Source organism: Bidens hawaiensis, unplaced genomic scaffold (genome assembly GCF_021521415.1).
Source record: "Bidens hawaiensis isolate Kalapana, Puna unplaced genomic scaffold, B.hawaiensis_p1.1 tig00002525_1, whole genome shotgun sequence".
NCBI classification, from domain to species: Eukaryota; Viridiplantae; Streptophyta; class Magnoliopsida; order Asterales; family Asteraceae; genus Bidens; species Bidens hawaiensis.
Genome location: NW_027491138.1, coordinates 154,928 through 437,500, shown reverse-complemented (window position 1 = coordinate 437,500; position 282,573 = coordinate 154,928). Strand labels below are relative to the sequence as shown.

General features: G+C 36.4%; 20 protein-coding genes, 2 non-coding genes and 1 pseudogene across 22 annotated transcripts; 13 read left to right on the top strand and 10 right to left on the bottom strand.

Annotated features, from left to right (window-relative positions):
* Window positions 1-29,280: 29,280 nt before the first annotated feature.
* LOC143619856 (cytokinin riboside 5'-monophosphate phosphoribohydrolase LOG5-like) lies at window positions 29,281-31,750 on the top strand. Its single transcript, XM_077091685.1, has 7 exons — window positions 29,281-29,410; window positions 29,631-29,728; window positions 29,817-29,847; window positions 29,931-30,030; window positions 30,812-30,882; window positions 31,136-31,279; window positions 31,599-31,750. Exons 1-7 carry the CDS (start codon window positions 29,303-29,305, stop codon window positions 31,695-31,697), a joined length of 651 nt encoding a protein of 216 aa, XP_076947800.1. The 5' UTR covers window positions 29,281-29,302; the 3' UTR covers window positions 31,698-31,750.
* Window positions 31,751-40,920: 9,170 nt separating this feature from the next.
* Window positions 40,921-45,849, bottom strand: LOC143620043 (protein EARLY STARVATION 1, chloroplastic-like). Its single transcript, XM_077091840.1, has 11 exons — window positions 45,644-45,849; window positions 44,969-45,060; window positions 44,425-44,615; window positions 44,039-44,078; window positions 43,852-43,933; window positions 43,701-43,778; window positions 43,310-43,435; window positions 42,954-43,075; window positions 42,530-42,569; window positions 42,350-42,427; window positions 40,921-41,094 (listed from the first exon to the last, which is right to left on the bottom strand). Exons 1-11 carry the CDS (start codon window positions 45,847-45,849, stop codon window positions 40,932-40,934), a joined length of 1,218 nt encoding a protein of 405 aa, XP_076947955.1. The 3' UTR covers window positions 40,921-40,931.
* Window positions 45,850-47,683: 1,834 nt separating this feature from the next.
* LOC143619854 (dolichol-phosphate mannosyltransferase subunit 1) lies at window positions 47,684-50,096 on the bottom strand. Its single transcript, XM_077091684.1, has 8 exons — window positions 49,979-50,096; window positions 49,373-49,472; window positions 49,231-49,264; window positions 49,080-49,156; window positions 48,926-48,951; window positions 48,119-48,283; window positions 47,931-48,045; window positions 47,684-47,844 (listed from the first exon to the last, which is right to left on the bottom strand). Exons 1-8 carry the CDS (start codon window positions 50,080-50,082, stop codon window positions 47,740-47,742), a joined length of 726 nt encoding a protein of 241 aa, XP_076947799.1. The 5' UTR covers window positions 50,083-50,096; the 3' UTR covers window positions 47,684-47,739.
* A 1,480-nt stretch (window positions 50,097-51,576) lies between these two features.
* Window positions 51,577-57,170, bottom strand: LOC143619978 (BTB/POZ domain-containing protein At2g30600-like). Its single transcript, XM_077091788.1, has 12 exons — window positions 56,255-57,170; window positions 55,464-55,796; window positions 54,823-55,053; window positions 54,323-54,484; window positions 53,749-53,961; window positions 53,599-53,646; window positions 53,127-53,185; window positions 52,895-53,021; window positions 52,722-52,796; window positions 52,566-52,646; window positions 52,392-52,460; window positions 51,577-51,921 (listed from the first exon to the last, which is right to left on the bottom strand). Exons 1-12 carry the CDS (start codon window positions 57,050-57,052, stop codon window positions 51,703-51,705), a joined length of 2,415 nt encoding a protein of 804 aa, XP_076947903.1. The 5' UTR covers window positions 57,053-57,170; the 3' UTR covers window positions 51,577-51,702.
* Window positions 57,171-65,554: 8,384 nt separating this feature from the next.
* LOC143620129 (small nucleolar RNA R21) lies at window positions 65,555-65,645 on the top strand. Its single transcript, XR_013151296.1, has one exon. It is a non-coding gene; the product is annotated as a small nucleolar RNA R21 (small nucleolar RNA).
* A 16,214-nt stretch (window positions 65,646-81,859) lies between these two features.
* Window positions 81,860-86,267, top strand: LOC143619977 (U-box domain-containing protein 44-like). Its single transcript, XM_077091787.1, has 3 exons — window positions 81,860-82,414; window positions 83,129-83,435; window positions 84,608-86,267. Exons 1-3 carry the CDS (start codon window positions 81,860-81,862, stop codon window positions 86,176-86,178), a joined length of 2,433 nt encoding a protein of 810 aa, XP_076947902.1. The 3' UTR covers window positions 86,179-86,267.
* A 341-nt stretch (window positions 86,268-86,608) lies between these two features.
* On the bottom strand, window positions 86,609-88,298 carry LOC143619853 (F-box/kelch-repeat protein At5g42360 pseudogene; annotated as a pseudogene).
* Window positions 88,299-96,314: 8,016 nt separating this feature from the next.
* LOC143619975 (glyceraldehyde-3-phosphate dehydrogenase B, chloroplastic-like) lies at window positions 96,315-99,755 on the bottom strand. Its single transcript, XM_077091786.1, has 9 exons — window positions 99,601-99,755; window positions 99,408-99,521; window positions 98,868-99,035; window positions 98,628-98,795; window positions 97,887-98,047; window positions 97,733-97,794; window positions 97,601-97,650; window positions 96,688-97,094; window positions 96,315-96,595 (listed from the first exon to the last, which is right to left on the bottom strand). The coding sequence occupies exons 1-9, from the start codon at window positions 99,703-99,705 to the stop codon at window positions 96,460-96,462; spliced, it is 1,371 nt and encodes a 456-aa protein (XP_076947901.1). The 5' UTR covers window positions 99,706-99,755; the 3' UTR covers window positions 96,315-96,459.
* Window positions 99,756-102,685: 2,930 nt separating this feature from the next.
* LOC143619974 (protein S-acyltransferase 21-like) lies at window positions 102,686-112,080 on the top strand. The gene is made up of 10 exons (XM_077091785.1): window positions 102,686-102,730; window positions 103,334-103,447; window positions 103,529-103,634; window positions 103,702-103,901; window positions 109,773-109,841; window positions 109,956-110,027; window positions 110,104-110,232; window positions 110,360-110,440; window positions 110,867-111,073; window positions 111,149-112,080. Exons 1-10 carry the CDS (start codon window positions 102,686-102,688, stop codon window positions 111,962-111,964), a joined length of 1,839 nt encoding a protein of 612 aa, XP_076947900.1. The 3' UTR covers window positions 111,965-112,080.
* Window positions 112,081-114,079: 1,999 nt separating this feature from the next.
* Window positions 114,080-114,151, top strand: TRNAD-GUC (transfer RNA aspartic acid (anticodon GUC)). The gene has a single exon. It is a non-coding gene; the product is annotated as a tRNA-Asp (tRNA).
* A 396-nt stretch (window positions 114,152-114,547) lies between these two features.
* LOC143619852 (MLO-like protein 9) lies at window positions 114,548-118,998 on the top strand. Its single transcript, XM_077091683.1, has 15 exons — window positions 114,548-114,661; window positions 114,778-114,835; window positions 115,387-115,613; window positions 115,696-115,812; window positions 115,908-115,965; window positions 116,056-116,144; window positions 116,254-116,328; window positions 116,404-116,492; window positions 116,599-116,648; window positions 117,240-117,280; window positions 117,394-117,567; window positions 118,106-118,141; window positions 118,240-118,307; window positions 118,470-118,530; window positions 118,714-118,998. Exons 1-15 carry the CDS (start codon window positions 114,548-114,550, stop codon window positions 118,996-118,998), a joined length of 1,542 nt encoding a protein of 513 aa, XP_076947798.1.
* Window positions 118,999-119,960: 962 nt separating this feature from the next.
* On the top strand, window positions 119,961-125,887 carry LOC143619851 (dolichyl-diphosphooligosaccharide--protein glycosyltransferase subunit 1A-like). Its single transcript, XM_077091682.1, has 10 exons — window positions 119,961-120,059; window positions 120,223-120,271; window positions 120,778-121,408; window positions 122,361-122,508; window positions 123,267-123,443; window positions 123,529-123,597; window positions 123,688-123,777; window positions 124,372-124,530; window positions 124,626-124,850; window positions 125,526-125,887. Exons 1-10 carry the CDS (start codon window positions 119,961-119,963, stop codon window positions 125,715-125,717), a joined length of 1,839 nt encoding a protein of 612 aa, XP_076947797.1. The 3' UTR covers window positions 125,718-125,887.
* A 431-nt stretch (window positions 125,888-126,318) lies between these two features.
* LOC143620042 (outer envelope pore protein 21B, chloroplastic-like) lies at window positions 126,319-128,639 on the top strand. The gene is made up of 6 exons (XM_077091839.1): window positions 126,319-126,329; window positions 126,744-126,828; window positions 127,666-127,740; window positions 127,828-127,974; window positions 128,325-128,423; window positions 128,549-128,639. The coding sequence occupies exons 1-6, from the start codon at window positions 126,319-126,321 to the stop codon at window positions 128,630-128,632; spliced, it is 501 nt and encodes a 166-aa protein (XP_076947954.1). The 3' UTR covers window positions 128,633-128,639.
* A 5,780-nt stretch (window positions 128,640-134,419) lies between these two features.
* LOC143619973 (putative pectin methyltransferase QUA2) lies at window positions 134,420-139,578 on the top strand. Its single transcript, XM_077091784.1, has 8 exons — window positions 134,420-135,126; window positions 135,201-135,336; window positions 135,957-136,197; window positions 136,759-136,984; window positions 137,121-137,296; window positions 137,386-137,689; window positions 138,289-138,427; window positions 139,169-139,578. Exons 1-8 carry the CDS (start codon window positions 134,420-134,422, stop codon window positions 139,331-139,333), a joined length of 2,094 nt encoding a protein of 697 aa, XP_076947899.1. The 3' UTR covers window positions 139,334-139,578.
* Window positions 139,579-141,679: 2,101 nt separating this feature from the next.
* On the top strand, window positions 141,680-144,476 carry LOC143619972 (5'-adenylylsulfate reductase-like 4). Its single transcript, XM_077091783.1, has 4 exons — window positions 141,680-141,862; window positions 142,891-143,078; window positions 143,193-143,317; window positions 143,901-144,476. The coding sequence occupies exons 1-4, from the start codon at window positions 141,680-141,682 to the stop codon at window positions 144,332-144,334; spliced, it is 930 nt and encodes a 309-aa protein (XP_076947898.1). The 3' UTR covers window positions 144,335-144,476.
* A 478-nt stretch (window positions 144,477-144,954) lies between these two features.
* On the bottom strand, window positions 144,955-145,767 carry LOC143619849 (CASP-like protein 4D1). Its single transcript, XM_077091680.1, has 3 exons — window positions 145,578-145,767; window positions 145,365-145,500; window positions 144,955-145,252 (listed from the first exon to the last, which is right to left on the bottom strand). Exons 1-3 carry the CDS (start codon window positions 145,721-145,723, stop codon window positions 144,965-144,967), a joined length of 570 nt encoding a protein of 189 aa, XP_076947795.1. The 5' UTR covers window positions 145,724-145,767; the 3' UTR covers window positions 144,955-144,964.
* Window positions 145,768-146,632: 865 nt separating this feature from the next.
* LOC143620041 (nodulin-26-like) lies at window positions 146,633-149,193 on the top strand. Its single transcript, XM_077091838.1, has 7 exons — window positions 146,633-146,770; window positions 147,329-147,547; window positions 147,706-147,912; window positions 148,007-148,041; window positions 148,550-148,576; window positions 148,817-148,860; window positions 148,892-149,193. The coding sequence occupies exons 1-7, from the start codon at window positions 146,633-146,635 to the stop codon at window positions 149,074-149,076; spliced, it is 855 nt and encodes a 284-aa protein (XP_076947953.1). The 3' UTR covers window positions 149,077-149,193.
* LOC143619850 (putative mitochondrial adenine nucleotide transporter BTL3) lies at window positions 148,802-158,622 on the bottom strand. Its single transcript, XM_077091681.1, has 6 exons — window positions 158,179-158,622; window positions 157,571-157,874; window positions 156,381-156,848; window positions 149,391-149,459; window positions 148,921-148,983; window positions 148,802-148,889 (listed from the first exon to the last, which is right to left on the bottom strand). The coding sequence occupies exons 1-4, from the start codon at window positions 158,574-158,576 to the stop codon at window positions 149,391-149,393; spliced, it is 1,239 nt and encodes a 412-aa protein (XP_076947796.1). The 5' UTR covers window positions 158,577-158,622; the 3' UTR covers window positions 148,802-148,889; window positions 148,921-148,983.
* Window positions 158,623-169,285: 10,663 nt separating this feature from the next.
* Window positions 169,286-170,489, bottom strand: LOC143620040 (uncharacterized; the record flags this gene model as incomplete). The annotated part of the gene is made up of 2 exons (XM_077091837.1): window positions 169,286-169,835; window positions 170,175-170,489. Coding segments are annotated over 2 exons (741 nt in total), but the record flags the coding sequence as incomplete, so codon positions are not given.
* A 42,116-nt stretch (window positions 170,490-212,605) lies between these two features.
* On the top strand, window positions 212,606-215,082 carry LOC143619848 (uncharacterized). The gene is made up of 8 exons (XM_077091679.1): window positions 212,606-212,727; window positions 212,796-212,874; window positions 213,218-213,297; window positions 213,391-213,457; window positions 213,574-213,645; window positions 213,900-214,124; window positions 214,601-214,766; window positions 214,853-215,082. The coding sequence occupies exons 1-8, from the start codon at window positions 212,652-212,654 to the stop codon at window positions 214,856-214,858; spliced, it is 771 nt and encodes a 256-aa protein (XP_076947794.1). The 5' UTR covers window positions 212,606-212,651; the 3' UTR covers window positions 214,859-215,082.
* A 2,407-nt stretch (window positions 215,083-217,489) lies between these two features.
* On the bottom strand, window positions 217,490-218,436 carry LOC143619847 (peptidyl-prolyl cis-trans isomerase FKBP12-like). Its single transcript, XM_077091677.1, has 5 exons — window positions 218,349-218,436; window positions 218,140-218,173; window positions 217,981-218,042; window positions 217,759-217,811; window positions 217,490-217,686 (listed from the first exon to the last, which is right to left on the bottom strand). The coding sequence occupies exons 1-5, from the start codon at window positions 218,434-218,436 to the stop codon at window positions 217,585-217,587; spliced, it is 339 nt and encodes a 112-aa protein (XP_076947792.1). The 3' UTR covers window positions 217,490-217,584.
* Window positions 218,437-220,750: 2,314 nt separating this feature from the next.
* On the bottom strand, window positions 220,751-224,292 carry LOC143619846 (uncharacterized). The gene is made up of 5 exons (XM_077091676.1): window positions 224,149-224,292; window positions 223,985-224,058; window positions 223,021-223,156; window positions 222,258-222,533; window positions 220,751-221,258 (listed from the first exon to the last, which is right to left on the bottom strand). The coding sequence occupies exons 1-5, from the start codon at window positions 224,263-224,265 to the stop codon at window positions 221,010-221,012; spliced, it is 852 nt and encodes a 283-aa protein (XP_076947791.1). The 5' UTR covers window positions 224,266-224,292; the 3' UTR covers window positions 220,751-221,009.
* Window positions 224,293-229,200: 4,908 nt separating this feature from the next.
* On the top strand, window positions 229,201-233,889 carry LOC143619845 (putative methyltransferase At1g78140, chloroplastic). The gene is made up of 8 exons (XM_077091675.1): window positions 229,201-229,305; window positions 229,396-229,499; window positions 229,593-229,733; window positions 230,032-230,116; window positions 230,246-230,439; window positions 230,917-231,028; window positions 233,143-233,250; window positions 233,683-233,889. Exons 1-8 carry the CDS (start codon window positions 229,204-229,206, stop codon window positions 233,821-233,823), a joined length of 987 nt encoding a protein of 328 aa, XP_076947790.1. The 5' UTR covers window positions 229,201-229,203; the 3' UTR covers window positions 233,824-233,889.
* Window positions 233,890-282,573: the final 48,684 nt, after the last annotated feature.

Sequence of the window (282,573 nt, the reverse complement as noted above, 5' to 3'; positions counted from 1 at the left end):
AGCTCCTTTAGAGCAAGGCTTTGGCCAGAATAGTACTGAGATTTTCGTCTCTGTTTAGCTGACTCGCTCGGGATATCCTAGCATCATTCCGGCATTTCACCGTAAGAGGATCCTTAAAGGTGATTCCAAAAGTGATTTGCTTGTCCAGTGGTACTTGTCGCTTTTCTCCGAAGGCTGTTGAATTAGCTAAACCACGTGGGTGGCGGTTGTCCATGGATGTCCCTTGGGCCTATTCTTCATCGGATACGAGAGTAGGAAGAGCTTCTATTCCATCAACACTAGTTATTCCAGCAACAGCTCTTACTGTACCGTCAACTCCAACTGTCCTTCTTAGATGGTATCCTCTCTGTCCTTCCCCTTTCCCCGACTCGAGAACCCCTGAAGCGCACTGGAAGCATCTCAAAAGAGAGAAGTCAAATATCGTAGGCTTTAGATAAGATTCCCTAGTAGATAGTTAAGCTAAGAGAGTGCTCCGGAAGAGCTAATGTTAAAAATGATTTCCCTTTCTTTAACCGAGGAGGCTAACTAGATAGATGGTGGGTCTAAGGAAGAGAAGAATATGAGCTATATTTTCATCCCCCTTCAGTTCCTTTCCTTATCCTTAGAACAGTAGGGTTTGAAGCTGGCAAAGTCAATCAATCCAGCAGTCAAAGGGGCAAGTGCAGTCACTCAACCAACGCCTTTCAAGCAATATCTTAAGTAGGGGTAGGGCTCTTAGGCAGCAATAGAAATGACTCTGACAACCTATCTCAATCTTTACCTCTCCAGGATCAAGAAAGACCTCTTCTTCTAATTAAGATGTTTTCTCTCTGGGGAGTTTTCAAGCCAATCTATAAGTCTCTTTTCTTTCAAGTGAAGCAAGGCTACAACCTTCGACTTTGGTTGGATGCAAATCAATTTGCTTGATTTAAAAGTTACAAATTAGATGTCGAGCCTCCCGCTAAACCTTCGAAATTTAAAAGTCTTTCAACCTTCGACTTTGGCCTGCTAAACCTTCTCGGGGAAGACTTTCTTGAGCCAACTGGTTTCTTTCCTTGTCTTCAGATACAATCAGTTCTTTTTTTAGGTTCAACCACCAACTTTCACGTTCTCGTTTTCTTTTAAGTGCTTCAACATTTGCAACTCCAAGCAGACTTGATCTTGATCTACCTGTCTATGTATAGCTGCACAAACCTTAGAACGATAAGATTTGCTCACAGACCCTCTCGAGGGTCAAGAAGAAATCGTTCATAGGCCCTCCCATTTTCAATCCCTTAACTTGTAAATGATTTGTTTAAGTCCCAGATTTCCAACGAACTTTGCATGAACGACCTTGACAACAAAACACATGATTTTGAATGAAACAAAGTTTAACAAAATATGTACTAACATAATAAAAACTTAAAATCTTTTTGGCATTTTCATATATTTTAAATATAACGAAAATATATACATATCATTTTGAAGTTAAAACTAAAATAAAATAAAATCTAAATAAACAATAAAAGATAGGAGTAAATATGAAATTAATATTATATATCAATAATATTTACAGAATTTTCTAACGATTTTAATATTTTTGTGAGAAAGATCACAACATGGAATCACATTATCTGTTAACGTTCTAGATCACACTTCTATTTGGACATTATTATGCCAAGAACCCAAAGTCGATTGTAGATATAATTTGTCAACTTTAAACTTAACAAGTATTTTGATGTCAACATGATACGTTAAGGTACAATTAGGCACAATGCTTGTGTGGTCCCCATTTAATCCGACAAATTACATACTCCGTCATACCTCGGGCTTAATTTGCTTTCACATGTCACCTCAACTTGACTTAAACCTTTCTTAGTTGATCACAGTAATCTTATTAACACACTTGACACTTTGACTTTGTGCACTTAACTGGATCTATAAAGATTAAAATAAAGCAGAAGTTCAGGCCATAACAATCAGGTCGGATAATACCATATTATCGTGCAGAGAAAGTCCAAGGCTTGAACAAAAGAAAGAAAATAAAACAAAGCAGAAGATTCAGGGCCTTAACAATCAGGTCGGATAATACCATATTATCGCGCAGGAGAAAGTCCAAGGCTTGAATCAAAATAAATGAAGAAATAAAGCAGAAGTTAAAATTCCTAGAACTGACTCTTTTTCTGACTCTTTTTCTTGATTTTTCTTTTTCTTTTCTGACTCTTTTGTTTTTCTTTTTCTTGCTTTTCTTGACTCTTTTCTTGACTCAATAAAAATTAGACTCAATAAAAATTAAAAATGACACTGATTTTTCATAAGACAACTGTGATAAGGTAAAGAGAGGCTTGGGTATGACATGTTTAATTGCATTTCAGCCTTCATTAATATGACTTTAGTTGGAGTCGGCAACTGCTTCATAACGTGTAACCACTAGCATAGGCAGATATTTAAGTTTATATCAATATGACACTTACTCATTTGTCAAGCATATCTACACATCACGCAATGATCTTGTTGGTTTTTTATCTACTCTTTTCATGTGCTAGAATCGTTAGAGATAATTTCTTATCATATTCCAATGGTCGGATCAATTTCTCAAAATTTTAAAAATTTTAAATATCCGACTCCCTCTAAGCAGGAGCTCCCTCTAAGCGGGATAATACTTTTTGAATTTTTGAAAATTTTCTTTAATAGGAGTAAAATATTTTTGTTAAGTCAAATGACTCATTTTAGTTTTTCTTGAAAGCAAACTGAAAATCTTTTTGGTGAGTTAAAATTAACTCAATTTTCTCCCTCTAAAATTGTGATATATTTGAAAAATATTTACAATTTTATATACAAAAAGATAGATAGTTTGTTTTAATCAAAATTGATCATGCCGATCTATTCGACCCGAAATTCAAATCGAGCATGATCGATGGTTTTAGTGAAAAGTTGTTGTCAGATGGACTATCTTAAGCATACATTATCACATTGTATGACAAAGTTGAAGAGATTCAAACCGAGATCCAACAGCTGATGTTGGATCCATCACTTGAGAGAAGCAGTTGGACGAGGTTGGTTTGAGAAACGCTCGAAAAGTTGTTGTTGAACCATTTAAACAAGGCTTCCCTTCCATGAAGTTTGTTCTCCCATGTCGCTTATGAAATACTCGAATCCGCCATCAAATGGTTTAACATCAAATAGCAAGAGTTCGTTTCCCATCATATGTCGGGTGCAATCACTATCTAAGTACCTAATACTATTGATAGTCCTCCTTGATTGACCCTTCATGCACTAAGCTTTCAAATAGACATGGGTTCCCGGGAAGGTCAACCGTAAATCGACCAAACTTGATTTTATTTCCTGAAAACCATTTATTTCTTGTTGGAGCCTCACTTAATGAAGAGCGGTCCTTAGGAATCCAAGCAAAAACTTGTTCCTTGGTTTTGGCAATTTTGGACTTCTCTTTTCTTGCTTTTGAAACTGTTTTTGGTAAATCCTCAGACTTTACACTCTTTGGATCCTTTTTGATTTTATCCTTCTTGGTTTTCCAAAAAGGTTTCTTTTTGTGTTTTAATTTATTTACTTTGGATCTCACATCCATTTCACTAGGTTCACTATCAGCTTGATCAGTCCTTGAATCAGGGCTACTAAAAGCTCTTTTTGGGGACTGACTAAGCCGCCTTTGAATATCAAGCTGTTGCTTGAACCAGTGCTTGCAATGTCTTGCAAGGTGAGAAGAGTGACCACACACAAAACAACACTTTCTCCTGGGAGTGCCAAAGAACTCATCTGAACTGTAATGTGGTTGGTGTGGTGGGAAAGGTGATCCATGGAAAGGAACATGATTATAAAACACATTTGTATAATATGGATCAACAAAATTTTGTTGATAATGACCATAGTAGTTGTTATCATAGAAGTTGTATGACTGGGGGTTTCTTGATTGATTGGTTGTTTGAGAAAATGATCGTTTATTTGGTGGAACATTTTTACACGACGTACTTGTCTTTTCATTTTCAAAAACTTTGCTTTTACATGAATTATCCTCAGTCTCACAACTTGATGATGAACAACTTGATATGTTCACCTCAACAGCCTACTTTCGTTGACACATTTTTCAACAAAAGTTTCATCACAAACGGTTTCATAATCTGAGTCAGAAGAAGAACATTCACTTTCATTACGTACATCATTACAACCATCTTCACTAGTGGTTTCGCAAAATACAGTTTTTGATTCCGACATCAAACATCCCAACATGGATTCACAAACTTTATTACAAACTGGATTGTTAATAGTTTTGGTTAGATCCACACATGATTCAAAACGTGGTTCTAACTTTCTTTTTAGCTTACAACCCAGGTTAACCGTCCCACATTCACCACCATTTACATCACCAGCTGCTACACAAGACACATTGATGTCAGATTTATCAGATGATGGGACTGGAGCAGCAGTTTGAGAGGCAGCAGGAACAAATTTCACAGGCGTTGGTATTCTACCAACCACGTATTCCATTTCTTCATTTGGAAAAGTATTATAGCTAAAGTGGGGCAAACTGGTGTAGTTATCATTGAATGGTGGTAGTACGGCAGTGTAATCGTACCCCAACCCCGCTTTAACATTAGTACTTCTCTAGGCTCCAATAAGATCATCTAACTTCTCAGATGATGCCTAAAATCTTTCGACTTGTTTTTCCATTTCTTTCTTATCAGAAACTTCGAGTTTTAATTTATTAATCTCTTCTTTTAAATCATTAATTATGTCTTTATAATAAATGACATTATGCTTTTCTCGAAAAATTTCAAGTCTAAGATTAGCTACATCATCGTGATGAGTTTTAATCTTTTCAACGTAGGTCTTGTCAGTTTTTACATATTCAGCATTTAACTGACGAAGTTTTGCATTTTCTTTCAAAACTTCGTCTTGATGATATCTATAGTATGTGACTTTGTTAATGCATGCTTGAGAACAAAGATTGTGATTTACCTCATCAGCTGGTAATGTGTCGGGAATGATAGGACATGCATGACTACTTTTACCGGCAGCACTTGTCCCAACTTTATTACTTGTCCCAACTTTATTTTCTTTGAACTGATTGTTCATTTGGAGCTTATCTTCCATTATTTCAAAAGACTTGATGGTAGAAGCCAAATCTGAGAGTGTCATGGTATACAGATTTGTGGTTCTTTTGATGGTAACCACATTAATGCTCCATGTATAAGGCAGTGAACTCAATAGCTTCATGTTGATCTGAAACAAACCATTGATGATACCAACACTGCTCATTTTGGTGACGAGTGACTCAAATCTGTTGATGAGAGAGGAAATCGATTCTCCTTTAATATGTGTAAACATGTCGAATTCTCTTTTCAATATTTCCTTTGGGCTTTCTCCCATATCCAAATTTCCTCCAAGCTTAGGTTCGTAAGACATTTTTTTTAACTCGATTAGATTTTTTTTTGGAAAGAGAAAAAAATTTTAAGTTTTTTTTTGCTACAGTACCGAGTCGCTACAGTGTTTCGCATGAGTTGCTACAGTACCGAGTCGCTACAGTGTTTCGCATGAGTTGCTACAGTGTTTCGCATGAGTTGCTACAGTACCCCCGATGCGAAGCGATTGCTATAGTACCCCGTGCGAAGCGAAGCGGTTGCTACAGTACCCCCCGTCCGAAGCGAAACGATTTGCTACAGTACCCCGTGCGAAGCGATTGCTACAGTATCTCGGCGATGCGATTGCTACAATACCCCCCCCCCCCCCCCCGGCGACTGCTACAGTACCTCGGAAGCGACTGCTACAGTACCCTGATGCGATTTTTTTTTTTTGAATATAGCACCCAAACTTCCAAAAAGTCAAAAAGACTTTAGTATAAAAATCAATAAATCGGCCTAGATCTGATTTTTAAGCCGAATTTGAGCTCAGACACAAAAACTTAAAATACTAAAAACTTGGATTTAATGATTCTCGTGTATTTCCAAGGTGTAAGGGACACTAAAAGAGATGAGTAACACGAAATCAACCTCAAATCCAACAAAAACTAAGATTAAAACCCGAAAAGTTTGGCCCGAAAACCACAAAAAGTCGAGCCGAAAGCTCTGATACCACTTGTAGGTCCTCTAAATGGATCTCAAGACTTGACTCGGATCAATCCGTGTTGTTGGTTAGCGGAAATCACCAACGACACTCGGATCTCGGAACTTAGTTTGTTATTACAAAAGAGAGAAAATAAGATGAGAGGTTTTGGAAAGAGAGAGAGAAACTTTTATGTCTTGGAGTGAAAGGGTTAGAGAGTTAGTTGGATAAATGGGTTAAGTGGCCCTTTTATAGAGTCCCCATTTATCCAAAACTTACAAAACAAACGTACAAACTAAACGTACCGAGTACGTACTACACCAACTAAAAGCAAACTAAAATGACATATACAATCCTAAAAACAATATAGAATATTGGCCCTACAAATAGGCTTGCGTATTACTTACCATGTTTATGATTGTTTTTACCAGGCTAATGTTCCAGGACTATAATAGGACACGACAATGAGGGGTTGGCCAGACCAGGGACAGTGTTTTGTGAAGTGTATTTTCGTCTACATAAATAGGGGTATGTTCAAAGACATCGTGTCTACACACCGCTAGGAGACTAAGTATGCTTCACAAAGGAAGGTTCAAAGGGTAACACTTACCTATCCTGCAATGCTCAACCGTTGAATTGAACCCAAGAAACTTGCATGTATGGATTGATTTCAATGTGAAAATGAATAAGTTTTGTTTTTACATATGGGGGATTGTTGGAAAATGTGTGGAAATGAATGAGTTTTATTTTCACATGTGGGGGATTGTTGGAAAATTTTGTGTAACTAAAATATATTTTAATTGTGAATTCTTTTATTTTATATGATTAGTTGAAACACCTTTGATTTAATCAAGACCATTCAACATGTCATTAAGTTTTGGTCAAATCTTAAATGCATTGGTTAATGTTGATTGGGGTGTTTCACTTTTTCCTTTAATGATGGTTGAATGGTTTCAACTTTCTACTAGTATAAATACTAAGGGAGCTCCTTGGTTGTAGACACACAAAAAACACAAAATAACACATTCTCTCTTGTGTTTTCTCCAACTTTCTCCTTAATGAATTCCAACATTCTTGATCATCTTCATCATTTTCTTTAAGGTACTATTCGGGTGCGAGAGCCCTCCCCAGCAGTACATATTGCTTAGGCCGTTGTACCCTGGGAAACAAAATAGGGAGAGACCCGGAATTTGTTTTAAGGGCCCCGTGTAAAACACGATCCTCAGCCACAAAGACCACGACACCATTTTTCTTCTACACCTTTCTTGCATTATTTTATTTCAATTGTATTGTAATTTTGATTTTTCCGGTGTAGTTCATATTGTAATTTACTTGCTTTGCTAAATAGATTTGATTCCTTGTATTATAATCATTTTATTAAAAGTGTTTTATTTTTATACGCGAACAGTTTCCTACAGCTGTTACCCAGCGCGTTGCGCCGAGCTGTTCTGTGTTTGGTAAAACACAGACGTTGCTTCCGTGAATTGACGCGAATACAGTGGGCATCAGCTACGTTCGTTATGGTACCAAAACTAAACCCAAAAAATAATTCCGTCAAAAACGAAACAAAAAAAACGGACGTTGCCTAGTCGTCACAAATTTAGTAAGTATAGCTTAGGTTAATTACGATGCAGGCAAGGAAAAACAACAGAATCAAATTGTAGTATGTCTAAAATAACTTCGAAGTGTGTTTGGTTCATTGATTTATTTTAGTATTTACCTATGATGCAATTATTATTTAAAATTTATAAACTTAAAATACCAACTTAAAAAGTTAATTTAGTGTTATTTAGCAATTAAAAGGTAATTTATTTAAATTATAAAATAATTGAACAATGCCAAATATAAAATGTAGAAATACCAATTGTCGCAGGAATTGAACTCGAGTAAAACACTTGAAACGAAGATATGGAAATATAAATAAAATATAAAATGAAGAAAAATAAATTGCTTCCTTCAATTGCACCGGAGAAGTATAAATCCTAGATGTGAGGCTGTGAGCTAACTTCCTTCAACCTAAAATTATAAAATTGTCTCTGATACTGTAGCGATAGTTTTCCAATTATACATAGATAATGTTTGTCAACTGTTTGTTGTGTTTTTTACAAACTTTGTGATTGATTTTATTCTTTTGGCAATTTTTTATTACAAAATTTGCTGCCATTCCTATTTTTGTAAGATGGTAGGAAGATAAATATTTGGTTCAACATAGTCATCACAGTTTTGCTTATGTTGGGTGTGAGTTATCACAAGAAGCCATCAAAATTGGATGAATTTTAGAAACTTTAATATCGGTTACAACAATCACTTTACTTTTTTTACTCCATGTCATTTAAAAGAAGTGGTTTAACCACACTCAATTTAATTTAAAAACAAATCTTAAATTATTGTGTGAGTGTAAAGTATTTTAAAACCAAATAATAAAACAACTTATTTTGCCTTTAACGCTTTTTAATCCATGAAGGGAGTGATATCCCACTCCTTAACCTTTGCCTCTCATTGACGTAAGGGCGTGAATAGGCCATGGGTTTATATTCTTGTTGTTTTATTCTCTTAAATTAATTATTTAAGTGAGAGTTATCAACTATGTATATAGACCCATTTTTTGGGAAAATTCTCAAAATGGACCAAAACAAGAGTGAGAAAATCAAAACGGACCAAAAAATTTGAAAATTCTAGAAATGTCATAGGAAATTTGGACAGGGGCGACGCATAGGGAAAAGATCTGACGAGATTTCGTCCACGAATTAGATTCTGCCACCTGTAAAATTTCTGACATTTTCGAACAAAAAGTTTTAATTCCCGTATTGGCCGGCCATTTTCACCCCTTAAAGTTTCTTGGGAAAAACCGTCTTGGCCGACTGTTTTCCCATAGTTTCTTTCGGCCCCGCCCATATTCCAATAATCATCATCATCAACATCAACATCATATCCTTCTTCTTCCTCATCTTCAACTTCATCATCATCATCAACATCGGCATCTTCACTAACATTCACTAACTTAAAACCTAAAAAAGATGTTGGTGAATGTTAGTGAAGATGTTGAGGTTGATGATGAATTGATGATGATTATTGGAATTTTCTTTTCTTTTTTAAAACAAACAACAATTTTATTAAGGGTTGAAGAAGAAGCAGGAAGCCCGACTTGGAAAACTGAGACTTTATGGAAAATCATCAGTTTGATTTCAAACAGACTGGAGAAGAATGGGATCAAATCTATGCTCTTGTCAAAGACCCAAAGATATTGAAGATCGTCTGCTGCAAGGAAAGATTAAGGGTTTTCTCAAATCCTCATGCTTGATTTTATGCAGGTTAAAGAGTTTCCATGTGATTATTTTTATGATATTGCTTTTCTAACCTTAACTATTATCTAAAATAAAGTTACAAATCTTGAAAAAGAAAGTGCTAGCTAGCTTGCTGCCCTCCAAGCCTGGTCAGATTCAACCGCTCATCTTGTCATCACTAACTAATAATCATAGATGACTTGCAACTTGTAAGGATCAGAGTCATGCTCCATCTAAAGCCACACGTAACAGTAGCAAGTATAATGAAAACAAATCCAAATGCGCCATTAAACTATAACTACCAAATTTTTGGTTAATTCAATCTAAAAAAGAATAGGGCAATTTTGTTGGATAAAATAGCCTATCCTTTCAAGATTTATAAATCTATAATATATACAAACGAAACCCCTAAAATCTCATGTGTCGCGATGTGGTCGCTCCCATCTTTTATAGAAGCCACCAGATTGCTTGATTTTTAAATGGAGGCCTCTCACTGATTTAACCCAAATTCATGGCTATGGGTCTTACCAAAACCAGATAGCTCTTAGTCGTGTTATAACATCTAATTAAATTAAAAATTAATCTTACCAATTATTTGATATAAAAATCTGATAAAATAGGACATACTAAAATTTGATATCCAATTTAAAAGTAAAAAGATATTATTTATAATTAACAAACAATTTTATAGTAAAAAACATAAGTGGGTCATGGGTCATCAAATTCAGATAGCTTTTAAACGGGTTATAACATATTATTTATTTATGAAACCCTTTCATTAATAAAACTCAAGTATATTAATTATTAACTTTCTTACAATAAAGAAAATTAAAATCCAAATATGCATATATAAATGTTAAAAACGAATAATGTAAAACAACCTTCGTAATACGGGAGATAAAATCTAGTAATATATATCTGAATGAAAAGAAATCATATGAAAAAACATAGGATAGAAAAAACTGAATTTTGTTTACTTATAAGTTGCCTATTACGATCTAAACAACTAAAGCCATTTCGTCGGTTATAGGGCTGTCACTTTTACCCGAAATCCGAAACCCAACACGAAAAAAGCCATACCCAAAACCGAACTAACCCGACCCGAAAAACCCGAACCCGAGAAAAGACTAACCCGAACCTGAACCGAAGTAATTCGGGTTGGTTATCGGGTTTGATTTATAAGTTTTGGGTCAACCCGAATAAACTTTTAGTTTTGAAATTAAATATATATATTTAGGTATAATAGGCCTAGTATTGGTCACTGAAGTTATTAGAATCTGAGCTTAATCGACTGTTGTCATTTCAGCTATTATGGATCGATTGTTTATTGTTAATTTATGTTTTCCGTTTATTACTAATAGCAACCTTAATAGAATAACCAAATCACGTCTGATTGAAGGCGATTATGGTTCGAGTTAGTTACTTAGTTTTACTCTTCTTTTGAATTGTTTTATGACTTTAACAAGTTATGTTGGTTTATTATTTGATTATTTACGTTACGAGCAAATAAAGAATATGTTTTTAAATTTTAGCAATGAAGTTTTTTAAATTTTTTGGTTTTTTGTTTCATTTTCTATGATACCCGAAACCCGATTAACCCAAACCGAAAAAACCCGTATCCGAATTACCCGAACCCGAAAAACCTGTGAGAAATTTGGGTTGGGTTTCGGGTTGAGATTTAAAACTTTGAAACCCGAAGAACCCGGCCCGAAAAACCCGAAACCCAAAAAACGAACCCGAAGAACACCCCTAGTCGGTTATACCAACTTGTTTTGTGGGTTTCTTTTATCATTTGAATAGATTTATCTCCTATGTTTCATTTGCATGGTAGTCTTTCTTGACTACTTCAATTCGAATTAGTAGATACAAAAGTTTGAAATTTAGATTAAACTAAACGTTGTTACGTTTTTTTTAGCGGAGACCCAATTAAACAAAAATGTTTAAAGGGCGGGACTTATTATTATTGGTCAACCACACAAATATAAGATAATTAAAATTCAATTTGTCTAAATAATTTGACGAGTAATAAGATCATTAAAAAATTATATAAAATAGTATGCATTGATAATTTATGATATAATATATTGTACTAAATGATAAATTTAGTTGCATCAAATGCAGATAATGATAAAATGGTGTAAGTCGAACTCTTTGTGTTCAATATGGTAGCAATTATTATTACAACAGAAGGTACAATTTCAAAGCATGATGATTGACTTAAGTTAATTTTGAATGGCCCATAGTTAACGTAAGGCAATCTATAGTTGAGGGACTATAAAACAGAGGGAGTTTTAACACGTGACAAAATAGGCGATATGTTGCCTAGGAGACGGTGTCGTAGTCCAAAAATGCCCACCTCCCCCCCCCCAACCAATAGTTAATCGCCGCATCATCATCATCGTAAACAAACCAGACGACAAATATATGTCACCCCTCACTTATCGGCCCTTTGTCGCCTAGGGGACGGTGTTCTCGCCCAATTTTGTAGCCCCATTAGGTTGTACACTAACTCCCACTTTGTCCCCCTTCCTTTCGTGTTTCTTGCATCATCAAATGCTAGTACAACCTTTAAAACCAAAACTACAACCTTTCAAGATCCATACCATAGCAGACACTGGCGAAGTATACTTACATGGCCCGGGGTCATCCCCAATCTATACCCAAACACAACACCTTGTTTTTTTCTTACTAGTTTAAATCTATCTGTTTTCATTCAAAAAAAATTTATGCGTAGTGCATATTTTATCCATTTTCACTTTTTTTAATGTCTTAGTTCACAAACTTCCTTCATAATATTTGTTTTTTTGTTGGTTAGTTAATGTCTCAATAGCTACACGATAGTGACATGTCATCTTTTGTTGGTTAGTAAATCTCTCTTATTCTGAAGAAGCATTTTTGTTGTTCTCAACCCCTTTTGTCTGCAAGAATTAAAATAAAATAAAACGTGATCTTGTAATATCCTCAACTTCATGAATCTAGCTAGCTAGAAAGATGATAACCTTTTACAAACACAAAGACCATGCATGAAGAAAATTTACAAGAAAAAAACTTTGATATCATATAGGCATATACAAGAAGATTAAGTTTTCTAGATCCATCTTGGTTCTTTTTTATATAAAGTAGGGTTTTTTACATGAATTTTGAAAGAGTCAAAGGGTAGGAGTCCTGACAATTTGGTACATGTTTAAGATACGATAAGACCTATTAAGCAAATGGAGCGGTATGTGATTTTTTTATTTTCTCAAATAATTGAAATTAATAGGCTAAACGCCATCATATTTCCTTATTGATACATGAAACTTAAATCTGTCTTATAGTCATGACATATAAAACAGTTAAACGGGTCTTATTCATGTTTGTTATTAGTATGAAGGGCGTCGTTTCTAACCTGTTAAATCTGTTTAGACATGATTTGCCGTCTCAGATATGTAAATGTGGTTGTTCCTTTTGATGATGATCTCTTCTTTTTGCAATGGATCATTACAAACATAAAACAAAAGGGTAGAAGATGGCATACCTATAAAGTTCAAATAGGCATGCATGATCTCTTAAAGATTTAGAGAATAAAGAAGCATAATCTTCACACAAACATAAAGGTCAAATAGGCATGCATGATTTCTTAAACATTTCAAGTGAATCTAAGAACTCAAATCATAAGATATAAACACCAACAAAGGCCAAACAACCTTGCCTGATTTTTTAAAAAATGACAAATGAAACTAAGAAGTCAAAGTAATATCACACAAGCCAATTAGAAGCAAATATATATAACACCTACAAAGGTTAAAGATCAAACAAGCATGCATGATTTCTAAAACATTTCAAGTGAATTGAGTGAAAGAAATAAAATACCTTAAAAGTCCAACAAGCATGCATGATTTCTTAAACATTTCAAGTGAATCTAAGAACTCAAAGGAAGAGCTTAAGTCTCACACTAGCCATTTTGAATCAAAGAATAGGAAACATCTAGAAAAGAGAAAAAAACATGCATGGTTTCTTAAACGTTTAAAGTGAATCTAAGAAGTGAAAGGGAAAAATGCTTAGTCTCACACAAAGTCACAAACAATTTAATCAAACAAACTTGCTTGATTTCTTAAAGATTCAAGTGAATCTATGAAGTCAAAGAAAGTAAGAAACAAAAAGAGTAATCACATATTCTCATCAAAAGAATAGTCGAAACAGAATCCTTTATGAATGGATATCAGAAACATCACAAAGGCCAAACAAGCATGCCATGATTTCTTACAGAATTTAAGTGAAAGTTAAGAATCAATGAGCACATAAACACAGAACATGATTCATGTTGAATCAGGGTCAGAAACACCCTTAGAGGTTATGCAAAACAATGCATGATTTGTCAAATATTACAAGTGAACTTAAGAAGCCCATGGAATAAAAAAATTATCTCCCAACAAATTAAAAGACATGAGGATTAGGAAGACAATGTTATGTTACCTGATTTTGGTGTGTAACAAGAGAAGTATGAGAGGCTTATTAACAGCAGAAATGTCATCAAGAGAGTTTCACAAAGAGATACCAACAGAGCTCCATTGACAGTATGCCCACCTCCATGATATACAATTATACATAAATATAACACCACCTCTAATTTCTTCTTTTCTCTTCAAACTACAACCTAATCTTTCCCACACACACGCCAAAAAAGAAACTCATAAAGATCTCTTCTTTCCTTTCTTCTTCACACTACACAGTATACACCCTAACGACAAAAAACATAAAGTTGGTCTTTCTTTTATTTTTTCTTCATACTAGCTACACCCTATTCACACACATACAAACCACATATACCTATCATCTTTCTGTGGTTTCTTCTTCACACCACAAAACACATGCTAAGTTATTTTTTTATTCCTTTTTATGAATAAAAAGAGAGGTGGACAGAATGCCAAAGAACTCTGTTGAAGTAGCTCTTTATTAAACCCTCATGAAAGAGATACACAGAAGGTGATATTAGAGATCAAAAGGCTGAAATTATGCTCAAAGCATATAAAGAAAATATTTAAGGCAACAATGATGAGATAGAGAGAGAGACAGAGGTTGAATAATTGAGGAGGGTGGAAGGTATTATCTGATAGTAATTGATGTGTTTCACAGAACAGCTAGCTAGAGAAAGAAAATCAAATCATATTTGTTGATCTAAATCATTTTCTTTTCCTTGATCATGATGAGCAAATTAACAAGAAACAAAACTCACATGGTCTTTTATTCTTTGCATCAAATCAGTCTCTCTTAAAGATTCTCTCTAACAAATTACAAGTACATAAACACGAAGATGGTGGAACCGTAGAAAAATTAATAAGCTCATGAAACAAACCCTACATAAAATGCTCAAAAGAAAGAAGAAAACTGGGTGGATAAGACAAAACTAAAGAACAGAATCCCATTTCAAAGATATATAATATAAGTTTGATGAAAAAGTAACTTTAGGGTATTAAGGTATGAAGGTGATAAAGGAACGCTTTTTAGTATTTCCAACACTCCCTTTCATGTCATCAATCATGTTAATTTTTGCTATATATTCCCCTCTTTTATTTAATTATCAAGTTTTAAATAATTGTGGCCAGGATATGAGGAATAGTCGAATAGTAGATGGTTGGTATCTAGTCTTAGAAACACTTGAGTGCTGGGAATAGTTCCAAACGCTGCTAAAAAAACATATTCTGCTTTTATTCTAGAGAATTAGAAAAGTAAACGGGTTTAAATTTCTATTTGTTTAGTTATAGGACTCGTAAGCAAATTGTCGACTAATGTAGAGTATAAAATATCTTTGATGATTTTTCATCAATAATTACAGAATATAGGTACAAATAAACTTACAGCTGAATCAGAGATAAAGGAGAAATGGGATTGAGATAATAACCAAGAGATTAGGAGCTATATATAAGAAATATTGAGAAATCTATAGTAAATATATGACATCTATAGTTTGAGCAAGAGCCTAAGGAATGCAAGACTGAACTTTAAATAGATGAACAGCTTAGATAGGCCTTAAATTAATATGTGATCGGTATATTTGTAGTTCGAAAGAATGTGAATAACTCGAACAGAACCCGCACGTACCTTATCTCTAACGAAGTGATCAATGTCGTTTTCAACATTTTGTATGTTAAGTCCTCTTAAAAAAATTATGTGATTGATAACTTTTTTTCTATTTTATTAGAAAGGAGACATAAAAGTTCATTTAAAGTTTGTTCATTTTACGATTATATTTTTTGACTTGCTTTTCAGTTTCTATTGCGTATGGCTACCCTACCAGTATAGCATAACGAATCGAACCATTACCAATCACATTCTACCACATCCCCCCCCCCCAACCCACCCAGTAGAACGTGTAGGTTTAGTATCAACTATCAAATAGTTCCCTTAGTTATTTGTGTTTGAGTTGCGTAACAGTTTTGTTTCCGAAATATAAGATTTCCGATAAAAGTACAATATATGTACTTTTTTTTTATCACGTGACATCAGGCTTTCATATACTCAGTGCATTCGATATGTATTCATATACATCTCAGTGCATTTGATATGTATGATAAATGATAATTGTATAAACATACACATGTCACATGTGTGCACATGAATCATCATATCAAACTCCATGGAGTACTATAATTAAATCTAAAGATATGCCCTAGTCCACCATCATATATGTTATGGAAAAGCTTTATCGAGAATTGCATGGCCATGGGCCTGATCACTCAACACATATAGTTGGGTTTTTTTTCTTTGTCCTTTTTGTTATTTTAAAGATTAAGCCAATATCTTGTTTTTTAGATGAATTTGGGATAATATAAAGTTGGTCAGTTTCATAAACTTTAAAATATTTTTATATGAGTAATATATAATTAATCAAAATTTGAAGTGATATCTTTTTTTTAGGACTACCTTAAAGAAACTAGCAACTTTTCCTTTATATAAATAAAACACGTTTGCTCGTGTGATAAGAATAAAGCAAATCAAATTAACAAATTACCATAAGTCAGCTTGAAATGTAAGTTATCTTTTATTATTTTTACAGACTCACTTGACTAGAAGACATGATGTCATGATGACGCCTAACACCAAATAGAAGGAAAAAAGGGTTTTGGTTTGATATTTTGATTGGTTTAGCTTTTTATGGTGGGCGATTGAAAATTTTAAACAAGACTCGATGGAGTTTGAAATTTGATGTTGCATTATTTTTTTGTCCCCATATGTTATGGAGTAAATGGGGAAGTGATGACCACGTCACGTCAGCCCATGAGAGCGTGAAACTCCATGAGTAGAATTGGGTATAAAACCTAGTTCCGAACCCGTCAGGACCTTGAACTAAATGAGAATCATTGGAACCGGTTTCACCACTGTCGGGTCAAAACCCAGACCTGACACGACCAAAAAATCAACAAAAGTCAGCCAAACTGGCTAGAAGTATGGTCAAAAACCTGACAATAATACTCGCGCCTGGTCCTACCTAATCCAGTTCTTGAGTTTGTTAACAAACCCAAAACCGATTACTTGCCCTAAACTGGTATTTAAGAAAAAAGAGAAACACGATTTGTACACATCTACCTTTAAGCCTTAAAAAGGTGTGATAGGCAAAGTGTGGGCATGGGGCACTTTGATTTCTTTCTCCTCAGGGTTAGGGGTGTGAACGAGCCAAGTCTAGCTCGACTAGGTTCGAGCTCGACTCGTTTATTATTTCTTAATTAGTTTTTTTATATATTTATAATTATTTTATTTATTATTTTCTATTATAACTTTATATATAGCATATTATATATTATTTAGTTATTTATAGTATTGTATAGATCAATTAATAATTATTAAATATATAAAATGAAAGTTATATTAACAACATACTCGTTTAGGTTCATCTCTGCGTTGTTTCTTTTCACTCCGGCACCACCACCAATCCACCATAGGATTCACCACTCTCATTGTCGCATCACTCTCTTTAACGTGCCATATCACTCATCCCTCTCTTCTTGATGCTGCTATACCAATTCCACACCCTTGGCTTATGTGGAATTTTATATGTATGCGTACTTAATAGTTTGTACTAATACGCGGTTGTGGCCAAAAAGTATTTTGATTTATGTATTTTGAAATGAAAAAGGTATAGAAGGGTTACATGCAATGATGATGTAGCATGGAGCTTTTTGTTGTTTTTGTTAAAAGATAAAAGAAAAGCTAATAATTTGAATGGTCGGGGTCGGGAGAGTTTCAAGACGTGAATGATGACCATTAACATGATGGCCCAACTCCTACCATTTATATTCTTTTTTATATAAATTCTTCCTTATTTTTCCTTCTAGATATGAACATTTTTAGTAGAGATCTGGAAAGGATATCGTTGAGAAAATTGTAAAAGTACTACTACTACCCGTGGAAGACTCCTTCGCACACCATGTTCGAAACTTCACGCATACAACAAATTATTAGGAAATATAGTAAAAATGTGGATTTTATAAACTTTGAATGCATATTGTAGATAGTGATATGGAATTATTATTAACATAACTTTTTGAAAATTTATTTGCGATCTGCTCGATCAAGTAGATATTATTAAACCTATTCAACATTTGTGAATAAGGGCGGTTTGGTTTTGATCGAATATGGTGGTTTGAAGGAGATCGGGATAACAATTAAATTACTTATTATCGCTATCCATTTATTTAAGTTTGTTAATTTTATTTGTTTATGTTTAAATATAATGTCTTTGGTTTATCCAATAGTTTTGAGATACGACGGAATATTGGTAATAAAAACCTCTCCAAACAAAATTCAAAAAAATTAATAAAAAAGATCATAACTCAAAATATAAATCAAAAACGAAAAATGTAAAAAAACTAAAACGTTTCCACCTTTGCCCTCGTTATTCAAAAAATAAATAAATAATAAACAATAAATAAAAAATTAATCCCGAGAATGAAGAAGATTCCAATTCCAATACATATTAACCAACCAAACAGATGATAGGGATTCTCAAACATTCCATTCCAATTCCAATTCCAATTTCAATTCCAATTCCAATTACAATTACAATTACAATTCCAAATCCAAATCCAAATCCAAATCCTTTAAAAAAAATCCGTGAAACGAACGCGCCCTAAGGGTCTGTTCATTATTATATTAATAATAATAACAATTATTATTATTATTATTATTTGGTCATTTCCATTCCTTGAAGGAATGAAAGAAAAACACCTCTTCTTAAAGGAATAAAAATTCTATAATTGGAAGGAGTTTTATTCCTTAAGAAATAACCCATTCCATTACCATATGATAACCAAACATACTTTTATTCATTCCATTGGAATAATGCATTCCATTCCACCTTCCATTCTTTCATACCAAACACTACCTAAACGTTGTGGGGTTGGCATAGTTCAAGTGTTCGGTACCTTAGGAAGTAGAAAGCTATCAAATCGTGAAGTGTCAAACAGATCAGGTGAGTTCTAAACCCTCTTCTCCTTAAAGGTTTTGGAGCTGGCACACATAATGTATGACATGTGTTGGCTTACATGTATATTCACTTATAAATATGTATGATGCTTATGGGCAAGTCTCAATATGTAGATAACGAGTGACACGTCTTGGAAAGGACGAGTAGTATGTCCTGTTGGAGACCAGTAGTGGGTCAAAAAGAAATACAAGAATGAATTTCAAGTTATGCTCTAATGCTCTAATTCTATGAAGCTTGTACTAAAATCAAATAGTCACCTTGAATAGGAGGAGGACTGGAGGAGTCGTATTGAATTGGGCTTGTAACAAATTGAGGTGAATTGGGCATGAGGCCCACCAAACATACACATCAACAGCCCAACATGAAAAAGAAAGAAAGGGAATCATTAAAAGAAGGATGACAAAAAAAAGTAATCAATTTTAATTTTTAATAGAGCACTACTATAACTAGTTCAGATCCGGGCTGAATTACCTAAGAAGATTTAGATCAACTTAATGTTAAAACTATAATCAGGAGCTGGTATTCTAGTAAACAAATTCGAGAATATAAAAAAATAACATGTACTTGCTAATAGAAAGTGAAGGAATTTGACGAAAAGTCAAGAAATACCCTCACCCCTTTATTATTTTTCTTACACTTTGATCACAACCATCCAAAATGAAAGGCCTAGATGTTTTCCTAGCCTACTTAGGCCTCACTCTTTTTTTTTCTTTTCTTACACTTTGATCACAACCATTCAAAATGAAGGCCTAGATGTTTTCCTAACCTACTTTGGCAGATCATCTTTTTTACTTGATCCACCCACATGTTAAAACTTAACACCGGTTGATAAGAACAAAATTCTACTTTTTAAAGATAAAATCAAGACTTTATAACAATAAATCTTATGATTAAATGAAAAAGGGGGTTGCGGCGCAGCTTGTTGCCCATTTGTCTGACACTTTATTGTAATCGTTTTGATTTTAATGATAAATTGTTATACAAAAAAAAAATGAAAAACCAGGGACCAACATTGATGTTTGGATGCCAAAATTGATCAAAATGAGAGAAGATTTAAACCAAATTTGCTAAATGAAACAAAGAGAGTATTGTTATTATTAGTTTTATCATTTCTTTTAGTAAAAGTGTGAATCAATGTAGCATCTTGAAACTTTCGGTTTAATTTTGGCAACTTTACAAATTGAGGGACCACTCAGTCATTTAGTTAAACTTAAAGTACAAGGTCTAAACTGTAAATAGGCAAAAATTAGATGAAACAGGCCGTCTCATCTATTAGAAGGTTCGTATCAAGCGTGACTTCTTCAATCAATCATGTGACAGTCTGTCACAATGCTGAGTCAACAAAGTATTGCATGCACGACCAAACTCACTCACAACTTTTGGTTATCATTCATCACTCCCAAACCTTTAAATCGTGTTCTTAAGATTCAAGGGTATTCGGGTTGTAAACGATCAATCAAGAAGGTGTTTCCATGAGTAAGGAGGTTCTTATTCCTATTACAGCAGTGTTAGAGCTAACCCAAGTTTTTACTAGGCCCCCTCAGTTGCTTAGAATCAAGGTAACCATGTTTAAAGCTTTGCTAAAGTTCGTTTTCACTCGTTAAGCCCATAAACAAGGCTTTGGGAATCAAACCTTGTCAAAATCATGTTGGCATGATGCTATTATCTTTCATAACTGATATAGGGAGCTTAGAATCAATAAACGAATATATGAAATGTGTTCAAAATGATTTTTACATAAATGGGTTTTGTGTAGACGGTTAGATGGACCGTTAACCATCATACGGTCTGCCACAAATGATTTTTGATACATGTCAAAGTTCAAAGGTTTAGACGGCCCGTCAATTGATTATACGGACCGCCTTATAGTGATATAATGCGTCTAAACAGTTTGACAGCCCGTCACAACAAAGGTTCGGTCAAGGGATTAAACCCTAGTTCATGCGGGCCGTCTCATTATTATACCGTCCATATCAAACCAAAAATTATTATTTGAATGGAAATTAAGTTTTGAACCTGTTGATCAAACCTAAACGTTTTAAAGAGGTTTGAAACCAGTACAAAAAGGTTATACAAGTTGAAAACTAGATTCACAAGCAAATCCGGATATTTATACAAAGTTATTCTTATACTATCGGTGCGAGATAACCCATAAGCACAAATTAGTATCGCATTGCTCAACATAAATAAAGGCGAATACACTCAAATTTACAAACTCTATAAACAAGTCACATAAGCACAAAAGATTTACATGGAGTCGAAGATCCCTAAAACTTTAGTATTTGCTGCCATTCAGGCTAGTTGTACGTTTATGAGTGTGCATCTGGATCCATACATATCTGGATTCATTCAGGCTGGTTATACGTTTATGAGTGTGTATCTGCTAATTGAGCTGGTCTATAGGGCGTCAGAACTTGGCAATGAGCAGATAATTGGTACACCGATCTATAAAGCCATTGATTATTTCAAGTATAAATTGAACGCCTACATAACGTTTTAGAGTCAACGTGTTCACCAGCATGTGTTGCTGGCGTATTTTTAAAAAATGCTTTACACAATCAGCATAAAATGAGATAGGTGGTAGAAGATTGTGTATTAGCAATTAGACGGTCTGATGAATCAAATGTATTTTTGAATTTGTAAAACATGCAAATTATCGTTTTTATCGTTTTAAAGATTTTATAAAAACATCGGGTGTTTAATTCCTGAAAATTTTAATATATTAATACTCCGTTACGCAACATATACTTTAATATATTTGTGAAAACATGTACCGACTATGGTCACACGCTAGCCCATAAAGCCAGATTCAACAATCAACTTCCTACATATAAACACAAAAGAGATAAGAGAGAAAGAAAGCAAAAGGCCGGAAGTGAAAACAATAGAAATGAAAGACGAAAAGAAAGCACAAAACGTGGATGAACACGTAGCAAAGTGGAAATGCAATGAACGATCGATTGTGCAACATGTATAGAGGATATACCAATTTAAATCATTGATTATTTTTTTTTCTTTTGTGCCACTAAAATCTTATCTTATATTTTTAGGGTAGTACGTAAAATATAACTGCAAAAAGTTTTCACATGAATTCACATGTGAATATGCTGTATTACTGGTTCATTATTTCATTTGTCTTCGAACAAAAGAGGAAGCTGCCACATTATGGCAAAAGTAGCATCTGCGTTTTTCTTATTTTCCTCCTAAACATTATTTAATTACAAGCATCTGACAAGTCTCCTAATATGTTAAAAATTGAAAGAAAACATACGCAATTGTATAATCTTCACCTTAGTATTGAACCGGTATGAATAGATATAGGAGCATTGGATTTAAATAATCCCAACTATCGATGTTTGGTCGCCACCGGTCTCAATTACATAAATCATAACCATCAGTCCAAACAATTAACATTTTTGTCACCAATGGACCGTGGCTAACCGAACCCTAACGTTGTTAGTCTCCGGTCGCCGGAAAAACGTTTTTTACCGAAAAACTCAACATTTTCGTCTCAAACCTATTTCTAACCTTAGATTGGACCTTTAGGATCCTTTTTCTGTTAAAACCTTCAGCTTTTAGGTCGGCGGAAAAACTAATTTTAGACCGGAATATTCTTTTTTCCCCGGAAAACTCAACATTTTTCATCTTAAACCTATTTGTAACCTTAGATAGGACCTTTAGGAAACATTTTCTAGTGGAAACCCCAATTTTTTAGCTTGCCGGAAAAACGTTACTTGACCGGAAAACTCATTTTTGGCCGGAAAACTCAACAATTTCATGCCAAACATCTTTGTAGCGTTAGATCGGACCTTTAGGAACCTTTTTCCAGTCAAAAACGTTTTTCTGGCGACCGAAGGCTAACGACGTTAGAGTTCAGTTAGTCAGGATCCATTGGTGACAAAAATGTTAATAGTTTGGACTGGTGGTGGTGATTTTTGTAGTTAGGACAGTGATAGTTAGGATCATTTAAATCCAATACTCCATAAATATATTATGTTATTCTTAGCGTTATCGACATGTTAGTGCATTTGCAATGAGGCGTCTTCCCAGCCAAATCACATCTTAAAGGCCCCTACAATATCATTTGTACAGGTACTAGAATAGGAACTTAACCAAAATAAAAATTACGTAAACTCTTCCAACCCAGCATATTGCTTCTATGTTTCACCACTCAATTTTTTATATGCATACTTCAAATATCTACGTACTTTTTAACCAACTATGTTTTTTGGTTTTGGCAAAAATTAATAACATAGAAAGTTTAAGATATAAAATTTAAGAAAATAATGTATCTTATGTTACCTAGTTCTTCACACTTTATAATAATATCAAGTGACACGAATATCAAAAGTATTTTTGGGATTGAGACGTTAAGTTTCAAAACAACTTATTGACTTATTGGTTTTTTTAAGAAGTTATTTTGAAAAACCATGATTTATGGTGTTTAGAAAACAGTTTTTTAACTCTTTTAAAAAGTTAAAATAAAAAAAGATTCTTGCGATTCTCAAACACTTTTTAACTTGTTGCTTTTTGAAAAAACCAATAAGCAATAAGTTATTTATAACTCAATCCCAAACATGCTCCAAGTAACATAATATGTCATTCCCACTTTGATGAGGTGGTAAGGTGGTTAGGGTGTTAAATAGGAAAGTAGGGGTCCAAACCCCACAATTTACAAATATTTAATCGTTCATAATAATAATAATAATAATAATAATAATAATAATAGCATAACATGTTATTTTCGCTGTTTGGTTCCTCGCACATTGCCTACAAGTAGCAAGCTAGCAATTGGTCTTTTGATCTAATAACATGAGAGTGATGGTTAAGTCTTGAGATGTTTATGGTCTCAGGTTCGAACTTGACGCAAGTGATTTTCCTATAGTGACGGTCTTCTTGAGTGAATCAGTCTTGAAGTGACAAAATCAGTATGAACAGTTGACATACTATCTAAAAAAAACTCGTTGATCAGTTGTTAGAAGTAGTTCGAAACGCTGTAGAAAAAGAAAAACAAGTAACAAGCTATGAATTATTCTTTTTGGCGTTATTCTTTTTTATTTCATATTAATTTGTTTTTTTATGATGATTATATTAAAAGGAAATTTTACCTGACGTACACAATAACAAATTATAGGATTTGATTGGTTACACCAATCGCTCCATTTTACCAATTTCTAATCCAAATAAAGTCGACATGCACCTTAATTTTTTTAAACGATCTATGAGCGTCGAAGGGTTTTCATTGAAGAGCTTCTCATTTATTGATTTCCAAACTACCATAATGTCGTCGTAGATGTAAACAAACCATTTTTTCAGCCTTTATCATTTTAAGTACATTACAGCCCCCGAATCTTAATGATTCCTTTACCACGCTTGCCAGGGCGGCAATACATTGCGACACAATGATCTAATCTTCAACCAATTGTTGTTTGAAAGACGACATGCTACCAATGTAGTAACGGGCTTAATCATTTAAATAGTTACCGGCGGGTTCATAAGAAAATTTTCATATATGTGTTAGCTTGTTATTTATATTCAACTCCGATCAGTGATCACACATGCGGAATAAAATGACCCGAGAACAACCTGCATCTAACTCTATCCCAAATTAACTTGTTTGAACCTCATTTGTTTAAAGTTTTAACATTGTAACCTAATTAAAAAGATCAAACTTAGGGTTTGGATAAGTGGATAGCGCATGAAGCCAGGAACGAATGACGATTAGGCAATCCATTTGATTTGACTATTTCAACTTCGGCAGGGGGGGGGGGGTTGAGTATGTTTTTAGAATTGTATAGCTATCTGAATTGACCCGAACCGGGCAAACTTAAATTATTATATAATGATAGTCAACCGATCACAACAATATCTTACTCCCATGAAATATATATATATATATATATATATATATATATATATATGGATCCACCACGGTGTCTAGTAACCAAGCCATATCATGGTATTTATCAAGAACCCGAAGTTGAAACACTCTTTAACTTTTTAAGAAATTACTTAAAAGATAAAACAACCCCAATATGCACCCAAATTGAATTCAAAGTTGAAATAGATAGATTGGAATTCAAAGTTGAAACACCGAAAACTAAATTCAAAAACGAAATAAACGAATCATGCCACTACAATATTGTTTTTCAAAAAAAAAATCAACAGTTAACAACCTTAGATTGTAAAATATGATAAATTAGATTTTAATAATCTAACTGAGTATATTTCTACCGAATTGAAAGACACATTTTAAAAGTTTTGTTCTCATTGGACCTTTATTTAAAAAAAAAAAAAAAAAAACTTGACGGAGTTAAGTTTTATCCGAATTACAAACTGATGTTTTAGGAGTTTTGATCGGAAGGAGGTCACAAGTCGATTGATGTAAAATTTATCTTGAAACGGTGCTTCAAATGGTTTGATTTTTGTTAATTGGAAGTTCAAACACCCGAATTTAGGCACCGTTTCATCGTTTGGAGCACTGATTCGAGGCAAGCCTTACATTAATTGACTCGTATCCTCCTTCCGATTAAACGCCGTAAAACATTACTTTGAAATTTGAATAAAATTAACATTGTTACGTTTTTTAATGAATGTTCAATGATGAAAAAAAAATTAAAAGTGGGATCTCTGGTAAAAATATTTTCAGCTAAAATTAATGACAAAGAAGTTGGAATAATAAAATCCGATTTGTATATATTAACTTTTTGAGCATCCTAACCATACCATAGTGAGTATAACAACAATATATCATTGACAAAAACGAAATTATATTTTATTATTTGCATAAAGATATTATAAAGTATGTATTAAATAATATTATTCAATAGAATGAGTGTGGATACACTGAATTCTTAATTATATACATAGTGCACCAAATGCACGAGCATCCATCGAGACAAAATAAATCATCATGGCATCCATATTGCGTTGCATCTTTTATCCTCCACTCTCTTCTCTCAAACTAATATTGTTCCTCATTTACCACATTATAAACAAGTGATATACATAGATAAGAGGAATCAGAGGGCAACCAAAACCCTACAAATCATAAACAAACAACTCAATGCATTATTATTATTATTATTATTATTATTATTATTATTATTATTATTATTATATAAACGTAAGGCCCGGTTTTGATGGCCTTTAAGTCAAACCGTGAATCAAATTTTATTATTTAAAATCAAAACTAAACCGCTAAAATATTTAACAAAACCATTAATAGAGATTTAGTTCTGGTTTGGGTTCATTAGCACATAAACTATCCAAAATATATATAAAACAATATGGTTTGGTTTCACGGTTTCTAACACATTTTTGTAATATTCTTTTCTAGGCATTCCTCAGTCCATGTCTACCGCTAAACTTATTTTCTATTTTAGAGATTTTAACTAATCACATTGAACCGCAAATTAGGAAGTCAATAAAGATGAAGTTCATATAACAAGTAGGGTATGTTTTGTATGGAGTTTTTATGAGTTTTTAAAAGTTTCTAGCTTCACGATTTAAAAAAAAAAGCTCCTACTCAATAAAAAAAATTGTTTGGTTGAATGAGCTTAAAACTTTTAGGTTAAAAGAAAAAACTTCATATTTAAAAGCTACATGCTTTTATATTTGAATTTACAAATTTGGTAATTAAACTTTCATCAACTTTTGTTAATTTATATAATAGTTACACATTTAACCCTTATTCAAAATTAACTACCTCCACGACTTTTTAAAAGACCATAATTTTTTCATGCGTTCATATATTTTTTAAAAAAAAGTACATCATAAAAAGTATTTTATTCTCTTTAATTTGATTATGATATTGTTATACTTCTTTAACTTTTAAAAATTAACATACTACGTGATTACTGGTTATGATCGGCAACAAGTCGAGTCAGGCGAGCTCAGTTCATGTGTAAGGCCAAATTGAGGTCGAAACGAGTCGATACAAAAATGGTTAATTTAGTTTGGTTCGGGTCGGTACAATTTTGATTCAAAAGGGGTCAGGTTAGAACATGTTTCAGATTAGAACAATGCTGGGTCGGAAAGAGATTCAGATAAAAACATGTTAGTTTAAAAAATTATCTATTTGAAATTACTGTATATTTCAGCTTTACTTCTTGATTTTCGTCACCGGTTGCACGCTTGCTGCCTTTGCACGAATTACACGTCTACATTCGGGTTATGCGTGTACTATCATTAGGTGAATCATGTACCGACACTGATTATGCGGTTGATGCTAGGTTGCGCGCCCACTCTGCCGCACTGCGCGGGCACCCAACTAGTTTTATTAAAAGTTCTAGCTACTTTGTCAAACACCTAAATTTATTTAAAAAGCTACAGTTTGCAGCCACCAGCTAAGATCCACCAACTAGTTTTTTCAAGCATACCCGTACTTTAAACTTTATTCTAGTATGGGTAAATGTTAGTTTTTTTTTTCCTTAACAATTGGTAAAGGTTGCCTTCGGTCAAAAGTCAATAATTTTATAGTTGTGATGTTAATATAAAATATATACTAATCTTACGGTGTGGCCCGGTTTTATCCTACGCATTTTCAGATTATAAGATGTGAATCGAATATGCCACTTTGATGATGGTTTAGAAACCTAGTTATTTGTTGTTTGTTAAGTGGTAGGTAGCATAATAGAGTCATAGACCATGGAAGATAAGAGTTGGATAATCCCTAATTTAAATGCCAAGATTAGAGGTGCACAAACCGGTTTTTTTAAAAAAACCGCTTCAGTTATTAACCGGACCGGTTTTTTTTTGCCCGGAAAAAAACCGGTTCGGTTAATAACCGGACAGGTTAATAACCGGTTTTTTTCTGTCAAAACCCTAACCGGTCTAACCGGTTAGGACCGGTTTAGAAACCGGTTAGAACCGGTTAATAAACCGGCTTTTTTATTAACCGGTTTTTTTTATTAACCGGTTTTTTTTTTTTTTTAAATTTCGCGGTTTCAAATACGAATATTTGTTTTTTATATTTTGTACTTAATGAAGACCATTATTTTTTCACAGTATAAACAAACCGGTAACTACAAGGCAAACCGGTAACTACAAGGCAAAACGGACTGACCGAAACATTCTTTGCTTTCGTTGTTAGGGTTCTTTGCTTGGAAGATGAGTATGACTGTGTGTTGGTGAATGTGTTTTCAACAAACCAAATATTAAAAACACATAACTTTCATTTATAGTTTTTACATTAAAAATACAAACATTAAATCGTAATCGCATATTCGTAACTCAAAAATACAAACATTAAATCATTAACACTGAAGAAATCTCTGCCAAGAACTGTTGTTCATGATTTAACTCAAAAATAAAAACATTAAATCGTGAACTAGCAGATGCTCCTATTGTTCCCAATCGCAGTTTGTTCATGATTTGCCTCCATGTTTGCTGTTTCTTTAACTAAATTAGAAAAATCCAAATCAACAAGTAAATAAGAGCACATAGCAGACTCCGAAGCTACCGTGGAAGCTTGGACCGTTAGTAAATCTTGGTTTCGTTTCGTGGGGATGATCCGAACGACCGTTATGTCTGTGTTCGAGGCACCCATGTTGACGGATGAAGCAGCACTTTGGGAGGCCATGATAATAAGAGCGTATAATCGAGTATGAAATAAACGAGTACGAGTATGAAATAAACGACTACGAAATAAGAGCGTATGGAGTGGTAATGTGGTATAATTGAGTGTGAGATAACAAAATAATCGCGTATGAAATAAACGTTTAGAGCTAGTAGAGTTGTATAATCGAGTGTGAGCTAACCTACCCAACCTAAACTATATATAGTTGTTTGTGGGGGTAAAATGTTAAAAAAAACGGCTAGAAATCAAGAAAAAACGGGCAAAAAAGGACACAAACGGTCATATGGCCGTTTTATAACGGTCAAAAACCGGTTAACCTAAAAACCGGTTAACCGGTTTTTAGGTTAACCGGTTTTTGACCGTTAACCGGTTAACCGGTTTTTAGGTTAACCGGTTTTTTAATAACCGGTTTTTAAATTTAACCGGTTTTTTACTAACCGGTTCAATAACCGGTTTTTGTCCACGAATGAGTAACCAAAGTACTAACCGGCGGTTCCATAACCGGTCTAACCGGTTTTTTAATAACCGGTTTTTCTATTAACCGGTTTTCGGTTAAACCGACCAAACCGGTTCTATAACCGGTTTTTTTGAACACCTCTAGCCAAGATACAAGGGTATTGGTGGGACCACATCCTACTTCCCAGAGATATTTCATTTCTATACCCTATATTTCCAAGCCGTTATTATTTGAGACATGTTTGGAATTGGTTCTAATTTTATTATTTGATGATTTTTTTCATGAATAAAACAAATAACTAATGAAATAAATAAATTTGATATTACAATTCTACCCTTGTACATGGCCCAATACAATTCCAAGAGTCATCAAGTTACCGATATTGCACTCCTCCAATCCTTATATAAACCAGCCCACCTCCAAAATTCCTTTTTGATTCTTAACACTCACCACAATCAAATTCAAACAATATCCCCCAAAATACTGGAAGAATAACACAGAACATGGAGGGAGCACGATCAAGATTCAAAAGCGTATGTGTTTTCTGTGGTAGCAGTGCTGGTAAACGAGATTGTTACAAAGACGCCGCTCTTGAGTTAGGCCAAGAATTGGTATGTGTGTATTTACAGGACACCTTATATATCCCCTGGAAAGTTTAGTTCGTTAGACGAACATACATTTTTATAAAATTTAGTTAAAACGAAGACCTATAATACAACTATTACTAATTTTAGTTCTGTGATGTTACATAAAATTTTAATCATGAACTATTTCTAAGTAGTCTAAGTATATATATGTGTGTTATGTATGTTGATATATTTGTTATTGAAGGTGAAAAGAAAACTGGATCTTGTTTATGGTGGAGGGAGTGTAGGGCTAATGGGGTTAGTTTCACAGGAGGTTCACAATGGTGGTGGCCATGTTCTTGGGTAATACACATGCATATATAGTAAAATTACTTTTAAAAAATTTAGTTTTTTCCTTCTTGAAGTTAAAACAATTAATTTTTTTTTTCAGGATTATTCCCAAAACTCTCATGTGCAAAGAGGTATTAATTTACAAAAAACTAGTTTCAGGAAAACAGTCATATTATTCTTTGAAGATTCAAACTATCTTAATAAATATTTACAGATAACAGGTGAAACAGTGGGAGAAGTAAAAGTAGTATCTAATATGCATCAAAGGAAAGCGGAGATGGCTCGTCATTCTGATTGCTTTATTGCTTTACCAGGTACAAATTTCATTTTTAGTAAAACATAAAACTTTGTTTATCCTGGCTCAAATTTGCGTTATCCGTTTCCTATGAGATTGACCAATCAATACTCTTTTATTCATCATAGGCAAATTACATAGTTGAGGTATTTAACTTCATGTAATTTTTTCTTTTATGTCATGTAAGATTTTATCAATTTGAAGAGGGGGGGGGGGATCTTCAATCTCATCGTATATCCTTCGAAAATATCAAATAAAGGTTTTTTCTTTTGGTGCAAAAATGAAGAACATTACTCATACTATAAGTTGGAAAAGACAAGGTGTGCAACAAATAAAGAATGAGTTTGTGATACACATGCCATCCCTAATCTAATTTCACGCCGTTTTTCAAACGACCTTGAAAGATTTGAATATCAATCATAGTTTACTTTTCTAACAATCATTTAAGAATTCGTCAATTGTCGTTGAAGGGTAAAATGTCATATAATAGCTCACATACTTTTTCAGACAATATGACATGAAAGATTCCTTGTGCCCATACATTATCATCTTGAATGACATTGAATGAAATGATGCTCAAGTTATCTCACCATGTTTTTAAAACAAAAAAGATGTCAATGTTTTTTAACTCTTAAACTTAACCGACAAGGAACCATTTTACTTTTTAATTTTATTTTAAAGCAATTAAAAATAATTAAATGCTTTATTTAAAATATGTCACAATCAAAGGACCTTAAATTTAAGAATAATCATGATTAATATATTTTGTTTATTCTATTTTTTGTAATAAATATTTGTAGGTGGATATGGAACATTAGAGGAATTATTGGAGGTCACTACATGGGCCCAACTTGGTATTCATGACAAACCTGTAAGTAACCAACCCTCAACTTCCTCAGTTTATCCAAATCTGGCAAAAATATATAAATAAATACAATAATGAAAGCATTCTAATTCTTTTGGTTGGTCTGTTAAATAATATTATTGTGAATAAAATATTAGGAGGTTGAGAAGACTTGAGATAAACTTGCCATATACATATAAACAAGTCTTCAATTTACAAACTTATGTTGTGTATTAATCATATTCAGTAAATAATCGAACCAAAACTTGACGATTGGTAGGTGGGCTTATTGAACGTTGATGGTTACTATAACTCGTTACTTACCTTCATTGACAAGGCAGTAGATGAAGGATTCATCATGCCAGCTCAACGTCACATTATCGTCTCTGCCCAAAATGCCAAAGATCTTGTACGAAAACTTGAGGTAAAATCATATGGAGTCGGTATAAAAATAATTTTCCGATTTGATAAGTTACGCTAAACTCGGTTAGGTCTCCTTTAAGTCATTTTAAAAAATTCATGAAAGTCCAAGAAAATAGTTTATAAAATAGAAATATGACTTGTATATCTTAAATATAAAAACGTTGATGGAGTTCAAATTGTACTTGAACTCTTATCCATAGGAATATAAATATATGTGTTGGTTGTAAAATAGACAAACGAAAATTAAAACATATAATGATAAGGATATGGTTGTACCATACAGTACAAGTGGTTGATGCATTAAAGGTTGTGGTGTGTAGGATTACGTACCAATGCACGATGGAGTGGTGGCAAAGGCAAGATGGGAGGCTGAACAAGTGGAGTTAAACGCGTCATTACACTCCGAGTTAGCCAGATAGATCGTCACAAAATGACAAAATTTGACCTTTAACTTTCTTTCTTCTGTACAGTTTCTAGAGGTGTTCTTAGAAATTGAAAGAGTAAAACTGTAATTAATTAGATTGTTTTCAAGAATACCTTTTGTAATTATGGGTTTATGAAGGATATTACGTAGAAATGATATACATTTGATAAAAACAAAAATAAATTTTGAATGACTTACAAATAAACCCTGTTACCCGGTCTATTCGAGGTCACCCAATGACAAAAGGCGACTTCGTGCATTCACGATCATAAATAACGTTATACAAGTGCTCAATACTCAAATTGGACTCGAGGAACTTGAAATTTGACTCGACTCACATTCGAATTTGAAGGTTTGAATTCAAGTTTCAATCACTCGAGTTCGATTCAGTGCAAATTCTATTTAGTGATCGAATATCGGATCGAATACGAATTTATGATTTTGAATTCGATTCAAACTCAAGTTATACAATTTTTTTATTATAAATATACATATTTATAAAAAGATAATTTGTCGAAGTCTTTTAAATTCTAGAGACGTAAAAATGAAAGTTCATCATTTTGATTATTAATTAATCTAATCGGGCGTTGTTACTTGGATTATTTAGGATTTTATAACTTTGAATGATTTCTTTGTTTTATTTTATAGGCTTATACTTTTTGTTGTTAAATAATCTCAAATTTGTAGTGGTTTCTGAAATTAGAACTAAAATAGATTTTTTAAATGAATTCGAATCGAATTTGTTGAATTTATTTCAAATTCGAATCCATCTATGAAATTTCAAAATTCGAATAAATCGAATATTCAAAATTCAATTCGTTAAACACCCCAATACCAGCCCAAGCCTAGCATCTCCTTTTCTAGGGAAAATATGCCTAATGATTGCCTATTGTGGTAAAATCTAGTTGATATCTTAATCAAACTTGAAATTGCTAAACAAGAGATGCAAGATTGCATAATCTAAGAACAGATATCTAAGAATTGTTTTGAGATTATCTAAGAATGGTTTTTAGCACAAATTGGTAAACAAATCATTCCATTCCTAGCTTTTTTTAACACAAAAGTTACTTTGGTTGACAATTGGCACCCATGTCGTTTGTAAAGAAATCAGTAGCTTGCAGGGTCGTCTTAGAGCATGTGCGGGCTAGGCAATGGTGCAAGGCCCATCGAGGTTTGAGGCCCATAAGTTTTTAATTTCTTTGAATATATTTCATATATTATATGAGTTTTTAATTTCTTTTAATATATTTCGATGCCCATTTTTATAGCTCGTGCAAGGTCCACGACAATCATCGTGCTCTTAGAGATGGCCCTGGTAGGTTGTTACTCAAAATCAATTTTAAGAACTTAAAAAAGTCCCCTCATATTCAAAATCATGTTTTTTCTTCCAAGAAGTTAGAGAACTAAAAAAAAAAAAACACACACTAGTCACACACCTTCTAGTTGACAAACATCTATCCCAATCAAAATCAATATAACTAATAATCCAAGACCATTAGGTTTTCCAATAAAAACCCTTTTCATCAACTGGTTTAAATACTTTTTTAACAATCGAAGTGCAACATGTAAATGTGAATTTAAAGGTTCATGTATGAATAGACTCAAGATTGAATACCGTAAATATATCTAGTCTAGTTGAAGTCAATAAATCAATTTGCCTATCAGCTTATGATATTCAGAGACGAATTTTAAAATAAGAGATGCATTTTGAAAGTGTAACTCTTGTTTGTGTAGGTTTACTAGTTATCCATGCTACCTTTGTGTAGGCTAAAACCATCACCAATGCGTGTTCGAACCAATGGAAGACAAAATATTGACGTGAACGGAAACTTAAACATAATCAAGCGATATGTACTAAACGATAATTAACATTGCAAAGAGGCAACATGTCATTGTGAGAAAAGACTTGAGGCCCTCATGCTATCTAGAGACTGTAAAATGCCTCGGAACAATTGTCCGACATTACAAGTCATTCGATTAAATTGCTAGAAGAATAACACTAGATAGAGAACGTCATTGAAACACTGACCGGGTCCCTTATAATTCCCTCAAGAAGTCATTCAATATACTATTTCACACTCTAGAAATATAATAAACTCATTCACACGTTAAAACATGATAGCAAGGACAATCAATAATAATGAAGCTAACACTTATTTAGTTATATATGTTTATTCGTCTCTTCACTCAGATGCCATTTGAATTGGTCCAAGTGGGAATCGAATCTGCATCGATTATTTTTATATTTTAAAACGCATAATATTGTTTTTTAAATAACATGTTGTCATGTACGGTATAGTACCAAATTACCAATCCACCACCTGTGGCTTAGTGGTAGGAGGCTTGGGTTCTACGGGGGAGACCCAAGTTCGATCCTCACTTGCACTTTCGGAGGATTAAGGCAATGAGGGATTTGAGCTAGGCCTTGTGCAAGGTTGTGGCAGTACAACGATTGTCAAATGGCAGCCGGCAGTATGGTTTTCCGGGGGAACACTCAGGCCAAATTCTGAAGCCAGCGTGGACCGTTAAGACAACATATTCTGACCAAAATAGATCAACAGGGCTCTCAAAATGTAGAGAAGGAGGGATGCGATAACCTAAACACAAGAAAATAGTCGTTATAAAAAAATGTACGATATAGTACCAAATATTAGCTGTTTTATTATTAATTATAATCTTTGTTACGGGGGAGTTGGGGGTTGGGTTCTCCATCAACTTAGGTCCACTCTATCTTGAATGAAGATAAGAAACGTGAAGGGGATGGCATTTACTTCTATATTTATTTTTTTACCAGTTAATCTTGTAAATTTTATCCATGAATTCAAGTCATGTATTACGAAATGACAAACTTTTTGTGAGAGGGGTTTATTTTTTGTTAACATTAACCCCTCCTATTCTAGTGCTCAACCGTGGTTTATTTCCTAGAATATAGAGATGCAAATGAGCCGAGCTACTTGAGACCGGCTCGTGAAAAAACTCGATCGAGCCAAGCTTCATCTAGCTAGAGCTTAAAAGCAAGCTCGTTTAATAAATGATCCCTAGCCCGAGCATCACTTATCGTGCACGAGCCAGCTCGCGAGCCCTAACTAGCCTACCATTTATATAATTTTTTAAAATATAAGTTTAATAATTACTTTTAGTATATATAGTTTTATGAAAAAAATAATAATATATATTATTTTATACATAAAATTATAATTGAAAAAAAAGTATATACAAAAATAATTAATAAATAGTAAATGACCCGAGCGCGAACCAAGCTTGAAATCTACTAACGAGCCGAGCTCTAGCTTTGAAATAGAGTTCGAAACGAGCCGAGCTCGAGCTCCATATAAGTTAAATAAGCCAAGCCCAAGCCTAGTCGAGCTTGGGCTCGGCTCGGCTCGTCTCGTTTGCACCCCTACCAGAATCTTACCCGGTGTTGTCTCCGAGAATACAAAGAAATTCCTGGGCCTGAAACGTATATAAAAATGAACCCTAAATACACACTTAAAAATTCATACGTAATTAAGATAATTGTGATAAGTCGTCTCTCAATTCTTCATGATCTTCTTGGATATATGTTTCAAATTCGTTATTCATACGAGAAGATTGGCCAGCAACACCCCGGAACTGCTCAAGTTGACCCATCCATGATTTTTACCCCAAACTTATTCTATTTTACTTCCTATAGAAACTGGATTTCTTACACCGGAATAATCTAACACCTCATACTTTTTAATGGTAAAAACCCCAAGTGCATTAAGTCATTCACCTAGATTAATTAATATTTAGATGATTCAATTGAATTAAGTCTTACTTTAATATAACTTACACCCCTAAATAATTATTTGTTAATGCATTTTTCATGTTTAGTGACATCATTGTTACCCACTATGTACATGCCACGTGTCCGGGCCCTTTTAGTTCGAAGCATATGCAGTTAGGTAAAGCATCACATTTGTTAACCTTTTAAATGGGCCAATATACTAGCCCATGCTTGCGCCACTATAAATGATGGGTCCAGTACCAGCTTTAGTTTTTTGGTCAAACACTCTTTCTTGGGTCCAATAATTATTAAGTTTTATAAACAGTTTCCTTCTTTTGACTTTCTGCGTCTCAGATTAAACGATTTAAATAATACTTAGGAATTAAGTTTTATAATTTCCTTCTTAATTTGTTAATCGAAACTCTCGATTATTCTTTTTTTTTAATCAGATAATTGGGTTGAAAAGTTAGTTCAGATTAAATATTTTACTAAAACTAATTGGGCTAAATTTGTTGCCCAATTTAACGTTTAATGTTTTATTTGTTCAAACAAATAAATATAAAATAAAATAAAAACTCTTTTATCTAAATAAATATATTAAAAATAAACGGTGAGGTGACACAAGTGGTGCTGGTAGTCAAAGAACAAAGTCACACGTGGGGTTGAAGTTAGCTGGCATTCTAATTTCTAAGTGAATAACTAGCATTCATTGTGTCAAATCGTTTTTTAATGTCTTCCAACAATACAAATAACTTTAAATTATAAGTTGAGCGACACTTTTGTCTCTCTTTTGAATATTTTCTATTAAAACGTACTCTTTTATATCTCTTATGTTAGTCTAATAATATAGTCTTTAATATTAGTAGACTAATAGAAGAGATAAAAGAGTGCGTTTTAATAAAAAATATTTGACGAAAATGTCACTCAACTTATAATTATATTTTTATACTTAAATAACCAAAATAATCAGAAATAATATGATTATCGGTTTTATTAACTGTGAGATCCCAACTAATACCTTAATAACCAAAGAGATTTGGTATAATGCATGTGTGGGATGTGGTCTTCATGAGATTAAAGATAGAAAACAAGTCGAAGATACCTTTGCCAAATTGAGTCATCGTTTACCGCCTTATCACCATGAAATTTAGGGGGTGGTTGGGATTGCGTATTTTCATTAACTTATAACTTATTAACTTTTTAAAAAGGAATAAGGTGTTTTGAATTGCTTTTGATGTGAGAGGAAAAAGTTAATAAGTTACGCTTTTATAACTTATTAACTTAATGAAAAGTTATAAGGAGGTAAAATAAGGAATCCAAACACCCCTTTAAACGACTTAAATAATTATATGTAAGTTTGACTTTGAATCTTTGATAATGTAGACATGTAGTGTGACGTTTTTCTTTTTTGTTTTTCTTTTTGGTCGGAAAATAGTGAAACAAGTTACGACTTTCGCATGGGCCAATGGCCCAGTGTATCATGGACTATTTTTCATGGGCGGTCATGATGGCCCGAGCCCTGTGAGAATAATTTAATGCTGGCTGGCCTAGTGAGCCCAGTTGAGTCATTACAAACTTTCTATAACTATAGATAGAGCGTCTATACTCTTTAGAATGAATGGCTTGAGTTTTAAATGGTTTGGGGTTTGGTCAAAAACCAGTTTGGTTTAGTAAACAGAGTTCCCAAACCGATATCAAACATTCAAACTGGCGGTTTAGTTTGAAACCTGTACTGGTTATACGAAACCAGTTTCATAACCGGTTTCGATGTTAAAAGCTGGTTTCAGTTTACAAACCATCCTATATAAACATAGCATTTTTTTTCTATTTATTTTGAAAGGGATGGGACAAATACTTACTAAAAAATAACATGTACGCGTTTTGATATTTATTTATTTTTATATTTTCCGGAGAACCACAAGTGAGAGCGTAATGTTGCTTAACTAGAAAACTAGGATGTAGCCCGTGTAATACACGTGTGGTTAAAAAAATGAAACGAAAAATTAATTTTAATAATATACATAATAGCATACCTTATGAATTCTTAAGATGTAAATAATGATAAATACAATTTTATAATTCATAAATATCTAAAAAAACTCATTTAATACAACATTTAAAGTTATATTTGTAACTTTGTTAGTAATTTATAAATGGAAATAGTATTAGTTAGCATTCTAGTTGGCTACTCTAGTTAAATAACATATAGAAGAATGGTTTTGTTTAAATAATATAGATAAATGTCTTGTGGATTTATTATTATGATATATGCAATACTACACCGTAAAAGATTGTATATATAATCCTATACATTTTGCGTTTATTTAGTATTTCCATGCTTAATTGGCATGTATGTGTAATATAATATGTAGCACTATATCATATCAGATATTATGGTCTGCGGTCACGAAACAATCCGATGTAGCTAGAGTTGTAAACAAGCCGAGTAAAATTAAGGCGAGCAAAATTTGAGCATGCGTAATCTCAAGCTCGTCTCAGTTAACCTATAGGAGCTCTTATAAAGCTCGTGTGTGGAGCTCCTAATCAAGCTCAACTCAACTCATGTATTAATTTATAAATTATAATAATATAATAACTACTTGGACTTTGCTTAATGATGCCTTTATCCTGTTAAATACGTGGTTCTATCGTGTTAACAACACGTGTTAAGTAAAACACGTGGCATTATATTTTCATGCAAAGTTTCTTATTATATAACAAAATTCACCCACTAACTAAATGTTACCAAAAAAAAATAAATAAGAATGCAGAAAGAACGAGATAAGGAAGAGACCCGAGTGAAGGCGGAGGACGGCGAAGAAAACAGGCTGAGCCACCCGGTGATATCAACCATGGAGCCTCTCACGCACGAGGCTTACGGTGGCGGAATGTACGGGAAAGATGACAACCAGCAGCCACCGAAGAACCCGAGAGAATTACCAGCTAGTGTAACCCAAAGTGCTGACGGACCTTCAGAAACGAATAAGACGGAAGCTATGCATAAGCCGCCACCGTCTTCGGGTGATCGGGATATTGATATCACTGGCCAATCTTACATCCAGTAGCTAGTATCTAGTTTTAGTGCTTCTTGGTTTGTTATTTGCGGGTTTTTTTTTCTTTGTTTTGGGTTAGATTTAGTATTAGGAGAAGCTTTTATCATGTTGAACCATACTCGGATTGTTGTTCCAATCTGAATGTATCAAGTATCAAGTAGTTTAGTAAATGTAAAGTTTGGTTAACCAGAATCGATAAGACAGAAAACCAGTTTAGATCAGAAGCTTTGTCTCTTTAATCTTTATTATACTAGAACTAGAATATTATCTCTTATTATTATGATATAACTCATAAGCTAAGGTTTATATATACTATATATACGATTTTAAACTTGAAAATCTAATTAGATTAGAATATAAAGCCCAGTTATATTCAAATACATACTAAATAGCGCAAGCATATATTAATAGTTATTTAGTAAATAAATTTGTTGGTTTGTGAATTCTTTTACTTGATTTCTTAACTTATCCATTGTAGACATTGTTGTTGTGACTGGACCGGAGCGACTGTTCGAACCAGGATTTGGTCCACCGACCGGTCCGGTTCTATATACTCGCTAGGCTGCAAGAGAACCGGCCAGTCTGAACCGGTTTGATCGGTAGAACCGGAAAACCAGATCGGTTGAACCGGTTTTCAATGGAAAAAATATTTTTTTTTTTTGAAAAAAGAAAAAATATTTTTTTTTTTGAAAAATCATATTTCCAGCATGACCAGTCTTTTTTTACCAAATTTGTTCGGCCGGTTGAACCGGTGAACCAGTTGGCTGTCCGGTTTGGTATCCGGTCCGGTTATGAAAACATTATTTGTAGATATCCGGTCCGGTTATGAAAACATTATTTGTATATAATTAACGGGTTTTAACTTGATAAATAAAACATCAACCCATTTCTCATTGAGTCGGCTCAAATTAAATTACATGCTTAGGCCTGTAGAACCGAACGTTCGTTGAACTATTCGTGAACCGTTCGACGGAAAGTTCGTTTATTTAATAAACGAACGAACATGAACAAAAAATTTGTGTTCGTTTAATTAAGCGAACGAACATGAACGCATGTTCTGTTCGTTCGTTTATGTTCATGAACGTTCGTTTATGTATTAATAGAAAATAATTAAATATTATCTGGATAGGTCATCTGGTTGAAGGTTTTACATTTGTTAATTTTGTGTTCATTTAAGTGTTTTCATTTAAGTTTTTTTATATTTGTGTTCATTTACATTTGTTCATCAAATGCATGTTCGTTTATCTTTGTTCAGTTATGTTTGTTTAGATTTTAAACACACGAACACAAATGTCCATTTTTAATAAACGAACATGAACATAAATATTACGATTAAATGTCCGTGTTCTTTTTAAGTTAAATGAATGAACACGAACATACCCTTGTTCATGTTCATTCAATTCGTTTAGAAGCTTTCATTATTCACATTGATGAATGCATCGATCTCAATCTCTAGGCTCTGCCGATTTTATTTGTGTTTGTAAACCGTTCGTGAACACATTAATTTCCTTAATGAACGTACACGAACATAAAATCTCGTTCGGTAACTGTTTGTGAACCATTCATGAACACATTATTTTCATAACAAACGAACATGAACAAGGCCTTGTTCGTGTTCGTTCGGTTCGTTTACAGCCCTATACATGCTAACAAATTATAGGCTCACTGAGTCGGTTCAAATTAAATTATACGCTAACAAATGTGTAATGTATCAAGCAGTTTAGTAAAGGTATCAAGTAGTAGTGCTTATTGAGTCGGCCCAAATGAAAGTACATGCTAACAAATGTGTAAATTGTAATGTAAGTTAGTAAAGGTATCAAGTAGTATAGCAAAGGTATCAAGCAATAGTAGCAAGTATTACATAGCAAAGGTATCAACAATAGCAGGAAGTAGTGTTGTAATACAGACATCAAGCAGCAGTAATTAATAATGGTTGTAGCAAGTAGTGTAACAGAGGTATCAAGCAGTAGTAATGATACAAGCATCTCCACATTAGATAAAATTATAAAGCATATGAAAAATATTAAAATGGGGGCTTATAAGAGGAGAAATCAGAAAAGGCTAAAACTCAAAAGCTCACATGTATTGTTCTGAGTGTGACAAGCACACAAATCTATGACACGAGTGGAGTCTATCAATGCCAATCTCTACTTTTGTTTTTAAAACATTTACCATCTTTTATTATTTACCATTAAATAAAAAGATTAAAACACAAAAAGAACTAAACTACTCCTAGAAAGCTTGCATATCAAATGAATGACCAATGTCTATCAATGAAAGAAATAAATCAAACAAAACAATTAACCAAGAAGAGAACTAACACCAATATGCCTAAACCAAAAATTCAAATAAATTGACTACTAGGTCTTCCATGGACCTATTTCTCAGGGTCCAGATCACAAAAACGAGCACACGGTTCGAACTGGTGTCAAGGCGGTGAAGGATTATCATCATCTTTAAGTAGTGACGGGGCAGAAGACGACTTGAAGTCAGGATACGGGTACACACCGGGTGGTTTTTCTTGCGGTTGGATAGATAGTAACTGGCTCGAGTCACCAACGACATCGGCCCACCCGTAATGCGGTTCAGCCCTTTAATCATATAAGATAAAAAGTGAGATCATGTTCCGTTTAAGTAGCTGCCAATGTGCATAATTTACAGGTTGTAATTTCAACTTATTCAACGGCCAACAAGGCGTGTGATTTATCTCAAGCGGGTCAAATCATATAACCACAAGATTGTTAATGCATACGACCTTATATCATAATGCTCAAAAAGATTATTATGGTTAAGAAATAATATTTAATTGTGATCATCATTAATGCATTAAAGCAATCTACTCTAATAAACAAGGACCTAACTAATGATGTCAAACTAATTTCTCAATTTGACAAGAAGTTTAGTATTTTATAAATGGTAACCAAGTTTCTCAAGCCTGTTTAGTTTTTTTGTTTCTCCAACTAAGGTCACGTAATTTGCATCAGATGTTTCAAGCTTGTGAATTTATATAAATGTTTAAACTTTAAACTGAGCCAGATATAACACGTATAAACTTGGTTACTATATACTGATATATATATATATATATATATATATGTTAGAATAAAAACCCAATTGAGTTGTAAAAACTCTACAAACCCATTTTCAACCACATGTTTTTAATTAAAAATTAAATCTTGTGGTCCACAATTAAAGTTAATAAAAAAATGTAAAAGTTAATTTACATTTTCTCTCTCCTGAAAACATATATAAAAATTAGTAAAAAAATAGCAAAACATTTTTTTTATGTTTTCGATGTTTTGTATTAAATGTAACAACATATATTACAAGTAAAAAAAACGATGCTACATAGGTTTTTCACGGGTTTTCACAACTCAAGTGGGTTTTCATTCTATACTTTGCCTATATATATATATATATATATATATATATATATATATTTGACTTAAATTGAACAATTATGAAACTTGGCTATTAGTGCATTTTTTTCACTATTACCTCCTACTTCAAGTTAATTTTAAAAAAATAAATAACCACTAAATAACAACTAAGATTCATGTATGTTCCATTCATATCACTTAACTTCTATAATGAACATTTATAAAATATTTCATCAGTTTGGAGCACCTAATAAAAGTGGAGTAACTTTTCCACTTTTAAGAAACAAAAAACAAGTAACTTTAATGGAACACATGAAAAACTTGGTTACTATTGGACAAAGTTCTCCCTTTCAAATTAGCCATGTTCAACCCAAACCGTACTAGCCCGATACCCAACTTGTGTCCATTTTCTGACCACATCAAATGACGCGTTTTAATGATTACAATAAAATAGAAAACAGCTTACTCGTAATAAGTTTCTTCGTCTACTACAATATCCCAACTTTCGCCGGCTGTGCTTTTTCCATACTTGTGCACCTTGCTGCTAAAAACCAAGAAGTACATCAATCAGATTTAATTCTAAATAACATTACAAACTAAATAAAACCTATTATTAATTTGTTTTATAATCGTATTAATATTATACCCGTTTCCAAGGTGTTCTTCACCCCATGTCCTTGACCAACCTGATGCATGAATCAAGCGTTTTTAGTAATAATAATAAGTATTTTTCTAAATGAAAGTACAAAAGTGTGGTCTTTTAGTTCCTGTAATTTTTCTAGAATAAAACACGGCCTGTTTAACAGAACACGACACATTTTGTCAGCTCCACATCGTATCTTGCTATTTTATGTAAAAAGCCACAACTAACAATGCAACAATTTCATTTTTATTTGAAAATTTCATGAAATTTCATGTTGTAATGAAATTTTCATTCTTAGAAACAAACAAGGAAAATTTTTTCAGCTCTACACAGTACACAACAACTTGCAACGAAAAAGATATACAGTTGTCCTATTTTGTAATAGGACTAAAGGGCATTTTAGGCATTAACAAAGAATGAGACATACGTTCACCAGTAGGCGATACATGCCATGTTTCTCCTTGGCGGGACCTGATACCCGAAAAAAATTTCTCTTCCCATTTGTCTCCCCATTTGGTCCCGAGTTCAGTTTCAGCCCATTTGTCAGTCCTGAAAAAAAACACAAACACACACAAACATTAAGCTCCAAAAAGAACAACATTAGGAGGCCTTTCTATGCCACTTCCTTAAGGCTGAAACAATCAGTATTAGTAACTTGATTATCAAATAGTACAATAGTAGGCTGACTTACTCATATATCCTTGATTTATCCCACTTCAGAGTTTAATATTGTATACTTATTTTTCTAAAGGATAAATGTGTAGTGTGATTGAAATTATTTACCATTTAAGAACAGATCCTCTTCCATCATAATGCTCTCCCCATTTTTCCCACCATGATTGTTCATTTAATCTTCCATATTTATGTGCTCCTTTTTCGGTCCACCCTTTCGCATCATATTTTTCCCACCTGCATCAAGATTATTTTGTAAAAAAATAGGTTATGTTTTATCTCAAACGAGTAAAAAAAAGAATAGATAAATAGGGAATGGTCAAACAGATTGGAATTGCCTAAAGTCTATTTTTCTAAAAAAGATTTATACTAAGATATATATTGACGTAAGCCTGTAATAAACTAATAATATCGTTTATATAAACTTAATTAACACATTAACTATTAGTGAAAAAAGTTAAAACATCAAAGCAATTGCATCAAGTACATACAAATTGCATACCAGTTCTCATACCAACCGGCGTTTTCTGTGCCTGATTTTGCTTGTTTTGTTGCACTTCTTTCAATTCTTGCTAAATTACTGCAATTCAAAGAACCAAATTAATGCATTAAAATTAAAATGAACATTAACTGATTAAAAATACAATATTAACCTCCATTCATCTTGGTAAAGAACTTCGCGCCATGTTTCCCACCATGAATCCCCTTCAGAATTTCTTCCAGATTTCTCAACACCTTCATGATCACCATAGGATTATCTTAAATTTACAAGTTTGCCCTTTGGGCATTTTTAACTCTATGTTGTTGTTTTTGCAATTATATGTATTTAGTAAAAAATACCTAGCTCTTTGTATCCACTCCAATCACTTTTCTCCCACCACTGTCAATGACATCAAGAAATCCAATTAACGCATCCACAACTGTCAATGATACTTTATAATGTTATTTGAATAATAAATCTAACAAATGAATGATATTAATTATTTCATAAACACCATTTACTAAATTAATAAGCTTACATTGTTAGAAGATATGCAAGTGTCAATTACACTACATATGCACAATTCTACCATGTTGAAAGCAAGAAAAAAAAATGATTAATAAAACAGGCAATTGTAGTAGTTTTCTACAATCTAAAGCTTACAAATCAAAGGCCAATTCTATAATCTAAACTACCATCAACAAAATTTGTACATAAGAACATGATTATTAAAAGTAATTAGTACCGTTTCTTTCCATTCTGAAGAGCCATCTTGACTTTGACCACCCATTTTTGACCATCTACATCTTAACCCATTTTCACCAAAATCTTCTCCACTTTCTCTATACCATGTACTACCATCCACATTCACACCAGATTCATTCACGTGTTCATTTAAACTAATGCCCCAATCTTTCTCGTTCGCAATCCCAGTGTCTATAATTTACAAAATATGAAACAATAATATAATAAAAGATGCATTAGCATGCATGAAATACCTAAGTAGTAAGTAACACACACATTATGGCAATGTCACTAAATAGCAATCAAGTTTCAATATTGTAAAAATCTTTAAGAATTTGACCTGCAAACGCGTGTGCATTTGCTGATGTGACATGTTAGTTGTGTAAAGTTGTTGACTTGGCATCCCATGTACATAATATGATGTGGGACACCATGTCATCAGTTTTACACAATTTGGACACATGACGCTTGTTTTACATCATTTGGTCAAGATCTTTAAGAATATTGAAACTTGAATACAAGCTTAAGAAAGAGTCAAAGATTACCTCTTTTTGGTGGACCGTCACGAGACTTGGGCCCGGGATTTTTAGGGGTACAGCGTGGAAAGAATTTATCTTGTCTAGAAGACATCACAGACCTACAACAATTAAAATGGAATTTAAGTTTCAAAATGCATTTGAAGTACCAAATTCACATATTTTATGATCCAATGTTCTAATTTTGTCACAAGCAGATAAATTGATATCAGAAATTAATCTATAAAGCCAAGAGTTCTGCAAACCAACTTCTAGCAAATTAAATGTTTTTCTGAAATAAAATTTTGAATATCCAACATTATCATTATAGTTATAGGGTGTCAACGCTGCCAGGTTGATGGGTTGGCGGGTTAAATTGCTCAACCCGAACGAACAAGACCCATATTTTTATTCGTTAAAAACATCCATCCTAACCCGCAAACACGTAAAAATGTGCAGCCCAACACGACCCATGTATCTCATTTATCTAAACGGGTTGACAGATAATAATAATAATAATAATAATAATAATAATAATAATAATAATAATAATAATAAAGTTTTTAACCAATGTGTTCGTTTAAATGTTTAATTACACATATCAATCCAGACAGCTGATTATTTTAGTGTCATCATCATACAACAATTGTATAGACATGCTAGTTAACAGATTAAATTAAAACATATAATAGTGAATTAACGTACTGTGATGATGCAAAGGGTAAAGCAGGGGCAGCTTCAATCGGCCAATCTTCAGCATTCCGACTCGGCCCGGTTGCAATCCTCCGTATCGGGGTGGCCTTCCCGGAGCAGCAACAGCGAGCCAAAGCCCTACGCCGGAGAAGCTCCGGCCGCCGCAGCCGCAACCCAAACGCCGGCGGATTGGACGCCGTGATCGAGAATTCATTCATGAGTAATGATGAAATGTGAAGTGGGTTTTGCCCATAAAACTAAAACCCTAGTGGGTTTTGGTGATTGATTGGAATGGGCGTGTTGAGAATCCCGGTGTTGAAGGTGGGCTCCGCCATTCATGCTCTCATCCACCATTCATTTTCAAACACGTCACTTTAAATAATAATAATAATAAAACCTGGAACCATGTAGATTTGGTCACGCACTATTATGGATCAAACAAAATTAACAAATATTTTGGTTGAAGCTTGAGATGTTTATGATCTGATGTTGGTAACCTGATTTTAGAAAGTTTACTAAAATTAGTGAGTTTTATTTTTAATACTGATGATTCTGGGTGAGTAATAATAATAATAATAAATCACTAATTATTACCTAAGAATTAAATAGTCTCACTGCTCGTCTAATAGGGCTGATCGATAATGGACCAGCCACTAGACTTGGCCTAGAATAGGGGTACAATCACGTCTATTTTAGATTTAGGGCCGGATAGTATGTAGAAGAAGCCCAAGATAGGGCTTTGGGCCTCCAAATTTTTTAGGCCTCAATTTATAAAAAAGTATATACATATATGCCGTTATTATAATAAAAATAATTTTCATTGATAATGTAGTTGGATTACCTTAGTGCAATGGTAAAAATGCCATGCTTGCGTTGTGGTGGACCTAGGATCGAATCTCATCCCCACCTGATTTAATAATATATAGCACCTTAAGTAATTTTCGGTTTTAACAAAGATTATTTCAATAACTTAAGCATACACAATAGCTTTCAATTGTAGCAAAAAAAAATGTTTCAACTATAAAGACTAAATGTTATATCTGTTTCTCTCAAAACTAAGATGATATATGAGCATTATATTGTAAATCTCTATGTTAAAAATGTCCAATGTGCGTGATGTTGTGCACAAGATGTTTTTCAATATCGTCCAATCAAGTTACTTTAGTGTCGTGTTTCAATAAATTGATATTTTGGTTGGTTTCTTTTAAGAAGCAAATCTAAATAGAAATGAAAATGAAGTCGTTTTTTTATAAGTAATTTATTTTATTAAATGTGAAACATAAAAAAATAAAAATTACAAAACCAATTTATTATCTTTTTTAAAAAGGCCCCGATTTTTAATTTATTTTGGGCCACCAAAATGGTTGGGCCACCACTGTTTAGATTTGATATAAATAAAAGTGCAAGACTATCATACACTTGGGTTAACTATCTATAAAGCAGTTATGTTAGTTTGATAAAATTATGAATATATTATCACAATAACTTTGTCTCATCTACAGTTTTTCACCAAGGTAACAGAAGGTATACAAGAAACCAATAGTGAGTTTGTGATGAAATTACAAGGCGATAAAGGGCAACAAGTGATGGTGGGGTCAATCAAACTCATGAAGGATCGTGGGACAAATGAGAGCGTTGACTACCTAGGATTCACGAGTTGGTGTAAGATAGGGTTTTACGACGTAGATTTTGGTCGGGGAAAATGTTTCTCATGGTAGTCCGGTGTTTACAGATTTTGTTGTTTTGATGGACACAAAACATGGTGATGGAATAGAAGCATGGGTGAGCTTAGATGAACACAAAATTCATATTCTACAACACGACCTGAAGTTCATGCCATTCGTGTCGCTTGATCCTAGTCCTCTACAGATTTGTGAAGTCGATAACGAGTAACTAGTAACCACCCGTGTTTTAAGGTGGTTGTATGGATTCTTGGATGTAATAATGGTCCCCTTGTGTATAATGGGACTATCTTCTTAGATTTGTATCTCATAAGTGTTACTCCAATAAGCTATAACAAAGCTATTAGAATGTCTTATCAAGTCTGTCAAATGAACACATGTATGAATATTAGAAATCCCAATCGAATGGAAGTTGCATAAACTCAACTATGTAGTAAAAAGGAGGTAAACTAGACCCTTTAAATACTCAACGATTTCAGATCCGCCAAGCTTGGAACTTCCATAAACTCGGTCAACAAAAGTTATCGGAACCTAAAAGTCAAAACGTCAAAATTAGTAAGTTCAGATGAAGCTGCATAGTCAAAATGGGTTTGGGTTGAAACGAGTAATGATGGTACCTCTTCAATACGGTAACCTTTTCTTGAGGCCCGGACAATCATCTCCATTTGGAAAACATATCCTTTGCTCACACACGAGCTTATAATGTCTTCAAGCACTGATTTCTTGTAAAGGCTACCAAAACAAGAAAACAAATATTAAATTACAAAAATTTCTAAATAAGTTGATAATATAAGTTTTTATGTACCGAAACGAGCCCGTCAAGTCTGATACACCAGGCCAAAGAAGAGTATGTGCAAGAACATTAGCCCCTCGACTCGTTAATTTGCGCATCAGTGTCCAACCATGTACACCCCCACCTTTTACATAGCGGGTCCCAGTAACAATATCCGCTCCAGTTTCAATTTGTTTCCTGAATTTAAGGGAGTTTTATTATGAGTATATTTTTCATTTTCTGACTCATTTACTTGTTAATTTGATCTATGATTTATCTCTAACGAGACACACTGATGTTAGAAAATGGATCAAATGAATCAGAAGGATACGGCCAGAAATGGCAAAAAAAGGAATTCTTAATGCATAATAGCTCCTAATCATATTATGAAAAGAAAACCTACTCTATTGAATAATACAACTTTTGTAACCACAGCTGATCATTGGGAATTTGTACTGGTTTTTATTCATGCGCCTAAATCCCTAAACTTTTAAAACTTAACAATGAAGTCCCCTGACCTTTTTGAACATATCCTCCCTTTCTGCATCGTTATATCCTTAACATTTTAACTTTATAAAAAAAAATCCTTTATTTTTTGCGTGATCAAGTCCTTACACATTATAAAAAACACATATGCGTTTTAAAGTCAAAATTTCATATGCGCCAATTCAGAGAAATCCAATAGGGTTTTCTTGAACAACTGACCGGAACTATTTTTACAAAAAAATATTGAAAATTTCTTTCAGGTTAATCTAACATGGCCCATTCCCCTCGGTTGCAAATTCTAATTATCAATCAGTGGAAAAAATTTAAACATCAAGATTGGGTGAAGTTTCTTACTTTATAAAGTGTGGAAGGTACTTTGGCTGCATAGACAAACATACAAAAAAAAACGAAAAAATATCATATTAGTTTACTTAAACCAGAACTTGTATTAGTTAAAATAATGCAAATAATATCTATGTAAATCAAGAAAACTTGCGGCAATACTTACATGGTGTGACAGATCAGCATCCATGATGACAACAAAATTTCCGGAAGCATGCTTCAGACCATGAATGTAAGCAGTCCCTAGTTAACAAAAAAATAGGTTTAATTTTCATGATTATTATTTAAAAAATGTAAAAAGATAAACAATGAGGTACCTAATCCAAGCTTCTTGGGCCTAGCTCTTAACAGCTGCATTGGCAAGATAACAACATTACAGAACTATATATACATACAGAAAAAAAAACAATGATACACTATGAGATACAAAAGTAAGAACTAATCTAAAAATGCCCATACAATACGGTCTTCGCCATAGACTTGTTGCAACTGTTTGACAATATCTTGAGTTCCATCAGGGCTACCATCGTCCACAATTATTATTTCAAAGTCAACATCCCTAACAACACAACAAACTGTCATGAACCTGAATGAGCGATCATTATTTCAAAGTCGGACACATAAATCACCATTGATTTCTTCACATATCCGCCAATTGTTATTACATTTTCTCTACTAGTTATCCTTTTAAACTGTCTTGCATTTAATTCGTCGCTTTTGATCTCCAACATTGTCACGATTATAAAACCGACAAATAAAGCTGGAGATATTTTATTAAATATATGTGTGATGATCAATTACCAGTCATGATCTAGCAGCAATTGTTTATTTATCAAAAGCATCCAATAATAAGTAAAAAGTCATAATATTAATTAAATTGGGGATAAATTTAGGGCAATCATATGATTAGTTCATCTAGATCCAATATAAAACTGGAATTAGGTCAAACTGTGGACAGATCTAGTTCTGATTCGAAGCTACAAAATTAGGTTTATTTGATCTCAAATGAAGTCATCACAGAGATCATCAAATCATTAAGCAATTGAACAAAAGAGAGTAAATTACGGAATGTGTTTGAAGACGAGGAAGACGATGAGAGCGATGTTGAGTCGTTCGTTGTAAGTTGGAACGATTATGCTGTACTTGTTCTTATTCTGATGCTCAGCCATTTGCAGATCAAAAACCCTAATGACGATGAACAAGTAAACCCCTTCGGTATTGGCGGGCGGCTGCCGGAACTTGGAAATCAAAGAAGGTGGGTGGGTATTTTTGACTTGCAAACTCAGGTTCGGTTTGGTTCGGTTCGGTTCGGTTGTAAGTTTGCTTAACCATAACTGAATGATCAGTTGACTGTCTGATTATAAGTCGCTTTCGATTAATTTCTGTTAGTTCTCCAATGTATTTTGTTCTAGTTGAAGTTAGTTCGGTTACGATGTTCCGCGTTCATTTATGAAGTTTCGAAGCTAAAATATGTTAGTTTCAAGCTTGGTTATGGGGTTCCGAGCTATGCTATAGATGATAGCAGCATAAATTTAAGTGCTCGAAGTTGGATAATGGGATATAAAAGATTGAAAAATATGTATAAATTTGAAAAAATATATAACATACAAGGTTCGGTTCGGTTAATGGAGACACATTAACTATTGTCTGTAACCACAACCGGATGGTTAGTTAATCATATTCACTAAAGCATAACCATCGGTTTTGTTGGTTATGATTAATTTCGATTAATTTTTGGTTATCGATTGGGTTTTTCATATGGACATAGCTCTTCATGCAGCTTTATAATCAACAAAAGATACGGATGTATGTTCTTACATGACTCTTATAAATAACATAGGCTATATGATTAGCCAATGTAACACGCATACGACTACGTATAACACCTCATACGTCATGTATGATGTGTCAATGGTTGGCATATAATTGGTTCTTAGGCACATAATAAGTATGATTTAAATGAAAGATAAAAAAAAAACATTGTTTTTTTATAGGTGTGGCACACTAATAATCTTGTAGGATGGCAAATTAACATGTTGAACTGGCATGTCACATATTTATTCATGTAAAAAAAACATCAATCATAACCAGACACATTTAAAATCATCTTACATGAGCATAGTTGTAACCAAATTGTAAACCATACTAAATTGTCATAAACAGGTTGAGGAGGTTGTAATGCATGGGTTAAACTTGATGTAAATAGGTTGGCAGTTCAACCTGCTTAATTATAAATAGGTCAAATGTTCAACTAAATGGGGACAACATGTCAATCCAAACATGACATGTTTACTTATGTAGGTTAAACGAATCAACTTAAACACAACCTATCTAATTATACAAGTCAAACATGTCAACCCAAACACAATTGGTCCATTAAATGAATTAGATATAACAACCAAAAACTAACTATATTCATGTTTTATCTTTAATGTTAAATTCTATACTATATCTTTAATGTTAAGTTAATCTTGTATTCAAACAAAATGAATACTAATCACACACTTACATATTAGCTTTCATATCAACAAATGGTATGCACCATATTGAAATCAAAACGGTTCATTAAACTATTAGACCTGATTTATAATCAAAATGGGATTTAGTGTTCGGGTTTAAACAATAAACACTTAAAACACCTAATGCACACAATTGACTCGAAACGGCCGGAAAACTTGACCATTATTCTTCAAAGATTCACAACAAACACCAGAAACCAACAAATCAAAAGGGTTACATACATTACACTGTGACTAATCTCAAAACACTGAAAAAACAACCTAGGACATTCAGTGCAGATAACCATAAAGTTCTAAAAAGCAAATGCAAAGTGTCCACGGGTTCATATCGTCTGTTGTCGGGGCCATCAGAGCCACTCTGAAGTATCTAAACGGGAGCAGAGTGTTTGGGCCTGTAACGGGCCATGAAGCAAATTGTCCCGGTTTGCTTATAGTTTGGTCATTCTCGTGTACCCTCAAATTTGTCCAGTTTTTACCATCAGATGAACCCTGAGAGTGGATTTATGTGTCAGTTGACTTTTCTCAGTCAATATCAAAGTATCTCCTTTTCAACATAGAAAATGTTTATGTGCTATAATATATTTTAGAAAAGAATGATTGGATTGGAGTAAACTTTGAAAACCTACTCACAAAGAGAGCAGATTGGAAGTTTATGTTTGACATAAAATTGATAAACTCTAGGGAGTTGACTTTTGACTTTGACTTCATTAGTCGCTTTTTAAGGCATAAAAGAGTTTACTTTATTATTCTATTATGAGAATGAACTTATTGGAATCCAACTTGAAATAACAATTGGTTACCTTTTTTTTACATATACATGTTAAAAACATCAATTTTTTCAACATTGTAAACATAAATATATTTTTATTTATTCTTCAAATAATCATTCTTTATTTATTTTTTAAATTATTATTTATTCATTTTCAACCTTAAAAGAACTAAAAATTGCATGACTGTACCTGAAAATTCCAGTATCTCATGAAAGCCTTTGATCCATCTTGTCTCAATGTGTAATAGTTGCACATGAGCTGTTCCAAATCAAGAATATAAATGTAAGGTTGACCCGAGTTAACCGGACACGTAGGTGATAAACCTAATCTTGAATATTATTAATGATTAAGAATGGATTATACCTGGTGGTCAAGGCCAAGGTCAACCATCCACCATGAACAGTTCTTCCCGTCCTCAATACGGGGCCCAGCAAAAGACGTTCCCTGTTTCAAGATTAATATAATTCACGATCGAGTCTTCAATTAAATTAATATTATATAACCGTAACTATATCGTACCTGGTAAGTTCTGGAGGCCAAGACTTTAGGATCTGTGTATCTTGAAATAGGATTGCTAGCTATAATACTAATTTTCTGGAAAAAATAATCAAGAAAAACAAAAATTATTTTTTTTCTTTTTCTTTATTCTTTTTACTCTTTATTAATTAATGAAAATTAAAGAAAAAATGTACCTTTGCCAAAACAGGATTAACCCATTGGTGTTTACCATATGATGTGCCTGCATAATATAGAACTCCATTGCTATCACCATCGCGTATGTATTGAAGCTCCTTAAAACTCGATTGCCTATGTTGGAACCTTAAAAATCGAAAAAGATTACATTAATAAAAAGTGTCTTAATACAAAAATAAATATTATTTAACGGATTAGCAAAGGTATAAAAGTAGATGCATTTGAACATACTTAGGATGACATCCTGAAGTTGGGAAACCCGATTCCAAGAAAGTGATGGCCTCTTTCACCTATAAAATGAGCATATAAAAAACTAACAAAATGACTAAAATACCCCTAATTGTTGTAATATTATTGGGAGAGGGAAATTTCATGTGTTTTGTGTTAAAGATGTTGATTTTAGTCGCATCTTATTGATAAAGCGTCAAACTAGTAAAAATGTAGCTAAAAATGAAAGTAATCAAATGGGTCGAAACTCGAAACACTAAAAAGTCGTACAAAGTATAGTCAATTGTTTTTAACCTCCTAAACTGATGTATTAAAAAAAACGCATCGTAAGGTTAATAAATACTGTTTGTAGTCATATTTCATACAATAATTACGAAATCCCAAAAAAAAATTGGGCAAAAAGGTGTTGGCAGGTCAACCCAGCCTGTTTTGACCCGCCTCAAGTTTACCCATTTTGACATGTTACCCAACTCACCATATGATAAAAAGTACGGATTTTCATGCTAAGATTGCTATTCTCCATCTGAAATACAAAGAAAAATATTAAAACAAAAAATAAAAAAATAAAAAAAGAACATATGAAAAAACCTCAAGATCACATCATTTAATCATATGGTGTATGTACCTTCTTTAGCAAGGACAATGGTAACAATGAAAACCGCACAAGTGGTAGCAATACATTTAGTGAGTGAACTCTTGTACCAAAAAGATCTTCGGGTGTCATGTTTGAAAGCATGTCATTAATCGTTTCCCAGTTGGATAATTCATTTGGTTGCAAACCCCACATTAATATGGCATTAAGAACCCTTTCTTCAGATGTGACCGTCAAATCTTGATGCTGCAAAATATACAATTACACTATAAAGACATGTTCATTTCTCAAATGCAAGAGAAGTGCCCACAGTCTTAATTAACACAAGATCCCTAAAGTTTAATGCATTTATGATTAACAACCCTAGATTAAATTGTATTTAAGAGTCATGCCCAAGGCAAAAAGGTAATTTTACTTAGTAGTTATGTTTATCCAAACACTAAAATACCAAAAATTATGGGAAACACAACTGTCAAATTAGCTGTACTGTGTCGTGTTGTGGACATGGGCCGCATGCCAGTCAGCAAGATGCACAGAACAACTACTATAACCCACGTTTGTTTAAACGTAAAATATAAAAAATTTGGAACTTAGAAGTCGAACCCACCTGTAAAATGTTATAAAAGGTTGATTCATCTAGCAAGACGAAGTCGGAACTGGCCGTAGTACAATAATCAAAGTGCTTTGTAAATATCCGTTCACATGTTTCTTCTATAATCTTACAAGATGGGATGGAGGGAATCACTTGAAGAATTAAGCATACCGAACCCTGCAACAAAGTATAATGATTAGATAATAAGTTCAATAATTTAATTACTTGGCCAAAAGTGTCTTCTTCCTTGTCCATTTAAACTTGTGCATAATACAAAAAATGTTCTTGTAACATCTTCATCCACTACTCGATTCCTGCATTTAATATATAGATAAGAGTAATTAATATTTATAATTCATTATTATAAATCCATCTCTCCGTCCTAACACGCCCGAATCCGCACTTCCTTGTATGTTTAGAGTTACACTTCAAAACCACGGAGTCAAACAAAATATTAAAATGAAAAATCAATATAAAGCGTTTAATAGAAAACACAAAAGGGTTATCAAAACTACCTCAGAAAGGCGTTCTAAAAGCGTTTTGCAACAGTCTTGATGAAGGGGAGAAACACCAAATTGATCTGCTAATAAGAGAAGCTCGAGCAACAGGATATTACTCTCAACGGTATCTTCCAAACTTAGTCCACCATTATAGAAGTAATCGATCATAAATTTGAAAGCTTTTGGTGATACGTCTTTTAAGCATACTTCTGAAGAAACACTCTCACTCATACCGTTTGTAAACATCTGTAATTTAAGTATTTTCTTTAGATCATGTGAACATAAGTTGTTTAGAAACAATTTTACATTTTCCCGATTTTAGCAACTAACTTTTATGCGTGAAACTTAGACCATCTAAAAAAAGCTTATGGGTAAAAAAATTGAAATAACTTTATTGAAAACTTGAAGAAGATAATCTTATAACCTATTTAAAGGTAACTATAAAATGTCACATTAATTGCCACTTAGTATATAGATATAAAAAATGCCAGATAAGCAATTATTGAAAAATCAACAAAAAGAAACATGCTACTGGTTAAACATGTTGTTCATTACTAAAATCAATCAAATTGTGCTTTATTTAAAAGTTTGTTGCTAAATTAAAGAAAAAGTATAACAAGTTCTATAACCATAAACGCAAATGAGGAGTAGCTCACCTTCATAAATGGTAAACTCCATAAACCAAAAATAACTTTATGAGACCTATCAATGAGCCCATGACCTTCAATGCTAATATCAATATCACTAAACGCACCCGTTTGGTGAAAATGTTCAAGCTTTTGCACACTCAGAGGAAGCCGTAATGGAAAGGCGGGCCCACCACAATGAGGTTGAGAATTAGGGTATGATATCTCAACATTCTTGCCAGAATCAAATAACTTCTTGTTGAGTTTAAATCGGTCGATTATATTTTCACATTGTTTTACCAATGAAGTTGCTCCAAACTGTAAGCTTAGATCCCTCAAGGATGCTAGTAGTGACTCTGGAATCTACAAATAGATATAAGGATCATTAGAGGTTAAACGGGTGTTTGGACATGAGTTTTGAAGGTCAAAATTGTAATAATCACTCTCTTTTGATATAGTGTTGAACGTTTGACAAATTGTGATAATTACAAGAAATTAGTACGAAAAAAAATGTTTTGAAAATGATTATGTGATATGGAATAATCATAACCATATAATCAAATGTAACAAAACAAACTACCAAAGGTAGTGTTTTAACATGCTTCTAGTGTTTGAAGTTGTGATAATCTAATAATTAATCGTTTCATTGTTCGGTAAATTCTGATTATTTAATAAATTGGATATATAAATAACTCTGAATAACTTGTTGTAACTACTCCTGAGCAGATAATTCAAAACTAATTATTTCAACTTAATCGCGTAATCATCAAACAAATTGATAATAAACAATGAAGATGAATCAATATAGGATTATTAAATACCTGCGTAAACCCTGTATAGATAAACCGAAGAAAAGCATGCAAAACCGGATAACTCACATCCTTAACCAGTATAACATCTTGATCAACTAAACACAAATCAACATCATCAACTGCTGCAAGGATCACCTTATGAGCAGGCACAGGCTGCTCATCATCACCCACAACAAAATACACATCAGACAACTCCCAAATTTCAAGAAAGCTTCCAAGCCCCTCATGATTATAAAAGTTACCAAACTCATCCCTCAACTCTTCATCAATATCATCCTCCCCCTTATACTCTCCACAATCAACATGCTTCCAAAGTGATATATGATTTTGTGTTAGCGGAAGCACGTTAACGTTTCTATACCCGACATGTTTATCCCAACTACTAAGCCCAACATATTGCACGCTGCAATTCGGCTTCTCATCAAGCCATTGAAAAACAAGATTTTGAAAAGGGTATCGACCTTTTCCGATGCTAATTAACCCGTCACAAATACTTATCCAATAACTTTGGAATGCAGATGAACAACACAAACCTAGTCCCGCTTCATCGACAGCCGTGATTCCATCTACCTCGATCTTGAGCCTTCGGTTCCGATGACTACCGATGATCACAGTGTAATGCGGACTATTGTCGCGTTTGTAATGGTAGTGTTGACTACCTAACTGTTCACGAAAGACCACCGTGACATCGTTGTGCGCAAATGCTTCAAATGCAACACAACCTCGTCCCGCTTCCTTAAACCTCAAATCGTCACGCCACGCGCATTCGAACGGTGCAACGGTTAGGAACTTCTGTTTCTTCTCCATTGTTTTCCTCTGCTTCAATTCTTCAATCTAGTGAATGTATAAAGATTCAATTTTTATGAACAACATTTAGAGGGTCACATGTGCACTTAAATAAAGAATGTATTTTTAGTTTATACACGTAAAGTAATCAAAGAAAAGGACAATAATAATTAGGTTGGAGATATCTTTGATTCTTTTAACAAAATGTGACAAGATAAGATCAATTGCAGCACTACTGGAAACACAATTTAATAATCAAAAGCAAGCAACTTGCTTCTGGGCACATCCCACACCACAATATTTTAAAAAGCTTTCACCATCAATCTGAAAAATATCTTGCATAATAGCCTCAAGTTGAGCTCAAAGAAACGACAAAATGAAATCTTGAAGAAACCCCACATCAAATTGATTGGAAAAACCCAAACTTTTTACCTGATTCGGTAATCTTTGATCGGAATCGGATGAACCCAGAAAGGTAAAACCCCAATTTGGTGTAATCGGAAAATCAAGAAAATTGGGGAGTCTTGATTTGATTTATACGGCGGAGATACGGTGGCAAAAATAATAATAATTGGATGACGTGTGACGTTTTACCCGCGTAAAGGAGATCTGTCTCTTCCTAGCTCAGTCGCTCTCCACCCATCAAACGAAAACATTGGGAAAATTGTACAAAAAACATATATTTTGCTCAATCTGGTAAAATATAATATAACTATATAACTAATAAATATTTGGTTCCTTCTTGTTTTCAGGTTTTGTCACAATTATCATCAGGTATTTGGGATTTGCTTAAATGAGTAATGGTTTTTTATTTTTTTTTAAACGACGGTTTTATTGTGTGTAGGTTATCATACTCTTCAGAATGGAAAATTCTGTTGTCTCATTCTGGTTAGGCTATCTTGTCTTAACTTGGCTCACGTTAGCTTCAGAGTTTGGCTTGAGCATTCCTCTGAAAGACCATACCATCGGCTGCCGCTTGACATTCGTTGTGCCACTACAAAAACATAACTCTCTAGCGTAACACACGGTGGGACGAAAACCTAGGTGAACTCGATATTCAAGCTGAGAACCTTATACAAGGACTAGCTCAAATCCGATGACTTTTTCTAGATAGCTTATTATTATTTTTATATATATTGTTTTTATAAACAAAGTAATAACTGTATTAATAAAATCATGTGCATAAAAACTTAAAAGCTAAGATATATAAAATTATAATAATGTAAAGGAGTATATAACAAGTAGCAGCATTTAAGTGGTTGAGGTGAGACTCCAAAGGCTTTATTTAAAAAAACATGAGGTAATTTTTAGTTCAAGTCTCACAAGTGATAAAATAAGGGTTCTAAGTTAGGCAATAAGGTTTTCTCACCTATATCGTGTTTCCTCCTGAAGTGGTCTCAAAGTTGGGACTGACGATATACGCGCTTTTCTTCAGGAACATGCCAGCCTAGCTCCCCTATGTTTCGTACTTAGAAAATAATATGATCGGGTTGGCCAATGGTTTGTCAGTGATCCAAATTATTGTTCAAAAAAAAGGTAACTAGTATCTCTTTTTGGTAGAGTGGTAAGGCGATTAGGGTATTGAATAAGATGTTATGTGTTCAATCCTGGATTTCATATAGAGTGTAACATTTAACTGGTTAAAAAATAATAACAAATAAATAAATAACATGTTTTTTAAACTACTTCAAACTTATAATCTGTAAAAATATTTCAAACTTATAAATGTTTATTTTCTAATAAGAGTTTAAAATAATGTGGAAACTTTAACATCCATAGTTTCATACCTAAAAATGTCACATGGGACCGTTAGCAATCAAGCTGCTGATATCATCGTATTTAACTATTATTATATTAAAATAGACAGATAGCAACTACTCCATAAATCCTATCTCAGGTGACTCACTACTGACTCAGAATGATGTGTTAAGTCGTCTAATCATTTATATGTTACATAATGCATCCAATTATTTGAAGCATGTCATCCTAAGCCCTTCATAACCACTATCTCTGTGGATGTTTATATTAAACTAGGAAGATTCCCGGCGCAACGCGGGTCAATGTTATTGGAAGTCATACTCGTACAATTATCAAATCGTGCAATACGTCTGCGAGTCGAGGTGAATTCGATCGATGCTGTGTTACGAAACCAGTAATAAACCCCCCCCCCCCCTTCCCAAAAAAAAAAGTTTGTTAACGGAAAAATACAACAAATTAACATACAAAACACGCATTGCGGTTACAAACCAATGACACTTCAGTTGGTATCTGAAGTGTGGTGAACAAAAAAAAAGCGCATTGCAGTTGTGAACTGATACAAATTCGTTGATTCTGGAATCGAGGGACAAAAAAAGTAACAAAAAAACCCGTGCGTTGCGTTTGCGAACTAACGTGTATTCAGTTGGAATCGACTTTGTCAGGACTAAATCGTACATAGAAAGCCATGTGTTGTGGTGGTGAACTGACACGAGTTCAGTTAGAATCAGGTTACGACACCAAAATTAAAGCAATAAGTTAATTCGTCCACACTCAAAATACAACAAATTAACACATTTACATAAAAAGACCGTGGCAAAAAAAAATACACGCACGTTTTGGCCGTGACCTGACGCGAATTCGTTTGGAATCGATGGACTAAAAAAGAACTCGCGACCGCGAGCTAACGTGAATTTGGTCGGAATCATTTGACGGTATCAAAGGTTAAAAAACACGTATTTTACGGCAGGTAATCGACACGAATTTAAGAACGAAAAACAAATAAAAGGGCCGACCAAACACGTAAGGATACGCGGTCCAATCACATGATTGCGTCGCCAAACTTCTTAATTATTATATATAATAATAATTTGAAACATCTCAATAATGTGGCTATTGATTTAAAATACGTGTTGTGTTGCGGTTTGTTTATGTTTATTTCTAAAATATCTTTGTAGTGCATCCCTTATAGGACTCTTTTCAACCAGAGGGACAGCATTGATACGGAGGAGAGAGGTTATAAACAACGGGTTATCCATAAGAAGAAATAAGTAACCACGAACGAAGAATGTGAAAGAGAGATGCGTAGGGAGGGGGGGGGGGTGACACATACAATGAACACAGAGAGAGATGGTTATGTGGTCATATCTGAGTTCTTCCGTCAAAGATGTCCGTAATAATTGATAAAACTTACCTTATCCTTATAGATCTACAACTTACAACCTAGATTCTTTTACATTCATATATAAAATATGATTTTCTTGACATAGTAATATGGAAGTCCACACCTTAGCAAACCTACATTTGACACTAGATATTAAATGATGATTGAGTGGCATGTCAGAAAAAATTCATGCTAAATTTGTATGTTTAAAATAATTACCCCGAGAATTACTAGTGTAAAAAGTTTATTTTCAGTATTTAGTCACAATCCAAGCTTGCACGGGTTAACTTGTTTCAAAACAAGTGTGTTTTCGGGCTTTTAATTCTTACCATGGTTGAACCCAATCATGTTTCATGATTCATGGATGATTACTGAGCTATCGGATCCGAAGAGGTAGGTCCCAGCAGAGCCCAGTTGGACCCGCAAGACTCACCTTGAAGAGGGACGTCTGCGCAAGGACCAACTGGTCCCACAGGACTCACTGTGCTCAGAGATGAAGACCTTACGCGCAGTACGCCAGCTGTTCCCGCAGGAAAAGCCTCCCAATGGTGAAATACCCCGCCTGTTCCCGCAGCTGCGGATACAAGCCATCAAGGAAGGCTACCCGCACTAATAGCAAGGCTACACGCACAAGGCACTAACTCTCAATAATTCAGTGTCACCTGAAGGAAGGAGCAAGGCGGGAATACTCCCACCCAAATGAGCCAGTCCGTACGCTTCTGGAAGGTCTTTTGTACTATACCTACCAAGGTATGGACAAAATACACAAGATCTGACCAGAGCAGCCCATGAACCTATCACAGGGTGACAGCTCACCGACAACAGTACGAGGAGGAGCACGCTCTAGTACTGTTTGTCACTATTAGCCGCTGCCTACTCACCAACCCTTGTCGTGGCACGCACATAGCCTGCAGTTGGTGGAAAAGGAACAGTACCCAGCCGGCAGAAAAGGAATAGTACACAGCCGGCGGAAAGGGAACAGTACACAGCCGGCCTTGTCACTATCAGCCGCTGCCTACCCACCAACCACTAGCATGGCACGTGCGTAGCCCACAGTTGGTAGAACAGGAATATTATACAGCTGGCCGTACCTGCTTGGAAACCTACCTTCGGCTATAAATACTCCAACACCTTGGAACGGTAAGGGGATCTTGTATCTTATCTTCTCTAGCAATCTCTCAATATATACTTATATTCAGAGCAATCTAGTCTGATTCTCACGCCGGAGGGTGGTCACAAGGAGGAACCCCCCCTTCTCAGTGACGAGCTCACGGTGTCTGTTTTGCAGGTCATCTGAAGAACATCCTTCTTTGTCGGACCTAACCCTCGTGGGAAACATTACTTAACCCCCAGATTATCCATAATCTGCCCGGGGTCACTTAGTGTTTCTTCAGGATCTAAGTCCATCTAGTCAAACTCTAGTTGACTTCAAACCAAAATCTGAAGTGGATCGATACAAGCTAAACATCAAACATGAGATCTCTAGAGTAATCGTTCATGGCTCATTGATTCACAATAAATTGTTTACAATAAGGGGATGAGAAATAGAGTACTATTATAGAGAGAAGGAGACGGGGAAGAAGACTTTCATCTACAAATTCATTCCTAATATCTACGTTATCCATCTGCGTTCCTTCTAACCTACAACGAACCCCTCACTAATTGGGTCCATTGATTTAGATCCATTAAGTTCGTGACAAATCATACAACCAAGTTAGGGTCCATTGATTTAGATCCATTAATTTCATTAAGTTCATGACAAATCATACAACCATATCAAAAAGCCATGTCTTAATGACCCTACCTATACTAAACCTTGCTAAATTACACAACTATGCTAGCACCAAGTTTCTAGGTAGTCAAAGAAAAGGGTATGAAGTTGGGACCTTGTGCCATGTCTTTCCGGACTGGGCTTGGGCCTTGGGGTTGTGGGCTTTTGGGTTAGCAATAAAAGAGTGGCTTTGATATAACAATACATGGCTAAATCGGTTTGGGAATTGACAATCTAAAGTTAAGAGACTAGTACATCTGGAATTCAATTGATAAATATATATGACCATCAGACCATGGAGCTCGTGCATATTCAAAGCTTGCATATTGCATGCACCAACTTAACTAGTGCTAAACCCATTTAAAACAGGGGGGGGGGGGGGGTGAATCAAACAAAAGGTGCACGAGCCTCCATCACTGCTTCGGCCGACACCACCCATGCCAGCCACCATTATCACCATCACGTACCCTCGGCCACCACCATAGGCAACCAAGGATGAAGGTTTACTAGGGCCACAGAGCCCCCCCCCCCCAGTAGTGTAAGTTTACCCTATTTCGCCAGAAAATTTGTATACGTAGTGTAAATTTACCCGTTTTCGTTTGGAAAATTTGAGCCCCCCCCCCCCTCCCTGGAGGCCGCGGTCACGTTTTCGTCCAAGCTTCGCCACTAGGCAACCGCCGGCACCACCACGTTTGCATTCTATTCTTTCATTTATCTGATTATCAGACAACACAAAATCACAATTCATTTCATTCCCACAAGGTAACCAAACTATACAATGGAATTATAATGATCAATTATATTCTCTCGTCTATTCAATTACCCCATATCGAATGAGTTAATATAACAAATTGTTAAATAAGTAACTAGTTGATGATTGCAAGATAGTACTATAGATGAAGATATAATACCGAACAGTGTTAAGTGATGACAGGAACACTTACTGCTAAGGTTAAAGACAAGATACTGTTGAAATAAATTTAACCCAATAAATAACATTAGGTGTGTAATACTTTTTACCAAAATTTAATGAAATAGAGTATATTTGAATCTATCTATAATAATATATATAAACGAAAACCCTAAAATCCTACGTATCGCGATATGGTCGCTCCCTTCTTTTATGAAAGTCACCAGATTGCTTGATTTTTAAATGGAGACCTCTCGTTGATTTAACCCAAATTCATGGGTATGGGTCTTACCAAAACCAGATAGCTCTTAAACGGATTATAACATCTCAATAAATTAAAAATTAATCTTACCAATTATTTGATATGAAAATTTTAGGAATATACTAAAATTTAATATCTAATTTAAAAAGAAAAAGATATTGTTTATAATTAGTAAACAATTTTATAGTAAAAAAAATATAAGCGGGCCATGAGTCACCAAATCTAGATAGCTTTTAAACGGGTTATAACATATCATTTATTTATGAAATCCATCATCAAACCTTCAGTATATTATTAACTTTCTTACAATTAAGAAAATTAAAATCCAAAAAATAAATATTAAAAAATAAAAAATGTACAACAACCATTCTCTCAAGCCATCAGATTGTTTTATTTGTAAATGAAGGTTTCTCACGTATTTGACCTGAATTCACAGATAAATGTCTCACCAAACCCATATAGCTCTTAAACGAGTTATAACATCTCATTATATTAAAAATTAATCTCATAAAATATTTGATATGAAATTCCTATAAAATAGGTATATACTAAAAATTAATATCCTTTTTATTTAAAAAAAGATATTATTTATAATTAAAACACAATTTTATAATAAAGAAAATAAACGGGTAATGGGTATCAGCAAACCCATATAGCTTTTAAACCGGATTATAACATATCATTTATTTGTGAAACCATTTTATCATCAAACCTCGAGTATATTAATTATTAACTTTCGTACAATAAATAAAATTAAAATCCAAATATACATATATAAATATTAAAAACGAATAATGTAAAACAACCCCCGTAATACGGGGGGTAAAATCTAGTGAGGTAATATAATAGGTGAGTGAATAAAATGAAATTAACCTGGGATTAGAACAGACAAGAGAATGTAATACATCATTATCATTCCTTTGTCATGTTTAGTTATTATACGAGAATGACATTCTTTACTTTGTACTGTTTTGTACGTATATGGGAAAAGATGAAAGAATAAAATGAAACTTATTAAAATTTACAAAAGTTTTCACAACATTATTTAATTAAATCTATATCTATACTCTACAATAAAAAACTATAAGTTTTGCCACTTGTCACTCTCACGTTAAATCTCACCGTTTTGAAATTTACCTTAAAATAAATTCATAGTAATATTTAACACAACCTATAAAAACAAAAGGGCAGATAATAAAAAATTGTTACCATTTATGCAATAAAGATGCTAATTTAATATTTACTTTATATTAATTTGCAAATATCTGAACTTTATAATGATCTCTTATTTCATAAAAAAGCGTTATTCAATATATATCTATTTACGAGTTTCTTTTTTAATTTTTGTATTTTAATGTAAATTGTTATTTTCATGAATTACCTGTGTAGTGCACGGGTTTCAAACTAGTTTATAATAAACTCATATTATAAAAATAATAATTGTAGTTAATAAAGTTTGAAAATCATTCAAAAAATTTCAGTCAAAGTTAAAAGTTATTTAAACATTCATGATTAAGAATTTAAAATCATCCATGTACGAAATCATCACCCCATTGAAGGAGGAAAAATAGGAGGGTAAAATTGAGAATGGTTTGAGGAAATAAGAAATCAAATGGAGAAAAACGCGTGGTAGGAACATGCCTAGACGTGTTTGGAGGGAAAGATAATCATAGTGTAATATGGTGTGATGGTAAGGTGTCTGCTCTTTATCCTAAAAGTTGATGGTTCAAGTCATACAATTTGTAGGTGCATGTGGTTTAAAGAAGTATTTTATTTAGCCGTAAAGAAAAATGTATATGTAATGGATGATTTGATTCCATTTCCTAATCACATACTCATATTTTCATTATCCTCGAATAAGTAATTTCTTTCCCTTCTTCATTACCTAATAGACTAATGCTAAACGCTATCCTAATACCGACTAAAGTATATCATTGAACACATGCTTAACAACATTTCACATCATTTGTTCGATGAACCAACTACCTCATTGAACCTCCTTCACAAACATAGCATATATTGTCCTTGAACCAAAATTAAAATTTATTTCCAGTTGCTAAAAGGCAGAAAACTTTAATAAACAAACAAAATAATTCAATGTTGGCCCAAATAGAAGCCCAAGCCCAATTACCAAGGGAACAAGATATCGGTAGTGGATCATCTATTCATTCGCCTATAAATAGTTACTCACATTTGCTCCTCGATGAAATTAAACTCTTTTAGGGTTTCTGGCCGTCATGATGCTATCTGGCACAAGTATGGTTTATCTTTAACTATGAATTGGTTAAACCCGTGTCCAAACGTATGTTAATTATACTTTGATTTGATGAGAAATTGATTTTATTATTCGATCCATGTTTTATTTCATTTCGATATTTTGACTGTTCTTCCTCCTGAAATTTCATTGATTCATTTGTTAGTTTAATATTTTTGTGGATTTATTGCCCAATGATGAACTGAATAAAAATTAAAACGTTAAAAGTAGTGAACTGATCCCATAGAGGGATGAATTATATTATCTTCTGAGGGCAAACACGCACGCTATTTGTTTAGTTATCGGTTCTCTCTTTCATTTGTAGCATTCATTTGTTCTTTAATACAAGCAGTCAGTTTATTAACACAGACACAATGCAATCTGGAAATTTAAGATTGATAAAAACAAATGCAAATTGCTCTTCAAGTATGAATTTAGCTTGTAACTTAACAATGAAGCCCGAAAGTTTGTGTACAAAGGGAAAATTTAGTGAAGTGAAGTTCTTTGATAACTTGAGATAAAAAAGTTGGTAACTTACTGGGGTTCAAGGTTGGTAGATGCCGAGTTAGAGTTGTGGGTGCGGTTAAGTTTGGTTTTTAGCCTCATCAAATTAACCAATCAAATTTTGGTTAACTGGTTCAATTTATTTGGTTCATTTATTAGTTTTCAGTTTGGTTATTTATGCTTATAGCCAAAATTTTGGCTAATCTTTTTAATCGGAATTACATGAAATGAATGTAAAATTACATTACATTAAATAGAGGTACAAATTACAAAATATGAAATGGTGTTGTATATTTGAGGTATAAAATCCGGAATTATATTATTAAAATATTAATGGCTTGGTTTAGTTAATTTTGGTTAATGATGTACAAAATATGGTTTTTGGTTAATTTTGGTTTAGTTTTGATGTTGGTTTGGTTAATGGTTTAGTTATTGCTCACCCATAGTTGTAAGATTAGAGTGTCGATGGGAGTTGCAAGCAAATGGTTAGTTATTATTCACCCCTAGTTGTAAGACTACTTTAGAGCCACAAACATATTTGGGAACGGATTTTATAGGCACACCGCCCCATTTGTTAAAACACCGGCCTATACGTCGCGTATAGGTCTATACGCGGTGTATGAATTGGTGTTTCTAGAAAACATCACCAATTTTGTCTTATTATGTTTTTTTTCCTCTTTGTTATTATGATAATTATATATTAATTATTTATTTAATATTTAATATTATTTTGGTGATAGTTAACACACATATATTTCAAAAATCATTATAATATCTGTACAAATAAAAGAAAATACGACAACTAGAACATAAAAATCTACATGAAGTCCTCGATGTTCATGCCCATGCCGTCGTCGTGGCCGTCGAGCCCCCTGAACGCGTCGCCAACGTTGGCGTCGTCCTCTCCCCTGCGCCTCGGCACCGAACCATCCGCAGCATCCACGTTGTCGCCCTGTCCGCGTCTCACGCCAGACGTGCTCGCCACATGGTCAAAACTGGGAGAGGGTGGTGGTGGCACGCTGTAGGGCTGTCCAGACAGCTTCGCTACCCGACTGTTAACAAGCCAGTTGATCTGGCGCGACATCTGCCTCATCCCCAACTCAAGGGCCTGCAACCTGGTGTCGGTGGCGGAACCCAGACGCACCGTGCGATATGTGTGTGGAACGTGCTGCGTCGGCTCTTAACAACAAAACAACATAAATACGTTTAATACGTCTGGACGAATTAAAAGAAACGATAAAACGATAATATATTAAAACGTACCTGAGATGCGCCCGGATCCTCAAGTCCGTCACCACTGTTGTCCAAATCCCCGCCGCCCCTCTCCCACGCGTCGACAGGCTCATGGACAAGCTCCACCTCGGGTGCCGTGACCGGGAGAGGCTCGACTAAAGGCACCAGGACGTAAGGCGCACATACCCCCGCCCCGGCCACCAGTTGGTCATGCGGGCCGTGCCCGGGGAACGAACGCCCAATGTGCATGCCGATGCAACGGAGGTGGTCCAGCTCGCTCGGAGGGGTCGGAGCGATACGCGGGCCGTCCACCAGGGCTCCATGGCCCAGAGATTTCGCAAGCTGGGTGACGTACCCGCCACCCATCAAGGACCCTCGTCCCTGCCTGAACTGGTAGGCAACAAAATAGTCTGCAAACACCCTAGCGAGGTTGCAGTGCGTGTGAGTCAGTAGACACCTAAAAAAACAGGTCGCGCAGGCTGCAGTGCTGCTTGCGACCCGCGACGGACCCGCGCCCTGGTTGCGACCCGCGATGGACATCGCAATCAGCCTGTGAAGGTACATGTGTAATATAAGATAATATAATTTATAAACAATAATAATAATAATAATAATAATAATAATAATAATATAACGTTATATTGTGTTATAATATAATATAATATAATATAATATAATTTTATATTATATTATATTATATACTAAACAATACAATACATTTTAAGAACGTACCTGTGCAGCGGGTCCCTAATAGCCGAGACCTTGGACTTGGTGTCCAAGGGCCTATCCCGAAGTCGTGATCGCTGATGGCCCGCCACCATACCCGCAGGTCGTCCTCCGGCATCTGGTGGATGCTCTCCGTGTATATCGGGCTGTGTACCTCTTGCGCGGTGTATAAGCCCAGAGCAACCGTGAACTCCTCCATTGAGAGATGGATGTCCTGCCCGAACATGCGGAAGTAAACCTCCGACTGTGTCGTATCGGCGCCTGGCACCCTCATCTGAATCTCTGGCGTACCAGACGCGCGGGGCCTGCAATAATATAATATAATATAATTTAATATAGTAAAATTGAATTTAATTTAATATTATATAACATACTATTGTATAATATAATATAATATAATAAATATATTAAAAACATAACAACGTGGAGTAAACTTACGTAACGCGCTATAAATCTCTAGTGTCAGCTCCCGGTGGGCTAATAGTGGCATACTGAAGCATCGGCTCTAGGGCGTATCCTGTCCGATGTACTCAGCCACCCGCTGGTGAGCGTCACATGACTCCAAAAACGACCAGGAAAAAATCGTGCTGGGAAACGGGTGCATCTAGCGTAGGCGAATGTATCGTGTGTGGGCGTCCGAACCCTCAGCGAACTGCAGATGAGGGTAGGTGACCAACACGTTGTCACCCACTAGGGGTCCGCGGCCCCGCCCGCGGCCCCGGCCCTGTCCACTGACCCGGCCCCGCCCCATCTGCTGCTCGTGCTCCTGCTCGAGCTCCGCCTCAATCTCGTCGTCCCCAAACTATAATAATAACAAATAATAATAATAATTATAACAATAACAATTACAATAATAACAATAATAATAATAACAACAATAATAATAACAATAATAATAATATTAATAAATAAATAATAACAATAATAAATAATTAAAAAATTAAAAAAAATTTATATCAGATGCGGCATATAGGGCTATACGTCACCGCTGATAGGCCCAGCAAACCGACGGCCGGACTCCAGCCATATTACGACCGGACTCCGGTCGACGGTTTTATCCATTCACAAAACAACATCATCATCATCATCTAAACATAACCATCATCATCAACATAACATTAAAAAATTACCTCCATGTCGTGTCGGTGTCGGGTCAAATCTCCTCGGCTCGTGTCGTAATCCGGTCGGTGTCGGTCCAATGTAGACTCGTGTCTGGATGCTCGGATGCTCTGTTGCTCGGGCGGGAGTTTGAAATTTGAAATAATAAAGTGGCAGTTGAGCAGCCAGGATCCATATAAGGGGCATAAATACGTTGCGTATAGGTCTATACGCGACGTATTCTGCCTATTTTTTTATTTATTATTATTATTTGTTTGTTATTTATTTATTAGTATTTATTATTAATTATTTATTATTATTAGTAGTAGTAGTATTTAGTATTATTATTAGTTACTAATATTATTATTTATTATTTATTATATTATTAGTATTTAGTATTATTATTATTTATTATATTATTAGTTATTAACATTATTATTATTTCTTTATTTATTATTATTATTATTATTTATGTATGTATATGTGTGTGTGTCTATATAAATCCATTGATACATTTTTTTCTATACGGTGTCTAGCTCTACGTTAAAGGGTTCCTTTCGCCATCCTGTGCGTATCTGTTTGTACTCCTCCATACGTTGTCCGTACAGTGTTTTCCATTCGAGGGTTGTCGGTAAGGCGCTTATTTCCCAATTAAGGTTCGGCGTAGGCATTGAGAAATCTCCTATCAGTTTGATATATATCCAATGATCACTTCCCCAGTTAGCGATGCCTATAACCATTGGATCCGGAATCAAGTCAAGACCGATTCTCAATGGGAAGTAAGATTCGATCTGATTACCATCTAGGTTAACTAACACACACCCGTATGTCTGAGCAGCCACGTGCCCGTGACCGGGTACGCTGAACCAACGACTCGGCGGCGCCGGTTTGACCGTGTTGGAGTACGGAATGCTGGAATGAACCCAGCCGTACAATCTTTCATCCTCTTTGCTGAACATTGCCCTCCACCACCCTTCGTTCGTTTCCAGCTCGTTCTGCATTGCCTGCCTAATATCCGGCGAGTGTTTCTCATATATCCCCAAGTAGACCCAGAGCGTGAGTCGACACCCTGTTTATTTAACTTCTTCAACCAGACGTGCTGTCGATGTCCTTCCATGACCTTGGAACGGGAGTCGTGAAAAGATTTACCGATCTTTTTCATCTGCGAGTCGACCAATTTAAGGATGTGCCTGGCAATTGTGTCGAGCGAGTTGTTACTTCCATTGAGGTACCTTTTCAGATTTGCGTGCTGGCTCTCAACTCGGTTCGTCGTAGTTTCGCCGTAGTTTCGGCGTTCGTCGATCCAGCATGCTACAAACTTGTGTCTGTATGGATCCAACCAGCTGTTGCGAATGTATTGCCAGACCTCTGAAAGATAAAGGGAAACGTTATTAAGATGTATGTTTAGGCTATTAAAAACTGTCATCCGGTTCGAAGAACTCGCCTGCTCTATCGTCCTGTATCAAATGACGCTCCATGTTGATGCGACGGTTGTCGTACTCCTATATCGTCGGAGACTGATACAGGACCTTCCACCAGTACGCAAAGTCCGTCCCCGTATCCATTGTAACAACTCGGGTTTTCCACGTACGAGTCTTTATCTATTGCCCGACCCGTTTTATGATCGGGAAATTTTTACACTATAAAGGTATCACGTTTATCAAGGAATTACTATACAAATTATATTTATTTATATTACTTATTTAAAATATATTTAACTTTCAAAAGTGTACGTTTTTTTATCCAAATATAAACTTTAATCCACCATTGTTCCCGTCTCAAATCTCAAAGGGCTAAAATGTAATTTTCATATATTCTTTTATAACCCATTTTAACCAAATCCAAAATCCATGAACCGTTAACCCGTTTAACCCAAACCATGAACCCGTTTAGTTTACTTGAGCCTAAATTAACGAACTAAGTTAGGAATTGGATTGTGTTTATGATTTCTCATACTATTTACGGCCTAATCATAATCATTAATTAAGAATCAAGATCTTATATGATCCGTATTGTTACATCTAACCAAACCGTCATACCCTAAACTGATTATATAACCTAGGGGTGATAAGAATTCAATTAATCTCATCTGTACCTCCTCTATAGCCCAGCGACCAAAAGCCCTAACCCTAATTACATTTATTTTGGCCGTAACCTGCTGTTCGAAGTCCATTCTTGCCGACGCGACGGGGTTAGTTGTTCTCCTTGGTTTCGTGATCATTCCAGGTAATTAAAACGTGCATTCTGCTCGTTAATCAACAGTGAACAAAAACGCTAACGTTAATCGAACGAACATTAAACGGATTTGGTTGATTGATTGATCTAAGGTTCTTAATCAAGAATTTATTTATTCGTTTATGTATATAGTTGTCTGGGTTCATGTTGTTAACAACTGACACCAACAGCGCAGCTGGTGTGTGTGTTCATTACAAGCTTACCGGCCATCAGGAGCGAGTCCCGGCCGGCCCTTTTTTTGGTGTTTTTATTTTTTTTAGATTATTTTAACTTATTTTTAATGACTTATACCATATTATAATTAATATTACATGTCAAATAAACAATATTTTAATAAAACCGACATCATAAGTTAACGTTTCGTGTCCATTAATCTCGTTACAAGTGTTCGTATGTATATGTGTGTATATATATATATCTTATTAATAATAATTAATCCTTATTATTTTATTAAAAACCGACACTAATGTCGATGTTTTCGTTGTAAAAACGTCTTTATAAATTCGCTCATATTTATTAAATATATATTATATATGTATAGGTATATATATGTATGTATATATGTATGAATTATTTATTTTAAACAAAATCCTAATAAATGTATTAACGTATTTAAAAGTGTTAATTATATTTTCACCATCGAATTTTGTTAAAGATTCTAAAATATAAATTTTATGTTAATTATATATTTAAAACGTTATATCATTATATATCTCAACTCATATTTATTTAAACTAATTATTCGTAGATTCGATTATATAATAAGACAATGATTTCTATAATTAAGTAATAACTAATAACATTGTTTTTACAATAACAATAATTCGTAGTGATCAATCATTCAATCCATACTGTACCAATTGTAACTCAAGTCACATCGAAGTCTTAAATTCGTATACATATTATTCACTTATCCTATTATTTAATTAGGATTCTTGTCGGTAATTCTCGAGGAGTGTGATTATCGTTTCTTGACGTATTAATTCCCGTTTGGCTTATTCGACTAGGTGAGGTTGATCATTCCCCTTTTTATACACTATTTTCAAATGTTTTGGGGACATATGCGTACTTACTCATATTTTCTATTCTATATATATACTTAAAATCGCAAACATAATTATTGTGTGAATATCAGTTTAATGCAATTTGCTAATTGCCACATGTTTAATTGTTTACTTGATAACGTTTCGGAGAGGTCCAACATATCCCCTTGTAGAGGGTTCTCATTAGTATGGTCATACGACCGTCTTAGTAACCGGAGCCCGATTCGCTTGGCGAAGGTAAACCGACAATTTCGTCATTGTAATCAATGCCCGATTCGCTTGGCAACGATTCATTGGCACATGAATATACTTGATTTTGGTTTGTTAATGTCTGATTGATTATTACCACATAGATTGGCTTGCGCATTTAACACTTATCATTTATTATATAATTATTTGTTGTTTCAAAATTGGTGATCATCTCACTCAACATGTGTTGTTGATCAAACTCCATTTTCTACGCATATGCAGGTTGATTGAAGATTGAAGTTTGGACATTTAGAAAGACCTTAGGATTTTAATGAAGACAAACTTGATTTTAAATGGTTGTATCTATTTATTTGAATTGTATCGTTGTATTTGATTATTGTGTGTGTTATTTGAACAAAATAATTAATTAGAGATTGTCATTTATATTTATGATAGTATCTTCGAGCTGTGAGCAATCGGATCACGCCCCGGCATTTCCGCCTTAGGTTGGGGTGTGAATCCGTGCTATATAGGCCCTTAAATTTTCTCCTTATATTCTCGGATATGTGCCACATGCATAAATTTTTGGTGGCATTAGGGAAGACCGCATCGCAGGCGTTCATGAGGGCGTGGTCCGCGTCAGTCAGGATCACGCGTGGCTTCATGCAGTTATCGAGCATTTGTTTAAGTTTCTCCAGAGCTCAGGTGAAGTTCCTATGCCGTTCTCTGATAACAAACGCGGTGGCGATACAAAACGACTTTGATGTCGACGTCACACTGATAAACTGAACCAACGGCCAGTCATACATGTTGGTGTTGTACGTCGTGTCAATCATCAACACCTCGGGGAACGCACGCCACATCTTATGCGACTTATTATGACAGAAGAAAATTTCCTCCGTCCTGTCGTCGGTATCACTCTCCCGGGTATAGAACGTGAAACCGTTGCCAGCGAGAAAGTTTTCCAGCGCCTGCATTGGATGAAATAAAAGTTTAGTAAATATTACAAGCATGGCAAGTACACATTAAAACTACAAATGTTTTGAACTACCTTCATAGGGGTGTCGCCTAGTAGCCCATCCCTCCTAATCTTGGCGGTGTGGTTGTATATATCTTTTATTACAGGTTGCACACCGGGAAACTTTTCGCGGAGGGCTGCTTCGATTTGTTGCGGCTTAACGCCGGTCCTGTGTAAACCAACCATGTCCAGCTGGTCGCTGTTCATTTTTCTAAAAGACGCACACCCCTCCTCGAATTCAACGGGATCGTGGTTGTGAGTCTAGTTTACCACTTGAACCCTCCAACAGGCACCCCTCGAGTCGTACCTGCCTAGGATCTTAAACGGATAACATTTTTTTATGCTGCCGGTACGTCTTATCGTCGCCTTTATTTTGGGTTCGCCCCCACGATTGCATGCAAGGTCCACAGCGATTATCTTTGACCGCTGGACCACAACAACAAACCCATGCTCCCGTCCTCTAATTTTTACCCATTTCTCCAGCTCCTCGCGGCTCTCAAAAAATCTGAAACAGTTTTACGCTATTTATTCGGCCGTTTATTAAATAACATACAAATAAATAATATTAACTTAAACAAAACACACGGTGTCTTACAGCATCTGTTTTATACGAAACCTTCACTTCGCGTATGTAGTCGTCATCGTACTCATCTTCGTTATTTGGGTTTGGCCCGGCATGAACGTTTCGCCCATGGTGCGATGAAGACTCGGTTCCATAAAAAGGATCATTTGCTACCGGTGGCTGGTACAATGACGAAGCCTGACCTCCATAATCCGACCAGGCGACAGGTGATGGGTTCGCCTGTTGAATACCGTAATCCGACACGAAGTACTCCTACAATACATAAATTAGAAATTCAAACAACAGTGCTAGTGATAATAATAAATAATAATAACAGCTATAACGAAACCTGGTTCAAGTTTTGCAAGCCCGGCGAGCCAGTGTTACCATAAAACTGTTCGGGCTGACAATAAGGTTGTTGGGGCTGGGTATCATACCCGACATACTCCTGAAAAAACGTAATGTAGCATGTGTTAGTAAAAAAAAACTACCAAATTCATACTAAATAAATATATAACGAAACCTGGTTCAAGTCGGGTAACCACGACGTGCCAGGCTGATCGTTGGCGGCGTAACCCGGCTCCTCATTCGGAAATAAATGGTTAAACCAAGACATTTTGGGTATATATAGTACAAATGTTGTGTTGTTTTTTGGTTGAATGTCGAGAAATAACGCATGCATTTATAATAGAGAAAGGAAAGGAGGGGAAGGGAGGGGGAGCCGGGCTCCAATAATTCAGCAAAAGCAATACGCTGCGTTTAGATCTATACGCGGTGTATAAGGTACGAGTTGACAACCTAGCCCAGTTTTTGCAGGGCAGGTTGTAATCACACTAATACGCCGCGTATAGGTCTATACGCGCGTATAGGTCTATACGCGCGTATTAGGGGCTTTTCTAGAAAAACCCACCATTTTGTCTTATTATGTTTATTGTTTTTTTTCTTTTCTTTTTCTTTTTGTTATTTATTGTTATTTATAATTATTTTTATTAATATTATTTTATTTATGAATAACATATTACCATTCGGAATTCGGCAAAGGGCGCTTTGTAGCAGGAATTATCTGGGAAAATTGACATTGCGAGGCGACCTTCCAATTTATTGGCTGATGCCGTTATGGACAACTTGATAAGTTACAGCGACTACCTTGGGAAAAACTAACAGTGTCAAACGAACCCTTTCTTGGATGCTTTCGGTATCGGCATTTCAAATCCGGCTCTTCGATGTCTTCAAACTCCAGCTGTCTTGACCTTCGGCCACCACTGACAACCGCAGTTGTGTTGACTCAAACACATATCAGTCGTCACTAAGCTTAGGCATAGGCTTGTTATTACTTTAATGTTTAGTTGTGGGTTTTGTAAGTTGATCATCTTACGTATGCTAAAAGATTTATCGGCTTATATAAACACAGACATATATATAGTAGACATGCGATATAAGAATTCATTGCTCCGACATGACCAGCACCTGATCGAGATATTGGTTTGATGAGTTTGAATCTCTCGGATCCGCGGTATCCGCTAACGACAGCGATAACCGGAGCCCATACTTTGGACAAAGAAGTGGAAATTAGGTCATTGGTCCAACATAACGAGCAACGGATTGAGATATTATCCCGGACTTACGTGAACCGGTTTACACGTATGATGACGTTGATTTAGGTTCGGTGTTGACGCTGGCATTAACACGTTTGCTTACAGCTTTCGTTATGATACACAATGAAGGCACAAACTCAAACAACAATCCATACAATAGCATTGTTGTTGTATGGATTGTTGTTTGAGTTTGTGCTTTCATTGTGTATTATGCCGGAGGTAACGAAAGCTTTAAGCAAACGTGTTAATATCATTGTCAACACTAAACCTAAACCCACGCTAGCATACGTGCCAACCTGTTCAGGTAAGTCCTAACTAATATCTCAATCCGTTGCTCGTTATGTTGGAGCAATGACCGAATTCCACTTCTCTGTCCAAAGTATGGGCTCCGGTTATCGCTGTCGTTAGCGGATACCGCAGATCCGAGATATTCAAACTCATCAAACTAATATCTCGATCTGGTGCTGGTTATGTCCGAGCAATGAATTCTTATACCGCACATCTACTATATATATGTATGTGTATATATACGTCGATAATTCTTTTAGCATACGCGACATGATCAACTTACAATACCCACAACTAAACATTAAAGCAATAAAAAGCCTAGGCTTAAGCTTAGTGACGACTGATATGTGTTTGAGTCAACACAACTGCGGTTGTCAGTGTTGACCGAAGGTCAAGACAGTTGGAGTTCGAAGAAATCAAAGAACCAGATTTGAGATGTCGATAACGAAAGCAGGCAAGAAATTGAAAGTTCGTTTGGAAATGCTAGTTTTCCCAAGTAAGCCCCTACAACTAATTTCAAGATGTCGATAACGAAACCAACCAATAAATTGAAAGTTTGTTTCGCACTGTCAATTTTCCCAAATAAGCCATGCAACTGAACAACCGTTGTCGAATTTCAAATAATAATATATTATTGATAAGTAAATAATATTAATAATAATAATAAACATAAATAACACTAATAATAACAATAGAAAAGAAAAGAAAGAAAAAAAAAGAAAAAAAAACCATAACAAGACAAAACTGGTGGACTTTTCTAGAAAACCCAACACCCACCCAACATAACCCACACCCGTTTGATATAATATAATATAACCTAAATAATATAATATGATATAATATAACATAATAAAATATAATATAATAATAACATATTTTTATGTTATGATATTATATTATATTCTACATTACACTATAAGAATGTACCTCCGAACGTTTTGCGCCGACGCCTGACACCTGCATTTGAATCTTTGGCGTACATCGTACATAAGGTACCTAATAATAAGAATATTTTAATACTAATAATAATATAAAAATTATTATTTTAATAATAACAATTATATGTCTAGAATAATACTATTTTAATAATCATAATAATAATATTTTAATAAATACAATAATAATATTTTATTTTATTAACAATAAAATTTTAATACCAATAACATTTTAATAACAATATTAATATTTTTATAGAAATAATGCAATTAAAAATTAAACAATAACGGTAACAGTACGAGAAACCTAGTTTAAGCGGCCCGACGAACTAGCGTTACCGTAAAACATATACTGTACGTGGTGTCTATATAGTAAGTACACATTGTGTAATATAACAGTCGGTGGCTAAAAATATAGTTTACTTTTTCAAAAGTCACATAACAAAACTAAACCAGTCACCAAATATCTATCCTAACATGTACAACTACGTCTTAAAATGTACTAAATAAAGATAAAAGGAAACCTGGTTTAAGTCCGAATGACCGTTAGTGGCGTACCCCGGCTCCTCCTCGTCTGACTCCGGAAATAAATGGTTGTTGTTGTTGGTTGAATGGAGAGGTTGAGGGTGAGGGTGAGGTAGAAAAAAAGAGAAAAAGAAAAAAAAAAGGATGGATAAGGAGGGGAGGGAGCCGGGCTCCAATAATATACAAACACAATACGTCGCGTATAGACCTATATGTGGCGTATAGGGTACGATACGACAAGCCTATGACTGTCGTTCAGGGTAGATGTCAGATCGTACACTATACGCCGCGTATAGGTCTATACGCGGCGTATTAAGGGGTGTCAAGGTGTCCCTAGCATGACCCATTTGGAAATCTATAGATAAGTATGTGCATGGTGTGGTCTTGTTGTAGGTGGAAAAGAGGCACTGTTGGAGTTGGTGGGGCACTTGAGAACGCCATCGGAGTTGGTGGGGCACTTGAGAACGCCATCGCAGTCGTAAAGCAATGGGAAGGAAGGAATGGTTGTCTATTATTTATGCCACTTGCTGGGTGTCATCGAAGGAACGAACAAGACAGTGTTCAATTTGGTCAAAAATTCTATCCAAATGGAAATTTTTAGTTTGGGTAATTAGTCTTTTTGGTGTAGTCTTGTTTCCATGTGCAAGTTTGATGTACTTCTGGTGTTGGTCTTCGCTGCTTGCTATTTCAGGTTCAAAATATCAACATTTATGTTATGTGGTTATTAATACCATTTTGTATCTTCTAAGGGTTATTTAGTTTATCACTATGTTTATATTCAATATATGATGACAGTTTTTGATCGGTAAATATTTCATTTTCATTTGTGGCATAGTACTAGTAAAACCTGGGATCTTTAGTAGCGATCCAAGTTTGATCCACATTTGTGTGGCACTTTCGGTAGATATTGATAATGAAGAATTTGAGTCAAAGCTTGTGAGATTGTTAGTTCTTGTGGTGGCACAACGAATGCTAAATGATATACGTGGGTATGGTTTCCCAGGAAACGCCTGATCCATTAAAACAAACTCTGAGCCAGTGTTTGGCTAGAGTGGGGCAATGTGGCTCTTCAAAATTGGGGAGTAAGGTGGCCTAACACATAAAGAAAGTTGTCGTTCAAAAAATATATATTCATTCCCAAGTGAAATCATCAAAGATACCTATTTTTACTCTTCATCAATTCCATTCTTCGATTCAAAACCATCTTCAAACCATGGCTCTCCAGCATCTTTGATCCATCATTCACCACAACCGACTTCATTTGTGCCATTGCTGCCTACCGTCGCACCTTATTCATTTTTGTTTACGAGAAATCCACTCGCAAAATGATACCTCCTTTCCACAACCGATGATAGCGTACCCGCCACTCATTTCATGACAACTTACGAGACTTATTATACTAGAGCCACATAAGCTGAATATTTGAATGGGTTAGTATGTTTTACCTGCACTGAACATTTTTATCGTTACAAGTGCTTTTGTTCTTAACCCCTACAAGATTTTCAAACCCCTTGATCTGGACTCTTTGACAAATTACAAGATGCATATGAACATTTTGGGTTCGATGAGTATAGTGTAACACCCTAGGCAAATCCCACATTGGCCGTGGACAAGAGAGATCCTTGGTTCATAAATAAATGTCCTGCCTCTTAAATTACCAACGCGTTTTGGGCTTAACGGTAGTGGACGAGAGGAGAGCTCCACAGTTAAGCGTGCTCAGGTGGGAGTAGTAGCAGGATGGGTGACCTCCTGGGAAGTCTTCACCTGGGCAACCAAAAACAAATCCGTGATCTCTTCGTGGGTAAAGCGGACAATATTGGTGGTGCGAGGGGCCGGATGTTACAAGTGGTATCAAAACCACTCTTGTGCTATTCGGGATGGAGGGGCGAACCTCATCAGAGATGGTGACTCCCCGGAGCCGTGATCTCTTCGTGGGCAAAGCGGACAATATTGGTGGTGCGAGGGGCCGGATGTTACAAGTGGTATCAAAACCACTCTTGTGCTATTCGGGATGGAGGGGCAAACCTCATCAGAGATGGTGGCTCCCCGGAGGTGTCGCGAGGTACACCTTAGGCGAATCCCACATCTTGGATTAGATGGTGGGGCAAACCTCATCGAGGACGATGAGTCCAAAAGGGGGGGTGTTTGTAATACCCTAGGCAAATCCCACATTGGTAGTGGACAAGAGAGATCATTGGTTCATAAGTAAATGTCATGCCTCTTAAATTACCAACGCGTTTTGGGCTTAACGGTAATGGACGAGAGGAGAGCTCCACAGTTAAGCGTGCTCAGGTGGGAGTAGCAGCAGGATGTGTGACCTACTGGGAAGTCTTCACCTGCGCAACCAAAAACAAATCCGTGAGCTCTTTGTGGGCAAAGCGGACAATATTGGTGGTGCAATGGGCCGGATGTTACATATAGAAATAAACATAAGATTTTGATGATTAGGAAACTTGTTATGCCTGTTATAGTTGATATTTTGATATTATGTATGTCAAGTTTTTCATGGTGAATGATCCATGTGGAGCCTCTTATAGTTGATATTTTGATATTATGTATGTCAAGTTTTTCATGGTGAATGATCCATGTGGAGCCTCTTATTGGTTTTGGTTGTGATGATTTGTTATTCGGCTACAATAGTAGTATTTGTGTCAATAGTGTTGTGCATATAATGCTTCTAAGCTCGTTTGATATCTTAACATTTGGCTTAAGAACATATAAGTTTTCAATAACTATGAGTACTCTAATTGTTGTGTCATACGAATGCTCCCGAAGCGGTAACACACCTCACTTCATAAATATCAATGGTTGTATAGGAGTTGTTTGTTATGAACGCATAGTGGAAAGAAATGAATTGCGTATTTGGATATTAGAAGACTACGAGCACCGTGTCCGGGTAAGAAAAATCATTACATTCCTCTAGTCTGGGGTTGAATTAGATAGCACTAGCTCGTTTCCTTTCCTATTAGATGTTAATATGTACGAGATTATCTTCTATCCTCAATATAAGATGAGGCCTTCTTCGCCTGGAGTCTTGGAATGCTATGAGTGTGCCTATGCACAACAAGAGGACTAGATGTTTACAATTCACGATTGGTCATCAATTTGTGTGCTAGAAAAATGTGAAGTTGAATCAGATCAAGTGTTATGTTGAAGGCATGTTGCCTTTATAAAAGAACATAACAAGACTTGATGACTTAGTGGAAGGGCATCCAAGAGAAATGATCCAATAGTTGGTTCATGCTAGGGCAATTATGCATATTACTTTGCAATTCAGGAGTTTCTTTTGTTAATTAGAGTTTTACCGCCCCTTCGAATATTTTGTTTCTGCATTCACATACATTTTAATAAAATTTTCGTATGTGATTTTGGGTAATTGGCCCGAGTATCACCTAATCCAATATCCAGCTCAATACACGTCCCATATATTTCAGGTTTCGGGTATGGCTTGAGCCTTCTTACAAGTTGATAATAATAATAATAATAATAATAATAATAAAAAAGTGAGGGTTAATTAAGGGGAGTTTTAGAGACACCATTCCATTATTGCTAAAAAACCCATTAATACGTCCCGTATAGGGTTATACGGGGCATATAAGGTTCCTTATAAGCCCCGTATATTCCTATACGAGACGTATAGAGTCCTGTATAACCCTATAAAGGGCGTATTGAATGTCCCCGGTAGGACCCGTAATTAATTGACAAGTTGAGCATAATTAGCTCCCATCTCTAGATAATTGTCAAGTAAATTCCATGAATGAATCCATGGTGATTGATGAGCATCTGGACAGACTTTCTTTCTGGTCAACAAACACACAACTGTCACACACACACACACACACACACACACACACAATAGAGAGAGAGAGAGATTAGATTAGATTAGTCTACGTACGTACGTAGCTAAATTAATTAAATAATAATAGCTGGACTTTGTTATCGATCATCTTCAACTTCTACTTTTAACTTTAAATCCCCCAATTTCTATCTAAATAACGAAACCCTAGTTTCCACATTTACATCCATTTTTGTTATGTTATGCAGAATTTGAAGTAAGTTAGTTCATTTTTATTATCACTTTCTCATCTCATGCCATAATATGTTAATCCTCCATTGAAGTTTATTTCTCAATTGAGTTAGTTGATGTGGTTTGTTTTACCATTGCTGTAGTAGGTGATCCATGGATAGATTATTGCTGTGAATTTGAAGGTAAATACACACCTGTTTTCGTTACGATTGATCGATTTTAGATCTTATTATTTATACCTGCTCAAGTGAATTTGCTTTCCCTTTTAGTTTAGGTTGCTTATATCATTCATTCTGTTAATTGATAGATGCTGAAGGCTAACTGTTTCTTAGTTTTTTATTATTTGTCTGATGCAATAATATTTTTAAATAGATAATTATATGTAGCAATGTCTAATGCACTCTCTTCCATATGCAGACTTATGTTGTAACTGGTTTGAAATATGAATTTAAGCAACCATAATTTTGATGCAGTGTGATAAAAGAGTTCATAATTGTGGTTGAATTTGAATCTAATGTCGGGAAGTTGGGCTGGGAATCGTGACATTGGCAGCCAATCTGATGATAGTTTTCAATACGAAAGACAACATACAGAGCCTATATATGATGCATTCATATGCCCTCTTTCTAAACAAATTATGAAAGACCCCGTGACAATAGAAAGCGATCAAACCTATGAGCGTGAAGCGATTGAAAGATGGTTCAACGAATGCAAAGAAACTGGGAGAAAGCTTGTTTGCCCCATGACATTAAGAGAGTTAAACACACTGGATATGAATCCAAGTATTGCTTTGAGGAAGACAATTGAAGAATGGAATGCTAGAAACGAAGCTGTTCGGCTTGATATGGCCCGCAAGTCTTTAACTTCTGGCAGTTCTGAAAGTGATATTTTGCAGACTTTAAGGTTTATTCAACAATTTGCTGCAAAAAATGTTTTAAACAAACGTTTCATCCGTAATGCTGACCTCATACCCTCGATAGCTGAGATGCTGAAGAGCACAGTTCGTAAAGTTAGGGTTACAGCTTTGAAAACTCTTAGGATTGTGGTAGAGGATGACAATGATAATAAGGTAACTAAAAAGTTCATATTTGTTGAAACTGTTTGTGTTGTAACGATTTTTGTTATATGTATTGAAATGGGTTGGGTCAAATTACTTTGCAAACACGTTTTTGTCTGTTTTTTAATCTTTTGGTGTAGATTTAATGTGTTATCTCTGGCTATAAAAGAATTATTAGTACAATATAATAATCTGAATTCTGAACTTTAGAATATAAGATTTAGGAGGTTGCACACCTGTAACCTGTAAGCGTTAAAAAGTACACTTTGGGCGACTTTCTATCTGTTTGACCTGCTCCTAGGCCTGCAACCGAACCAAACGAACATGAATGAGGCTTGTTCATGCTAGTTTGTTTAACTTTAGCCGAACAAACATGAATATTTACACAAACGCGTTGTTTGGTTCACGTTCGTTCGTAAGGAAAATAATGTGTTCCTGTTCGTGTTCGTTTATTTTTCGTTCCTTTATATTCTAAAAGAGCACAAATGAACAGACAAACGGACATATATGAACAAACATAGAAACATAAAAATAAAAAAATAAACGAACCTCCCATCGAGCGGTTCACGTATAGTTCACTGAAAGTTCGGTTCGTTTACAGGCCTACATGTTTCTCTTCTACCTTAACTTTTCCATTTGGCCCGTTTGAGACAACTCACGAACCCATTATAATTAAATTAAAATTGTCCCTCTAATTGTAACAAAAACATTTTATTTGTTTCGAAGGAAATAATGGCAGAAGGTGATAAAGTGCGCACGATTGTTAAGTTTTTGAATCACGAGCAGTCAGAAAGGGAAGAAGCCGTCTCATTGCTTTTTGAGCTCTCAAAATCCGAATCTTTGTGTGACAAAATCGGTTCAGTTAATGGAGCAATTCTTATTTTGGTTGGTATGACAAGCAGCAAATCAGAAAGTCCTTTAATTGTTGAAAGAGCTGAAAAAACTCTTGAGAATTTGGAGAAAAATGAGAATAATGTCAGGCAATTGGCTGAAAATGGTAGATTGCAACCTCTTCTGACACTTCTTCTTGAAGGTACTTCTATCTATAATTTCTGCAGTTGTTAAATGTTTATGGTAAATTCTAAGAATGTTATTTTGAAATATGAATCATAAACTGGAAATGGGCTTAGGTGGAAACAGTTAGAGAACCATTGTACTTGACACTTTTATCTGAATTTTTGAGTAGCTCATACTTGCTAAATATAATGTTTACAATGGTTGAAACTGTCAACCTTTAAACAAACTAGGGGTGTGCATGGGTTGGTTCGGATCTGTTTTGGGCTAAAACCGAATCAAAAGCGAAGTTTTGGTTTTAAAAAACTCAAGGTTTTCCGTTTTTGTGTGGGTTTGATTATCGGTCGGTTTTTGGTTTTACATTCTGGGCTTGAACTGTTTGGGCTCAAACCAAATCAAAAGTGAAGTTTCAGTCTTTTGGACTTTTGCTTGGGTTCGGTTATGGGCGAAAAAGATGACCCAAAATAATGAATTTGTGCCTAAAACTTTTGGGCCAAAATTTTTGTTAACCAAATCAAAAGTGAAGTTTCAGTCTTTTGGATTTTTGTGTGGGTTTGGTTATGGGTCGGTTTGGGGTTTTACATATGGGCTTGAACTGTTTGGGCACGAAAAAGATGACCCAAAATAATGAATTTGTGCCTAAAACTCTTGGGCTAAATTTTTTGTTAACCACCTATTTATGAAATTGGGCAAGAAACTTTTGGCCCAAAATAATGAATTTGGGTCATTAATCCGATAACAAAGATTCAAAGTAGTTTGGGTGGGGGAGGGGGGGGGGGGTGTCTACTTCAGTTCGGTTTTGGAGAGTGGCAATACCAAACCTTAATTTTCAGTTTCTAAAGAAACTAAACCAAACAGTTGGTTATTAGTTTTGAGTCAATTATTTCAGTTCGGTTTTGTTGTTTTTTTTGTTTTGGTTCGGTTAATTGATTTAATCCTACCTTAACAATAGAGTTTTGAAAATTTTGTAGTATGAAGAGATTATTTAGAGGTGGCAATTTTCACCAAAATCGTATTGGAGTTATGTTTTTATCTTTTAACGTGTAAAGTAAAATAAGTAGCTGATAAGGGATGGGGGTCAAATGGGTCGAAACATAAAACCTCTCAAATCATTTTATTCACAAAATTAAAGTCTTAATGAAATAATGTAACACCTTTTAACATGCGGATTTGGCAATAAATATCTTTCAGGTTCACCCGAAATCAAAGTGTCAATGGCTTCATACCTCGGTGACCTGGCACTTAGCAACGATGTTAAAGCACATGTAGCAACAACCGTTGGTTCATCATTAATCAACCTAATGAAAAGTAACAACATGCAATCTAGAGAAGCAGCTTTAAAAGCCCTAAATCAAGTTTCTTCATGTGAAGCAAGTGCAAAAGTTTTGGTCAACGAGGGCATACTTTCACCACTAGTGAAAGACCTCTTCGCAGGCCCCACCCAACTCCCAATGCGCCTAAAAGAAGTATCTGCCACAATCCTCGCCAACATAGTCAACTCTGACTTTGACTTTGGCTCCATCCCAGTCAACCCAAGCCACCAAACCTTAGTGTCCGAACCCATAATCCACAACCTACTTCAGTTAATCAGCAACACGGGCCCGTCTATAGAATGCAAACTTCTACAAGTTCTTGTTGGGTTAACGAACGCTCCAACCACAGCCACCGCGGTGGCTGCCGCCATCAAAAGCTTAGGTGCAGCCATAAGTTTGATCCAGTTCATCGAGGCCCCACAAAATGATTTACGTATGGTGTCGATAAAACTTTTACATAACCTCTCGGTCCACATGGGCGAAGAGTTGGCCGATTGCTTATGTGGGCCTGCGGGCCATCTTAGTAGTTTGTTTAGAGTAATCGGCGAAAACATTACGAGCACCGAAGAACAAGCGGCTGCGATCGCGATTGTGGCGGACCTACCCGAAACCAACACCACTCTCACAACACAAATGTTAAACGATGGCGATTTCATAATTGTGGTCTCGAGAATTAAAGTTATTAGGCAAGGTGAAATGAGAAGTAGTCGCTTTGTAACACCATATTTAGAAGGACTCGTGCGGGTGCTATCGAGAGTTACGCTCGTTTTGTCGGAACCGAAAGCTGTTTCGTTTGCCCGTGATTACGACCTAACGGGCTTATTCTCCGAACTCCTTCAAGCAAACGGGCTTGATAACGTGCAAATGACGTCCGCTCTTGCGTTAAAAAACCTTTCAAAAGAGTCGACACACTTGACAAAATTACCCGAACAACCCTCGCCAGGGTTTTGTGGGTCTGTATTTTCTTGTTTGAGTAACCAACCCATGATGACTGGTTTGTGTCGGGTCCACCGTGGGACATGTACGCAACGTGATACTTTTTGTTTAATAGAAGGACATGCGTTGGCCCGTTTAGTAGCTTTATTAGACCATACAAATGATGAAGTAGTTGAAGCATCGTTAATGGCTTTATCGACTTTGTTGGATGACGATGTGAATATTGAAGGGGCGGTGAGTGCTTTATGTGAAACCGAGGGTATAAAACTAATTTTTGAAGTTTTACTTGAAAAGCAAACCGAGAGTTTAAAAACACGGGCGGTTTGGATGGCGGAAAGGCTTTTACGGACCAAAGATATTGCTTCTGAAATCTCGGATGACCCGACCGTGAGCACTGCACTCGTTGATGCATTTAAACATGGCGATTATCAAACCCGACAAATCGCCGAACGGGCCTTGAAACATATTGATAGGATGCCTAACTTTTCAGGTATCTTTTCTAACATGGGGTAGGATGTAAACAATGTATGTTCAAATGGGCCGGGCTGGCTCGGACCCAAAAGGTAAGACCTCAAAAGTTTTGTATTACTGAGACAGGTTCAAACAGGGTATATATGTGGATGTATTTTATGTAGAGTTAGGGGGTGTTGTATTAACTAGATGGAGTCAAATTGTGTGGGTTCTGTGTATCTGTGGATTTGTTCAATTCTTGATTGAACACAATAAAGATTGTTGTCTATTTATTATTTTTGATTCAATCAAGCTTTAGATGTGAAAAAGGACAAAATGGGTATTTAGAAAGATTGAATAACTGTTCAAAATAAATTTTTTTTCTTAACATGTATCAAATCAAACAACAAATACAATGTTCATTATGTCTTACTAGTTATTATATTCCACTCTTTGAACAATAACAATTTATATGGCCAAATTGAATAAAGAAAACATTACATACTCTTGGTTCCCAACTGTCACAACCGCACAACCACCAGCAATTTAGTCGCACACGAACTCGCATCCAATTCATGAGCCACTTGGTTTCTTGAAACATGAACCCAGTTCTTTGACCCACCAGAAACATCAAACATGGTCAAGAAATCCAGCACCTGCCCAAAAATCTTGAACATTTCAACCCCAAAAATCAAGTTTTTGTCACCAACAAATGTTGTGTTCCAGTCCATAGGTGCATCAGGATGTGTACACACTTCTACCCACTTGAGATACACAAGATCAAACTCCCATAACTTCCTAACCGCTTTGTTTCTCCTCCCGATTTGCCCGTCACCTTCGCACCAAGAAACTGATACCATAAACAACCGGTTTTCACATGAAATAATATTTGGGTGGTACTCGTGTACGTGTGGCGGTAATGTGGTTGTTTGGATTCTAAACCAATAACCCCGGTCTATATCATATGCTGCAAGGTTATTGGTTTCTGAGTACACATAAAACAACCCGTTACAGAACGTTCCTGAACACACGACCCCAAAATCAACGGGTAATCTTTGGATTTCGGTCCATTTATTCGACAAAGAATCATAAATTTCACATGAATCTAACGGTTCATCCCATGACCCAACACCACCTAGAGCAATTATTAAGAACCTTTTAGAATCTTTCCCACTCGGGTTCTTGTTTTTCGGTTTAAATGATACCTCAGGCTCATCAAACGAGTATCTTAGTTGACGCCTAACCGAAAGCCGATGCGGGTCCTCGTAAACATGTGATACTCCATTGGTTCGTGTTCTGGTCAAACGTCGGTCTTGTCGAGTATGTTGACTTTTGACTGTCAAACTCTCGGAGTTGATTTCACATACGCCAAGAACTGGTTTTGACCTCGCGTGTTTCATGGATGCGACTTTATGCCACGAGTTTGTTAACGGGCTAAACACCAAAACGCCTTTGTGGGTCTTAACCGAACTTCGGTCAACTTTACCAAAATTGGTCAAACTAGAACAACCTCCAATAATGTATACATTTTCTTGAACACTAACAACCGAAAACAAGAACCGCCCTTTAATAACATCCGAACCGATCGTGTGCCATTTGTTCGATAAAACATCAAACACGTGTAATTCCCGTGAGCAAAATCCAGATTTGACCGCCCCGAAAAGAAACAACCACGGGCTCTGATAAAGCCCGTTACGCCTCATTTGCAAAAACCGAGGAGTGGTGGTTAAAACCCGCCATTTTTTGCATACTAAGCGGGCCTTCATGAGACTAGTCAACGGGAGCCGAACCAAACACATTTCCACAATATCATCCGGAAGAAACACGTGCACAGTTTCGGGTTCCGGAACCTTCCGGATGTTTCTCTTCCGGAATCTTTCTATAAAACCAAGCCTGCTTACTGGCTTATACCCTTTTCCAGCTTCAATGGAACTTGAAGAACGCCTTCGACAACCAATTTCATTAAACTCATCACTGGCGGTTGCGCCAACTTTGCACCCGCCACCGCGCGTGTATAAAGTTGGACACCTCAGCGAAATCCCATTTGGATCGTCTTCTTTTCTTTTTAACTTTTGGCTTAGGCTTCTGACCAAACGTTTCGATACGCTTAGGACCTCAAATTCTTGATGAAGTGATGTTTCGCCCTTTGAATTTTTGGTTATCATCTTGTGTTCTTAATATAAAACCTGTCATATGATGCAAAAACATAACATGAATCTAACATGAAACTCACAGGGTAGTGTTTATCTAAACGGGCTCGTGTCAGCTTTGGTTCGAGCCCAAACATGTTTAGCTAAACCGGTTGTTTTCGGTTGGCTTGTTAGGTCCGTAAGTTGACCTGTTTAACCATTTAATTTTTTGCTAAACTTTTTTCTGAATATATTTGATGAGATAACTTAAATTTACCATTTGTTTTTTTAATTGTAAATTTAGCAATAAAAATTAATATTTCGAGTTAAACAGGTCATTTTCGTGCCATCCCATCACGTCAGAAAAATCAAACTAAATTTCGGGTTAAACAGATCGTGTGCGTGTGAACCCGCAAAATCTTGTGATGAGTTCGACCCGCCAACCCATGAACACGAGCCAGTTTATCGGGTTTCCTTAATTTTTACATATTTCTAGTCCTCAAATTTAAAATTTTCCTGCTAACTTTTGCAGTTTTATTATTAATTTAGCTTTAATCAAACTGGGATTCAACCATTTTAAAAATCAGAATTTGTTCACAAACCCTTGTTAAAAAATTGGGGATAAACCCTAATGAGCAACCCACATAAACACACACCCAACAACTTAATTCAAACAAATATACCACACCATCAATGCACTAAACTCAAAATATACATTTGGGCAAGAATACACAAGATAATGTGTAAATTGATGAAATTAATAAAAAATTAAGAACAAAACTGACCTGATCAAAGTATGCACCAATTCCGATTCAAGATTCTTAATCTTAATAAAGACAGAATTAAAAGAAAAAACATAAACTTGTTGGATAGAATTGAAGTGAGGTGATATTGCAAATGGGAGTGAATGAATCTTGAAGTGGCAAATAATGAAAATGAGATGAAATTATTTATTTTGGATTGGTTTTGGTAAAGCTTAAAAGGGAAAGAAAAGAAAATAAAGAAGGAAATTTGAACTTTTCTTTTTTGGTTCATTATTTATTAATCAATAAATCATATGCCAAAGTGTCGGTATGAATCTCGAGCTCATCCGGGTTTTTGTCTTATCGTGTGTTACGTCAGAGAATTCTATTCTTGTGGTGATATAACGATTGTCAAGTGTCAGATAGCGGTATGGTTTCCTGAAAGAAAGCCAAGCCAAACTCTAAAGTCAGTGTGAACACGGTTAACAAAACTATAGTCTGATAAGAGTAAATAAATGAATTTAATATTATACCAAAGAATCATGCCTAGGGGTGGAAGTTGGAGCATTTATTTCTGTCACCTTTCCTTTTCTGTGTATAATTCAATTGAATTTAATATTATACCAAAGAAAATTGATGCATATTAAATAAGTTGGTTGTCAAGTATTTGAATCTCTATTAAGATGCAAGCAGAATAGTTATCTGGATTTAGAAGTATTTTTGCCGTTCAGAAAATATAATATAAAATACATCAAGCGTTAACAATAAGTATTTGTTTTCTTATTAAAACCTAAAACTTGTATTGAATCGAATTTCAAAGTTGAAACAGAATTCAGTATCGGAATTTTTAAATCGGGTTCGCAATTAACTTTTTCAAATGAGGTTTTGAGTTTCGATTGAGTTTGATTTTGTGAGTTATCATAGAAATTGATTCGAAGTAAATTATATGTATATATTTGTTGTATTTGTTTAATCTGTTAGAAATTAGTTTAAATTATCAGGCTGCTTCAATTTTGAAATAGCCTTGTTCAATAAGTATATATCAAATTGCAGGTTTCACTTTTATACTTCATATTAGTTACACAGATCATTCTTTATGGAAAAAAATATACATTGCAGTTATGTATATGCAATAATTAAAACAAAAACTAGTTTAAAAAAAAAAAAAAAACCAATTAGTACAAGTGTACAACCATGTCTAACTTGAAACTAGTTTTAAACCCGGTGGACGGGTTGTTTAATGTCATAATAATATTACATATATCATTAATGATTGCTACAAAACAATCATCAAAGATGTAAAAAAAAAGGTATTTATTTATCAACTTCATTTTTTTTCCAATGATCCGATTTTAGTTGATTGCTACGAAACAAAAATACAAAAGATGACGAGACCGTATTGGTACTGTGCGTATATTTGTGCATCCTCATGTGACATTGGAGCCGCCTCATTTAAAGGTCTAGCCACATGTAAAAAACATTAACCAAATAAGAACTAAATTTAATAACAAATATAAATATGTCCCTGGCTCTTTTCACAATTAAGTTATTAAAATAATAATAAAAGTAATACTATACCATTACACATGATATTAAAGAACACTCACATCAGCTACCATATGAGGGTCCAGGAGGGGCAATTTCCCTACACTCATTGCACGGCCAAATATCCAAGCATGTTCTCCTTGAACCTCTATTATATATACTACCTCAGTCCTAGATGCCCTTCTAAGACTTGCACACTGCATCACAAATTTCCATCCAACTCACCTGTATAATTATTATTGCTTTACATTTCAAATAACAAACTAAATGCACAAATTCACAAAACTAAGAATAAAGGCAGAGTTCTTGTTATCCAAATATAAACGCATGATCACACATAGTCATACCTTGAGGGTCAATTGTTAAGGTTCACGGGTCTTTTAACTCATCTTCGTTTTTTAATCAATCTTGTTAATAAATTCAATTAATTTAAAAAAAAAAAATCCAACAGTCAAACCTCATGAATACACCTCAAGACTCAAGAGAACTGTTTTAGATTTTTTATAAAAGTCTAGTTTTGCGAATACATGAATAGCTATTTTTTTTCTTAATATTGAAAAAAATATATCTTTGTCTGGCAATTGATTTGTTAGTTGCTATGTTTAGCATTTAATAATCCATGACAAAAGTACCTTTGCTATGAAAATGTCAGTAGAAAACTCCGTCTTTTAACAAATATGTGATTTGCAATCCGAAGAAAAAGAGTATCATCAAGACCTAAAAGCATACAATTGAAGGTTAAATCCAAATTGCAAAATATGACACTATTAAGATAATGGCATAAATTAAAGTCTTACCAAAATGAAGACATTCATATTTCGATCATGGGATCTGTTTCTAGTAAATTTTCCATATTCCATTTTGTATGGACCTGCAAGACAAACTATTTCAAGTTTAAAACTGATGACTATAACAATTGTTAGTGTTAATCATGCATCAAATTGAAAGTAGGTCAACGAAATATTTAAAATTGGAAGGAATTGCAAACGAAAAACGTCTAATAGTAGAAGCCAAATTTTATGTGGTTGGTTCAGATTGCAAACGCTAACTGGAAACTGGAATTTTGTTTTTCACCTTGCGTGTTGTTGGATCGATTAACAGGGGCATTGATTCTTTCTTCCAGGCATAGTCACTGTTGGGTGCTGCTTTGCAATGAAAGAAGAAGCATAAATCAAAATCCAATACACAAATCACACATGGTAATTGATTAAATCAAATAAAGAGACGCGAGTTCTTTACTGCCCCTTGGGTATTTTTTCTACTAAATACTGTGACATTGTTGCAATTTAACCAAGAACCCTCAATTCAAAAACAATTAGACTAAAACATAATATTGACTGATGACGAACTCTTGAGTTCATTTTAAACATTATTGGTACACGTAAACACGCATAATAATCGAATGATTGGTAGTAAATAATGAAATCTTAAGATGGATAAATAGCTTAGCTCCTTATCTTTATTGTTTAGTGTAGGTAGATCGATATGAACTTGAGAAGCATGCTAACTGTACAATATTCCAGCAAATCAAACAGCATCATTACCTTTAATCTCAAAAACCTGCATTGCATATATAAACACTTATTATTTTGAAATCACAAGTCTAGTAAATACACGTATACAATATCAACCTTAACTGTAAAAGGAAAAAAAAAACAGAATTCTGTATCATATCATCAGACAGATATATATTCATCCAACATACCCTTCAATTCTTTGATGATTTTGGAATAAAGCAGTTCAAAATGTTGGGAATCCCGAGTCGGCCCGTGGCTTGGTGCGTGGGGCGGCTAGGATATTAACTTGGCGTGCAAGTTAATGATTAAATAATATTAATCAATTTATGGATGATTATCTAGTTTCTTATTTGATGCATGTTAGGAAGATGATTATTAAGGAATTGATTAATTAGAATCCCGGTTATAGTGTAACGTGTTAGGTTAGCTATAAATACTGTGTTTAGGGTATGGGACAACTTGTATCAAGTTTTTGAGTCAGATTTCTTGATCAATAAAGTTTGGGTGTTAGCCAAATATTGTTTCGTTGTTCTCGTTCATAACGCGTTGATTACCATAATTGGTATCAGAGCGATACAAAATCAGTCGGGCCTGTGTAATCAGAAGGAAGGAGAAGCCTGTGTGACCTGGGGTTACTCCGATCGGAACAAGCAAATTGAGCAACGATCCCGCAATCAGAAATTTTGCCGTCCGCGACCAAGGGACTGCAAGATAAGCAAACGAATCATCCCTTCATATATTAAATCATGAAATAAGTAAAAAAAATAGATGGCTTGTCTTTTTGTGGATTTAATTTAAGCCACGTTCTTTTGATCATTACATATCAATTGTTGAATTGCTATATTGAATTAATTATTATCAAAAGAGAGCAGCGTGGGGTTTGAGTTTTTCAAACTCAAATTAATTAAATAGTCTCTGCATTAGGGACATCAAGTACGTGAGCAAACCAGCATCGACATTATCAGCCGTGAGTGTTGTGCCGGATAAAACTGCTACATAACCAGTAACCTATTATCGAACCAGACGTAGGTTAACGATGAGTGATCAATCGGCCAAGGAAACGAACACGAATCTGAACTCGTTTCAATGTCCGAAACTAACAACAACGAATTACACGGTTTGGGCTATGCATATGCGCGTGCTGATGAATGTGCATGGCGTGTGGGATACGATCGATCCGGGTAACGGCGAGGTAAAACAAAACAATATTGCGATCGCCTTGATTTTTCAGTCGATCCCCGAAGCACAGATTTTACAAGTCGGTAATCTGCGCACGGCGAAAGAGATATGGGAAGCGTTAAAGACCCGACATCTAGGTGCTGAACGGGTGAAGGAGGCGAAGCTCCAAACCCTAACGTCAGAGTTCGACGGGTTGAAGATGAAATAAACAGGGACGATTGATGAGTATGCAACCATGTTATCGAGTTACTCGTCAAAAGTCACCACGCTCGGAGAGAGATTTTCGGAAGAAAAGATGGTAAAAAAGTTCCTTACGAGCCTTTCGAGACGCTTTATTCATATTGTGGCATCACTTGAGCAAGTTTTAGATTTAAAGACGGTTGGGTTTGATGATGTGGTGGGTCGATTAAAAGCCTATATAACGAGAGGATAAAAGAAGATAATCTTCAAACCGAGAGTAGTCAAGGTCAGTTAATGTTCACTAAATCTAATTCGAGCAGGGGTCGAGGTCGAGGATCCTATGCTTCTAGAGGACGGGGACGCGGTCGAGATGATAACAAGAAACATGTTGATAAGAAAGGAAAAGGTATGGGACGAGATTTATCACACATTAAATGTTACAGGTGTGATGAATTCGGACACTTTGTCTCAAGGTGCCCCGACCGGTTTCGAAAAGATGAAGAAGCAAATCTGAACCGAACGGACGAGCGTGAACCAAAAGCTCTTGATGCCTCGTTTTTCATGATGGAAGGTGTCCGGGAAACCGTATACCTTAACGAAGATCAAGTAATTCCAACAAAGTACGATACCGATTCGGGTGAGGTCGACATGTGGCACTTAGATAATGGTGCAACTAACCATATGACGGGGAACCGTGAATATTTTTTGGAATTAAACGAACAGATAGTCGGACGAGTAAGGTTCGGGGATGGTTCGTGTGTATCGATCAAAGGGAAGGGTTCAATTGTTTTTAAAGGTAAAAGTGGAGAACATATATTGATGACCGATATTTATTATAATCCTGGTCTGCAGTGTAATGTGATTAGCTTGGGTCAAGCAACCGCGTCGGATTGTGATATATGGATGAGGAGTAACTACTTAACGATGCACGATAGTAGTGGAAGGTTACTAATGAAAGTCACGAGGAACGCCAAGATGCTTTATAAAATCCGACTAAATGTTGGGAACCCAACTTGTTTGAAAACAAAGTTACTTGGTATGTTCTCAGGTGTTTACAAGCCAATCGATTTCGGGTCTGGACTAGTGAAACCGAACCCAGCCCAAACGAACAGCAGCAATAGCGACAGCTTTGGTTCTAACAGCAGCAATAGCGACAAGTCTGATACAAACTGCAGCAATAGCGACGATGAAACTCTCGCAAACAGCAACAACAGCGACAAAACTGTCGCTACCAGTAAAGAATCTGTCGCTAACTGCAATAACAGCAATGAAACTGTCGCTAACAGCACAATTCCTGTCGCAAACTGCAGTAAGGTAGCCATGAATAATGTTGTGCAAACCCCGGTTAAACGTTCTACTTGTCCTTTGATCTTACCCGATAATATTGGTGATCACGAGTTAAATTCCAATGAAGAACTCGAAGAACTGCTAGTGTTATTGAATGATGAATTGAGTAGTTTTGATGAAGTGAAATCGAAACCCGAGTGGATGAAAGTGATGCGAGCCGAGATCAATTCAATCGAGAAAAAGAAAACGCGGAGTTTAACGGGGTTACCAAAAGGAGTTAAACCAACCGGTTTAAAACGGGTATTCAAAGTAAAACAGAATTCGATAAACAAACACAAGGCGACGCTTGTGGAGAAAGGATACGTGCAACATCCCGGGATTGACTATGATGAAGTGTTCCCCCCGGAAGCACAAATAGAGAAGATAAAGATATTAGTTGCTCTCGTGCGGATTAAATTCAAGGAGATGCAAGCTTTTCAAAAGTCGGAAGATCTCCCATGTACGACTCAGAAATTCAGGGGGTGATTATTGGGAATTCCCGATTCGGCCCGTAGATTGGTGTGTGGGGCGGCTAGGATATTAACTTGGCGTGCAAGTTAATGATTAAATAATATTAATCAATTTATGGATGATTATCTAGTTTCCTATTTGATGCATGTTAGGAAGATGATTATTATGGAATTGATTAATTAGAATCCCGGTTATAGTGTAACATGTTAGGTTAGCTATAAATACCGTGTTTAGGGTATGGAACAACTTGTATCAAGTTTTTGAGTCAGATTTCTTGATCAATAAAGTTTGGGTGTTAGCCAAATATTGTTTCGTTGTTCTCGTTCATAATGCGTTGATTACCATAGAAAATTACGCATTGGGTTGGAAACAAAGTAGCGAAGGAAGTGCAGAACGGTCGATTGGACAACGTGGATGATAGATTGGGGGTTGATGGTCGATTATGCAGCGGTGATGTCCGATTAAGTGGTGAAGATGGAAGAGGAGATATCAGCCGCTAAACTGTCGGGAAGCTTAATCTGTCGAAGCTAAAACTATCATAAAAACAACCACACATAATTTACTAAAACTGTCGAGGAGGGACGTGGGAGAAAACAAGGGGAGGGAGCTAAAACTGTAGGACTTTGAAAACTGCCATCAACCTCTCCTTCTAGAAGGAATATTTAGAGTTTGAAGGGTCCAGATTTCATTTGAGATTGATCTAATGGTTAAAATTCATCTAAATGTTGGTTACTTGCACGGGAAACAATATACTATATAATTGGTAAAAGACAATTTGCAGGCACCCCACCTATTCGACTTGTTTTCAAAATTATTATTATCTATTTAAACCATTACCTGATTTGTTCATTTTACCACCTTCACAACAATAGTTCGTTTGGTGGTAACTGGTAACTATTATGTCACCACTCATTCATGAAACAATTAGTTTGAATGTCATTTTTACTAGGTGTATTAGATCATTCACCGCTAATCGCATCACATTGTACCATTTGTATCAAAATAAGCGACCGCTTTAGACCCTTAAATATTTGACCACATGTCACCACATGTACCGAAATAAGCAAGTGTATGTCTAAAAGTTAATATAACAAGAAAAACAAAGTGTGTGATAAAAGCTAAAGATGAATATAAGAGGTGAAAAATGTCTAAATCATGTGTTTAGAGTCTTATATGGTTTAGACATAATATATGACTATGACACTTTATAGCAAGCTCAAGGAGAAGAAAATATTATGAACAAGATAGAGATAATTAATCTTCGAAAACTTTGCACTCTTTTTCGTCAGGATTCGTCTTGCAGTAATCCTCCAACGGATCTCCGCTTCCCGTGGTGGCAGTCCCTGGCCATTTAGCAGCCACTAGATGCGCCAAGTCAACCACACGTTGACTACAATCGAAAAAGTAACACACATTAGCTTCTTTCGAGAATTTTAAAAAAATATAGGAAAATCTAAAAACCAAATGTCTTTTGAAGCATACCTGTATCCCCACTCGTTATCGTACCAAGCAACAACCTTAACCATATCATCACCCATGACCATGGTCAACGACGCGTCAATAGTGGATGAAACATCAGAGCATCTAAAGTCAACCGACACAAGTGGCTCGTCACAAACCGACAAGATTCCATTCAATGGCCCATCGGCCGCTTTCCTAAAAGCAGCATTTACATCATCGGCTGTTAAACCCTTCTTACCAACGTTGACTACAAGGTCAACGACCGAGACATTAGGTGTTGGAACACGAAGTGCTATTCCGTTGAGCTTGCCCTTAAGTTGGGGCAGGACCAAAGACACGGCCTTGGCAGCGCCTGTGCTTGTCGGGACTATGTTGAGTGCTGCCGCTCGAGCCCTCCTCAAGTCCCTGTGTGAAGCATCCAATAGCCTCTGTATAAGGCACAAATGAACGAACGTGAATACATGTTTTGTTTGTTCATTTATGTTTATGAACGTTCTTTCATTTAAATTTGTTTATGTCCATTATGTAACCTTTATTTGTGTTAGTTAACCCTTGTTTAAGTTCGTCCATTAATATAGTCATTTTAATTTTTTGACTCATTACAACTTAGTATAGTTTTGATAACTTTTTTGGCCTAACATATTGTTTTCCACAATACTTTTAACTACCTGTAGCTCAGTTATGTTCGTTCATTTATATTCAGCTATGTTCATTCGTTTACGTTCGTGAACTTTTCGTTTATACTGTTAACAAACGAACCATAAACGAAACGAACGGACAAAAATACCTTGTTCCTTTGCTTGTTCATGTTCGATTGCTTATTTGTATACAGTTAAATGAACGAACACAAAATGCTACGTTCGTGTTCGTTCAGCTCGTTTACAAGCCTGAGTAAATAGGATACTTTGTGCTTTATTAGAAAAACTCGATGTACCTGATCACCAGTGTAGGAGTGAGTTGTAGTCATTGTTCCCTTCACAATGTCTATAAATAAATACAAAATAAAGTTTTAACTTTTACAATAAAAAAGTTGTACATAAATAAGTAACCAGTTATATATGCTTACTGAATTCTTCATCCAAGATCTTCACAAAAGGGGCTAAGCAGTTGGTAGTGCAAGACGCGTTGCTGCACGAATAATATTATTTCACAAATTTAAATTCGACAAGTGAAATCATGTGTATAAGATTAATATAAAAAGTTGCATAAAATTAAAGTACCTAACAATGTTGGCAACATCATGATCATAGTCCTTCTCGTTAACACCAACAACATATGTTGGAATGTCTGCACCTTTTGCAGGTGCGGTAATGATGACCTTCTTGGCACCGGCTTGGATGTGCTTGCCCGCTCCTGGCCCGTCCACAAACACCCCGGTTCCCTAGTCATCACATACGATATTAGCCGAACTTTTAAGTGAGTTAAACATGTTAAACCGAGCATTACACGTTTATTTAAGCAACTCAAACCAAACACGACCAATATATTAAGCCTGACAATTTTTGACACAGACCTGTTAACACGACACATATGTTTTGATTTGAGATTAACAGGTTTCATAAAACACAATCAAAATCATGTCTAAACAGGTCTTAACCTGGTTAGACCCAGTTATACGGTATAACTTATACATATTTATTTATAAATTTATATATATATATATATGTTATTTGTTAATTAAGACTTTATGAACTTTAAAAACTGAAAAGGAATGTTGGTGATGTATTTATTTTATCTTGTTGTTTGTTAAGTATATAATTGTATTAAATATTTTGGGTCATGTCATGTCGTGTAACACATTTATAAACTGGTTTGTGTTCATGTTAAACACTCGTCATGTGTTGTCTAACATGTGTAACATGTTTGGACCTGTGTTACCAAACATCCAGGCCTATAGTACATGACAACCTAAAACCTAATTATTTTCATGTTTTGACCGACCATTAAGAAACAAGACATACCTCGATAACAATATCAATGCCGAGTTCAGCCCACGGAAGCTTAAGTGGGTCCCGGCTCGAAACAACCTTAATCAGTTTCTCGTCAACACTAATTGTCTCGTTATCAACAATCTTAACATCGGCTTTGAAGGTACCCAACATGGAGTCATATTTTAGCAAGTGAGAAGCCTACACAAATTGCAATTCAAATAATTAATCTTTTGACAGTACTTTGCATTGACTATTGTAAGGTTGACTTACATTCTTGACACCACCACTGTCGTTGACCACCACCACCTCTAGCGGTGAGTCTTTCCGGCCGTGCCAGCACCGGAGAAAGTTGCGGCCAATTCTTCCGAATCCGTTGATTGCTACTTTCAATTTTGCAACGGTTTCTACCTTAACACTAGCTGATCCTGACACTGCAGCCTGATTAACAACCGTTGTTAGCATCATCATCCCTTACATATACATATACCGGAAAAGGTTTAAACGTAACACAAAGGCTGTTAACATGCGAATGCACGAAATATTAAATATGCGTTAACATATTAATTTGTGTAGTTATTTTTATATGTTGTGCGCAATTAATTATATATATATATGTTACGCAATTATCAAACCTTATGTGTAAGTAGTAATTATTGTGTGTAATATATGTTAAACTTTGCACATTAATTCTGCTTTCTATGTTAACTCACCCCTATATATATATATATATATGCGTATATCTATACGGCTATACCTGTACATACATACACACATACACGTATAGACGTGTGTATGAGAGAGAATGAGTACCTTGGTGGTAAATTGGGCGGAGACGGCATCGAAGAAGGACGAGTCCTTGACATACTTGCCGAAGGTCACGCTGCCGCTGGATCGTAGGCCAGAGAATTCCGCAACTTCCAATCTCTGCAAATTAATTATACCATTACGGAAAATGAGTGAAACCACATACTGATAGCGAAAACATGAAAAATGAGAATCGAACCTTGACGGAGCACTGAGAAGGGAAGGAGGTGGGGAGAGAGGTTTTGGAGGGAAGGCGAGTGACTGCGGGGACTCTGGTGGAAGCCAGAGCTGCATTGGAAGCCATGGTTGCAACTAATTAAAACTCAGAGGTGTATATCGATTCTTCACCTTATATATATATATGTGTGTGTGTGTGTGTTTGAATTAAGTTATGGGGTTGAGAATTTGGACAAGGATTGAGTGGCGGGAAAAATTAATAGATAAGAATAAGATGATGTTTCCAATATTATCCATCAGCCAACCAAACTGCCAAAATTCTCCACCACAATATCATCCTCTTTATGCACGTTATGGGTTAATTGTGACATGGAGTCGTATAGCAACATAAGTGAAGCATCACCCGACCCGAACCGACCCAGTATCTAATCATGTGTCTGAATCCGACCCTACAAACTATTACAATTATGTACAGTCAATTTTTTATTTAGCGGCCAACTATACTGCTTCTAAATTATTTCGTATTTTTTTTAAAACAGCATCATGCTAAAGGATTGAACATGTTTATTGATGTATATGTTTAATAGTTTTGGTTCGAATTAAACGGTTGCATAATCATCAAGTTACAGATAACTTAAACATATAATTGTGCTACAAGTACTACAATATTTAGATAAAATTATAACTCATTGTGTCTCTATCTCTAATTGTTTTCATCTTTACATGTAATTGTTGGCTATATATATACAACCAGTAATCAATAGAAATAAATAATGTAGCCAAATTACACCAATGTTTATATAGTATCAAGAGCCAAGTAAACTCAAAACGAGTCCAATCCATTCCCCTGCCTTCATTTTTGGACACCTTATCAAATCGCTAGCACCTCCACTGCCATCGTCCATTGCACAGATCCTTCACACTTCTTGATCAAGCCCACAACGATGATCAGTGTGACTAATTTTTTGCAGGGCAATTAGTTTCATAACTAGAGTAATTAATTTTATTAATTAATATAGTAACTATTGTATAGCTAGAGTAATAATTATTTTAAAAGCAGACTAATCAAGTTGAGACATTTACCATAATGCCACCCCCACCTTTTGTTGATTCATTTGATTCGTAGACTTCGTATGATAAATCTATTTGTGGGTTAACTCTTCGCTACATATTTATATATTAAAAGTATAAATAGTGTTATCAATATGTGTAGAAATTATAGATTTAACCAAAAGTGTCCCCATAAATGAATGCTCCAATACACAAATCTCATCATGATCTTAAAAGTAATCAAAATTAGTTGGATTTAAATATGTTTAATTATCAAATACCAATGACAGTGATGAATGATCAATATGACTAATTACCTCAAGAATATTGTTAGTTTTTTAGTTATCTCAAGATTCTTGTTAGTTTATTTAGTTATATATACATCGTATGATTTAAATTGCACAAACCTTATTAAACTTGTAATTAAGTTCATTAGTTTATAACAATAGATTTAAGTTATGTTTAATTTTGTAATGATGGTGATGATAATGAAGTAAAACATAAAGATACATAAAATATGAATGGATTATATGAACATAAAAAACTTTGAATAAAGAATGAAGATGTTTTATAAAATTATATGAACTACAGGTTGGCCACAACCTACATGTATGTGAGATTAAACACAATAAAAGTGTGTTTTTTTTGGCTTTATGCTGTCTCATGTAGGCAACTTTTGATCTTTGATAATTATGCATGCTTTTCCTTCATTATTAAAAAACTTGAATTTGCATAAAATGTGAAGTTTTATCTTTGTAGAGAAAAATAAAAAAAATAAGATAAGCTCGAGCTTTATAAGAAATAAAATGAAAGGTGACACCAAATAGACAATTTTTTTAATAGAACTTTCCTCAAAGAAAGTAATTATTTTTAAAGTGTCTCATATAACTAAAACATTCATAGTTTTTTCATGTTTTTGGGACAACTTTATAAAATAGTAATCAAGTTTTAAGTTTGTTCCAATTAAGTCACTCATATTTTATTTTGTCTCAATTAGGTCACTCAACTTTCAATTTTGTCTTAATTAGGTCACTCAACTTTCAATGTGTCTCAATTAGGTCACTCAACTTTCAATTTCAGCTCAATTAGGTCACTCAACTTTTTTAATAAATGTTCTAATACTATATTTTTTACCTTCATATTATGTGTCTTTAAATAACTTAAACGTCATTAAAGCCATTTTTTTATTTTTTATCAGTAAATGCATCAATTACGATAATATAGTAGTCGTCCCTCTCGTTTTACAACACAAATTAAAATTTAAGTTACCTAATTGAGACAAAATGAAAGTTGAGTGACCTGATTGGGACAAAACAAAATATGAGTGACTTAATTGATACAAACTTGAAACTTGATTATAGTGTTTTCCCTTTTTTAATTTTAAATTTACCTCATATGTAATAAAAAAGAGTAACCCAATATAAAACGATTTAAAACACTTCTAGAATTTACTTCTTCCAATAAATAGTATGCATGATAAGATGATAAATACGGTGTTAGTCACGCACCTAAAAATATATGTAAAGCTTTTTAAAATCGTCACTTCCGCATCAGTCCGTGACAAGCTCACATGTTGTTGCATTCATCGTTGCGTGAAGATTTCCACCGGCTTCACTTTAATAATTACGATATAACATTTTTCTATTTATGCCAAAAATAAATCAATTTTTTTATTAGGTAAAACTAAATATGATGATATTATATGGAAATCAAAGTCTATTCTATTCTGTTCAATAACTATTCACCCAGACTCAGCAGTCAATAATAATAATAATAATAATAATAATAATAATAATAATAATAATAATAATAATAGTAATAATACATACATACATACATACCCACTTGGTCCACAACTCCCACTAAACTCTCTCTGCAATCAACTCAGCAATCGAATGCAAATTAGGGCTCTTGTGGATCATACACTTTCTCTTCATCACACATTCACAAAACCCACATTCACCCACACACACAAACCCTAATTTTTCAATTCACCCAAACCAATGGTGATCTTGATTCAATTTGGGGGTTTAGGGTTTTGAATTTGGGTCTGAATCATGGCTAGAAGGCATGGATGGGAACTACCTGCTCATACCTTTCAGGTTCAATTTTTGTCTTCAAGTTGGGATTTTGATATGTTTTTGTAATGTGGGTTGTTTATGGGATTTTGACTATCTTTGACTTGCAAAGGTAGCACCTTTTTCGGCTCATATTTTATCAAAGGTGATAACTTTAGTGGTTAACTTTATGAAACATTACATTTGGCATTCATATAAATAGAATGTGACTTACAAGTTACAAGAATTTGAGTGGATTTGGGTATTCTTCTTGAAATGATTAGTTGCTTAAGATAGTAACATATTAACTTGTTTTACTTGATTAGTTGGTGAAATAAGAAATAATGAAGATTTAAGAATATAAATGGTATTTTAAAATAAGATATAACTGAAATCTTCTTATGATTTAGTAAGTTTTTATAAAACATTAGAATAAATTTTAGATATTTAATTAGTTTATTTAAGTGTTTAAAGTTATTATTATTGTTTAATAGGAGAGAGATGTGGGAAACAAAAATCTAGACTTTACCAGAAGTCGACATTGGCAACCCAAATTACTTATTTATTATAATAAGATTGTAATTGTATCATGAAAATTACACTATCTTTAATATTAGCTGATTTATTTGATCAATTTGTATTTTGTAGGTTGTGGCCATTACAGTATATTTCTTACTTTCAGTCGCCTTCTATGCATTTTTCTCACCTTTTCTTGGAAAAGATATTTATGAACACGTCGCCATTGGTGTCTATTCCTTCTTGGTAAATGACCATATGCACTTCAACTATTATCCACATTTAGTCAAATTGTGGGCTGTTTCTTATTGTTATATTATGTTTCAGGCTTTGTGTGTATTCATTCTTTATGTAAGATGCACAGCTATTGATCCTGCTGATCCTGGAATATTGATTGAACCAGAGAGAGCTTCGCCTTATAGATCACATAATGGTAAAACAGTAAATTTATTACAATTTTGAAATCAAGTGTAATGTGTGTTTGTTTGTTTGTATACCAGGTAACGGATCTTCTGTTGGAGAACCGAGCAAAACAGATTTTCAAAATGGTGGAATATATGATAATAGTAGTTCTGGTTGCTGTTCAAAATTTTGGGGATTTTTTTGTGGATGTTTTGTTATAGAAGATTGTAGAAATGATGAAGATATGCAACAAGGATTTGAAGAAGAAGCTTTATTCTGCACACTGTGCAACGCAGAGGTACTTTTATTTAATAATTTTGTTTCTTTAAATTATTTTATGTATTAGTTTCATATTTATTCTTCTAAAGGTTCAAACTTTCTTATATATAGTTTTGAATTTTATAACCAATATTTATTCTTTCAAAACATTTAACATGTCGTGTTTATCTATTTCATTCTAAGTTGTTAGTTAGTTCATATCGGGTTTTAGCCCGTATATAGTTAGATAGTTAGACAAAGCCCATGGGCCGATTATTGGATGTCATTAGGGTTTATTCCTTGTATATATAGGAGTGTTCACCATTGTATTATTCACGAAGTCAATAAACATCCTACCTTTTTCATGGTATCAGAGCTATGGCTCTCGATCCAAACCCTAGCCGCCACCTGATCAGAATCCAGATCTGAAAACGAAGTCCGTCTCGCTGCACAAACCCTAGCTGCCGCCACCTCCTGCTCAGTCACAAAATCCTTTTTTTTTTCGACACATCCCCTACCATCACCGCCACCACCATCGTCACAGGAAAGCCCCGATTTACATTTCCTGAAAAGCCGCCGCCAAACCACCACCGCACGCGCCCCCACGCGCCACCGCCGCTCCGCCACTGCCATTTACGCGCCGGCGAGTGACGGCGCGTGGCCACTTTTCCGGCCACCGGACTTTTTCCAGACGTCTTGTTTTTCACCTCCGAACCTCCCTGTGGTGATAGTTTTTCGATTCGGACACTTTTATTTTTCTGCCCCGGCTCGTGTATTAGTTCTTGCTCGGTGTTCAAATCTTCAGCTTCTATGGCCAACAAACAAGACTTTAGAAACTCAGATTGCTCCAGGAATCATCAACTACTCTGCTGTTCTACGCATTCCCATCAAGCTTGACTCCAAAAATTGGAGTTCGTGGAGTCTCTTTGTCCAAAAAGGCCTTACTAGTGTGGACAAAGACGACCATCTCACTAAGCTACCTCCAGATCCGATTACCCGAGAGTGGCGTATCGATGACAGTGGAATACAAATGGCACTATGGAATGCCATGGAACCACAAATTCTCACTATTGCCCAAAACTTTTCCACTGTGAAGAAGATGTGGGATCACCTTTCTTCATCCTTTTCGGCTAAAGAGTCTATCTCATGCATATTCTGTGGTCCAGGCCTATGGCAGAGCCGAACAAGGCGATTCTACATTCACCGATTACTTTACACGTTTTTCTAAACTCCGGGATGAACTTCGTGCTGCATATCCACCCATTACTAATTTACAGGTCCAGGAGGAGCGAAACACCAAGATGGATGTCATGACCTTCATTGCCGGTTTATCACCCAAGTATTCGAGCGCTCGGCCCTTACTGTTGAGTAACCCTTCGGCTACATCCTCTGTTGAATCAACTTATCATATGTTACGGGAGATGTATGGTCACGATGCAAATCCTACAGACACATCAGCTATGTATACCTCTACTGGTAAAGGTGTTGGTCGAGGCTCTCATACGACCCACAAAAAGGGTATTGGACGAGGTAATGGTCTTGTCTGTCACTATTGCAAGGAACCTGGTCACACTAAATGGGATTGCCCAAATCGTCCCCCAGGAAGCCAGCTACCTCCTCGTCCCAAAGCTCGCATGGCTGCCACCGGTGAGGCTTCAGATCCGGTCGCTACTCCGGCCTACACGTTTAGTGAAGAAGACTATTGTCGACTGCAGCATCTTCTAAATTCTCAGACACCCGCCCCCGCTCCACGCGCAAATATGGCCAATTCAGGTACATTTCCTAGTCTCACTTCATCTTGGGTTATTGATTCAGGTGCTACTCATCACATGACCGGAACCCCGATATCCTTTCTAGCCTACACAAAGTTTCCCACCAGCCAGTTCGACTTGCTGATGGATCTACTTGCCCGTCCTTGGCATTGGATCCGTCACCAGTTCGTCAAACCTAAACCTCTCTTCTATTTTGTTTGTTCCTAAATTTCCCGATAGCCTTTGTTCCGTGAGCCAACTTACTAAACAAAATAATTGCTCTGCTAAGTTTTATCCTACTCATTGTATCTTTCAGGAGCTGGGGACGAACCGGCTGATTGGCACAGGTTTTGAATCAGGAGGCCTCTACCGCTTAACCTTCCTGCCACGTCCTACAGCAAACACTTGCGTTTCAAAAGTCAAAGAGGACCACTGCCGGTTAGGTCATCCCTCTACAGCGGTTATGAGGCAAATGAGACCAGATTTACCACTTTCGTCTTTTAATTTTCATTGTGAGTCATGTCAGCTTGGTAAACACACCAGGCGTCCCTATCCCCCTAGAGTGTCTAGTCGAGTCAGTGGTTGTTTTGAACTTTTGCATTCTGATGTATGGGGCCCTTGCCCTACTAAATCTACATTGGGTTTTGAATATTTTGTTACCTTTATTGATGATTATTCTCGTGCTACTTGGGTTTATTTATTGAAATCTCGTAGTGAGGTGTTTTCCACCTTTCGTGAATTTAATGCTTATGTTCAAAACCAATTTAACACAACAATTAAAACTCTACGATCTGATAATGCAAAAGAATATTTTTCCACCGACTTCACATCATACTTAAACACCCATGGGATTGTTCATGAATCCTCGTGTGCATATACATCCCAACAAAATGGTGTCTCTGAACGCAAAAATCGTCACCTGTTGGATGTTGCTCGCACACTCATATTTCAATCTCATGTTCCACATCGCTTATGGGGGGACGCCGTTCTCACTGCCACATATCTAACACCATTTTCTATCCTTTTTCCTACAGGCACTCCATTTCCTCTAGCACCTAAAGTTTTTGGTTGTGTGGCTTATGTTTGGACGACTGTCACTAAACTTGACCCCCGAGCTATCCGTTGTGTCTTTCTTGGTTACTCCCGAGTTCAAAAGGGGTATCGGTGCTATAGCCCATCTCTTCACCGATACTTTACTAGTGCCGATGTCACCTTTCATGAGTCATGTCCCTACTTTCTCGAGCCTACCACTTCTGTGTCTGACCCTTTCCCTGACCTTGATCTACCCACCTCTATCTTCATCCCCGCATTTCCCATGCCCAGTGTACCAGATTCCCTAGTATTAACTACTTCTGATCCTGCTCCTACGGGTCCACCGACAGACCCTCAACCTCTACTCTTCACATATAGTCGTCAACGTCGTAATCACTCGTCACAGCCTCCTGATTCCCAACTGGACCATGATTTGTCCTCAGTTCCACCTCCCGCTTCTGAGACCAACCTCCCCCCATCCACTCCCGAACCTATTCCTACCTCCACTACACCATATGATCCTCCAGGTGCCCCTTTTCCTTATATACCTATTGCCTTTCGCAAAGAGCCTCGATGTTGCACCCGATTCACGATTATGTTGCCTATTCTCATCTGTCTCCTGAATCTCATGCCTACACTACTACCCTTGATTCCTACCCGATTCCCAGGAATGTGATGACAGCTCTTGCCCATCCAGGATGGAGGCGGGCTATGGAGGAGGAAATTGGGGCTCTTAGATCCAATCATACATGGAAACTTGAAACGCTTCCTGTAGGGAAGCGTGTTGTTGGTTGTCGTTGGGTATTCACGGTCAAACTGCACCCGGATGGCTCTTTACATCGCTTAAAGGCGCGATTGGTCGCCAAGGGTTATTCTCAGGCATATGGCATTGATTATGATGAAACTTTCTCGCCGGTTGCTAAAATGCCATCTGTCCGTATTTGCATTGCTCTTGCTGCCATTAATCATTGGCCGCTCCACCAGCTTGATGTCAAGAACGCCTTCCTTAATGGTGTTCTTGAGGAGGAGGTGTATATGGAGCAGCCACCAGGGTTTATTGTTGAGGAGGAGGCCTCGAAAGTTTGCAGACTACGTCGTTCTCTTTATGGTCTTAAACAGTCTCCCAGGGCATGGTTTGGTCGATTCTCAAGTGTTATGGGACAGTTCGGGATGACTCGTAGTGCATACGATCACTCTGTTTTTTTTAGACACCACAAAGGGAAAAGGGTTATTGTAATTGTTTATGTGGATGACATCATAATCACAGGTGACGATACTACTGGGATCACTGAACTTAAACAGTTCCTTCAGACTCAGTTTCAGGTTAGCGACTTAGGTCGGCTACGGTACTTCCTCGGCATAGAGGTATCTCGCTCTCCACAAGGAATACTTCTCTCTCAACGGAAGTATGTCCTTGATATGTTGACTGAATGCGGCTTGCTGGGTTGCAAACCAGTTGATACCCTAATGCTTCTGACAAAGAAGCTCCTCCCAAAAGAAGGGGATCCGATGAAGGATCCTGAGCGATACAGACGGTTGGTTGGTAAACTTAATTATTTAACCGTCACGTGACCGGATATTTCTTTTTCTGTCAGTGTTTTGAGCCAATTCATGGCTGAACCATGCACCAGGGATGCTGCTCTTCGTGTCTTAAGATATCTCAAGGCCACACCAGGCCTTGGCATCCTATATTCTGATCAGGGTCATTGTCGAGTGGGAGCTTTCACAGAAGAGGGAGATGGTCGGATATCAGGTTTCTCAGACGCAGACTGGGCAGGTTGTCCGATTTCACGACGATCTACTACTGGCTATTGTGTGTTTGTCGGAGGAAATCTTGTGTCATGGAAAAGTAAGAAACAACACACGGTTTCTAGATCGAGCACTGAATCGGAGTATAGAGCTATGGCAGATGTAACATCGGAGATGACATGGATTCGTCGTCTTCTAATAGAACTTGGAGTTGTTTCTAAAGACTTGATGCGGCTATACTGTGATAATCAATCAGCCATTTATATAGCCAAGAATCAAGTTTTTCACGAGAGGACGAAACACATTGAGGTTGATTGCCATCTTATTAGAGACCGGGTAGTAGGCACACAAACAGATCCTCCATCCATTCAACCGATTCATATTAAGACAAACTTTCAGCTTGCGGATATTCTCAGTAAGCCTCTTCGGAAACCTCAAATAGATTTTATTTGTAACAAGTTGGGCATGATTAACATATATGCTCCAACTTGAGGAGGAATGTTAGTTAGTTCATATTGGGTTTTAGCCCGTATATAGTTAGATAGTTAGACAAAGCTCATGGGCCGATTATTGGATGTCATTAGGGTTTATTCCTTGTATATATAGGAGTGTTCACCATTGTATTATTCACGAAGTCAATAAACATCCTACCTTTTTCATAAGTAAATAAATAATTTACTGATTTTATTTTGATGTGCTATGAGATAGGTAAATTTGATTTTTTTGAAATGTCATGTTCAGTGAATTGTTCTGCGGGAAGTTTGTTTATTTCACGAATAAACATGAACAAAAGTTTTTCTTAAAAGAACGAACGTGAACACATGGCTCGTTCTTTCATTTATGTTTGTGAACGTTCGTTCACCTAAATTTGTGTATTACTATGTGTTCATTTATGTTCTTTACTTTACATTTGCTTAAGTTAGTTTGTTTACGCTCGTTAATATATTTATTTACATTTTTATAGGCTCATTGCATTTTAGTCTAGTTTTAGTAACTTTTATAAGCCCAACATATCGTCTACATTTACTTTTAATTGGATTTAGCTTGGTTATGTTCGTTCATCTATACGCAGTTAAGCTCTTTTGTTTACGACCGTGAACCGTTCGTTTATATTGTTAACGAATGAACATAAATGAACACGAACATGCTTGTTTTCCTAATGAACGAACACGAACAAGAAAACTTCATTCGTTTAGTTGTTCGTGTTCGATTGTTTGTTCGATTAAAGTTAAACGAACAAACATGAGCACGCGAACATGATCTGTGCGTGTTCGTTCGGTTCGTTTACATGCCTATGAACCTTTTATTAATTTTGTGAATAATTTTATGAAGTTATTGATAAATATATTTTCATAATTCTTGTTTTTAATTTCTTATAGGTGCGCAAATATAGCAAACACTGCAGAAGTTGCGATAAATGCGTTGATGGATTTGATCATCATTGTCGGGTAAGGTTCAATTATGAAGAAACGAAAAGCGCAAGGACTATTTTTGTAACTTTTGTCTTATTTTAATTTGTATCTTATTATATTATTTAATTTCTTGTGTAATTTCTTGTGTAGTGGTTGAACAATTGTGTTGGGAGGAAAAATTACTTCACATTTGTGTGCTTGATGGCTGTAAGCCTTGTTTGGGTAAGTTATTTAATAAGAAATTTTGATTTTGTTTACAATAGTATTTATAAATTTATTTATTGTATTTTGATGTCAGCTTACTTTTGAATGTGGGATCGGGATTGCGGTTCTTGTTAGATGTTTTGTTGATAAAAAAGCTACAGAAAGTCAGATTGCTGATAGACTTGGAGACGGGTTTAGTAGACCACCATTTGCAACTGTCGTGGTATGTATCTTTTTTCTCAATAATAATATAATGCTTTTTTTTTATAAACTTGATTTTGTATGTATTAAAAGTACGCCTGTTACTGTTAAGTGAAACGACATATGTTTTGACATTTTGGTGTACACAGGCGATATGTACGGCTGTTTCCCTTCTGGCCACCATTCCGCTAGGAGAGCTCTTTTTCTTTCACATAATCCTCATACGAAAGGTCTCTCATCTCTCTCTCTCTCTATATATATATGTATGTGTGTGTGTGTATGCATATGTATATGTGTTCATATTTTTGCGTGCTTGTGTATTTTTGTATATGTTTGTAGAGTTACGCCAAAATGTAATTTACTTTCATGAAAAAAAAAAGAATTCTTTAGTATGCGTCTATGTGACATCACAATTTTATGCATATGCCATTTGTGATTTGACATTTAATAATTATTTTTAAGAAGTTCATTATCCCAAACTTACGAATTACTTTCTCTCTAACTTTTTTCACAGGCATTTTTTTGATATGTAGCATATGATGTGGCAGGGTGGATGACATGTGATTGAACATTGCCACATCATCAGTTTACACATAAAATCATTTTTAATGAGTTTCTTTTCTAAAATATGTACAATTTATCTATATTTGATGCAGGGCATTACCACATATGAGTATGTAGTTGCAATGAGGACCCAAAGCGAACCACCGGGCCCATCAATAGATGGGATGGACCAACAAAGCCTGCAATCTTCACCCACAAGCTCTGCTGTAACTGGCGTGAGTAACCGAAGCTCACACGGCTTGAGTTTACAACACAAAGGTGCTTGGTGCACCCCTCCCAGAATATTCATGGACCAACAGGTATTTATAAAATTTTATGATAAACTAAGACATTTTTATTTAATCAAACACATATTAATAACTTTATGGCATCAGGATGAGGTCATCCCACATCTAGAACCTGGTCGCCTACCCTCCACAATCGACCCTGATGCGGTCCAAGTTCCCGACAAGGGTAAGAAAGTACCACAACGCCCTGTGAGAATAAGTGCATGGAAGCTTGCAAAACTCGATTCAAACGAAGCGATTAAAGCAGGCGCAAAAGCCCGAGCCGAATCCTCTGTTCTTCGCCCGTTGGGCTCCAGAAACAACCTGAACGATCCCGACCGTTTATCTAGCAGTAACGTGAGCATCATAAGCAGCCCGTGTAGCACATCTCATCACAAACGAACCCACTCCAAAAGCTCGTATCCACCTAGTCGGGCCAGCCGTGAAGATATTGAAACTTGCAATCATAGTGTTAGTAACATGAGCAGCCCGGGCCCAATAGGCCCAGGCCCATTACAAGGTCGAGACCATTTTAACCCAGTGTACAATTCTTCAGCGAATCAATCACCTTGGTCAGGTAAAAATGAGCCCACAGCGGCCCAACATGGACCCGTACCTGGCCCACGCAGAAACAATTTTGGTCTTGGTGAAAGTACGAGGTCAACCTCGGTGTACTGGGATCAAGAAGCGGGCCGGTTTGTATCAGCTTCGACTGCGAGAAGTGTGGGAGGTGGGTCATCTTCTCAGGCTTCGGGCACGGAGTTGACTTACACAGGTCAGTCAATATTCTTTGGTGGGCCCCTTGTGGGTGGTGGTCAAAGGGGGTCAACTGCAGTTAGTTATTATCAACAAGGGAGGTCGCAGAGAGGTGGGCAGTTGCCGGTGTTTGTTCCAAGTGAGCAAAACCAGAATCCTAGGTTGTAATGAGATCCTTGTACTGAATTTGATTTTGGTGGGACCATGTTTTAGTATTTATTTACTGTGTTGCAACATTTTTGTAAAGACCACTTTTGGTTTCATTTATTGCAAGCATTTGTTCAGTTATGAGTGTATATGATCTTTGTTATCAGTCATATTAATTAGAGGTTTGAACCAAATGAATAAGAACAGGGTGTGTTCATATTCGTGCATTTAACTTTTAACCGAATAAACAATGAACATGAATGCTTAGACGGCCCGTTGGCTGCTTGTTAAGAAAATGAACATGTTGATGAGCCTAAACAAACTGTTTTAAAATCTTAATCAAATTGGTTCCAATTCGTGATACATAAACGACCGAAGAGGATGTCATCATGTTTGTTTAACTAATGAACAAAGAGATTTCATATTCGTTTGTAAATGTTCTAAGTAAACACAATCAAATATAAACAAACACAAATGCACATTACTGAACAAGATAGCGATTAAACGAATGGGCGGAAAATCAAACTTGTTCATAGATCTGAGTGAGTGAATGTGCTAATAAGGTGACGGGCCTTTTTGAATGGCTTTAAAATCTGAAAATTAAATTGGTTCTAAGCAATAATAAATAAATACGAGTGAATATACAAACAAGTGGATATAAATGAACCTAAATGAGTGAACATAAAAGAACAAGACATTTGTTAATGTTCGTTCGTTCGTTTAACAAAACTAACAAAAAGTTTTCGCTTATGCTAGTTTGTTTATTAAAAATAATGAATGAATTAGGTTGATAATTAGTTTTTTAAAACTGTTTAGTTAATTTTTTATTATTTAAGTTCATAACAGATTTTGAAGAACAAAAAGTCTTAGTATGGTGGTAAGTATTCCTGCCTGTCATGCGGGTGACCCGGGTTCGATCCCCGCTAACGGGGTTTTAGGTTTTAAATTATTTTTATTATTTTACACATATTCTTGTAATTGATCCTTCCTTTGGTTGTTGGGACGGGCTGTTGTTTTTATGAACTATATGAGGTTGCTTTGAATGTTGGATTTTTGGCCTTTCCTTTCGTTATTGGCGTGAGTTATCGTTTTTGGATACACACAAACTTTTTGATAAAATGCCACAACCAACTTCTTTGGTGAGTCCGTGATTGCTTCTGGAAGGTGTGAAGTGTGTTAATAAGAGTGCAATTTTCTGTTTGTTCAAAGGGTGTATAAAAATGGGGTGTTTGGATGTGCATTTTTAATTATTATTGCGAGGCGCTTAAATTTAAGATAGGTAAATTTGCATTTGTATAAGTAAAAAGTACTATGAATTTATAGTCACAAACATTTATGACAACTCTTAATGATTCTTTAGATATGATAACTTAAAAAGTTTGAAAATCAGAATGATAATCGGTTCCTTTTGCACATACGAATAAATGACAATGATCAACTTAAACACACATCCAAACACATCTTAAAATAGCAGACTCTTTAAGAAACTAGAACTTCTCATCCGTTTAACTTTGTGCTAAAAGGACCAAATTAGCCTTAGACGGGTGGTGCTCACCTGATTCCCTTCTAGGAGAGTTATCAGATTCAAATCTTGCTTTAACTGGTCTGCTATAAGCTCTTGAGGGCCACCAACGTATAATAAAATTAAATAAAAAAACACTTTAATTTAATTATAATACATAAATGAATTTGAAAGTAAAACCAAAATGTGAATTTTATTTATGGTAGGCCCATACTATTTATCTTTGATGTTGTAACATTTTTTGTAAACGCCACTCGTGGTTTCATTTATTGCAAGTATATGGTTAAGCTATGTTGAGTGTATATGATCATTATTACAAGTCATATTAATTAGCGGTTTTTTGAAGAGCCGAACAGATACGAACAGGGTGCGTTCGTATTTATGCGTATAACTTTAATCAAATAAGCAAACATTCTTGTTCATGGTTGTTCGTTAAGAAATGAACATGTTCGTTTATGCTCATTTCTAAGCAAACACAAATAAACATAAAATGAACATGGTGAAGAGCCTAAAATGGTTGTATAGTTAAAACCAGTGATGTTTTATAATTGCTTGCTTAGGCTTTTCTTTAGTTATTATTGAAATAAAAAAATACAAAAGGTAAGCAGCATCAAGTCGTTGTAGTATAGTGGTAAGTATTCCCGCCTGTCACGCGGGTGACCCGGGTTCGATCCCCGGCAACGGCGTTTTTAGATACCTTTTGTTTTGTTTTTGTTTTTAAAAAGAAGACCATTAAGCATATTTGCTTGTTATGTGTATATATTGTTACATAACTTGTGGCCAATATTTGTAGTCATATAACAGAATTCCCTATTAACACTCTGGTTAATTGGTTTTTTTGAGGGTTGAAATAATTAGTAACTTATCAACATGTGGGAATATGTTTTTTCCAACAATTTGACTCACAAAATCATCCATCCGTACACAACTGGTCCATTTCTGTCTGTTAGGACCACCACCACCTTTTCCGAACCCTCTTTCAATAATATCTTTATCTTATGGATTGTTATATCATGTTTGAGACAAAGCTTTGATTTTATTCAACAAATATTTTGCTTGTAACATTTTTTATTAAGGTTTAAATGGGAAGTGGACGAGGGTTAGACGAGACCGCCACGTGGTCCGTGGCTATGGTTTGTGCAATCATTGTTGTTATTTCAATAGTATTGGAGATGATGCTGCATCATGTTGGACATGTATGTGTTATAACACACATTTTATTCATTTCTTCAATGTATATTATGGATCTTGTGTTGACATACATTTATTTTATTTTATTTTATTTGTTTTGTTTTGTTTTGTTTTGTTACAGTATTTAAAGCATAGGCATAAAGTTGGGCTGCTTGAAGCATTGGAGAAGATCAAAACAGGTAGGAATAAGTATGCCGATCTGAAAAATAATTAAGCGGGGTGTTTTCAACCCGTTTATATGAAAATGATTTAATTGGTTTGTTTTTTGACTGATAACGGGTCAATAACTTGTAAAAATGATCAATTTCAGGTTAGATAAAAGGTGGCAATTGTGACCCATTTATATGGAAACGAGTTGCCTCAGTTTGTACTTGACTCGTAACGGGTCAAACAGGCCAAAATGCAAAAAAAATACTTGGCAAGAAATGAAACGGGTCAATTTGGTCTAACGGGACATGTAACCAAATATTTACAATGTCGTACATCGTTTTATTAAAAAAAATGATAATTGATTACACTGATGGTCCCTGTAGTTTGACCATATTGCAACTTTCATCCCTGTGTTATAGAAACTACAACTTTAGACCAATTGTTTGCACAAACGTAACACCGTTGGTTCTTGAAATGGATGAAGGTTAACCTTTGCTGTTAAGTGCATGTGAAATTACCAAAATACCCTTAACATGAAAGGTTTTCTTCTGATTTGTTTATTTGATGATATGTTATGCAGAACTGATGATCCTTGGATTTATATCTCTGCTTATGACATTTTGTCAGAACTACATTGCTGCCATTTGTGTTTCTAAGGTTCTTACAAAAGATTTCTTGCCTTGCAAGAAACAACCCGATGGTAAAGAACCACTTGATGATGACACGGACGATGCAGGCGGCCGACGCAAGCTTTTATGGTATGCTCGTAGAAGTTTAGCAGACGACCCACCAAAAGAATGCAAGCCTGTAAGATTATTATTATTATTTATTTTTAACAGTATACTTTGCTAGTAATCAAGGATTATAATCTTATGGTTAATTTAACTAGGGGTATGAGGCGCTTATAACTGTTACTGGATTGCATCAACTGCACATATTCATTTTCTTCTTAGCAGTCTTTCATGTTATTTATAGTGCACTTACCATGATAGTTGGGAGAGCAAAGGTGACATTTTAAATAATTATATAAATACAATTTAACAAATATATGTAATAAGAGAAATGATTAAATGTTAGTGCCTACTTACTTCATTTATGCAGATACGCGAATGGAAAGTTTGGGAAAAAGATATCTTGTTGCAACAAGCATCCGCTCATGGTTCGTTATTTCCACAGAAAAGACTTAGTAAATGTTTACGAACACTTGATTTTAAGTTAAGATATTTTTCTTTGTTATTATCATTTGCAGATCCTTCTAAGTTTCGGCTTACAAAAGAAACATCTTTTGTTAAAGGCCATGCTACTAAATTGACTGGATTGCCAATATTCTTCTACATTGTAAGGAAGTTATATTACTTATATTTTATAATGCATTTATTTTTCCTCTTCTTTTGTGTTCAGCAGATTTATGAATAATATCAGACAATTAACAAACCATTTGTTTCAGATTTGCTTCTTTAGGCAATTCTTTACTGCTGTTGGTAGATCAGATTATTTTACCATGCGCCACGGGTTCATCTCTGTGAGTTCTACAACACCATTTTTTATGGGTCGGTCAACTTTTTCTCCGTTGGCGTTCTTATATTTTCATATACAGGTTCATTTAGCTCCAGGCAGTCAGTTTAACTTTCAAAAATATATCAAACGATCACTCGAAGATGATTTTAAAGTAATTGTGGGTATCAGGTAATTAAGCATATTGCTCTTATTGTTGTGCTTGGTGTTAGTTATTTAAACTTTATTTAGCCCTTTAAATATTAATCCATTTGGGGATTTTTTATGACACTTTCAGCCCGCTTTTATGGTCTACTGCGGTCCTTTATCTGTTTGCCAATGTTGAAGGTTAAGTTTTATGTTTCCAGTTGATATCTTGTTTGTACTAGAAGTGGCAAAACAGGTAGATCACTTAACGGGTTAAAATGGATAAAATAAATGTATGAGTCTGCTCGGTTGGGTTCTCTATGGGTTGGGTAGACCCGAAAAACATTTTTGTCCAAATATTTATCAACAATTTGTTCCTGTTTGTTACAAAGTTATAATATTTCTAAAAAAAGATTCTTTGAAGAAAATAAGGTCAGAACGGGTAGTTATTTTGACCCGGAAACCTTTTTGTCCAATTTTTTTTTTAATTACAACTTGAGTTGAAAGTTTATATTATTTCACTAAAATTATAACTCTTTGTAGAAAATTATTAGGACACTTTATGTATTAAAAATACACTTTGGGTGACCTTTGAACCAGTCCGACCCATTTGGCCCGTTTCCTTTTTAAATGTTTTTAGTTTACCGGTTTGACCCGTCATCACTGAAAGACAAACCAGAAGCAATTGATTCACAATTAGACGGGTCAAAATTGCCACCTCTAGTTCTCATTTGATTGGTTTGACCCTTCATCAATCGAACCCTCATCAATATTTAACTGTCAATATCGCAGGAACTCACGCTATGATTTGGCTATCACTATTTCCCGTTGTTGTAAGGATTTTTTCATTTCTTGACAAAATGGACAAAAATATATTATATTTTTTTTTGCATAGTTTATTACGATGAAAGAAGGGTAAGCAACTAACTGTTTATTGTGGGTAAAGTTAATATTAGCAGTTGGAACAAAGCTTCAAGCGATTATAGCACAAATGGCTATTGAAATACAAGAAAGGCATGCAGTTGTACAAGGAATACCCCTTGTGCAAGCTACTGATAAACATTTTTGGTTTCTGGATCCCTCACTTATTCTTTATCTTATTCAGCTCACACTCTTCATGGTATTAATAATTAATTTATCAAGTTTTCAGTTACAGAATTTTAGTTATAATCGTTGTTACATATCATACGCTTATTATTAAATCCCAACTTTTTAATAAATTTTGTTGGGTTACAACTTACAAGTTACAACCCTTGTGACTAGAACTAGAAAGGCCAACTATGACTCATTCACTAATGAATGTGTCGGTTTGAGTTATGTTTTATTTCTAACGGTGTCAAATTAGAAAAAAAAAGAAACATGTATTACATAAAGAAATACTTATTTGTTTATATTTGGCACACCAACTACATTTACAAAAAAAAATTGCATTTTAATGCAGAGAGACTTCAGAATCATCTTACTTAAGAAATTAGATTATAACTTATAATAATGTAACTTTGGTAGTCATATTTCACACACTTACTAGATTGACAAACAATTAAAATATTTGGACAAAAAAGTATTCCGGTTCAATCCAGCCCGTACAAAAAAGTACTCGCTTTGACCCGTTACCCGACCCATTATGAATTTTGATTTTTGTTATTTTTTCCTTTCAGAACTCATTTGAGATAACACACTTCTTCTGGATATGGGTAACAATATTTCTTTTCTTTTTCACTATTTTACACAAAAACAGACATGCACCCCCCGCACTTTATCGCCTTTATAATGTCTTGTTTTCTGCTTACAGTACGAGTTTGGACTCACCTCTTGCTTTCATGACAAACCTCTTCTTCAGTATTGTAGAGTTTTAATTGGGCAAGTTTGCTAGCTGATTATTTTTCCAAAATATAAAAATTCACAATATTTTTACGACAACAACTTTTATACTTTTTATATTTTAAAATATAAGAGTTTAGAGTTATATATTATTCTGCAAGCTTGAAGATTTTGATGTTTTTGCATCTATAATATGAACAGATTTGGTGTTCAAATATTATGTGCCTACAGCATCCTTCCACTCTATGCCCTTATTTCACAGGTACTTCTAACCGCTAACGATTATCTAGTTATTTAACTTACAAAATAAGTAGTTTCTAATAACTATAACAAAACTGATTATTACATGGTAAAATAAATGAATTGTGCTACATGACTAGTGTTATTGTTATATATATTTATGGTGCTATTTTTTTATTATTATTATTTTTGTGTGTGTGTGTAGATGGGATCTAAGATGAAGAGGTCTATATTTGATGATCAAACATCGAAAGCTCTTAAGCATTGGCATAAAAATGCATCAAAAAGGAGAGAATCGAAAGGGCGATCTGGTCATCTTCCTACTAAAAGTATAAAACTAAACTCTCCATCTGGAAATGCGCAAGCACATGGCGATGCACCAAGTAGCACTGAATCGCCTACTCAGTCGGCCCATATAACAGCCAGTGTAGACATTCCACAAGACAAAGAGAAACAAAAGTCAAACAAGTCAACCCCGAATCTGCTCTGATCCATAATAGCTTACTTTTGAATCTGTTGTTAAATATGAATCTAATACTAGAATATGATGCAAGATGTTAGTATTTATGATTATGTTTAAAAGAGTTGCATTGCTAAAATACTTACCCACAATTTGGTTTCTTACTTGTTAAATGGTACATATTTTGGTTTTGTTCTTCAATCCTATGTAACTATTATTCACTTTGTTTTTCTTTATGATGGCATAACTAATTTGGACATTCCAAGTTTCGTCCTTTCGTGTATTTGAACATGCAATCCCTAATCGTGAAGATTTATACAAAACTCGTTTCACTTCATACATACATGATAACTATACAATTTTGGATATTTTTTATACTTGCCCTGAAGAAACGAGTAAAGTGCATAATGGTAGTTGCCCAAACACATGCATAGTTATTGTGAATAAAGTGAAAAGATTATGTACAACTCAACACAAATAATTGTTGGGTTAGTAGATTCCATAATTCATATAAATATTTTAATTTGTTTATTATCCTGGTTGGATGTTTCAGATTAGTTGTTTAATGATCTTGTTCAAGTCAAGGCCAATAACCATCCCATAAACATTACCCAAAAATTTTACTAAATATTTAATTATTTTTGCTTTCAAAAAATTGAATTCCCTTATGAGTTAATGAATTAGACCACAATCACAAGTTTTCGAAAACCTTTAAAAACATGTTAAAGCGGAAAACATAAGCCAACCATAAAAACTAAAGCATGTGTTTACTCCGATAACATCGGAAATGAATGAATAATGACAATGAGTCCGGCTTCGGATACATACAAGTGCATTGGGTATATCTACAGGCGTATAATGTACTGTATATATACTTAAAATAATAAATAAAAAATAAATCACTTGCCTCCTCCTGTGTCCTAATTTGGTCAGGTCATATCATAAACCCTAAATTGAAGGCATTTGATTTGATATTGAGTGAGTGGAGAAAGATGAGTAAGTATGGATTTGATCTGCTTGTGCTTATGGTAGTAGTTGTATATTTAGGCAGTGTACGTTCGGATCTGGTGATATCCAAGCTTGATCGTCGGGTAATCTATCCTATTTCTAATTGTTATCAGCAGATCCATATTCTCATTATTATTTTGTTTCCTTCAACTGTATCCACCTCATCACTTTTATTAGCTGCCAAAATTGCAGAGAAATACTAGTGTTCATGCTTCGAATTTATAATCATCTTCTCTTCTATTGCAGATTGATCTCACCTCACAGATTGTGCGGCTGACGTTGACCTTCAAGGTGAGTCAGTGTTAATAAAAAGTTATGCTATCTATGCATTGCAAACACCACTCTCAAATATGATGCCATACGAGCCAACTGTATGATGTCAAATCTAGTCAGCCTGTCATACGGGCTGTATGTATGATAGGGCGAGAAATGGTCATACGGGCCGGCCGTATGATATGATTTTGCCAGTGGTCACTTCACTCAGTCAAACACATCATATGGGCGTGTAACTTGGCCTCATACAACCCATAATACCATTTTCCACCTGTCATACAACCCCGTTCGCCTTTCTTATGACCTCATATGACAATTTTTCACCTGTCATACAACCCTGTATAAACATTTTTCGCCTTTCTTATGACCTCATATGACCATTTTCGTTTGTCATACGGCATTTATGGACCGTACAGCCTGTGACACGTTAGTGGTGTCTCGTTTAGTTTGAGTTAGTGGTGTTTGTATAGCTCCAACTTAATAAAAAAAATCTGCATCATTTTATGTATAAATAACCTTTTCAGGTAGAGAATACTGGTCCTGATCCAGTTTCAGAGGTATCTTTGACCTTTCCTGAACACCAAGCAAACAATTTGGCACTTTTGGTTGCTATTAGTACTGAAGGAAGAGGGAAAACAAGAGGTGCAGCTACCAATCTACCAATCAAAATCAAGCAACCTGATGGTTCACCACCATTGTTAACTTGGTATGCCGCATCTCTGCCGAAAGAGCTTAAGAAAGGGGAAAGCTTGAACATGGATGTTTTGGCGGTTTTCACGCATATGTTGCGACCGTTTCCCGAGAAAATTACTCAGGCTGAATCTCAGCTCTTTTTGTTTCAAGATAGTGCACATTTTATGTCGCCTTATATTGTTAAAATCCAGTCACTTAATGTTAAACTTCCCAGTGAAAGCGTAGAAGCTTATACAAAACTTGAAAACACCAAGTTTTCTGGCTCAGAGATTAAGTATGGTCCTTATGAGAATCTTCCTGCCTTTTCATATTCTCCAGTAGTTGTTCATTTTCCAAGTGATAAGCCGTTTGTGGTGGCGAAAGAGTTGGTGAGAGAAATTGAGATCTCACATTGGGGCAATGTACAAGTGACTGAACATTATAACATAATCCATGGTGGTGCTCAGACCACGGGTGAATTTTCAAGGTAATACATTAGATTTTGCTGTTTGTTTTTTTATATTTGGTGGTGTTTGGAATTGTGTTTTAAAATTGTTTTTTTTATTGCTGCAATAATTTTGTTTATAGTGTTTGGATAGACAGTCCTGCTTTTGATTATTTGATTATTTGAATTTTGAGGTTAAGTAAGCAGTTTTAACTTTCATACTAGGTACAATTAAACTTATTATTAAAGGCTAATATAGCAATTCCTAAATTTAAGAGAGTTTACTTACGTTTTACAAAACGTGTATCCTTTTTTCAGCTGAATATCATTTGCCAAGCATTCATACAATTGATTATCTGATTATGTGAGGTCAAATAATCAGTTTCATACTAGCTGCAAGAAAACTGATTATCAAAGGAAATATAAAATTACCTAACTTGATTGACTTATGTGTGTCCTTTTTTCACAAGAATATCATTTTTGGTCATTTAATGTGTTAGCTTTGTAATGATAAGTATCTGCCGAACATTCATACAATTGATTATCTGATTATGTATGGTCAAATAATCAGTTTCATACTAGCTGCAAGAAAACTAATTATCAAAGGGTAATATAAAATACCTAATTGGATAGAGTTAAGCACATCCTTTTTCTTATAAGAATATCATTTTTGGTGACTTAAATGTAATTGCCAAACATTCATACAATTGATTTTCTGATTATGTGTAGTCAAATAATCCGTTTCATAGTAGCTGCAATAAAACTGATTATCAAAGGGAATATAAAATTACCCAATTTGATAGACAACATTTGTTTTTCAAAAGAATATCATTTTTGGTCATTTAATGTATTAGTTTCAAACAGTTGATTATCTGATTATTACAACTTCAAACAACAAAAACACATTCAATCACTATCTTCTACAACCCATTTAATTACAACTGATTATACGATTATTTAACATCACATAACCACATGCTACTGCTATACTCAGGCTGGATTTTCAGGCTCGGCCACATGTACGAGGTGCATCAGCTGTTAGGAATCTTATTGCCATGTTGCCACCAAGATCCCATTCCATATATTACAGAGATGCCATTGGCAATATATCAACATCTAATATATACGCTGACTCAAGCAAGGTGGGATTATGTTTATTATGAAACGAAGTTCAACTCTATCCTTTATTAGACTAGACACTGAGCTGGTTAAGTATAGGGGTTTTCAGTATTTGAATCCGACTCGAAATCTCGAACTTTGGATCTTTGATTCCAATCGTATTCGAATTTCAAGGTTCGAATCTGGTTATCAAAAATTGGTATTCGATTGATTCGAATTTAGTATTCGAATTTCTAATTGAAAAACTCGAACTTTAATCACATTTGGGCCTACAAATTCAATATCCATCCCAATAACCAATTGTCCAACTATTTGGGCTTACTAAAATAACTTATTTTTTCTTTGGCTGAATAGAATCGAATTTTGAGTTATATGCAAATTCGAATCCAGCTTCAGAATTTCAAAATTCGAATACATAGATTTGATTAGTCGATTAATTTGAATACTCGAAGTTCGCTTCGATGAACACCTCTAGTTAACGGGTCAAAACGGGTCAAGTTCTGCACGGGCTGAGTTGATCGGTAAAACTTTTTGTTGAAAAATTTGAAGTTTTTTTGTGAACAATTAATTTGTGAAATATGATCACTAAAGTTATATTATGTTAGTGAAAATCTATTTTTTAATAAAAGATTTGAGGCTTTAAACTTTTATGCTGTTAAAATACACTTTGGGCAATGCTCAACCCATTTTCTTTTTAGTCAATTTTCATACTTGATCCATTTGACCCGTTTCCTTTTTAGCCAATTTTCTTACAAGTATGTGTATATCTTTGAATTTGCAGACACTACTTGAAATCGAGCCTCGATACCCTATGTTTGGTGGTTGGAAAACTTCTTTCACTATTGGTTACGGTTTACCTCTTCAAGACTGCCTGTTTCAGTTAGATGGGACCCGGTTCCTGAATATTACTTTTGGTTCACCTATGAATGACGTGCTCATTGAAAACCTTACTTTGAAGGTATTTTTTTAAATATCAAATTTAAAATAAAGCATTTTAACATTTGTCTTAGCTGGTCTGTATTCTTTTTACTTCTATTTTGCAGGTGGTTTTGCCTGAAGGATCAAGAGATGTATCTGTTTCAGTTCCATTTTCTGTAAAACAGTCACAAGAGGTGATGTAAAACTAGATATTTATTAAGACGCAGTTAAACTTTGATTACTCTTTTAACTGCTTCTGTTGACATTATTATTATTTTTTTCAGACAACATTTTCTCACTTGGATATTGCTGGTAGACCCACGGTTGTAGTGGAAAAGGTTAATGTGGTGCCAGAGCATAACCAGTATTTCCAGGTATTCCTATTGCAACTAGTTGAAATAGAAAGTGTTGTAGGAGATAGTGTTTTGATGTGTTTCTGCTTTTGAAGTTGTGATAATTAAATGATCGGCTGTTTAAGTGTTTGGCAAATTCTTCAAGTAACTAATGATAAAATGACAAAAAGGACATTTTATTTATTGTTAGAAGTAACTAAATTTAAGACATAATATTTATCTAAATATATTAGAAAACTGTAAAAAAAAAATGGACGGTTTTTGAATTTGTAAACAAGTTTCTGGAGTTCATTCTTTTACAATTAGGTCAATAGATCCTTACACTTAACAATTAATTCTCTTGGTTTTATGTTTAACCGGAAACTTCTCTTTTGCAAGATTGCATCCTACAACTTTTTAAAAAATATTGAAAATTCTGTTTTGCATGATATGGAAAAGTCTGTTTTCATGTAATCTATTTATAATCATTTGAACAATCGTCATTGTATTTCCATTATAGGTAGTAAGAAATTTATATGAAAGGACTTAAAATAAGGTCCAAACAACAGACAATCCCACCTACGGACATCACAAAAGTAAAATTCATTCATATTATATCGAATGCTTTCTTTTCAGGTTCACTACAAGTTCAGCAACCTTTCATTACTTACCGAACCGTTAATGCTAATATTTGGCATTTTCTCCCTATTTGTTGCTTGCATCATCTATATGCATGCTGACTTCACTATCTCAAAGTCTTCTGCTTCATATCTTGCAAAACTGCAATGGGATGAGGTATGTAAACACTATTCCAATTATATTATTGTTATTTTTCTAATTGTTATATGAAAAATCTCTGAAGTTTGAATTTTTTTTTCTCATTTTTATAGGTACAGGGAACTATTCAGCAGCTTCAAGTGATTGTTAATCGCTGTCTATCAATCCATGATAAGCTAGAAGCTTCATTAAGAGAACTTTCTAGAACAGGTGATGTACAAGCTTGTAAAGCAATCCGCAAGTCAGCTGACAGTTTGTTGAAGGATTTGTCCAAGGAATCCAGGTCCCTTTTGGCTATCCTACAATCTTCTCCTCAAGCTGCACATATATTCCCCAAGGTTTGACGCTAATTTATTTTGAACATATTTCAGCCTAATCTGCATTTATTATATTTCATGCAGTGTTTGATTGTCAGCCGAGTTGGATGACTCGAATTATTTTTTTTCCCTAGTCTTTTATAAATAGTCAGTGCGTCAAATGTAAAAAAAACCGAACCGAGCCAGTTCTATGGATTTTCATTTTGATTTTTAAGTAATTTATAATAAAATAATAGTGTTAGTGTGTCACCCAATTATTTTAGCCCAAATGTATAATAACCAGTTAATTGTTAATTAACAAAAAGATTTAGGCCCAAACTCATTATTTTTGGCTAGTTATTTTTGCCCCAAAAATTCCAAGCCAAAGGTAAAATTGAAAAAACCAAATTCAAACCGAATTTTTGGTTTTTGGTTCTATTTGAGCCTAAAACCGACCTATGCACACAGCATACCCCTAATTTCAGTAACCATCTATTTTGACTAAAAATACACTTCAAGCAACTTCCACTCGTTTGAGCCCATTTAACATGTTCCCTTTTTAGCTAAATGTTTTTTTTTCTTGGCCCGTTTGAGATAATAGATAACTCATATTGACCCATTAATAAATAATTGGGCTGAAATTACCACCCCGTGTTTATATATATTATGTTATGAAATCTAGAAGGATATAATATCCACCTTCCGGTTGGTAATTAGGTGGAAGAGTTGGTTGTGAAGGAGAAAGATTTACAAGAAAAGATTATGCTGAAACACACAATGGTGGTGGACTCTTATGAGAAAAAATCCGGGGGACGCGATATGGAAAATCGGGTCTCTTCAATCCAGCAAAAGATCTCAGTTTTGAAGCAAGAAGTTGATGACCTTCTTGAGTTTATTGAAGATATTTAATCGGTAATAGTTTTCATTATCCGCTTTTCTTTGTAAAACGTGAGTTATTTTGGAATTAGGACCCTGAATTATAGTCGGTAGATAAGAAAACTTTATGTGGCCCTGGTTCGGATGGCAATATGTGCAACTTTTGTAGAAACTTGATTTTTATAGTAAATCAGACTTAAGTATTCAGTGATGTTGACTTGATTATGTAACTAATAAGAAGGGACAGTGAGATTGCTTGAATTAAATCTTCATAGACTTTACAGGTAAATACATCGGTGAATTTGCAGATTGTGCAGAATCTCTCTGACAGTCATTTATCTCTACGACTTTGTTTATTGCACTCCTATCGCCTTTTTCTTTCATTATCAAGACTTTGATACATGCTTTCACGTCAGAGAATGATCGCAAGAAGCCTCTGCTTAAAGTGACAAAGCTAACGACTTTTATTTCTATCAACAAATAAAGATCCGAACCCAACGTTCACCCTTCTGTCATTGCCGTGAATTTCAAGTCCATCGCGAGAACTTTAATAAACAGATAACGGATGCTAAGTATAAACATGTTTATGTTTATGAAGTTCTAAACAGTCGATTCTTAATGATACATGATAACTATGGAGTACATGTAATAAAATTTACAGTTTTCAGATATCAAAGACTTCCCTGGGCGAATAATAAGAGTCAAATAGTTCTATGCAAGGTGTGACTTCTTCATCAAGTGAAGTGATTGATGGTTCTAGTTCGCGTGATTTATATTAGTGCAGTCGTGTAGATTTAAAAAACAGTCGTTTTAAAAAATTAACGGATTTTCCAATGGCAGTTAGTGTCAAAGACAACTCGTAAAATATGTGCACTAGAGGGGCATAAAGCGACTGTAAACTTGGAAAAAAACAAAAACGCTTAAAAAACAGAAGAAGAAAAAAAGAAAAAATAGAAGATAAAAGTGTTTGGCGGTATTCCGTTACTATCGTCTTCTCTGTCGATCAGCCTGCAAAAATGGAGACTTCACTCCGATTCCACCGACCTGAGAGTGAACAAGAAGCCTCCTAGCGTCAGTTACGCCGGAGATACTCAGAATCCACGCTAAACAGAAGCTTCGTATCGATTCCAACACTCGACTTCAGGTATTATTTAACCAATTTTTAAAGAAATGCTAGTATAAAACCTAGTATTATACTATACTATATAAAAATATGAATTGTTCAGTTCGGTTCGGGTCGGGTTATTGCTCACCCCTAGGTTTAGGTGGATACTAATTACTAACATCTAATCAACATATTGGCCAATTGTTCCTATGATATATCATTTCACTCATGTACCAGTTTAACAAACTTGCATTTCAATTTATTACTGCTCAAAGGAAACATTGTCAAACTGATTGCTAGTCAACCAAACTCTTACCTTCTAGCCTTTTGTATAAAAGATAAGATTATTATTATTATTATTATTATTATTATTATTATTATTATTATTATTATTATTATTATGTTGATACTTGATAGTATACTTTTGTCATCATATATATATCATACATTAATCATTTGTACAATTCATAGACTTGCCTCATTATCAACTAATTAGGCTTCGTAAAATGATATTTTGTGGTTACAAGCATGACCGAACCTTTAGTGTGGCCCGGGGTGGCACTGACCCCTGTTTTTTTGCCAGTAGTGTAAATTACCCGTTTTTGCTGAAAATTGAGCCCGGTCCCCCTTATGAAAATTTTTTATACGTGTTAAGCCCCCCCCCCCCCCCCCCCCCCCCCCCGGGTCTTGTTTTAGATTCGCCACTGGTTACAAGTTATAGTTCTTACAACATCATGTTGTTTCTTCGTTCATTAACAACCAATCAGTAATCCATACGTGTTGTTAAAACGGTTTATTGTTTTAACTTCATTGATTGTAATTATGCAATAACATTTGTTTTGTTTTGTTTCGATGGTACTTTTTGCCACTTGACAGCTTAATGGAGAACTTGGTACAAAAATTGGGGCTCCAACCTTTTTCAGTGCACTTCTGAGACACTTCTCTCCTGGAGTAAGATATCAGTTTTTTCTTGATGAAATTGTTACTTATAACTGTTATCCTGCTTAATATTTAATTTTCTGTCTATAACTTTATCAGCTGTCAGCTAAGATCGGAGCAGCGGTACAATACGATAGGCGTGAAAAACTTCATTATACTACGCATGCGAAAAAGTCATTTCTACTTACTCAGTTTGTTAAATTTGTTGTCAAGGGGCGCTGTGACTTTGATAAAGAATTTAAACAGGTTAGTGTTTTGTTATGATTTTTCGGCCCAGGCCCATATGATGATAACCTCATGTGCCAGGCACATGGCTGGACTTAAACGGACAAATTTAACGCCTGTTAGTCAAAAGGACGGAATTTGTTACAAAACGTAAGCATAAAGGATGTTTCTTGTTATTTCAATAGCTTAAGGACGAAACCTGAAAATTTCTATAAACCCAAAGGATGAAAAGTGTGTAACGTACTCAATTATTAATTTTTTCAGCATAAGCATCTTTTGCATATGCGGCATCTGATGTGGCTTAATATAAACTGTTTGCATACGATTATCTATCAAGTATTTTTACTAATGGTATCGTGTATTTCTAACAGCCAACACCAAGTGGTGCTGCTGAATTGGTTTGGAATATTCTTGATTTTCAGAAAGATCAAGATTTTAGGCTGAAAGTTGGTTATGAAGTTTTTGACAAGGTATTTTTTCATACATGTGTATATATATTAATATATTATGTATATTTATTTATGTAACTGGGATTTCTAGTGCAATATTTTTAATTTCTAATTTGCAATTTTTTTCTTGTAAATTTTTATTTCAGGTTCCATATGTACAAGTGAGGGAAGACAATTGGACATTTAGTGCTGATGCTAATGGCAAATGGAATGTGAGATATAACCTATGATTCTAAATTCTTAAAATGTATGTTGCTACAATGTTGCATTTTCTTATTTACCATTGTGTTTATTCTTTTATTCATATTTATACAATGTGACAACCATGCTCTTAATTATAACCATTTCAGCTTGTTATCATTTGATTGTTTTCTCGTTTCTAGTTTTTGTATCGATGGCGTGTCCGTGTGTTTAAGCAGTTTGCACTTTTGACACATCAAACAATATACCAAGAGGTAAATTTCATTACATTTATTGTATTTCATCTAATATAGAATCAGGTCTTATAAAATGTATATTTTATGTCGGTGAAATCACGATCTTTATATAGTAAGAGAGAATTGAATTTTTTAGAATTTATTTTAGTAGTGAAGTTTATAAAACTAGGCTATTAACCCGTGTACTACACGGGTGGAAATTAGTAAAATTGTCAAGTAAACATATATGTTTATTTATTTAAATATATATAAAATTTGTATTAATATGAACAGATAAATTTACATATATATAAGTAAAATCAGTTTCTAAGTAATCATAATTTTGAAGGAATGATTAATTTATATTATTAATATAACTATTAGTAAAATCAGATCTTATTACACTATAAATAATGTATTTCATAAATAGTTAATAAAAAAGAAAAGTGGTTTAGAAGTTAAAAATAATACTAATACAATATAAAAGAAACAAATTGTCATATTCATTCAAACCCCATACTGATCCCAAATTGAATGACCAAAATTTAATTTTTTTTGTGCCATACTATAGGAAAAAATAAACTTAGGGTTTTGATTCATAATAAAGAGACAAGTAAATGGATGGTTTAAATACCTTGACTGATACATGATTCGAATAACAACCTGGGGGAGGGGGGAGGGGAGCTAAAATACAAAATAGAAAACGGTTAGGTGAAGGGAAGCATATGTCAATTGGGGTGTGTGCTTAAAAAAGATGATAAGTCAGTATTTAAAAGGGTCTAAAGAAAACATGTGTTTTAAAGATAATAATGAAAATTATTAATTAGTTTCATATGATAGTCAAAACTTTTTAAATGAATGCAATAATTGTTATAATTATTCCTACATTTCAACTTTCTTTAATTGTCTATAAATCATAACCGCCTTATGTTTTAACTTACTTGAATTTTCATTTAGTGATATAAATCACTTACTCTATAACAATCCTCCAATGTTACGAATAATTTTCAAAATACAAAAGTTATTGAATTTAACATAATTAAATTGTTAAATTTGAAAAGCACATTTTCTAATTATTAGCTTATTTAACCATATTATGATTTGAAAAGAATAATGATTTAAACCGTTATTGACAATCTATATATATTATATTATTACGTCATAAGCACAAGTTTAAATAGCCTCTCATAAAAAAAATATTAAGTTTACAAAATTTGAAAAACAGTTTCACATCTAAATACTCGTATAAAATCATTAAATTTTAGGATACTTCAAAAACGGAACGGGTCGGGTTTCGGGTTAAAAAATTGATGAAAGTCACAGGTTACAAAATCATACAATAAGAACATGAATTATCGATTATCTCATATAACTAACAAATGGGTCATGAAATATTCGGATTAAATGGGTCATATGTTATAAGATATAGTAAATGGGTGATTCAATAGAAGGTATTTTTTTTAATATAGAATTAATTTAATAGTAAGAAATTTTAAGGTTGCAAATTATTTATGAAAAATAGTCAAGTTAACTAATAGAAAATGGGCATGTTTCCAAAAAGTGTCTTGTTTTAATATAATATATATAGATAGATTTCTGAACTTGATTCTGAGTCGTTGAGTAAGAAAATGGTTATGTGTTAAAAGTAATTTAATTTGATTACTTATAATTTAGATTGTTCATAAAAAATATTAAAAATAGTTACTTCATTTTAAGATAGTTAATGTATTGATTATGATTTAAAGATAGTTAATGTATTGACTATGATTTAAAAATATGTTTTATGGCCATATGATTTAAGTTGCTATTTAATATGAATTTAAAATTATTTAAATGTGAATAAAATCTAGGACGACTTGATATTTTATTTTCTTTTTGAACTATTTAATTGTGAAGAAAATAAAAGAAGTGTTTGTTATATATGGAAGCAATAGGGTTGGACCAATAAAAAGAGCTAATGTGTTCAAAAACTCTATTGCTTTAATAGTATAGTTAGATTAAAGAAATTGTTAAATACCCATTCTAACGTAATTAACTATAAATAATTCACTAACTATCAATTATTTTTAAAAATGTTAATTTATTAGAACCATTGATATTTTTGATTTTTTTTTATATATTTTTTAAATGAATTTTCTATTACATCCTAATGTTCGTTTGAGTCGTAATACGCATTAAATAAAATGATGACCTGTCAAAAATAAATACAAATAGCGATTAAGTTGTTAACACATTAACTATAGAAATATAATAATATAAGCTTTAGAAAATAAAAAAATAAAACATGAAAAGAGGCCAAGTGTTGGATCATGAAATCTATTGACTTTTGATCCGCAGACAACTCACGCATTTTCCAACTTTTCTTATTTCCTTTACATCTTTCTTTTCTTATCTTCACTTTGTAATAAAGCAAATATGTATTTTTTTTTCTAAATTGTCTTTAATCCCTTTTAAAAGTATCACTTAGAATAATCCATACTTTATACCGTTTTAAATGTAACAATCTAGTAAAAATGGAATGCAATTAGAGTTAAGCAAATTAGCCTTAAGCCTTTTAGTGTTAAGAGCATCCACAACCATAATCATGTGGCAAAGTCTGGATCCAGGTGGAACAAGCGGACGAAGGGGTGGCGGACAACCATTAATCTTGGTGAAGTTTGGCACTTAAGTTTAGAATGAGGTTTGCATATACAAACCACCCTACGTGCTTGTTTGGTGGTTCTTACTTTCACAAACACATATAAATATGACTACTATTTAGACCCCTCGCGTTGAGGTGGCGGGGGCATAACATTATGTAAAAATAGTGAAATTTATATCTTAAATTGCCAACTTGAGACCCAGGTCTACACCATGGCTACAACATAAATACTCGGTTCATGTTACGTCTTAGCCAACTATGACTACCAATAACAAACTAATTAATTTTGAACAGCCAAGTAAAAATGTTCGGTTCGAACAAGACTATAGGAGGCCACATCTCACATAAACTAAACCGTTTTGACCATCTTTGCTTACAAAGCTGAATGATATCACCCCGGATACATCCAAAGATCATTTAAGTTAAATCTATTATATATGTGACATTTATGTGTGTAGAAATTAATCATTAATAATTAATAATGGATAAGCCTTTTGTTTTTTTTAGTTTTAAGGCGTCGGCAATGCTCACAAGGGAAGGAAGTAAAGCTTAAAAGCGTCACCGACACAGTAACGCGCCTCCAATTGGGCCCCATATCCAAATATTTCTTAAATAACTATTTGTTGTGTATGGAACGTGTCTGCATGTGAGCTTCCTTCTCCTACATTAATATTCATCATCATTATGTTCATATATATATATATATAAAGTTATCGTGTCATAAAAGAGGTACGCAACTGACCAATCAACTAAAACTTATAAGAATGTATAATAACTAGTATTAAGTATTAACAGAGCAACTGGTCTTTTGATACAAAGTCGTAGGGTGATAATTAAGACTTGATTTTAGATTCAAAACCTGATGGGCTGATATGGGACTTGATCTTTATGGTACTATTAGATTCAAAATCTGACATGGGTCAAAACTATGTTCAAAGTTATAACAGGACCATACAAATTTAAAATATTATAGAAGAAATACAAAGGTTTATGATAAATGAATACTCAACTTTAAAAAAGGGTAAATATTTTTAAGATATCAATTATAAGGACCTAGCCTACTCGGAACATTTGGGTTCGATATTTAGGTATGGGATCCCATATGCGAACATGTTTAAATTTTCTTGTTAGTATCAGTTGAATATGATATTAGATGATATCATAGGTGTGCCAAGCGAGCAATTGCCCAAACCTCAAAAACTATTTTCTTACAATACATCTCGCTCTTTTTCCATGTTGTTTTTATCCTCTCCTCTCTACCTAGCTACCCACTCATTTATAACTCATTTTAGCCAATTCTTAACACTAAAAAGTATTGGATATTCACTTTTTTCTTCACTTTTGTGTGTAATGATTAAACTTGTAATTAAATAAAAAAAAAAGAAAAGATAAAACTGTGTGTGATGGTGACATGTTGGTGGGCCCCACAGCCCTTGCGTCCATCAACAAAATACTATCAAGAGCGGTTCACCTTCTTGCGGCCCTTAAAATAATGGTGTTTTAACACCCATTTATCACGATGTGACACGCACTACTCTATTACATATCTAACTAAATGTTAGATTGTCTCCTCTCTTCTCGGTCTCATTCTCGTATCTTCTCTCAAAATACATGAAAATCACAATCTAGTTGATATACTAAATCCTAAACCATTAGTTTTAGATTTATATTTTAAATTTTCTTTGGTAAAAGTTTATATAATTTAGAACATCCAACCAGTAATTTTAACACATACATAATTCTTACTGACATATCAAAACCCGACGAGTAATTAATTATCTAATATAGAGTCGACAAGTATGAGACCGAGTATGAAAAAACATGTGGATCTCCATCCCTCCGAAATATAATCACATAATCAATCAACATATCATCAAGAAGTTTAAAAAATAAAAACCTTGTATTTAAGGAATTCAGTTACCCTCATCAATAAATATTTGACATTTGTTTGTAAGGTTTATTATCTGACTGACCTGGTGGAGCCTCACACTCCCACGCCGTGTGAGTGTGAAAGCGAAGACACACACACACACGCACGCTCTCGATAGATATAAATAAATAAATTGTGCGTAAATTCCGGCGGCAGATCTACTAGTAGAGGTCGACGGTGGCGGTGACTTCATTTAATTAATAGATTCTTTCACCCCATCCCATCACTCAAGTTGATATTCTTCTTTTATCTATTCTATGAAATTAATATGTTTTTTATGAAAATTAATTCCCTCTGTAAGTCTGTAATATTATTTATTCCATTCCATTCCATTCCATTCCATTCAATTCAATTCAATTCAATACATTATTTAGCGGCGAATCTCATTAGTGTCATCCATTAATCGCACATCTAGTTCCATCACTCTCTATTAATGCATCTATTATATATCAATTTATTTATTCATCTCATCTTATATTATTATTATTATAGAGAGTTCAAGTGAGTAGCTAGCTAGTGTCTTCTCATTGGATCCATCATATCCACACCTCTGCAACTTCAAAACCTAACTGACAACTAATGATGTGGAATTAATTAATTGCTCAATTGTTAGCTGAATTGGTTGGATTCATCACATCTAATTTGAGGTATGCAATTTCTTCTTTTCAATTATCTCAACAACAACCCTAACTTATCAATTTGGTACTTTTTATCAATTCAATTTCCCTCAATTTCTGCTGTTTTGTTATGAATTTCAATGAATCTCATTATCTTTCAAGTGTAGGATCTTGAATTTTATTACGATTATTTAAGGATCTGATGATTATAGTGTAAACGAGCCGAGCCAAGCTCGTTTTCACTTACAAGAGCTCGAGCGTGGGTTCACGACCGACTCGGCTCGTTTGCAACCCTTATTATATGAAAATTTTGAAATTATATGAATAATTTGTTATGTGTATCATTGTTTCTTTTGAAATTGAGCTCATTTGAATGATCTTTTGATATGATTTTGTGGTTTAAAACCAGTAAAATGGCCCGACCACTTCATCGAGGTGTTGGAAGGCTTTCAGGAAACATTCAAGATTATTTAGAAGACGCGCAAATGAATATCAAGGAAGATTCTTATAAAACCACGAAAACATGCTCTGATTCTGTTTTCTTATCATTAAGGAACCCGTTCCAGATCTTATTTCCGGAAAATAATTCATCCAAACAAGACACCTTTGAAAATGGAGCTCTAGTTTCTGACCAATTCACTGCCACAAATTCGAAAAACCGCCATTTGTTAACTTTACTTATCCTCAAATTCAGTTTGATTTTGATAGTGATTGTTGGTCTCACTATATCTCTTTTATGGACTATTTCACTCACAACCGGTAGCAAAAGTCCTATCATTCATGGGTACAGACGGTTACAAGAACAGCTTGTTTCAGATTTGTGGGACATTGGTGAGTTGTCACTTGGTGCCACGAGGTTTAAAGAAACTGAGTTTTGTTCTCCAGAGTTTGAAAATTTTGTACCTTGTTTCAATACTACTGAGAATCTCGAGATGGGGTTGACCGATGGGAAAGAGTTTGACCGTCGATGTGGGCCCGTTTCGAAACGGAATTGTTTGATTCTTGCTCCATTTAAGTATAAGATTCCTCATAAATGGCCTACTGGAAGAGATGTAATTTGGATTGATAATGTTAAGATTACAGCACAAGAGGTGCTTTCATCTGGAAGCTTGACAAAAAGGTCAGTAAAAATTTTTCTTGATTATTTGATTCTGATATTCAAGATCTTGATTTATCATTATTAAATTGTTGCAGGATGATAATGTTGGATGATGACCAAATTTCATTTAGTTTTGCATCTTCAATGGTAGATGATAATATTGAAGATTACTCACATCAAATAGCAGAAATGATTGGTTTAAGAAACGAATCTTATCTTGTGCAAGCTGGAGTAAGTATAAAAAACCACTTTCCAAAATTATACTCATTTGGTAACAGGTCAAAACGAGTCTGGTCGGGTTGGGTTGACCTGCAAACACTGTTTCATCCCTTTCTTTGAACTTTTATAATTAACTAATGTAATAGTTATGATGACTAAAACAAATTTATTACAATAATAATCTGAATCTTTGATAAAACAAATTAAGAGATTGTATGAATTAAAATAAGACTTTTGGCGGTTGTCAACCCTTTCTTGACCTGTTTAATCTAAACATATTGATTTTTTATTATTTCACATAATGATACCTTAAATGTACATTTTACAACAAAAAGCACAAGTGTATATGAGCAATTGCATTTTAGTTATAAATTCTTATGTCAATTTCTCTTTTTAAGTTTTTAAATTTTAGCATAAGATACCCAACCAATTAAATTAATGGTATAAAACACATTTTAAAAAATAACAATAAAAATAAAAATAAATGGGTTAAACGGGTCAACATGCAAACCCACTGGGTTGGCACAAACACGACCCGTTTAGCTAAATGGGTCGAAATGGCACCTCTACTGCCTACCATCCTTATGATGAAATTGCATAGTTTAATGACGGTTTTTATCCATTTTTTTCAGGTGAGAACCGTATTAGATATAGGTTGCGGTTATGGTAGTTTAGGAGCACATCTATTTCCAAAAGAAATTTTAGCAATGTGCATTGCAAATTATGAGTCTTCTGGTAGTCAAGTTCAAATAGCACTTGAGCGTGGCCTCCCTGCAATTGTCGGCTCGTTTGCTTCAAAACAATTACCGTTACCATCACTTTCGTTTGACATGATTCATAGTGCATGGGATGGTGTTCAATGGGATAAAAAAGGTATCCTTTTCTTTTAATAGCATGCACAAAATAGAAAATTAGTTTTCATTTTTCCCAGTTTTAGCCACTATATATTAGAACCAAAAATTAGAAATCATCTTACACTTTGTTTCCAACTTTTGCAACGATAATATGCTGTTTTACCAATTGTATATGCCATTCATCGTCTAATTTGACATTTAATAACTATTTTGATATACAACATTAGAATAACTTATTTTCTTGCTTTATATAATTTTTTAGAGTATATTACACTTTTCGTTGTTTAGGCATGTAGCAAATTTCAGGTTTTATCCTTAAACTAAGGAAATAACACCAATCGTCCTTTATGTTCAAATTTGCATGCATGTTTCATCCTTTCCACTGACGGGTGTTAGATTTCCGTTAAGTCCGGTCAGGTGACTAGCACATGAGGTTATTTTATTTTCATCTTTTTGAACATAAAGGACGACTGCTGTATCTCCTAACTATGCCCTTTGTTTTATTTTTACATTTATTTGTTGTTTCATGAAAATTGAATTTGAAATTAATCTTTATGTCTTTTATCCTTTTTTGTTATAGATGGCGTATATTTGATAGAGGTTGACCGAGTTTTGAGGCCAGGTGGATACTTTGTTTGGACCTCACCGTTTGCAAACACACCAGCTTCTGTTCGTGATAAAGAAAATATAAAAAAATGGGATTTTGTTCAGAATATTGCTAAAGATTTATGTTGGGATTTATTATCACAACAAGATAAAACGGTCGTGTGGAAAAAACCTAGCAAGAAAGATTGTTATGCTTCTAGGTATGCTACCTATATCTGCCTTTTTATCATTTACTAGAAGTGGTATGATGGGCTTGTTGACCGGGGCAAACTGGGTTTTGGATGAAATGCGTCAGTTTTATTATTACTTATGAGCTATCTTAATTAATTATTGTAGGAAACATGGGCCAGGCCCATTAATTTGCAAAGTGGGCCATGATGTTGAATCTCCATATTACCATCCACTTGAGGCGTGCATAGGTGGGACCCACAGCCGGAGATGGATTCCTATTGAAGAAAGGGCCAGGTGGCCTTCTAGAGCTACCTTGAGCTCCAAGGAACTTGAGGTTCATGGTAATCCTCTACTATTTTTGAACGTTCATATTAAAATTATCTGGTAACTAATAATTAGTGTATTCACATGATGTTATATGTTTTTTTAGGTGTACTACAGGATGATTTTGCAGAAGATGACACTAAGTGGAAATCATCAGTTAGAGATTATTGGTCCTTGCTCTCCCCACTAATATTTTCAGATCACCCAAAAAGACCTGGTGACGAGGACCCGATTCCGCCATATAATATGGTTCGAAATGTGTTGGATATGAACGCACATTTTGGTGGTTTTAATTCTGCATTGTTGGATGCTAGAAAATCTGTTTGGGTGATGAATGTGGTCCCCACTAGCGAGGTCAACCATCTTCCACTTATCCTGGATAGGGGATTTGTTGGCGTGTTACATGATTGGTATGTTTTAATATTGTTTATACTATCTTGTCCCCTTTCAATTGGGGTGTGTAAACAAGCCAAGCCCAAGCTTGGGTCGTTTAACTTAAGAGAGTGCTCTTGAGTAACTTTTCAGCTTGGGCTAGGGTTCATTTATTATTTTATATTTTTTTCGTGCTAACTAGTTTATATACATTTATAATCATTTATATATATAAAATAAGTTATATATTATTTAATTAACTTTATCATAACTTTATATATAATAACAATTATTGTGTAATATATTGAATATATCAAATATAATTTGTATAAATAACAGGCTCATTTAGGCTCACAAGCCTACTCGAGCTCGATAACTAAAGCTCAATGTCTTTTATTAAACATGCTTATGTATAGGCTCGAGCTCAAGTAAGCACGGTTGAATTCAAATTTTTGGTGAGCCGATCTTGAGTAGCGCACAAGCGCCCGCTTACACCTTTACATTTTAGTTGATCTTTTATTTGACTCTTTTAAAATAAAACATAATGCGAACAGCAAATGCCATATCTAGTTGGAACAGTTTGTACAATATCACATAATGGTTACTTATTCTTTTTTTGGGCTGGTAATGTTGTTAGGTGTGAAGGATTCCCAAGTTACCCCAGAACTTATGATCTGGTGCATGCTGATGGACTTTTATCCCTTGAAACCGTAAAGCAGAGTCGGTGTAGCTTGCTTAATCTTTTTTATGAAATTGATCGATTACTCCGTCCAGAGGTATGTATCTTTATTGAGTTTCTTAATATATAAGATATTATAGATTAAGTAGCTAGTTGATGCAAGGGTTAGGGTGCATTGATACAAGATTTATGTGCTTATCTATGTGTGTATTTTAAGTTGTGTGTTTTTGAAATTGATTATAAAATACTAAGTAATTAGACTGAATAACTTTCTCTCATCAAAAGAGTTTAATCTTTGACAAATTTAGACATTAAAGTTTAGTTTTATACGAAGTTAGAAATTAAAGTGTAGTTTTTGACAAACCTGGACGTTAAAGTTTAATTTTTGTTTATTTTAGATGTTAAATTTCTACTAATTTTTTATGTTAAAGTTCTAATTTTAGATGTTAAAAGTCTTTGACGAATTTAAACGTTAAAATGTAGTTTTGACGAATCTAGATGTCAAGTATAGTTTTTGATGACTCTAGACTTGGTGCTAATTTTTGACGAATCTAGACTTAGTGCTAAGTTTTGACGAATAAGTGTAGTTTTTGACAAACTTAGACGTTAGAGTTCTACTTTACACTCTTTACTTCTTGATGAATTTAGGCGTTAAAAGTTTAGTTTTTGACAAATTGAGTGAAAATTTTATTTTGACAAATTTAATCATGGACTTCTTGCCTTCATCACGGATCTTATAATTAGTGAATTTCTTTTTCCATATATTAATTGTTTAGTATTTATTATATTCACTTCAATTCTCCAATGTCTTAACCATTATTATGGAAATTAAACACAGGGTTGGGTGATACTACGCGACACAACTTCGCTCATCGAATCAGCAAGAGCCATCACATCAGAATTAAAATGGGAAGCGCGTGTTGTTGAAATCGAGAGTAACAATGACGAAAAACTCCTTGTGTGTCAAAAGCCGTTAATAAGAAGTCAAGCAAGTTCATTTTGACAATACAATTCAACATTAATTTATTTCTTTGTTGTTGCACCATTTTATTATTCACCAAACAAAAAAGGACTTTGGGCAGAAACATAAAGCCGAAAGGAACTTAAAAGTTGTTGGTGATCTTAAAGAGAGAGCGGGGTCTTTGCTGACGTGGATATAGGCGCGGGATCGTTATACTTTGATATGATATGTTGAATTTAATGGCTATAAGAATAAGGCGAGGTTAGTATATATATAGAGTATTTGATGAAAGCAAATATCGTTCGTTTCTTGATCCTGTTGACAATATTTTTTCGATTCATAACATTTCAATTCCATTCTTTGATACTTTTTTGTTAAAGTTCATTATGGTGTTTTGAGTCTGTTTGTTCATTGGGCATCAACTGTGTTGACCATTGAAGCAAAAAGGTCAATGGTCAACACGACTGGTTTGGTTGGTTGATCCGGGATCCAGGCTGGCGGGACTGACATGATCATGGTCAGCTCTGGGTTTTTGATTTGAAGGAAGCCCGGTAAGATTTCAAAAAAAGATCTCAAGGGGTGTGCATTCATTGTTTAGAAAAACAAGGTTTTTGAAACCGACTAATGGAAAGGAAATGAGTACAGACGCGATATTAATAACAACCTAACCGAAGACATCACAAAAACACCCATGAACGAACACAATAGGCTATACTAGTCCATATTCTTTTCGACACATGTTTATTACGTAACACACCATATGATAATAAAGTAGCCATTGCTAAAAAAGCAATCTGACCCCTTGTATGATGATTTCGATTTGCCTGATGAAGACGGGTTGTCAGAGAAATTGCAATTCTTGGTCTCAAAACTATCAATTATTTGATATAGCCTAGCACAAATTTAAGTGGTTCAAGTTAAGGGTAGATTTAGCCCAAAGCTTAAGATCATTCGTAGGTTCCCATGCATAACCAGATCACTAAAATTTGTGGTGGGTTCGTGACGCCATAGGCGAAAAAGAATGCCATACATCTCTCTTGCTTAAAAGTTGTCTGCATGATTGATGCAAATGAGGATCCTGAGTTGCAACAGCTTCACGCCGCTATGTCGTCGATATTTTAAAGGAAATTCAAAACACGAACTATTTGAACAATATTTGAATACTATTATTTAGTTTTTTTTTTTAGAACGACTTTCCTTTTTATGTTGCCGTAATCTGGCTTTCAGAGTTTGGTTGGGCGTTCCCTCGGGAAACCATACCGTCGGCTGCCACTTGACAGTCGTGCCGTCACAAGAGCAGAACTCTATTGCGTAACACATGATGGAACGAAAACCCAAGTGGGCTTGAAATCCAAACTGACAGCCTTTGCACAAGGTCTAGTTCATTGTCAATATCCACCCAAAGGGACACGGTAGGTCACAATAGGGGTGTTCATGGTTTGGTTTGAAACCGCGAAACCGCCCAAACCGGCCATCGGTTTGGTTTCGCGGTTGGTTTTTTGTCTTTACTCTTGGTTGGTTGGTTTGAAAATTTCTAAATCGTAGTGAACGGTTTGGTTTACAGTTGAACCGAAAACCAACCGCATAAAACCGGACCGGACAGTATGATTTATTTATATGTATTTTTTAAATATTTCATAATATATATGTGTATATACATATACACTACTAAATATTGACAAATATTAATAATAAACAAAAAAAAGGTGGGCTAAGCCCAAATAAAAAATGCAAGCAACTTTCGTTGGCTTTTTATTTTCTAAAATGAGGTCTTAAAAAGGTAAAAATACGTTGTTTGTTAAATTATTGTGACTTGTACAATATTTACATATCATGAATTATTTTGGACATATTGTATAAAGATCGAACAAGACCAAACCGTGAAATCAAACCGGACCAAACCGTTATTAACGGTTCGGTTTAAGAGTTCAACGGTGTGGTTTTGGTTTACGAAAATTAAAAACCGTTACTAACGATTTGGTTCACAGTTTGAATTAAAAACCGCGAACACCCTAGGTCACAAGGGGGGATGTAATAATATTATTTAGTTAGTTGATTAACGGTTGAATCTGATTTCAAAATTCGGTTAAAAGTAAACAAACCTAAACAGTACAGCAAGTCAACCTAATTAATGTCTTTATCACCCATTCATTTGAATGGGTGATGACTTGTTAATATTATGATTTATGACTACCAAACAAAATCAAACATTTACCAACAATAATAATAATCATAATAATATAATCTTCCTCTCCTCCACAATCTACCTGAGATTCTAAAAACCCATTCATCTCTTCACAAACCCATTTGCCGGTTTTTTGTTTCTCAACAAAACAATTTCAAAGCACCATAACACTTCAATTGATCCTGCGTGCACCATCGTTAATCATGAGGCAAACGATCATTTCGCAATTAGGGCTCGTTCTGTTGGTGCTATTATTTGGCACGCTAACATGTGCAGAGGAAATTGAGGTTTCTAATTCTATGGGTCCGCCCAAATTGATAATCTTTAGCTCTCAATCTCCGATTTGTCCGTTTGATAACTCTTCAGGTGCCATTGCTGTTATTGAGGTATCATAATAGTAATGATCCAAATTTTCTCATATTATTTTCAATTTGGTTTGTTTTATTAATATTGTTGATTTTGTGGCACGTCTGGGTCAGTTTTGGGCTAAAAATGAAGCTTTGGTTTTGAAGTTTTGATTTATTTTGTTTCGGTTTTTGGGTTTTTTTTTTTTTTACCATTTGAGCTTGAATATTTTGGGCCGATAAAAAATTTGTCCCCAAAAGAATGATTTCGAGTGTAAATAATTTTGTTAATTGATACTTGATTAATTATTATACATTTGGGCTAAAATATTTAAGTTACATATTTAATAAATTCTTATAAATTACTTAAAATAAAAAATGAAAATCTGTAAATTCGAATTGGGGTTTTCGGTTTTTATTACATGCAACACCAAAACCAAACTGTCGGTTTCACGAACACCCCTCATCATCATCATCATCATCATCATCATCATCATCATCATCGTACTCAGTATATCCCACCAATAGCAAAGCTATGGTAGGGTCTGAGGAGGGTCGATAGTAGTTTTGCATCAAGCCTTGGACTAAGGCACATAACACTCAACCATTGGGACACCGGCCGATTGGTGCATGTACCCTTGTCTTTCGACTATCAACACCACCACATGATGCCTGATTAACCTTCCGCCGCTTTTAACGTTATTTTCACGAGATTAGTAAAATAACGTCAAAATTAGTGCAATTTCACTTTTGCCCACTCGAGGGTTTACACATCCATACATTATATTCACGAACACCCCTATATTCTAGAATAAAATTGGTAATTGATTAACTTGATCATGATTCTTAATTACAACATAAATCTGATAATATAAGGACTTGAAAGAGGTCAAGGTAGTCATAATCAGATTAAGATAATCTGTTTGAATTAGCTGCATTTTTTTCCTAATTATTTAACCCTAAAATAATCAGAATGTATTGTTTGTAAATGCATGATTGTATAAAAATAGGATTTTTATTGTATTCTTAATTGGTATCCTCACACCATTTTGCAAAATCTTTAATTTTAGGGAGACGAGTCATCTTTGCAAAAGGCGTTAAATACGATTCACAAGAACACTCAAAGTTATGTTGTTATCCTCTTCTATGCATCTTGGTGTCCATTTTCAATAACATTCAGACCAAAGTTATCAATTATGGCTTCATTATATCCTTCAATTTCTCATTTTGCCTTTGAAGAATCTGTCATAAGACCGAGGTTTGAGAATTATGTTTTCCTCTTTAATGAAAAAAGTTGGATAATTGGGTGTTATGCATATACATTAATGACTAACTTTTATATAAGCTATTAATATTTTTCATTTTTGTGTAGCATACTCTCAAAATATGGTGTTCATGGATTCCCTACACTCTTTGTCTTGAATTCAACAATGCATGCGCGTTACCATGGATCCCGAACTATAGGTTCGCTTATGACTTTCTACACTAATGTTACCGGTAATTTTACTTTTCCTTAGACCTTAAATACCCTTAGTTTATCCGTTTTTTCATAACTGAGGTTCTATTGCATGCGATGGTAAAAATGGAATTTAGAAATGGTTTTATTCCTGCATTGTCTGAATTAGCTTATGTACCCGAAAATGATAAAATTTGATCAGGTATATCTAAAAATGGTGAAACCGGTAAAAATTCTAAACTTAGTTATAAATGCAACAAGTCAAACGTGTCAAAAGTCAACCTAAGTGTATTCAAATGCTTACATCTTACGTCGCTTTGTTATAAAAAAAAGTTGCATTAGATGTTAATAGTTTAATTTTGTTAGTATATCTAATACCTTTTGTTATATATGTTTAGTCCAGTGGTTTTCAGGCGGGTTGGATGGCCTTATCATTTTCTGTTAATTGACCGAAATACCCCTTTACCCGCTCCACAACCACCGGATTAAACATGTAAATTTAGAAAAAAAAATGTGTCAAAATGTGTAATATAGGTACATCACAGGGACCGACCGTGTATTTAGTTCTAAATACAATTAATCCTTTTCTTGATTACAATTTACATTAAATGATTGTATGTATAGGTATCCTACGTGAATCCATCAATGGAACATCTCTTGGTGAAACCATATACGAGCACGATAACCAAAACATGAAGGGGCCCGACCGCTGCCCATTTTCATGGGCGCGGTCTCCTGAAAACATGCTTCAACATGAAACATACTTAACATTAGCCACCATATTTGTGGTTTTAAGGTTGTTGTATTGGCGTTATCCATATATCATGGCACGTGCTCGGGTTTCTTGGACAAGAAGGATCCCAGACATAAGGTTTAAAAGCTTGTGGGAACATCCTTTATCGTACATGAAGCGAGCCATACAATTATTCACTTCATTGACCGAGCCTTGCAAAAGAAGCAACCTTCGTGGGCCCATGAATGCCAAGGCTAAGGCTGTGTGGGATTCAAAGTCATTAGCTTCGGTTTCGTTTGGCAAGGCGAGCACGAGCCGGGATTGAGTTTGACTTGTTGACTGAGATGATTTGTGGTTTATGTGTATACTTGTGGAAGTTAATGTGGTTTCTTGATAGGGAGGGTTTTGCCAAATTGACTTTGTGTTGAATGTATATATTCCAACGTGGTGATAGGAAAAAAGTTGTAACAAGCTTTTTTATGGTTTTCTATTTTTTATTTTATTTTATTTTATCTTTTGTTAGTACGTGGGCCGCCACCCACGAAAGCAAAATCACAGTAGGCAATCGCACACCAACAGGTGATCCGTTATCATGTTTGACAGTCCTAATCCATTCGTTGGTGTCTTAATCGATCAAACGTTACCCTGACTGGTTCAAATGTAATACAAGTTAGCTACTTCATCTTCTCCTATTCTACTTTTTTTAGTGCAATAGAAATTGAATACCTGATCCAGATTTGCATTTAGCAATGGCAAATAAAAGATATTTAGAGTCAAATAAAATCCACTGATTCGGATGGTTTGACATGGGCTAAAAAAGGTATAATATACTATATTATTCTTGTTGTATTGAACAACTAGTACTTATTAGTTGGATGTTTTAAATTAATCATTTTCAATTGGTTGAAGAATATCAATTATTCATGAGGAGTATGCATAATGCATGAAACCAACTTTAGCCAAAGTACTTTCTTTCATGGGGCCTATTGAGAGAGGAGAGAACAGAGATCACAGCCATGCAGGCAAAACCAAGAGTCAGGAGAACCGTAGCAATGATACCGCGATCAAGAAACTTATCTACTTTGGAATGGAATTGGTCGATGTCAAACCCGAGGTTGATTCTTGATCCTAAAGCAATTACTATTAATGATAGTAGAGCAACCACACTATCTACAACTTCCTTCAACTCTATTGATGCAGCAAACCCTGCACCAACCGCGGTTGCCAATATGTAGCTGATCAACTGTAAAATTTCAAGTGAACAATAATGTTACGGCCGATCTGAATTTTTTATATGGTTTTTCAACATATTATTAAAAAAAAAACTCATTTTTACAAAAGACTTAGCTACGAACCTTATCAGCGTAGAAGTCGAATTGAGGAAGACACGGATGGCGAATCATCCTCTTCCCATTGCGCGCATAGTAAAAGGCAAAAGGAAGCTGAATCAACAAGTAGACTGCACCAATGACCGCCGCTGCAAAAACGAACCTGTTGGCCATACAAAATTTGAGTTACATGGTTGGGCAATGAATTAAAGGCGTACGGTTGGTTAATAACCGATCGACCTGTAAGTCTTGACATCCTTCCAAGTAGTCTTATCACCGGCAAGCTTGTAAGTGTTGCACACCATGTACACAGCAGAAGCAACTAAAAGCATTAGAGCCAGGATCCTCAACACCAGGGTGGAGTATGCTGTAACTTTTACTGCCATGATCTCTACCTACTCACTTGAGTTATTTTGTAAATTACACAGATCAATTAATAGTTCCTTGTTTAACTTAAATATTAATTTATATATGGATCTGTTCGTTACAAACAAATATTGTTGTGCTTAGATAGATGTTTTCAAGGTGCCTGCCTGCCGGCCTGTTCCTTTTACATTTTTTAATATGTTCTCTTTTTGTCTAAAGCACCCAATAAAAATACTCTCTTTTGAAAAATAATGGTACCGTACCATGCACATAAACGAATAAATATAAGAAAATAAAACTTCATGGGTAACCCATAATAAATTTTGGAACTAGGGGCATCCGAATACATAAAACGGAGAAGAAAAAAGAATTGCTCTGGTTTTGAGCTTATAAGAATTAAGGATTACCCAACATCAAATAACATCAACTCATTTTTGATACATTATTATATATTAATGAGATGAGAATGCTACAAGTAAGCTTGAATAGGTGATGAACTAAAAGCAAGTTGGTATAGAAGGTCAAGTGTTAAAAACAAAATTATTTTGCTACTCGAACTCAAAACCCGTATTTACTTGAACCTGTTCAGGCCGAACGGGGCTTAACTGGAATGCTAAAATGTAAGAAAAGTTCAACAATTTGCTCTTTTGTCCCTCTCTTTTTGGAAGCAAATGCTTTCACTGAATGCAAACAAATAATAATATTTTCCGGCAGCCCGCCATATTTCACATAAAACTCAGATTATTCGCTTACAACTTTCCATTTCAATGGCCAGCTTCATCTTCGTATGAACATTTGGAGATTGCTGTCTTCTTCAATCAAATTCCAACCACAAAAATCCAAATAGGCCACAAAAACAGAACTTAATTCAAGTTTAAAAACACTAACATAAGCATCTATTTGTTCAAGCTCCAAACCTCATCATTTCAATGGCTGCCTCAATTTCAACATCTTACGCCTTCTCACCAAGCAATAACACCCTGCCAGTCACTCAAGAACAGCCCAGCATCAAACATAACCACAAGAAATCTTTCAGTAATGTGGTGCTTCCATCTTACTGTCAAAAGGTACTTCATTTTCAAGGGTGTTGGCTGCTAGTGTCCATTTCGGGCTCAAACCAACATTTGGGTTTTTATCATTTGGGCTTGAAAATTTTGGGTAAAAGAAAGGCTCCAAATAATGAATTTAGACTTAAAACTTTATGCATAAATACTTTTTTGTTAACTGTTTATAATCAGTGTTCTTGGTTCAGTTCGGTTCCAATCGATTTAGTTCAGTTACGTTGGTTATTGTAAATAACATAAAACCAAGTCGTAGGTTTTTTGCTGCGCTCGATCATTTTGGTTCTGTTACGGTAATTGTTTTGATTATTTTGGTTTCATGCACACTCTACTCACTATAAGCTTATATGGACCATATAATTAACTTTTTCAGAACACCTTAAATGATTCGTGTTCCACATATCATACTTTATTTTTATACGAGGTTGTATAGCATTTTCCACATATCATACGGGCCTTATAACTACATGGAAAAGGTTGTATAGTCTCGATGGTGTGCGGCCTCTTGTTAATAAAGTTTATATATATGTATTCCTGCCGCTATTGCTAAGAACATAAAAACAGATTGTTGCAGAGTTTCTAGGGACGTATATCTTGATTTTCACAGGGTGTGGGGCCGCAATGGTAGACCGAGATCGACCTTTAACAATTATAGGGATTGCAATGGTGTGGGGCTTATGCCTAATTGCTTTAATATACACACTTGGACATGTTTCCGGTGCCCATTTTAACCCTGCGGTTTCCATTGTGTTTGCTGTTACCAGAAGATTACGCATAATACAAGTATTAAAGAAATTTTATAAAATAATGAAAACCTCGTAAGTCATTACGTATTATTGATAAATTGTTATATGAGTACAATAAAGGTAATTTACAAAATCATATCTTTTAACTTTTTGTATGTCATTGTGTGTTTACAAGATGAGATTTGGTTCTTGTAGGTTCCAATGTATGTGATGTCTCAAATATCAGGTTCCACACTTGCATGTCTCACTTTGAAGGTTTTGTTTGATTACCAAAACGACATGTTGCCAACTTTAACTCGGTTTTCAACTCCGGTAACTAATTTCGAAGCCTTTTTGTGGGAGTTTATTATCACTTTCATCTTGATGTTCACCATTAATGGCGCGGCAACCGATGATAGATCGGTATGGTTCCTCTTTTTATTTAGAAAGTTGCGTAATTTCGTTTGTTTTTTTTATTCTGAAAGGTATTGACTTTGATTTTGAAATGAGGGTGTAGAGCAAGGAGCTTGCAGGAGTTGCAATTGGGGTGACATCATCATCATCATCATCATCATCGTACTCAGTATATCCCACCAATAGCAATGCTATTGTAGGGTCTGAGGAGGGTAAGATGTAGACAGCCTTACCTCTATCCCTCTATCCCATAGGGATAGAGAGGCTGCTTCCGGTGAGACCCCCGGCTCGATAGTAGTTTTGAATTAAGCCTTGGACATAAGACACATAACACTCAATCATCGGGACACCGGCTGATTGGTGCATGTGCCCTTGTCTTTCGGCTATCAACGCCACCACATGATGCCTGATTAACCTTCCGCCACTTTTAACGTTATTTTCACGTGATTAGTAAAATAACGTCAAAATTAGTGCAATTTTACTTTTGCCCACCCAAGGGTAAAATTGCACTAATTTTGACGTTATTTTACTAATCACGTGAAATAACAATATTCCAGGGTAACAATATTCCATCTTTCTTTCACTTAAATAAAATGACTAAAATGTTTAATGTGCTAAAATCTATCATCACTAATTTTGGGGTGACATTAATGTTTAATGTGCTAATTGCAGGGTAACAATATTCCATCTTTCTTTCACTTAAATAAAATGACTAAAATGCAATTGAAGGTATAATAGTCATTTTACTAAATACTTATAATTATCATATTCGAAGGGTATAATAGTCATTTGACTGAATTTCAACACAAGTTTATTGGATTTGGTGTAAATAACACTATTCAAAGTAAAAATAAGTTTATATTATTTTTAATGACAAACTCACACACTTGTTATTTCTTTGTTATTTCTATAGGCCGATCACGGGGGCTTCTATGAACCCTGCGAGAAGCATAGGCCCCGCCATTGTGGCTAACGAATACGAAAACCTCTGCCATTGTGGCTAACGAATACGAAAACCTCTGGATTTTTATCACGAGTCCCATTCTCGGTGCTCTAACCGCAACCATAGTTTACAGTCTTCTTAGACAACCAAAACAAGAAAATCAAGATACCGAGACCGAAGGGACGAAAAGCATCATTTACAACAATGTTTATTCACACTCGACTGTGTAAAAGATTACGAAACCGAGATTGCCAAAGTAGTTAGAATGCATTGGTAGGTTGTACATTCGAGTACAACAATATTTATCTACTTCGTATGTTGTTATATGTAAAAAGAACTAAGAAAGATAAGAGGTATGAGTTGAATTTATAGCTAAATACCAAATATTTATTTCCTTAACACCAAATATTTATATTCTTTAATGCAATCAACAATCTTTTCTGGGGCTACAGAATATAATCAAGATAATCAAGACAATGGTATCAGTCTGTAGTAAAATTACATCTATGAACCTAAGAATTATCTATGGACTGTTTGTAAAAACTTACTCCACCTTGAGAACGATCTTCATGAACTCGTACACAAAGTAACTTATTGCAGCCGACGGTAATACCTGAGAATACAAGCAAGTCAAACTTCCAACAAATATTTTCACAAAATTGGTCAAATATTATTAATCTGAATAGACAATGCAAAATGAGATCATAGAATTTGTTGACAAAGTTTATTTTTCATGCAATTTGGTAAGACTGTTCGCATGCACAAACATTAATACATGAATTTACTCTGTTGACTTTGAAAGTCAAGGCTGAAGTTTATAGGGGTTAAATAACAATCATCCAGAAAGATTACTCTATTTCATTATTATTGACCGGTGTTTTAGACACGGTCCCTAAACTTTTAAAAAAAACTCCACAAAAGGTCCTTTATATAAAGCTTAGGAAGTTAATAATGCAAAAGGAGACTACTTCATTGAGTTTTTACATGCTTAGGGACTTAATTATGCAAAAAAAGGGCATAATGTTAAAAATATAGTCGGTTTAACAATAGATGAAATGCCAAAATTGCCACCCAATACCCTACAGACTTTCACTAACTTTACATATAATCCCCTAGACTCAGCAAAAAAAACATATTGTTAAAAACTCAGCAAAAAAGTCCTTTATATAAATTCTAGGGATTTAATAATGCAAAAAAGACTCCATCAAGTTTTTACATGTTTAGGAACTTAATCATGCAAAAAAGACATATTGTTACAAACTATGTCGTTTAACTATAAATGAAATGTCCAAAATGCCCCTCAATACCTTATATTGTTAAGTCCCTGAACTTTAAAACTCAACAAAAAGGTGTTGGGAGGCCCGGTTTATTATATGAAGTCAAAAGAGGAGACGGGTGTGGGCGGTCGGGCCCAAGCCCGGCCCGGTTTAGATTTCTTGCATAATAATTTACTAACCCTAGTTCAGTCTCTATATAAACAACATTATGTACTTGTAATATTGGTCACTCAATAAAGATATACCTAGTTGCCACCCGTGGACGTAGGTCAGTTTAGACCGAACCACGTTAAATCCTCGTGTTCGTTTACTGCTTTCGTGTGTGTGTTCAGTTTCGAGTGTGCGTTTAATCCTAACAAGTGGTATCTAGAGCTTAGGTTCGGATCACGCGAAGAACACGTTGAACCAGCCGAGTCGCCGCCAAACCATCCAGCCGCCGCCACCCTACTGCGCTAGGGTTCCGCCGCCGCTACGGTTCTCCGATTGTCGTTAGGGTTTACGCCGCCGCTGTTTCGCCGCCACTAAACCCAGCCCGACGATCGCGACTAGGGTTCAGTCCACCGCCATACACCACCGTAAACCAACGCTTGTTGTTTTTTGAGTTGCAGAAGATAGGGTTGATCTAGGGTTTCGTTTTTTGGCAGCCGCCAAATTAACCCAGCGGTCACCGGGTTCGTCTTGTTGGTCATCAGTTCGATTAGGGTTTGCCGGCAGTAGTGCCACCCTATTACCGATTTGTTCGATCGTCATTCAAGAAGCATCAACCGCTAAAAGTCGTGTCGGGCAGTCTAGCCGACAGAACTGAGTAACCAGCTGCCGTTACGGGTTTGTGGTCGAAGTATAAGTGTGGTAGCCGAGCAGTGAAGCCGGCCTGATTACCTGTTATCGCTGATCAGCCTAACCAAACCAAGAACAAGTTGAATCAGGATTCTATTTTTCATTGAAGAATCGTTGTCAAGTCAGAAGAAGCGTTAAAGAAACGGAGAACCAGTGCCAACCGCGTTTGTCAGGTTTATCGTTTCAGTTTAAAGTTTCGGTTTCTGATTTTCAGTTCGATATTCCGCTGCGTATAAATAGGTTGATTGTTTAACAAAGTTCAGTTGAACAGCCGTTAAGTTCAGGCTCGTGCCATTGTTGTGTCTGTCTCTGTTTTTATTCAGTTTTTCGTTTTAGTCATTGTTATGGCAGAAGACGGAAAGGTTTCGATACAGAAGTTTGACGGACAGAAGTTCGGTTGGTGGAAGATGCAGATTGAGGCACTACTTTGTCAGGAAGACTTGGATGTAGTGTTTGAGGATGAAAAACCAGAAAAGCTGTCAGAAGCAGATTGGAAGAAGTTAGACAAGAAAGCTAGGGCTTGTATTACATTGTCGTTGTCGGAAGATGTGGCGTTTAACGTCATGAAAGAAACCACAGCCCGTGGTATGATGGACGCACTATCCAACATGTATGAGAAGCCTTCAGCAGCGAATAAAGTCTATCTTATCCGAGAGCTAGTGACAACAAGAATGAAAGAGGGTGGGTCAGTTACAACTCATATCAATAATCTTAATTCGATCTTGTCCCGCTTAGTGTCAGTTGACATTAAGTTTGATGATGAAGTTCAAGGTCTCTTGTTATTATCCTCTTTGCCCGACAGTTGGTCGCAAACAGTGACTGCAGTTTGTAGTTCGTCTACAAATATTACTTTCGATGGGATTCGAGATCTGATTCTGGGAGAAGATTCAAGACGCAGAAGTTCAGGTGAATCATCAGGCAATATGCTAGTCACAGAAGGTAGAGGTAGGGGAAAACAGCGAGGCAGTGGGAGCAGGAAGAGGAGTCAGTCTAAGACTCGTAAGGATATTGAATGTTGGGGTTGTAAAGAGAAAGGACACTTCAGGAATCAGTGTCCGAATGGTAAGAAAGAGGTGAACGTTACAGAAGACGACACAGATGACGGGGTCAGTAGTGATGAGGCTTTGGTTTGTAGTGTTGAGAGTAGCGTTGATGCTTGGGTGATGGATTCTGGTGCATCGTTTCATGCCACTCACTGTAGTGAAACGATGAAGAATCTTAAATTTGGGGATTTTGGAAAGGTTCGACTAGCGAATGATGATATTTTAGAGGTTACGGGTATGGGAGACGTTGATTTGATAACTTCAGCCGGTACTTCTTGGACTTTGAAAGACGTGAGGGTTATTCCAAGTTTGAAGAAACGTTTGATTTCAGTTGGGCAGTTGGATGACCAGGGGCACGATGTTAAGTTCGGGAATGGGCAGTGGAAAGTAGTCAAAGGGAATCTCGTTGTTGCTCGTGGCAAGAAAATGGGTTCGTTGTATATGGTCGATATGTCATCGAAAGGAGTGGATCCAGTTTTGGTGAAAGACAAAATCCGGTTCACAGAATCTTGTGGGCAGAAGAAGGTTCGTTTTGCAAGTAACAAACCCAGAGCCAAAGTGAAGATTCAGGATGAACGAGCTAGGAAGGTTAAATCAGTTGGGGGACATCGTGACAGTGGGAGCACAGGTCGTGTTTCAGTTACAGTTCCAGGTCGACAGTGGATTAAGAAAACCAGTATTCCAGCTGTAAAAGTCTCTCCAATGAATTACTTGCTGAATATGGAGAGTGTTTGTTCTCAGGTTATCTCAGGATCCGGTAGTTCGTTACAGTGGGAGCCGGTAGGGACAGAGAATGGGTCAGGGGCAGTTTCAGCCGTGACTGACGTGTTGGAGCTCCAGGGAGCTTCAACGGGCCTTCAGGTTAATTGATGAGAAGGCGGTGGCAACTAGAAGAAGTTTAGTGTTCAGATTACAGAAGTACAATCAGGAGTGCAGACGAGAGTACTCAAGGCCTCCGAGTGGGAGATTGTTGTTGGGTTATGAAGGCCTTTGGGCCGGTTTTATTAGGAGGCCCAGTTTTGGTTCCTAATTATGTTTAACCCTAATATTGTTTATTATATATATCCCATCATGTAATTGTAATCTTTGTTATGAGCTAATAAGAAAACCTAGTTGCAGCCCGTGGACGTAGGTCCCCTCGCGGGGACCGAACCACGTTAAATTCTTGTGTCGTTTATATTTTCGTTTATGCGTGTTTATCGTTGTGCATGTGTGTGCTGTTTCGCTTCCGCGCGCCGCTTTGTTCCTACAAGTGGTATCAGAGCCTTGGCTCGTTGAACACACAGGTTGTTGCACTGGTTACGATTTCACATATTAGTTTTGGATTCCGTACGATTTCTGTTTTGTCGAAATAGAGTTTCGGTTTTGGTTTTGGCTGTCGTGTTCGAATCTGAGAAAGTCGTGGGTATCCCTTGATTTCGACTGTGATTTTCTGGTTCGTGAAATAAAGGTTGCAGGTGTGACTGTTGCGAGGTGGCCGGCTCATCAGTTTTCCGGCGATTCGGCGAAGGAGGAGCAACCGGAGTTGACCAGGTTATGTTAGCCGGATAATGCTTTAAGGTCGCTGAACAGAATCGTGTTAACGATCGCCGGTGACGGAGGCTGTTGGGCAGTTTGCCGAATGCCGAGCCACCGTGGTTCGACGGCAAGTGTGTTAACCAGATATGTGTAACAGAAGTTGCAAGTGCAGGTATCAATATTTCAAACCCTAGGTGGGCCATAGATTATTTTGTTCTTTTGCTGGACCATGTTTGAAAAACAAAAAGGAGCTAGTGGAGTTTTTTTTTGAAACTAGGCCTTTCTTGTTTCACTGTTTGTGCCAAAAAGAACATCAGGACATACAACTTTTAGTTTGTGTTCTTTTTATGGTTTTTGGGTTTTGGTAGTATTTCAAGTTTGGGTTTTGGCGTTATTATCAACCATTATTATTTTAACCCGGTTTTGTGAAGACCATTTAGGTTCGGGTTCAGATTTGTTTGCAAGAGATTAGTCTGAGGTAACTTTATATAGTTTATTTACAGTTAGTTGATTTATCGGTTATTGCAAGAGCAAATCGGTTTATTTGGCAGTCATCTGTTGAACAATCGTCAAGTTTAGGCCCGTGCCCTTGTTGTGTCTGTTCACTGTTTTCGATTTGTTCTCGTTTGTTATTGTTATAACTGAAGACGAGGTGGTTATGATCGGAATGTTGACGGTTATGGATTTTGGTTGATTGGTTTGTCATGTGAACTTGGATATAGTACTGGTGATGGATAAACTTGGAGAAAATGGAACCAGCACACCCGCTGGTGACGGCATAAGTGAAAAAAAAAATGAGGTTAGTGGCAAGTCATGTAAACTATTGCTCGTTTGGATGATCTTTCGGTTAGGGTTTGAGTTAACTGATCGTGTGTACGGTCATAGAACCCTTGGTACCGCTTGATTTTATGAAAGTTCTACTGTTGTTATAGCTGTTTGCCTGTTAGCTGGTTCGAAACTGTGATTATTACTTCTTGTTCGTTTGGAATTGTGAAGTTATATCTTGTTTGGTGGTGATCAGTGGTACACCATTTGAGAGGTTCATAATCTCGTGTTGGGTAAAGTTATTTGCCGGGATAGTACGAGTGGGGTTCATCTCATGGAGTGTTGGTGTGGCATGGGTTGGGATAACAGAAACAGTGGGAGCTGGGCATAGTCGACTTGGTAGGTTGCGTAGAGGTGAGACATTTTAAGGGTCGATGTCGAAAGGTTTGGAATTCTGCTTTTGAGAATGTATCTGGGGTTGATGCATTGGGACTCAGTGAAGGCGGTGACGACTCTTGGGTTCAAGATTATGGTATGCTTTATTTGTTACTCACTTCAATGAAGCATTGTTGAATCTTTTAATTAAAGACTTTTGGAAGATACGAGTTTTTTTTTGTATCGTCGGAAGAAGTGAACCAACTTCCGAGTTATAAGGTCTTGGGTCGCTGAATCGGGTAGAGCTAAGGGGTTTCAGTTTGCAGACATGAAGCCTGGAGCCACAGTGATGTTAGTTTGAGCGTATTCGGAGGAGGTCTGAACATGTTCGGGGTTTTGGTAACAGTGGGAGCACGCAGGTGTGTTCTAGGTTTGTTTCAAAAGGGACGTTGGGTTCGGAGGACCAGGAATCCGAATGTGAAAATCTCTCCTGGTATAGTCTGCTGATTTGGAGAGTGTTTATCCTCTGGAAGTCTTTGAAGCCGGTTGTGTGAGTAAGTGAGGGTCGATTAAGATTGAGGATGAGTCATTGGCGAGTTTTGTCATGGCTGGGTCTGGGATGACCGGATTGGAGTTCTCGGGAGCTTCAATAGGCCTTTCAGGTAACTGATGAGAAAGGCGGATGCAACCAGGGTGTGGATTGGTAGAAATCTTAGTTTGTTCCTAGAGAACTGGAGGCTTGGAGAACTTCTTTTGTTGAAGTTTTAGCTTGTTCTTGGAACTGGAGGCTTGGTAGATTTCTATTACTGAAGATTACTAGAGTTACTGGATGAATGAGATTGTTATATTTACTTGGATGGCAGGCTGGAATTTATCGCAAGGCCTTCAAGTGGGAGATTGTTGGGTTATGAAGGCCTTTGGGCCGGTTTTATTAGGAGGCCCAGTTTTGGTTCCTAATTATGTTTAACCCTAATATTGTTTATTATATATATCCCATCATGTAATTGTAATCTTTGTTATGAGCTAATAAGAAAACCTAGTTGCAGCCCGTGGACGTAGGTCCCCTCGCGGGGACCGAACCACGTTAAATTCTTGTGTCGTTTATATTTTCGTTTATGCGTGTTTATCGTTGTGCATGTGTGTGCTGTTTCGCTTCCGCGCGCCGCTTTGTTCCTAACAATTGTTGGGTTCGTAGGCCTTGTTGGCCCGGTTTATTATATGAAGTCAAATAAGGAGACGGGTGTGGGCGGTCGGGCCCAAGCCCGACCCGGTTTAGATTTCTTGCATAATAATTTACTAACCCTAGTTCAGTCTCTATATAAACAACATTATGTACTTGTAATATTGGTCACTCAATAAAGATATACCTAGTTGCCACCCGTGGACGTAGGTCAGTTTAGACCGAACCACGTTAAATCCTCGTGTTCGTTTATTGCTTTCGTGTCGTGTTCAGTTTCGTGTGTGCGTTTAATCCTAACAAAAGGTCCTTTATATAAAATTTGAAGATTTAATAATGCAAAACACAACTACTCCATTGAGTTTTTACATGTTTAAGGACTTAACCATGCAAAAAAGTACAATTAGATCCTTAAACTAAGAGTCTAAAGCTTCCATCACATCTAAATTCAGGGGTATATTTCTCATTTCACAACTCTAGATATGCTAACAATTATCATGCTTATTAGCCAATAAAAACGATTAAAAATATAATATGCATACCTGTAATAAGCTCGGAATAAGTCCAGCATAAAGAGCCGAAACACCTCCATTTTCAACAATTTTAAAACACGTTGCTAACGCGCTCATTTTATTTGCTCTAACTTGCAACTGTAACTGCCTTCTAACAACCTCAAAAGGGTATGTCGCCACCTCAGCACACGCACCAGCAATGGCACCATGCAACAACGTTCTCATTGGTCCCAATTCTAACTGTTCCAGAATATTTAAATCTTCACCCTGCTGCTTCATGTATTTAATTCTTTGTTTTCCTTCGGGTGAATTTAAATAAGCTGATTTTAATATATCATAAACTCCATAAAATACTGCACTTGAAGGCGCCATGCTTAATATTGAAGGAACTAATCCTTTGTATAAAGAAAAGAATCCTTCGGTTTGAACAATGTGGTTAAACGCTCCTATCACACCACCTAAGGATTCGCCACCTGGTGCCACCAACTTCGTTCTAATCTGAAAGATAACTGAAACTGTAATTATTTGTTTATATTGAATAATGAAATTAGATAATTAACTGTAATAAAATGGAATTGTAGGAGATAAAGAGTTTGGATTTTGTTGTTTAAGGTTGTAACAATCAGATAACTAGTTTCAAAATGTAAATCCACACCCTGTAATTGATTTATCTTGCATTATAGTTACCTTTTTAATAAAGCTAATCCAGTTTAATAAAAACTTAAGCAAACAGCATGCTTAATATCTAGGTGATGATTAGCACATAAGTGTACATTTTAAGGACCTTAATATCTATTAATAATTTAATATAAATACCATCCTTGAAAAACCCTAAAAAAGCAAAAATCTTTACATATCTAAATCACATTTCTGGTTCTTTTTTTACCACAAAAGTCAAATGCGTTGGGAAGCTCTCATTTGCAGCAGAAAAGTAACAAGAAATGCCGAAAAAAAAACCTAGACTTTCTCTAAACTCGCACAAAAGCCCCAAAACTTTATTTATGAATGGTTAAATCCCTTAACTTACAAAAAACTGTACGAAAAATCCGCATACTTACTTTCAAAAATATGTCATTTGCATAACTAAGTCCCTAAATTATAATAACTCTACATAAAGGACCTCTTTGTTGAGTTTGATATATTTACCAAGAAGATAACGTCCAGTGAATTTATTTGAAATCCAGCAATAGTCCAAGGTTTATAATTAAAAAAGAACTTACAGTGTCGAGCGGTAAGCAAAGAATACTAGCAGTCATGCCAGCACCAGCGCCAGCAAAAAGCCGTTCAAAATTCGTTGTTTCTTCATTTCCAGTGAACCTCATAAGCTGCTTTCTATATGAATCGTATGCACAAAAGTTTAACGCTTTAAACGGTGCGGTTCGAAGAATATTAACAAAATTTCCCTTCCAAAAGCCTCTTAATCCTTGTGATGAAGCAATGTATTTAATTAACTCAAATAAATTCTTCCGTTCACCACGAACCATATACTCCAGTTTTAATCTTTCAAGTGGCGCCACAAACGTTCTGTTAAAAAATACAACCTTTTTCAACATATTTCATATCATAATTGTTTTCATTTGCATCTTGTATTTCAGAATCCATTGACATATAAGTTTGACTCTTAAGGGTCATACCTAACAACTTAAAGATTCAAAATTTAAAACTTCTTCATTAATGTTTTCACATTGGTACTAATAGTCTCAATATTTCATCACAACTACCAAAACCTAACTTCAATTCAATCAAACTATATCAACCTGGACTTTAACTATCACTTCCATTTGACCAAAAAGTCAACTCAAATATCAACAAACAAACAAACACAAACCTTGAAACCATTGCAGCAACAGCACCAGCCCACAAATGCTTAGTAGTATTCATAGCAGCAGGCTTTCTTCTCACTCTCAAATTCACCTTCTTCTTATTATTATTCTCCTCAACCACATCGCCGCCACCCGCAGCAGCCACAATCCTATTAGTTGCATTTTTATCAATCCCATCACCATTTCCCTTAACCGATAAACTAACCGACAAAAACCCACCTCCAAAACCCAATCTTTTTCGCGGGAAAACACCGCCGCCGTGACTCCGCCGCGAAACGGCGGCGTTGATGATACAATTTGGAAGAGCATTGTTATCGAGAAACAATCCGCCGGGTTTGGAATACCCATTTGGAATTGGGTACCCGGATGTTGAAGCGGGTGGTTCAATTGGGAGTTTTGACATGCTATTTGTGAATTTGGGATTTGGGGGATTAGGGTTTGTGATTTGAAATTAATTAAGTACGTGAACATAGGAGGAAGAGTTGGTGTGGAAAGTGACGTGGTGGAATCATCGCATTGCTCCTATCGCCGCACACTGCTGCCGAATGTTGGTTAGCGAGTGAGTGAGTGAGTCTTGGACTTGCAGTTTCAGCCACAAGCTGTGGCTCGATTTGGTTTCGTATTCGACTCTGTCTTTTAATATTATTATTTACAAGGAAGAAAAACTATATTAGAAACAAATCATGAAATAATATTTATTTAGTATTATAGTTTGATATTAAATAGGTAATAATACATGTCACATGTTTTCTTATTAACAGCTAAATATTACGTTTGACTAGGGCTGTCATAACATGTCGGACACGACACGATAAGACACGACACGATAAAACACGATGACCTGTGATACTAAACACGAACACGACACGATAACTAATCGTGTCATTTTCTTCAAACACGAACACGAACCTGTTTAGTAATAGGTTAACCTGTTAGACCTGTTAATTGACCTGTTTAAAGACACAATCAATAATGCATGTGTAATGAAACAAAAACTTTTAAAATGAACATAAAAGTCTTAATTAATATATAATGCATGACATATTTGAAACAAAAAACCACAAATCTATAACATACTTGAAACAAAAAACCATAGAAGAAAATCATAACATCCATTAAAAATGTAATATCCGGTTTTGACGGGCATGAATGAAATGTTGTATGTAAATATGACTTTAGGTTTAGGACTTTAGGAGTATATATATATTTATTTTATAAATTAAAAATATACACAGGTTACTAGCAGGTTAACAGGTTTTCAACCTGTTAAGACACGAATTTAAACATGTCTTAAACAGGTTGACCTGTTTAAGATACGAAACCTGTTAAGCTTAAACCCAAACCTGTTAAAACCCGTGTCGTGTTAACAGATCCGTGTCATAAATTGACAGCCCTACGTTTGATCGAGATTAAGCTGTTGACTTTCTATTCTACATCTTAATTAGCATATCGCATGTTTTAACATATATATTATTTAATATTTTATTTATTTAATTTGTGTATTACGCGTGTTTCTAACATGCTATTTGTATATACCAAGAGAACAGTAATAATAAATGAAACCAATCACTAATTTAAAAATAATATTTTTATCATATTTTTAAAGATAAATAAATTTTCACTAGTTGAATCTTTTTTATGAATTCACTTATTTGATTTATTTTTCCATGTAATATATTTCTTTATTTTGAATTTTAACTTGCTGGATCTTTTTAAATCAATTCACTTGATTTACTTTTCAATGTAATTTGTCTGTTTATTTTGAATTATACTAAAATCCTGTATTATACGGTTTTAATAAAAAATATTAAGTTAAATATTAAATAGTTGGTAATCATGATTTAAGTAAAAGAACAGAGAGAGAGAGAGCGAAAAAACTAATTTATAGATTAGGTGAATAAAGAAAAACGAGAAAAGCAAATGATGTGATACATATTTAAGAAATAAGAACGAGAATCGGAAAACACAAACTTATTTATTGAGTAAGAAATAGAAACGGAAAAGAGTAAACGATGACTCAAAGAATGTGTCATCCAGCCCCTCACACCACCAATATTGTCCGTTTTGTCCACAAATAGCTCACGGATTTGTTTTTGATTGTCAAGGTGGAGACTTCACATGAGATCACCCGTCCTGCTACTACTCCCACCTGAGCACGTTTAACTGTGGAGTTCTCATCTCGTTTCCTACCATTAAGCCCAAAACAAGTTGTTGATTTAAGAGGCAGAACATTTACTTATGAACCAAGGATCTCTCTTGTCCACGGCCGATATTGGATTTGCCTAGGGTGTTACAAAGAATTGAGATAAATGACATTTTAATTTACTTAATTAATATATATAGATTATTCAATCGATCGATATTCATCAAGAATACAAACTGCCTTGTTCTCGATATATCTTCAATAAACCCTACTCAAGTGCACGATCGCCATCATCACCACCAATGGTGACCCGTCAGTTTTGACCGAAGACCACCTTTATGAGGAAACCCATCATAGACAAGAAAACCACCATGAATCAAGTTTATGCCTCTATATTTTTTTGTCACAACTTAAATTAATCAATTAAATAATTACAAGATGCCAATAGAATTCAAATTAATTATTAATGTTGATAATTATTAATTTAAATTTTAGAAGAAATCCATACTTGTTACTTAAGATTAGAGAGTTAATAAACAGGGAGCTAGAGTTATTCGAAAATTACAAGGCTTTTACAAACACAAATCACTCTCTCCATTTTCCATCCTCGGGCCACTGCGAGCTGCTCGTCGCACCCCTCGTCCACCGCCGTAGGAAGAAATCGGCCAAAGCTGGTTCTCGAATATAAACATAAAGTGAAAATTAAAATCATGTTAGTAGTAGATTATGTTCAGCTCCAACCTAAATATTCAAATCCTATAACACATACCATATGACGATCAAATTTGCTTTGAATTTTTAGTGATTATCATGCTATTTATTTTAGTGTCATCAAGCTATTTGAATAACTGAAATTTCATTAATTTAACAGACAAAATGGTAAATCATAATACAATGAGACAATTTATGAGGTTATAAATGCATGCTCGATCAAGACAATTTATGAGGTTATAAATGCATGCTCGATCAAGACAATTATGACTTCGAGCATCACTAAATCTCAATGGTTCTTAAAGGCGAAGCCCCTAGACCTTACACCCCTCCTTGGCGGGGTTTGGGAAAATTAAGCCCTTGCATGGTCCAAGGTACAGCGTCCCTAACGGGGTCACACCAACCAAATCTCTATCGATGCTTCAATTTGCATGAGAAATGGTGGCCACGAGAGCTAACAATCCATGAAAACCAGCCATCAATAATAATGAGATTATTATAAATTTATTATCAGTGGCAATCAAGTGAAGCTAGTGGCAACTTAGTCTGACATTAACAAAATGAGTATCAGTTGCAATCAAGTGACAGTGGCAACGCAGTTAAGAATTCTACTAAAGTTTCCATCAATGGTTTCCACTAATATAAACGGCGTGATTGTTGCAACTGCCAACAATTGGCTCGCCAAATGTTAACCATGAACCTACTGAAACGTTATGATGGTTCAACCCAAATATAAAGAAAACATATAGTCTCATTTAATTAACAAAAACGAGTTTCATTATTCTTTTCTCACTGGAAAATTTATTTGCAAAAATGCCTTTTTGTCGGATATGATTATTGATTTTGTATCAACAAAATATTTTCATATGAAAGTGAACTAATACACGATTCAAAACGCTATCAAGAAGACATTGAAACACAAAACATACAGTTCATGGTATAAGTTGTTGATTTTTGTGACCCAAACAAGAAAGATTGCCAGGAAACCTTAAAATCGAGTTTAGTGGCCATCATTTTGAAAAGGGTGGAGTTGGATTGTGTAATATACGAAAATTCGAAAACCCTAAAATAATAAATATATTGTATTAATGTGTTGGATTTAAACGAATTTAATACATCGAAAAAAATCCATTTAAATGGTGTCGACTAACCGAATGCGATATACAATAAATGTTACTTAATCGATATATTTATAACAATAAGTTTAGGGTGTTTAAGATTTATTTCTAAACTAAAAGGGTTAAATGTTAACTGATTATAAAATAAAGTTAGGGACCATTTTTGCCATGTCTTGAAAGTTAATTTGGAAGGCCATGTACAGGCGGTGAATTCCTTTCCGGCAAATACGGAGTGTTCTAATCAATCTTTAACAATTTAAGCGAGACCCATTTGTTATTAAAAGACGACCTCCCAATCACAAAAACCCTAAATCCCGCCATTTTCACCATCACCGCCACTGCCTCTGTTCGCCGGCAATAGGAACACCACTCGCCATCACCACCACTGCAAAGGATTAAGCACCGCCGCCGTGCCGATATAGCAGTAAATCCCGGGTGCTCTATGCTTCACCGTGTCAAACCGCGGTCACCGGAACCTTGGTTAAGGACCGCCGTCACGAATCCTCCACATTCGAAGGTAATAGCATAGTACATGATCGATTCCTGCTATTTGTTATCCTTCTTGCCTTGAATATCGGTTTAAAATATGGGGCTTAACGGGAAGAGGTTAACTGAAACATCTGCTAAACAATTTCTGAAAACAACTCCACTGATTAATTCACCGGTTTCCAATCTGAAGGTAAACCTTTTTGCAAACTAAACCATCTTTTCTTTGTATTTAAAATTCTAACCAGAGGCCGATGGCTCACCCTAATATTCATATATAAATCTGAATTGTTTCGTAATATATTTACTAGCTAAATGCCGTTTTCAATGTTTTCATAAGTCAACTGTGTAAAATATGAAATCCAAAGTGAATAATTAATATTTATGAAAAGGATGATTATTAGTTGGAACCATGTTAAAGCAAAGCATAATAGTGTAAATGGTTATATTGGGATGATTGGTAAGTTAAATATTAACTGTGTTCCATCTATTTCAAAAATATAAGTGGAGTTCAGATATAAACAGTTTTAAAACTTGCAATAACGATAGCAAGTAGGAAAGAGTAAAATTGCACCAATTTTGACGTTATTTTACTAATCTCGTGAAAATAACGTTAAAAGTGGCGGAAGGTTAATCAGGCATCATGTGGTGGCGTTGATAGCCGAAAGACAAGGGCACATGCACCGATCAGCCGGTGTCCCGATGATTGAGTGCTATGTGCCTTATGTCCAAGGCTTGATGCAAAACTACTATCGAGCCGGGGGTCTCACCGGAAGCAGCCTCTCTATCCCTATGGGATAGAGATAAGGCTGTCTACATCTTACCCTCCTCAGACCCTACCATAGCATTGCTATTGGTGGGATATACTGAGTACGATGATGATGATGATGATGATGATGATGATTTGTATACATGCACATCTTTTATTAAAAAGTATATGGATTGTAAGCATACCCGAATGAAATAACATGATCTAAGTTACAATAAATAGTATTGTAGGTTCGTGTGAGAATTAAGGAGTATTGTACTTATTGAGTTTTGCTCATCGATTAAGGTACGGATTCTGTGGTATTTAAATTATACCGTAAATATTTTTTTCATCGATCTCATAGTGTACGGGTTTCGTGGCCTTGCACTGGTAGCGTCATATTGTGTCCTTGTTCTCGTAATATACCGGTTCTTGAGTTGTTAGTCGTATCATAGTTTTTGATCGTTTCATAGTATCGTGTCATTGTCACCCTTATTAAGTCGTTTCATTATATATTGCAAATTGTTAGATTGCTATTGTCAAATTGATAACTGAAATGCATGCGATAAAATTTATTTTATTGCACTTATTATCGCATGTTCCAAATAGACCATTGTTCATTGACGTATTGTTATTGAGACATACTATATCGATATTGACCATTGTTATTGACTTTTATTTGACCTTAATACCCGAGCGTTTATCCACCTATGGGGACATAGGGCGTCAATCGAGGCACCTTTGACGTGCTCTATCTGTGGCGGAGCGATTAGTCCACAACGTCTCTATATGATTGTGCGACGAGAGCACTTATTGATTACTGATTATTGAGAGCCGTATGGATCGATCCTAGGTAAATTGTTACTAGAGTGAGATGGTTAGGTGTGTGTGCCCATATTCCTATCTCACTTAATTATTGGTGCATTAGTTTGCAGCTAATGTGCATACTGTTACTGTTACTGTTACTGTTACTGTTACTGCTACTGTTACTGCAACTGGCTCACATAGGTATTTCCATAGATATATTGTTATTGTACTGATTCATAACTGATCGTTCAGCGTATTGTTGTTGTTACTGACTCGCGTACTTTATTGGTTTCTCATTTGATCGTTCATTGTATCGTATTGTTCTTCATCGTCTATTGTTATTGCTATTGTTTCCTTCGTTACTGGGCAATTTTTGGCTCAGCCGTTGTCGAAACACGAGATGAATCTGACCTGATCCATGACGATGTTTCCATGGATTTCGAGATGAACGAACCACGTCTTGATCTTCTTCTCCGGCTGGTTGGGATCTGCAATGACTTTTGGGGGTGTGGAGGTGACCGCTAAGAAATCTCCAGGATCTCTTGTTCACAGACACAAAAATATGGTGGTGGCTCTTATTGAGAATGACCAACCCCTAATAAGGAGGTGGAGACCTCCTTATATAGGGAGCCTCATGGCCACCATCATGGTACCCTAATGGGCCTAGCCCAGTTAGGGTTACCTCCACAAAACCCTCTCAGCCCAATAACATTGTATTAGTCCATATAATAAAATAAGCCAAACATAATAAATTTAGGGTCGTAAAACCGGGTTTAGTACCATACCCCTACAAGCCCCCCCAAGTCCAGCGTTGCTCCTGGGTGCGCAAGCGTTTAGGTGGAGCGTTGGACTTTATGAGGTGTGTTAGGGCGTGAGGCGGTTTTTACCTTTTCTTCGGCCTTATCTTTATTGTCTTTGAGTTTTGGGAGGTTTTTCTTCATGATGGTGACGTGTTGTGGTTTTTATGATAATGATGGTGCACTAGCATGAATAAGATATAGCACGCCGAATAATAAAAACTTGCGCGCGAGGCGACTTACGAGCTATGAGAATAATAAAGCTTGCGCGCGAGGCGACTTATGAGCTATTAGAATAATAAAGATCGCGCGCGAGGCGACTTATGAGCTATGAGAATAATAAAAGCTCGCGCGCGAGGCGACTTATGAGCTATGAGAATAATAAAGCTTGCGCGCGAGGCGACTTATGAGCTATGAGAATAATAAAAGTTTGCGCGCGTGAGGCGTCTTACGAGCTGTAAAAATAATGAAGCCTGCGCGCGAGGCGACTTACGGATCTATGAGAATAATGAAGCCTGCGCGCGTGGCGTCTTACGAGCTATAAGAATAATAAAAGCTTGCGCGCGAGGCGTCTTACGAGCTATAAGAATAATAAAAGCTTGCGCGCGAGGCGTCTTACGAGCTATAAGAATAATAAAAGCTTGCGCGCGAGGCGTCTTACGAGCTATATGAATAATAAAGCTTGCGCGCGTGAGGCGACTTACGAGCTGTAAAAATAATGAAGCCTGCGCGCGAGGCGACTTACGGATCTATGAGAATAATGAAGCCTGCGCGCGTGGCGTCTTACGAGCTATAAGAATAATAAAAGCTTGCGCGCGAGGCGTCTTACGAGCTATAAGAATAATAAAGCTTGCGCGCGTGAGGCGACTTACGAGCTGTAAAAATAATGAAGCCTGCGCGCGAGGCGACTTACGGATCTATGAGAATAATGAAGCCTGCGCGCGTGGCGTTTTACGAGCTATAAGAATAATAAAGCTTGCGCGGGTGAGGCGACTTACGAGCTATAAAAATAATGAAGCCTGCGCGCGAGGCAACTTACGGATCTGAGAATAATGAAGCCTGCGCGCGTGGCGTCTTACGAGCTATAAGAATAATAAAAGCTTGCGCGCGAGGCGTCTTACAAGCTATAAGAATAATAAAGCTTGTGCGCGTGAGGCGACTTACGAGCTGTAAAAATAATGAAGCTTGCGCGCGAGGCGACTTACGGATCTATGAGAATAATGAAGCCTGCGCGCGTGGCGTCTTACGAGCTATAAGAATAATAAAAGCTTGCGCGCGAGGCGTCTTACGAGCTATAAGAATAATAAAGCTTGCGCGCGAGGCGTCTTACGAGCTATAAAATGATGATAATGACTGGCCCACAAGGGCCTCCTCCGCGCAGGATGAATATCCCGGCCTGTTTTCAAAATAATAATGGAGGCACAAATGGCCAGATAATAATAATGATGTCATAGGTGTTTGTGCGGCTCGTAGCCGAACCTGCAAAAACATGTCAACTAAAAGTGGATGTATTGCATGGTTCCCATCCTCGGGCAAATTATGAGGTGTGCCCAACCTTTAAGCTTGGCGCGTGGCCTATGGGTTTATGAGGATACCCAACCTTTAAGTATGGCGCGTAGCCATATGGGATATTATGAGGATTCCCAACCTTTAAGTATGGCGCGTAGCCATATGGGATATTATGAGGATTCCCAACCTTTAAGTATGGCGCGTAGCCATATGGGATATTATGAGGATTCCCAACCTTTAAGTATGGCGCGTAGCCATATGGGATATTATGAGGATTCCCAACCTTTAAGTATGGCTCGTAGCCATATGAGTACAATCATGGTTGTTCTTATCCTGATTTGGATTACTGTTCATTTGTTATGTCGCTTACGCGCGGCCTGCGCAATGTCTCCTTTATTCTCATGCGCAGATGTGGTGCGTGAGCGTGCATGATGCGTGAGCATCTAATATGCATGAGCGTACGGAAAGCCCAATAACATATGTGATGCGTGAGCATGTGATATGCGTGAGCATACGTGATGCGTGAGCATATGAGGTATGCGTGAGCATACGTGATACGCGTGAGCATGCGTGATGCGTGAGCATGTGATATGCGCCACGAGCATAGGTTTTGGCTGTCTTCATGAGCATGTGATATGCGTGAGCTGTGGCGTAGAGTAATCGCCGGGAGCGCGATTGCGACCCGCTGTGGCGTAGAATGATCGCCGGGGGCGCGCATGCGACCCGCTGTGGCGTAGAGTGATCGCCGGGAGCGCGCATGCGACCCGCTGTGGCGTAGAGTGATCGCCGGGGGGCGCGCATGCGACCCGCTGTGGCGTAGAGTGATCGCCGGGGGCGCGCATGCGACCCGCTGTGGCGTAGAGTGATCGCCGGGGGCGCGCATGCGACCCGCTGTGGCGTAGAGTGATCGCCGGGGGCGCGCATGCGGAATCCGAAGTTGATCCACAGGGAGCGATTTTGATCCGCGGTGGCGCGCACGATCTAGAGATTTTGAATATCCACATCAGGTAGGTTTTATGTAAAACTTACAGATCTAATAGGATTTATAGATCTATGAATATGAAGTGTGACTGTTGCTCAAACGAACCCAGATCTGAAAAAATCATAACTAGATTTGGTATATTTCACTTAGAAAAAACACAGATCTAAGGGTTTTCCCCAAAAGTTCGGTGGTATTTCTTCCTGTGTATTTCCAGATCTGGAAGTATTTTTAAGATCTACGGGTTTTTGGATTTTCATAGAACATATCTGAAAGAAGAAACCGTAGACCCGAGATATTGATGAACAGATCGGAGGGCCGAGACGAGAAGCGAAGCGTGGTTCATTGCCGTCCCACGGATGGCGCCAATGTCGAAACACGAGATGAATCTAACCTGATCCATGACGATGCTTCCACGGATTTCGAGATGAACGAACCACGTCTTGATCTTCTTCTCCGGCTGGTTGGGATCTGCAATGACTTTTGGGGGTGTGGAGGTGACCGCTAAGAAATCTCCAGGATCTCTTGTTCACAGACACAAAAATATGGTGGTGGCTCTTATTGAGAATGACCAACCCCTAATAAGGAGGTGGTGACCTCCTTATATAAGGAGCCTCATGGCCACCATCATGGTACCCTAATGGGCCTAGCCCAGTTAGGGTTACCTCCACAAAACCCCCTCAGCCCAATAACATTGTATTAGTCCATATAATAAAATAAGCCAAACATAATAAATTTAGGGTCGTAAAACCGGGTTTAGTACCATACCCCTACAGCCGTGTTTCTTTGTTTTGTGTTTTCTTTTATTTGTTACAGGTACTCATGAGAATCAGGGGAATGTGTGATAAGAGAGTAAAAGAAAAAGGCTAGAAATGGGAAATCGAAGAACTTATTAAAATTTCTTTTGAGTTAAACAACCTTATTTTTTGTCGTTTTGTCGAGCACTTTAATTTGAATGTTTTTGGACCGTTGTGTGATTTTAAAAATTAGAGTTAAGACTTTATGAAAACGTTTTTAATGTCTATAATTACCGTATCGAGTGACATGTCAGCCCTACCCGGCCGGGGTGTTACAGATTGTGTCGGTGGCGACTATGTAAGATTTAACATTCAAACAAGTGGGGATTTGTAGGAAGAGACAACGAGAAAGGTACCACAAAGAAGTGTTTTTGATGAAATGGTATACGAGTGATGATGGTGAGTATACTTTACAAAGAATAAACGAGAGCAATTATTTTATGTGATTTTAGTTGTTTTTTTTAATGGAAAAAGGTAAAATCTATCATTTAAACACAACAAAGTTTTAACAATATCAAAGACACAACTTTTTAAACTATTGTTAGTTTTGACGAACCATAAAAAACCATGCTGTTTGTGACTTTGTGTAGCTTACTATTAAAGTAAAGTAGATACATACTATGAAATAATTGCATTAAATAAAATAGAAGTGTAAAAAGTAGAAATGCTAAAATAATTAGAAATGCTAGTCATTAAAAAATCACGTATAAATACGAAAATTATAAGTTGACTTTGTACATATCAAAAAATTATTTTGATACAGGAAACATATGCTAAAAGAGTTTACGTATTTTATTACTATATATATATATATATAAAGGCTTTATATGATATACATTAACTTAATAATATGTACTAAAAAATGTTGGTTCGTTTGTTCTTACACATATACAATAAAACGTACGTCATAATATTTACTGTCCTTATGGATGGATCTAAAGGACATCATTTGCCGTTATCAGTTAAAACTAATTCGGTAAGTCCATATTTGTATTGGCTTCATAGTCACCTTTTCATAAGACACAAACCTAACCTTTTATAGCAGTTAAATTTTACACATGATCACCTTAAACTAATTAACATATGTAACTTAAATAACTAAAACACTTAATAATTAATCAAGCCTTAATTAATTAATTAGCTAGCACAAGAGGCTTAATTCTGTGTTAAAGAGACTTGTAGGGGCTTGATTGGGAGGATGCATGAATTTACAATTAGGGCATGAAGGTGAGATCTTGAACATCATCACCAGCATATGACACTTCTTACACACTGCTGTCATCATCTCTTGTTGTTGATCTCCTCCTTCCAATGCCAACCACGACGATCCACCGCCGCCGCCACTACCACCACCGTCGTCGTTCTTTTTCGACGTCGAGCTTGAAGTACTCTTGTACTTGGTAAAGTTGTCAGCAACATGATTCTTTTTTGTTGTATCACATGATCCACATGGTAGGTTGAGCTCAAGATCTCTCATGTTCTTGGGTGGTTCTGCCTCTGGGCTACTTCTGGGATCCATTGAGGTCTTTTTATGAGTTCTTGTGTTATAATAGTGTATTTGGCCAGACTACAATATTATACAAATCAAAAAATTAATTAAAGAAACATACATATGTTTATAAATATTTATGGAGCTAAGAATAAACTCCTTCCTAGTTTAGTTTTAATATATTCGGCCTTTCAAAAATGAAAGATGAATAAAGTCCTTTAGGGTTTTGACTTTTGATCGATCAGTGATCAAAACCCTAAAACTGTTGAATTTGTTTATGATTAAATCACTCAAAATGCATGAAAGTTTTGACGTTAATTAATCACTCGAGAACATAAATTAATTAAGGTTTTTAGAATAAAAGAACCCTAAAAAAGGAATATAGAAAACAAGAGCGAATTTGACAAGTTTAGTTACCTTAATATCGAGGCACCGTTGCCACTCCAAAGGCATGGGGGTATCAAGATGAAGCTCGGTGTCTAGCACCAATCTTTTCGAGTAATTGGTTTTCATAGAAGTGTGGTTATTCAAGAAATCTTCGGGTTGTAACGATCCATCACGTTTCCTCTTCCTTGAGGAATCCTCACAATCATGAATCATTGTTGATGTTGGCAATATAGATGCATGAAAAGAAGTCACATATGATGTGTATAATATATAGCAAACCTTTTGATCACTCACTCTTGATGAGTGTGTGTTTAAGGTGTTGTATGTGTGATCACGATTTTGTAAGGGTGAAGAGATTTATATAAGGGGTAGAGAAAAAGAGAGGTAAATGTGGTAGTATAAATAAAATAAGTATATAACTGCAAGGGAGAATCTATAAAGGGCAAAATATTAAATGTGAAACTAGTAAGGCCCCATCAAAACCCCCCATGACGTGCACTTGAAGTTAAGTTTTGAGTTTCTGCAATTACTACAACAAACTTGTGTAGCTCTACCAAACGTTTAACTCATAAACATCTTTTTCGTTCGTATGTAAGATCAAGTGAAGGGGTAGCCATGTACCGATGAAAACACTATGAAGTTTGAACTAACAATTCATACTATGCGGTCACATGTACACTTGATTGATGTCAAGACATCTAAAAACATTTTGATGGGCATTGTTGGTCGTAATTCATGATACATCAAGTCATCACTGTTGATCAGTTTCTTCTATTTGATGATATAATGGAAACGAGTAAGGATGTAATACCTAATAATCCAGTGATGTTGGAGATCGACATCTTCTTAATCTGATTCGGTTCCCCTTTAGGGTGTATCGGTTAGGATGGAGTTATGTGTTCTTGATGAACACGATTTGAGAGAGAGAGTTGTGGGGTGACTCTGAGGTGTTATGATTAGCCAATTAACCAACCTTAGACTCTCTAATTATCTCTCTATATATATACACTCAAGGGGAAACCTTTTAATTAGTCTTAAGGGTAAAAGCGTCCATCAAGCTTTTACCTATTATCTAATAAGGCTAATGATATTATTTGATCAATTATAATAATATAAATAATCATAAGGGCCATAAATAAATATATAAATATATTTATTCTAACATTCTCCCACTTGGCCGAGTGATTATTTATTATGAGCATTAGGTAAGCCTGCGCAGGAATTAATACTCATTTTAGTTCTAAACCCAAATGTAGCAGAGAAATACAGTCATTGAATCAGTAATCGAAACAAGACCCCCATTAATCATACTACAATCCAAATTTAAAACTTAACATTAGGATCAAATCATTCCCTTAATTTTGACTTACATATTAGTGTCTATATGTCATTAGGCTAGCGTGAACATATTAAGAGACAAGTAAATCAAGTAAGTGAGGAAACTTTTATTAATAAACGTAAGTAAGTACAATATGCCATTAAATAAGATCTTTAAATAAGCCCATTCTCGAAACAAATTCTTCGAATACTTTAGATGGGAGACCTTTTGTCATCGGATCCGCAAGCATATCTTTAGTACTTATATACTCAATACAAAGATTATTTTCCTCAATTCGTTCACGTACGAACAAAAACTTTGTATCAAGAAATAGTCCAGCGCCAGTCGAACTGTTACTGTTCGAGAAACTAACGGCAGCTGAGTTATCACAGTAAAGCTTCAATGGTCTAGAAATGGAATTGACAATTTTGAGTCCAGTGACAAGATTCCTAAGCAACATTCCCTGACAGATAGCGTTGTAAACAGCTATGTATTCTGCCATCATGGTAGAAGTTGCAGTCAACTGTTGTTTATGACTCTTCCATGAAATAGGTCCGCCTGCTAACATAAAGATATACCCTGAAGTGGATTTCTTATCATCTTTGCATTTAGCAAAGTCAGAGTCAGAATAACCCACCACTTCCAAATGATCACTTCTTCTATAAGTCAAATTATAGTCTTTCGTCCCTTGCAGATATCTTAAGACCTTCTTAGCTGCTTTCCAATGAGCCAGACCAGGATTAGTCTGATAACGCCCAAGCATTCCAGTGATGTAGGCGATATCTGGACGAGTACAGACCTGAGCATACATAAGGCTTCCAACTACTGATGCATAAGGTATCATTCTCATTTGCGCCTTTTCAGCCTCTGTTTTCGGACTTTGGAATGAGCCAAAAACATCTCCTTTAACTACTGGAGCTGCAGAGGGGTTGCAATCTTTCATGTTGTAACGGGTTAGGACACGCTCAATGTAGGCCCTTTGGGATAGACCTAAGATCCCATTGTGTCTATCTCGGTGTATTTCGATGCCAATAACGTAAGAAGCCTCTCCGAGATCCTTCATGTCAAAATTTCGCGAAAGTAAGCGCTTCGACTCACACAACATGTCTAAGCTATTACTTGCCAGTAGAATGTCATCTACGTAAAGGACAAGAATAGTAAAATTGCTCCCACTCATCTTGAGGTAGGTGCATTGATCCACTTGATTTTTTTCGAAACCCTGTTTCTTCATGACTTCATCAAACTTTAGATACCATTGACGCGATGCTTGCTTTAGCCCATATATAGATTTCTTTAACTTGCAGACTAAGTGTTCTTGCCCTTTGGGTTTGAAACCTTCAGGCTGTGTCATGAACACGTCCTCATCCAAGTCACCATTAAGGAAAGCAGTTTTGACATCCATCTGATGTAGCTCCAAATCATAATGAGCTACTAGAGCCATGACAATCCTTAAAGAATCTTTTCGAGAAACTGGAGAAAAGGTCTCTTGATAATCGATTCCCTCTTTCTGAGTATAGCCTTTTGCAACCAATCTCGCCTTATAGCGTTCAACGTTTCCATTCGGATCCAGTTTTGTTTTGAAGACCCATTTACATCCTACGGGTTTGACACCACTGGGTAATTCAACCAAATCCCAAACGTCATTTTGCTTCATGGATTCAAGCTCGTCAGTCATAGCTTTATTCCAATTAGAAGATTGATCACTGTTAATGGCTTCATGATAAGAGGTAGGATCATTAAGCTTTCCATCATCCATTTCTTCAGCTTCAGCCAGAAAGGTTACATAATCACCAAAATTAGTAGGCTTTTTGGGCCTAGATGACCTTCTGGGTTGATTATCGGGTTCAGCATTGTGTTGATATTGATCGTTTAATGTGACTTCATTTTCTGGTATGATAAGTTCTGTAGAATTTGGTGCAGTGACATGCGGTGCAGCATTGAGTACAAGAGGAGTAATCGGAGTTAATGTGAGCGAGGAATCCCTCTCCCCCGCGTCTTGTGCTTCTTGCAAATCAGCATTAGGATTTTCACTGCTCCCACTGACCTTAAAATCCTCAAGGAATGCGGCACGCCTGGTTTCTACAATTCTAGTAATGTGAGAAGGACAATAGAAGCGATAACCCTTTGAGTGATCAGGATAGCCGATAAAGAAACAGCTGATCGTTTTCGGGTCAAGTTTCTTTAGAAAAGGATTATAAAGCTTTGCTTCAGCAAGACAGCCCCATACTTTCATATATCTTAGATTCAGTTTCCTCCCTGTCCAAAGTTCATAAGGAGTTTTAGGGACAGATTTGGAAGGAACCCTATTTAGTATATGAACAGCTGTCTTTAAGGCCTCAGTCCAGAGAAATTGAGGTAAATTAGAGTTGGCCAACATACTGCGAACCATGTTCATTAGGGTTCTATTTCTTCTCTCAGCAACACCGTTCTGCTGAGGAGTACCGGGCATGGTATATTGGTTCACAATCCCCTGGCTTTTACAAAATTCATAAAATGGGCCAGGAGCTTGTCCAATGTCAGTATGTCTACCATAATACTCACCTCCTCTATCTGATCGAACAACTTTAATTTGAAGACCTAATTGTTTTTCAACTTCAGTTTTATAGTCTTTAAAAGTTGTTAATGATTCAGATTTTTCCTTAATGAGATACAAGTACATGTAGCGTGAATAATCATCAATGAAAGTGATAAATGAATTATGTCCAGTTATTCCAGCGATAGTGTAAGGACCACTGATATCAGTGTGAATAATTTCTAATAAATTAGAACTCCTTGTAGCACCTTTCTTATTCGCTGATGTCATTTTACCTTTAAGGCATTTGACACAAGTTCCAAAATCAGTGAAATCGAGAGATGGTAAGACTTCATCCTTCACGAGTCGAGATAATCGTTCTCGTGAAATGTGGCCTAAACGTTCATGCCACAACTTAGATGAGGTTTCTAAGTCTCGTTTTCGTTTATTCTTTGTTAGTGATTCATTAAGATTATATGATAACAAAGACTTGGTAAAATCATCATCCAATTCTAATTTATAGAGACCATCCAGATAGCCAAAACCAACAACTTTAGATTCAAAGCTAATAGTAAGTTTGCCATGACCATGAGAAATTACATAACCGTCATTGTCTAACTTTATTCCTGATACAAGATTCCTGGTAATTTCATGAATATATAAGGTATCATAAAGTTTAATACAAAACCCAGTTCTCATGCGTAATTCAAAAGTTCCCACAGCCTTGACTATTAGAGGCTTTCCATTAGGCATCTTTAGTGTTCTTCGGTTTCCCTCCAGCTTCTGGATTGTAAGGAATCCCTGTAAAGAATTGGATACATGAACAGTTGAACCGTTATCAACCCACCAAGTATTAGATGGAACTTCTAAATTAAAGGACTCAAGTATCATAAAGAGATCATTACCTTTCTTAGCCAGCCATTCCTTAAATTTTGGGCAGTCCTTCTGCTTATGATCTGTCAGACGACAGAACTTGCAGAAAAACTTCCCTGAAGGATTCTTAGAGCTGGAGACAGTGCTTGTACTTGGATTGTTTTTCTGGAACTTAGAAGCAGCTTTCTTTTTGAAACTTCCTTTCCGCTTCTTGGAATTATCGGTAGTCATAAGGTAAGCCATCTCAGGTTTGTCCACTTTCTGACGTTCCTCTTCTTGGACACACATAACGATCAACTCACTCATTGACCATTTTTCTTTCTGTGTGTTGTAATTGACTTTAAAAGTCTCATAAGAAGCAGGAAGAGAAGTCATAATGAATTGGACTAAGAAACCCTCACTGATTGACATGTCCAAGTCTTTAAGCTTGTTCGACGTGTCTTGCATCATCATGATGTGCTCACGAATACCGCTCCTTCCATCATACTTTGTAGTCACCAACTTAAGCATAAGAGTGCAAGCATGTGCCTTAGACGTTCCCTTGAATTGTTCCTCCACAGAAGCCAGATAAGTCTTGGCGATAGTTGAATCAGGAATGGCTCCTCTGATGGTAGCAGTAATAGAGTTCTTGATCAGCATAAGTGACATCCTGTTACACTTCTCCCACCTTTCATGAGCAATTTTTTGTTCAGCTGTGCTCTTATCAGTAAGAGCAGGAGGAGCTTCATGTCTGAGCGCGTGATCATAGTCCAGCATACCAAGTGTCAGCGTAAGGGAGTCTTTCCAAGCAGTAAAGTTAGCGCCAGTCAAGGTTTCAATCCCACAGTTGGGAGCTTGTGGAAATAAGATGAGAAAATAAGATACTAATCTAAATAAGGCATCTAGTTGGAAACTTAAGGAAGAATTTAGAGTGATCTAAGGGCACTTAATCTAAAGCAGGCAAACAAGTAAGGACCATTATATAAGGAAGCTGTGATATAGTCTATTATAAAACACCAAAATAACAGACTTAAATTAAGTTCTACTTAAATAAAAACACATCACCGTTGGGCAGAAGTGAATATATTCAAGCAATTATGAAAATTAAAGTTTTGTGCAAAATTAATTGTAACACATCACCGTTGGGCAGAAGTGAGACAATTAAGATTTTAGGCACTAAGTAGGTTCGCAATGCACTAAGTATAACACATCACCGTTGGGCAGAAGTGAAAACTTTTGTGTATTTAAGGCAAAACTAAAATCACGCGAATGTCTGATAATGTTAGGACATACACTTTTAAGTGACATACTTAATTAGACTTAAATAATAATATTAGGTTACACATCACCGTTGGGCAGAAGTGAACTAGAAGTGTTATTAAAGTTAAGTAATTTAACGGGGGGTGCGGGGGGCAGCGCCCCCTGCTTGGGTTTGCTACCCCTAAAAAAAACAAACAGGGCCCCTTAATCAGTTAGGTTATCATAAGGGTTTCTGATCATCTCGCAACATCTAAGATATAAGAGAAGTTGCGATTACTTCGAAATAACGTTGCGAATTTGGTTAGGGGATTTTAGATGTTGCGGATAGTGAGGTCATAAGTAATGTTGCGATTGATGCTTTATAAGAGATGTTGCGAATGATGTTGTTGCGATGTAATCAGCATTGTTGCGATTTGAAGTACTCGCAACATAGTTGTTGCGATTAAGAGTACTCGCAACATAAGGTAATACTCGCAACATCTCAAGGCTGATCGCAACATCCATAGGTAATACTCGCAACATCTTAAGCACTCGCAACATTAGTGACCTTTCACAACATGTGTCCCTTTCGCAACATTAGCAGAATTCGAAAAATTAATTTTAATCAACCTGATAACCTATTTCCTAATTTTAAGGGATTTGGGAGATTCTGTTAAAATTTTAGATTATCTCAAAATTTAATAAGATTTCAAAATAATATCTTTTATTTTATTTAAAAGATTTTGAAATTAAATTTAGAGATAACATTATCTCTTTAACAGATTTCAGTTTCCCAAGTTAATCCAAATTAGTGTTAGTTTTTCGAAAATTATGATGTTCATCAAGAACATCTTCGAAAATAAGAACAGTTTCAAAAAATAATGAAACTGATAATTCGATTATTTTATCATATTAATAACACTGGAATCGAAATCTTAACATTTTGTAAAACAGATTTCGAAAATAATCAGGTTTTGATAATAAACAGGTTTTAATCAGACCTGACAATTCGTTGGAAGTAATACGAACATCAAATCCAATCAATTTTATGATGATGATCAAAACCGTAAACATAAGGGTTTTAAACAAAAATTCGTTTCCGATTTTAATTCCAGTTTTATGGACATCGAAGAAACTGATTAATCAACATCATGCTCTGATACCACATGTTGATCAGTTTCTTCTATTTGATGATATAATGGAAACGAGTAAGGATGTAATACCTGATAATCCAGTGATGTTGGAGATCGACATCTTCTTAATCTGATTCGGTTCCCCTTTAGGATGTATCGGTTAGGATGGAGTTATGTGTTCTTGATGAACACGATTTGAGAGAGAGAGTTGTGGGGTGACTCTGAGGTGTTATGATTAGCCAATTAACCAACCTTAGACTCTCTAATTATCTCTCTATATATATACACCCAAGGGGAAACCTTTTAATTAGTCTTAAGGGTAAAAGCGTCCATCAAGCTTTTACCTATTATCTAATAAGGCTAATGATATTATTTGATCAATTATAATAATATAAATAATCATAAGGGCCATAAATAAATATATAAATATATTTATTCTAACAATCACGCCTCAATTCATATTATTATATCAATTTTGAGTGATAAAGTTAGCAAACTAATGCTTGCTATTTAATGCAAGGTGTTTGGGTGATAAATTCAATTAGTATGCATAAACTTCTCAATAATTCATATAGTTTGGTTATACGTATCAAAGACTTGTTAAGCGTCGTAATCATCTATTAATCATATATAGAAAGACAAGATAACTTCATTTTCTGAGAGTCGTATTTCTGTATTTCCATATAACCCCCTCCATCTATCAATTGTGCTCGAAAAACATTATGTACGTGTTTTAAGAGTTACATTTATATGAAAATCCATGCTAAGCAAACATTATATATACTAGTATACTACTACTTTCATAAAGAATGGTCTAAGTATTTATACGAGTTCTCACATAGTCACGTTACTTTCTTCACATGAATCTAACACATATGGTTTATAAGAAACCTTTTCTAAGACTAGATATGATGATATCATTTTCATTTCTTTTGGTGATGCACTCGTGTCCTTAGCTGTATGATACACAAATATAGCAATAAGTGTGATCAGCCTCTATCATGTAGCGAACTAGCGATATATAGCCTAAATTTAAATACTCTAAAAATTAAATAAGCTTTAAATCTCTTTAAGTACTTTGCTAGGGACTAGAATACGACTTAAGAGAGTTAAAGAGGACTGCAACGTGACATTAAAGAAGACAAAGGGTGTAGTGTAATTTGTCATTAAATGAGGGGTAAGAGAGACTGTATAGATACAGTTGAAGAAAGCCATGAATGAGCTTTTAATGGGATTCATTAAAAACCAACTTCCACAATTGGGTCACTCAAAGAACTAAAACTTTAATTAAAAGCACCCAACACCCCCTCGGCTATTAAATTTGACACGTCCCCTTGTATTTATAACAATAGTCATCTTCCCCCTTTGAACTACTAAAACTTTTAAAGCTTCCCACAACCCCCTCTTCACACTTTAAATCCCACCATAAGTTTATTCATCTACTCCTATGAATTTATGTCATATCTCTCCACTCTAAACAACCATATTAATTCATGTCCTCATTTCATATCTCTCTCTCTCTCTCTCTCTCTCTCTTTATATTAACGTTGGAATATATAAAAAATGTCTTCATGTTATTTATGTTTTAGAGTACTAAAATTATTAAGAGATAACTATTGAACCAGAGATCGTGTACCGATATACTGTGCACCCTTAAAGATTGCCCATGTGGAAATTATAGTCAAACCAAGGCTAGGGGATTTGTTTTCATACACCCTATCTAGAGTGCATACACTCGGTTTTCTGTAAACTGTAGTTTACATACAATTTACTTTGTAATTTTTTTTTTGTGTTTTTATCCCCCGGAATATATGAAAACTAGGACCTTTAAATAATATAAGATAAATGATTACAATTATGTTTAAGGTGTTTTTATCCCAATATGACCATTTGGTACTTCAAACCTTGATCAATGTCTTTCCACAAAAGTTTGGCACCTTAAAATTAAGGCATGTCCCTAATGATTCCATTTTAACTTCTTTGCATGGTCTTATTAACCGAGGCATGGCAACAACTTATTTAGCTATGAAATTAGGACTTTTTCATTATCTTGCCTCTACACGATTACTTTGATCATAATAGGTTGGGTATGGGATGAGAAACTGTAAACCGATAGCTCATCGGAGGTTTTACATGACTAGAATTCTGATTTATGATCTTTGATGCTTAAAATTTATATGTTGAGATTCTCATTTATCGTAAAATCTGGATGAAACTCATATCATGGATCAACTTGAAATATGATACACATGCATACCATCCAAACTTGTAATAATTGAACGAATTCAAAATTTGATACGCGCACTAACCGTCACTGGGAGAAAAAATAAAAATTGTGCGGCAGCTTTAATTATTTAAATTTTGTGACGCGTTTGTTACGCATATACTATGGTTTGATTCATTATGCGTAGCAACTGTTTCACAAGTTATAAAAAACTAATTCATTTTGTAATGTATTTGCGAAATAACTAGTATATTGTTAGGTTTAATTAAACTAGCGAAGCAAATGTGTCACAAAGTATAACTAATACATATTTTTATAATGTTGTTTTTATATATTAGTATAAACTAGTTTTAGAGCCCGTGTTACACACGGATAATTCAAATTATAAAATTATAAGTAAAACAAATAATTACATAGCGTATATAAAAAAAATGTATTACATCTATGCCTGTATCTATACAATGTGTACATAAATTGATTTTATTTATATCACAAAATGATTTTTTTAAATGAACTTAATAAAAAAATGTCCGTGCAAAATCGTATCCGAGAATGCTTCTTTCTATTGAAAAATGCATTCTCGGTGTCATATATGTATAATTGAAAGAATTTTGGTTGTGAACCAATTTCGAAGATAAGACTTCTCATACGATAGTAGTTCTAACCACTCAGCCTAAATATAAAAGAGGCGCTATCTTTATTGATATATTTATCAATTTACATCCATCAAGGAAAAGTAGAATATTAAATTGTAGCAATGGATGTTCTTCAAGAACTATGTTTTTCTAAGCTACACCATAAAAAAGATTTTGATAAGTTTCAGAGAACTTCTTGACTTTATCATAATGACAACATAAAAAATAGCATGTTAACCCATTCAATTTTGTGAATATTTTGTTTCATGTGAGCATAGTTTTACATGACATGCTTCCCATACAACATTCTGATCACCATTGAAGGAAAAATTAATGTTGAAATAAATATTTCAAATTTGATAAAAGTTAGAAGTATTGATAGGCATGGGGGTGGATGTCGAAAGTGTTCGCAATCTTTTCTTAAATTTTTATAGTTGAGGGAAAAATAGTTAATTTGCTAAATCTCGAACCTTTTGATTATTTCAAAAAATGCCCTTAAAAATAAACTTGAAACCCGAATCATCTTTAAAATTCTAACTTTCATACTTTTGACATTTTAAAGTCAACATTTTGAACCCATAACAAATTTGACTATAAATCTATTTTGCATTCTCAAACTTTTAAAAATACTCAAAATTTTCTTTTATGACCCGTAATAAATTTTGACCTAAATGTAGTTAACTTGTACCAAACAATTTATTTACCCACTTTTGACCCATAAAATCAAATTTAACTTCCATAAAAAACCCGAAACAATTTTCATTTGAGAAACATGATTTGTTGTTGATTTTTGGAATTCACCAAGTATTTTGAAATGTATAGTAAAATAATATGTTAATATTTATATTTATAAAAACATATAGATATTATATAAATATATTGTAAAAGAAAAGTGAATAATTATTGATTTATTACATATATTAAGGTATATTAGTTTTAAAGGGAAAAAATTATGAGAATTAACTAAAACATGCCAAGTGTGTCTATTTATTTTACTTTATTAGAATATATAGGTAGATTAAGAAAATTGAGTTTTGCTACTCTTTGGTGACAACGTTAGTGTAGAGAACATTCATAGAAAATTTATAAGGGTTTCTTTTTGCATCACAATTTTGCCATAAATGCGTAGCAATTTGCGAAAAAAAATTGTAGCAAATTTCAAGTCGCAAAACCCCTTGTTTTCTAGTAGTATTGAGGTAATGGGCATGCTTAATTTACGGTCATCATACTCGGAAACTTTTCTTTAAATGAGTGATCATCTTCTATGTTGATGAATGTATGAGACGTGTGTTTGGTTACTTCAGGTAACATATATCTTGACACGAAGCCCAACCGAAACAATTATCACCAGTGTGTATATAATTACCAATAACTTTTCGCTCTACCCATGAAAAATGTCACTGGAAATATGTTGTTGAATTGTATTGTATGAAGGATTATGTATTTATGTTGGTGTTTAATTGTCAGCTTTATTCGCTCGCGATTTCTTTACCCATGACCGGATCCCCCATGAAATTTCTTCAAAGGATTATCAGCAGTTGGTATCTTCACTAATAGATAAACGGTGGATATATTAATCTAACATTGGTGAAAGTATATTGAGTTTTCATACGTTGTTAACTAAATTAGTGTGACTAATCTATTGTTAATTTTGCTATGATGTGACCAAGGTTTAAGATCTTGTTCACTTTTGTAATAAATTTGCCAATTTGTATTACGAAAGTATGTATTCTTCTTCATTATAACGGTATAACTACCTGCATGTAACTGAGGTTAATGCAATTACCATAATTATCTTTTAAGTTTATCATATTTACCGTGTATTCGTATATGTTTTATACTTTTTATTATAAAAAAAATATTTACAACAGACAAACTGTATATATATTATACTCTCTTGCGTGCATTAGTCCTTGATCATAAATTTATGAGTTACATTCATTAGGGTTTATGTACGTAGCTGGTTGACAATATTAATTATCATCTCAGGTTCTCACCCAGTTGGTACATTTTATCATTTAATTGATTAAATTGAATTTTCCTACAACGTCTGTAGGAGCTATTTATGTAGTATTATTGTAGCTGGGTTTCTTTTATGGATCTACTATAGGTATGTATTAAAGAAGAAAGCTTATAAATAAATAAATAAACTTTATTTTAAAAAAATACCTTTCATTTAATATTATACATTGTTAGCTAGTAAAAAGGTTTCAATAACATTTTGAACAGTTTTTCCTTTTTTTTCTCATAAAGTGAGTAATTTACTTTTCACACCAATTGGGTAGCATGACAACCTCTATTAGATCGATAACTTGGTGCTGATCGAGTACGTTAACGTGGTGATGATTGGTGGTGGAGGAAGTGGTGGTGTGTCAAGGCAGGCGGCGCGTGAGTGATAAACTGAGAGTTATGAAAACATATGAAATGACAAAGGTGTAAAACTTTCATACAACATCATTTTGAACCTTAACGGGTAAAAGGATTATTGAGTGAGTCAGATGTATAATTCTAGTGAATCAAACACACTTAATACTAACTAATTCAGATAGAGGTTGATATACATTACAAACATTTATATAAACGTTTTGACCTTTTTAAACTTTACCAATAGAGGCTGATATACATTACAAACATTTATACAAACGTTTTGACCTTTTTAAACTTTACCAAACTGTTTCTTAATCTAGCCGTGTCTTTAATTTTTACGTGTGTGAATAAGTTACACTCAGATAACTCAATTTTCGCTACCTTCTATAGTTCAATTTAGTTAGCATTAATATTATAAATAGATAGCAGTTCTAATGTATTGCTACTTATTACTGCATATTCACCCATACATATGTGTGTTTTAGTCTCTTCTAATGTATTCACGTATCCGTCTATCGTCAATTATAATAAATTAAGACTTTAAGAGGTGAATATGTCATCTATTTCCTATGCCGCGCGGAGTTTTCTGGGGTCGACACTCCATCGCAAATTGTCTAAAAGAAGAAGTGAACAACATTTTTACAACCAAGCCAAATTAATTAGTAGTCTAGTTCATTACTATGTACATATGACATAGATCCTCTTTTAGATAAACTCTCATAACTCACTAGAGAAACAACAGATTCTTTTAAGTTTCGGTTACAAACTTTAACTAATCTTAGTTAGTTATATATACTTGTTATTACTACGTACAAGATATATGAACAAGTCTATCGATTGGTGTTCTAAATATTGTAGATAAATGTTTCCAAGTACGATGAAAGAGAAACATCACATCCAACATTTGATAGCTAGGGATCAAATATCATTTTTCAAATATATTATATGTGTATATATATGATATGGATTAAAGAAAGGCTACCTGCCATCATTAAGAGATGGATGGTTGAATTGAAATAAATGAAATGAAGGAGCATTCAAAAGCCTCGCTTTCTACAAACATCTTTCCTTCGTCACTCTCACCACCGGTTTCGTTTAATGCTATCAACCCACCGCCCTCCACCTCATTTATGCACCCTCACTCCATTTGCATGTATGTATATCTATGTGTACACATATACCTAAGTTTAGAACGTATACGGAATTTCGATGGAGTTAAAGTTGGTTGAGTATGGCATCAGTAGTAGTTCTGTTAACATCCAGACTTTTAGAAGTGTTAAACCTACCGATAAACGTTAATTCGTTTGCAAACCTTAGTTTACGGTTAAGTAATCCAAGACCATGAGTATGAATTCAAGGCATGAACAAAGGGCCGTTTACATACCTTTATGAACTGAAATTTTGCCATTTTGAATGTTGATTATATAATTAGATGAAGGTTTAGAATAATAACCCTAACATGTAATTCAATCATACATGTAAACAATTTAGACATCAAGATTAAAGAACTAGCTTATTTGATGAAATCAAGACCTTAGACAAAGAAGACTATGACGTGATTAATCGAACTGTCTTGGTTCCCATTAGAATGTCACTAGGTGATGGTTTTTTAGAGAAAGAGTAAGGTGCAGTTTGATTTTTCAGAGGTAAAATGACACAGTCTGCAATTTGCGGACCACATCTGCAGGCATCTGTAGTATAAAATATGGACCAAACCTCTACAGTTTACAAGAAGAACACTGTTTGTTTTTTTAACGGTTATAGAATGTATTCTTAACTACAAAAAAATCAAACCTAAACATAAACAAATCAAACCTAATAAAATTCTTAACTAGCATAAACAAACTGATGAATACATCTTTTGCCATATATATATGTGTGTGTGTGTGTGTGTGTGTGTGTGTGCGCGTGTGAAAACAAAATATACTGAAATATATAAACCCAATCAATTGTATGCATAAAAAAACTTTTAGATATACAAAAAGAATTTATTGTACCACAAGTATATGTGTTTAAAAATACAATATACAAGAACGTCTCGAACCTACGTCTTTATTCTTACAACCTGAACAGACATATTAATTCTTGCAACCTGAACCGACGTCCTCACTCTTGCAACCCAAACCATCGTCTCCATTCTTTCAACCCAAACTATAGAGAGCACCTAAGAAAAATAACGTTACATTAATAAAATGATGCTTAAAACATATATGAAATCAGAAAAATACTTACAATTTAAAGACTAGTTTTGGGGAAAAAACGGTCTGCTAATCAAGTATCCAACTCATCACCTACAACCATTAAGCAACATGCTTACAACCAAAGAAGATGATGAAATCGATTTCAGATGATGGGTTTACCTTGTTTTCCGGCGAAGGAGGTAGGGGGGCGGAGGAGCGGCGGCGGCTGGTCGGAGGTGGAGGAGGAAGGGGGCGGCGAGGTGGAGCTACGTGGTGGCGGCGGAATCAGAGGTGGAGGGGTGCGGGGGTGACGGGAATTGAAGGTTAAAGAAGGAGGTTGTTAGGGTTTAAGAGAGTTGTTGAATGAAATAAGATGAGAAGATGTTAGAATTCTTGAGAAGTGGGTGGTCCATGTCTTCTAAGATAAGAGGGCGTGCAGAAGTTTTTTAATGAAATGTCTTCCGGAAAATATACAGTCTACAAACCTAAACGTCTGCGTATGGTCTGTATGGCGCAAACAAAAGAGGCTAGGAAGATCTTTTGTGAAAAAACAAACTGTCACACCCCGACCAAAGGCGGCGGAACATGCCGAGGTGTAACGATTATCCATAAGCACATGACACTAATTAAAGTGACAGTATTTAATAAACTCATTTCATTTCACAACATCAAAAATGTCACATAACAATTATCCATAAAATAACCATAAACAAGATATCACAAAATATGGCAAATTGATATTGTTCATTTTTACTAATATCCTAAGGTCTTTGATGTCGTTTTCTTCACAATCATAAATCAACCAAGATGCAAACCTGCAACATTTCATAAAATAAAGTTTGTCAACAAAAAGGTCGGTGAGTAATTCATAAGTTTAATCATATTAGTATATAATAAAAATAGCCACAAAACTTGCATACGAAACGATAAATAAAAGTGGTAATTTGGATAAATAGATATCGCTAAACACATTAGCGACACCTAGCTATAAGGGGATGCCAAATAGTCTAGGACTTTATAGTTATCGTTAATTGCATTACGTTAACGACACCTTGCTATAAGGGGATGCCAAATAGTCTAGGATTTTATAGTTCCACCAACCAAAAGCGATAAACACATAGGCATATAAGCATAGAACACCAAATCGAGCAATTATTTAGGTAAAGTATACAACTACGTTTGTGGTTTAAGATTCAAATATAAAGCATTTTTTTGAATAAGTATGAAATGTCACCCCCAAAATAAAAGATGGAAAATGGGGTATGAAGTACTCACCTTCAAGTGGTAAACTTGAAAGATGATAATTTGGAGATTTGTCGGAACGCCGAGTTTAACGCACAATGCCTAAAAAGAAAAGAAGTCTTGAATTTAGAAAGGTTGTCTTGAAGGTCTTTAAACAAAATAAATGTTGAGAAATGTAAATAATTAAAGTTCAAGGTTTAAAATGTGACTATTTAAGAATTTATAATAATAACCCTTTAAAAATGTAAGTTTGCTCGAAACCGGGTTAAAGTATCTAACCTTAATATTTACTCAACCTATGTTAAGTAATAAGGTGGGTAAAATGCAAGAAGGCAAATCCCTTTGGAATAAAGATACTAAAACGAGTTTTTTTTATCGAGTGTTCGGGTTGTCGGTTCGGGTCTTGATAATTGGTCAAACCCAAAGTCAACTTTCCAAAATATTGAATGTTATGAGATAACTCAATAAAATTTAATAAGACTTAACCAAGTATGTAGTTCCATTGTTTTAGAACTAACAACGCACGTTAAGCGAGTGTTCGGTTTTGTCGGTCCAAACTTTGTTATGAGATCAAGTTGGATCCAACATTTCCAAGTACTTAAGAAAATATTTAAAAATCAATTTGTAACTATTTTTAAAGAAATATACAAGTCTTGATGGCTAAAAAAAACACACTTGTGTGTCTTAAGCGAGCAAGAATCGGTTTGGTTTCGGTTTCCATCTTACAACAAGTTCATAGATGGTTTCCACATGTCCAAACACTAAATAACTTGTACAATAATGTACAAATAAAAAAATACCAAAAGTTAACAATAAAGTCTTTAAACAAAAGTTCGGTTTTCGGTTCGGATCGTGTTTCGGGTTAAGACCGAGGTAAGATTCTACAAACCCATAACCATAGAATTTGTAAAAATAATTTTAGAAACTTAGATCTAACACTAAGTATGTTTAAACAAACAAAACTAGTAACAAAGTTCGGTTTACGGTTTAGAGCTATTTACGGTTAAACCGAAGCATAGACTCTTAAAAACCCATAACCATGGAACTTGTAAACATGACCAACAAACTAAAATAAGCAAGATTAATATGTATGAACAAGTTATATAGATGTATATATATCAAGGATACGAAGTCCTCCATGAAACCTTGCCTTATGGGGTCCGAAACCTCACCGACCGGAATTGGAGAAGTAACTACCAAAGGTAAACAAGGGGTGTATATTATATATATGTTGCACAACCATAAACAAGTATTAATAAGTCTACATAAACTAATTAAGGTGAAAGACCAAAATCCTTCAAAAACACTTAAGAAGATAACCTTGAATATTTGATGTTTGAGAGAGTTTTTTTTTTTTTGAGTTGTAGCAAGGGAAAATGAAGAGGAAAGGTGGTGTATATATAGGGTAATGTTGGTGGTCAAATATGGGTGTGAGACACAAGAGTTTTCATGCAAAATGGATCAAGACAAAAACACAAAACAACAAAAAAATAAATAAATAAAAATATAAATAAAAATTGGATGTTTTCAAGACCCAACAAGTGTGAAACAATATTGTAACATAAATCCATCATTTTGATTATAACATAAGCTTCGGTTTACAAATCGGGTCGGTTTACATAATAAACAAATACAAAAACGAATACAAACAAGACCCGAAATTGACGAATGTCACAGTATCCCCTACTTTAGGAAATTTCGTCCCGAAATTAAGACGAAGACGATGCTGCGAACAAATGTGGATACTTCTCTTTCATTTTGTCTTCTCGCTCCCAAGTGAATTCCGCGCCGCGCCGTGATTCCCATCGAACTTTGACTAACCGAATACGGCTACGCTTGGTTCTCTTCTTGTTGCGATCCATGATCTCAACGGGTCGTTCAACCAAGACCATCGACTCATCGACATGTACTTCGTCGAGAGGTATATGGAGATTACCCTCGGCTAAGCACTTTTTAAGATTTGAAACATGAAATGTCGGATGAACACCGGTAAGTTCTTCCGGTAGTTCGAGTCGATAAGCTACTTTTCCAACACGCTCAAGGATTTTAAAAGGACCAACGAAACGAGGAGCTAGTTTACCCTTCTTTCCGAAACGAGCTACCCCCTTCCAAGGAGATACTTTTAGAAGGACAAGATCGCCAACATTAAATTCGATCGGTTTTCGCCGTTTGTCGGCGTAACTCTTTTGACGACTTCTAGCGGCTAGGAGGTTCTTACGGATTCGATCAATAACGTCGGTGGCTTCTTGAACCATTTCGGGTCCCGTGATTTGAGCTTCACCGACTTCGTTCCAACTTAACGGAGAATGACATTTACGACCGTAAAGAGCTTCGAAAGGAGCCATCTCAATGCTCGAATGGTAGCTATTGTTATAAGAAAACTTAATGAACGGAATGTGAGAATCCCAATTCCCACCGAAATCAAGAACACATGCTCGTAGCATATCCTCGAGAGTTTGTATTGTACGTTCGGATTGACCGTCCGTTTGAGGATGATAAGCGGTGCTAAGATCGAGACGTGTTCCCAAAACTTCTTGAAGTGAACGCCAAAAATGAGAGGTATAACGAGCATCACGGTCAGAGATAATAGTCAATGGTAAACCGTGTCGGCACACGATTTCTCGAACATAGATTTGAGCAAGCTGCTCGACAGAATACTTCTCGCGGATCGGAATAAAATGAGCAGATTTGGTCAAACGATCGATGATCACCCAAATGCTATCGTTGCCCTTTTGGGTGTTGGGTAATTTAGTGATAAAGTCCATAGTAATGTCTTCCCATTTCCAAACGGGAATCGGTGGTTGCTCGAGTAGACCAAAAGGTCTTTGATGTTCGGCTTTAACTTTTGAGCAAGTAAGACATTTAGATACGAATAACGCTACGTCCTTTTTCATACCCGGCCACCAAAAGGTAGCACGAAGATCGAAATACATCTTATCCGCACCGGGATGAACGGAATACCGCAAATTGTGAGCTTCATCGAGTATACAAGTACGAAGGTCATCTCGATTTGGAACCCACAAACGATTGAGAAAGTACAAAAGACCATCGGGTTTGGTTTCGAATTGAAGTTCGGCTCCACATGACATTTCGTCATACATGTTACCTTCTTCAACGGAGGTACGTTGAGCTTGGAAGATTGGAATTTGAAGATCGGTTTGAATGACAACGCTTAGAAGCAGAACGGATTTAACATTAACCTTTAATGTTAATGTTAAAGGTTAATGTTAAATCATTAACATTAACCTTTAATGTTACCTTTAATGACAACGCTTAGAAGCAGAACGGATTTAACATTAACCTTTAATGTTAATGTTAAAGGTTAATGTTAAATCATTAACATTAACCTTTAAAGGTTAATGTTAAATCATTAACATTAACATTTCGTCATACATGTTACCTTCTTCAACGGAGGTACGTTGAGCTTGGAAGATTCGAATTTGAAGATCGGTTTGAATGACAACGCTTATGATCGGTAAAAACCACACATTTCGTACCATAAAGGTAATGTCTCCAGATTTTGAGAGCGAAAACAACGGCACCAAGTTCGAGATCATGAGTCGTGTAGTTCTTCTCGTTGACCTTAAGTTGCCTTGATGCGTAAGCGATGACTTGACCTCGTTGCATGAGGACACAACCAAGACCTTGATGAGAGGCATCGCAAAATATCACGAAATCGTCGTTTCCATTGGGAAGGGTTAAAATGGGAGCATTGCAAAGCATGTCCTTGAGAGTACAAAAGGCTTTTTCTTGCTTCGAACCCCAATCAAATTGTTTTCCTTTATGAGTGAGGGAGGTAAGAGGCAAAGAGATCTTGGAAAAGTTTCGAATGAAACGTCGATAATATCCAGCTAAACCGAGGAAGGATCGAATTTCCGTGGGAGTCGTTGGAGTTTTCCAATCCTTAACGGCTTCAATTTTAGCGGGATCAACATGAATACCTTTGTTGTTTACGATATGTCCCAAAAATTGAACTTGCTCCAGCCAAAATTCGTATTTGGAGAACTTGGCATAAAGTCGTTCGTTTCTAAGAAGTTCGAGAATGGAACGCAAATGATGCTCATGTTCGGCTTTGGATTTGGAAAAGATGAGAATGTCATCAATAAAGACAATAACGAATTTATCGAGGAATGGTTTGCAAACGCAGTTCATGAGGTCCATAAACACCGCAGGTGCATTTGTTAACCCGAAGGGCATAACCAAAAATTCGAAATGTCCATATCGAGTACGGAAAGCGGTTTTTGGAATGTCTTCTTCGCGAACACGCAATTGATGATAACCTGATCGAAGATCGATTTTGGAGAAGCAAGTTGCGCCTTGAAGTTGGTCGAATAGGTCGTCGATTCGTGGCAAGGGATAACGATTTTTAATGGTGAGTTTGTTAAGTTTTCTATAATCGATGCACATACGAAACGAATCATACTTCTTTTTTATGAAGAGAACAGAAGCTCCCCAAGGAGAAGAGCTAGGACGAATGAAACCTTTATTGGAAAGTTCTTCAAGTTGGTTCGATAATTCTTGCATTTCTGACAGGGCTAAACGGTAAGGAGCCTTGGCCACAGGCATCGCGCCGGGCACAAGATCGATTCGAAATTCAATCGGACGAACGGGTAGAAGACCGGTGACATCGTCGGGAAAGACAATGAGGAAATCACGAACAATAGAAATATCTTGGATTTTACTTTCCTTTTTGTCTTTTGTCGCCAATAGAGCCAGGAGCGGAGCATACTTTTGGCGTAAGTATTTTTGCGATTGAGAGCACAACATGAGATTAAGCCTTCTCGAAGTAGCTTTTCCGAAGACCTTAAGGATTTTACCGTTAACAAGCAGAATGCGAATGAATTTATCGAAGCAAACAACTTCGGCACGGTGCAAAGATAACCAATCCATGCCTACTATGACATCGAAACTTCCCATTTGCATCGGGATGAGATCGATGGAGAATTTATGGTTAGCAAGAACGAGAGTACAATCGCAGACGACGGAATTTATGGTAATGGAGTTCCCATTGGCGACTTCAACAGAAAACGACCGGGAAAGCTTGGTTCGAGACACGGCAATTTTTGACTCAAATTTCTAAGAAATGAAACTTCTATCGGCACCCGTATCAAATAAAATGGAAGCCAAATGTTGGTTCACTAAAAACATACCGTTCACAACATCGTTTGCCGCTTGAGCTTGATTAACATTCATCATGAAAGCTCGTACTTGATTGCCTTGGTTGACTTGAGGTGCTTGCGGTGGTGGAGGAGGTGGTGCTTGTATGGCTTGGATGGGTTGGATGAGTGGTGCATTGTGTTGGGAAAGTTGAGGTTGGTAGGGTTGAACTTGGTAAGCTTGAGTTTGGTAGTAAGGTGCGGTCATGGTTTGGTTAGTAAGGATGAGGCGAGGACAATTGTTGCGGAAATGGTTAGGGTCACCTCAATTGTAGCAAGCTCGGGGTTGTTGAGGTTGGTTTGGTGGGTAAGGTGCATATCGGTGTTGAGTATTTTGGGGAAAAGTTCTTGGTTGGTTTGGTTGGTTAGGTTGGGTTCGTTGTGCGGATCGGCATGTGGTGTTGAGATGACCAAGTCGGTTACAAATGGTACAATGGCGATAAGGCATGTTTGGTGGGTGATGGAGTTGGCAAATGTTGCATAGTGGGGCGGTACCGGTATAGGGTTTTCGGGTTTGGGGTGGAATTTGGGTTTGTTGTTGAGGTTGGGGTTGGGTAACGGCATAGTTTCGGTAGTTGGTTTTGGGTTTCTTGTTGTTGTTATTATTGTTGTGACGGGAAGAGTTGGAGTAGTTAATGGCTTGTGGTGCGGGTTCAACCTTGGCTTGTGGTGCGGGCTCGGGTTTGGCTTTTTCGTTTGGTTTCTTGAGGGTTAGGGTACCCGCTTTCACATGATTCTCCGATAGCGCACCGGCTAGAGTAATGGCATCCTCAAGATTTACGGGTTTGCTACTCATGACTAAGTCCCGGATTTGCATAGGTAAACCCCCAATGTATTTGTCAAGCTCACGCTCAGCCGGGGTAACCAAATGAGGGACGAGAATGCTCAACTCGTGGAAACGGAGTGAGTAAGCGGCGTTATCACCACTATCTTGCTTGAGGTTCCAAAATTCCTCCTCAAGCTTTTGAAGTTCGTGTTTTGGACAAAAATTCTTCATCATGAGTGCCTTGAGGTCGGACCATGAAAGAGCCATAGCCGCTGCCGACCCTTGGAGATGCATGACACTACCCCACCATGTCAGAGCGGTTTTTCTAAACATGCTTGAAGCGAAATTTGTCTTTTTCGCTTCGGGGCACTCGCTATATCTAAACACATTCTCTATAGACTCGAACCATTGCAACAAGGTAGTCGCACAGTTCGTACCCCAGAATTCGGTTGGGTTGGCACTAGTAAATTGCTTATATGGGTAGGATACGGGTTTGGGTTCAACGGGTCAACGGGTGGAGGAGGTTGGGCAGCTTGGATTTGAGTTACAAGTTCGGGAATCACAGCGGCCATTTGCTTGATGATAAAAGCAGCCATACGTCGGTTGGTGCTCTTGCGCGGTCTTAGTGGAGGCATGCTAAAAGATTATAAAGAAATGGAATAAGTTTTAGGTAAAAAAAGAAATGGATATGAGACTGTATAAAATAAGAATAAGGTGAAGTTAAATTTTCTTTTTGATTGTGAATCCTAAAGTTAGTGAGGAGTAGATGTTAGTGTTAGATAAAATATAAATCTTTGTATATAAACAACAAACTGGAAACAATCGTAAATGATTTTGAGATTTTGAGGGGTTAAAGCTTAAAAATTTGAGATTTTAAGGTTTATAGAGTCGGAAAATCGTACATGAACCACCATGATTTGATATTCCAACTCAAAAAAAAAAATTTATAAAACACAACGTTGGGATCTAAACATGTGCACGAATCACCGCAATTTTTTTCATGTTTTCGACTCAAATAACGATAATAACACCATAAATCGGGATACAACGTCATGTCAAAGCACTAGTCCACGAATCACCGTAGTTCTATTGTTTTGACACCGAAAAATTAGAATGAAGACCGGAACGCTCGCATTCGACTGCTTAAAGTATTCACATGTATAACATGGTTTGTGGCCTAGAAAACGAGCACTATAATCCCACCATTCCAGGTAAGTAAATCATCTTCGATTCTTGGAATCTTTTTGTCAAATGGTCGTTTTATAATGTCTCGCTTCCTATGAGGGCTACAAACCCAATATAAATGCAACCTTTAAGGGATTATAAACAACGGGATCCAAGTTAATCTTGTAATCCATAAAACACAATGAAAATCTATTTTTTGCGTTTTAAGGTAAGGATACCTTGGAAATACTATGAAAGTGTGTGTATGTGAACATTTGGGATATTGGTGAATTTTAAACAAGTTTATAAAGAATATGCGATATGAACAATCAAAATAGAGTAAACACGTATGAGCACACGTATAGGACCCTAAGCATAACATTACTAGATCGTTACGTCTAACCACCTATCCAATTGTCATGGCTCTAATACCAATCTGTCACACCCCGACCAAAGGCGGCGGAACATGCCGAGGTGTAACGATTGTCCATAAGCACATGACACTAATTAAAGTGACAGTATTTAATAAACTCATTTCATTTCACAACATTGAAAATGTCACATAACAATTATCCATAAAATAACCATAAACAAGATATCACAAAATATGGCAAATTGATATTGTTCATTTTTACTAATATCCTAAGGTCTTTGATGTCGTTTTCTTCACAATCATAAATCAACCAAGATGCAAACCTGCAACATTTCATAAAATAAAGTTTGTCAACACAAAGGTCGGTGAGTAATTCATAAGTTTAATCATATTAGTATATAATAAAGATAGCCACAAAACTTGCATACGAAACGATAAATAAAAGTGGTAATTTGGATAAATAGATATCGCTAAACACATTAGCGACACCTAGCTATAAGGGGATGCCAAATAGTCTAGGACTTTATAGTTATCGTTAATTGCATTACGTTAACGACACCTTGCTATAAGGGGATGCCAAATAGTCTAGGATTTTATATTTCCACCAACCAAAAGCGATAAACACATAGGCATATAAGCATAGAACACCAAATCGAGCAATTATTTAGGTAAAGTATACAACTACGTTTGTGGTTTAATATTCAAATATAAAGCATTTTGTTGAATAAGTATGAAATGTCACCCCCAAAATAAAAGATGGAAAATGGGGTATGAAGTACTCACCTTCAAGTGGTAAACTTGAAAGAGGATAATTTGGAGATTTGTCGGAACGACGAGTTTAACGCACAATGCCTAAAAAGAAAAGAAGTCTTGAATTTAGAAAGGTTGTCTTGAAGGTCTTTAAACAAAATAAATGTTGAGAAATATAAATAATTAAAGTTCAAGGTTTAAAATGTGACTATTTAAGAATTTATAATAATAACCCTTTAAAAATGTAAGTTTGCTCAAAACCGGGTTAAAGTATCTAACCTTAATATTTACTCAACCCATGTTAAGTAATAAGGTGGGTAAAATGCAAGAAGGCAAATCCCTTTGGAATAAAGATACTAAAACGAGTTTTTTTTATCGAGTGTTTGGGTTGTCGGTTCGGGTCTTGATAATTGGTCAAACTCAAAGTCAACTTTCCAAAATATTGAATGTTATGAGATAACTCAATAAAATTTAATAAGACTTAACCAAGTATGTAGTTCCATTGTTTTAGAACTAACAACGCACGTTAAGCGAGTGTTCGGTTTTGTCGGTCCAAACTTTGTTATGAGATCAAGTTGGATCCAACATTTCCAAGTACTTAAGAAAATATTTAAAAATCAATTTGTAACTATTTTTAAAGAAATATACAAGTCTTGATGGCTAAAAAAAACACACTTGTGTGTCTTAAGCGAGCAAGAATCGGTTTGGTTTCGGTTTCCATCTTACAACAAGTTCATAGATAGTTTCCAAATGTCCAAACACTAAATAACTTGTATAATAATGTACAAATAAAAAAATACCAAAAGTTAACAATAAAGTCTTTAAACAAAAGTTCGGTTTTCGGTTCGGATCGTGTTTCGGGTTAAGACCGAGGTAAGATTCTACAAACCCATAACCATAGAATTTGTAAAAATGATTTTAGAAACTTAGATCTAACACTAAGTATGTTTAAACAAACAAAACTAGTAACAAAGTTCGGTTTACGTTTTAGACCTATTTACGGTTAAACCGAAGCATAGACTCTTAAAAACCCATAACCATGGAACTTGTAAACATGACCAACAAACTAAAATAAGCAAGATTAATATGTATGAACAAGTTATATAGATGTATATACATCAAGGACACGAAGTCCTCCATGAAACCTTGCCTTATGGGGTCCGAAACCTCACCGACCGGAATCGGAGAAGTAACTACCAAAGGTAAACAAGGGGTGTATATTATATATATGTTGCACAACCATAAACAAGTATTAATAAGGCTACATAAACTAATTAAGATGAAAGACCAAAATCCTTCAAAAACACTTAAGAAGATAACCTTGAATCTTTGATGTTTGAGAGAGTTTTTTTTTTGGAGTTGTAGCAAGGGAAAATGAAGAGGAAAGGTGGTGTATATATAGGGTAATGTTGGTGGTCAAATATGGGTGTGAGACAAAAGAGTTTTCATGCAAAATGGATCAAGACAAAAACACAAAACAACAAAAAAAAAATAAAAATATAAATAAAAATATGATGTTTTCAAGACCCAACAAGTGTGAAACAATATTGTAACATAAATCCATCATTTGATTATAACATAAGCTTCGGTTTACAAATCGGGTCGGTTTACATAATAAACAAATACAAAAACGAATACAAACAAGACCCGAAATTGACGAATGTCACACAAACACCCCCTAATTGAATCTGTATTGATTGTGTTACGTGACATCAAGCGAAAACCCAAAATAATATATTATATTATATTATATTAGATGGACAAAATGGTAGTTTGACCCAATACATGAGACGTCACAAAATTGATAGCAAGTTACCGTCGGCGAGGTGTAATCAAATCTCCGATTGTTGAACTTAATTATTTTTTTTACCAAATTCCAATTGTACCCTTTCTTATCTATTTTGCTTAGATCTCAGTTTGTTGAACTCTTTTTGTCTATGGATATACCTTGTAACAAATATGTCATCTCCAACACCCTTATACGAACCCGTCACGGAGAGCGAGCTAATTTTCACTAGTTGTTTGCTATGCATATCAAATTGCCCACATAAGTTATGGTTATGTCATTAGGCTAATTAATTAAATGGTTGAGGTTGCTTTATATAAGTTTCGCTTAATATTTTTCGACTTGACCGGATAGCAATTTATTATTAGTAATATGTTCAGTTTAGTAAAATTAAACGCTCATCAAATTTTACATTAAAGCAATAGTAGAGAGTTACAATCATTCAAGTTGCTCACTAAGTAAGTCTAAGACCATGAGTACAAATTCAAGGCATGAATAAAGGATTGTTCGCCTTTATGAACTGAAATTATGTCAATTTTAAATGCTATAATATCATTAGAAGAGAGGCTAGAATAATAATCTTAATATGTATAATCAATCATATACAAACAAATTAGACATCAAGATTAAAAAACTTGTTTGATGGAGTCGAGATCTTAGAAAAAGAAGATGATGATGTCATTAATCGATCTGACCTGGTTAGAATGTCACAAGACAAGATGATAGATTTCTTAGAGAGAAAATCATTGGTTATCGTATTGTGTTTTCTGACAACAAAAGAAAACCCAAAAAATTATATTTTGATATGCATATCATATATCCCACATAAGTTATGGTTATGTCATTATTAGGCTAAGTAATTAAATGGTTGAGGCTACTTTATATAAGTTTTTTTTAATATTTCTCCACTTTTGCGAATAACTATTTATTATGAGTAATACATTATGTTTGACCAAATTAAACATTCATCAAGCTTTACATCAAAGCAATAGTAATGAGTTACAGCCATCCAAGTTGCAAACTACTCCACCCAAACAATCATACTAATCATACTAATGTCTCAACATAAAATACTAAAACCTAAAGCCAATTTGACCAGAATAACCCTTAAGGTAAAATTAATTTGAATAAGTCTTGTCCATAGATTGTAGATCATAAGGTGCATATAGACATTACTATAAACAAAATAAAGCATTTGAGAAAATAATAATAATAATAATAATAATAATAATACACACTATATGCTATCATACATCCCCCACTTGTGGCCTAGTGGTAAGAGGCTTGGGTTCTCCGTGGAGACTCAAGTTCGAACCCCACTTGTGTCATATTTTGGTAGATATTAGCAATGAAGGATTTGAGCTAGGCCTTATTCAAAGGTTGTCAGTTTGAATCCTGAGCTCACCCGGGTTTTCGTCCCAGTGTGTGTTACGCCAGAGAGTTCTACTCTTGTGGTGGCACAACGGCGCGCTGTCAAGTGGCAGTCGGCGGTATGGTTTCTCGGGGGAACGCCCAAGCCAAACTCTGAAGCCAGCGTGGGCCCGGTAAGACAACATAGTCTGGCCAAAGTGGGGCATCGGGACTCTCCAAATTTGGAGAGCGCGGTAGCCTAAATATAAGAAAGTCGCCGTTCTAAAAAAAATATATGCTATCATACGAGGCCTCTATTAAAACTCATCCTCATTACAAGTTTTTGAAAAGTTTTAGGTGGTAGAACCGTAGAACTTTAGTCGTCGAATTCGATGGCATATCTTTATTGTTAATGCGTTCGGTAGAAAGGTTATTTCTCTCTACTCATTACAAACAGAAACTTTAGGTTCAATAGCCAATAAAAAAGACTGTTAAATGATAATTTATGCTTAAAAAGTGTTTAGTCAAGTCTATTGCCATGACAACATGGTGGGTGTTGTGACGGTCCAGAAATAATAGTCTTCTAAGCCAACAACATTCTTAATGAAATGATTTTTTATTCTATTTTTAACTATTCATTTATGTGGTTTTATAATCGAAATAGTATGGCAAACATCAGTTGGGTATATTGGTTTCTAACCCTCTCATGTATTTGTAATTTTTTCAGTTTAGCTTCTTGCTAGTTGTCGTTTTTTCTGTACATAAATTAGTTGTTTGAAAAAAAAACAGTTAATTCACTAGAAATCGTTTAAGATTTGTTTTTTTCGGTTTCATGCACAACCATTTTAAAGGGTTTTTGTTTCTGGTGAATTTAATGAAGTCAAGTTAATAGACATTCAAGTACTGAAAAAAGCTGACCCGATGAAAACTTCATGCGTTTGTCGTTGAAGGTGGTTTGATTTATAATGATTTTATTGTTATGGATGTATAGCATGACATTTCGTATAACAGCACAAAGATGACTCCATTTATGATCTTCTTTTAATTTTACTTATTTAAAATATTACCCCTAATCAAATTTTATGTGTTTTCATAAAGAAAAGGGACAATTAAGCCGATTCAAAACGAATATAAAGGACATTTTTCAATTCTAGTTCCAGGTAGAATACGTCAGTTTTCGTGATCTTATTCATTAAATATGCATCATTTTATATAAAGTGTAATATACCTTAAAATATGTAAAGTTGCAATCTTAAAATCAATACTCTATAATTATTATTCATTAAATATTCATTTAGCATTTTAAAAAAGATATTTTTCTTGAAATTCTTAAGGTTTTTAAATAAAAATTTCTAACATTAAAATCAAATACATTGAAGCCAACTGACTGTTGTCAGTGTAAGTTTCTCGATCGGTATACACTGCCTACAAATTAAATAATACTAGTAAATAAGGGAGTATCGCATTAAACTATGGTTCAGAGTTTAATAGTCGTCGCAGATAAATATCTTATCGTTATTGTAGATATGCTTCTCTTTTAACGACCAACGAATAAAACCCGACTATTCAGGGTAAACCAGTAGCAAAAGACGACCATATATGCCCGTCACCCGCAATCACGGACAACACTGGGAGACACAAGCCCACCATCTTATTTTAAAGAAAAAACCCACCACCCAGAAAGCAGAGGCCACTATACATTAAACCTCGTTGGGATCAGATGATAGCCACCTTAGACTCTTAGTGTTGCTCCAAAGCTCACTGTAAACAAAAGTTAGGCATAATAATTCGTCGTTCAAGAAAAAACTATTGGTTCATTTATTTTATATGTTGGTTTATAGTTATATCAATATATAAAATTGCTCAGTTTACAACTTGATTAATAACCATCAACTCGTGAAGAAACACTAGATCAAACTATATAGTCCGATCCGATGAATCTCCAACTCTGTATATACTAAAGGCTATGAGAACAGATCCAAGCTAGTGTCTGCAAAACAGAATACCGTTGAGTCTCGTTACGGGAAGGACAGAGTGGGGGGTCTTCCCGTAACCACCCTCCGGCGTGAGAATCAGTATTGTATTCTGATCGGAAATAATACGAATACCGGTATATTGCGTAAGGCTTGAGAGTGTGAATGAATACCTTGAAGAGATGATCTTCGTATTTATAGCCGAAGGTGGAGGGAAGGTGATTGGTGGAGTTGTCACTATCGAATTATTTCCTCTTCTCCTGAATGGACACGTGTCGAGCCTTCGTTGGATGTGACAACCTGGACCCATTTATGGGGTAACCATTATCTGTGCCCATCGTGGGATGGCCATTATGTGTCCAGGTGTCGCCTTGTCATTGGTCGATGTCGCTATCAAGGGGTATTGAGGGAATCTTCTAGAAATAGTTTGTTACAACTGCTCTTCCATATCACTTGGGGATCATGTGCGTGATGAGTCCCTTGTTGCTTGTGGGTTCCTCCCACGGATGTTCATTGGTAATCCGTGGGTTATAGTTGGAGGTCGGCGAAGCATGACTTGGGGTGTGGGTGGCCTTACCGGCTCACGTGTTCCTTGCGCGGATGTCTTTTTGGCAATCCGTGGGTTAGATTAAGGGATCCGTGGGTAGCGGATGTCTTTTGACGATCCGCGGGTCGGATAGGGGACCCGTGGGTAGCTTTGCTACCCTCCCTCTATAACTCGTTTGACATATATAGACAAATGGGTTAAACGATTCGTATTCGAATTAATAATGATTTGTCTTTTACTTGAATAAAATTATTAGTCATGTTCGGGTTAAATAATTTAATTGATCAACCAAAAACCAGTTAGCCCGTCAACCCAACACAATTGACACCTTTATATAAGATATGAATTGATATTTCAAATATTAATAAACTACAGCACTAACGTTTCTCATGACAGAAAGATATTCTTCACGTATAATAATGATTTTCAATGTTTATATAAATATACTTATATTTTATATAAGTTTAGCAGTTTTAGTATCACTAAAACTTGGGTTAGGGTACTTTTATGAAAGTAGTGGTTTTTATGATATTAATGTTTTATAAATAAAAATAATAATAAATATGTCAACAAATAGAAGTGAAAATGGTTATCCAAGTTGGTGTGGTTGTTAAATACAAAGTATGAAAGTGAGTAGTGACAACCGACAACATGAGCCATAATGAGTCGTTCTTTTCAATTAGAATAGTTGAAAGCCTAGGACAACAGAACTCACCTCAATGTTGGTTTGGTCACCAATCCCAATGGATTATTAGCCCAAATAATATGTAGGTCGCGTTGAAGTTCATCAATTTCAATCCAAAGAGCATATTGAGTTCATCAGTCTCAAACCACGAACTAGTTAGATTGACACAACTACCACTCATAACACAACCCACTTCCCACTCGTTTTTAACTTGGCACTGTCTAAATTAATTTTACATACTACTTGTGATTTATATTAGGTGATTCTTAACTTTTAAATTGTCAAATTTGATGAAGGGGAGTTCCAATTATGCAAAAAGTATTAAAGTTGATAAAAGAAATTTATCGTATAGTCGTACTTGAAACCTTTAAAAATTAATGTGGTAATGTTAGTAATTGAAAGATTGACTCTAAATATATACATGTATTTTAAATAACTATAGTAACTTTATAATGACCAATTTGAATGAGAGGACTTTCAACATATTGGTTTTTTTTAATATGTTAATGTTTTACAGATAAAACAAGAAAATACATCAATAAATATGAGTGAAAAAAGGTACTCCTAAGTTCAGGGGCGGATCTATAGTGAAAACGGGTGGTTCCGAGGAACCACCCGAGTTTTGAAATAATAGTGTATTTATATATAGAAAATAATAAAGGAACCACCTTATAAATTAGAAAGGAACCACCTTACAAACATTTGAAGCCTTTGTCTAGCTGGAAACCTATTGGTTTTGTAATCCGGAGGTCACAGGTTCAATTCTGGTTTTTGAAACATTTTTTTTTACTTAGTTAGGGTTTTATAATAAACACAACCAGTGACCAGTCCACAAAACACCACACAGCGCCTCCCTAGTCTCGTCGTTTAACCGCCGCAGATCTTCTCCGTGATTCCAATTTATCAAACTATTACTTCTCAAAGCCACCACCATCAGATGACTTCGAAGCTAACTTCCAGGGATTCAAAGACCGAATTCAGGATAACAATAAGCCTAAGCCTTTTGTTTTCTCAGCCAACAATAACTCATCTGGTAATTCACTTTTTTTTCATTAATAGTTTAAGGAATTTGTTATAGGTAAATTACAAGTCGTGAACTTGAAGCTTCTAGATCTGACTTATCAAACTAGATTGATGACATAGAAACTAGTTTGTTCTTTCTTGTTATGAATTGCGTATTCGTAATATATATATATATATATATATATATATATATATATATATTGAAATTTAAAGCTTTTTGAATACCAAAACTAAGTCATTTGAAAATTAATTGATCTTTAAGTTGTTTATTTGTCCCCAGCCCCTGACCCTCTTCAGCCCCTGACTGTTGGCAGCCTCACTCCGTCAGCCACTCGTCCTCGTCACTCCGACCATCGTGGAACGTCAGCAACCTCACTCTGTCAGCCACTCAGCCGTCCCCATCCTCTTGCCACTGCCTACTCTTACTCGAATCCTCTAATCCTCCCACTTTGAAGGTAAGTTTACATTCACAATCCATTGTTAAATGTTAATTGTTCTTGACTTCTTGTAAAATGTTAATTGCTCTTGATTGTTAAGTTATTTGTTAAATTTAGTTTTAGTTTGTTAGATTGTTGGTTTTAATTTGTTAGTTTTTAATTTCTAATGACGGTGTCTCTTTTATTATTTTATCGTATTTTTATTATGTAATGAACTTTCTCGAACCATCGAACCGGCCCGAACCTTAAACCGACCCGGATTTTTTTATACCCGACTCCATGAAATAGAAACGTCTAAAAGTAGTGCACCACCCGGAAAAAAATCCTGGATCCGCCACTGCCTAAGTTGGTGTGGTAGTTAAATGCATAGCATGGTAGTGACAACATGAGCCTTAGAATAGTTGAAAGCCTAGCTAGGACAACACGAGCTCACTTCAATCTACGTTTGGTCACCAATCCCAATGGATTGCAAGCATGTAATTGTTGATTGCTCCATTTTCGTCAATTATGGCCTTTAAACACAAAACAAGCTTTCATTTTTGAACAACATTTTAATAATCAAGTTGGTCTTAGACACGAAATTCTGACTTATGAAATGATATTACTAAGTGAAATGCTAGCATGAAATACAAATTTGTACCATATATGGACTTATTATCACACTCTAATTCTGGGCCTAGAAGTTTTACCAATAGTTGGTATCTGTTTTATAAATATATCAGAGTTTATGGGTTAATTTTAGCAAAAGACTTAAAGGTTGATATAATATTAATTTACATTGAAAATTTACTTGGAAATTAAATTTCCAAGTATATGTTTACAAAATATTGTTTTTATATTACAAGGATTTTATAACAAAATTGAGCCATCATGCGATGTGAACTTCTATCTTCTCGACGACTATAATCCTTGCTAATATCAAACTTAGTTACCTGCAATTAGTGGGGAATAAAATACGTCAGCTATGTGCTGGTGAAACGTCATGACTCTAAAAGCATAACAATCATAATACAAATATAGTTTTCTTGACAAGCTCAGCAGATATATTGCTATACCAGGTATTTGTAACACTGCCCTACACACACACACGTCTCCGAGCTAAGTAGCCCATTCCGGATAACTAGTTATGACCGTTAGCCTGTGGCCACATAGCCTTTAACTGTATAGGCTGAACAGTTATGTTTGGATCTAGACACATGTGCGTTCGGTCTGAGTTGTTTTTATTCTCTAATTTGTATTATAACGTTTTAGAGATCACGTAATCTCATGTAAACGTTTGACTGACTCTTTAAGACAAACAATGTCACACCCCGACCAATGAAGGCGGAAACGTCGAGGCGCGACATGATTGCTCATTGCACAATGACACTATAAAGTTACAATATTAAACAACTCATTTAAATCCATATCATCATAAATAACACAACAATTGTTCATACAAAATGCCAAATAGATAGATAAACAAATAACTTGTTCTTTTATTTTCTAATATCCTAAAGCCAAGATAATAAGTTTCTTCAAGTAATCCAATCAAGCTAACATCAAACCTGTAACATTGCATAAAATAGAGTTCGTCAACACGAAGGTTGGTGAGCAATTTTCATAGTTTTGGACAATAAGTATATAGTATGAAATCCACAACTAGTATATGAAAACAATAAATAATAGCAACAATTTAGATAATAAAACCGTCAATAAGAATACATTGACGACAATAATAAAATCGTCAATAAGAATACATTGACGACATCTTTCTATATGGGGATACCATATATACTCGGAATTAACGTATGATCATACTTTGATGAGGCTACCCGCCTTAGCATTCAAGAGGCTACCCGCCTTATCATTCAAGAATTTGCACATAATCATGTAAAGCATATAACACCAAATCGAGCATTTATTTAAGTAAACATATACAATACGTGCTGTGGTTTAAAACTCAAGTATAAATCATTTGAATTTGAATAAGTATGCGATGTCACCCCCAAAACGAAAGATGGAAAACAGGGGATGAAAAAGTACTCACATTAACAAGTAACTTGAAAGATAGTGTCGTGAATAATCGGAGAGATCGGTTTAACGAACAAGACCTATATTAAACGGGTCTTGTGTTAGTAGGTAGTCTTGGAAGGGTTTAAAATAAAATACATGACAAATAAAGTAAATAAATAAAGTTTAGGATTTAAAATGTAAATATTTGAGAAATTAAAGAAACGAGTTTTGTAAAATAAGTTTACTCGAAACCGGGTCTCGGTATTCTATTCATTAGTTTTTTTTCTATTTTTACTCAACTTAAGTAATAATGTGGGTTAAAATGCGATATTGCAAAACCCTTGGTTATAAGAATACCAAAACGAGGTTTAAATGAGTGTTCGGGTTTGTCGGTTAGAGACTTGATAATTGACCAAGCTCACAGTTAACTTCCCAAAATAATAAATGTTATGAGATAACTCAATAAAATCAAAATAGACTTAACCAAGTATGTAGTTCTATTGTGAAGAACCTTAACGTTCGTTAAGCGAGTATACGACCTTATCGGTTCGAACTTGTTATAAAATCAAGTTGGTTACCGACATGCCAAGTATGTTTAGAAATTAACTAAAATTGATTTAAAATATAATCTTGAAGAAAAATATGAGTTTTGGTGACTAAAAACACACTTGTGTGTCTTAATCGAGTGAACTCGGTTTAGTTTGGTTTTTGGTTCGGTCCTTGACTCGGAATAAGACCGAGGATGGTTACCACATACCCAATTACCATGGAACTTGTAAAATAACTTATAAATAACAATACTCAAGTTTTACATTCAAAAAGTTAACAATAAAGCTTTTAAACAAAAGCTCGGTTTTTGGTTCGGTCATTGACTCGGAATAAGACCGAGGATGGTTACCACATACCCAATTACCATGGAACTTGTAAAATAACTTATAAATAATAATACTCAAGTTTTACATTCAAAAAGTAAACAATAATGCTTTTAAACAAAAGTTCGGTTTTTGGTTCGGTTCTCAACTCGGGATGAAACCGAGGCTAGTCACCACATACCCAATACCATGGAACTTGACAAATATGAACAATAAACTAAAATATGTAGAAGTTAAGCAAGTATAACAAGTTATATGGTTAGATTTGTTAAATATATAAACAAGGACTACAAAGTCCTCCATGTAACCTTGCCTTGCTAGCCCGACATTTCAACCGGCCGAGACCAGAGAAATGAAAGACCGAAGGTAAACAAGGAGTATATATTATATATATGTTGTAACATCAAGCTTTAAGTATTGAGAAGTTAGTTAAAATGAAAGATTAGCTTATGAAGATCAACCTTAGAATTCAAGAATTTGAGAGAGAAATGAAGAAATGAGCAAGCACAAATGAAGAAGATGTGTGTGTATATATAGGGTAAGTTGAATGGGTCTTTCATAAAGGGTGTTTCATGAAAATGGGTTGGTTATAGACCTCAGAAAGCACAAACTACAAATGGATCCTTCAAGTCTCCATTTTGGTAGTTTTAGTCCCTGGAGTTCGTTTTGAGCGTTTTCGGGGAATTTTAAGAACCGAAAAGGGTGTTTTTTTTTTATCCAACAACTATAAAACAAATATTTAACATACAATTCATCATTTTGATAATATCGAAAGGTTCGGGATACAAAACGGGTCGGGTTTACATTAAAAATACAAGTATAAAATAACCCGAAATTGACAAATGTCACAAACAACCTGTTCATCTTATAGAGTATAAATCTGTTTTGACTAATTGTAAAGGTTTAACGTATTCACCTTTACCATCAGTGTGATTGATTGATAAGCCTTCTTAATTGTGAAAGATTGTTAACCTATAAACAAATAGCTTTGAATTATCACCTTGATGGTGTTTCTTTATTAGACTGCAAACCTTAAGTCTGGTTTTAACCTTGATTTGGTTTGTGAATGTGTTTGAAAATCATATCTGTAATTGTGTGACGTTTGGTATAGCATGTTTTGGCCTAATAGAGTTTATCATGTTGGCAGACTTCTCCAGGTAAGTAAATGGGTCCCGCGGTTGATTGGGATTTGTACGAATTACTTACCTTAGGCAAGAAGAGTCTACTAATGATATCCCCCTTCCAGTTACTATATGCCCGTCAAAATATAGTTTTGTATAACATTACCCTTATAAAAGTAATGTTTATTGAAAACTGCTTGTGAATGCTTTGAAAATTTTTTCAAGGTTAAAGGCCATAGCCTTGACTGAGTATAAGCTATTCATAATATGATTGAAATAACTGAAACTTAAATCCTACCTCAGTGAATACTTGGGAATGCTAACACTAGGGTAAGAGTGATTGCTTGACTGGCAGAATATTGTTTCTAACTCGCTTATTTGATCTACTAGGCGTCAGAGCTCCTTTACTCGCACAAATCACAAGAAACAGAACTTCACGACGATCGGACACGCTTCCCACTACTATGTGTGTGAGAATGTGAGTGAATTTTGGTGTGAATTGGTTTAAACCCGTCACCCCCTTTTATAGGTGAAATTTGGCTTCTTTCGCGTCGCGCGAACTACCTTAGCGTCGCAATTTTATACGTGGCCTGCCTGGTGATGCCACATGTTGACACATGGTTGGGCACGTGTCCCCGATTACTAAATGAGGTTTCGCGCCGCGCAAAGACCTACTTTGCGTAGCGCGAACTTACCTGATTCCTTGAATTGTGTGCCAGTATCTTCGCGTCGGACGAAATGTAATCTTATAAAATCTTCACGACGCGAAGAAAGGACAAAATTCGAATTTTCATTTTTAGTCCCTGAACTCTTGAGTATTGACAGAATTGGCCAACATACATACATATACACTAAGTTACATTAGTTAAATGTTATCTGCCACACATTGTGTAAATATAGTGTTTCTTATTCTCAAAGTCGACAAGCAAGCTCCGCATTCATTATTACATGTATAAAACATAACCAAGTTTTGGGATTTGTCACCTTTAAACCAAATCTAGACAAATTATGCGAATACGTTGTCAACATGTATTCCCATCACTGGCCCCTTCAGTGATGATGTTTCATGTTTTGTTCCTATTTTTCCTCCCTTCCAGTTTCTCCATCTTAATTTTGACCTCCATCATACATTCATCCCACCATTGTCCTTCCCTTAATTATTTTAGGCTTAGGTTATTCATACACCAAGGAGGTTATTCACACACCAGGAGGGCCTATACGAGTCATATAGAACCTATACGACTCGTAGAGGTGTAGTGTCAAGTCATTTTCGGTCAGAAGTGTCAGTTTTCATTTATTTGCATCGTATAGCCCCTATACGAGTCGTATAGGGCTATACGACTCGTATAGAGTCTGTTTGATTCGTATAGTATTTTTTTTCTTTTAGATTCTTTTAAAATTACAAAATATTAAAAATAACATCCGAATTGTTTGCAAAATAGAAACACATAATTTAAAAGTAAATATTTTGCTATATACATAAAAACATACGAACAACATAAGCGTTTTTGGGTAACGACTTTTTATATGTGGTCATGCGATCCACTTTGGTTGACGCTCATGTGAGTTATCTAAGCTTTTGAAATATAACTGCCATAAAAATAATTACGTTTGGAGTAAGAAAAACTGATACCTGGCCTGTACGGGTCGTATACCATCTATACAGCTCGTATAGACCATAAAATAATTATAAATATATGGCCAAAGTACAGCTGACATGCTGTCTATATAAGTCATATAGACTCTATACGGCTCGTATAGGTCTATACGGCTCGTATAGGTCTATACGGCTCGTATAGGGTCTATACGAACAAAAATATCTATACGACTCGTATATGGTCTATACGGGTTGTATAGACTGCAAAAAGCAGCCACACTGTCACCTCCGTATGCATGTTAATAACTTAAGCCTATACGACTCGTATAGGCCCTATACGAGCCGTATAGCCTTATTCACACACCATGGGGATGGTGTTTATATATAACAACCCTTATTTTAACCTGTTCTTTGTGCTTCTTGACCGTCTATGAATCATTATGTATTTACATCCCATTTACCACATACTCGTTAATATTGATAGGTAAATATCGCTCAACAATCGCATTCACTTCTCTTGGTTTTAGATTCTACTACATGGGTGCTTCTTCCCTTTCTCTCGTATATCCACTTTTATATTTTACAACAAAGCATGTCCAACTTAATATATTCATGCTCGTATGAGCTTAATTACTGTTACTCTTTTAAGGCTTAAAGAATGAATTAATATTTTATTTTACTACATAAGATAGAAGGAAAACCGAAGTTTAAACTCGGGAAATCAAAGTGTTACTATACATTTTAACCGTTATAAGTTACATGTCAGTAATATTTTTAGACAAAGATTATAATCCCCAAATGGGTAAATGTTATTTATGTACGTAGGTTATAGTTGGTGGGGTCCTACAATAAAACGGTTGGTAGGTAGGTGCATTTCCTTTTCATGATCATACACATTGATGAATCATTAGCAGCTTGTCCTTGTATTTCTTTCTATTTCTGTCAATTTCATTCATCTTGCATTTACTTTTACTGTCATTTACACATGAATAAACCTTTTAATTAAAATACACTTTTTTTAAAGGCCAGCAACGTACAGATTATCAACGGGCCAGCAACCAAGTTGCTCTGCACAGCCCGAAAACAAGACAAACAACACCAAATAGTACATCTCAAACTACTACAAATCTCACCCAATCCTCTCAAGGGAAGGGCGACCCGCCCGGCCTACTTTTGACCTAAAGAAAGCTAAACATTTATTTGACGTTCTCCACCACATTAGTAACCGACACCAACGAACCATCGTGTACCATTTCATTCCTTGCTTTCCATAAACACCAACACCACAACGTGATGAGGCACACAGCGTGAAATGACTTCGTTTTTTTCCGGGAACTTGGTGTACTTGTATAGGTGTATAGCTCAATAGTATTCTGAACACAAAACGCAAACAAGTAAGGAAGTTTACACCAAATTGGGATATGTGGCTTGCCAAACCGATTGGGCCGGACTGCACGAAACTAAAATGTGTTCGGTCGTTTCTTCCAATAAACCACACGCGGGGCAATCCAAAGATTGAAGCTTGGTAACTAGAACCGAAAACACAAACAATATTTTAGATCATAAACTCGATCCTTATAATTCTCATTAGCTCGAAAAATTACAATACTCAAACTCCTAATGATATAATCCACAAACCTAGGTATATATACTAATTTATATTTGAAATCCTAACTAAACTAGAATACAAACACATTATATTCAAATTCTAATTACTAAAAACAAATCTTAATAATTAATTAATAAATAAATTCCTATTGGCTCGACTTGTTCACCAGATAATTTATTTCATATAAATCAAGTTACATGCTCAACTTAATAAACAAGACACCAAACCCATCATAGGCTCGATGAGTCGATCCAATCCACCTCACCAAATCGAGGTCGGGGATTAAGTCCAACAAAGACCCCACCCCAATATTCCGTTTTCCCAATGAGGTCAACACAGAGACCCTACTCAACTCCGCTCTCCGAGTCAAAATACCGACCTTATCAGGGACCCAATTATTCCACTCTATTTATAATCAACTGGAGTAGAGCTTACCTCTATAATCTTCTCCTTTATAGTTTATACTAGACACAAAGGCGTTGGTGGAGTCCAAACTTCGCACCACCGAGTCCTCCCCCCTCATCTAATACCACATCTTGAGTTAGAAGCCCCCGGAATTTCTCCAACAGCTCTTCACATTGAAACTTAACAAACTACCGAATTTTTAATTTGTAGTTTTGCATGGTTCATGCTAATAAGTTTCAATGTCTAGAACTTTATGTTGCTAACCTTCTTTTCATGTACATATAGGCTTCTTGGCGTCGGGAGTCTCACTAACATATCTACCTCTATAATAGAAGTGAGGCTTTGTCTACATTACATCCTCTTTAGACAACAATAGCTTTAGTATTGGTGGCATTTTATTGATCATGGTTGATGTAATCATTGAGCCGGAAGACAAAACGTTAATCATACATTAAAATATGAATCGAAAGTTAAGAAAATATTTTACCAATTCGATGTGGCTAGCCTTCACGCCCCTTTCACATTTCCGCAACACATAGCTCTATGAAGCTAATAACTTCAACATTGCTCTTCAATCCAAATTTATTTTGAATATAAGTCATTTATATATACAGGATGATTTGGCATGGGTAGACTATGATCTTGGTCCAATTTGATATCAAGTACTTACATTTTATTCACAAGTAACACATTTGATCTTTAACATTAATTTATTTAGAATGGTTAACCCATATATCCTCATAACATATATCTAAATCTACATCAATGGACGTCATCTAAATATACTTCTAAACTACACCAATGTCCACCATGAGATTTTAACACTAACTGACATAAATTTTTTATTAATTTATATGAAAACAGAATTGTATATTCCTTACTTATAGAAAACAAAACAAATAAAAAATTGAAGCACGTTCTAGATTCGCACACGGTTGTGATGTGTTCATCTATCCTAGCATCGATTATGACTTCCGAATCTCCAAATGACACCTTTGCTAAATTGAAGCAAATTTAGATATCACACAACTATGCATATATGTAAAAATTCTTGATTTTATAATCAAATAAACAGGTTGAAAGCTTGAATAACCAGAATCGTGGGTTACAGAACTGAGTCAATCAAACTAGCTAGTAGTACAATGAATCCTAGCTATTACAGATTGAGAACAAGAAGAAGTAACACGAATGATTCTGAGTCGAATGCTTGATAGAATCAGATAATGTAGAAGATGATCTTCGTGTTCTGTATTTTTTTTGTATATATTGATAAGCATAGAGTTGTGCTATAAATATTTGGAGAGAATTGTGTCCAGCATATGTCCAGCCCTTTTAGATCCATGAAATCAGCAATGACAGCACACACTTTCCTTTTAATCAGTAATCATCCTTCAACCTTCTTTATTAAGACCTCATAACAAAATAAGTAAATAGGAATTAGAAATGACATAAATTATGAATAATCTAACTATTATAGTAAAGCAATACAAGATCCACATGATATTTAATTAAGCTATCCACATAGGATTCCACCTCAACAATTTCTAAAATTATAATTTACACATAATAAGCTATTTAATTTTAATGCTATTATCATTTATATAATTACTAACAAAGTTGCATATATAACTTTAAATGAGGTTTATAAATTTATGAGTTATATAATTTTATTTATCATTATTTATATTTTATGAATCCATAATATATGTTATTATGTCTATTATTAAATTTAATATTTTTGTTGCATTTTTTAACTACCCGTGTATTACACGGAGCTATAAGCTAGTTTCAACAATATAGAACTTCAAATAGTCACGTGCATCAAAAGAAAATTTTATCTAGTGACATTATATCACACGACAATGTAATAAAACTACTCATCATGGTGTCCATCAAATCATAAATTCTTATTCCAATCTTTCACAAAATGTGACACATTTATGATATGATTGTCTAACATAACATAGACACCCTGCTCACAAAATATAAATGTTACACCCATGAACTCACAAACTTTAAAATGCATGTAATGAATTTCCTTGTGCAAATATATATTTAATAATTTCTAACAAAATATTCTATATATTACATATTTCTTCAATGACCGTTTGCCACAATGGTTTTCAACCTCACCTACCTCCGTAGATTTGGGTAAGAGTCCCTCCGTATGAACTATGAATATCGACTTCTTTTTTTGTAAACGACTGTCATTGTATTAAACTAGCAAGACGCTAGTAGAAAAGTACAAATTTACAAAGCGAAATAACAAGGCAAAATTTGTCGTGATCTGACACATTCATGTTGTACCTATGTTCAATCCATAAAAAGGAATTAGTTTTGGTGATTTGACTCCATGATCTCTGAGACGCTTTGATATTTCCTGTTAAATATCTTTTCATTCCGTTCTTTCCGAACCACCCAAAGTGTTGCCAAGAAAATTCAATGTAACAAGCTTTGTGGGCACCAACCCAAACCAAATGTGTTAGAAAATCAAGGATTTCTTGGGCCAGCCCCTGCCCCACAAGTATCATAGACGGGCTACACAATTTTGAAACTAAATCCCAAGACTCCTTAACTACCTGCCAATTTACCTACAAATGAGCAACCGATTCAACTGTTTATCCACAATTAACACAAATATCATCCACTCGAACCCCTATTCTGAATAGTGCTTCTCCCATTGCCGACATGTTTAAGCCCACCCACCATAAAAAAAGTTTAGCTTTTTCGGGTACCAATTTAGCCACTCTAGTATTGTGTCGGCGACGATTTTGCGACGATTTGGATAAGAGTTTCACGAATGACACAATGTGATGATGGATGATGAGGTTCCAACAAGGCAAAGACCAAAGATGATGTCATGGTGGGCACGTTAATCTCTTTGATCACCCCAATACTTTTTAAATAACCTATTAAAATTTAATAGTATATAAAATAATATTTTAGGCATCCGAAACATCTGTATTTTTTAAAAAATGTCTATCCAAATCCAAACCCAATATCCGAATTTTAACTAATTCAGGTTCGGATATTCAAATAATTTTGGTTTGGTTTCGGGTCAAGTTATTTTTTGCACCACAACCCTATGTTGGGGGTCTAATATTGCAATTACCCAAAGTTGCAAGGGAATAAATCACTTATCATCATCCATCCGTTGGATCGCAGCCATCGGTCAGAAACCCTAGCCGGAAACACGATGTCGCACTTCGGAAGAGCGGGGCCGCCGGACATCAGAGACACATACTCTTTGCTCGTTCTCAACATCACCTTCCGTAAGTCCACCTTTAATTCATTTACAATAATAATAATAATAATACATCCAACCGATTTGCTCTTTCAGGCACAACTGCTGATGATTTGTTTCCGCTCTTCGATAAGTACGGAAAGGTTGTGGATGTTTTCATCCCTAGAGATCGCAGGTATTATTATTATTATTATTTAGCATTTCAATACTCTTAGGGTTTAGATTCAGCTTCAAATACAAATACCTCCTAACTTGAAAACATTTGCTGTTATTATTAGGTTTGTTTTTATAAGTATTTTTTTGTTCTGATTTCCGATTATCAGGCGTCATAAGTATTTACTGATTTGTATTTTGTTGTTATTATTAGATTTTTTTCTTTTGTTATTATAAAGCATTGCTTATGTAGATTGGTATTCTAGATTGGTATTGTTTTCTACGTACTCGTGTTAAGATTATTTTGTGCATGAGCCATATATTGTTATTGTTATTATTATTGAGTTGTTATCGAATGTTGTTAGGACTGGGGACTCTCGGGGGTTTGCGTTTGTTAGATATAAGTACGCAGATGAGGCTCAGGAGGCAGTGGACAATCTTAATGGTCAGTCACTACTGGATTTTAAATTATTCTTTATATTTGTAGTAATAATATAATATGCGTTATGATGAGTCAAAGCATATGCATCTGTTTCAGGGAGAGCTGTTGATGGTAGGGAGATAAAGGTTCAATTCGCAAAATACGGGCCAGATGCCGAAAGAATGTGAGTGCATTATCTTATGATTGCCTGTAAAAGATTGAGCTTAAACTATGAGAGAATTGTTATATGTAGTCTTTTTATGATGACTTACGGTTTGGTTGTTTTCTTTCTCTTATTAGTCACAAGGGTCGGATACTAGAACCAGTTGAGAAGTTGAGGGGGAGGTCAAGGAGCCGAAGCCCGAGGCCAAGGTAAAGATTTTTCTATGCAAGCATAGGCTTGTTTGATAGGTATATAAAAAGTTTAATGCTATTTGTGATTTTCTTAATGAGAATGAATGGTGTATGGTATGGACTTATGCTTTATTTGGAGATTATTGGGTGTAGTTTGAAGTGGAATTGTAAGCTTCAGTTTTGGGTTTTCTATTATTGGTTATTGACTAAGTTTTTATGAAGTATATCTTCGGTTTTAGTGATCATTCTTTTTTTATTTTTGTTTTTTGAAGTTCTAGGTATAGGGATGACTATAGAGACAAAGATTACAGGCGGAGATACCGTAGCAGAAGCAGAGACCGGTATGACTATGACAGGCCTCGTGGGCGGGATCGGGATCGTTACAGAAGCAGGAGTCGTAGCCGAAGCCTTAGCAGGAGTCCTGATTATCGCAGGGAACGCAGACGAGGGAGACATGATGATGATGATGATAAGGGTCGAAGCCGCTCCCCTAACAGGTTCTGACACACAAACACACACATAATAATAGACACACGTTTTGGCTTTTTATCATGTAGCAAATCAGAAAAGGGTATGCATCTAGTTTCACTTGTATCAGACTATCAGATCTCGATAAAAAACGTCATTGTAAACTAACAAAACACTCGCTTACATTGAATAATTTCTTTTCTAATAGATTGACACATGGGTATTGTTGTCTTTCTAAACATTTTGACATTCTTATTACGCATTTCTTTTTTTTTAAATGTGGTATAAACAAAACCAGATAAATGAATTACTGAATTAGGTGACGCTTTAAGTAGTTACATTATGCAAGTGACTCCAATAAATAAAGTTAAACGTTAAGTGGCCTCCATATGGTAGTAATCACTGTCACTGTCATAGCTTTATTACTTTTACCTTTATTATTATTATTATTATTATAACTATTTATTGTGTCAAGAATCTGATAAATACTAAATGGTTTGCATAGGAGCGTATCTCCTCCTGCTCGGAGAAGTATCAGCCCGCGTAGGAGCCCGCCTCCACGCAGGACACCTTCTAGAAGCAGAAGTCCTGTAGCTAAAAACCGCTCACCTACTCCAAAACGTGATTCACCTCGTTCTCGAAGCCCATCGCAACAACGTTCTGATGCTGACGTGAGTATATATTTTCATATTTTATAATAGTTGGTTGGGCTTAATTATGAGGCACTAATAAAGATTTTCTACACTTTGTGTTACAGGTCTGAGAAGTGAATTAAACTGTTGATTATCTGAACTTGGTGTATGGGCATTGTTCCTTTTATGATGCATTTTTAAGGTTAAAACTTATTTCTGCTATGGATTTCTTGCTTGGTTTGTATGCCATCTGTGTCAGATTTTACTTTTGGATATTTATGGGTGTCTTATTATTACCTTGTTTCTTGTTTGCCTGACGGTTTTTTAAATCGAATATAGACTTTATGTTGCTGTATGCTGCTGGTGAGAACCGTTACTGTTGGTTGATGTCTTTTCTGGGTGGTTGAACTATATTGTGCGGTTGTGATGATGATAATGTGGTCGGTAAGAGTCCCGACATCTCAACACTTAAGTCAACTTAGGTTTTTGACTATAAAGTATGATTATTATTCTTACCATTGCTTTGTGTTTTTGGGGCATATTATTGCTGGATGATATTAAAAGATGGTTGAGGTTGATATGGTCTTACTTGTAGCTGATGCAGTTATGCTGGTTTTGACTTGGGTTTGAACCCACCTCACAGGTGCTATCAAAATTCAAATTTTAGGTCGTGTCTTAACAACCTTTCTTGATGGTCAGTTTGAAGGGATTTAGACATAATTAGCACAAGGGTTTGTAAATATGTTCAAACATACAAATTAAATGATGGTACAGTAACAGAGTCCATACTACTGATAGCGGTTCAGCAATTGACATAACACTCAACTCAAAAAGGTTCTGTTGGTGCCAGCTTTCGCTTTTCAGTAGATGTGATCAAGCTAAATAATGAAATATCATAGATTGGTTTTGTGTGACTTCTGCTCTAGCTTAGTTTATCTGCTTTCAAGTTTTTAGGTTTATAGTAATCAAGATGAATAAACCAGTATTTTCTTATATTTCGCTCAAATGCACATTATGTAGCATCCCTTCTATTAACTTCTTTATTTGTCCGCGAAACTTGGTGTAGGATCTTGTAAGTTGTTACTTTAAAAATGTACATTATAGTTAAAATTTATATATTCAAAGACTTTTCTGATTTTAATTAGTTGTTTTAAAATAGATATGATGAATGTAGTCAAGTTTTTACCTGCGTTAGTACCTTCAAGATAGCGTATGATCGTTGTTCTTGAACCTGTCGCGAACAAGCAACATTTTGTTGAATTTGCTTAGTTTGCTGCCATCACCTGATATAATCGCATCACCCACGCTATTAAAAGTCATGGTTTTATTGGCATAAAAAATTGAGTTCATTCTGTAAACCAAACCTCATAATCTCTAAGAAATATTCATGACCCCAAGTGCTGTCTTTCAGCTAGTTCCGCGACCAACAAACGTCTTACCATAATAAAAGAATGTGAAGGTTTGGAAGTGGCAAAGCAATTAAGCAACTACAGTTTGCGGGAAAGGGGGGATGAAAATATTGGCGCTTTTATTGAAATCACTTAACGATAACATAAAAGAGTGGAGGAGACTCAAAAGCCGAATGCAGGTTTTGAAGAAAACTCAACAGTGAACAAAAGGCGGATGCTTGTACAACCAATTACCATTGAAGAAATCAATAATGCTTTGGTGCGCAACTGCGCATGGACCTAAATATGGTGGTTTTGCTTTTAGCTCATCAAAAAAAGTTTTGGTCAAACTTCAACCTTTCTTCAAGAATATGATTCTTTTTTTTTTTATCAAAACGAAGGTTGTAACAAATAGAATCGAGTGCTAAATGACCCACACTACATCAAAAGTTTTGTGTCAATTACTTTTAATAATCGTCATATACCGATAAAATTCTAACAAATAGAATCGGGTCTTTGATCTCACTTGCCCAATCAGCTTTGTAGGAAGGCTGAAATATATTGGATGGTCCTGTAATAGTTGGTGAAATGGTGACCAGCATGGACTGAGAGGCGAGAAGACAGAGAGATTGACGATGATTTAAGAGAATCGCCGATGGTTTTAGGATATTTTTTAGAAGAGAGGGCATGATGTGACGTAAATTTCTCATTTGATGAAAGAATGTACTCAAAATGGGTTTCAGAATTTAAAACTTGGGGAGAGGCTGTTTATAGATTATGAAAGGGATAGACTAGACAGCCAAATTCAAGAACACACTGAGTGCGCATTCACAGAAGTGAACACTAAGGTTATATGAGTTTTTGGTCGTCCAGGTGCGTCACCAAATTCTTTTCCTCGGACCAAGTCAGGTCACTAAACTATTAATTTTGCAGGTGATTTGACCCAAATATTTTCAAGAAAACAATGGCTCACCTAATTATACATTGTAATCACCAAGGAAAGAAACCACCGATTATCGGTCAATTCGTTTAACCACTTCCATCATATCATCATTGTTTAAATAAATCACGCAATAAATATATTGAAGTTAGCCACCAGTTCCATAATCTACATATTTTCATATTCCATTCACACTTGTCTTGTTAGTAACTGAAACTATTTAAACCCATAAACACAGTATGTGTATTTGTTCTTTCAAAAACGTTAAAAAGGTTATAGTGAGTTAGTGCTATAAACGAAACAAGACACGTGCTCACAAGGCTCTGAACAACCATGAAACAAGGCGTACGGCCATAAATACTGGTCTTTTATTCTTCTCCAAAAATAAGTTCGTTTTGGTCTAGAAAGTGCATAACCGTAACTAAAACACACAGTAAACACCATAAACAAGCATTACAGACATAGCAAGTTTATAACAGCAAGTCCATATAGTACCAAATCAAGAACCCGCGCAGCCATTAGCACCAACTTACTTTGCACGGAGAACTTCAATCTCGAAAACCAAAGTTGAGTTAGGCTGGATGCCCCATGCAGGAAATCCACTGGCTCCATAGGCATAGTCGGGAGTGCACTGCATATCACACGAGTTTCCATAATTAAGAAATCAAAACTATATCAAACACGCGCTGTATGAAATTATTACCCTTAGCCGAGCAACTTCTCCCAATTGCATCCCCAAAACACCTTCATCCCAACCTGCAATTTAATAAATTCTTAAGACTCGTTACAACTGCAAACAGCAAATTTTTGTAAAACCACCACATACATAGTTTCATTTCACATAAAAATCATTAAAGTTTGTTATATTTTATAAACTAAAAGTGAGTTAAAAATAACAACTAATATAGCATCAGAAACAATTTACCTTTAATAACTTGACCTTGGCCAATTTTGAAAGTGAATGGCTGCTGCCCTGGATCTTTAGTGCTAATAATTACCAAAAAAACAAAATAAACAAAAACACATCAAAAGTATATATTATGAATTTAAAAACAAAAATAAATATATGTAATATAGTTGTAACCTCCAGAATTTTTGAGACAGATCACCATTTTTCCCTGAAATAACACAAAATGAAATTGAATCAATATAAAGATATGAATAAGTAATGATCTATTAGCCAGATCTGTAGTTTTCCTAGCTCACAACATCAATTCTATTACTAACTAGACTGATTGTTGAGTTTGTGTAAATTAGGGTTTTGAAATTAGGAAACGAGAGATCGGAGTTTACCGTATCCAGTGCAGTGAACGGTGACGTTTTGGCCGCCGACGGGCTTCGGGCCGTTTCCGGCTCGGATCACTTCCTTCTCCACTCCCATTTTCTCCTGATGATTTTTGTGGCGACTGAAAATCGACTGCTTTCTTTATAGTGTAGACTGTTGAGATTGAATAAGGGTTGGATTTATTTATTAGTGCCGACTGATTGCACGTGATTAACACGTGATATATAACTACACCACCTTATACCCCCCCCCCCCCCCCCCCCTCCCCAAAAAAAAAAAAAAAGACTTACGCCTTGAAGGTGTTGTATGACCTTATGATGGTGAACCGGTGTTTGCGTGAACCGATTGCCGATGAGTGCCAACTTTAGATGTCACATGATTGGTTTCTGATCTATAGATTTGTTATAACATTTGTTCATTTGTGAGTTATAGATTTGTTGTTTGCAACATTATAGAGTTTTTCAATGTTAAATTTTACATAGGTTGAAGAGTCTGTGTGTTCTTTTGTTGAATGGTTGCATTGTTGAAGAACATGTGTGTTCTTTTGTTGGAATTGAAACTTGATATTATGTATGTTTGATTTTGAAACAATTTGTTTTTTCTTTAATTTCGGATATCCAATTCACTACCTGATTGGATATCCGAAATTTCGGATATCCGAAGTTCGGATTTGAGTAGTGAAATCCACTATTCGAAAGGTCCGGATATCCGGTTTTGAACACCCCTACCCTTATCCACTCATGGGTAAGGGAAACCTAGGAGTTAAGAAGCAGCAAGCATAAGCTACTAGACAAGGAAGCTTGAAGCTTCCCCACCAAGACTCCTAGGTTGACTAGGAAAGTTCCTCGTTAAAATAAATCTCAGAAAAGTCACCGCTGATGTGACATAAAGCTGAAACCTACCATAAAGTAAGGTTGTCGACATGGCGACAAAAGTAGAATATAAATTACATGAAAATGGTATTATTTATCTGCATGAGCTAAAAGAGGAGTTGACCATTTCCCTTTAAGAAGCTTAAGATTTCCCAAAGAAGTTTCCGGAATACTTATAAAATGAACACTTCACTCAACTGTAACATTCATTCTCACTTATCATATTCCTCTATATTCACTTTTCATATTTACTCTTTTCTTACCTCATTGTTGTATCATATCACTGATTCTCACGTCGAAGGCTGATCATAGGAAACCCCCTCCTACGGTGAGACTGGCCGGTCTTTTTTGCTTTGATCTTAGCAGGTTAGGAAGCTCTGTTAGTATCATATTCTTGGACCATCATGCCTTTATTGTCGCTATACTTGTTGTAGCAACAAAGAAAATGATAGGATCAAGGATGAAACCAATCAATGGATAAGAAGGTGGGTGGTGTTTTCCCCATCACCACACCTGGTCTTGTGGTTTTGTTAACTTACATAATCACTTGAAAATTGAAAGATATACTAGTGTGTTCATTTTGTATAGGATATGTTGTTTACTCTTTGTTATGATGTAAATTTATGGCTCATTTGTGTTCCCTCGTTTAGTTAACGAAAGAAATGAATGGGAACGAAAGCCTTTTGTTTTCCTTCTCTTTCTTTTCTCCTTCCTTTTCTTTCCTTCCATTTCCATCCAATTTAGAAGGAAATAAATCTTTTCATTTTACCCTTACTTTTCCTACCCCTATTTCCCTTCCTTTCCTTTATTTTCAGAGACATGTTAATTTAAAATCAAATAAAAACGTTTTGTATAAGTGCACAATTTGATTAGTCTAAACTTAACTACGGCTCAGACTCCAACCTATTGACTGCAGTCATCACTCACCACCACCTACACCACCCCCATCGATCGGAGTGGTACGGTAACAGTAGTCGCATCTGTGATGGGAGGTGGCTAGCGAAAGGTGAGACTAGGCCGCGGGGCAACATAGATAACAGTTGCAAAGAAGACAAGTAATTAAAGAGATTTCAACCGATTTCATAAACTTACATCATAATTTGAAAAGAATTTTAAATTCCTCTATAGAAACGAATTTGATTGAACTACCTACCATTCATTTATTAAGAGAACACGTTATCAAGAATGAAATTTGAATTCTACAAACCAAACACATTGAAAATGAAATACAAACATCAATTCCATTGAACTCTACAAACCAAAGACATTATCATAAGAATAAGGATGAAATATGATTGTTTTGAAACTTCAAGCAAATTAAACCATATTTTCGTATAAGGGAAAGAAAGATAAACACTACATAAAAATACCAGAATCAGAACTACAAACATCAAACTGTGTTAAACTCACCTAAAAACAACATTGCAACTTTGAATATTAAGCATAACTGTCTCAGACTCGATTATTTCAGTTCACCGACACATAATTAAGAACACAACCAGCCTAATAAGCCTAAGGTGGCACATATTTGGTCCACAGACTACATTTCCAAAAGCCCCACTTCCAAAACCCCTTAACTGGCCCATACCACAATAGGTAAACCAAGCCCACCAAACAACCCACGGCCCAACAACAGATATAATGTATACCGTCCGAGCCCACAGTGTCAGAACCAACTCGGCTAAAAGTAAACACAAACCCGAACTCGAATCCATATTAATGTCATTAGCAAGTACCAGCTACCAACCACATAAAAAAACCCGAAGCAATAATGTTTGAAAACAAATATGTTAGAAACTAAACCAAAGCAATGCTGCTCTCGCCACCAGGCGGCTTGCGAACGCCACCAAGATAGTCTCGAGATTCTGCTTTCCCATCAGCAAAGATGTTACTTCCACTCATTTCCCGAAGCTTCGCTGAGCTCAGCGGCTTTTCTGCTGATGCTGGCGCCTCGTCACCTTTGAAAATATTGTTTCCTGAAAGCTCTGTGAACTTCTGGCTCGGGATCTTCTTTGCTGTCTTAATCACGGGTTCTCCAGCATTTGTCTGAGATACAAAGGGGTATTATTGTCATTTAACATAAGTGTGCTCCAACCAGAACCCGTAATTTTGGCCCATTACCCAACCCGTCTCACTCATCTTGTCACCTCAATTTCAGATGTCTAAAGTGTAATTGTGTGCGCATGCAACCAAGATAACCAAACCGTAATAGGAGTAACTAACGTAACCAAACCCAATATAAAAGAACCAAATTTTAGATTGGTTTCGGTTTTGTATGAACAAATAACCTAAAAAAACGAACCGAACCGAATGGAACCGAGAAAACCGATTTTAACTAATTTAGAAGAAATTAATAAATAGTGTACCCAAACATTTTAGGTCCAAGTGTTTAATAACTAATTAACTGTTAGTTAACGAAAAAATAAGCCCATAGTTTCAGACCCAACTTCATTAATTTGGGTCATTTTTTGGGGCCAGGAATTTCAAATGGTAAAAACTAGGTTTGTAAACAAACCGAACGTTCAGGCCCAAATTCATTATTTTGGGCCATTTGTTCATTTATGTTAGTTCATTTAAATTCATTTATGTTCGTCCGTTTGCGTTTGTTTAAGTTCATTCGTTTAGATATTCATATAAAATTCTTTAGGCCAATTACAGTTTAGTCTATTTTATAAAGTTATAATATCATCCATTTACAATTTAGTCTAGTTTTCTCAATCTTTTAGGTCCTAGAGATTTATGTTGGCATTTACTTTTAATGGGTGTTTGCTTATTTATGCTTGTTAATATATATTTAGTTATGTTTTGTTTACGTGAACCATTCGTTCATCCTATTAACGAACTAACATAAACAAGCACGTACATTTTCTTAACGAACAAACACAAACATGAAAGCCCCGTTCATTTTAGTCTTCGTGTTCAATCGTTTGTTCAGTTAAAGTTAAAAGAAGAAACACAAGCATCGGTTCATTAACAAGCCTAGGTAAAACCAAAGGTACCGAAGCCGTTTTCGAAAACCGAAATAGATGTGAAAGAACCGCATACATTATTCGGAGTGGATTCACCAATGCTTATGCTTTCTCTTAATGCCAATGCACGGGCGGATACCGGGCGGGGTTGAATTTCAGGAGGCGGTGCAAATATGTTATGTCCACTGAGCTCCTTGTTCTTTGCATTTGAAAATTGTTTTTTCAATTTGGAATCCGACTCGTTATCTAAAGTACCACTTAGTTCCCGCTGCTTAGCTTCAGAAAGTGCTTTTTTAGGAGACACTGATTCTTCTTCACCAAATGAAATGTGACTGATCCCAGTAACTGTTTGCTGATAAAAATTACGCTTGGTTAGATTAAAAGAATGTAACAAAACAAATCAAGGACTAAGTGCGCCTAAACTTAAAGATATTGTCTTGGGGTTCAAATGAGCCGAGCCGCTCGCGAGCTACTTGAGAACGGAACGATATAAAGCTCGAAAGAGCCACGCCTTATCGAGCCTAAAACTAATATGGGAAGACTGCTTAGGCGTGTCGAGCCTTAACGAGCCTTGTAATTTTTAAGTTTTAATTATTTTAGACTTCCATGTAGTGATTTCACACTGCACAGCTGAGCTCGAGCTGAACTTGGCTCATTTAAGGTACTGCACACAAACTCGAGCCAAGCTTAGGCTCGTTTAAGGTTTTTCTTAAAATATATAAATATAGTTAAACCACGATTATTTGGGTCAAACCACAGGGATTAAAACTGCATTTTCTTAACTCTAAATAGTGAAATATGATAAATAAATTTGCACATTGAGGGTATAAATTAGTTACCTGATACATTCTTAATCCAGTTTTATTAGTTTGAGTGGAGTTAGTAGCATCTGCTTCTTCTACATCAGTCCCTCCACTGGCTGCAAATATTCCACTGCCAGTGATCTCCTTTAACTTGTACCCTGAAACAGGTTTCCTGCAATGACAAAAAAAGGTTCAGCCTTGCATCAAAAAACAGAAATCAGATCAGAAAAGGTTGCATTACACACCACAATTAACATATAGTCATATATGATAAAAAGAGTTCCATAAAACATTATCGTAGTAGACAATAAATGGTGAGTGACACAAATCAAATTGCAAAGATTATATAAAGCAGTGGTCATATGCTTATCATTACTTGCATTGAATCATCTCAATGTGATTACATTTATATAGTTACTGGTAGTGCATGCATGGTCACACATTGTAAGATACAGTCCTTGTTTTGATGATATTAAAAGTACAAACACGTGATACAAATGCTGAATATAACTATTCATATGTCCAATGATCACTCACGTTAGAAAGAGGATACAAGACTTAAACCCTATCAAAGAAAACAATATACATCATCTCCATCATAAAGAAGATGCACTGTTTTAATAAATGATAAACCTTCAAAAGGTACCACTATATATAAAATTTGTTACCGTGATTGTCAAAAATCTTTTCACATAACATCGAAAGTTTCAAAAACCAAGTTACAGGCAAAACTTCATTATATATAATTATATAAACACTTTCAAATTCCAAATATGATGCTACATAAGTATATATGATCTCAAATCATAGAAACACAATCGAACCTCAGGCTGTGACCAAACTATCAAACTACAGATATCAACTATCGAAGACCTAATTGTAAAAGCAAACTAATTAGATCTGGTAGCAGATCAATCACACATGAAAACCTAATAATTTACGATTATGTCAACCGCAACAATAATTGAAACAGAATTAACCGAACGAATAGATCTGGAACCTTTTGTTTAGGCTCTCAACTTCTTCATCAGTAACCTGACCTCCAAACACCACTTTACTGATCCCATCCGAAGGCTGCATTCAATCAATCGGTAAATTATCAAAACAAGCATTAGGTTAAAAAAAAAAGAAGTGAAAGTGATGTAATTAGTGCAGCATACATACCTGGTGAGAGCGAGCGGCAGATGCGGTGGGCGTGGAATCGGCGGGAGGATTTTCCGACCAGGTTAACAGATCTGCGGTGGACGTGTGCGGTTTCCTCACCGGCGTGTTGGACGCCATTTGGTTTGGTTTGCTTTGAACTGTGCCTTCGAACACACCAAAAAGTGAGTGAGTGAAAGAAAGATCTTGTGCTTCAATGCGACGTCGTGTGGTGTGGTGTGGTGTGGGTGGTTGGTTGGGTTGTGAATTACGATTACAAAGGAGTATCACTAGTGAGTGTGCCGTAAATCTAACGCCTTATCTCTAATTATGTACTCAAATATTACACTTTCACTCGTTCCATGTCTCCAAAATCAACAAATATTTAAACACCATGTTAACTACTTTCACACGGATTAATTAAGTAACTTTTTTTAAATAATACAAAAAATACGTTGAACAGATATAAAGATGTAATATATGATAGACTATATTACACATTACACGATATATAAATAAAAAGTTGTTGAAAATTCATTAATCTTTAAATATTTCTTTGTATAAAATATTTATAATTTTAATTGTATCTTTACCTTCTATATCAAAAATTATTAGTTTCACTTTGTTTTTTTATTTTAACTCTAGATAATCAACACATAACTGACCATTAGTTAAAACAGTTTGTCTAAACAATAAACTAACCATATATAGTGATTGAACTTAGCTTTTGTTTATCTTTATTACAAAACAAACATAAAATGAAAATTTCTTTATTTGAAATTAATTATTTTATTTAAAAGTATAAGATTTTTTTAAAAATAAAAGTGTGAGTTCCAATATTACTTCCAAATATGATTTCAACTTCTATAACATGATTACCAAATTCTATTTTCACATGTAGTTTAGCTTCATTGCATATACCACTTTTCTAGTTAATATTTTGAGCAATATCATTTCAACATCACTAACCTATGACTTGACAACCTTAAATTTTGAAGTCATTTAAAACATTATGAAAGTAATACTCTCTTTAACATATAATTTTATTTCTAACAGATACCATATGAACAATGGTACTATTTTTCATCTCTCAGAAACATTGATAACAAACGATTGTTATTTTATTGAACAAATTCATTTTTTTGTGCAACTATTACTCGTTCACTAAAGAAATCTATATTTTCGAAATCTTCAAGAATAAAAGGATATACAAAATCAATTTACCATCTGATTAACAGTGTGCTTGAATCTAACATTTGTATTCCTAAGGTAAGAAATTGAAATATAGTATAGTGTTTATATTTTTTGTGGATTTTTAAGATGATGGATTTTACATAAATGATGGGTTGATTAAATAGTCAAGTAACAAAAAATAAGTTGTAAATGGATACTCTTTTAACCAACATGTGGACCGAAAGTCATTCTAATCGTAGATTATTTTTACCTGAACCATGTTTGATCCTTTATTAGGTTAAAGAAGCCCACTCGTTTAAATTATCATAAACACCGAGAATACATATATGATGAATTGATTAAATGATGAACTTTACATAAATGATAGGTTGATTAAATACTCAAGTAAAAAAGAAAAAGAAAAAAGAAAAGAAGTTGTAAATGGGTAAATGGATACTCTTATATTTTTTATGGATTTTTAATATGATGAATTTACGTAAATGATTGGTTCATTAAATGGTCAAGTTAAAAAAAAAGTTATAGATGGATACTGTTATAAATTAACCTATGGACAGAGATTCTTTAATCGGTTACATAACTTCTTTAAATTAGTATAAACACCGAGAATACATAAATAGTGAAATCATCTTTTAATGGCTTGAAAGAAAAAACTTGTAATTTAGTAAACAATCATATATATTGAATAAGTTAAAGTTTATTGAAATTTTTTTATTTAAAATTAAGCTTGCTCTTCATCCAACAATATCATTTATTTTAAAACATTAATATTAGTTAACTAATATAATATATTTAAAACCTCAAATTTTGGAATAATTATTCAAAATCAACTTGAAAATTGGTTACTTTATAAAAACTTAATTTAAATAACTAACACAATATGTTTATGTAAAACAAAATAATATATTTATGTTTGTATTAAATTTTTAAAATCAGAAAACTAGAGATTAAAAAGATAAAAAATGAAATATAAAACTATTAAAAAGAAAGAAAAATATATTGAATATGAGAGAGAGGAGATAAACTTTTGTAATGATCACTTTAATGTGATGACATGTGTCATTTAAAAACCTTTATTTATAATATAGTATAGATGTGTATGATTATTGTTTGGTTTGGGTGTTTATATATCCACTGGCAAACCACCATTTGAGAGGTTTGACATTGTTGGACGCAATTTCAGACTTTAAGTTACAAGTTGGTGGACTTGAGGGACCAATAATGACAAATCGGTCGAAGTTTTTTATGTTTCCTAAGTACAATGTATTTCTTAATTGTCTTGGCTAGCAAGTTAGGGTTAGTCTATATAACCAATGTATGGTTAGACATTAAAAAACGTGTGAGATGCAACCGAGTTAGGACTCATCTAGAGACACGCATGAGATGTAACCGAGTTAGGGTTCACCTAGATGCAACCAAGTTAGGGTTCATCAAGAGGCAAACCGAGTCAAGGTTTGTCAAGAAGACGAGTCAAACCGAGTTATGGTTTGAAAGTTGTAATCAGTTTTTTGAGTTATATTTTTTTGATTAATAAACAAAAATTAGTCGTTTAGTTCGTGTTAGTTTATCAATTGGGACTTGATGACATATGTATAGCTCGGTTTTTTGTTCTGTTTTAACAGTTTAACGGTTTAGAATTTAAAAATTATTGTGTAAATTGAATCGATTGTTTAATATTACCATGTTTTTTTCCATAGTAGGAATATAAAGTTACGAGTGTATAACATGTTCATGAATCTTGAACAAGATTTGATTACTCCTATAAGTCGCGAGTATATAATATCTCATGTATGAAGCCTGTTGTTAAAAGATTTGTACAAGACTCTCAAACTAAACATCTAACGACGGTTGAATTTACTTGTAATGCATAGTTCTTAAACATAGATTTCATTAATAATGCAAGGGAAACATTTAAACAATTTTAATTGCATATGTAATTATAACATAACTTGTCTTTTAACATAGGGATTCAAAAAGAAAGAGCCATTAGCAAGATGTTAAAAACCCAAACAAAAATATAGCCCGATCTTTAGATGAACTTGAACTTACAATTATCATTTTAAGCAAAATGGAAAGTCACTTTTGATTTATTAAAAAAACAAACAAACTTAATACTAATTTTAGGCTCGTGCCATTTTCACTTTGATGGGATGATAAGATGGTTAAGGTGTGAAATAGGATGTCAAGAGTTCAAACCCTATATAGTGCTGCATTTTGTCGTTTATTGAAAAATAATAATTTTAGGCTCGTAGGGTTGGGGTAGAGTGAGCTAAGGGATATCTGTAGTGCTGGTAGTAATTATACTTTTCTTTAGCTGACTATATTTTCATCGTGTCTCAAGTGAGATTAGATACCATAACATTTTGGTTGAAAACCATATATACTCCTTTACCGTTAGATTGAGCTAGTAGTTGTTACTCGATAACTATATATACTTAACATTGTATTTTCTAAAATAAACAAAATTTAATCATATTTTTATTGTTTCAAAAAAATCATGCATACACATAGATCTTGTTTAGCACGAATAAGTGTCTTGTCTCATGCCACAAGCGTTTCAACTTATCACTTGCGTTGGGGCAATCCAATCATTCAAAACCTGTTAAATATACAGTAGATTATCAGTATAACTAACTTTTTGTTTCCAATTTCATAATTAATATTTAGTGTTAAACTGTTAATTCCTTTTTGAAACTTTCTTTTTCTTTACTTTATTGTGCCGTGAATTATGGTCTAAAAATGATCTACAATAACTTTTATATCATTTAAAGTAATGTGATAATAAACTTCTTAGATTCACGTTAAATTTATGATAAGTTGAGAATGTTGTGTTACAACTTATTTTAAGAACCCATACTTTATACAACTATAAAACGTGTTATAAACATAATGTTTGATCCAATTACATATAGAGGCTTGCTTTTTTAATGCACTTGTTATTTACCTATAAACATTACTTTAATGACCCCTAGTTTTTAATCTTAACATATTTTACCTAACAATAATTCACAATCATTCACCAGATGGTGATTTATCATCTGTCACCTAAATATGAAAAACATGTTACATGTAGGTGTGTAAACATATGTCTCACGTCATGGGAACCTAGATACGCCCTTAGATAGAATGGGGTGGTACCGAATTGGTTTTGTACCGTCATAATTGGTACAATACTTGGTTTGTCCTTTTACTCATTTATGGTTTTGACATTTTGGTACGGCACACTTAGAGTTGTATTCAAAATAAAGTATATTTTTGTATCCGTGAAATATTATTACACCCTCCACTACCCAATGAGTATGAAAGCTGCATATTTAGTTTTTTTTTTCATTTAATGCTTATAATTACTAAATAATTTTCTTAGTATTACTAAATTGTTGTTATCCTGTTAACTATTATTACTATCATTGTTGTTTTTTTTATTTATTTCGTTAATCAAAGCTCAAATTATATTTTTCAAGAACAAAATTGGTATTTATATATTGGCTAACTACTAAAAAACTGGCTTAATGCAACCTTTATTATCTAGACACAACTACATTAGATGAAGTTGTATTAGACATAATACAACCTTTTTGTTACATATTGAAACTAATGTAACTCTTTGGAAAGAGTTGCAATAGTAAAAAAGTGTTGGATTTGGTCTAATGCAACTTCGTATGAGGCAACTGCTTCTGCTAGGCCAATTTTTAGTAATGCGTTTTTCCTTGACAATGCGCAGACGAAACTTACTCCTTAATGTGAACATTAAGTCCATTGTTAGTTAATCAATTTCTTAATACACCATTTTGAGATGAAGCCGGGTCGGATCTTTAGAAAACTAGTGTTTAGTGCCAATTATAAATATCATTTAACTTGAGCTAGTTTTCATGCAATATGGAGACTCAAATGCCGACGGTGACAGCAGCTAACCTCTTGCTAGCTCCGGCAGCGAGTCAACTCAGTAGTCTTACTTCAATTCGGGGCTCTATTACGCCTCTATCGTTGACGGTGAACTCATCTATTTAAAGACATTTTAGATATGTGAATTCATGCTTAATTGAACAACTTTTTTAATAAGATTGTTTACTTTAAATGCAGGCAACCGATTTAAACGAAAACCAAACAAAGGCAAAGAAGCAAGTGCTTTCTTGCCCAATTTGTTATGACATGTTAATATGGAATGGTGATCCAGTTTTCTCGGTGTAAGTTTTATAATTATAAATATTTTTCTCTTACATCAATCTAATGTTTTTTTTTATTATTATTAATAATTTTGTTTATTTATTTTGTTGCAGAGATTCTACCCCTAGGTTTATTTTAGAATGCAGCACATGTAAAAAGGCTTACAGTGGTAATGAAACACATCTTGATTTAACAATAACCAGTGGCTCCAAGAAATCTGATGGATATATGCCAGCTTCTTCTGAGCTTTTCAGGTATTTTATTTCTACTTCATGAATTTCCAATTATTTTTGAAGCATGGGTCTTGTGGGAGTATCATCTGGTTCCATGAGATAGAGGAAACGTTTACTCTTGTCCCGCATTCCCAAACCATACAAACAAGTCTGTTATGAGTGAGATTTTACTGGGTACGTTTGTTTGTTTTCTGACGTGAACACTTAATTGGGATTGCAAGCGTTAACGAAATCAAATATCGAATTCAGCTTATACCTCAAAGTCACAAATAATATGTTTCCTTATGCGACCGTGAACATCACGCGTTTGTTGATTTAGGCTGCCTTTAGTATCATTCATGTACGAGAGAGGCTGGCGACAGAGCTTTTCGATATTGGGTGGTTTCCCGGGCCCAGAGAAAGAGGTAACGCAATGAATAGGTTATTTTGAACATGTACTCATGTAGGAGGCTAGAGGTCATAGTTTCGACCCATTTACTTAAATCGTTATTCATCGTTTTTTATGAAACTTTTTTGCTATCATTTCTTTGCAGTTTGAAATGATGAATGATTATCTTAAGCCAGTCATTGGAGGAAGAATTATTGACGCTAGTTGTGCTAGTGGGATGTTCTCAAGGCTTTTCGCTAAAAGCGGCCTATTTTCTCTTGTTGTTGCACTAGATTTTTCGGAGACCATGTTAAAGAGGTGCTACGGCTTCGTCAAGCAGGAACGAAACATATCTCAAGAGTATACATCTTATTTACATATTCTAATAACATTGACCAGTTCTCATTAGAAGTGGCAAAATAAACGGGCTTGTAACCGGTCATAATTGTTTTTTTTTGGTGGCGGAACTTAAACCTTTAAACATGGAGCCGAAAATACTAGATTTTTTTTTTCACTAAATAAAAACCAAAAAGCGAAAAAAAAAATAAGTAGTGTTTTTAGTTGGCTTGTTTTGGGCAATCAAAAATCATATATTACCAATTCTGAGCCCAAAATATTACTGAAAATATATGGGATATACTTAGCGAAAATATATGGCTATATTTAGAAGTTCTGAATCCAAAAACAAGTGGGTCACGAGCCCCTCCTTGCCCCTATTAAGTTCCGTCCATGATCCCATTCGCCATACATAAGTAAATAACTAGATACTGTCACCTCTAACTTTCATAAAGTAAAGATGAATTTAATTATTTTTTGAATGTAAATATGTATTTTTAGAAAGTTAATATTGGTTAGAGCTGATATTGCACGGCTTCCATTCGCTTCAAGTTCCATTGATGCTGTGCATGCTGGTGCGGCTCTTCATTGTTGGCCCTCACCATCTGGTGGTGTAAGTATTTTGTAAATTTTTTTAAGGTAGCCAACATAGAAAAGCCATTCAATTTTCCTAAGAAAATATAATAATTATATATTTAAGTTGGTTACATTAGATAACCGGTTTTTAGTATTGCCAAAAGTTAAAACCACTAGCTTGGTCGATCTAGTGACAAAGGTGTATGACTATCAACCAAAAAGTTATGAGTTCTGGTTTCATTTGAAACATAGGAGGAAATATTAGTCAGTTCAAAGAAAAAAAAGGTATTGCCAAAAGTGAGTAAAACTTCATAATTTTTGGCTTTGGTTATTTATATAATAATAAAAGTGGGAGGATTGTGCAATATCCTTATGTACATTATGCATCCCACTTTGTACGATGTTAAATTCTTTTTTATATAACTTTTATTATATTTACTTTTGGCCCCTACATTTTTTCATAGTTTACAAACATGTCACAAAATATATTTTAGTTTTAGTCGTCAACATTTTTTCACTTCCAACTTTGGTGTCCTATACTTTTCATCTTTTACAATTTTTTGTTTAACGTTTACGTTTGAATTTAACGAGTTAACGCGATTCAACGCATGTGTGTGGTTGAACGTTTTTATGTCTATTTTTCCGTTTAACAGGCCCATGGCAACGCATAGATGTTAAATTGACTTAGTTATTTTTTTTCTATATTTTATGTTTCAGTCTTATTTTTGTGTGTTAACACGATGCAATGAACGTATGTGGTTCAACGTTTTTACGTATACTTTTTGGTCAGTTTTTTAATGGTTAATATTAGTTGCTGGCTGCATGAGAGGGGATGGCGAACGTAGGCTACGATGGTGATAACTTCATGCTTTTAAGCGAACTGGATGTGTAAATACATGGTTTTACCCCTCCGTCACAATGTTGAGCAAAGTTGATTAATTTGCACAAATATTTTATACGGTTTGATTATTTGGTTTAGATTTTATAAATTGTTCCAAAAATTTGTGAAAGAGTTACATGTTTAGTCCCCCACTATTAATCTTTCTTACTTTTCAAAGGACTAGTAATGACTAATCACATGTATCATTCATGTGAATTGTGTATTTTAAAACTGAAACCATAATAAAATAATCTTTTATGTGATGTTAACCCCATTTTATTTGAATCCCCAATAAAATCGAAGGTTCGAGTTAGAAATCAAAAGTGATGAAGTCGACACAGAAGTTTCAGTTTGGAAAACTATTTATTAGAGTTTCAACTTTAAAAATAAAAAGATTGCCGTCACATGGGTGAAACGCGACATTGCTTTTTCCTTAAAAATAAATGTGATTAGTGGTGGGGACTAAACGTGTAGCCTCTCATAAATATTTAAATTAAGTTTACTATTTTAAAGTATGGGCCCAAAATTACAAAATGGTTAAACCACATGAACCTTTTTTGCAATTTCTTTACACAAGTAGCTGTCTTTTTGGTACACTAGAAAATTACTCCTCAAAGTAGTTGGGAGATGTAACACTAAAATCTAATGTCGTTGGCAACAATGAATATTGAATAATATTGCATAACGTGTCTAAATAATAGTTTTTGGGTGTTTTTTAATGTACTTATAAGAAAATTGATGGTATTTAACGGGTATGTTAGACATTTTCTTTAACGGCGAATGTATTTTACAAAGATTTAAGCAAGGAGCGTAGAAAAAAAAATACAACAGGAAAAGAGAAACCATTAATCATGACATTTCAATATTTCATATAGTTAAATAATCTTCTTTTGACCTTTTTGAGCTAAACGTCAAAGTTTTTACGTATGTGAATATTGTAGTTGTCATTTTTCAATTTGTAGTGTTAGAACCGGTGATTGCAAAACAAGCGTGGCTAATGAGTTGGGTAATCATGTGAGATTGGCTTGACATGGAATACTTTTTTGTCGCAATCGTTTTAGTCATTTTATAAATCATTAGTGCGTCAGATATGATCATGAAAATGAATATTTAATCTAATATTTTGGTAGATTGGTTTAGGAGGTTTTATGTATTAAAAGTATTACTCCGAGTGACTTACAATCATTTTCACCCATTTCTTGTTTTTTTTTTCTATATTTGGCTCGAGTATTTTCCATACTCATTTTCAAATAATCAATAACACATCACAGGTTGCTGAAATAAGTCGAATTCTACGACCTGGAGGGGTTTTTGTGGCCACCGCCCACATAGTAGATGGTCCGTATTCACGTATCCCCTTTTTATCACCTATACGCAAGGTATGCCTTTAATATGATTTTCTTCTATCCCCCACCACCAAATTAAAAAGATAATGACAATGATAAAAAGGAACCGAGTTGGTAATTTCGACCATTTTCTTATTAATGGGCCAGACTAGATTGTTTTTAGTGTTAATAATAAAGAAAATAATAATGAAAGTGCAATTAAATCAAATACAAATTAAATTAACATTTTAAACGTGTGGTTTGGTGTATTGTTCTTAAATATTTGACATTTACGATTTAATTCTGTATGAAAAGTTCAAAAAGAGAACAAAAAATTTTCAAGTCAACATAATCTGACTTGACACGTTATGAAACACACCAAAATTGTTTGTTTTGACATATTATCTAAACCGTCCATTTTGGACAACTTAGAAAAAGGGAGAATTTGAGTTATCAAGGAGTGATGTCTATACTATTTGATTGTAGGCTTACAGGCATATATCAGGGAGTCATGTTTGCCTATCTGAAAGTGAGCTAAAAGACATGTGTTCAAATTGTGGACTGGTGAATTACACTTATGTTAGAAATAGACGATTTATCATGATCGCTGCCCGAAAACCGAATTAGACATGCTTGCCTGGTCAAATATCCATGAAGATAAAAGGGGCTCTAGCTAATAGTATCATGGTAACAATTGTATGCACAACAGCATGATTAATTCACGGAAAAATGACTTCTCTAAATTGTATCTTTTACATTCATTTGTATGTCTGAATGGGGCCATTAGTCGCAACTTAATACTGGAATTTGTTTTTTAGGCGTCTCGGTTTTCGATATTGAGATCCAAAATTTTTAAAGCCTAGTATGATCACTGAAATTCCAATGATATATGCTTTGGCATCAACAAATACATATAATGACAATCATATAAACAATGTTCCTATTTTACTTCAAAAGCATTGTATATCATGCTTTAAAACCTTGCATTCTAAAAAAAAATTGCAAGTTTAAATGGGAATAAAAACAATTATCCCTTTATTTTCTTATGTTAAGCAAATCTTATATTAAGAAATATCTGAAATGTTATTATCTTGTAAGAAGTTAGCCTGTTATCACTAGGGTGCCAAAATTAATGTAAAAAAAATCTAAACTACGACCATTCGAGCTGAAGTTTTGGTCTGACTAGTTATTTTTATAGTTTTATGTCTTTAAAGTTGTATATTAGCAAAATAATATAAAAATAGTAAAGTGAGGTTTAAAAAAGGAATATTGGTTTTAAATAATTCCAACTATGACCTATTGGTAAATATCAGTCCCAACTTTACACTTGCCTGCTGACCGTCCCAACTATTGATGTATTTGTTTTTAACGGGCCGCGACTAACGGATGTTAACTCCGTTAGTGATTTGCTGTCGTGGACCTTCTTCTCCGGCCGCATCACGCCGAAAACTTGCCGGAAACCTGCAACCCGCCTCCATTCTCCCTAATATCGTTACACCATCTCTCTCTATCTTTCCCCTCATTCGAAACCTAACCGACGTGCCGCCGTTGTTGTCTCCGGCGAAGTCCACCCTCGTCAATCGTGCACCATTCGAGGTAATTGACACATCATTCGACTCGTTTTTATCCTCTTAACAAAAGCCCTATGCTTATTTTGTAAATCGTGTAACATTAATTTCAAATTTTTGAAACTAAAATCGGGTTTGGTATATATGGATTGGCCATGAAAGAAGATGAAATCTACTTCATTTTCTAATTTCCGATGTCTTTTGAAGAGAGAGGGAGACGGTGTGACGATATTAGGGAGAATGGAGGCGAGTTGCAGGTTTCCGGCAAGTTTCCGGCGTGATGCGGCCGGAGAAGAAGGTCCACGTCAGCAAATTACTAACGGAGTTAACATCCGTTAGTCACGGCTCGTTAAAAACAAATACATTAATAGTTGGGACGGTCAGCAGACAAGTGTAAAGTTGGGACTGATATTTACCACTAGGCCGTGGTTGGGATTATTCAAAACCAATATTCCTTTAAAAAAGATAGCATGTTATAAGCCAAGTTGTCAGTTGATAGTAGAATCTAGGCTTAAATGGAATGGCCCATCTTAGAAGTAGGGCTTGTTGGATTGCTTGTTAGGCTGAGGGGTGTGGGGGGCGCGAGTGGGGGCTCCAGCCAATAATATTGTGACGTGTGGCAGAGAGAGAAACTGGATAAGATGGGTGTTGGAGCCCCCGCTGGAGCCCCTGGCCCTGGTGTGGAGGGGCGCGAGCAGGGGCTCCAGCGGGTTTTTTTTTTATTTTTTTATAAATATATTCAAAAAACGTATTATTAAAAAAACTCATACATTATTAAAAAAAAACACACATTAAAAAAAAACACATTAATATCTAAAAATAAAATAAAAATTAAAGTACTAAAAAAACATTATTCTTATTCTTCGGCTTGGTCTTCTTCGATCAACCTCTTTCGGATACGTTCCTTTTGCTTTTCCATCAGCATTTGATCGACCGGATTTAGGTTACTGAAGACTCTTGTAAGGAAGTCCAAATCTCTCATTCGGCTTTTTTCCTTTTTGTCATTAGAGACCACCTCCATGGTTTTGTTGAATTTATTGAGGGATTCAACAAGATCGACGATGTTTACGGCTCCCCCCTCAGCCGGTTTTTTCCCCTTGGCGTCCCGTCCCAATGGCCGCCTCCTCGGCGGTGAAGACATTTCCTCCCCCGCAATGTTTAGGTCGAATCCAACGCGGCAATCCGACCCGGCAGAAGTGCTATACGCTCCAGACGAACTAGTTTTAGTCCGTTTCGGCCCTACTTCCGCATCATGGTCGGGCGCCACCAGCTCAACCCACTTGGCACACCTTCTCAACCTCTCCCACAACTTTACATCGTCCCACGTCTTCACCGTCCCATACCTCCGCAGACACTCCTGCTTCCACTCTTCGACAGTGAAATTGTAAACCGCCAAATCATCACTGCCACTTGGTCTCATACGACCGGCGTTCCTGTTGAAAAGATTAGTAAACAAGCCGACAAATTTTCTGATTTCGGACCACCGACCTGAAATCATATCGGCGTTCCGCTCTGTACTCCCAACGAGCGAATAGAACGTCTCCCTAACCTTTGTCCAAAAGACCTTGCTCTTTTGGTAGTCGGCTGCAAAATGCATAAATAAATTTGTAAGTCATTTAACTTTTTTATTTAACTTTTTTATTAAAAATCATTTTTAAAAACGTTAAAACAATTACCGCAACGCCGATCCTCAGAAATGACTATCCAAGACCGACACAGGGCTTCCTTCTCATCCGATGACCACTGTGACATCTGACCCGATCCGACCCGACCCAGGTACCCGTTTCTCTGATCCGATCTCTTTCTTTTATGATTTAATATTCATTTATATTTATATTTTACTTTTAATAATAATAATATATTTTCCTTCCCGCCTCTTTCTCTCTCTTCCTTTCCGCCGTCCCGTCCCTCTTCTTCTCTCCGCCTTATTTCTCTCTTGTCGCCGTCCCGCCCTTAAGCCTTGAACCCCTTCTCTTATTTTTGTGTCCTTTGTTTCTTCCCGCCTAAGGTTGTCTGCGCAGCTCCACGCGCCAGACTCCTTACAAGGAAGCCTGCGCGAAGACCAGTTGTTCCTGCGATACGCGAGGCGAACTGTTCTCGCAGCGCGCTAAGAATTGTAGTTCTTCTCGCAGCGCGCTAAGAACGGTAGTTCTTCCCGCGACGCGCTAAGAATTGTAGTTCTTCTCGCAGCGCGCTAAGAACGGAAGTTCTTCCCGCGGCGCGCTAAGAATGGTAATCCTTCCCGCGGCGCGCTAAGGATAATAGTTCTTCCCGCGGCGCGCTAAGGTTTGTTCTGTCAGCCTTCGCCCTCGCGCGTGCGCTCGAGCCTTCTCGCGCTAAACCCTTTGAGTTTTCTTCTGTTTAATCTAGCCGTTTGCTTTTGTGTTGTCTATTCTTCTGTGCTGTTGACCTGATCTATCTTATGTCTGAAAAGTTACTTTCGGCGCAGCATGCGCACCAACCCCATTGGTTGGTAGAAAAAGTGACTGACATTATCTTTTGAGATCTGCTTTTCCATGCTTGACCAGTACCTTTATCTGACCCGCCCATGCCTGTTTACTGTTACCTGTCAGCTTTTCCTTGTCCCCTGCAGCTGCCATATCTTTTGATATCTTTTGCTTTTGGAATCTTTTACTTTTTGGAGATCTTTTCCCCTTTTCTAGGGATTGTGTTCCCTAGGGTTTCCCTATAAATAATAATCTTATTTTCTTTCTAACACATCACACACAAACACTTAATTTAACCTCCTCCTTGCTCTCTCTGCCGCCTCCCTCTCTGCCACCGTCTTCCTCCCTGTTCTGCCCTGCTTTTCCGGTAATATATATTATATATAATAATTTACTTATTAATTATGCTAACTTATAATCAAGACTTAAAACCAATCGTTAAAACAATGATCTTTAATTATAGGTTAACTTTGCTTGTTTAAAGTTGGTTCTTGCTTTATCTTACACCGCATCGTTTGTCAAGTGAGTAATCTCGTACCTAATCCCTTTTTATTTTAATGTTTTGGGATGTTCATGTGTTCGTACAAACTTAGAGTCTTAAACTTGTTTATGAACTTTAGTCGCGCAGTATCCCATGTGTTGAGGACGTAGACTTGGCTGTTTATTTGTATGTGTGGATCATTAACCGTCTTGTCGGTCTATTCCGCAGTTCTCATGGTACCATTAGATGAACACGGGAGAACTATCGTTTATGATTTTCTCTTTTGTTTACACTTGCACAGTCTTTCTTGTTTGTGAGCACTGGCAGTCTATGAATCTTAGAGTTGGTCCCGATCAGATTACACCCTTGTTGAAAACCAGACATACACATGTTGCGCGCAGATTTATTGTTATCTATGTATTGTATTAAACTTGATTTCTCACCAACACGCAAGTGTTTGACGTTTATTTTAACACATGTTCAGGTTTGCAGTAGCTGTTTTGGAGCTTGTGGACACGTAGGAAGTTTTCTTTATTTTGGACCTAGATTAAAATGTATCAAGACAAGTTATTGTTGTTCGAATATTATGTTATATTGATTTATGATGATTTATGTTATCTTCTGTCTACTTTGCGTGTGCGCGAATGAATGTATTTATTAAATATTGACACCCAATAGTGTCACGAGTAATGAAACAATATGTGGCGCCCCGATGTATAATCCGCCTTTGGTCGGGGTGTTACAACCACGGACTGGTTTTCCGTTTCGTCCTCGGAGTCGAAGCCGAACCCGACCCGTCCGTTGCAACTTGTTTTTTCCGGTGGACGCGTCTCCTTGCTCCCGTAGCATCACCTTGTGATTCTTGTGTCTCCGGAACAACAAAATTAGGAGATGGTTGTATGTTGGATGGTTGAAAGCCGGATGTTTCTTGCGACCCCGAAAAAAACATCGATTGGTCTGGTGACGACCATAAATCGTCGTAACTATAACCTGAATATAGGTTTGGGTACCAATTTCCAGCCATGTTTTAAAAAAAAGGTTTGGAAGATGGGTTGATTTTGGGTTTTTTTTGAAGTTATGGTAATTGTTTTATGTGATTTTGGGTGTGGTAATTGGTTTAGATTTATATATAGTGATACACAGATTTTTTTAAAAAAAATTAAAGAGCCCAACGTCTCTTTTATTCATCCCAACGGCTCCTTCACGCACCCCAATGCTCCTTTACGCCCCCTTTCTCCCGCTACCGGCCTTGCGCCTGCTTTGAATTCCGCGCTCGCGCCCCTCTCGCGCCCCTCTCGCGCCTCGGTGGTGTGGTGCTCGCGCCCCGGGGCGCGAGCGGATGGGCTCTCGCGCCCCCGCTGAAGCCCCACACCCCTCAGCCTTACTTTGTTAGCATAGACCATCTAATTCCTTTTATTTTTAAATGATGGCCCAAAGTGAATTTCCAAGTGATTTAAGATTTAAATGTCATTTTACTTTGCTAAACTAACTTTATTATTTATTTAATATATATTATTACACTACATGTTTATTTCTGTAAAATAAAATAAATGTGAACATAAAATGATACTTTTCTGTAATAATTAAAATAAAATCATAAGGATAATATTTGGTCATGATTTCAATGCGTAAAGATGTCAAGATGATTATGATAATGTCCATACACCATCATGACAAACTCACATCAACACTAGAGAACCCAAAAACACTATCAAACCTTAAAATGGACATTTGTGACACTTTATTTTACATTTATTACTAAAACTTATAATAAATATGAACTATATACTGATGCCTTTAAAAAAATATAACATTAACATTGGTACTAATAATAGTAATGATAATTATAATAAGAAACTGTTAAATTTAATACGACATATAAATTGAGTTTACGTATTGTCTTGTGTCATATGTTTGATAAACACAGATTAAGAATATAATATACCAAATAAGAAAAATATCTATAAAGGTAAAATATAGCATTACTAATTTTCTAACAATTAATTATGAAATGGTATATTAAGAGATACGTATCCCATGTGTTTTTATATGTTTTGTTTTTTAATTTTATATGAGAAAAAAAAGCATAAATATACCAAAATATTCGCTTAAAAGAAAAATATTGAAAAATATATATAAAAAATAAAAGTCATGTATGTGTAAATTTATCAATTTTCTTCGTTACTTACATAGTCAGATGTATTTTGAAAGTTATAAACGAATAAAACTGAAATGCAATTTTACAATAAATATAAAATAAATTTTAAGTAGAGATCAAACATATAAAGAAAAACATTTATATAATTGCCTTACCACCTCATTTTCTTTTCCACTGTTATCAATCAACACAGCGAAAACTGTTTATTGTTGTTACCGGTCTCTAATTGCATGGGTTCTGCGTTGAAGTTACTGAGTTTTTATAAATATTGTCCTTGGCCGATATATTAATTACATATCGGTAGAAAAGAGAAAGAGAACATCTTAGTAAAAAAAGTACATAAATTGGATGGTTAGTTAAGTTAGTTGGTGAAGAGGTAGGTCCCAGCAGAGCCCAGTTGGACCCGCAAGACTCACCTTGAAGAGGAACGTCTGCGCAGAAACCAACAGGATCCGCAGGACCAACCATGCTCAGAGATGTGACGTCCTTAAGCGCAGTACGCAAGCTGGTCCCGCAGGAAATGCCTCCCAATGGTGAAGGACTCCGCCTGTCCCCGCAGCCTCGGATACAAGCCATCAGGGAAGGCCACCCGCGCAGCAAGGCTACACGCACAAGGCACTTAGCTCTCAATCACTCAGTGTCACCTGAAGGAATGAGCAAAGCCGGGAACAATCCCGCACAAGGGCGGGAGGGGGAATACTCCCGCCCAAATAAGCCAGTCCGTACGATACGGGAAGATCTTCTGTACTGTACCTGACGAGGTATGGGAAAAAGATCTGACTAAAGAGAGGACAGCTTACTGACACAGTATGGCGAGCAGCATGCTCCTGTACTGTGTCACTATTAGCCGATGCCTACTCACCAACTACTGCCATACCACGTGCGTAGCCGGCAGTTGGTGGAAAAGGAATAGTACACAGCAGGCCTGGTCACTATCAGCCGCTGCCTACCCACCAACTACTAGCAGGGCACGTGCGTAGGCCACTGTTGGTGGAACAGGAACACTGTTGCAGCCGGCCACACCTCCTTGGAAACCTACCTTCGGCTATAAATACCACAAATGGTATGACCATCATATCTTATCTTATATCATCATATTATACCTGATATCTGCTCTAGCAATCTCTTAATATACACTTATATTTAAAGAGCAATCTAGTCTGATTCTCACGCCGGATGGTGGTCACAAGGAGGAACCCCCCCCCCTTCTCAGTGACAAGCTCACGGTGTCTGTTTTGCAGGTTATCAGAAGAACCATCTTCTCAGGGTCTAACCCCTCGTGGGAAACATCTATCTAACCCCCAGGTTACCAGTAATCTGCCCGGGGTCCGGTTAGTGTTTCTTCATTGGCGCCATCCGTGTATAAAGCTAGAACTTTATTTTTCTCCAGTTTTTTCAAACTTCTAAGATGGTTAAAGAAACTCCGGTAACCACAACCCCAGCTACTGGGGGGAATACCGGCAACACAGTTTTTACAAACACTACCCCGGCTACCCAAGCCGGGGCAAGTGAAGTAAATTTTACGAACACTACCCCAGTTACCCAAGCTGGGGCAAGTGCAGTAAATAATCGCTCACTGGGATTCACCGATGCCCAGTTAGAGAAACGAACAAGACTCCCCCGCCAAACACTCGATGAGGTTAAGGCATGGGCGGAGGCACGTCAAAAGGAATTCCAAGCTGAGTTGGACGAACGCTTGCGTTCCGTCCAACAGGCTGACGAATTCGAAGGATATTGGGACGATGACTCGGAGGAGTCCGACTCCGATGCGAACCCTCGCCATAGGGCAAAAGGGAAGCGTAAGGAAACGGACTCCCAACTGAGAAGGCATTTTGGACAAGCCTTCAAACCAAAAAGCACAGGTGGAAGTCCACGAGACTTCTCCAAGACATTCAGACCGAACGTTGCAAATGCGGGAACGTCCAAATTTGCAAGGGACATTGCGGAAGCAATTGCCCCAAAAAGTGCCAAACAAATGTCCAGCATAGGCACATATGATGGTATATCCGACCCAGATGATCATTTGAACAGATTCATAGCGGGGGCAACCGTCAGTAGTTGGAAGGAACCCACGTGGTGTTACATGTTCCAAATGACGCTTGTCGGGGCTGCTAGAGCGTGGTTCGATCGTCTACCGGTCAACCACATCTACGACTGGGCAGACTTCCAACAGAAGTTTAGCCAACACTTTAGCCAGCAAAGAAAGTATACCGAGGAGCAATGGACAATCCTCAAGTGCATTCGAGAAAAAGATAAATCTTTGCTGGACTTCATCACTCGCTTCAACTCGAAGAAGCTAAGTCTGGGTAACATTAGCGAAGATCTTGTTCGCGCTGCCTTTATTCAGGGCGCGAACGACCCAGAGCTCATCCGCACCTTAACGGGTAAAGATGGCATGCCATCCACATGGGATGCTATCATGACAGCAGCTAAACGCTTTGCGGAAACGGAGAAGCAACTGGGTAGAGATCTCCCACAGAGCACAAACCTCTACACCCAGAAAACAAGAGAAGACAACGTTCTCACCGCCCGATTAAACAAAAAGCGGAAGCTAGGCATTTGGCAGTCAAGGGTAAACTTTGACACCTCATCCGGCTTGCAGCATCGGTTAGGCGGAAGAGATAACGTACAGTCAAATAAGAACTCCAGATGGACGCCGCTCACTAAAAGCGTCACCGAGATATTCGCCACCGAGGAGCTCCCATGGCCAAAGCCTCAAATAATCCGACACCGTCACAATGCTGATCGGAGCAAATACTGTGACTTTCACAGGACAAAAGGCCACAACACCGAAGAATGCATAGACGTGAAGGACATGGTCGAAGCTTTCGTCAGAGATGGGACGCTCGCGCACCTCGTGGCGCAATGAACGCTGAGCAGGCTGATGCGTGTAGAACCCCAGCTGGGGAAAACACGAATAAAATTCCAGCTTCAATGTGGAGACTACATGCTGCGTAAAGAACGAGATCCCGAACCAGGTGCGTATCGGCTCGATGGCACTCCCATCCCAACAACATGGAAGGGAGCTCATTTACACAGTTTGCATGTAAATCAATTCCAAATATGTAAAGAAAAGGCCAAGAGCCACTTCTAATGGAAATGATTCTCCTTAAAACATTGACGCTGATGATTTTACATTTTTATGAACTATCAACACGGATATGCCGGTTTTCACCGCATAAATACGTGGAAAGTCGTTGCGTGGGGAAGGCGGCAAAACCCGCATAAACCCAAAAAACGACAAACCTTCACGCAGGTCAGTCGAAGGGGAAAAGTTCAGTCCTCCCATTAAATGAAAGTGCCGGTCTATACGCATGAATCATGAAAAAGGGAACTGAACACTAACCTATTGACAACCGCGCGTCGAACGGTTAATTTATTCAACACGGATATGCCGGTTTTCACCGCATAAATACGTGGAAAGTCGTTGCGTGGGGAAGGCGGCAAAACCCGCATAAACCCAAAAAACGACAGACCTTCACGCAGGTCAGTCGAAGGGGAAAAGTTCAGTCCTCCCATTAAATGAAAGTGCCGGTCTATACGCATGAATCATGAAAAAGGGAACTGAACACTAACCTATTGACAACCGCGCGTCGAACGGTTAATTTATTCAACACGGATATGCCAGTTTTCACCGCATAAATACGTGGAAAGTCGTTGCGTGGGGAAGGCGGCAAAACCCGCATAAACCCAAAAAACGACAAACCTTCACGCAGGTCAGTCGAAGTGGAAAAGTTCAGTCCCATTAAATGAAAGTGCCGGTCGATCCGCATGAATCATGAAAAAGGGAACTGAACACTAACCTATTGACAACCGCGCGTTGAACGGTTCAAAACAGAATTTCTAACAAAAGGATGAGGAAAACCTACAGGCAGGTCAGATAAAGGTAAAGTTTAGCCATCCTACTACGTGCAAGTGACGGTCCTACCCGCACAATCACGGAAAAGGAAGCAAAACTTCACACCTATTATCTACCACGTTCAGAGGTTAACTTATCCTCAGAAAGGATGAGGAAAACCTACACGCAGGTCAGATGATAAAGTTTAGCCATCCTACTACGTGCAAGTGACGGTCCTACCCGCACAATCACGAAAGAGGAAGCAAAACTTCACACCTATTATCTACCACGTTCAAAGGTTAACTTATCCTCAGAAAGAATGAGGAAAACCTACACGCAGGTCAGATGGTAAAGTTTAGCCATCCTACTACGTGCAAGTGACGGTCCTACCCGCACAATCACGGAAGAGGAAGCAAAACTTCACACCTATCTACCACGTTCAAAGGTTAACTTATTCTAAACACTTGGAAAATTGCTAATTTAAACTAAAGTATGCAAGTCATATAACGTTTATAAGGCAAGGAATCCAATAAAAGAAGCGGTCTTACCCGCACAAAGATTTATATTTCATAAGTATTCATTACAAGAATGGCCGGGTAACTACCCGCCTACAAGAAGATAAATCTATACAAGCTAAGTCTATCCTAGCAGTGGGAAGGGATCATCGGGATCAGGCTTCAGGGCCACTTCCACTTGGACCAGCACCATCAGTAGATCGTGGCAGTTCAAGCAAAGCTTTAAGGATAGCTAACCCATCATCAGCAGCAGCAACTTGATTCACCTTCTCCACCACCGGATGCGGGAAGGCGGCGTACTGATTCACTGCTTGGTCGTAAACAGCTTCAGTATCAACATTGTACAAAGGGAAGTTGGAAGGCGGGATGCCTTTCTCAACGAACCCTAGACCAAGCAGGAAGCCGACCTTTTCCCCATCCTCGTGAGAAGCGTTGAGGGCTGCGCTCATAGCATCATCGTAAGAGGTCTCAGCAAAGACCCGATGCACAACCTACAAGAAAATATACAAGTATCAAAACCTTTTCTGTTTACAAAGAAAAGCGTAAAGACATGAAAAACATACCTGAGACAACGCTTCTCGAAGAAGCCATTCCTTGGCAACCAGAGCTTCTTGGAGGGCAGCTTGAGCTTCGTTACGGGCGCGTTCGGCTTCACTCTTGTTGAGGTTGGCAAGCAACACTTCTTTAGCCGCAGCCTCTTCGACGCCCTTTAGCTTCCGCTCAGTATGGTCAAGCACCCCCCTCTGGTCCAAGATCTCCTGGAGCTTTTTGGCGTCTTCCATCGCCAAGGCATCATGAGCCTGCTGGAGAGCCTCTAATTTGGCTTTAAGTTCTTCATTCTCCACGCGTAGAGGCTCAGCAACAGCTTCAGCCTTTGTGGCCCTCTCAGTTGCGTTCCTCGCAGTTTCCTTGGCCAGCCGAAGCTGTTCATTAACAGCTTGGGCAGCCTTGGAACGGGCCTCGAGTCGTGCCTGAACTTCAACCTCGAGGGCCTTGAAGGCCTTCTCCTTCTCCGCAGCCACTGCGGTAAGTTTTTGGTTCTCCTCCCGGACAGCCCGCGCCTGAGCTACTTCCTTAACGCGAGCTGCTTTTAACTTGTCGTTTTCGCGACAAAGCAGCTCGACGCGCGGCTGCATCCGGGCCAGGAGAACCCGAAGCTCATTGCTAAGCCTACCCTCCTGGTAGCTAGCCATGGCTTCCCCCAACGCACCACTGGGAGCAGCGTGACGAGCCCATTCCACGCACTCCACAGGGGTACGAAGGGTTGTTCCTCGGCGAATGTTCCATCGTGGAACATACACTTCATTGGAATCCGACACCGCAAAAACACAAAGCAGTTAGGAAAAGATGATAAAATATATATATATAAAATGGGCCAGAAGAACCCTACGCACCTGTAGGGTCAATTACAGGCCGATAGCCGCCGAACCCATCACCTGAACCCAACGGAAATCCATCCAAGAGGTCAGGCAGATGGGAAGGTGGCAGAGATTGGCGAGAAGCCCCATGCGTACCTGATGGATCGGCCGTCGTTGTCGATGGCGGGGGCATGGTACCAGCCGCCGCGGTCGCCGGCGCGGAATCCGCAGCAATAGTAACCGCCGGCTCGGTGAAGGATGCTGTAAAAATAGCCTTCACAGCCGGCGGTGACGTCATCTCAGCTGGAACAGTCGGCTCAAAGGAGTGAGCAACTGAACCAGCGGAAGCAGGCGCAGGCGCCTGGGTCGACGCCTCAGGTAGGCTGACCAAGCCTACCGTCATTGGCGGGGAGGTACCACTCTGCGCTCCACCCTGGAATGCGTCAACATCCACACCTGCACAAAGAAGATAAGTGTTAAATGATATCAAACTATGAAAATAAAAGCTAAAGGAAAGTTGTACTTACGGGTTTTCTTGAGCCTAAAGGTACGGAGAGGCGGGGACGGACCCGATGGAGCCGGCCTCATTGTGCCGGTCACCGTCGTCTTCTTTGGCTCTCCGGAGGTGACAGTCGTAACCTCTGGAGCGGCGGTCTTATCACCACCGGGATTCCCCGCCACCTCTTCGCTCTCGGTCTCCGAGTCAGACCGAGGCGCTGGATCGGCTGTGGAGGCCACCTTCTCCTTCCCCTTCCCGCCGGCAGCCTTCTTCTTCCGCACCAACGGAGGACCATCTGCGGATTCCTCATCAGAACATACGATTAGAGGAATTCCAGCAGAGGTTTCAGCATTGAGGGGTACAGGGTCGAATAGCGCCTTACCTGGCCGACGGGCGCTAAGGATCTCATGGCCTAGCGGATAGACCTCCACGAACCGATCCGCCGTTTGTTCCAGGATGGGCAACTCGTTCTCGTCCAGAGCACGAGTACCCATCCGAGCGGGACCGTCAGCCTCCCGCGGGTTCAGGAGCGACTGCAAGTCGTTCCCCTCTAAAATAAACTGGAAAAAAGTTAGAAGAAATTCTAAATCAACAAAAAGAAAGAAAGCATACCGTAAGGAACAGAGTTCGAACCGTATTCGAGGACGATTGGGATCTTTTGCGCATCGGCAGCCTTCCACACCCAGCTCATCCCCAGCATCACCATCCCGGACTCCGCAAACCGGTAAACCGGAGATTGGACCCGAGATATCTTCGAGAACCATTCCGCCTCCTGGTAGCTGGAGGCGTGAAGGCTTGGGAGAGCTTGCCCATTCTTAAACTTCATGGCAATGGGGATGGCGCGAGCGGATATGAAGAAGAACTCCCGCTTCCACGAGCGAAGACTGCGCTCGGTCGCGCAGATCTTTAAACCCTTAATCCGGGTTGTCAATGTGTACCACCCCTGGATGCACCTCCAAGTATAGAAGGTCATCAGGCGGTCAACATAGGGCTTAACGCCCAAAATCCGGCACACCCACTCGAAGTGGCGAATCTTGGCGATCGCCATGGGGTGCAACTCGGTCAAATGAACACCGTGCCTCTCAAGGACACGGTAAACAAACTTTGTCAATGGGAACCTAAGATTCCCATAAACAAAGAATGCAGCATATACCCCGATCTTGCCTCTGGGGGCATCGTACACCGTCTGGTGGGGTTCAGGAAACTCAGGCTCGAGAGACCCGAGCATGAACTTCCTGACGACGTACCGATACAGATCGCCAGGCAGAGCACACTGGCACTCGCCAGCAGTACTCTTGTCATCGGCTGTGGATTCAACATCACGAGACGACATCTTGTGAAGGAAAGAAGAAGAAAACGATTTCGGGAGAATGCTTGCCTGAAAAGGTGAGTATTCGCCGGAAATCGCAAAGAAGATGAAGAGAAGAATGAAAGTGTGGATTACAAAGAGCCCTCTACCCCTTTATATACTAATCGCAATTAATGCGATGAAATTAATGCGGAAGAGAGAGAAAACGAAGGTGCAATGAAACTATGACACGTGGCAAAAAGCAAGCTGGCAATAGCTGCTGACAGGACGCATACCCTTAATTTCGCGGCCACGCGCCCGATAAATCGCGCCCACGCGCTTGAAAAAGCGTCTGGAATGACCATGTACTGTCACGTCACCATAACTTCCTGCACGATCTGACACAGTCAGAAGAAACCGTCGCACGACGTTTCAGAGTTTTGGACTGTTCTTCTTTCCACCAACTCTTCGAATTTCAAAATTCAAAATTCAAAAAGATCAAAAAGTAGGCGGGAAAATACCCCTTACCTTGGCAAACAAGTAACCGTAAGACGGATGCGGGTACAGTGTTAAGGCAAAACCCTTCACATACCTAGCACCCGCAAGGAATTGAAGCCAAGAAAACCTTGGCGAACAAGTAACCGTAAGACGGATGCGGGTACAGTGTTAAGGCAAAACCCTTCACATACCTAGCACCCGCAGGGAATTGAAGCCAAGAAAACCTTGGCAAACAAGTAACCGTAAGACGGATGCGGGTACAGTGTTAAGGCAAAACCCTTCACATACCTAGCACCCGCAGGGAATTTAAGCCAAGAAAACCTTGGCGAACAAGTAACCGTAAGACGGATGCGGGTACAGTGTTAAGGCAAAACCCTTCACATACCTAGCACCCGCAGGGAATTGAAGCCAAGAAAACCTTGGCGAACAAGTAACCGTAAGATGGATGCGGGTACAGTGTTAAGGCAAAACCCTTCACATACCTAGCACCCGCAGGGAATTGAAGCCAAGTACCTCGGCAACCAAGTAACTCTAAGACGGGTGCGGGTACAGTGTAAAGGCAAAACCCTTCACATACCTAGCACCCGCAGGGAATTGACGCCAGGAATACCTTGGAAGTAAAGTAACCGTAAGACGAGCGCAGGTACAGTGTTAAGGCAAAACCCTTCACATACCTAGCGCTCCGCTGGGAATTGAAACCAAGAAGGATCTTCTGGGCAATGCTTGCGGAAACGGAAATAACATCCCCGCATAGCGGGAACGTCGAGAACTACGTTGTTTGAAGCTCCAGGATGGAATTGGTGGTTTTAACATAATTGATCACTATGTTCAAAACTACCAAAACCTCATGGAGAATCCACACAAGTGGGACTCAACGCTCCTGACTTGCGAGGAGGTTACAGACCTGCCCGCATCATACCCAAAGACCAAGCAGGAAACTCGGGAATTTCTGCAAGTGACAAGGACTTCCGCGGGAGGAATCCCCATGGAAAACCTTAAAAAACCCTTTTCAAAAACCCTTTGCTTAAGTCCAAAAGTTCACATCACTTTATTAAACACTCATGAGAAGAACATTGGACTGGGGGGACTTGAAGAGGTAGGTCCTAGCAGAGCCCAGTTGGACCCGCAAGACTCACCTTGAAGAGGAACGTCTGCGCAGAAACCAACTGGATCCGCAGGACCAACCATGCTCAGAGACGTGACGTCCTTACGCGCAGTACGCAAGCTGGTCCCGCAGGAAATGCCTCCCAATGGTGAAGGACTCCGCCTGTCCCCGCAGCCTCGGATACAAGCCATCAGGGAAGGCCACCCGCGCAGCAAGGCTACACGCACAAGGCGCTTAGCTCTCAATCACTCAGTGTCACCTGAAGGAATGAGCAAAGCCGGGAACAATCCCGCACAAGGGCGGGAGGGGGAATACTCCCGCCCAAATAAGCCAGTCCGTACGATACGGGAAGATCTTCTGTACTGTACCTGACGAGGTATGGGAAAAAGATCTGACTAAAGAGACGACAGCTTACTGACACAGTATGGCGAGCAGCATGCTCCTGTACTGTGTCACTATTAGCCGCTGCCTACTCACCAACTACTGCCATACCACGTGCGTAGCCGGCAGTTGGTGGAAAAGGAATAGTACACAGCAGGCCTGGTCACTATCAGCCGCTGCCTACCCACCAACTACTAGCAGGGCACGTGCGTAGGCCACTGTTGGTGGAACAGGAACGCTGTTGCAGCCGGCCACACCTCCTTGGAAACCTACCTTCGGCTATAAATACCACAAATGGTATGACCATCATATCTTATCTTATATCATCATATTATACCTGATATCTGCTCTAGCAATCTCTTAATATACACTTATATTTAAAGAGCAATCTAGTCTGATTCTCACGCCGGAGGGTGGTCACAAGGAGGAACCCCCCCCCCCTTCTCAGTGACAAGCTCACGGTGTCTGTTTTGCAGGTTATCAGAAGAACCATCTTCTCAGGGTCTAACCCCTCGTGGGAAACATCTATCTAACCCCCAGGTTACCAGTAATCTGCCCGGGGTCCGGTTAGTGTTTCTTCAGTTGGTTATGATAATTGATTCCACCGTATTAAATTACTTATCTTGTATAAGTTTTTATATTTAATTTGGTGATAATATGAAGGCGACTATATAATCATGCGATACATTGGATCTAGGCCTAACATTACACCAAGGTGGAGCATTATCAGAAAAGCTAGTTAAACGAAAAATTAGAAAAGTTCTGAATTTTAAGATATTAATAATTCAAAAAATATCAATAGTGTTAGTATATATGTTAAGATAACGTCATAACGAACACATTATCAATTATCGTAGCGTATCCATAATAAATACACGTGATCCTGCAAACTATAAATATAAACATATATATACTTTATTCACTAGAAAACTAAAGTGTCACACAACATGGTTTTTTCTTTCATATATAAAAATGCCATCGTGTGAAAAAATATCATAAAGATTTGCCGTTGATAAAATAAAAATAATGATAAGAATAACAATAATAATAACATATAATAATAATATAGTTCTCACGATAAACTGAAAAAAAAATTGTCACGACCAAATTTCTCGAAAGAATATAAGAAAATAAGATTTGGATTATGATTGAGCAACTGTGTGTATTTCAATGATCTGATAGGAAAATATGGGAATGCAAATCTCAATGATCTAATCTTACTATTGGATTAAAACAACATACTATAGACACATGACATCTTTCTAAAGTGTCCATATAGGATGACACATAAGTCATTTCCAAAATTAAACGCTATTTAAATCTATTAAATTAATTTTCTACATTTATTATTACTTTTAAAATTCCTAAGTTAAATTTTCATTAACTATCATTTAGTGTGATTTCCAGAAATTAAAAAACGTTTAAGTTTATTTATTTATTACACCTTTTAAATTAATTTTTAAATATTTTATTTCAAAATATTGTTATTATAAAGATGCTTTTGATTTGCGCAAAACAACTAACATATGCATAAACTATTAAAAGTCTCTTTTCGAGCGTGTGCACATCTAAATACTCAGAATTTGCGTTATGTGAAAATTTAGTTAAACTTGGCTTGACTCTTGATTTATTTTACCATTTTAAAATCTTAAAGTTTTCCTTTAGTACCATTCAATAATTAATATGGGAAAACCACATATGTTGTGTACAGTGAGATATTTAAAGGTTTGTGAACAATTTTTGTATTTAATCTTTTTTAAATTTATATATAATGTAATATTTAATTTTATATATGAGAAATTGTTATCCAATCCTAAATTATATCATGTATATAAACATCTTTTTTATTGATGTTACATTCTTTATTCAGCCCATGTATTATATGGTTTACTAACTAGTAGGAATATATGAGAATGTAGGGAATACAAGCCTAAAACCCTAGCCACCACCCTCATTAATCCTCCATCTTCAAGTTTCTTACTTGTGTGCGGGCTAGAGAGAGAAAGTCACGGCTCAATCTCGGATACTTGTTTTCAGTTTAAATTTCAATTACAAGTTGTAAAGGATCATGTTTGGCAAATAACCCCTGGTGGATGCGAGCTCAAACAGTCAGGAACAACATCATCTTCATCAACCAAATCCAAACTAGTTCGATTTTAAGGTTAGTTTTCGAGAAAATATCATGATTTTATGTATGGTTTTGTATAACATAGTAGTGCAAATCCGACCCTAAGGAATGTCAAAGTTGCAAGCATGATCCATTACGGGGATTAGACGTTCAGACTCGCCATTGAAGCTCGAATTAGGGTTTCCACGACCCAAGTGTAACTTTTCGCTTTTTGTTAGTTCTCGCATTAGGATGTAGTTTTCACTCAATAGACGGTTCTCACACTAGGATGAATGTTTTAGCATAGTGGCTCTCGCTTATTAGAATATATAGTTTTCGCATAGAAGTATAGTTTTCACTTATTACAAGCGAAAGGTATGAATAGCTAAAATAGGACAACCGAAAACTAGGTAATTATATGAAAAACTTGAGCTTAGCAAAAACGATGTGTGTGAGCGAGAACTATGGTAAGCGAATACTTTGTATAATGCCATACTTGAGGATCTCGCTTGATGTGAATGTTGATAGTTTAAGGGTAAACCTTATAGTCAATCAAGTGTCCAATTGGGAAGTCATACCACGTAGTTAAGAAGTTTACAATATCATGTGAGTTTCTATATGCCTTTTTATGTTACATTTTGAAGCGTGTGCATATTTCAATAATGACTAAATAAAACAAATTAAGATTTTGATGTCTAGCCAATGTTTTAAAGAATGAACATGTAAGCACATTAACAAATAGTAATAATTTTATGAAATGGAAAGCGTAAAATAGTCTAGCACATGTATCTAATAGTTATCAAAGAAAACGCGGGATTTACGTGTAATAATAGGGAAAGCCAGTGAGCCTTGTACATACTAACTTGTGGCCATAGAGAAGGTTAGTAAGCCTTGTATGTATTCATCACTATGAGTATAGGGACGCCGGTGAGCCATGTACGTGCTCATGGAAATGGTAGGAACGTTATGATTGTGTGTTATATTATGGTATGTTACATTATGATATGTTACAACATGACTTGTTACGTCGTTAGGTCATGTGTTACGTTAAAGTTATGACAATATGATCGTTATATAAAACTACAAGTCACTCAACGTTGTTGACTTTAAGTATGAGCATCAAATTGATTGCATATGTGCTAGGACAAATGGCATCAACGGGTTATCCGGACAAAAGAATGGCATCCCTTTAAAAACAACATTTAAGTTATGTTTTATGTTGTCTGCTGAATATTTAAATGTTCTCGCTACGTGATGAATGAAATCTATAGTTTGAGAACTACATATTATGAGTTCATTTTGGGATTGTTTTAATTGGCACCAAAGGGGGCACACAATATTTCCTTTGGTACCAAATTTTCACCTCATCCAAAGGGGGCACACAATATTTCCTTTGGTACCAAATTTTCACCTCATCGCTTGTCCATCCCATATTATACACACTTTTATCACTCCCTGTATGGGAATATCATATCTATCATATACTAGCTAATATTTACCTTCCATCACGGCATATCACCCACTAGGAACATCTAACGGAGTGCAAGATGGCTGCAACGACGCAACGACATCAATCAAGAGTGACACGAATGAAGTCATACACCAACATGCGACACAACTGTATCTTATACCTGCCACAATAACCAGACTCCTAGAGAAAGGGCATTCACATTCCGGATAGCACATCTTAATAAACAACCATCACCCACACATCTCCACCATCTAAAATATATACATATTCGAAGCACGCATCAAGTAGACACTAATTTGTGCTCTCTGTTACATCAAATACTTACTCTCATAGTCTCATGTTGAATTCAGATTCATTCTTTTTAAAGACATCCCTAGCAACATTTTCACTATCATGAGACACTACAACTTATAAATATTGCTTAAACTATCTTCAACAATAACCATGTACTACCAAGTAAAATATGAATGTTTATTCTTGCTTAATTCACAAGGGCTCAACAACTATAAAACACAAAATATAGCTTGTAAAACCTCGAGGACAGTCAATGAATATAACGTCTCAACAAATCTTACAAATTCTTGTCTGAACTAATTATACAACGGAATAACTCAAAGCTTAAACCTATTTGATTATAATACTTTCATCTTAATAACTTGTGCTTATATTTTCTTGAATACTCATATATGTATAGCCATACCTATGTGTTCGTTACTAATGAGAAATTGAACCACTACAAGTTTTAAAAAATTAATTAAAAACTATTAAACAACAATAATAATGATAATGATTATAATATAATAATAATAATAATCTTGATTAACTAGAAGGGCAAATCCATGAATCTTGATTACCTTGAACTTGTTCTCCAGTTCCACCACTTCTAGAAGAAACCACATGTTCTAAACCCGAGTCCAACTTTGAACGACCAATGTCCCCCTCAAAGTTTCCCAACTTGTCACTTTGGTCCCTCCAACTTTTGGAAGAGCTTTGCAGCCCATTTAAATCATTGGATTGTAGAAGAGATTGAAAGGATAAGATAGGGTTTTGTAAATCCAACAAAGTAGAAGGTTGTTTTTGGAAGTCATGCATATTAGCAGGCTGTAATTGGTGACCACTAGAAGTAGTGGCGGCAGTGATATTATTATTGCAAGTACTACCAGACTCGATAATATTATTACCCACCACCGTGGGATTCAAAAACGGTGGCGGCTGTTGAAGTTTGTGTGCGGTTGGCCGGAAAAGGTCAAGACGACGGGATAAAGGGGTGGTGGAGGAGAACGGTGAGGTGGGTATGCCGGTGAATTCTTGAACCATTTGCCGGAAGTTAGTGGTGTCGGTTGTAAGTACGGTGGTGGGTGCTCGCCGGGAGGCGCGTGTACGTTTCTTCGGGTTCTTTAAGGTTACTCCTATGCTGTTATGAATATGATGATCTGATCCAGTGGTCGGTCTTGTGGCTGTGGTTGTTGTATGCATCATGGTTGATATGTTATTAGGGTTGATGGGGTAGGTAGCAAAGTCTGATCCTAGGTTTCTGTCGTGTCGGACAGGTGGTGTGGGTAAAGAAGGGTTAAAGAAGGTGGTGTCGGTTGGTGGTTGACGGTGGTGGTGTGGTGGTTGTGGGTGGAGGAGGTGGTTGAGGTTGTTAGGGTTGAAGTTGTTGGGAGTAGTAGGGTTAATTAAGAAAGAGGAGATGGATTGAGTTCTTGAGTCGTATTCTTCGGTGTCGCCGGCGGCTGCGCCGCTAGAAGATTGGAAGCTGCCGCTGTTGCTAGAGTCCATGGTGGTGGGGATAGTGATGGAAAGGAAGAGGGGAGAAAGGGAAAAGAGAAAGAGGGAACTAAAAATGGTTTTATGTGGGATTCTAAATGGTTCTAGTTTTTACAAGTCATGATAGATAGGTTTGTAGACGTATTGTATACGAATAGTTGAACTTTTAGAGATCACTGTGATTTACTAATCGCTACGTTAAATCCACAACAATAAGATTTTACAATTTTCGTTAAAAATATTAGAAAGACATTATATAGGGGTGAGATCCGATACAGATAAATTAATTAACTTACTAACATAAAAATAAATAGAGCAATTAGAGTTTTAATATTATGATACATAGTGTGACAACTTTAAAAATAAACGACACTCGTTGTAATTTTCGCATTTAAAATAGTAAAATACCTTTCATAATTTGGATAATAAGTAAAATATATATAGATTTAAATATATTTAAAATTAAAGAATAACATATTATAAATAATAAATAAATAAAAACACACACACTCTCTCTCTCTCTCTCTCTCTCAACATTCACCACCACCTGCCATCACTAAAAACACACCATATAAACACCTGCTTACCTACGGCTTCCACTTATCTCTCCCCTCTCTGTCGGTCGTCGCCGCCACCACCCCTTCCCTTTCATCGGAATCCCAACCTCAAGTCCAGTCCCTACCGGAACCCTAACCCCAGTCCAAATCGATCGATACCACTATATCTTTCTTTCGATTCAGATACGGGTTCATTATAGGTCGCACGACTTGATTACAGATCGATAACGTTTTTGTTAACCGACGAACTAAATTCACTAGTTTAGGTTTATAAATTGATAAATATTGCTCTGATTATGTTGAATTGTTGTTGTAGGTTAATTATGTTTTGTGGTTTGGTGGATTTGGGTTCTCGGGTCTACAAATCCAGCAATGGTGGCAGTGGTTACTAATGGTGGATGCAATGGTGGTGGAGGATGATGTTGACAGTGGTGGAGTGGGTGGCAAGTGAAGGCGATGATGGTGAAGGTGTGGCAGTGAACGATACCGTTGATATTTTGACAAGTGGGTGGTTGCAGGTATATATGGTGGCCGGAGATGGTGGTAGTGATTGCTGATGGTGTGTAAAGAGGGAGATGATGAAGATGCAAGTTATAGAGAGAGATGAATTTACACAAATGGTCATTCAAGAGTTTAATTTATTTACACAAATGTCCTTCAAGAGTAAAAGACGAATTTTTCCTCGTGTGTCTTGCACATGACCAAATTTAATGAGAAAAGTTAACGGGGTTATGACCAAAGGATATTATGTGATGGAGTTTTTAAACGTAATAGATGTTTTCGGCCATTTCCTTTTACTAAAGGACATTCATTGAAAAAGCGAGTAAACATAAAAGGCGTTTTTTTGCTATTATATCAATTTTTTATTTAGTCTATGTTGAATACTAATCTCAAATCACCACACTCGCCGTAGTTCCTTTGTCCCCGAGTACACGTTCAGCGTTCAAAGATGAAGCCACATAAACGGACACTATTTCTACTTTTCTAGACCGTACGAACGGGCCAACGGCTCTACAACTATAATTATTTATCTTTGAAACTTGATTATAGGCTTACGTAACAATCACGTAAGCTAGTCTGCTATGAAGAAAACCTAGTACTTTTTATATTCTTTATTAAAAATACATCATTCATCTTTTTTCACATAGTCACGTGCACATGTTTTGTGAATTTGTTCTTAGTGTGAATTTAATATAACTGGTTAAATATTTACTTTTGACAATTGTTTGATTAATTATTTTCTTTTATTTTATTATGTTAAAACTTCAAAATGCCAGCATTTGGTGAATACCCCTCGTCTCCCCAACCAGCGACCTACCCACCACAACCACCGCTAGGTGGACCGAACGTTAGTCTTTATTTGAATACAAGAGCAACATTGAATTAGTGCTCGTAACTTAGACGGGGTATGGATATTCCATTCATTTCTTCGTATTTGTTACAGCTGCGTCACTTTAGTGTCACATCAATTTTTCCCATATCATTCAACATTAACCCTCGGCCCCTCATATGGTTCATTCCTCTCATTCTTCATTATTTTCCACAATTCTATTTTATTTAATATACAAAAAACAATTGGTTGGCGGATTTGGCCATCACCTTTCAAATGAGGGAATGACCACCTTCGTTTGGGTTATGTCACACGTAACGAGAAGAGGGAGGGGTGGCGCTAGCTCAAATGAGGCTCTGTACTCTTCTAGCCTAGACCAAACCGGATGGTCTTAAGAAAAATTCCCAAAATACCTTTTTTAAAAAGAGATTTGTGTTTTATTGTCTTAAAATTGAATTCGAGTTTTATCCTCTTTTGGCACACACGTCGTGTCATTTAGTCGTCACAACGACTTTTTCGCCCAACAAGAAGATTGCACATGTGATTAAAAAAAACAAGATCCCCAAAAAAAATTAAAAAAACTGCATGTCATGATCAAATACGGGAACAAAAATTTATACAACCTCTGCAAATATTTGGCAAACACGTCTGGCTGACTTCATTGGTGACGGATGCCGTCTTCTAGTTGGACAAAAAACTCTTCGTCCCATCTTAAAGGCATGTTGCCAGCGGCGAGTTTGGGGGAGGGGGGGGGGGGATGCCTGGAATTCCTTCGTTTTGAGGCAATTCTCAAATCTCTTTTCCGAATGGACATTCTAGGATATTCCTCTTGGTTGGGGGCTAAACTGTTAAATACTTTTTTTTACATGTTTATTCGTTAGAAATGTGAAAACAAACTGGAGTTTTTATATGCAAACCTTTATAGATAGATCTAGAACCATGGAGGATGTAAGTTATCGTATCAAATAGTTATGAACGCTTTGTTGATGCATATGTTTATAGCCCAATCACATATCATATTCTCATTTATTTATATCAGTGAGCGAAAATGATGGTGTGATTAACTATCTTTGGGATGAAGCATCCCTACTCCTTTTCAGTCCTTAGACAAGCGTAGTGCTTTATCGCCTCATGCCCAGTGGCGGATCCAGGAATTTTTTTTTAGGTGGTTCCCTCTTAATTTATAAGGTGGTTCCTACGCGTCTTCTATATATCCGTACACTATTATTTCGAAACTCGGGTGGTTCCGGGGAACCACCCGTTTGTATGCTGGATCCGCCCATGCTCATGCCGCATATACATGCAAGGGCATAAATCACTAAAAGAAGGTGGGCGCCAAGGTACAGTATTGTAAAGGGCGTGAATAGGTTAGAATGTGCGAGGGTCATGGGAGCTAGGGTCCACCACCAATTGTGCCATTGGTATATCGAGTGATTGTTGCTATTCGAACTCTGCCAATCCTCGTCTGAATAGATTGAATTTCAAAGGAGCCATAAGGGTCTTCATCCCAAATATCAATTTGTCTATACTTACTGAGTTCTTAACCTTCTCCAACATTCTTCGGCATTCCTGTAATTGATCAAATTGTATTTGATTCGTTGGATGATGCGACCAACCCTAGTCCCAAACCATGGCCTCCCAATTTTACTATAATAGCTAAAAGCCAAGAAGGTTATAATGTATAAATTGCAAATAGACGATATAATTTAAATTTGAGCAGGACACAATTCACCCAATCATCCAACCAAAATCTAATCCCCCGACCGTTACTGGCGTCGCCTTCAATGCTTTTGCTAACATCTACATTATACTTTGCGATATCCTAACTGCTCTTTGTAACATTGTTCCAGGTATGTGGTTTTCGTGGAAGAAATATCCACTGTCTTGATAAACCATGTAACGCCCAAATAATTTTTAATCATATGTACTGTTATTTGTCACTTCGGAATCTACTATACCATTTCGCCATGAGGACAAGATTTCGCTGCTTCAAGAGAAGCAATGCGCAACTTCCTGACTTTTTAGAGATATTGCTTTATCCCACGCAACCCAGTGTATTGTGTTTCTTTTATTTTATCATTAACATTTAGATAAACTATGTGGTTTTGCAATGTGAACTATTGGCAGCATCGGACACAAGCGTTGTTTGTTGTCTCGGCTCAATTTTAAATGTTATCATGTCACAACCTTTTAACATATATTATATACATGTGTATTGGTTTTTATTAATCTCAACCATCATATTTTGGCCGCTACCAGTCTCAACTAACGAATTGCCTGATAACGATCCCACCTTTTATCATATTTGTTTCCAACGGTCAACGAATAAATGAATTCTAGTAGCTTTAGTTGAAGGTCGCCGAAAAAATGTTTTTGGTCGGAATACTCAACATGTTCATCCCAAGCATCGTTATAACCTTGGATCGGACCTTTATAAACTTTTTTCTAGCAAAAGCTTAAATTATTAATGTCGTCAGAACCTTAGAACCATCGTCGAAATCGGTTGGTGGTGCTCAAGTGGTGATGGTTGATTGATGGTGAGTCAGTTGGTGGTGGTGGCGGTGTTTAGGTTAAGTTTTTTGGTAAAAGATGTGATTTTTCCGACCAAAAGCGTCTTTTCAACGATCTGCAAGTAACGGCGTTAGGATTCTGTTAGTCGTGAACCATTGAGAACAAATACGTTTTAAAGATGGGGCCGTCAGCAGCAAATTTGTTAGTTGAGACGGGCAACGACCAAAAGATGATAGTTTGGATTAATAAACCAATCTATATCTATACTCTCTAATAAAAAGATACAAGTTTTGCCACTTATCACTCCCACGTTAAACTTCATCATTTTTCATAAATTTTAATAGTAAAATAATATTCACCATTCTTAAAATTAATGCTTCAAAATTTGTTAATTTAATATTTACTTCCTATTTTTTTTTCAAATATTTGATATTTATAATAATCTTTTACTTAAAGTTGTTTTATTAAATATTTTATTTTCAAGAAATACCCGTATAGTAGACGGTTCTCAAACTAATATACCATAAATATATATTATCTCTTTTAATTTATCTTAAATATATATAAACGAAACATTTAAAAACTTTATGATTGCTCTATATATTCTCTCAAGTCACCAAATTGTTTTATTTGTAAACGGAGGCTTTTCATGCATTTAGCCCGAATTTACGGGTATGGGTCTCACCAAACCCAGATAACTAGCCCTTAAATGAGTTATAACATCTCATTAAAGTAAAAATAAATCTAATCAAATATTTGATATAAACATTCTATAAAATATGGATATATACTAAAACTTAATATTCAATTTTTTATAAAAAAATATTATCTATAATTAAGAAACAATTTTATAGTAAAAAAATAAGTGACGCAAGGGTCTCACCAAACTCATATGGTTTTTAAATTGGAAACGTTATAACATCTCATTTATTTGTGAAACACTTTTATTATCAAATCTTAAGTATATTATTAACTTTCTTAAAATAAAAAATCAAAATCCAAAAAAATATATAAACATTAGAAACGAATGATGTAAAACAGTCATGCAATATGGATGATAAAAGCTAGTAGATAACATATTAGAAAACATTTTTATTTAGCTACATATCAAAGGGCGTCTGGCCAAACACTAGGGATGTTCATAGTCCATTTTAACAGTTTTTTAAGTCAATCATGTATCAAAGTGTTAGTAACAATTTATGATAATTGAAATCAAAACCAAACCGTTTAAAATGAGAACCGAGCCAAAACAAATTGTGACTAACAGGTTGATTCCGATTTAATTTCATGGTTCAGACCTTTGAGACATAACGTTTGGGCTTGATTTTGGTTATATTCTACGTAAATGTTTGTTCAGTCTCACTCAAGTATAAATTGAACTCTATAATATTATCACAAAGAAGTACAACCTATAGTTCTTATCTATAGAACTAAAAACTACACACACAAATAGATAAAGAAAAAATACATGCAAGTACGCAACTGTCGATGTAGATAGATGAGGCTCCTTTCATTCACGTCAATGGTCTACTTAACCCGCTTTATTAGCATTAGATTCTAGTTCAATAAAAATCTAAATACTCAAATAAATAATTAATCATACCTAATATAAAATACCCAAATTAAATTGTATACCAATATTAGTATGTTACAGTCTCGTTTTATACAGCTAGTTTTTTTTTGTATAAAACCTAAATCAAACCAGTCTCTAAAGTTTAGAATTTTTTTGAAAAGAAAAAAAAAACTGCCGCAGAACCAAACCAATGATCAGGTTAAACTTATCATAAACATTTTCGATTAGTTGATCTGTTTGACCAAACAAGTTATACTTAAACATGACCCACCTTTATAAAACATCAGATATTGCAACTCAAATAGCTAATTATTTACGAATAGTGTTTTATTCATTTAAAAATATCATCCTTTGTTTAACCACCATCATAAAATAATTATTTTTTAAATGAGTTCTACTAAAGGCACCCACCTGTAAAGAGTTATATGGGATGTATAGGCCCTCATATAACCCTCGTATAATTTTATACAGAGACATATAGGGTCACATATAGAATTATACGCGACGTATAGGAGGATGTGGAGGGTCCTAGAATAGCCCTTGTCAAATATTTGAAAGAATATTCTTATCACTACCATCCAAACACAGCCATTTAAAAATGGAAATTCAGTAATGATTACCACAAGTTCCAACACGTTATAGAAATTGACAGAAAAGAGTGATAAAAGGTGCCTCGGTAAATATATCCAACTAACAACAGTCTTGGAGGTTTTGTGACATTTTTTTCTTTTTCTAACATCACATATTACCCTTGGTTCTTTATTAAGTGGACTAGCTCCATACTTGTGGAGCTTTTGTGACTTACTTCCAAGACTCAGCACAAATAGAGAAAACTTATCGAACTAAAATGTTTTTCTCGAGCTTGAGTGCTTGACTAGTAAAAGCATAAGTCTAAAAAAAAAAAAACTCACAATTTTCTACTACAAAAATACTATTAATTGTTTAGTGACAAATCGTGTGCCACTATATTGACATTTTTGATATAATTAGTCACTAAAGACACTTAAGTTTTTTCTTCATAATTGATAATACTATTTATTTTCTTTTATCATTGAATGAGTGAAGCACACGTTACTAACGCTACATGAGTTGAAGACTTGTCAATGTTTCTTTCAAAATGTCAATTCAAACGTTATTTACGGGTGAGCGTAGGAATGTGGGGCCGTTGAGGAAGATGCTCGGTAGGTGGCAAACGACCATCCACCCTCATCAACTATCATCATGCTAGGGCTAACAAGAAGGATAGATTTCCTTTCTTTTTTTATAGCACATAGGTTTGTGTAATAAAATATTTGAATTTCCTTTTATTATTAAGAACCATGTCCGGTTAATTTGGTTAAGAGTTAATTCTAAACTTAGCTTGTTATTTGTAATTTTGTATATATGCTCCGTAATATTGTGTTTAGACAACTGTACAAGTTTGTCTAATGCAGTGTGTAATTATGGCGTAGCTCGCCACAAAACACACGTAAAATTATGGTGGCAACCACAAAACACACGTACGTAACGTTATGGTGGCAAGTACAATTATGGCGTAGCTCGCCACAAAACACACTATATTTTATATTTGCGGTTCCAGTAAATAGGGGGGGGGATGTTAATCTCAAAATTCATAATATACTGAGAACTACGAAAAACTTATAATATACCTGTAGAACTTAATGCCTTGAATGTGATAAACTAGACGATTTCTTAATTGATATCTTATTTATCTCTCTTTTTTTAATTATCTTCTATACACTATATACATGTTTAATGTGTTTTTTGCAGATGCCAAGATATTGTTGTTTCTGAAAAAAAAAATGGCCATATGAAAACACACACGGTAATGTCAGTACAAAGTTTACTTGGCCTTAAATTGTTTTGAAGGATCTTATGGCAATACATGTATAAGAGAAAGATGAATAGTTTCGAAGGATATGTGGTCCAAGTGGTTTTGGTGAGACATTTAAATATTTCAATTTATTTATTTATTTTTTTGAGGGGGGGAGGGTCTTGGGTTGGGGCTAAGTTGGGCCATGGTTTTCTCATTTATGGGTGAGTTTCCTATTAAGGGTGAAATGGAAATGATTGGATGGATTGTCTTAATGATACAAACTGGACGTTAAAAAAAATTAAACTTTCAATATTCGTCTTTTTATAAAGAATTATATAGAAAATGTGAAGAAAATAAAACTCTAGATTTATGTTAGGTATAAAAAACATTAATAAGGTATAAGACTATGTTTATCGTGTTCTATTGAAGAGGTTGTAAGTTGTGACCGAAAATAATTTGAAAAAAAAAAGGGAGAGTCATTTCAAGTTGCAACCGGTTGGTAGCTCAACCTCACAACCCAAAACCTTTACATATGGCATCGTTTTATTTGTTAAATATTTCATTTTCTATTTTTTTTCTCTTCTAGTAATTTATTTATATAGAATATGAGTTTTGTTTAATAACTTAGTTTCTTTAACCTTTTATAAAAATTTAATAGCACAGGCTTAGTTTAGTTTTTTTTTTATAAATATTTTGATATATATTTATTAAAAACTTAGTACTTTAAAAAATATGTATTTTTCTAATATGAGCTCCTAAGATTTTTTTTTAATTGTTAATTTTTTTTGTTGAACATTCACATATGAATTTTGTTAAAACAAAACTTATTAAAAAAGGTCTTTCTTATAGAAAAATAATATTATCTTATTTGTATGTAGTAAAAAATTAATTTAAGTTGGGTTGTGAATGCAAGTGAAAAGTTGGATTGACTTATATAGAATTGTATAGGTGGACAAGGAAGGAACAATTTTTTAATAAAATTTGAGTTGGATTAAGTTGTGAATAAATGTAGTCTAACACACTATATGTCACATCACAAGTCCATCATTTTCGTCTCCAAATAGGAAAAATACGCGTTCATCCTTATGCTAGATTTAATATTCTCAAAGTGAGAATAAAAATCTCACTTATGCTATATTTAAAAAAATATATTGATAAAAGTTATTTTAGTTTGAAGAAAATAATAGAAGTATGTTTTATTCAAAAGGTGGATATTTCTTTTTACATCCCTTCCTCGATGTTTTAATTCAACTTTTCTTAAAGGTAAATTTAAAAAGGAAACTTCGTAAGCGAGAAGCCCGGATATAAAAAAAACAAACTTAATTGTAACTATTAATCTAATCCGAAGAAAACTTTCTTGTATCGTTTAAATGGTGTATTGACACTCTCAAGAGATTTGATCATGCTGGTATAAATTGTGAGAACAAACCTTGATCAAGATATAGGGAACCTTTGTAGAAAAAGGTAGTTAAAGTCAAATACATGTAAAATGTAAACGCTATGAAATATTAAATTCCTTTATACATAACGAAACTGGAACCCTATTTCGGGGGAGGGTCAATAAATATAAAATAGTTATATGAGAATACGTAAATTTACATTAATTAGCAGGAAAAAACGAGGGGAGGGGGGGTGTTATAAGCTTCGGCCATCTTTTGTGTATTTTTTTATGCCAGCTGATAAAGTTTATATAATGAACAAATATTTTATTCCGTGTGTAAATAAATAAATATAATAAAATGATTCATGGGAAAATGTTGAATGAAACCATTTGTTAAGTTACGAACATTTGAAATCCATTTGTGTGGTTATTGGTGTGTCCACGTCACTCAGTATAAAAATAAGCATATATAAGGGTAATTTGGGTATTACAAATGTTGATGTCCTTCTACGTTTCTACATTTCAATTTACGTTTGTTAGAGCATTCCCAATCCATTCGATCTTCAAATTATATGATGGAGTTCTCCATTTTTTAGAGATGGTTAAAAGTGGTTGTGAGAGGAGGAGAGAGAAAATCTTACTGTTCAAGGTTAAATTTGAAAAAACGCACTGTTCACCCCTATAAATTTTTAATGTTTTTGAAAGTGGTTGAGAGTGAACAAAAGAGAAAAGATAATGATAAAAGTATAAAAAGATATTATTTAATTGAAAATGATAGAAAAAATACGGTGTTTTAGCGTAATTATAGATATGGATGTAATATATAGGAAAAACCCATATTTATTTTGGGTTAAAAATTGCCAACTTTGAAAATTGAAGGATTAAAAATATTTTCAAAGATAAGTAAAGGGAAGAAGGAGATAAAGAAAAACAAAACATTATTATGTTAAGGTCAAAAGGAAAAATAAGATAAGAAAATAAGGCATCTTATCTTAAGAAAATAAGAAATTCCATCCCACATGAAAAAATGAAAGAAAAGGTAAGCATCCCACATAGGGTATAAATAAGGAAGTGAATTTTCATCCCACATAGAAACAAACAAATAAATGGAAGCTCTTTATAAGGAATCAAGTTTCCATAAAAATGTTTTAATGTGGCTAACTACTCTCTATAGTCCTAGCGGAAGGTGCGAAGCACCCGACACGCACGGGCACGGGCTCGGGCGATGGGCACAATGTGTCGCTATGATGGCGCACTTCACACGCTCGCATCGCCGCAAGCCGCTTAAGAGCCGCCTTTATATTTTTGGATGATGATAAGAGCAAGATATGGCAAGTTACCAAAAGACCAGGGACTAAAAATGAACAGATTCAAAGTTTTGCATCTTCGCGATACGCGAAGAATCCAAGTTGTGCATCTTCGCGATTCGCAAAGATGCAGTATACGTGGCGAGGCAGGAACGACATGTAGCGACACGTGGCAAGCCTACTGATGACTTAGCAAAGCTAATGCACCTTCGCGATACGTGAAGCAGCTTCGCGATACGCGAAGATGCATGATTTCAGCTATAAATAGAAAGGTGTATGGCGCATTCCAACTCACACCAACCACTTCACTTTTCACACGGTTGCATCATTTTGCGTGCCGATCTCGAAAATTGTGCCGACCTTGAAAGGCGTACCGACCTCGTGAAGCGTGCCTATCTCCGAAACTCTGACGGTTTAAGCAATAATACGCGATATATAGTAGTAGTGCCGCTCGACCAATCATAGGCATTTAACTCCAACTACCCGTACGAGGTAGGGGTTCTGATTAAGATATTATTTTATTATTATAATAATAGCTTAGACCATATTCGGGGGTATAGCCCGAACCTTGATCACTGTTAAGTATAATATAACTTTTCATAAGCAAAGGTTATAGTTAAATTATTGTTTCTTCACGATTAAGAAACATAATCATTTATAGGCAAAGGGTATAGTTAAAATAATATTTCTAAATGATTAAGAAATATATTATTCATTCACATAGGTCATAGATAAAGTAATGTTTCTTCTTAAAAAAGAAACATGGTATAAATGTTGCTTCCTGAAGAAGAAACCTGAGATATAATTAATAAATAAACAAAGGGACAAATGTTCACATGTTTTGTAGAAATAAATTATCAAGGTTACAGCTATACAAAACAGACTACGGGGTCTGAAGCTAGATCGTAGATCTAGATATTTATACAAATGTTATACTCGTACTATAGGTCCGAGATAACAGCCAATCAATCAATCTGAAAGCTGAAAACAGAAACAGGAATCAGTAACAGAAACTGATTTACAGACAGGGGTTAGTAACCGAAACTGATCAATATACAGGAATCAGTGTCATAAACTGATTACAATCATAACAGGTGAATACGCCCCAAACTTTTACAACTCTTTTAGAGTCTGAACTGTTTACATAAGATTTACAAATCCTTAAAACCTTGTGCTACAATAATGAGAAACGGGCATACTCAAATTAAGAGTATACATGTGTCTGGATCCATACATACATGGTGACTCGGATTTCCCCGAGGCCATGCATATCATCAAACATGCCTCTGGTAGTCTACGGGACTGATCAGAGAAATGATATTGTGTATATGATTAATTGTACATGTACTTAGGGTAATTGTAACCCAATTGAGTTGGGTGCCTAATGAGTATTGTCACAAAGGTATTGTTATTGTTTATACACTGGTATTATTGAGTCAGCGTCATTCACCGGCTGTGTGCTGACGTATTTTTCCCCACATTTCAGGGAACTGTAAAAGATAGAACTGACAGACAAGAACTGATAGAAGATTGGAGACAGAGTCATTAGAGGTGATCTGATGGCTCAGATATTTTAGTTAAATATTGTAAAGAATCATATTTTGAAATAACAGGTATTGAAACAACAAAACGGGTATTCTGACCCGACATTTTATAAATGAATATTTTATTAAAAGGCTTCCGCTCGTATTTTGTCCAATATTGAAATGGGTAATTAAACTCATTGTTTTATTATAAAACTATTATTTAAAGACTTCCGCTAAAACAAACCCGCAACTCTGATATATTTTCAAAATCGGATACCAACTAACGGGCGTCGCACCCAGGCCCTGAGTCAGGGTGTGACAATGGAGATGGAGATTGGATTGGGAATGCTCTTACATTTACAGGCGATATTAATATAAAAGATGTAAAACGATGTAGTAGATGTAAAACACCGCTGATTATATAAAGATAGAGATAGAAAATGATTACGTTTTTTACAATACGATTTGCGTTTCTTACATTATGATTTACGTTTATTACATTTTACATGCCATATTAATATAAAAGATGTAAACGACGTAACATACGTAAAATACAGCTGATTATATAACCGTGGAGAGAGAAAATCATGCACGCATCCCAATACTGTTTTTTGCAGCAATTTTGTTTTTTTCCTCATATTTCTTTCTCCTATTTTTCTATTTCTTAATATTTTATTCAAAAAATGTTTAAAACAAGTGGGCCCATCAATTTGAATCGATCTCAACCACAAGATTTAAAATTGGATGGCTAAAGATTGAATTCCAAATATTCATTACTTTAATAAAGGTTTCATGTTAACCCTTCTCTATACATGGTCATTCATATTATAAAACAATAACTTACCACCAATTAATAAATATAAAGATGTATCTAAATAGAAGCTTCTGTTTTCTTTTTCTTATTAAATAATATGAAGAAATCCTCCTATTTAATATTATAGATATAATATTAAAATAATATATATCAATAAATCAATAATTAAAAATAACTAGAAATATATATGATTTGGTCAACCACATTATCGTTAGCTTATATCTACCCCATCTCACCCTTGTAACCGGGCCCATCAAACTTGGTCCCAAGACTATGGGCTTTGTCTCCACCATACTGATTTTTTACTTTTGTGTAATTCAGTTTTTACTTGATATTAATAATTGATCTTTATTTGGGGAATTGGGGGTGCTACCATCCACACGTATTGTTTTAATTGTTAGGTCATTTTAAGCTCTTAAACACACACACACACACACACACACACCAAAAAAAAAAAACAGTTTTATGTTTTGGCAATTTAAAAATAAAAAATGCAACTTAAAAATAAAATATTTCAATTAATAATTGATCCACGTTACATAATAATATTTAAAAAAAAACATACTAAGATATTATATTACATAACTACTAAATATAAGGTTAAAAAAAACTACAACCCCCAGAGCCATTTAAAAAAACGCAAACGTAATATAGATAAAGAAAAGAAGTTAAATATCTAATTGTCTTTTTCGTTGGGTAGTCAAATACGAAAATATACTTCATTTAAGTTACCTATACAAGTGCGTGTTAAAGGTGTTTACGTTGAAACCAACTTTGTTTTTAGTGAAATTTACATCGAAATGTTCATAAAAAAAACAAACAAAAGTGCGTGTATACATTTTTCCTCAAAAGATAACGAATACAGCCGGGGGTCGAAATGGTCTCTTTATGTGATATTCGGGTTGGTAGATAAGTTTGATGGCCAGAGGTTCAACGGATGTTCGAAGTCCCCTGCAATTGTCAAGTTTGATACAATGTTATCAATTGGAGAAATAGTGAAGAACGGAAAGTTAAGTTGTCAATAAGTTATTTAGTTAAAGTCGTCTAGAGCTATAAAGTATCTTGAAAGCCACCTACCTAGAATAATTTGCGATTTTTCTGCATCATTTAGGGTATTTGTGAAGTTCCATGATAACTGGTTCTCATTTTTAAGAAAAAAATTCTCTCAAGTTATCTAATACAGCGATGGTTTATAAATGAATAAAAAGGTGTTAATAGTTCAAGCCCAGCAAATGCAGTCTGATTTGGCCCGGACTTCTAATTAGTTGTTTAGGACCCAAACCCAAAATTCGATACCCAATAACCAGTCCGTTTATTCGACCCATTTCTATTCTATCCATAGGCGAATAATTATGACTTCTTACAATGCCAGTATCTAGAGGTGCACGAATTGGGTATTAGAAAAACCCGGGTTCGGGTTTGATCGGGTATTGAAAAATCGGGTATCAGCAACACTGAGTCGGGTTCGGGTTCGGGTCCGGGTATTGAACCGGGTCATCAATACCCCGGTTTTTCAATACCCTATTTCCGGGTCTTGAAAAAACCCGTTTTCCGCGTATTTGAATAACATATTTCCGAATATTAAAAAAGCCCCTTCTTTTTTTTGCAGCGTTCTTCAAAGTTCATTCAAACATGTATAAACAACCAAACAGTGATAAAAAACAAACACTAGCAATGATATAAAAGTCCAAAAAAGATGCGTTGGAAAATAGCTATAGATATGTGGGCAGCCACTAGTGCCACACAGACACATGCATGTGCACAAACACTAATATCCGGGTATGCAAAAAATTTGGTTCGAGCATGCAAAAAGCCCGGGTTTTGAGCATAACTAGAATCAGGTTTCGGGTATAACTACAACCGGGTTTCGAGTATTATCAGGTTTAGATCGGGTGCGGATTCGGGCTTCGGCATTGAAAGTCATACCCTTTCCGTACCCTACGGGTAGGGTCGGGTTCGGGTATTAAAAACCCGGGTTTAAAAAAACCGGTTCAAATTATTTTTTTGGATCCGGTTTTTTTTTTCACCTCTACTAATATCTACTTTATTAGTTGGCCATAACTATACTTCCATGTATTGATCACCTTCCACAAACCAGTGGACTAGATAACTTCGACACGTTTAATCTGCATAAAGCTTACGTGGATTACACTAATTCATGAGTATAGCCCATCTACAACATGATTATATGAATACACGGCATTTTTTTTAACTGCTAAATTACACTAAATCGAGGTTATTTGTTTGTGCATGGCTGATTTGTACATTGAAAAATGTAGTTCTCGTTAGTTTTAATTCGAAGCATTGAAGCGTGCATAATTCGACCCAGCCCGTAAACCCAACTAATCTACCAATTAGTCGCCGAACTGTGGTAACAAATGTTTCGGGTTCGGGTTGAACCAACTTTCTATTCGGGCAATTATAAAATGAGAGATTATAAATTCAAATACATAATTCAGCATTTTAATTTCCATGTCACTTGAATAAGAATTAAATAACAATAATCATAGTTCTACATTTGCATATGCAAACTTTGCTTTACGGATAAATAAATAAACACAGCGAAGTTCCAATGACTTGGATCACGTGACCAAAGATCCAAAAGTGAAGTTCCCTTTGCGTATAATACAATTGCTATCTATATAGACTTTTCTCATGTTACACGTTTGTTCCACTTTTATCCGATCTTTTCTCGCAACATTCTAAAATCACACTAATATATACAACGCTTAAATCATAGAAAATTGCCTTTTCTCTAAGATTTACTTACTAGTAAAATTTTATTAAATATATAACATATTCAACGGTTGATTGAATACCTTTTAGTCAACAAGATAGGATTTCGTGCCAGTTATTATCCTTTGTTTATTAACTGATTATTACTATGTCTATGTGATCCATTAACTAGGAATTTGAACTTGGTTATACTATAACTGAAGAGGTAGGTTCCAGCAGAGACCAGTTGGTCCCGCAAGACTCACCTTGAACAGGGACGTCTGCGCAAAGGCCATCTGCTCCCGCAGGACCCACCATGCTCATAGAATCTTACGCGCAGTACGCAAGCTGTACACGCAGGGAAAGCCTCCCAATGGTGAAGTACCCCGCCTGTTCCCGCAGTTGCGGATACAAGCCATCAGGGAAGGCTACCCGCAGACAGCAGGGCTACACGCACAAGACACTAGCTACTTCAGCAGTCACGTGAAGGAATGAGCAAGGCGGGAACAATCCCGCCCAAATGAGCCAGTCTGATTCTGAAAGATCTTTTGTACCATACCTACCAAGGTATGGATAGGACAGACGATCTGACCAGAACAGCCCATGAGCCAATCACAGGGTGACAGCTCACCGACAACAGTGCGAGGAGGAGCACCCTCTAGTACTGTTTCACTATTAGCCGCTGCCTACTCACCAGCCCTTACTGTGGAGCATGCGCAGCCTACAGTTGGTGGAATAGTGTTACTGTTGGCCGTAACCTATTCACCAACCAGCATGGCCTGCGTACAATCCACAGTCAGTGGGACGTGCATAGTCTACAGTTGGTGGAATAGTGCAGCCGACTTTGTTACTGTTGGCCGTAACCTACCCACCAACCAGTATGGCCTGTGCGTAATCCACTGTTGGTTGAACAGGAATACTATTCAGCCGGCTGTACCTTCTAGAAAACCTACCTTCGGCTATAAATACTCCAACATCTTGGAATGGTAAGATCATCTGCTATCCAGTTATCTAGCAATCTCTTAATATACACTTATATTCAGAGCAACCTAGTCTGATTCTCACGCCGGAGGGTGGTCACAAGGAGGAACCCCCCCTTCTCAGTGACGAGCTTACGGTGTTTGTTTTGCAGGTCTCCTGAAGAACAGCCTTCTCAGCTAGACCTCATTCGTGGGAAACATTACTTAACCCCCAGATTATCTATAATCTGTACCGGGTCACTTAGTGTTTCTTCATTGGCGCCATCCGTGCATAAAAGCTAGAACTATTTTAGTTTTCACAATTTCTGAAGAAATGGTTAACGTTACTCCGGTCCAAAGGCCTGTAACTGACCAAGAAACCCCGGTAACCACCCCAGCAACTGGGGGGAACACCGGCGGTTATACAATCCTTACGAACACTACCCCGACTACCCAAGCCGGGGCAAGTGGAGTAAATATTCCATTGGGGTTCACCGATACCCAACTGGAAAAACGAACGAAGGTCCCTCGCCAAACACTAGATCAAGTGAAGGCGTGGGCCGAAGCACGGCAAAGAGAATTCCAAGCCGAATTGGATGAACGCTTGCGTTCAGCTCAACAGGCTGACGAATTCACCAGTACTCGCCAACACCTCAATATGAGCAGTGACTGCGAGTACTCAGAAGACGAGTTGGAGTCTGATACCGACGCGAACCCTCGCCATAAGGCGAAAGGGAAGCGTAAGGACACGGACGTCCAACCAAAAAGGAATTTTGGGGAAGCTTTTAAACCAATCGCGGAGAGAAACCCGCGTGACTTCTCCAAAACCTTTAGACCAACTGCCACAAATGCAGGAAGGTCAAAATTCGCAAGAGACATTGCGGAGGCAATCGCCCCGAGAAGTGCCAAACAAATGTCAAACATTGGCACTTATGATGGTCTATCCGACCCAGACGACCATCTGAACAGGTTCATTGCGGGGGCTACCGTCAGCAACTGGACGGAACCCACGTGGTGCTACATGTTCCAGATGACTCTGGTCGGAGCAGCCAGGGCATGGTTCGATCGTTTACCGATCCACCACATATATGACTGGGCGGACTTTCAGAACAAGTTCAGCCAGCACTTCAGCCAACAGAGGAAGTACACTGAAGAGCAGTGGACGATCCTCAACTGCGTGAGAGAGGAGGATGAATCTTTACTAGACTTCATCACTCGCTTCAACTCCAAAAAGCTTAGTCTCGGCAACATAAGTGAGGATCTGGTTCGCGCCGCCTTCATCCAAGGCGCCGAATACCCAGAACTTATCCGCACGTTGACGGGTAAGGATGGCATGCCATCCACATGGGATGCCATCATGACGGCGGCAAAGCGCTTTGCCGAGACGGAAAAGCAACTGGGAAGGGACCTTCCCCAGAGTACGCACCTCTACACGCAGAGGACAAGAGAGAACAATGTCCGGATCGCCCGGCAGAACAAAAAGAGGAGGCTAGGTATTTGGCAGTCAAGGGTAAACTTTGACACCTCATCCAGCTCTCGCCCTCTTGTTGGCGGAAGGGACAACACACACCCTTCAAATCGAAAACACCGGTGGACGCCACTCACAAAGAGCGTCACGGAAATATTTGCCACGGAAAAATTGCCATGGCCCAAAGCCCCATCGATCCGGCAGAAACCTAATGCGGATCAAAGCAAATCCTGTGATTTCCACGGGACAAAGGGTCATGGTACTGAAGAGTGCACATCCTTGAAGGATATTATTGAAACATTTGTTAAGGATGGAAGGCTTGCACATCTCGTGGCATCGATCAGGAAGGGAGGAAGGAATGACAACCGGTACAGAGGTAACGGACGAAAGCCCGTCGACATCAGCATCAACATGGTTCATGGCAAGGTCAGAGGAAGAAAAAGACGGATGATAGAACCATGCGCGTGGAAGGAAGCTGAGGTGCGCTTCCCGCGAGTGCCAGGAGGCCCCAGCAAAGAAGGCCCCATCGTCATCAGAAGCCAGCTGGGGCACTACATCACCTCCCGCACTCTTGCTGACAACGGCGCTTCGTCGACAGTGATGTACAGGCAGTTCTTTGATAAGCTGGATGATGAAGACAAGGAACGCTTGGAAACGATCTACGCTTCAATGGAAGGGTTTGATGGCAGTACAGAAACACCCCTGGGTATCCTATCTTTCCCCGTTACTCTTACTGATGGGAATCATTCACGCACAGAAGACGTGGATTTTGTCGTGATGAAAAAGCCACACCACACATACGACATCCTATTCGGAAGAGATGGGATGGCAAGATTCAACGCCGTGGTATCTTCAGTCCACGGCATGATGGGATGGCCAACGGCTGAGGGTGTAGCAATGATCTCTGGCATTCCCCAGGTATGCATTGCATCTGTCTCATCTAAACCCAAACCGAAGAAAGCTAAACCAACCGTCACTGAACCAGAAAAATGGGCCTTCAATGGCAAATACCCCGACCAGGCCGTTACCATTGGACCAGCAATTGTTGATCCCACCCGCACCTTACTCAAGCGCTTACTGCAGAAAAACGCTGACATCTTTGCGTGGACACCAGCTGACATGACTGGTGTACCCCGAAGTAAGGCAGAGCATAAGCTCAAATGCGATCCGGCTGTTACGCCAATCGTACAAAAGCGCAGGGTAATGGGGCCTGAACAAACTAACGCGTGTAGAACCCAAGTCAAGGAACTCCTTGACGCAGGCATCGTACGCGTTAGTAGATATCAAACATGGGTTGCAAATCCCGTAATGGTACCGAAGAATGACAAACAATGGCGCATGTGCATAGATTTCAAAGATTTGAACAAAGCATGCCCCAAAGATTGTTATCCGTTACCAGAAATTGATCTCAAAGTGGATTCGTTGGCGCCATTTCGCCTTAAATGCTTCTTGGATGCGTATAAGGGGTACCACCAAATCCACATGGCCATTGATGACCAGGACAAAACCGCATTTCGGACGCCCGATGGTACATTTTGTTATAAAATGATGCCATTCGGACTTAAGAATGCAGGGTCCACGTACCAACGACTAATGGACAAAGAGTTTCATGCCCAAATCGGGAGAAACTTGGAAGTCTATATGGACGATTTGGTCATCAAAAGCCTCGAGCCTGAGGCGATGTTGAAAGACATTGAAGAAACTTTCAACATGCTCCGAAAGATAAACATGAAGCTCAACCCGAGCAAGTGTTCATTTGGGATGGAAGAAGGGAAGTTCTTGGGAGTCATTGTTACTAAAGATGGCTTTAGAGCGAACCCTGAAAAGGTCGAAGCCATTGTTAAAATGGAATCACCTACCACCATCAAACAGGCTCAGACACTGAATGGGCGACTAGTCGCACTTAATCGCTTCTTGGCAAACCATGCGGATAAGTCGTTTCCTTTCGTGTCAACACTGAGAAACTGCTTGAAGAAAACGCACTTCCGCTGGACACCAGAAGCGGAAGCAGCTTTTCAGGAGATTCGGTCACGCCTGATCGAACTCCCAACGCTTACAGCACCACAAGCGGGAGAGGAGTTAATCCTATACCTTTCCGCAACAGATAGAGCAACCGGGGCAGTCTTGCTGGTAGAACGAAAGGGCATCCAGATGCCAATCTATTATGTTAGCCGTGTACTAACAGACGTAGAAACCCGGTACTCTACCCTCGAAAAATTGGTCTTAGCACTTATACACGCTTCACGCAGGTTAAGACGATATTTCCAGGGCCACCCAATCACCATTCTCACCAACTACAAACTCTCAAATGTTCTAGGCAAACCCGAATTATCGGGACGTCTAGCCAAATGGGCAATTGAATTGGGAGAATATGCAATTAAGTACAAGCCAAGACCAGCCATAAAAGGCCAGGTCTTGGCCGATTTTATTGCAGAAGTCCCCGTTTCGCGGGAAAAAGAGTGCCAGGAGGAGGCTCAACCCTCCCCAGCACAGGATGTCAATGATGTCTGGCGACTCTACACCGATGGAGCAGCCAGTAACGAGGGTTCAGGCGCAGGGTTAAAATTAACCAACCCAGCAGGCCAAGAATATACTTACGCTATTCGGCTGGACTTTCCAAGTACGAATAACGAAGCCGAATATGAAGCATTCTTGGCCGGTTTGAGAATTGCGCGTAAGATGGGAGTGAAAAACTTAGAAGCCCACGTGGATTCCATGCTGGTGGCCAACCAAATAAATGGAACATACACGGCTGTGAATGACACCATGGCCCTGTACCTCGCCCAGGCAAAAACCCTTATGCGTGATTTTAGTGATTGTAAAGTCATACACGTCAAGCGCAGCGAAAACAAATCTGCGGATGCGTTAAGCAAGCTTGCATCACTAGCCTTCACCCACTTGGGAAAGGACATCCGCATTGAACTCCTCGAAGCACCATCAGTCCCGCACAAGGAAATTTGTGTCATCCAGAACAATACAGAAACATGGATGACACCAATAATAAATTACCTTGCAGCAGGAATACTACCAGAGTCAAAAACACAGGCAAGAAAACTACGCTGTAAAGTACTGAATTATCAACTCGTCAATAACATCCTTTACAGACGTAACTTTCTTGGCCCACTCTTGAGATGCGTGGACAACCAAGATGCCGACTACCTCCTAAGGGAAGTACACGAAGGCATCTGTGGGGTACACGCAGGCCCCCGCGCTGTTGTAGCCAAGCTAAACAACGCGGGATACTTTTGGCCGGGGATGCATACGGATGCACTGGCATACATCAGAAAATGCAGGTCTTGCCAGCTTTACGCACCTAACACGCATCGCCCAAAAAACGAACTGGTTCCAGTCACTTCTTCGTGGCCATTTCAGAAGTGGGCCATCGATGTGACAGGCCCATTTCCTACAGCAGCAGGAAATGTTCAGTTCCTAGTGGTAGCCATCGACTACTTCACCAAGTGGATAGAAGCAAAACCTTTAGCCCAAACAACCGCAAAGCATATCAAAAAATTTATTTGGGAATTTATAATTTGTCGTTTTGGACTTCCACAGAATTTGGTGAGCGATAACGGCACCAACTTTGCTGACAAGAAGCTACAACAGTGGCTGAAAGAACTTCAAATCACCCACACCTTTACCTCAGTGGCACACCCGCAAGGTAATGGTGAGGTGGAGAGAGCAAACAAGAGCATCGTCGAAGGCATCAAGAAAAGACTTTTGAAACACAGATCCGGCTGGGTGGACGAGCTTCCGCACGTCCTTTGGGCAAACAGAACGTTGAAGAAGGCCAGTACGGGGGAAACCCCGTTCAGCCTCACTTATGGCACGGAAGCCATGGTCCCGGTCGAAATTGGTCTACCCTCACCAAGGGTCTTGAGTCAGCCAGAAGACAATGATGCGGAAAGACGGTTGGATCTTATGCTAACCGAGGAACGCAGAGACTTAGCCGCAGTGCGTGAAGAGAATTACAAACGACAAATGCAAAAGTACTACAACACGCGGGTAAAACTCTGCAACTTCAAGGAAGGAGACTACATACTGCGTAACAACGAGGCTTCGAACCAAGAACGCCCAGGAAAGTTGGCCCCAGTCTGGGAAGGGCCATATGTTATCAAACAAGTTCTGGGAAAGGGCGCATACCGGCTCGAAAGGCTCGATGGCACTCCCATCCAAAGAACATGGAATGGAGCTCAATTACGCAAATGTTATATGTAGATCAATTCCAAAACTTGTAAAGAAAAGGCCAAGAGCCACTTCTAATGGAAATGATTCTCCTTTCATAATGTGTTTACCTTTATTCTTATGAACTCCCCACTGGTGCCGGTGTTTACCACATAAAGGGGGAGAAGTAAGTCGTTACGTGTGGAAGGCGGCAAAACCCGCATAAACACAACGTTAAAAATAAGGGAAACCTACACGCAGGTATGATGTAAGTAAAGTTTAGCCATCCTTGTAAGTGCAAGTGACGGTCTTATCCGCACAATCACAAATAAGGAAGCAAAACTTTAAACTATCATTTACCACGTTCAAAGGTTATCCTAAAAAAAAAAAAAAAAAAAAAAAAAATTATACAAGGAAAAAAGGAAACCCTACACGCAGGTCAGGTATGGGTAAAGTTTAGCCATCCTACCAAGTGCAAGTGACGGTTCTATCCGCACAATCACGAAGGAGGAAGCGAAACTTTAACCCACTATCAACCACGTTCAAAGGTTAACTTATCCTAAATACTTAGAAATGAGGAAAACCTGCACGCAGGTCAGATAAAGGTTAAAATTTAGCCATCCTACCAAGTGCAAGTGACGGTTCTACCCGCACAATCACGAAAGAGGAAGCGAAACTTTAACCCATCATCAACCACGTTCAAGAGGTTAACTTATTCTAGAACACTTGGAAAATTGCTAACTTAAACTAAGAATGCAAGTCATGAGTTTATAAAGCAAGGAATCCAAAGAAGGAAATAACAATCTTATACGGAAAAAGATTTATATTTCAATAATATATTACAAGAATGGCCGGGTTACTACCCGCCTAGAAGAAAATCTATACAAGTCTAAGCAATGGAAAGGGATCTTCGGGGTCAAGCTTCAGGGCCGCCTCCACTAGGACCCGCTCCGTCAGAAGAACGGGGTGGTTCGAGGAAAGCTTTGAGGACACCTAACCCATCATCAGCAACAGCTACTTCATCCACCTTTTCCACCACTGGATGCGGGAAGGCGGCGTATTGGTTCAATGCTTGGTCGTAAATGGCTTCGGTATCCACATCGAACAAAGGGAAGTTGGAAGGCGGGACGCCTTTCTCAACAAACCCTAGACCAAGCATGAAGCCGGCTTTTTCCCCATCATCATGAGAAGCGTTGAGGGCTGCGGTCATAGCATCATCGTAGGAGGTCTCTGAAAAGACCCGACGCACAACCTACAAAGAAAAAAATACAAGTATTAGAACCTTTTCTTACAAAAGAAATGCGTGAAGATAAATCTAAACATACCTGAGGCAACGCTTCTCGAAGAAGCCATTGGAGGGCAGCTTGAGCTTCGGTATGGGCGCGTTCGGCTTCGCTCTTGTTAAGGTTGGCAAGTAAAACTTCCTTAGCGGCAGCCTCTTCGACGCCCTTAAGCTTCCGCTCGGTTTGGTCAAGCACCCCCCTCTGGTCCAGGATTTCCTGGAGTTTCTTGGCATCTTCCATTGCCAAGGCATCATGAGCGCGTTGGAGAGCCTCTAATTTGCCTTTCAGCTCCTCATTCTCCAAACGCAGAGGCTCAGCAACGGCTTCAGCCTGGGAAGCCCTCTCGGTTGCGTTTCGCGCAGTTTCCCTGGCCAGCCGAAGCTGTTCATTCACAGCTTGGGCAGCCTTGGAACGGGCCTCGAGTCGCGCCTGAACTTCAACCTCGAGGGCCTTGAAGGCCTTCTCCTTGGCGGCGGCAGCTGCCGCCAGCTGTTGGTTCTCCTCCCGGAGAGCACGCGCTTCAGATACGTCTTTGGCGCGAGCTGCTTTCAACTTGTCGTTTTCGCGACAAAGCAGCTCGATGCGCGGCTGCATCCGGGCCTGGAGAACCCGAAGCTCATTGGTTAGCCTACCCTCCTGGTAGCTAGCCATGGCTTCCCCCAACGCACCATGAGAAGCAGCGTGGCGAGCCCAGTCCACGCACTCCACAGGGGTACGAAGGGTTGTTCCTCGGCGTATGTTCCATCGTGGAACATACACTTCATTGGAATCCGACACTGCAAAAGAAACAAAGACAGTAAGGAAAAGATGATAAAAAAAAAAAGGGGAAAAACAAAGGAACCCTACGCACCTGTAGGGTCAATGGCAGGCCGATATCCGCCAAACCCATCACCTGAACCTAAAGGAAATCCATCCAACAGGTCAGGCAGATGGGAAGGTGGCAAAGATCGGTGGAAAGCCCTGCGCGTACCTGATGGTCCGGCTGTCGGTGCCGGTGGCGCGGGCATGGTGGCAGCCGCCGTGGTCGCCGTCGTGGTCTCCGCCGCGGTCGCCGCCTCCTCAAAAGCAGCAGTAACCGCCGGTTCCGTGAAGGATGCTGTAAAAATCGCACTCACGGCCGGCGGTGACGTCATCTCGGCCGGAACAGTTGGCTCGACGGAACGAGCAACTGGACCAGCGGATGCAGGCGCAGGCGACTGGGTCGACGCCTCAGGAAGGCTGACCGAGCCTACCGTCATTGGCGAGGAGGTACTCCCCTGCGTTTCACCCAGGATTGCGTCAACATCCACGCCTGCACAAAGAAGAAAGTGTTTAAAGAAAATTATGAAGTGACAAATCTACAAAGGCATTATGATTATACTTACGGGTTTTCTTGACCCTGAACGTACGGACGGGCGGGGAGGAGCCCGATGGAGCCGGCCTCTTGGTACCGGTCACCGTCGTCTTCGTTGGTTCTCCGGAGGTAACGGTCGTAGCCTCCGGAGCAGTGGTCTTCTCACCACCGGGCTTCCCCGCCACCTCTTCACTATCTGACTCCGTGTCAGATAGAACCACTGGATCAGCTGTGGCCTTCTCCTTCCCCTTCACGCCGGCAGCAGTCTTCTTCTTCCGCACAAGGGGAGGACCATCTGCGGATTCCTCAGAAGAAGATAGGATGTAAGGATTTCCAACAGCGGGTACAGCATTGAGGGGTTCGGGATAAAATATCTCCTTACCTGGCCGCCGGTGGCTCAGGATCTCTTGGCCCGGCGGATAGACCTCCACAAACCTATCCGCCGTTTGCTCCAGGATGGGCAACTCATTGTCGTCCAGAGCACGAGTGCCCACCCGCACGGGACTGTCAGCCTCCCGCGGGAACAGGAGCGACTCCAAATTATTCCCCTCTGAAAGAAAAGAAACAGTTAGAAAATAAACTAATATCAGCAAGAAAGACAAGACATACCATAAGGAATAGAGTTCAAACCGTATTCGAGAAGGATAGGAAACCGAGACGCATCCTTCCATACCCGGCTCATCCCCAGCAGCACCATCCCGGACTCCGCAAACCGGTAAACCGGAGATTGGACCCGGGATATCTTCGCGAACCATTCCGCCTCCTGGTAGCTGGAAGCGTGAAGGCTCGGAAGCGCTTGACCCTTCTTGAACTTCATAGCAATGGGGATGGCGCAGGCAGAGATGTAGAAGAACTCCCGCTTCCACGATCGGAGACTGCGCTCGGTCACGCAGATCTTTAAACCCTTTATACGGGTTGTCAGGGTGTACCACCCTTGGACGCACCTCCAAGTATAGAAGGTCATCAGGCGGTCCACGTAGGGCTCAATACCCAGAATCCGGCACACCCACTCGAAGTGCCGGACCTTGGCAATCGCCATCGGATGCACCTCGGTCAGGTGCACCCCGTGCCTCTCCAGGACACGGTACATAAACTTTGTCAATGGGAACCTAAGGTTTCCATACACAAAGAATGCAGCATATACCCCGATCTTGCCACTGGGGGCATCGTACACAGTCTGGTGAGATTCAGGAAACTCAGGCTCGAGGGACTCGAGCATGAACTTCCTGACGATGTACTGGTACTGATCGACAGGTAGAGCACACTGGCACTCGCCAGCAGTACTCCTATCGTCGGCTACAGCTTCAGCATCATGAGAAGACATTTTTGCAGAAAGAAGAGTGATTTCGGGAAAATGCTTGCCTGAAAAAGGGGAGTATTTGCCGGAAATCACTAAGAAGAAGAAGAAGAGAGGTGAAAGTGTGAATTGCAAATAACCCTCTTCCCCTTTATATAGTAATCGCAATTAATGCGGTGAATTTAATGCGGAGGAGAGAGAAATCGACAGTGCAATGAAACTATGACACGTGGCAAAAAGCAAGCTGGCAACAGCTGTTGAAAGGACGTGCCAGTAACTTCGCGGCCACGCGCCCGAAAAAACACGCCCACGCGCCTGAAAAAGCGACTGGAATGACCATGTTCTGTCACGTCACCATAACTTCCTGCACGTCCTGACACAGTCAGAAGAAACTGTCGCACGACGTTTCAGATGTTTGGATTGTTCTTATCCTTACCAACCTTTTGAATTTCAAAATTCAAAAAGATTCAAAAGTAAGCGGGAAAACACCCCTTACCTTGGCAACCAAGTAACCATAAGACGGACGCGGGTACAGTGTTAAGGTAAAACCCTTCACATACCTTGCACCCGCAGGGAATTGAAGCCAAGAATACCCCGGCAACAAAATAACTATAAGACGGGTGCGGGTGCAGTGTTAAGGCAAAACCCTTCACATACCTAGCACCCGCAGGGAATTGATGCCAGGGGCACCTTGAAAGTAAAGTAACCGTAAGACGAGCGCGGGTACAGTGTTCAGGTAAAACCCTTCACGTACCTAGCGCTCCGCAGGGAATTGAAACCAAGAAGGATCTTCTGGGCAATGCTTGCGGAAACGGAAATAACATCCCCGCATAGCGGGAACGTCGAGAACTACATTGTTTGAGGCTCCAGGATGGAATTGGTGGTTTAAACATAATTGATCACTATGTTCAAAACCACTAAAACCTCAAGGAGAATCCACACAAGTGAGACTCAACGCTCCTGACTTGCGAGAAGGTTACATACCTACCCGCATCATACCCAAAGATCAAGCAAAAAAATCGGGAATTTTTGCAAGTGACATTAGGAAACCCGCGGGAAGAATCCCCACGGAGAACCTTAAAACTAAACCCTTTTCAAAACCCCTTGCTTAAAGTCCAAAAGTTCACCTCACTTTATTAAACATTCGTGAGAAGAACATTGGACTGGGGGGACTTGAAGAGGTAGGTCCCAGCAGAGACCAGTTGGTCCCGCAAGACTCACCTTGAACAGGGACGTCTGCGCAAAGGCCATCTGCTCCCGCAGGACCCACCATGCTCATAGAATCTTACGCGCAGTACGCAAGCTGTACACGCAGGGAAAGCCTCCCAATGGTGAAGTACCCCGCCTGTTCCCGCAGTTGCGGATACAAGCCATCAGGGAAGGCTACCCGCAGACAGCAGGGCTACACGCACAAGACACTAGCTACTTCAGCAGTCACGTGAAGGAATGAGCAAGGCGGGAACAATCCCGCCCAAATGAGCCAGTCTGATTCTGAAAGATCTTTTGTACCATACCTACCAAGGTATGGATAGGACAGACGATCTGACCAGAACAGCCCATGAGCCAATCACAGGGTGACAGCTCACCGACAACAGTGCGAGGAGGAGCACCCTCTAGTACTGTTTCACTATTAGCCGCTGCCTACTCACCAGCCCTTACTGTGGAGCATGCGCAGCCTACAGTTGGTGGAATAGTGTTACTGTTGGCCGTAACCTATTCACCAACCAGCATGGCCTGCGTACAATCCACAGTCAGTGGGACGTGCATAGTCTACAGTTGGTGGAATAGTGCAGCCGACTTTGTTACTGTTGGCCGTAACCTACCCACCAACCAGTATGGCCTGTGCGTAATCCACTGTTGGT

What these genes read in the sequence shown, in the direction of transcription:
- LOC143619977 (XM_077091787.1), top strand. Translation starts at nt 81,860, where the DNA reads ATGTCGGGAAGTTGGGCTGGGAATCGTGACATTGGCAGCCAATCTGAT. An exon ending in AGGATGACAATGATAATAAG is followed by an intron (nt 82,415 to 83,128) that starts GTAACTAAAAAG and finishes TTTGTTTCGAAG; the next exon opens with GAAATAATGGCAGAAGGTGA. An exon ending in TCTGACACTTCTTCTTGAAG is followed by an intron (nt 83,436 to 84,607) that starts GTACTTCTATCT and finishes AATATCTTTCAG; the next exon opens with GTTCACCCGAAATCAAAGTG.
- LOC143620041 (XM_077091838.1), top strand. Translation starts at nt 146,633, where the DNA reads ATGGCTGCCTCAATTTCAACATCTTACGCCTTCTCACCAAGCAATAAC. An exon ending in TTCCATCTTACTGTCAAAAG is followed by an intron (nt 146,771 to 147,328) that starts GTACTTCATTTT and finishes ACATAAAAACAG; the next exon opens with ATTGTTGCAGAGTTTCTAGG. An exon ending in CGGCAACCGATGATAGATCG is followed by an intron (nt 147,913 to 148,006) that starts GTATGGTTCCTC and finishes ATGAGGGTGTAG; the next exon opens with AGCAAGGAGCTTGCAGGAGT.
- LOC143619973 (XM_077091784.1), top strand. Translation starts at nt 134,420, where the DNA reads ATGGCCCGACCACTTCATCGAGGTGTTGGAAGGCTTTCAGGAAACATT. An exon ending in CAAGGAACTTGAGGTTCATG is followed by an intron (nt 137,297 to 137,385) that starts GTAATCCTCTAC and finishes ATGTTTTTTTAG; the next exon opens with GTGTACTACAGGATGATTTT. An exon ending in GTTGGCGTGTTACATGATTG is followed by an intron (nt 137,690 to 138,288) that starts GTATGTTTTAAT and finishes TAATGTTGTTAG; the next exon opens with GTGTGAAGGATTCCCAAGTT.
- LOC143619851 (XM_077091682.1), top strand. Translation starts at nt 119,961, where the DNA reads ATGAGTAAGTATGGATTTGATCTGCTTGTGCTTATGGTAGTAGTTGTA. An exon ending in TATACGCTGACTCAAGCAAG is followed by an intron (nt 122,509 to 123,266) that starts GTGGGATTATGT and finishes TTGAATTTGCAG; the next exon opens with ACACTACTTGAAATCGAGCC. An exon ending in CTGTAAAACAGTCACAAGAG is followed by an intron (nt 123,598 to 123,687) that starts GTGATGTAAAAC and finishes TATTTTTTTCAG; the next exon opens with ACAACATTTTCTCACTTGGA.
- LOC143619852 (XM_077091683.1), top strand. Translation starts at nt 114,548, where the DNA reads ATGGGAAGTGGACGAGGGTTAGACGAGACCGCCACGTGGTCCGTGGCT. An exon ending in CACCAAAAGAATGCAAGCCT is followed by an intron (nt 115,614 to 115,695) that starts GTAAGATTATTA and finishes TAATTTAACTAG; the next exon opens with GGGTATGAGGCGCTTATAAC. An exon ending in CACACTTCTTCTGGATATGG is followed by an intron (nt 118,142 to 118,239) that starts GTAACAATATTT and finishes TTCTGCTTACAG; the next exon opens with TACGAGTTTGGACTCACCTC.
- LOC143620043 (XM_077091840.1), bottom strand. Translation starts at nt 45,849, where the DNA reads ATGAATGAATTCTCGATCACGGCGTCCAATCCGCCGGCGTTTGGGTTG. An exon ending in CTTTACCAAGATGAATGGAG is followed by an intron (nt 43,779 to 43,851) that starts GTTAATATTGTA and finishes TTTGAATTGCAG; the next exon opens with TAATTTAGCAAGAATTGAAA. An exon ending in GCCGGTTGGTATGAGAACTG is followed by an intron (nt 43,436 to 43,700) that starts GTATGCAATTTG and finishes ATCTTGATGCAG; the next exon opens with GTGGGAAAAATATGATGCGA.
- LOC143619854 (XM_077091684.1), bottom strand. Translation starts at nt 50,082, where the DNA reads ATGGCTGAGCATCAGAATAAGAACAAGTACAGCATAATCGTTCCAACT. An exon ending in TCTATGGCGAAGACCGTATT is followed by an intron (nt 49,265 to 49,372) that starts GTATGGGCATTT and finishes TTGCCAATGCAG; the next exon opens with CTGTTAAGAGCTAGGCCCAA. An exon ending in TACCTTCCACACTTTATAAA is followed by an intron (nt 48,284 to 48,925) that starts GTAAGAAACTTC and finishes CCTTAAATTCAG; the next exon opens with GAAACAAATTGAAACTGGAG.
- LOC143619856 (XM_077091685.1), top strand. Translation starts at nt 29,303, where the DNA reads ATGGAGGGAGCACGATCAAGATTCAAAAGCGTATGTGTTTTCTGTGGT. An exon ending in AAACTCTCATGTGCAAAGAG is followed by an intron (nt 29,848 to 29,930) that starts GTATTAATTTAC and finishes AAATATTTACAG; the next exon opens with ATAACAGGTGAAACAGTGGG. An exon ending in ATCTTGTACGAAAACTTGAG is followed by an intron (nt 31,280 to 31,598) that starts GTAAAATCATAT and finishes TGTGGTGTGTAG; the next exon opens with GATTACGTACCAATGCACGA.
- LOC143619848 (XM_077091679.1), top strand. Translation starts at nt 212,652, where the DNA reads ATGTCGCACTTCGGAAGAGCGGGGCCGCCGGACATCAGAGACACATAC. An exon ending in CGTTCTCAACATCACCTTCC is followed by an intron (nt 212,728 to 212,795) that starts GTAAGTCCACCT and finishes TTGCTCTTTCAG; the next exon opens with GCACAACTGCTGATGATTTG. An exon ending in CGAAGCCGCTCCCCTAACAG is followed by an intron (nt 214,125 to 214,600) that starts GTTCTGACACAC and finishes TGGTTTGCATAG; the next exon opens with GAGCGTATCTCCTCCTGCTC.
- LOC143619845 (XM_077091675.1), top strand. Translation starts at nt 229,204, where the DNA reads ATGCCGACGGTGACAGCAGCTAACCTCTTGCTAGCTCCGGCAGCGAGT. An exon ending in GCTTCTTCTGAGCTTTTCAG is followed by an intron (nt 229,734 to 230,031) that starts GTATTTTATTTC and finishes TTGTTGATTTAG; the next exon opens with GCTGCCTTTAGTATCATTCA. An exon ending in TTTTATCACCTATACGCAAG is followed by an intron (nt 233,251 to 233,682) that starts GTATGCCTTTAA and finishes ATTTGATTGTAG; the next exon opens with GCTTACAGGCATATATCAGG.
- LOC143619847 (XM_077091677.1), bottom strand. Translation starts at nt 218,436, where the DNA reads ATGGGAGTGGAGAAGGAAGTGATCCGAGCCGGAAACGGCCCGAAGCCC. An exon ending in CGTTCACTGCACTGGATACG is followed by an intron (nt 218,174 to 218,348) that starts GTAAACTCCGAT and finishes GTGTTATTTCAG; the next exon opens with GGAAAAATGGTGATCTGTCT. An exon ending in CTGTCTCAAAAATTCTGGAG is followed by an intron (nt 218,043 to 218,139) that starts GTTACAACTATA and finishes GGTAATTATTAG; the next exon opens with CACTAAAGATCCAGGGCAGC.
- LOC143619972 (XM_077091783.1), top strand. Translation starts at nt 141,680, where the DNA reads ATGAGGCAAACGATCATTTCGCAATTAGGGCTCGTTCTGTTGGTGCTA. An exon ending in GAATCTGTCATAAGACCGAG is followed by an intron (nt 143,079 to 143,192) that starts GTTTGAGAATTA and finishes ATTTTTGTGTAG; the next exon opens with CATACTCTCAAAATATGGTG. An exon ending in TTTCTACACTAATGTTACCG is followed by an intron (nt 143,318 to 143,900) that starts GTAATTTTACTT and finishes TTGTATGTATAG; the next exon opens with GTATCCTACGTGAATCCATC.
- LOC143619849 (XM_077091680.1), bottom strand. Translation starts at nt 145,723, where the DNA reads ATGGCAGTAAAAGTTACAGCATACTCCACCCTGGTGTTGAGGATCCTG. An exon ending in AAGGATGTCAAGACTTACAG is followed by an intron (nt 145,501 to 145,577) that starts GTCGATCGGTTA and finishes TATGGCCAACAG; the next exon opens with GTTCGTTTTTGCAGCGGCGG. An exon ending in TCGACTTCTACGCTGATAAG is followed by an intron (nt 145,253 to 145,364) that starts GTTCGTAGCTAA and finishes GAAATTTTACAG; the next exon opens with TTGATCAGCTACATATTGGC.
- LOC143619850 (XM_077091681.1), bottom strand. Translation starts at nt 158,576, where the DNA reads ATGTCAAAACTCCCAATTGAACCACCCGCTTCAACATCCGGGTACCCA. An exon ending in GTTGCTGCAATGGTTTCAAG is followed by an intron (nt 157,875 to 158,178) that starts GTTTGTGTTTGT and finishes ATTTTTTAACAG; the next exon opens with AACGTTTGTGGCGCCACTTG. An exon ending in TTATTCCGAGCTTATTACAG is followed by an intron (nt 149,460 to 156,380) that starts GTATGCATATTA and finishes TTGTATTCTCAG; the next exon opens with GTATTACCGTCGGCTGCAAT.
- LOC143619978 (XM_077091788.1), bottom strand. Translation starts at nt 57,052, where the DNA reads ATGGAGAAGAAACAGAAGTTCCTAACCGTTGCACCGTTCGAATGCGCG. An exon ending in GGAGTTTACCATTTATGAAG is followed by an intron (nt 55,054 to 55,463) that starts GTGAGCTACTCC and finishes CTTAAATTACAG; the next exon opens with ATGTTTACAAACGGTATGAG. An exon ending in CCTTTTATAACATTTTACAG is followed by an intron (nt 53,962 to 54,322) that starts GTGGGTTCGACT and finishes TATATTTTGCAG; the next exon opens with CATCAAGATTTGACGGTCAC.
- LOC143619975 (XM_077091786.1), bottom strand. Translation starts at nt 99,705, where the DNA reads ATGGCTTCCAATGCAGCTCTGGCTTCCACCAGAGTCCCCGCAGTCACT. An exon ending in ACAGTGGTGGTGTCAAGAAT is followed by an intron (nt 98,796 to 98,867) that starts GTAAGTCAACCT and finishes CAATTTGTGTAG; the next exon opens with GCTTCTCACTTGCTAAAATA. An exon ending in ACTCCTACACTGGTGATCAG is followed by an intron (nt 97,095 to 97,600) that starts GTACATCGAGTT and finishes TGCCTTATACAG; the next exon opens with AGGCTATTGGATGCTTCACA.
- LOC143619974 (XM_077091785.1), top strand. Translation starts at nt 102,686, where the DNA reads ATGGCTAGAAGGCATGGATGGGAACTACCTGCTCATACCTTTCAG. An exon ending in TGGCTGTAAGCCTTGTTTGG is followed by an intron (nt 110,028 to 110,103) that starts GTAAGTTATTTA and finishes TTTTGATGTCAG; the next exon opens with CTTACTTTTGAATGTGGGAT. An exon ending in GAATATTCATGGACCAACAG is followed by an intron (nt 111,074 to 111,148) that starts GTATTTATAAAA and finishes TTATGGCATCAG; the next exon opens with GATGAGGTCATCCCACATCT.
- LOC143620042 (XM_077091839.1), top strand. An exon ending in ATTCCAACACTCGACTTCAG is followed by an intron (nt 126,829 to 127,665) that starts GTATTATTTAAC and finishes GCCACTTGACAG; the next exon opens with CTTAATGGAGAACTTGGTAC. An exon ending in TTGATAAAGAATTTAAACAG is followed by an intron (nt 127,975 to 128,324) that starts GTTAGTGTTTTG and finishes TATTTCTAACAG; the next exon opens with CCAACACCAAGTGGTGCTGC.
- LOC143619846 (XM_077091676.1), bottom strand. Translation starts at nt 224,265, where the DNA reads ATGGCGTCCAACACGCCGGTGAGGAAACCGCACACGTCCACCGCAGAT. An exon ending in CTGCCGCTCGCTCTCACCAG is followed by an intron (nt 224,059 to 224,148) that starts GTATGTATGCTG and finishes GATTGAATGCAG; the next exon opens with CCTTCGGATGGGATCAGTAA. An exon ending in GTTGAGAGCCTAAACAAAAG is followed by an intron (nt 223,157 to 223,984) that starts GTTCCAGATCTA and finishes TTGTCATTGCAG; the next exon opens with GAAACCTGTTTCAGGGTACA.